The sequence below is a fragment of the Pleuronectes platessa genome, chromosome 17, assembly GCF_947347685.1.
Source record: "Pleuronectes platessa chromosome 17, fPlePla1.1, whole genome shotgun sequence".
NCBI classification, from domain to species: Eukaryota; Metazoa; Chordata; class Actinopteri; order Pleuronectiformes; family Pleuronectidae; genus Pleuronectes; species Pleuronectes platessa.
The window spans coordinates 11,787,459-12,062,926 of NC_070642.1; the positions used below are offsets into that span (position 1 = coordinate 11,787,459).

General features: G+C 41.5%; 12 protein-coding genes and 2 long non-coding RNA genes across 38 annotated transcripts; 2 read left to right on the plus strand and 12 right to left on the minus strand.

The window, feature by feature from the left end:
* Positions 1 to 3,932: 3,932 nt before the first annotated feature.
* Positions 3,933 to 16,069, minus strand: stum (stum, mechanosensory transduction mediator homolog). Its single transcript, XM_053445914.1, has 2 exons — positions 15,083 to 16,069; positions 3,933 to 4,241 (listed from the first exon to the last, which is right to left on the minus strand). Exons 1-2 carry the CDS (start codon positions 15,291 to 15,293, stop codon positions 4,051 to 4,053), a joined length of 402 nt encoding a protein of 133 aa, XP_053301889.1. The 5' UTR covers positions 15,294 to 16,069; the 3' UTR covers positions 3,933 to 4,050.
* Positions 16,070 to 25,241: 9,172 nt separating this feature from the next.
* On the minus strand, positions 25,242 to 41,064 carry ehd3 (EH-domain containing 3). The gene is made up of 9 exons (XM_053444599.1): positions 40,586 to 41,064; positions 40,019 to 40,394; positions 35,054 to 35,230; positions 34,286 to 34,383; positions 29,950 to 30,091; positions 29,731 to 29,830; positions 29,307 to 29,477; positions 28,035 to 28,199; positions 25,242 to 27,931 (listed from the first exon to the last, which is right to left on the minus strand). The coding sequence occupies exons 2-9, from the start codon at positions 40,243 to 40,245 to the stop codon at positions 27,404 to 27,406; spliced, it is 1,608 nt and encodes a 535-aa protein (XP_053300574.1). The 5' UTR covers positions 40,246 to 40,394; positions 40,586 to 41,064; the 3' UTR covers positions 25,242 to 27,403.
* A 1,103-nt stretch (positions 41,065 to 42,167) lies between these two features.
* il20ra (interleukin 20 receptor, alpha) lies at positions 42,168 to 48,945 on the minus strand. Its single transcript, XM_053444600.1, has 7 exons — positions 48,587 to 48,945; positions 46,991 to 47,114; positions 46,511 to 46,719; positions 46,254 to 46,429; positions 45,978 to 46,119; positions 44,975 to 45,111; positions 42,168 to 44,790 (listed from the first exon to the last, which is right to left on the minus strand). Exons 1-7 carry the CDS (start codon positions 48,633 to 48,635, stop codon positions 43,864 to 43,866), a joined length of 1,764 nt encoding a protein of 587 aa, XP_053300575.1. The 5' UTR covers positions 48,636 to 48,945; the 3' UTR covers positions 42,168 to 43,863.
* Positions 48,946 to 49,865: 920 nt separating this feature from the next.
* On the plus strand, positions 49,866 to 65,942 carry med23 (mediator complex subunit 23). Its single transcript, XM_053444601.1, has 30 exons — positions 49,866 to 50,045; positions 50,573 to 50,604; positions 50,798 to 50,885; positions 50,977 to 51,101; positions 51,368 to 51,479; positions 52,029 to 52,127; positions 52,247 to 52,348; positions 52,469 to 52,538; positions 52,654 to 52,766; positions 52,852 to 52,947; positions 57,211 to 57,417; positions 58,086 to 58,229; positions 58,416 to 58,561; positions 58,711 to 58,956; positions 59,103 to 59,245; positions 59,861 to 60,035; positions 60,468 to 60,631; positions 60,705 to 60,829; positions 60,919 to 61,124; positions 61,446 to 61,626; positions 61,728 to 61,898; positions 62,027 to 62,243; positions 62,414 to 62,523; positions 63,015 to 63,141; positions 63,560 to 63,725; positions 63,822 to 63,894; positions 63,981 to 64,195; positions 64,297 to 64,417; positions 64,821 to 64,952; positions 65,407 to 65,942. Exons 1-30 carry the CDS (start codon positions 49,995 to 49,997, stop codon positions 65,632 to 65,634), a joined length of 4,185 nt encoding a protein of 1,394 aa, XP_053300576.1. The 5' UTR covers positions 49,866 to 49,994; the 3' UTR covers positions 65,635 to 65,942.
* A 15,645-nt stretch (positions 65,943 to 81,587) lies between these two features.
* Positions 81,588 to 120,651, minus strand: LOC128459735 (A-kinase anchor protein 7). 4 transcript variants are annotated; one of them, XM_053444573.1, is made up of 11 exons: positions 119,086 to 120,651; positions 118,756 to 119,005; positions 118,287 to 118,445; positions 117,963 to 118,114; positions 117,460 to 117,596; positions 116,285 to 116,445; positions 112,950 to 113,062; positions 111,690 to 111,736; positions 111,231 to 111,331; positions 89,408 to 89,443; positions 81,588 to 84,775 (listed from the first exon to the last, which is right to left on the minus strand). In XM_053444573.1, the coding sequence occupies exons 1-11, from the start codon at positions 119,257 to 119,259 to the stop codon at positions 84,555 to 84,557; spliced, it is 1,551 nt and encodes a 516-aa protein (XP_053300548.1). In that variant the 5' UTR covers positions 119,260 to 120,651; the 3' UTR covers positions 81,588 to 84,554. The 4 variants fall into 4 exon arrangements, with proteins under 4 accessions (XP_053300548.1, XP_053300546.1, XP_053300550.1 ...); XM_053444571.1 differs by having other exon boundaries at positions 118,287 to 118,457; XM_053444575.1 differs by having other exon boundaries at positions 118,287 to 118,457; positions 118,756 to 118,968; positions 119,086 to 119,200.
* A 120-nt stretch (positions 120,652 to 120,771) lies between these two features.
* Positions 120,772 to 174,806, minus strand: LOC128459733 (uncharacterized). 11 transcript variants are annotated; one of them, XM_053444558.1, is made up of 20 exons: positions 174,619 to 174,806; positions 174,016 to 174,084; positions 173,338 to 173,459; positions 152,683 to 152,740; positions 139,810 to 139,878; positions 128,787 to 128,855; positions 128,116 to 128,237; positions 127,919 to 127,976; positions 127,690 to 127,803; positions 126,685 to 126,753; positions 126,007 to 126,128; positions 125,810 to 125,867; positions 124,668 to 124,736; positions 123,990 to 124,111; positions 123,793 to 123,850; positions 123,585 to 123,677; positions 123,376 to 123,417; positions 122,449 to 122,484; positions 122,060 to 122,257; positions 120,772 to 121,852 (listed from the first exon to the last, which is right to left on the minus strand). In XM_053444558.1, the coding sequence occupies exons 2-20, from the start codon at positions 174,074 to 174,076 to the stop codon at positions 121,560 to 121,562; spliced, it is 1,833 nt and encodes a 610-aa protein (XP_053300533.1). In that variant the 5' UTR covers positions 174,077 to 174,084; positions 174,619 to 174,806; the 3' UTR covers positions 120,772 to 121,559. The 11 variants fall into 11 exon arrangements, with proteins under 11 accessions (XP_053300533.1, XP_053300534.1, XP_053300536.1 ...); XM_053444559.1 differs by lacking the exons at positions 139,810 to 139,878; positions 152,683 to 152,740 and adding an exon at positions 173,150 to 173,207; XM_053444561.1 differs by lacking the exons at positions 139,810 to 139,878; positions 152,683 to 152,740; positions 173,338 to 173,459; positions 174,016 to 174,084; positions 174,619 to 174,806 and adding exons at positions 154,524 to 154,640; positions 154,787 to 154,851; positions 154,964 to 155,192.
* On the minus strand, positions 157,918 to 163,324 carry LOC128459739 (uncharacterized). 2 transcript variants are annotated; one of them, XM_053444584.1, is made up of 6 exons: positions 163,256 to 163,324; positions 162,380 to 162,437; positions 162,124 to 162,264; positions 159,737 to 159,778; positions 159,347 to 159,538; positions 157,918 to 159,147 (listed from the first exon to the last, which is right to left on the minus strand). In XM_053444584.1, exons 2-6 carry the CDS (start codon positions 162,423 to 162,425, stop codon positions 158,804 to 158,806), a joined length of 765 nt encoding a protein of 254 aa, XP_053300559.1. In that variant the 5' UTR covers positions 162,426 to 162,437; positions 163,256 to 163,324; the 3' UTR covers positions 157,918 to 158,803. The 2 variants fall into 2 exon arrangements, with proteins under 2 accessions (XP_053300559.1, XP_053300558.1); XM_053444583.1 differs by having other exon boundaries at positions 159,347 to 159,544.
* Positions 167,826 to 172,905, minus strand: LOC128459740 (uncharacterized). Its single transcript, XM_053444585.1, has 4 exons — positions 172,800 to 172,905; positions 169,645 to 169,686; positions 169,255 to 169,452; positions 167,826 to 169,055 (listed from the first exon to the last, which is right to left on the minus strand). The coding sequence occupies exons 1-4, from the start codon at positions 172,888 to 172,890 to the stop codon at positions 168,712 to 168,714; spliced, it is 675 nt and encodes a 224-aa protein (XP_053300560.1). The 5' UTR covers positions 172,891 to 172,905; the 3' UTR covers positions 167,826 to 168,711.
* Positions 174,807 to 177,658: 2,852 nt separating the features above from the next.
* On the minus strand, positions 177,659 to 192,192 carry LOC128459737 (uncharacterized). Of its 5 annotated transcripts, none has more exons than XM_053444580.1 (7): positions 192,020 to 192,192; positions 191,277 to 191,345; positions 190,401 to 190,458; positions 190,145 to 190,285; positions 187,758 to 187,799; positions 187,368 to 187,559; positions 177,659 to 178,809 (listed from the first exon to the last, which is right to left on the minus strand). In XM_053444580.1, the coding sequence occupies exons 3-7, from the start codon at positions 190,444 to 190,446 to the stop codon at positions 178,445 to 178,447; spliced, it is 786 nt and encodes a 261-aa protein (XP_053300555.1). In that variant the 5' UTR covers positions 190,447 to 190,458; positions 191,277 to 191,345; positions 192,020 to 192,192; the 3' UTR covers positions 177,659 to 178,444. The 5 variants fall into 5 exon arrangements, 4 of the variants coding, with proteins under 4 accessions (XP_053300555.1, XP_053300554.1, XP_053300557.1 ...); XM_053444579.1 differs by having other exon boundaries at positions 187,368 to 187,565; XM_053444581.1 differs by lacking the exon at positions 177,659 to 178,809 and adding an exon at positions 186,434 to 187,168 and having other exon boundaries at positions 187,368 to 187,565.
* Positions 192,193 to 192,250: 58 nt separating this feature from the next.
* Positions 192,251 to 197,255, minus strand: LOC128459732 (uncharacterized). The gene is made up of 2 exons (XM_053444557.1): positions 192,692 to 197,255; positions 192,251 to 192,441 (listed from the first exon to the last, which is right to left on the minus strand). Exon 1 carries the CDS (start codon positions 197,118 to 197,120, stop codon positions 192,861 to 192,863), a length of 4,260 nt encoding a protein of 1,419 aa, XP_053300532.1. The 5' UTR covers positions 197,121 to 197,255; the 3' UTR covers positions 192,251 to 192,441; positions 192,692 to 192,860.
* A 3,765-nt stretch (positions 197,256 to 201,020) lies between these two features.
* On the plus strand, positions 201,021 to 203,820 carry LOC128459741 (uncharacterized). Its single transcript, XR_008342151.1, has 6 exons — positions 201,021 to 201,136; positions 201,545 to 201,727; positions 202,347 to 202,433; positions 202,561 to 202,625; positions 203,194 to 203,341; positions 203,572 to 203,820. It is a non-coding gene; the product is annotated as an uncharacterized LOC128459741 (long non-coding RNA).
* Positions 203,821 to 205,236: 1,416 nt separating this feature from the next.
* On the minus strand, positions 205,237 to 208,072 carry LOC128459742 (uncharacterized). Of its 2 annotated transcripts, XR_008342153.1 has the most exons (6): positions 207,953 to 208,072; positions 207,362 to 207,544; positions 206,656 to 206,742; positions 206,464 to 206,528; positions 205,748 to 205,895; positions 205,237 to 205,517 (listed from the first exon to the last, which is right to left on the minus strand). It is a non-coding gene; the product is annotated as an uncharacterized LOC128459742 (long non-coding RNA). The 2 variants fall into 2 exon arrangements; XR_008342152.1 differs by having other exon boundaries at positions 205,748 to 206,742.
* A 3,247-nt stretch (positions 208,073 to 211,319) lies between these two features.
* LOC128459736 (uncharacterized) lies at positions 211,320 to 218,385 on the minus strand. Of its 3 annotated transcripts, none has more exons than XM_053444577.1 (13): positions 218,203 to 218,385; positions 217,643 to 217,711; positions 216,975 to 217,096; positions 216,778 to 216,835; positions 216,519 to 216,662; positions 215,452 to 215,514; positions 214,774 to 214,895; positions 214,577 to 214,634; positions 214,323 to 214,463; positions 214,113 to 214,154; positions 213,097 to 213,138; positions 212,707 to 212,904; positions 211,320 to 212,507 (listed from the first exon to the last, which is right to left on the minus strand). In XM_053444577.1, exons 1-13 carry the CDS (start codon positions 218,243 to 218,245, stop codon positions 212,164 to 212,166), a joined length of 1,446 nt encoding a protein of 481 aa, XP_053300552.1. In that variant the 5' UTR covers positions 218,246 to 218,385; the 3' UTR covers positions 211,320 to 212,163. The 3 variants fall into 3 exon arrangements, with proteins under 3 accessions (XP_053300552.1, XP_053300551.1, XP_053300553.1); XM_053444576.1 differs by having other exon boundaries at positions 215,452 to 215,520; positions 218,203 to 218,384; XM_053444578.1 differs by lacking the exon at positions 214,113 to 214,154 and having other exon boundaries at positions 215,452 to 215,520.
* Positions 218,386 to 242,843: 24,458 nt separating this feature from the next.
* Positions 242,844 to 257,345, minus strand: LOC128460681 (triadin). Of its 4 annotated transcripts, none has more exons than XM_053445933.1 (6): positions 256,734 to 257,345; positions 251,780 to 251,991; positions 249,642 to 249,683; positions 244,822 to 244,869; positions 244,524 to 244,631; positions 242,844 to 243,082 (listed from the first exon to the last, which is right to left on the minus strand). In XM_053445933.1, exons 2-6 carry the CDS (start codon positions 251,964 to 251,966, stop codon positions 243,060 to 243,062), a joined length of 408 nt encoding a protein of 135 aa, XP_053301908.1. In that variant the 5' UTR covers positions 251,967 to 251,991; positions 256,734 to 257,345; the 3' UTR covers positions 242,844 to 243,059. The 4 variants fall into 4 exon arrangements, with proteins under 4 accessions (XP_053301908.1, XP_053301906.1, XP_053301907.1 ...); XM_053445931.1 differs by having other exon boundaries at positions 244,494 to 244,631; positions 256,734 to 257,343; XM_053445932.1 differs by lacking the exon at positions 249,642 to 249,683 and adding an exon at positions 245,617 to 245,637 and having other exon boundaries at positions 244,494 to 244,631; positions 256,734 to 257,342.
* Between the last annotated feature and the right edge of the window lie 18,123 nt (positions 257,346 to 275,468).

The following is a 275,468-nucleotide window of genomic DNA, read 5'->3' on the forward strand; positions in this document are numbered from 1 at the left end:
ACTGCATCAGATTTTCTTCAAGGATTTCCCTGTATTTGGCTCCATCCATCTTTCCCTCTATTCTGACCAGTTTCCCTGTACCTGCTGAAGAGAAGCATCCCCACAGCATGATGCTACCACCACCATGTTTCACTGTTGGGATGGTGTGCTCAGGGTGATGGGCAGTGTTGGGTTTTCGCCACACATAGCGTTTTGCATTGAGGCCAAAAAGTTCAATTTTGGTCTCATCTGACCAGAGCACCTTCTTCCACATGTTTGCTGTGTCTCCCACATGGCTTCTGGCAAACTCCAAATGGGATTTTTTATGGATCCCTTTCAACAATGGCTTTCTTCTTGCCACTCTTCCATAAAGGCCAGATTTGTGGAGTAGACGACTAATAGTTGTCCTGTGGACAGATTCTCCCACCTCAGCTGTGGATCTCTGCAACTCCTCCAGAGTAACCATGGGCCTCCTGGTTGCTTCTCTGATTCATTTTCTCCTTGTCCGACTCTTCAGTTTGGGTGGACGGCCTCCTCTTGGTAGGTTTGCGGTTGTGCCATATTCTTTCCATTTTCTTATGATGGATTTTATGGTGCTCAGAGAGATGTTCAAAGCTCTGGATATTATTTTATAACCTAACCCTGCTTCATATTTCTCCACAACTTTATCCCTGACCTGTTTGGTGAGCTCCTTGGTCTTCATGATGCTGTTTGTTCAGTAATGATCTCCAACAAACTCTGAGTCCGTCACAGAACAGGTGTATTTATACTGAGATTAAATTGCAGACAGGTGGACCCTATTTACTAATTATGTGACTTGCAAATGTGACTTGTGAATGCAATTGGTCGCACCAGATCTTTGTTAGGGGTTTCACAGTAAAGGGGGTGAATACATATGCACTCAACACTTTTCAGATTTTTATTTGTAAATAATTGTGAAATCCATGTAATATTTCCCCCCACTTCCAAATGATGCACTATTTTGTGTTGGTCCATTACATAAACTCACGATGAAATACATTTTAATCTGTGGTTATACCATGACAAAATGTAGAAAAGTCCAAAGGGGGTGAATACTTATGCAAGGCACTGTACATGGACATTTAGAATGCAATTTAAATACATAAAGTCAACATTTTAGGCTTAGTTGTTTTTTAAGTGAGGTTGAGCGGGTCGACCTCCAACCAGAAGGTCAGTGGTTTGATCCCTCGATCCTCAGTCTGCAATTCAATTTGTCCTGGAGCAATACTGAATCCAAAGTGCCCCTGACGGCTGAATTAATGCGTTTTTGAAGGAGTGAATGTGACTTGTACTAAAAAGTGCTTAGAGTGCTTGATAACGCTGGAAAAGTTCTATATAAATACAGTTTATTTACCATGCACCTGGTGTCGACAGAGCTCTGTGAAGACTCAGCAACCTCCCTCATCCACTGATCAAGATCAACTTTTATCTCCAAGTATTAAAAAGATCTTGTATGTCAACAAAGCTCCATGACAACCGCCTCACTCCCTCATGAAAACCACGTTGGAATCTTGTAAACTTTTGTGTCCAAGGCCGAGAATAAACTGCGATGCTTTGCGAGGAATCAGATTCCGAACAAGCTGTACATCGCAGATGACAGATCGTGAGAAAGAACTCCAACAAATGTCACTTCCACGCCTGGGAAATGATTTGTTTGGCCCCACTCGATATCTATGTCAACTTTAGTTGTAGTGACATGCCTCGATGCCCTTTTACTGTTTGATTAACTCACTGGGAAACTGTTGATAGTGAGGGAAGGAGGAACAAAGCGAAAACACCTACCATCAGAAACTTCGGTTCACGAAGACGGGGAGCAGAGGGAGGAGGGACGACAAAAGAAAGACACAGTTAGACATGATTTTTAAACAGGTCGTGGGGTTTGTGTGTGTTATAAAAGGCAATCTAGGAACTTGCAGAGACCATAGACTGTATATAAAGACAAAACAAGAGGTAAACAGAGCGAGTAAGAAAAAAAAAACTGATGAAAGTGAGGCGGAGAGGGAGAAGGGGGCCCAGGCAGAGAGTGGGAGGAATAGCGTGAGAGAGAAAGAGAAGGAGCGAGATAAAATAGGAACAATCATTAGATAGAGAGAGAGAGAGAGAGAGAGAGAGAGGCAGGAGGGGGCCGATCAGTGGGAGGAAGATAATACCACAATCATTAGATAGACGGAGAACGAGGAGAGAAGGGGGGGTGTTTGTGGAGACGGAGGTATGGGAAGAAAGAACGCACTGATCGTATCAACGCAGGCTCGTTAGAGGAGGAGAGGGAAGATCGACAAGGGATAAATGTGCCACATTATCACAGGGATTCAGGAGGAGAGAGAAACACTCAGAAAGTCACGGTGCAGAATGGTCGAATGATAATTGACGTGGGGGGCAAAGATTTCAGCAGAAGAAAATTGTTGTGGTATTCAATATAAACATTCGATACTCCAGCCGGCCCTGAGCGCTGACTCGAGGTGAGACTTTAGCAGCAACAGATGAATAAGACATGTGCCCCGAGGCCTGAAGAACAGTGGGGAGCAGTGAACCAAAACACACCGGGGGGGCTGCTCACTCCCACACACACACAATTACTGTACATCACACACACGCACACTGACGCACACACAGACTCCTGCAGGCGTGTGCACATTTGGATGAACACGCAGGCAGCAATTACCTCACATATGCACATTCATACTCACACAAAGAAGAGAGCAGTGAAGTAATATACAAAGGCTGCCTTGGTGCGATGAGAAAATAATGACGTGTGTGTGTGTGTGTGGGGGTGTGTGTGTGTGTGTGTGTGGGTGGGTGGTCCAGGTATTGTGGGGATCTGTCTTCGTTATAAGCACAAAAAGCAATAAATGACTTATAGTATAGGGACAAAAAAAGTCCATAAAAGGTGCCATTACATATCAAGCTGAAGGTTTAAGGTCAGGTTAAGGTAAAGTTTAGCTCATGGGTTAGGGTTAGGTTTAGGCAAGTATAGTTTAAAGTTAAGGTTGGACTAGGCAGGAAACAAGTGTAAGTCAATGTAATGTCCTCGGAAGTTAAGGAAATACGACTGTGTGTGAGCATGTGTGTGTGTGTGTGTTGTTCATGCATCAATGCCTAAGAAGGCGACACTGCTGACAGAAAAGGCCAACCTCTCTGTCTCTTCATCTGTCGTTCTTTCTTTCTTTCTTTCTTTCTTTCTTTCTTTCTTTCTTTCTTTCTTTGAACATATTTGTGCCTCTCGGAGCTGATAAATGTCCAATGTTGTGAGCACAAGTCTCCAAGGATAAGGTTGGCATTTTGCATATAATGTTATCATAAACAAATCACATGAAATGACCTAAACCAACAATATGTTTTAATATGAATAATCCCTTTTAGAAAGGGTAAATGGTTTATGTAGAATCTATTTTCAGCTGCGGATTATACACTGTACACATAGTGTGTAGATTCGGCAGCTGGACAGTGTATGTTGGGAATCTAAATAAACGACAGTGTCCATGCAGGTCATAGATAAGGAATGTGCCTCCCAGTGCGATAATCTCTGGACAATTTGAAAAGATGTGCACACCTGAATGTGTGACAGATGTGTCAGATACACTGTCTTGCTTACTCCCATTACTCTGTATTAATTCATAGTGTTTCTATTTGTAGACTGCAGCATGTCAATCAGACTGTTTTTATGTTTTGGACAATAGAAGTCCACGACACAGTGGAACAATCATAGATCAAGAAAATCACCAGGTCGTTTATCTTATCGAAAAATTCAGAATATCATTAGAGCTTCAGATAGAACTTTACACAGGGGTGCATGTGAGAAAAGGCACAAATAGATAATAAGTTAATTTCTTATAGTGCCTTTCAAGGGACCTTAACATATTTGAGGGAGAAAGATATGTTTAAGGGGACAAAGACAAAGAAAAGGACATCAGATCAGATCAGGTCATATGCACTATTAAAAAGTTTTTTACAATTTAAATGTCATGCTATAAAATGTTTGATGAAGTTGGAATGGAGACAGCAACAAGTAGAGAAGACTGTCGGCCTGACCAGATCTACACAGATCGACAGCTACTGACTTGCCAGGATGACCATGTCCATTCCCCAGAAGATGCTCATGATCCACCCGACCATGATGACAGCCGTCAGGATCTGGATGAGGGCCGCCGCCACGTTGAGCCAGAACACGCAGCACACGCCTCGCTCTGAGACCAGCTCGCTGCGAGCTCCACACAGCACCGTGAAGGCCGAGAGGAAGGTACCTGTGGGACCAAACCCGCAGAGCAACTCGTTATTAAAAACAACGGCAACAACACAGTTCGATGAATCATTTTCTTTTCATATTTTGGGTCCTACTTTTCTATTAGATCAGTGCCTGTGTTTGTCTCAGCGTGTAGAAACAGCCTGAGGGAGATTACCACTCTGTCTCCAATGAAACACAGCAGACTCTTTCCAACCAAATAAACCAGGAGAGAAACGTATTACTGAAGATTTGGATCTTGTGTTAGCATGCTAACTCTGGCTAATCATCACATAACACAATTACTGATGTGTGATTAGGGATTAGTCGGAGATTGCGATTCGTTGGCAGATAAAAGCTCATTATGTCAACATCATGTGTATCTGTACCAGACTCATTAATCACAGTTAAGACGTTTCACTATAAATGAATTATTATGTTGTGGAACCATCTAATAATGAAACACAACCTGAATGAATCGAATGAACTGTAAATATTTGCTTTGTCCACGCATCATACAGGCGACAGTTTTAGAGACTGAAGTTTCTAAATGGCAGCTCGGAAAAAATGAGTGAGTCAATAACTGGGGTGAAAAAGTTATTTATTTCTAACGGAAATGAAACTTCCTGCAGGTTTCTGTTTTTAAAATGTGTTTCAATGTATATTTTGTCATCCCCTACTCTGGAACATCCTTCATAAATATGAAGATGAACAACAATATCAGCTCCCCCAAGGTGAAGCCATATTGTCTAGAATGCCCCCTTGTGGCTGTGGAGCTGTACAGATCATAAATACTGCCTCCTCCTTGTTAGCAGATGGAACATGGGCCAAGTTGAAAAAAATCCTTGTACATGTTAAATAAAATTTTCTCAAATATGGTTTCTGTTATTTTTTGTTTCTTGTAACACTGATGTTTGTTCAAGTGTTAATTTTTCCAGTAAGCTTTTGTGAAATAGTGATTTGACACATAAAAGACTGAGGGAAACGTAATGATTGACAGATGAGATTGACTCACAGCTGGTCAGGTGCGTGTCTGGGCTCCACTCCATAATCAATTATTAGAAACCCATGGTTAAATGCAGCCTTTTTGAATTAATTCTTTCTTTCAGTTTCTTTCAGTTGGACAGGAAACCCAACTAGACTTAACATAGAATTGGTAACTGTCTAGTGAAAGAGCAAATTCTCTTTGCACCACAGTCGTCTTGTCCCTAAGTCCTCATGACTTCTCCTTCACGTCAGATCTGAGTCGTGAATAAGAGAAGGGAAAGACAGTCACACTGGTACAGTCTCACTGGGCAGTCCCTGTCTGCCTGAATGAAATCCAATATCACTCCTCATCCTGTTATCTGGAGACCTGGACCTTCCTAGAGCCCAGTCCCTGTACCGTGACTCCATTGTGTGTGTGTGTGTGTGTGTGTGTGTGTGTGTGTGTGTGTGTGTGCTGAGTAAAACGTAGAGGCCAAAGTAACTCTCAGTGCTTACAAATCAGATTATTTAATTACATAACGTTTCCATGACAACATCCCCTTAGGAGTAGGACACACACAGTATAAAATTATATATTTTTTTTTACTTTCATTTGTCGTTGGGAACAGGAAAAACAAGCCAAAACCCAATTCTCAGGATAACTTACCACTGTTTATTTATTTATTTAATGACTTTAATGATTTTGAAATCGCTGCAAATAGCGGTCTCCTCCATGTCCTGTTCCCATCCATTTCTAAAAACAGAAACACGAGGGGTCAACCAAAATACAAAGAGGAAAAAAGGATAAAAATAAATCCCACATGGGAATCGGTCTCTGCAGTTTGACGTGGAAATCACATCATCTCAGAAACATACATTCCTCTTCTTAAGAAAACATGTACGTCTCTTTAGGAACTTTTCTGTATCTCTGTAATCAAATCCCCAAGGAGGATCTCAAAGCAGCCATGGAAAATGATTTGAACCTCGATGATTATCTCGTCCTGGGTCGAGTCTCGCAGTGATTGTAGGAAATCATTAGCCTGGATGCCAGATGAACTTAGCCCCGCCCACAACATTTTAGGTCGGGCAGTTCGGTCTGCAGTCGCTCCGTTGAGGAAAAACTATGGCCCGACCGGGCCAATCAGATTGTCAGGGCGGGCTTTATACGATGATTGACAGATGATCAACGGTAACGTAATCAACCACGTCATCAAAGTGCCCTTGGGTTGAATTCGTTTTCAACAAACCTGCCTGCCGCTGGCGAGCTGAGATGTGTAGATGCTGCCATTGAGTCTGTTTTAGAAGACATCGACAGCGCATTCATTTTGAAAGAGGAACACAGAACGTGGAGGCGACGCCAAAGCACCGCGCTAATCCCTATCGCCCCGGCGCTTGGCTGTTCACAACGGACACTGAAGCGACGCTGAACCGCCGGGCAGCGCTAATAATATCACCCGTTGATCCAGTAGATCGCTGCACGGCTTTGTGCCAGTCACACCGGAGGCTGAAGCACCACGCTGCGCCAAGGCTGCCTCGCGGTGCTTCAGCCTCCGGTGTGACCGGCACAAAGTTTTAACATGGGAGTGGATGGGAGCCAGCTGTTATTTAAGGCTTGGCGCTGCGCTGAAGCGTCCGGTGTGAACCCAGTAAATAACTCACAATGCGTTGCTTAGCATACGTCACATACTACGTTGCTCTGATTGGTTGTAGGTCTATCCAATTGAGCGAAGAGGAATTTTACTTCCTGGTCAGTTGAAACACGCCCTATAATCACAGCCCAATGGAGCGGTCTCAGACTCACATTCTGACTAGAATTGTGAGTCTGACAACGTCAGGCTAGGAAATCATACTATAGCTCCTGAAATATTGTGTAAAGATTTCAACGGCCTAAAAATAAATATAAAACAAACACTTTCATCCAGAACAGGAAGGATCTCTGGGTACGATGAATTCCCTCATTTCATTTTTAAATATCTTTTAAATTATGACTATATAACAACCTACAGAGGTTGTGTATGTGGTGAACTACCACTTAAAGTGCTTTACAGGACAAGTCACACTCTCCCATTCACACACACATTCACACAGTGCTTTTTCTATCAGGCACCAGTTATTAACTGTCTACGCAGCCGTCAGGGATAATTTGGGGTTCAGTGTCTTGCTCAAGAACACTTTACGAATGTAGATTGAACCACCGACCCTCTGGTCAGTGGGCAATGCTCTCTACCTCCTGAGCCACAGCTGCCTGTAGTGATTGTGTAAAATTTACATTTCACGACTTTTACTTTGGACATTATTTGGGAGGGATTGTGTAATTGTGCATATTTTAGTTCCAAATATTGACATGAAATATCAGTTTACAATCAGCATCTCCAGCAATATAACTGTGTAGATGTGCATAACATTGGCTGCTCTTAGAAAAGGTATTATTCTGCCTTTTGGTTCAGTAGTGTTCCCACTCATTCATTTAGGTCGTATCTATTGAGAAAATCAAAATGTCTCTTGTTAAACTGTCTGAATGTGATGTGTTTTCGGTTCATTGAGCGATTAAGTCGAAAATCTTTTTTCATTTTTGTAAAAATGATAAATTATTCAGTGAATCTGTTGATTTTCTTTCTCCCTGCAGAGTTTTTGTACCTTTATGAGAGATACTGAAGTGAATACACACACACACACACACACACACACACACACACACACACACACACACACACACACACACAAAGAGCCTGGTGGGTGTTGTGCGCTTCACAGCCTTGGCCCTTCTCTTTCTGCTACCTTAACGTCTCGTCACATTGGAAGAATTCCACTATCAAGCCAAGCAGGTGGGGGACGAGATGAACAAGGGCACCAGCTGCTCCGTGTTTGTCTGGAGCAAAGAATGGCCAAAGACGACTCATGCAGAAGTTATATTCTCGTCACTTTTCCTCTCTCAGTTTGTTTCTCTGTTTTCCTCGTCGTCCACTTCTTCAGTTTTACATACCACTTTCCGATTATATATTTCTTTCATGTTAAAAAATTTGAGAACTGCCTCAAAGAATCTCTCTCTATAGAAACTCTGAAACTCAACATATCCCAAAATATCTGACGATTCTAAATGAACACCAAAATATATAGCCTTCTTTCACTAGGCCCGTAAAAACCAAACCAACACAATAAACAGCTCCCAGAAAACTAAAAGGAACTAAAAGAAGAGAGAAATTAGATTTATTATTTTCCTTTCAAGCTTTTAGCTGATGCTCATTTCAAAGCCTCTCACAGAAAGAGCAGCAGGGGGCTAAAACGAGCTTTCAAAGCAATATGATCAGACTGAGACATGTTTGGGTCGCAGGCCACACCCACCAGCAGATGCTCTGGCTGCTGGCGGAGCTGCCCACCTCCAGACTCGAGCCATGATTGACAGCAGGCCCGCTGTCCGAGCTGGCTACACGTCACTTCCACTTTTGGCAACTGAAACAGTTTTACATCTTCTGTAGTTGCTGTCAGGTAATTGGATACTTGAGGATCGACATGTGCATCAGAACTGCAGATAATGGTTGTTTAACGCCATTGCTTTATCCGCGGATTATGTGGTTTATTGTTTGGTAAATAGGCAAAAGCAACCCCAATATGACGCCCCTCCACGATGACTATGCTGTCCAGAATCTGGCTGAAAATGATGTCACTAATGCAAGATGGCAGCATCCGTGTGTGGGTTATTTTGGCTTCAGTTTTGTGCAGTGTTAGGAGGCAGAGGTACAGAACAAAAAGGCCAAACATCAAGGAAGTTGCTTTGCTGTGTTTGAATGTGCAGAGATGGATTTAAACAAAAAAAATTGACAGAGATACTCTCCACTGTAACAATAAATAAATAAATTCATGAAAGCTTGTAAACCCCTTTGTTAAAAACCTACTCTGACATTCCTCCATGTGTGAAAAGCTCTTGGATCCTCTGCATGGCGCATGTGGGAGATTGTGTGTGTGTGCGTGTGTGTGCGTGTGTGTGCCTGGATATTACCCAGACTAATGACTGTAATTACACACAGAACTCTGCAGAGCACCCACTGGCCGTGTAGGAGGTTAATGATGGAGTGTAAGTGTGAAGAAGACAGATAGAGAAGAAGAAAAGAAACAGTGAAGGGGAGAGGACAAAAAACAAAGGGGAGAACAAAAGACAGAAAACGAAGTAAAGAAGAGAGACAGGTGAGCTGTTAACCAGCAATGGGAAAGTCACTTTGAAAATATGACCAAGTAAATTAATCACATTACTCAATCTATTACTCAGCAGCATAAGTATTCAGTGACAGATTTCCTTGCATTACTCTTTACTGCTCATTTAAATCTGCTTTCAAAGAACTGGATGTGATTCCATTACTTCACGGTGAAGAAGTTTTTCCCGGAGTTTCTACAGACACATGGATGCCATGAAAATGATTTATCGATTCAGGTTTTAATTTATGCTTTTTTTTAAGTTGATTTAAAATTAGAGGTCCGTGATACTTGAATCCAGGAATTGATCTTGAATCAATTTAACAGAAAAGGCTGCATATATTTCAATTTCTGTTATATGTATTATTCTTGTTTTCGTTATGTTTGGACTTGAGTTATATTCTGAATTCTCTGTTTTCTGTTTTATTTTTGTAAATTTAGCTCCTTGTGTGTCTCTGACTCTATTTCCTGCCTTTGTCCTGTTTTCCCGCCCTTGTGATCGTCTGTTCCTGTTTCTAATGCGTTTCACCTGTGTTCAATCACCTCGCCTCCTTTATAAAAAGTCTCTGTGCTTCTCTTCTTGTTTCCCCTGTTCCTCATGTGTTGTGTGTGTGCGCCAGTGCTTTTGTGTTTCCTCGTGTTTGACCATGTGTACATTATTTTGGACTTGATTTTTTTGGACCATGTTTGAGCTGTTAGTCCTTTTGCCTTCACCTGTCGTGCACATACATGTATAGTCAGATTATTTTTTATCGGTTAGATTAACACTTGTCTTAAATCTACCTCTCCTCTTATTAGAATATTTGTGAGAACTGAAGCTGTGACTTCCCTGTTCGTGTCTGAGGTCTTTTAAAACTCTTATTTGATCATTTGATTTACTCTTATTTCCATCTTTGGTGGGATTCTGACAAATCAATCCAGGTTTTAAAGAAGGACTGGGGGACTGAGTGAAGTATTTTCTAAAATTCACAGTCTCTGCTTGCCTATGCCCCTTGTACCACTCATTCAGCTGCATTTTAACCCCAGCCTGACCCTAACCCTGACATAGCTGTAACCCCAACCCTAAAAAGTCTAAACCTTCAATCGGCTCTTGTCGAAATGTCTTCACTTTCTCAAAACGTCCTCACTCTGTAATGTCTTGGTCCTCAGAAAGACATGAGCACAAATGAACACACGCGCATCCAGAGGCAAGATGTCAACATGACCCAATAAACCAATGCAGTGTCTCCAACAACACACAGCATCAATCTCACACACGTGACCTCTGCCTCCCACACGCTCGCGCCGAGGCTAAATCATACATTTGCTGCAGCTCTCATGTGTTGACGCTTTTCCCTTTCCCAGTCGTCTTATGGCAAAGATCAGAACACATCAGAGCCATAGTTTCCCACACAACAAGCAAGTGTATTTCTTTATGAGCCGACAGCTCATTAATCAGTTTACACGGCGCTGAAAGGAGTCGCCTCTGTGGTGTGTATCACCAATAGATTTTGAAGTCACTCCTCATTACGTTGCAGGGACAATCTCAGACTCGGGCCAAATAACGTCGGACCTGATTAATGTAAAGTTTAAAGAAGCCGAGCAGGGAGAGGGAGGTTGTCAGTTTGCATCCTCCAACTCAGTGTAGAGCTCCGGCTGAGGAAACACACTCTTTTCCTCACATTTGAGGCTCACTAAGTATAAAATCTAACCTTTAACACTGAGCTGAGGTCAGCAGGTCAATATTGATTCGTCTATCTCTATAAATATTCATTAGAGTGGAAGACGGCTACAGCCTGACTGTCCAAATCATACTGAACTGTTACATCATTTATCCAGGTGGAGATTGCACGTTCTCCTTGTGTCTGTGCTGGTTTTCTTCGGTTACTCTGGCTTCCTCCCACAGTCCAAAGGCTGGCAGATTGGGGTGAGGTTTACTTGGAGACTCTAAATTGACAGTAGGTGTGAAAGTGAGAGTGATGGGTTGTTTGTCTTTGTATGCTGGCTCAGTGATAGGCCGGCTGCACCCCGCCTCCAGCCTAACATAATCTGGGATGGGCTCCGGCTCCCCTGCTACCCTCAAAAGATAAATGGCATGGATAATGGATGAATTTGGACTGTGTCTCTAGAAGAGTTGGGGCTTATGAACTATACAGCAGCCAGCCACTAGAGGACGCCAGCTGATTTGGCTTCACTTCTGGGAGCTGTCCCTCTGCCTAAAATTGAAAATCGGACAATTAGCAACTATTCCTTGATGAACTCTTTCTATGAATATTACCTTAACATGAGATTAGCATCCATTTTCTCATCTAGTTTTCAGTTTCAATATTAAAGTACAAATCATTACTCCAGAGTAATTATGCTGTGTGTTGCAGGCTGTATTATAAAGCATTATAATTATGTTATACAGACACTCCCTCATCTTATCAGTGTTGATCCTCACAAAAGGGCTCTATTCACTTTACAGTTTACTCAATAATACCAAGGACTCAGGTGCTCTCTGTTGTGCTATTAAAGTGCCCGACATTATTTGTCTCTGAGTGTTTGTGTGTTTGTGTGTGTGTGTGTGTGTGTGTGTGTGCGTGTATCTTATTCACACACCTGTGCTTCTCCATGTCTGCTGGATGTGGCGCTCTGCTCAAATTCAATTACAGCATTTCTAAATTTGATTGGTTAAATAGAATGAGATGCTACTTTCAGTCTCGATCAATTCATTCGCAAACGGCACTGACACACACAGATAAACACACACACACACGCACACACGCATGCATGCATTGTGTTCATTTCAGTCAGTGTTGTCATGACAACTAGCTTTTCAATGAAATGTCATGGCATTCAGGCACTCACATTCACATTGGATATGCAGACAAGGAGAGGAGGTGGGGCCTTGATGCTTTTCATACATTTCATACATGTTGGGGACACATGTCTTTAAGACAACGTGGAAAGGAAAGGAAGATTGACGATTTGCTGACTCTGTTTTTACGACATTGATGTTTGTGATCAAGCAGGCAGTGATTCAACCTTTATTTTGAAAAGGCTGCAGAGAAAGGAAGGAATGAATGTATCAACTGAATGAAAAATAATGAATGAAGGACAGAGAGAAAATATTCAGAGATTGGAAATTCAGACTGAGAACAAAAGGAAGGAGACGAGGGAAGAGATGGAGATACACATACACACACAGATGATTCCCTGGAGAGTTCTGACCCACAGATCCGAGTCGAGGGGGCGTAGATGACACACCACAGGCTATTTGATGATGGACTGGGAGTTATTGCTGTGGAGACGTCTCACAATCACAAAAAAACATCAGAGTTTATGTTGATTATTCGTCTCTGTACCTTTGTGTTTCTTTATGTTCTGCAGTTCCTAAAGTGACCCTCACTCCATTTTATCGTCTCATGTCCTGCTGCTTTCCTGCTGAAGCACTTAACTAATATAGATCTAGCCTCACAGGGTTTGTTATGCACAAAGTGGGGATCAACATATTGATGAGGTGAGTATGTGTTTTCAACCACCAGAAATTATTAGGTAATCTCACCGAACGAGTGCAGGATTAAACCCTGGGAATTAGAGGGAAAAGGTGGAGGAGCAGGATGAGATGAATCTAAAAATAGAAAGTGGTTTTCATCTGGGATCATATCGGCATCAAAATGCGCCCAGCAAGAAAATCGGTGAGATTTTCGTACGGTTGTGAACTGTGCCGGAAGTCAGTGAGTCAAACTCGACACCTGTTTTTTTTAAGCCATTTGAATTCATTATTTTGCTGGAAAACCACAATAGGTCAATTTGAATTGGATTCTGTCAATTTGCCTGGAGTTGGACACGTGTTCAAATCAAAACGTTGCTGCAGTAGCAGACCTGTCTTCAAGTGTTGTCGAGTGTCTGTGGAGATTCTCTGTCATCCAGGTCATGGTATAACCAAGTGCTAAAAACAGGTCAACTGGGACTGGCAGTTTCACTGGCGGTTTCACCTCTAATCCAAGAGGCTTCTTCAGTTCTAATCGACTGCTGGGAATCTCAGTGCACCTGATTTTAACCCTTGGAAGTGTTATCGAGATTTATTTCTAATTTGCAACGAGAATTTAGTTAGTTATAAAGAAATTAAAATGGAAAATCCAAGGGTTAAATGTCACCGCAGACCAAAGATGGATGACATGACAGCTCTTAAAAGTGAAGCCATGCCATCTTGATCGCCATCTGGTGGCTGCCTGCAGTATTGGTCATAAACCCTGTTTATAGATGGGACAAGTACCCACCTAAAATGTTAAAGTACACAGCAGCAAATTTTCTCAAAGATTTGAGGTTGTTTGTTTGGCTTTGATCAGTTATTTGATTGTTTTAAATAATAGAGTTAAACCACGTTAGTGACTCACAATTTGTCAAGAGCAATTATCGGCAGGAACTCGATCCCACAGCTCTGTCCCTGAATGACTACAGTACACGCCAATATGCGCAAGATAGCGACGCATCTATTTGAGGTATTTTAGCTTAATTTTTGTACAAAAGGATGAAGATGAGATGAGTTGATCATCTTCATATACGACCCATGGTTGTTACAAGGTATCACTTTCTGCACTGAGAAACTGGTCAATTCTCTCTTTACTGGCTATATGGTTCCAATGTGTTCCAATCCACTCTCTAAGTACACACAGGGTATCTTGTATTTTGTGTTTGTCATTTTCACTCTACTGAATCGTGGTCACAAATTCCACTGGTTAGTTGGGTAGGTGCTTTCTCTGCCCCTCGTTGCAGACTGGATCCTCTGTGATCCTCTAGGGGGCAACAGGGAGGAGGACCTGTTTATCATCACCGACTGGGAAAAAGCTAATTTAGTGTCCAGCTGACTTTGCAATTGTGACAGTGATGACACAGGAAAAGATTGACAGAAATGACTGATTGGGGCTATTGTTAACGTGTAAAATGCATATTTGACTGTGCACAGTTTAAGTTAGATCCTTGATATCATTTCATTGTCTTCTGCAGAGCACAACATCACCACTCCTAGATTTCCACACATAACAATGATGCAGATGTCGTCTCCCCACGGTGTTGATGCGTCCGCCCGCTGTGATAATTCAGACGCCTGTGACGCCGACGCCTGTGATGTATCTTTATACTCGAAGCGATGACATTTCTACCTGCAGTGGTGACACCCAGACTTCACATAACACCTGGCAGATGGAGGCTGTCAGTATTTACACCATGACGCTCTTATTTTAACACGAGGTGTGAACGTGGTCCCTCACTATCTGTCTCACCCGTGCAGCCATCTAAATGCACGCACGCACACACACACACACACACACACACAGGCACATTGGAACTAATTTTAACTTGCCAGAGCCTGCAAACTTTACATGCAGCTATTATGGCCAATCTTCATTCTTCTCTGTTATTCATCTATTCGTCTATATTTTATTTTCTGACTTAATGTTTGTTTATCTTGTTTTCTTTTTCTTCGCACGCCTGCTTGCCTCATGTCTAAAAACTCCCCCACGTCTGTGCAGGTCTTCCAGTTTCATGACCGCTCTATTTTCAGCTCCACCATGTTTACTTTCTCTCACGATTGCCCTCTTCTTTTTTTTTTCCTTAGCCTTTTATGTGGTTTACATTCTTTACACAGTCGGAAAAATTAAGACAAAAACGAGGGTGATGGTCCCTCGTGCTCCAGCCTCCTTATGCACAAAGGATCAATTCAGGGTAACCTGAATCCCAACTCACCTAGTCCAGGTATGAAGGTGTTGAGGAACAGACAGATGACTGCCAGAGGGAAAGGCATTGTGGGTATCGCAGCCCGCAGGGTTCCCTTTTTCTCCCTGACTTCCACCACGACTCCTCCCCCAGCTGTTGGGGCCCCGGCAATGGCTTTGGCCCCGAGACTGTCCACTGCCTTCACACGGCCCTGCTCTGTGGCTCCTTCTTTATGTGCCATCTCTTTAAAAAGTCTTCAAGCTATTTGCTGATGAATGAAGGTCGCAAGTTCTTCCTCTCCCTCTGGATTATGATGACTGGTGATTCAGTCGAATTTTATATTGATGAAATCGGTGATTGAATCCTTTGGGAAATTGCTAAAAATATTCAGCAGTGCATGTCAACGGTGGGCTCATAACCACCGATATGTCACATATGTCCAAAAGTGGCGTCAAATGGTAAAATAATCTATAATCTTAAATCAGTAGAATAACTTGAATTCGTTAATTCTATTCTGAAGAGCTACAGTGGAGATTCCTGTTCTATTCTCCAAATGTCATCTTATCCAAGGATTATTCTGAAGATTTGAATCAATATTCAAGTAAATCTCAGTCTACCTTGACAATCTTCAACAAATACACGTGGAGGAGTCACCTCATACTTGTAGCCGTCCCTGGAGAAGTAGGACTTTTCTTTTCTTCTCTTTTCTTCAGGACTGTTTAAATCCCTTCAGGAAACCCAGTGACATCAGGCATCAGTGGCATCGGTAGTTTGATTCCACGTCCAACACGTTCTCTAGGAAGGCTGAATCGGTGACCGCTCAACTGAACAATCCTCAAAAGATGTGCAACACTTTTCAGCAATTTTCTTTCTTTTTTTCTTTCTCTTTTTCTTTCTTTCTTTCTTTCTTTCTCGCTGAAAAGACGCTCAACCTACACACCTCTCAATAGGTTGGGGAAGAGAGTGCACACAACCCCCCCTTTTCAAGGTCTCCCTCTCTCTCTCTCCTCCTCTTCTCTCTCTTTCTTTCTCTGTCCCCCTCCCTCCCTGTTCTCCCCATCCTCTTGCTCCATTTAAAGGAACAGTGCACCAATCAAGCATTACTGTTCAATGAGAACACATGTAAAAAGCTGCTATTCAGATTCAAAGTGAACGCCCCGAATTACTATTTTCATTCAACTCTCATCCAAATGACGATTGAGGATGTATGAAATGTTTGTTAGGACTAAATCCTAATAGATTCTAATTATAAGACTTAACTATAGGTCTAAAAGTGAGTGATTTCAGACTTTTCAACCTGTGTGCACATTTACACAAGAGATTTACAGTGACAGAGAAAGTATCTGATGAAGAGAAACGGAGAGAGAGAAGAAAACATCATGAAGTAATTTGCAAACGTCTAAAAAAACGTCTAATAATAGGTTATATTGTAAAGAACATACAGTAAAACCACCTGATGGACGGAGAAAGTACACAACTTAGAGACATGAAATAAGACAGGGAGGAGAGAGTGAAAGAAGAAGTAGAGAAGATAAAAACGAGTGGAGGGACGTGTGGACGATGATGAGCCGTCAAGATGAAGGGGACAGTCATTATCGATATCTCACCAATTATTCATCCAGCCCCCTAAAGATCACACACACCCTCCCTCACCCTTTCTCCCTCCTCTACCTCCTATTCCTCACCTCTACCCCAACATCCTCATCCTTTTTGTGTCTTTCTTTGCGTCTCCTCTTCTTGTCTCTCTCTCTCTCTCTCTCTCTCTCTCTCTCTCTCTCTCTCTCTCTTCTCTCTCATCTCTCTCTCATCTCTATTCGGTCTCCTAGCAACCCAGGAAGCTGTAGTTAATTATACAGAAGATATTGATCTCTGTCCTTTCAGTCGCCCCTGTCGCCCCTTTCTCATCTCTCAATCTCTCCCTCTCCTAATATCAGTTCAATCCCCCACTTTTAATTTCCTTTTTAATTTCTGAAGCACAGCGGACGGCTGCTTTACGAGGTACTTTTACTCTTTCTTTTTCTTTTCTCCCTTCCTTGTCTTTTTGTCATGCAGAGCAGCATTACCATGTGTCTCACAGCGCGGGACTGTTGCAGAAATCGGGACCGCTGGGCCCAATCACCATCGGATTGTTCCGCCAGAGGCATGCGGTGTAATGTGCTGATGCTTATTACCATGACAACGGGACAGGACAAGTTCTACGGCAGCCGGTCTTAAAGTGACACTTTTCTTCGTGGTTCATGGAGTTGCACCAGGAAGCTCACGTCTCCTGTCGCCTCTTTCTCTCCATCCTATGTGCTGCTCTTTCTCTCAGGGTTTAATTTATGTGGATTCCATCTGTCAGGAAAAGCTGACATCAAACACTGGTTATTTATAAACACATGTATGTGTCTGTGTTTGTGTGTCTGTGTGTGTGTGTTTGTGTGTGTCCTCATGGCATCCCATTGTGTCCCTCTCTCCGGACTGGACCATCACCACAGTGACTGCTCTGTTCACACTCTCCTTTTTCTCTCACCTTTCATCTGCAGACTCTCGTCTGACTCTCGCTGGCTTTTATGTTTCTCTCTCTTCCCCCCCCGTCCTCATATCTCTCTCAGTCTCCCTCAGCGCCACATGAATTCCCCATTGAAGTGTAACACAGCAGATTGTGTTTTCTGTTGGCTTTTTGTGAACAAACAATCTTTTGCTGTCGGGATAAAGGAGCAGCTGCACAGTGTAAAGACACACATGTTTTTGTGCGCTCCCTGACGCTGGAGCCTTTTCAGGCCAAGGTCACCATGGTTGCAGTGATCATTATGGGATGGCTTTGTGTCACTACATCTTCAATCGGACAAAATCTTAAATCATGGCTGTCACACATCTGTATATCAACTATAAGAAGTGTTATCAATATATAATGTGCTGTGTTATTATAGGTCAAACTGCAAAGGGGTTCAGTTGTTAGAAATTGTGTCACTTACAGAGATTAAAGTTGTCATATTATCATCGGGTGATTCTGCAGAAATACTGCATTTGCTTTTGCTTCTTTTAGTATAATATATATATATATATATAAGCAAAACACTACTTATACTTGTGTCAGTGTGCACTGAACTCTGAACTAATTAGAATTGCTCTTTAGCAAAACACTACTTATACTTGTGTCAGTGTGCACTGAACTCTGAACTTTATTTAGAATTGCTCCGGCCTTTCCCCCTGGTAAAAAGTAAGCAGAAGGTCAAAGGGAATGATGTGAGATGTGAGAACACAGCAGGAGATCCTCATCTCCACGGCAGAATGATTATGTCATGTTTCTGAGAGCTGAATCTCTTCTGCGCACTTCATGTGTGAAAGGAAACCTCCGGAGAAAGTCTGGACCCAATGCTACGGACTTCCTCCAGAGTTCACGTCTGAAAACGGCTTTAGATTTAGTGTTTGGACGTGTTTCTTTTAAAACTACTGAAAGGAGAGCTGGACACTTCAGGAGCTAATCAGAAACCCTGGATTCACCCCTGTTTATGAGCCACCTATTCTCTAAATTGACCTAAAAAGACTCTTCAGAGAAGAGTGAATAATAAGGAATAGAATAAAAATTACAGCTGCACACAAAAATTGAGGCAGTGAGTATCCACTGGTAATGAGCTGGACCTAGCATAATAACATCTCAAATGATTTAGATATGAGGAAAGAGTATTTTCATTAATATCTTTTTTCTGTTATCTTCTCGTTACGTAGCTGAACTCTTTCACCACCAGGCAATAAAAGCTCAGGCTGCTTGTGTCCAGATTTCATCCTGCTACAGGTGGGTCACTGGCAGACCCGCGTGCGTACGTTCAAATTTATTATGACATTTCCAAGGCCCTCGTCTTGGCCTCATGAACCATCACGAACAAGTATTTTCATCAGAGCAAATCCAACGAGAAAGAAGATGCAGCAAGATGTGGATTTAATCCTGTGCTCATCAACTTTATTATTTTACCTCTGATCCGCTGAGCACTCGTTACCTTGACGAAGGGGTTTGGTGTTTGGAAAAACACCTTCACAGTTACAAAGCTGCACTCGAGCTGCCCTCATCTCCCGCTGGACATTTTTTCCCTCATTAATATGCAGATCTACTCAGCCAGGTTCTCCAGAAACTAATCAAACCAGGTTGCGTAATTGGTCGTCGGATGGTGGAAGTACAAACCTTGCATCAGGAGCTCACACACATCAACACACAGGTATGAAGGCGAAAGGGGGACGGGAAATAAAAATAAGAATCTGGGTCTGAAACTATCTAAAGGAAGTCTGGGTGATGGTGTCACAGCATTGACGTCATGTGAGGTGATGTTCAGGGGTGAGAGGAGGTTTTTTCAGTTTGTCAGTTTGTCTGGAAATGGGAATATAGAATGTCATCATATATTTTCCCCTACTTACTTTCTGGTTATGATCCTTCACACACCAACTCACTGAGTTAATGACAGTCCCCAATCAGATTAAACAAGTCCTCATTTTGCTGTAAACCAGGCTTCGGGAAACCAGAATATATAAAATGTTCTATCTTCAGAGGGCAGGAGAAGGAGAGAAGAGCGACATCTGCTGGGCTCTGAGGGACATCAAGCACTAAACTGCAGTAGAGATTATCACTTATTTTACCAGAACACAGATGTGTTTTACTTTTAATCCAGTTCCCTGAAAGCTGGATTCCCCTTGGAGTTAATTCTGATTGGTTGAGTCTGAGGTTCAGGTCTTTGTGGAGCGGTTTCCCAAGGCTTCATCCACCTGGACCCACATTACACTGTTGTATTATACATCACATAGATGGCTATGAGGTGAATAAAGAAACTGAGGTAGATTCAAATTATCTCTGTTCAAAGTTTGACTCACGTAAATGAAGAGGTAGACATCACTAAAGAGTATACTGAGAAGGGAGTGTGGTATTACACTACCGTGAGTAACCGCTAGGTGGCAGCAGAGACATATGAAGAGAAGATGAATTTAGTTTCTGATTAGTTTCTCCTTTAAATTTGTTCCACTCATTCAATGATACACAACAATGTATTTGTGTTACATAAATGATGTGACCTTATACCATTATCATAAATAATAGATATTGACAGGTCATGTACGACATTTTCACAATCACTGGAATTTGTAGACAGGGTTTGTAAAAACAAAGGGTTCCACTGTATTGGTTTTGGAACTTTGAAAAAGGATTAAAAGTTATTTTTAAGTAACTTCTACACGTAAGGACAGAGGAGAAGCCAATTATTGTGTAGGCGCATATCTTTTTTAATTTGATAGATTTATAGCTGAGCTTTGATTACCAGCGTGTTTATATGTAAGCTCTGTGTCTCCTGAGAATACATCCTGTCTGTCACTTGCAGAGGAAAATGTTTCGCAAACAATGTCCCCTGTCTCTGGGCACATCCTCTCCTCGTCCCGGCCCTTGACCTGTTCGGTTGACAGACGGTCACTCACCGAGTGATGAAGCGTTCCTCCGGGCTTCATTCAGATGACTGCGCTGCCTGCAATAAAATGAAAAACACTACAAAACAGGACACCTGCAGCACTGATTTTACAAATGTCAGACAGAAAAGTGGAGCAGGAGCTGATGGAGACAGGATGAATCTGGTTCCATGAAGTTAAATGACATTCAAGCAGTGGTGGGATGCAACAAAGAACATTTACTTCAGTAGATTCATTTCAGGTACTTCTCACTTTTCTGTACTACATATATCAGCAAATATCTGTACTATATAGGCCACTTTAGTTTTACAATTTTTTTTTTTTTTTTTAAATAATCAATAACGAGAAGGGATTTGATCCACTGATCCAATCAGAGCGGGCAGGTTTCATTAGAACCCGCCTCCTGCAGCAGGAGAGACCCCACCATAATGATGTGGTTGTCCTTTGCTACTTTAACTTTAAATATTTTAAGTATGTTTGATATAAAGTACTTAATTTAACTTGACTAAACATGCCGACTCGGCCCTGCATCTCAATAACCTTTACACTTTGACACATTTTACACTCTGGTTTTTAAGTTTTATTGCCAATTCTTGTTTTCCATCTTTTATGCATTATAAACTTTTAGTGTTTTATCATCATTGTTCTGGGTCTTACACAATATGGGTTGGTGTACTGTTTTCTTGTTGTTGTTTGTTGCACAATGTACTGTTCTGCAGCTGCTGCAGCTATTTGGCCCAAGAACAATTTCCCCATAGGGAAAATAAAGTATACTTGATTGCTTTAATACAATGTTTGAGTAGGTTATCCACACCAACAACATCAAAAGAAAACTACAATGTGCGGCGGAGAGTGCAACTTTTGAATATATGAACTGAACTAGTGATGTAATAATAAGCAAAACTGATTTTTGAATGTAATAAAACTTTAAAAAAAACAAACCGCAACAAATGTGGGCCTGTCTAATTCCAGCGTTTAGATGCATTAGAGTGCAACACCACCTTAAAAGTTCCACTAAAGTTCCACATTGGACTCACGGTGCTCAAGTTAGAATTGAACTATTGACCAGTGAGCGTCCACGCCTGGATGAATGAAGCCTGCTGTCCACAGCGGAGTCAGTCTGGTGAACATAATGTTTCTCCGATAACGTATCAGAAAATTCCTTATTTGGAGGTCTTACATAACAACGTTGAAAACCTTCTCATACACACCCACACACACTATACAGGAAAATGACCAAACCTAGGTTGAACTGAACACACTACACTTCATAGGTAATAATTATTAATATCATAACATAGAGATTCAACCCATGGCAATCCTAAACAGATGATGAGTGAGTTCAAACCATCCTGCATCTTCTAGAATTAGCATTTGTTCGGTGCAGTAAATGTCGCTGTCACTGATACCAACAAGAGAAATAGTAGAATGTCTAAGGTGTGTCTTCTTGTTTTGACGCCACTGAAATCAGGACCTAAAACGCCAACATTTATCAAACAGCAACATCCTGCATCTGCTCTGTCAGGTCGTTCACGTGGAGACCAACACATGGAGGCTATATCGGTTCACAGCAGTGTGTGGCATGTTGTCTTATCTCTCTGTGTAACAGGAATGTGAAATATTGTCGTGTTGTTTTCTTTGTCCTGAGATACAGTGTCTCCATACAGGCTGTTACACAACTGGTTCCTTTTGATTAACATGTTGAGACGCTTTGAACCTTTGTAACATCTCAGTGTCTATGGCATAAAGTGTTTTTATATAGCAGGCTTGAAATAACCACTGCTGAACAATGTGCTAAACTTAAAAAATTAACTTAAAAATAAAAATGATATTATAAAGCAAATGATACAAAAAATTGCTTTGTAGCATCAAATATTTGTTAAAATATTTGTTTATATACTATTTAAAATGTAAATGATGAAACCTAATACAATGGACTTTATGTGTCCCTCCCACCTGTTTACCACTGTAACTGTGGCAACACTTTGGATAAATGATTTCCTTGTTTAAAGGTATAAAGTAGGTTTCTGATTTGTTTCCTGTTTCCAAACAATGATGATTGTTCAGCTCCGGGTCAAAGGTCAGGCTTGTTTGGCAGGATTGTCAAAAGGAATATAATGGTTTAAGTCCATGGGCTTAACCAATATGTTGTAAATGCAGGTTTTTCAGTGTGTGTGTGTGTGTGTGTGTGTGTGTGTGTTAGTGTGTGTGTTTTGACCTCGTCCATGGCCTCTGTTTAAGCCAGGAAAAGGTTCAAGGAGTGGCCAGCACCAGGACCTGAGATTACCCTTAACACACAGAGACACACTAATTGTTTCCTTCGGTCACAGGATACAAACACGGCAGAAACACGTGACCTGACACCATTTCTGTAACAACACGTGAAGTGTCCGTCATTGTCTTTATTTGTGTTCATTTACGATCTCGGCTCAAACGACAGCTCTCGGTGAAAACTTAAAATATGAGAAACGTCACCTGACCATGACAAAGACGTCAAATTTTTATTAAATGTGTCTCCTGTTGTGTCATCATGCCCTGTCCTCACACTTTGTGTTACCCTGGAGACAGAGGGCAATTAACAGTAGGGTGTCATCGACCTTGTGACCACTCCACCCTCAAGCGCACACACACACACACACACACACACACACACAGGTTGAAGCGGCATTTGTGAGCCAGAGAGCGTCATCAGTGGACGTGCTCGTGGTTCAGGCCACGAAGAAAACTGGCATCTTTTCCCAGTGGGAAGCCAGTGAGGGATCAAACAAGTGAGGAATTTGAACTATAGTGTGAACTATACCCATGTCCTCCTGGTGAAGCTCATCGCTGGCAGGTGAAGAGAAGCAGATGACAACAGCATGTCATGATCAGGCCTCTCCCTCATGGTTCCTGCTGTCTCCCTCGTGTCTCCTATTTGTCCCCAGTTCCTCCCTCTCCCTGTCTGAGTGCGTGTGGGTCTGTTTGTTCCAATCCACCTGCATACCTGAAACACGTCGTCCATGAATCAACTCTGTCTCCACGCTCCGGTCTTCACCAGGCTTATCTGTGCACAAGAGTATTAAAACAAGCTCCAGACCCCCCCGACCCCCACGTTTGCTTGACTTCTCTCTAATCCCATGTTTACCTGCGCCTCAGATCCATCATAAATCTCTGCTCCACGCCCGACTGCCCAGTTATCTGTGTCTGCTCTGCTGCAGATCACCTCTACCAACCAGAGCTGCAATGGGCTCTGGAAAGAAGCAGGTTTCATGTCTATGTCTTTCTCTTTATTCCTTTTTTATAAAACTTCATTGTAGTTCTATGTTTAGATATTTACTGCGGGTAGAGACATAAGGAAACAAGAATTCCATTGCATTCAGAACTTTTATGTCAATAAAACCCTTTAGGCTTTTAACTCTGTTTTAACAAGGGATCAGGGGTCACAGTCTAAATTCATGTAAAAAAAAAGAAACAGACAATATACAGAACAAACACATACACAATATAAATAATCTAATTTGAAGGATACTATTACATCACATGTCACATACAATGGATACTCCAATTACCAATGTCAATGTGTATGTGTGTTTTTGAGTGTGTGTGTTTGTGATTGGGTGTGTGTGGGAGAACATCATCTAACCCTGTGTTCTGAAATAGTCGTTCCCTCGGGTATCTGGGTGTATACATTTAATCCTGACAGACATCTTCCTCATCCGTGCCTCTCCACCAGAAAAACACACACATCCATCACAGACAGTCACTGCACACACACACACACACACACACACACACACACACACACACACACACACACACACGCATTCTAGGATATACTGTTTTCCCCTGACATGATAAGATACCAACCCAAACACGGACAAACATGCTACAGCTGTCTCTGACTAAAAATTCCTTTTCCTACACCTCTCTCACTCTATAGTACACACACACACACACACACACACACACAGTTTCCGTCTGTCCGTCTCTCTGGGCTCGTTCTGGGCTCTCTCCATCATTCTGTGTCACTTTACCTCAGTTTCCAGGAAAGACTGAAATAACTACACCTAAAATAATCGACTGTTTTCTTTCCACTCTAACTTTTCTAATTTTAGTTTATTTTATTTTCATTCATTGCCTTACGAGCTCAAAGACTTCAAGGTTCATGAACATATACTAACATCTTTATCTTTAAGAACTGCACACGATGCTGCGACATTAAATCTTCTGGGTTCTTTCAAATAAATGAAATTACTCGAAAATATAAGGTTAAGTCTTGTGAGACTGATCACAAATATCACAAATATTTACATAAATCTATGATGGAGGATGTGTATGTGTGTGTTTGTGTGTGAGTTTGAGGGTCAAGGTAGGTAAAACAGGAAATGGTGGACAAGAACAGAACTTCCTGTGTGAGAGGAGAGGGTGCTGCATCTTCCCTAAGAGCGTGCACGTTTTAAAAGGGGTCTTTGGGTCACAGGCCGAGGGGAGGCTTTTACTTCCGGTCTCAAACAGCCACACACACACATTAACATGGATAGAGAACATTCTCAAACTGAATTGAAGATATGGATAAATCTCGTGAAAATTCTCATTAAGAAATGTTCTCCTCTTAATATAATGCACTTTAATCTAAGTTAAACAACACATTATTTAACAATATATTGAATCTTCTTTGTTTGTTTGTGTAATTCTGGAATTTCTTATCGTTATCCTTTCCTCGCTCGTTTGTTTTTATCATTCAAGACTTTATCATACAGCCTCTAAACAAAACAGAGACAGTGAGTTGAGTAAATGAATTTTATTATGCTCTTAGACTCTTTATGTCGACAGGAAAGCAGTGAAGTACAGATTAATCAATGCATCGCCATCTTAAAAACAGATAAAATAACAGCACGCCCGTGTTTTTCCACATGGGACATTTAGCAGAAGACCATATTTCACTTCACAATCCTTTATGGTCTTAAACCAGCATGTCCAGTTCTGCGGAGAATCAATATTCAACAAGCACAGATCTTATCTTCTGACGTGGATGTGAAATATGAGCTAATGATGCATAATTCACCCGAGATGAGATGGATGATTTTTACAATCTGTGCTCATGGAATGCAAGCAGTCTTCTTATTTACATTAGATTCACAGTTGAAGCACAGCGACGTCACAGGGAGAGGAATTAATGACTATTAACTGGAAATCAATTTTCAATACATCGATTCTAATGGCTCAAAACCAATTAATACTTTCTCGCTCCCAACACGTTTGGAATATTACTCATCATCCAATTTTAATTAGTTTAGTGTTTAATCTGGTGCTGGGGAGATATACAGTTATAAAGAATCCATATACTGGCAGTAATACACGTGAGGAACATGTATTACATGTGTACAGTTTATATACATGACATAGAAAGCCAATTCTATTCTTCAACAACAACAAAAAAAAAGAGAAACACGTTGATTTATGTGTGGATTAGTGTTTGTTATCAGGAAATAAGCAGAAAGCTGCATCTTCACTCTCTGGACCGCGGAGTTAGTTCAATGAACAATAACGGAGTCGCCTCAGTTTACAGTTAATAACCCACCAGAAGAATCCCATCATCAGTAGCCTGTGTAATGTTTAAGACTCGATACACATACATTTCAAATAATAACACTGTGTTCATATGCATAAATACATACAAGAGTCAGTATGTGGCCACACAGAACCATGAACATTCAACATTCATCATCCCCACAATATATACGGGGAACGTCAGAGCACTGGTGTGTCCGGACGACACCCAGAGAACAGTTTCATATTGAAGTCACAGTATCGTCAGACGTGTTCACAGGATTCACGATGGTTCCAAAGATCCTCCAAGAGACAGACCGCTCGACGTTCTGAGGTTTCTCTTCTGCTTGAAGAGATTTCCTCACACACGCCGACATCAGCACGTCACATTTGACATGTTAGAGAGTTAGTAACTGATTTAGACCATTTTCTTCTTGGGTTAACAGGAGTGTGACACAGAATGCTCAACTGTGTCACTGTTAAAATACAAGCCCTGCATTTGTGTGGTTGTGTGTGTGTCTGTGTGTATTCTCGAGGCATTTGACAGGAAGTCTTTGAAGCGGTTTAATATGTCTCCATTAAAAAAAAAGCCAGAATTCTCAGGAGACCTAAAATTGTTCAGGACCTCAAAATAAAAGATGTTTGGGTGGTCTTGTGAAGGTCATCTCTGTAGTAGGGCTGATTACAGATAATAATATAATATAACAGTTTCTATCACACAATTTCAATGGGGATAAACTGGTTATTTGCATTTTATACCTAAAATAATCCTTCCAACAAGACTTTCCTTCTTTTTGTCTTTACATTCTCTCCATTTTTCTTCCAGTAGTTCTGACCACATTTTTCTATATTCCAGTGTTTCATGGTCGAGAATTTTGTTATTTTTTCTTTACTATTCACTGTATCAGTTGTGCTAACATCTCTAACCAAAAAACTAATATATATCATCTTGAATTAAAAAAAGACTATACTGATCTAAAGACTCATCCAGATCCAGTTTTTCCACCCTGGTAAAAGCACAGAAGAGATGTTACAGTTAAATCTAACTCGCACTGTTGACAAGGTCAAATCCTAAATTCAGTGTTAAAAAATACAAACGTAGATTTTTCCGTCATATAAAGGTTTACAGTCAGTGTGCTGATTTGATTTGAATTTGCATATTTTGTTTTATCTTTGCCTCTTGAAGGAAAGGAAAGCCTGCAGATGTGCAGCTGAAGCAACAGGGCAGAATGAGAGTTGGAATTATTTGTCTACTTTTTGCAATTGGAGTTTTTTGCTTTGGTGCTACAGGATACTTCCTCTTCTATTGGGAATCCTTTTCTCTAGGGATGGGGCTGGTGGTGGGGGTGGGAGTCTACTTACAGGTTGCTGAGCAGGGACTTGGGGATAATCTTACATTTACTCTGGTATTTTCCTCTTAGACGGCGGCACCAGGTGTGAAGGTAGATCTGAGGGCAGTTCATGTCCTTCCAGTTTCACTTTTATCAGGTGATTGGCCAAGGCAAACTCCTCATCATCCAGCATCCCGTCCTTATCGATGTCCGCCAGCTTCCAGATCTTTCCCAACACTGTGTTGGGCAGCTTTGACTTCACCATCTCCCTCTTGGCGTTGGCCCCCGTCACCTTTCCGTTGACGGGAGATAACGTGTAGAAGATTTCATCGTACGCCGGCTTGTCGCGCACAACCACCCATTCGGCATCGTCGATGCCTTCTCCGGCCCCTTCGCCGTACCCGTGGCCAAACGGGCCGTCCAGAGTGCCGTCGAACGCACCGCCCTTCACTACTGGGTTAGGCCGTTGGGTTTCTTCTTGGCGAACCAGGACCATGAGACCGGCAATGTCGTTGGATAGCATGTCGTCGACCGCTTCAAGGAGTTTGGGTTTCAGAGGCTGGAATTTGTTGAGATCCTGAGACTGGAGTAGGTCCTGGAAGAATAATAATAATAAATAAAAAAACATCTCAAGTTTAGATCTTATCAATCTAATCCTGTATTTATAAATCTGCATTCCTGCACTCTTTCCTCATTACCTGCATCTTCTTCAAATTTGGGAAATCTCCAGGGGATATCTGATGCTCTCTTTCGATGCGTTTGTAGATATCTGCCAGACTGCCGATCAGTTCTTTCTTCTTGTTCTCCTTCCCGAACACAGAGGGCATCTCTTTCTTCAGGGCGCTGATGATGTAGGCATGAACCTGCGACCAGAGAGGGATTTGTTCATCACATTCAAGCTATTTCAGCAGCTACTCTGTCAGAAAAACAACATTAAGTCTCATACATAAAATGCTGTAAAAATAAGCACAATACAAAGATTTTAATTAGTCCTTAAATTATTTACATTAACACATTTAAAATGATCTATTTAATGTTTAAATTGGACATACTAATATATGTCCAATTTCTCTTTTATTCAAATATTTAACCTCTATTGTAAAGAAGTTTTTTTATCATAGTTGAGTGTGGTTTTCATATAAGCCATTATTGGTTTCCACGACGACCCCTACAATTTTTTTTTTTTCTTATGAAATAATAATGAATAATCATTAAATTAACCTATAAGAATATTACTAGATCCCATTTACATATGTACAGTATTTGCAGTTTTATAAGTGTCCCACTCTCGACATTCATTGTTATACTTTCCATGGAATCAACCTTTTTGGAAAAAAGGCTTTGAAGTCAAAGGATGATCAAAACTCAAATAAGAAATCAAACATTGCAAAAGTAATGGGAAAAAACATATTTGTTATGTTGCTTCTGTGTGTGTGTGTGTGTGTGTGTGTGTGTGTGTGTGTGTGTGTGTTTCCCAGAATCCACCTTGTGTCCTTGAAGCTCATCCCAAAACGCACACAAACCCCATCAGCTGTTACACAGGAAAAATGCACTCATCTTTCCCAGTGTTTGAGTTGTGTGCATGTGCACATCCTACAACAGGCATTGGGCCATCGCCTCTCATACCTGACTTCCTGTCCAGAGAGGAAACAGGAAATCATTCGCTCAGGAGGAGAGGAAGAACATTTGTCTGGTTCTATTGGTTCTCAGACAGCAACAAGCTTTTTCTGTCAAGGCTAACAGCTGGACAGGATGGACAGGGCGAGTGAGTGATGCTCTGACCATCGGAACATGACACGCTCCAATAATAGCAGGAGGGACATTAATCAAAAATTTAAAGAATAAAGAAATTAAATGTAATTCCTAAAAGGCATGAACTACATCCCAGGTCTGAGAAACACTTTTAACCGTACCTGTAATTGTACCAGTCAGATCTCATCAGTGTGGTGGGGGGTGTGTCTGTTTCTCACCTTGGCCAGTCTTGCCCTCTTGATCAGATCGTTGAGTTTTCGAAGAGCTGCGTTTCTCGGTAAAGACTGGATGTCCTTAAATAGGTCCTGCTCCTCCGCCTCAAACAGCTTCCTGTTGTCAGGGATCAACAGAGGGTGGGACCAGAACGAGCCGATGTAGACACGGATCACCTGTTGGGGACAGAGAGGACATTCAGTGTGGCTGGGACCAAAACAAGAGAGAAGAGACATAAAAGGACCAACGTGGGTCATAAACTCCTCCTCCTCTATGTTAGTGGATGGGACATGACTAAAAAGTCAAAGCACACGTCAAATACAAAAGTAAAAAGGTTAACATTTTCCTCTCGGAACAAAAAAACAACAACAATGGCGATGCAATGGTTACCACTTAAAAAAAAAAAAAAACTTTTGATGGTGACTATACCTCAGGGGTGTTGACTATTTTCCCTAGTGACCACATTAGGGCCCCGTAGACTCTCATCAACTGCTGGGTCTCTATCTGGTCAGCTTTGTTCAGTACAACCCTGAAGAAAAACAACCAAAGAGGACATCCCGCATTAATATTACATGAATCCTCGTTAAGGTTTATGTGCATGCACTGAGTGAGGAAGTCTTCAGGACTACTTTGTGTAGCTTAAGGTACCTAATCTTGTCCTCGTGGTTCTTTAGGGCCTTTATCACATCTGAGAACTCATCGGAAATGTCCAGTTTGTGGGCGTCGAACAGTAAAATGATCCGGTCCACTCGCTCGGCAAACCACTCCAGGACCGCAGCAAAGTCATACCCTGAGAACAGGAGGAGGACGAGGAAGAGGAGGAGGGAGAAACACGAGAGTCACGATGTGAAATACAAGAATGAAGGTTCCAGATATAAGAGATTGTTTCTCTCTCTCGTTTCTTTGCTCTCATCCCATCCCGGTGTCACCAGAGGCATTTGAGCGGACCTCAGTTGCAGTTCAAGTATCGACGCTGATGATCAACATCATCTGTTATCCCAAAAATGTGAGAATGGACTGTGATGTTGCAACATCCTCAAGAGAAAGGCCTTGCAATGGCTTCAGGTCACAGAGGAGGGACGCCCACATTGCAACATGGTGAGAGACAATGTGTGTTTACTGATAGAGATGGTGCAGCCAAGGTTCAAACTCAATAAGAGGACTCCATTAATCTTTAGCATCAAAAATGAAGCTTTGGCTTTTCGAATACTAAATGCAGATATATCAAGTCAGTGACTGAGTCTGTCGGCAGGACTCCATCACTGACTCTCGGGACCTTCTGTCTCGCTCAAGGACTCTTACCTGGAAAAATTCCACAGGATATGAGAGGAGAACAAAGAACAAAAGAGCAGAACCAAGGGATTAGGGAGTTGAAATTTACAACCCACACTGAAGGACACTTCAAAGACAATGCAGTCAGTGGTAAACCTGTTACAGCTGAGATTACTGGAGAGCAACTAGGAGGCATTTGCTGTCAGTTGGTAGTAGGTTGGTGTTAATACAGGATTTTCTGAGAAGCTATGTTTGTTTCTACCTTCACTCTACAGGCACTATCAAGTTTTAGACGTTATCACTTTGAAAATATCTGATTCTGACTTGGACTGATACACCGATCTCCCTGCACAGAAATAGTAGCTGCTGATACTGTCGTTCCACAGCTGCTCCTCCAAGCAGAGGAATCACTGTCTCTCAAGGCCGAATCATTTTCTTAACTGGCTCATGATTGTCAAACAAAACCAATGCGGAGATTCTAGCGATGAATGGCATTGGTCGTCTTCCAGGACAAATCAATGTTGATAATTCAAAGGTCCCCTCACTGGGACGTGAGCAGGAGTTTAGCAGTGGTAGCAGTAAGCATGTAAAACATGGAAATATGTTTCCTTTTGTTCCAGCTGAGAGGAGAAAGAGGCCACACTGCGGCTGCTGCTGCTTGAGCGGAGAGTTTAGAGAGAATTTGAATTTTAGTGGTTTGTTTTTCACACAAAGCACTTTTCATATGGTTTGGTTCAAATAACAAGATTATTCTCTGGTCAGCCAATGAAAGGCCGCAATTCTCATTTCATTGTATATCATTAAGGAAGTAAATAAATCAGAAAACTTTTAGTAGTATTATCATAGAGAGGCATATAAATGCAGTATAGGTAACACTTGCTTTATTTGGGGGCTTTTGAATAGTAGTTCCTACCGTGGATTTACTGAGATCTGTTTGATTCCTATAACTTATGTACAATGCTCATGGTTAAGACGGAAAATGGCACTGACGTGATGTCCATCAATTATCAAAAACAGATGAGGGGGCATGAATTTACTCAACACACTTGATGTCCGAATGCTTGGGGCCTGAGGGGTTTTGAACTTTAGGGTTTATCCTTTGCGGAACAAGAGCATCCCCTCCCGAAGAATTTCTGGTTGTTAAAATAACTTTCCCTGAAGTTTTCAGACATCAACAACAGGAAAAACTCCAGTGTATTTGAATGAGGGGGGGCGCCTGGGTTGAGCCTGCAGGAGGCAGGACATGATGTTCAAATTCTGCCGGGGATATATTGTGTTGTTGATGACAGAACATCAACCCTTGTCGTCACAAGCTCTCAAATTTCTTAATTGGACTAAAATATCCAATATATGTAATTGTGATTTCTGTGTTTTTTTCCCCCCCAAACCATATGAAAAAGAGTCCGGTGAAGAAGATGCAACAGTCTACAAATTATTTAAAGCCAAGATAAGTTTATATTCAGGCTTTTTGCAGCTGGTTGGTGCCGATTTATTTTCTACAATACCTCCATAATGGCATCTATGTAGGGGGCTATAGTCTGACAACTCTTCATCTAGAGACACACACATACACACACACACACACAGACACATTAAGATACTGATAAAACCACAGGTTAAAAGAAAAGTAACAAAAGCAAAGGATGAGACACAACATAAAAATATCACACACACAAAAAAAATTAAAAGAATGAAGAAAGTGAACATACACCTACATATACACACAAAACAAGTTGACCATACACAAACTTTGTCCTCAGAGAAAACATCTGTGCTGACTCAGTAGACATTAAGTATAAGCCTGTATTTTTTGTTACATCTGAACAGACAACGGTCGGGCCACGCCTCGCCGTGAAGTTTATTTGGTTTGACAACGTTTTAACAAACACTTGGATTGAGACCTCAGGGAAAATAAAACGGAGCTGATGCGGGACTGTTTCAATTAAAAACTGCATCTGACATTCTGTTGGTGCTGATGCAGCATTTCTCTCTTATTTGTCCACAGAGAAGCTTCGGTTAACAATTTATGTTCCTGTAGCTAAAATCTTTCCGAGCTCAAGTTCTGAGGAAAATCCACAAAAGACCCAACCCTAGTATGAGGTAATGTGCTGAACCCAAAGACCACAGATTGTTCCTTGTTTTTATTTAGCCTTTGGAACGGCATGTGTGTGTGCTCGCATGTTTCATCATGTCAACACCCTGAAATTCAAGATACTCTCTTTATAATGTTGTGCATATGAGTAATGCTAATTCCTTCCACCAGCATCTGCTCTGATTGCACCAGTACTAATCATTGATCCTTTTATGTGATATTAATACAAAATATCACAAGCAAACATGAATGCTAGCATACCAGCTAACACACCAGTTAAATAACAACGTCCTATATAAATCTCATTACTATACCAACGTTTTTGTGATACTGTGATGTGCAACTGGTGACATATTACGCTCATATTCTATTCAACAATTTGAATTTGAGTTAATACCTGAAAAGGTTTATATACACTAACATTCCGAAAATACCCTTTCCTCACACTGTCAATGGCTGTAGCTCCTCTTTTCATCCTCTGTCTGAAACACTTGGTTTTAGCTCCCCTCCCATTAAGGCCTGATCTGATAGGCCAGCTGGCCCACTCTGTTGTGATTGGTCAACTGCTTCCAGTGCCTGTAGGAAAGGTTGGTCTCTACTCTTGCTTGACCTGACTTTGTTGGGGACTTGCCAGACAAGCCACTAGGTGTTCATTATGTAAATGTGGGGTATTGTGATGTCCCGTGTCATTACGACACCGAACTCCTGACGAGGCATTCAGGCGCAGTTTTGTCTGTGGGGGAGAGGAGCTTCCTTTACCACAGACTTAATGCTGAACAAGCATAATATGTCTCCTTTAAGAGAGAACACACAAAAGGATGGAATGGACAGTGGAATGGGATGAATGTTAAAAGACTAAATTATAGCCGTCTTTAATTATCCGAGCTCTTTTGTTAATGCAAGTCGTTGGTATGGCGATGCCAGCTTTCAGCTTTGGGAATCCCGGCCATGCCAGACACACATCAACCTGTAAGGAAACTGGCAACGTATCTCTGGATCCTTTCACAACTAAACTTCTCTTCACACTGTCGTCTCTCTCTCTTTTGAGTTCAGTTTGTATGTAGAGTACATGAAAAAACACATAACACCAACAATATCCTACCATTTTTTTTCTTTTTTTTGTAAATAGACAGGCCACGAAGAAAAAAATATATATTACGTGTATTGCAAAAAAATATATACTTAAACTGTCCTATTAAATCTGTGGTTCTCTATGTTGACATTATGTGATATTTTCAAAGTGTGAAAGTCCTTGTACACTGTGCTGTTCATGTTTTAAATTCAGCACAGGTCAGTGCAGATGCAAACCTACACATTGTGTGCATTTATTTAGTGTCAGTGTGTGAGAGAGACAGAGAGCGCATTGGAGGCCGATCTTTTTGTTGCTGCTTCCTGTTCTTTGAAATGAATGAGACATAATCCTCCTGATAGCTACGAGCTAAAATAAACACATGCACGTGTGCGTCCAAAAGAAATGCTGACATTGTTGTTCAGAGATCAGTGGGACAAGGGGGCTGCAGCTGAATGGGTCCAGTGAATACACAGCAACACTAACACGCACACACACACTAACATAAACAGTGGAACATAAAAGTGTGAGCCTCGAGTGTGGTGCGTTACCTCGACTGAGTCTCTGTTTCTCTCCAGACAGAATCCCTGGTGTGTCGATCACACTGATGCTCTCCAGCACCGGGTTAGGCAGCTGGGCACACACAAACCTACACACACAAACACACACACACACACACACAAACACAAAGACATTGAAGTATCAGGACAGAAGTGTAAAACACTTTAAAAACAAACATCATCCACACCAGACCTCTAACATTCCCTTATCTGCCTCTTCTCCATCTCTCTCTCTCTCTTCTCTGTCCAGCTGAATAAATACCAACAGGTTAGCGGTCATCCTCACTGTGAACCCCCCCCCCCCACACTAATCCCCACTGACGGTCAGCGCTGTTTCCTTTCAGCAGTGGTGGGCCCTCACAGAGAGGACTCTACCGCAAGAGTGTAGAGTTTTGGAAGGATGACTCTGCAAAAGTTGAGCACATCTCCCTCTCACAGACACACACACAACCCTAACCTAACCCTCTCTCTCTCTAACAGAGGGAATCCTGACCAGTGAGCAGAGGGAAATTCAATCACATAGGAATGTAGAGCAATGGTGTGGATTGTCACTCTCACTCTCTTGTTCTTCACCAGTCTGTTCCTCAGTCTTTCCTACACCATATATATATATATATATATATATATGTATCATATACATTACCCTGGTATAAACACACACCTCAATAAGAGATCTCACCACTTCTGCCATCAGTCTATCCAAACTCTCTCTTCAACATGTGTGTGTGTATATATGTGTGTGTGTGTGTAGGGATCTACCTGTTTAGGAATGCGTTCCCAAATGCGTTCAGCTTTCTGAAGGGCTTCTTGGGGTCAACCACCAAAGCGTTTCCGGGAATGACGCCTTCGGTGTCGCCGTGCATCACCGCGATGAAGGAATCCGTGGTGGGTTCGGGGCCGATCCGCATTCCAGGAAAATCCTGCTCCAACAGGTAGCTGGGGGGCGAGATTGGGACATAAGACATGGCCGTAAACTAAACAAGACAAGGGATGAGATGTTTTTGATAATATTTACACAGTGTAAGAAAAGTTCATCTATAGGCAGCAGGACAGATGTGTGCCACACCTTCAGCCTCTTATTTGGAAGAAGCCCTGCATGCCTTTTCACAGTGATCATGTTGAAAGGAAACTGATACAGATGGTAAAATGTGATTTAAAAATCAGCAGAAACGTAGTCTGCCTTGAATTAGAAGCTGCTGGAACCAAGATTAGGGCGTTTTAGATCATCGCAGGCTGGACGGCCGCCATGCACTGGCTCCTGAATAAGCAGAATTAGGTTTGTTGCCAAACAAAGAAAAAGTCCCTCAGAAGGAGAGTTTTGTGATCAGATGAGACAGAGGAAGGAGGAAATCGTTTTCCCCTCAATCAGCTCCTTACTCGCGGTAAGGAAACTGCCTATGTTCCGATATAAACTCATGAATCGCAAAAAGTGAATATATTCATCAAATATTCTGCAGCATGATCTCAATCCTTGGACGCAAAGAGAGGAATGTGGTTCAGCTCTTCCTTTTCTGACAAGACAAATGGTCAGGGATAATACCTCGCCACAGGCGTGTTTCCTCACTGCTGATCAAGAACAGCTGACGGGGTGAAAACAGGGGACAGAATCAGATGTCGATTTTCTGCATGTTTGCTTTTGACTGAGCACATTCTTCAGGGAGACTTTTTACTTTACATATCGTGTTTTACAGCAAATAGTTTGCAACTGATGCAAACTATTTGACCTCATCTGTAACTATCACCATGGCAACACGACTGAGGCAGACGCCATTTATATGTTTTAGGGTGAAAGGTCGAATCCCCGGCTGTGAATTCCGTGATACCACACACATGTTCGAAATGAAGATTGGTGCGTTTCTGTCAACTTTGCGAACACGGGCCATAAAAAAAAGAAGAGATTTACTGCTGAAAGGATCATAAATTTCAAGTGTTGGATGTTTACATATTCTAACTATAACCAGATGTAAAGATGGGTCTCATCTCCACAAACACACACATATATATATATACACTTTGTTAGAGGAGCCAGCAGTGCCTGGTAGAGCCGTCTCTGTCAGTGTATGTAGAGTCCTCCTCCCTGTCTGTGGGGAGGCTACCATCTCCCCGGTTGCATGTTTCATAGGAGACATACTATGTGTGTGTGTGTTTGCAATCCACATACGTATCAGCTCACATTCATTCATCACATTTTTTCCTGCCCAGCGAAGATAAAACTGAAAATTTGCAGGCGCAGGCTTCCCCCAAACCACAGCCTGAAAAGTTCCAGTTCACGAGCTTTAAAGCATCAAATCGACCTGGGACTAGAGAAGACGACGAGAATTCTATTTGAAAATCTGACTAACCGCCAAAGAGAAAGACTTATCCTCCATCGTATCTTTTGTCTCTCCATCCATTTTTCTCTTTTTATTTTAACATGTCATTACTTACGTTCCAAATCATCTGGAAATTCACGTCAATCTAATATGTCTCACCCTGTTTTTATAGCATCAAATAAATAATTAAAACCTAAACTACAATTGGGGAGCCGTCTTGTGGCCATCATTAGTTTATAGGATTAACATAGGGTTGTCCATGCCTCTTTCTTACTCAAACTCTACTTCACATTCAATTGGTCCAAAAGCATATGACACAGATTCTAGCATCGCCCACATTGGCTTCCTTGTCTCTGCATAGATTCTAAGATTTTATGAGGACTTTTAAGGCTTTACGCAACTAAGCCCCATGCATATATCAAGGGTTTACCAACTCTCCATGAGCCAGGGTGCCACCTTCCATCAGCTGATCGTGGACTTCTGGTAGTTCCTGCAGCCCGATTGGTGACTAAGAATAGAAACTATTGGGCTTCTGCAGAAGAGGCCCCCAAACTCTGGGAGGATTTACAAGCGGAGATTAGCCATGAGGCATCTGTTACTGCTTTTAAATCCCTTTTCTATGCTCTTCTTTAAAAAAGCTTTCACACCTTGGCGATTTTAATTTCATTTTGGATTTATTGCTGGTTTATCATTATGTGATCCACTCTGTAACTTTGTAAAGACAAGAAAGTGCTTTACAAATAAAACGTATTTATAATCATCAATGTAATTTCTGCATAAACCCTATTTTGTTTTCATGAGAGAGAAGTAAGCCTATAGGCCTTAAATGCACATGGACCCAATGACAAAGCACAAAGTCTTCCACTGAGTTTAGGTGAGGCTGACAGTCAGATTGTTCAGCTTCATTTCCCCGAGACCCGCTCTGCTCCCTGTTCCACAGTGGGATCCTGCGATATGAAACCAAAGAATGTCAAAAGCTCTGACACCGGGTTACTCAGCAATTTCTACATTCCTCGTCCTGCTGCTACAATGTCAGTGGCGAGGGGGTCAGGCCGCTGAGTGTGTGGGTGTTGTCGTAAGAGAAAGAGTAAAAAGGAAAGAAGAGAGAGATGAGAGAGAGGATCAGTGAGAATCAGAGACAGCAGCAGAGGAAGAAGAGAGCGAACAGGGATGTCTGCACTGCCTTGTCTTATGGCAGGAAGTCACTAACAGCATCCTCTCTGTAGCTTTCAACTAATTACTGACAAGGCTCTGTAAGAGTGTGTGTGTGTGTGTGTGTGTGCATGTGTGTACGTCTGAAAGGCAAGATGTCAGCAGTAGTTCTGCAGTTCATCACACAGCTGTTAATATTCCCCAGCTCTGACAGACTTCTGACTATAGAACTATAGATAAACCTACTTTATGCCATATAAGTTACTGTTGAAGGGGGTTTAGCTGATCTGAATTCAGGCTAAGTTCCACGTGTATTTGGCACCTGTGTGCAAAATGACTTCAAATGGGTGCAGCATACAAGAGACCAGGGACGTGCACACAGGGGATCAGCTGAGAGACAAAGGGCACTTCTCCTCATTATCTATTTAAAAAAAACAGAAGTTAAATAATAATACCCTCACACTCACACCATTGTTAAATACTCAACAGTAGAAGAATGAATAGCTATTAGATGAGGAACTACGATCAAAATAATGCAGTTTAAGGCAGGACAGTACAAAACAAAACGTTTTTTTTTTCGTGTACTGGTTAATTTTGAGATTTTGGTCTTTTTTTCTTCCATGTCGTCCTCTTTCACTCTAATCGAAAGAAAACTTCCAGAAATAAACGTTTAGATGTTGTTTGTTTTACCCTCAGTCTGTTTGCTAGCAAGACACAAGTTAACTATAATTGTTTTTGTCTTTAGGCTAATTAGCTGTAAACTTGAGGCACTGGTAGCTAAGTCCATCACCACTCTGCTCCGAACAAGCAAAGAAAAACCAGTACAACAGGCACAGGAGCTGGGAGGTGGGAGTTGCTGCCTGTCTGTTATGACTGGGATGACTGTATTACTCACTAGTGCACCTTCACTAGCCTCACGATTCCATTAGGATTCAGCAGTTAACGATTCAAATTCACGACAATGCATCTCGAAGCATTTCAATGTATCACATCAACGATTTCCTATATGACTGCACATGGCTGCTCTTTCATCAGTTAATATCATTTAATAAAGTCAGTCAGACAAATAGGACCTCCCTTTTTACTTAGAAAGTGCTTTATAAAGTATTATAGACTGTTATTATTACTACATGTGTCCTGTTTCATTAACTTTAGATTTGTGTGCTGCACCTAAGGCTTAAAAGGACAAACTCTGATCATAGTCTTGAGTGTATCAAGGTTGCCCCGCCTGGCCCCCGTTGGTAGCGCCCCTGCACTGAGGCACATCACTCCACAGGTCCACAAGCGACTCTGCTCCTCTGAGGTTTTCTGATCATCAAAATTAAAACTGATCTTTTTTAAAAACCTGCTGAATTCACATTTATGTTCCTGGATAAACAAGGAGATTTACCTCCGATTGGTGCTGTCGTTATCCGTCTATAAAGAAGAGTTCAAAACACCAACTTTCAATCAGGAGCAAAAATCTGTCTTTACACTTAAAAGAGACAATAATGCAACATTTGTAATAATTATAGTCACCGACTGATATGAAAATGTTTATGAGCTACAACAACACACTCATAACACTTGCAACACACAACTTCCTGGCTCCCAAGAAAATATTTGTGTTATAGATAAGCCAGGTCCACAGACCCCCGGCCCCTCGAGGCCCCGGCAGCTCTGCACTCGGTCCCACGTCGGCCTCCCACGTCCACACAGATTTCACTTTTAAACACGCTGCTGACATGTCCATCCGTCAGTAAGATCATCTAGACTCGAGTGCAAAATACACACACCTCTGCAGAGACGGGTGCAGTGCCAGGCAGTGCTGCCTCCATACGCATCAGGGGTTTCTCTCTGTGTGTGTGTGTGTGTGTGTTTGTGTGTGCGTTATGTTTTCTGTCAATTAAACTTTTTATGGAATCAATAAAGCTTGAAGGGGCGTGGCTCCAACCAGTAGGGTTTTTTGACGTGTGTGTGTGTGTGTGTGTGTGTGTTTGTGATGGAGGATTTCTGTCTGTTATTCCACTTGTTTGTTTTTTACTCTGTTCTATCTTCTTTAAATTAACTCTATTGTAAGCCCACCACACTCCTCCTCCTCTTCTTCTTCCAGCCTGCTGTCAAACTGCTCCACTGCTGAGGCTGAGCGAGGGAACCGTCAGTTTGGGTGTGTCAGCCTCTCCCTTTCTATCGGTGTGTGTGTTTTTGTGCGTATATGTGTGTGTGTGTTTGTGTGATCCCCTCCTCTCTTTCCCACATGAACCGTGTGCTGCGTTCTCACCGTATGAAGCTGGTCTTGCCGGTTGAGTACTGTCCCACCAGCAGGACCATGGGCTTGTTGTCGAAGTCAGCATCCTCCAGGGCCGGGGAGTGGAACTCGTGGAACTTGTAGCTCTCCTCCAGCGGCAGGAGCTTGGTTTTGTAGAGCTTCTTCAGGCCCTCGCTGACCGTCTGAAACACCTCCGGGTCCTTCTTCCTCCGGTCGTCTGTCCCAAGCCAGCTGAACATGGCTGCAGGTGTTTAGTCCAGTGAAGCCACTGATGCTGGTGATGAGCGGTTGTCGACCAATAGAGTCTGTGAGCGATTTGATGTTTGTCTTGATTTTTTCTTCTTCACATATAAAACAAAGAAAAGCTCCAATATTTTCTTGTGAAGATCTGTTTTAGAACAAAAAAAAAAGCACAAATCAAAAAATTAAAGCAGATATATTATAGAAGAAATAACAATCAGAGTGAGGCCTGCTGTTCTAAATGGGTGATGGAAATATGAATTGGCCTGATATTATATTCAGCTGCAGATTTTGTCCACACTAAAAAATATTGCATTGGAATTTAAAGCTCTCTCTCACCATCCGGTCCATCAGTCCTCTGATGTCAAGGCCACTCTATCCTCCTGGGCCACAGCCGCACTACCTTCAGCTTGTTTATCTGTTTATCAGTAAATAAACGAAGGTTAACAAAATAGACCCTAAATCCTTCCTGTCACGCACGACATCCCGTTACCGCAGCACGGTTCGGTCCAGGAGGAGCCGGCAGAGGAATCCCCCCCCACCACAACCCAGCACGATGCACCGAGCTGCTGTCACAGCCCCGGTTATTGTTCCGCTGCTCCCGCAACAAAACCCCCACAAGCAAACTCTTGTTCTCCTCTCCAAGATGAAATATTCACAGGGAGATGTTTGGGGGGTTGTCTGTATTCAAGCGCTGCAGGTTATCTTCTGGCCCTGTCTGTCACGGCTCGGCTCTGAATGGAACAGCAGCTGATGTCCTGCAGCCCCATTTAAATACCGACGCGAAGGAAACCCGAGCCCGCCGGAAGTGCCCAACGCCTGGCAGCGAGTGCGACGCGCGCCGCGGTCCCGCCCCGGTGATGCAGGGAGGAGGAGAGGATGATGCCCAGTCGGAGGACGCCATAATGGAGGAGCAGGGAGGGACGCGAGAACGACAGCCCGCCACCTAGAGGTGAATATGAGAACATCTCTCTTTTATCGCAGTATTTTAGTTATATGACATATTGACTTTATTGTACAAAATAAAAAGGCCCTCTTTTATGAACATAGGTTGATTGTATCTTTTGAATGAAGTCCAAAATCAAACAATAAACATCCTTCTACATTTTATATTCATTTTCTGTTTTCATGAGAAAAAGTAGTCTTTCTGAAATACTTTTCTGTCTTCAATTCTGCAATTTAGTTAAGTTAGTTTCTTTTAACATGAAGACTAGGTTTTGTTTTAAATGTAATAACCACACTGTGTATTAATTAGAAAGTAGCTTATATGGGATGTATGTCCTTGTAACACTATACATGGATTACTGTTGAGAATTAGAGTATAATATTCAGTTAAAAAGTCAATCAAAATATTGACTTTTCCATTGTCCTGTATATTGAGGAAGTTTGGATCCCGTCTTTAAATAGCTATTGGCTGCCATACACAGCTCTCTGTACAGGAATTAGACCAAATGGTTGATCCACTGCACTGAACTTTGACTTATTTAGCAAAATAACTTTCATGTAAGAACCTCCGTGGCACTTGGTTTTGTCTCTAAATATGCGTCACACTGTGTAAGGCTTTGCATTATAAATAATCAGCGGCTACATCACAATAATATGAGTAAGGAAAGGTTCTGAATTTGTCTATATAGTCTATATAGCAATGAAAAAGACAATGACAGTAATTACTGGATATTCAGAGCATTCATATTTCTGCTTATATCTTTGGTTGTACAGCTATTCCATGGTGACTCCCATTTGACCAGCAGATGTTGCTATTTACTCACTTGTTTCAAGCTTTTGAAGCTGGTGTCAGGAATACAAGTAAGGTCAGAAGGAAGTCGGTCATGGCCGACACCACATAGGGACATTTCCTCAATTTTAAAACTGTCATGAGACAAACCCTAAACCCACAACAAATCAGAAAAGATGTAACCAGTTCACTTTATTATTATTTATTTTGAATCAACAAAATACATGTTGAACAACATACAGAATTATGACTGAAAACATCCCTGATTGATTTCCCAGAGTAGAGCCATTTTAAGAAATGGTACAGATACGACTTAATGCACGGCATCAAACTGACCATCACATTGCAGATAACCTGAGTTGCATCAGAATTCCCCCTTTCCGTCAACTGGCAGGTCTCCAGTCTACAAAGGAGGTTTTTCACTACAAATATGTAACACAGACAATCGCTGAGTGGATGTGGTTCGAGTTCAGCGTCAATGTTTACAACATACTTCATGTATCACCAAGGAAGAGGAACCGCATTGACACATACTTTTAAGTGTCATTATAAGCCTATGACAATTGGGAATGCAGAAGTGACAGAAGCAAATAATTAAATCAGTAACGTGTCAATGTGAGAGTATAAAATATATAAAACTGATACAGTGATGCTATCAATATTTCTTCTGCAGATTATATCTTAAGAGAAGTAACAAACGCTAATGTAACTAATATTGACTGAGTCTCCCTTTTTCCAGTAAAGAAATGATTGTCACATGGTGTGGGTCAGGCAGCTTCATTTTCCTGTAAAACCTACATTAGATAAAAGTGCTATAAATCTGTTCTTCCTCAATGCCCAGTAAATCAATGCGATAATAACAGAGACAAAGCTTCATCTTCCTCTGATCATCAGCATTTCCCTTAAAAAATAACAAAATACATAATAATATGTTGATTCAGCCTAGTATACCACCAGCATGCAAATAAGGTGTTTCATCAAGAACGCTTTAGGTGCGTTACCTGAAACTAAACCAGGAACGGACTAATGCTGAACGATACTACTTCTTATCAGTATTGTCATGGTAAACTATGTTCACATAGAATAAAAATGTAAAACTAAAATAAAACACTGGAGTTTCTTCATAAGGTTGTTGTGCTCCAGGTATTTCGATATTGGAAAAACATGCCACCAGCACTGAACAGTGGATTAGTGATTTGTTTGGGTGAGATCTGAGGCACTGGTGAGCGGACTTTGTATTAAGATGGCCCCTTCTGGCTGTCTGCAGTATATCAACGCCACCTCTTCATTGTCAAAGTCAAAGTGCACCTCGAATGAATTATTGTCAAATGGGGTTAATGTCATGTTTTATGTAGTTCTTATCAAACTGATGTTTTTTTTGATAAGTGCTTATTTTTAGTTTTAGATAAAAATGGGCTGAAGACTTTCCGATTTTTAACTTTCCCGCAACTGGTTGAGCATGTGATCTAGATACCGTCGCTCTGTCCTCCAAGCGCTACGGTGCAGACTCTGGCTTTATTTCAGCTTATTTCTATTTTTACTTAATTTCCCGATAGTGGGAGGAAATGGCGACTGGTGTACTAGATGATCAATTAAACAAATAAAGATACAAATAATAGTTTGCTCAATATCTAGGTGATTACAGTGAGGCTACTTCATAAGCATTAAAAGTGATAAATGTGACTTGTAAATCAATAAACTTTAGTTCATGATCCTAGCGCAGCCAGATATAAAAGCTACTATTGTAAGTAAAAGTGATAGGTGATGATTTTCGATTATGATATTTTCATGACTTATTTTCTATCATATTACATTTAACTGGATAAGTGCAGCAGAAGATGTTTTTTTGTAACAACGGTGTAAATATAGTGATGAATATCATCTACTGATCCATTGAGATTACCAAGTTCCATTTGGACAAAACACCATCCAGGCCGTCCGACCCTGGTCCCCCACCTCGCTCCTTCTCTCTCAGAGCCTCCGCCTCTTCTTCAGACCCTTGTCTGACAAACACATTCTCCAACTTCAGCCCCCCCTTCGCTGCTCCCACCTCTTCTCCCCCCAGATGGTTCTCGCTCCCTTCCTCTGCCCACATCAACCCATCCAACACCATCTCTGGAAACACAAGTTTCCTAGTTTTAGGGTCCCAGTTAATACAAATATTTCCCTCCTCCTCCTCCTCCACTATATTGTGAGCTGCAGCTCCACTCAAAAAAACACATTCAGTTGGTATGAAATCTGATTGGTTGGCGAGGGGAGTGGGCACCTGATTGGTGTTCTGGGACGCATAAGCAGAAAGAAGGGCCACTGTCTCACTCTTACTAGCTTCCTCTGCAGCTCCATCTATCTTTCCATTAGGTATCACTCTGACTTTTTCTCCCATCTTCCCGCCCATAGTGAAGATTGTAGATTGTAGATTTAAAGGAACATGGAAGAGGCCGGAACCTTGACACTCTCTCCACTCTTTCTTATCGTGACTCTCTCCTGCTGTGCATTTCTGGTTTTCAACAATCAGATTATTCCCATCATCTCCGTCCTGCCACGGCTCTCTTGCCTCCTCTTCTCCCCCAACATCAATTTGAGGTGACACGCCAACAAATCCATAGGAGACCGAAAGATCATCGTACTCTGGTGGCGGTCCGGGCCGCTGAAGGGAGTAACTTGTTGGAGGATCTGCTATCTTTTTCTTGAAGCATGCAGGATCTGAAATGTCGCTGTCCATGTCTGACTCATATTTGATGACACTGATGACAGCGAAGTTGGCATTCTCAGGAGGTAAAGTTGGTGGGGGAGGGGGAAAGGATGTGTTCTGAAGGGTGAAAGAGAAGTGACATGGCTTTCAAGAGATTTACCAAAACATTTTTACGAAATTAACATTGCACTGCAGCCGTGGGTGACGAAAGGTTAAATAATCCAAGTTGACAAGTTGTTATAGTTCACTTTTCAGAATGTGTGGGCGTGTTTCTGTTATCACGTGTGTGTTCTTGCATTACCAGTGTATCAGGTTTCTTCTGTCCTTTCCCCATCAGGTAGTTATGAAGGAAGTAACCAACCACCATTAGCCCACAAAGGCACAGAGATGGAACAGTGATACCCCAAATCAGGCTCAGCAGATGGAAAGTCATGGGGTCTGGAGGGAGACAGGAAGCAGGAACATCTCAGACATGTACATGCATACATGTGTGTAAATATAAGAAAGATTATATGAACAGCTTCTAAACCATATCAGGACTCATTGTGGAAAGTGGACGATTCACTATTTTCTAACTGTAGACAATTTTTCTTGATTGACATTTTGGAATTGTGCAAGGGTGCTCTGAGAGAGGACACCCCTGCTAAAGCTAATGTCCTGTCTCTCCAAGCCGAAACAGTGTTTCTCAATAACCATCTAGACTGAGGCGGCCCAGCTTATCTAATTTGTCCTGCCACAGTGTTTTGTGCCCAAACTTTTTGGGCACTTATCATAATAACTTAGGAGATCTCTAACTTGGTGTATGCTCTGTTGATGTATTGTTAATCTTTGGCCAGGTTTTGCCTTGTGCTTGCTCGCACACCTGCTCTATCGTCCGTAAAGGTTCTACCGTCCACTAGAGTCAGGCCCTTATAGTTTCAGCTGCAGAATCTGATGCTCAAGAGAGCGATGTGCACCTACACTATCACCATATATTTGATTTAACTATGTGCAAAACGCTGCAGAGAAAGTTAAAAAATGTTCAAGTCATTTATTTGGATGTGGAATAAAATTGAAATAGAAAAGATCCTTCCACCAAATATCGTGGTGATCTGTCCAGTAGTTTTGGTGTAATCCTGCTCTCCTGTAAACTATCAAACAAACAAAATGAAAACACGACCCCCTTGGCAAGATACCAACACAATGCAGGAACAATCATCGATGCCCATTTCTCTTCTGTATCCAGTTCCGTCGCATTCCTTTCAACCAGTCAAACAGAGAGAATTATTTTCCCTTTGTCTCACTCTCGAGAAATGAGGTTGTACCTGGAGGCGTGGTGATGCAGAGCCAGGCCGAGGACTCGCACTGCATCGGTATGGACACCAATCTTGACTTGGCAGAGAAGCAGTACTCCATTTGGTGCTTCACATGATGTTTGTACAGATGAGACACTACTGTGAAATAATGCTACAAATACAAATACACACACACACACACACACACACAGATAACAGGTTAGTATATAACTGATTCAAGAACTTTTGGGACTGCTTGATTTGACACCCTGTCATGCCAGGAGGGTGAGAGAAGATTTTACTCACTGTCTGGCCGTGATGGCCATTGCGGACTGAGAGGTTGTAAGTCATGTGGGGGTATATGGTTGCCATGGAAATCACTGGTGTGTGGTTGTCAGGTTGATATCTCATTGGTCCTTTCAGAGCGACGATGGCGTTATTGCCCTCTGTCTCCACAGAAACCAGCGGAGGACCCAGACTAGCTGCACGGACAGACAAATATATTGAATTTGGGTACATTTCAAATATTCAAACTAACAGTACGAAACAGCACTTTGACTCACTGTCCAACTTTGGATCAAATCTCCTCAGGGTCATGGTCCATTTGGAGGATGCTCTCCTGCCCACAGCTCGGACTCTGGCGTAGTATCCTTGCTCCTGATCCCATGTCTCATTGCTCAGGTCACACCAGCTCCGCACTGTGTCCGTACACTGATGCACACCCCTCCAGTTCACCCGTCTTCCTTTACTTCCCTCCACGCTGTCCCCGTAGCTGGGAGAGACGTATGCCCACACAGATACAGAGGATGACTGCACGAGCTGGGATAATCACAAGCCAGCTAGTTCGATGTGGCCTCGAGCAAGGATCTTGAGGTTATATGGCCTGATTGATCAGATTTCTCTTTTCTTTCTTGTCTGCCCCTATCTCTTTTCATGGCTTCTGTTTGTCTGTAAAGTCTCTCGAGACTTGCAGAAGAAAGCCCACACAAAAACTTTGTTTTCTGCTTTATCCAGGTGAGGTCAAATTTAGTGTGTGAACTTACATGGCATACTGAACCGTGAAGATTGTGTACTCTGATGTTCTGTTTCCCGGAGACCAGTGCAAAACATTCCTGAGATTCACCGAGGAGAAGGCAACGTTAACGGGGCTGGGAGGAGAGGAGGACACTGAGGAGGAACCGATTGAGAGAGAGATAAGAGGCACACGATTAATATGAGCTCATGTTTGTCAATAGAATGTAATAAAACCTCATAAAAAGTGATAGCGGTTGCTGTGACCTACTTTTGGCCCGACACACAGATCATAAAAGAATCTGTTGTGCTTTGAAACTTTTAGCTAAATATCAAAGGTCCACAATTGACAGTTCGACACAACAAAATCTAAACAAATGAAATGAACAAGCTCTCTATAAGCAAAACATAACAATAAGAGAACCAAAACACATTAAACTATGTTAAGGGGACACACTGATTGTGAGAGTGTTTTAAGTTACAGACTTTTGACAACTGTGTACATATTTACTGTTTTCACTATTTATAATTACTTAATATGTATAAATGAAAAAAAAATGATAGCGCCATAAAGTTGGGCTCAGAGGACACTCGTAAATTAATTTGTTTGTGTACTATCTTTGCAAAAAGTGGGAGCTTCAGTCATAAAACAGTTTGTGTTATGACCTAGTTTGTGTTATGACCTATTTAATTAGTATAAATGTCATAAAACTTATTGGACAAGAGATAAAAAAGATGATTGTGATTTTAACTTGTGCGTAAAATCAGGTCGTTAAATAATATCTGCTCCAGTTTCTTTTTTGAATCTCATACTTGTCATGCTTTAATGAATCTCTACACCACTTGATGTCATGTCTTTTTATCGGCCGTGATGTATGTTATACAGTTAGTTAGATGGTATGCACTACGCATGTGAATTATCCATAGATATTTGTAGTTATATAAGATTTATCATGTTTTGATTACTTCAGGTTTGCCTCATAAGAACTGGCTACAGAGATAACTGATGAAACTTAGCCTGTACATCTAACTCTGGCTCATTTGCATTTTTAAGTCAGTTGATTCATGAGAGATGTCCCTATCAAATAATTAAACAAAATTAAAACAAATATTCACACAAATATAAGGTCTATTGCACTGCAGGGGTGGATTCAACGGAAATCTGCTTTGCCCGTGAAGTACACCAGGCCTGTCAGTGATCTTTTTCAAAAAATAAACTAGTCACTTAATAACTATGGCAACTTTTGGAGAATTTGTATTTTCTAAGTTTGTTATGAGGTTCACAATGTGCTTGAACAAGGAACAGTTTTCAGAATATATACTCAATGATGTGTGACTTTGGTCAAAACTATAGAACTAACAATGAACCTTACTGAATCAAGAATAATTTAGAACTGCCCCTGCATTCTGAGTTTCCAATATATAAACACTGTGGTGTTAATGTGCATGACTTTTTTATTTTTATCACACAAGCTCAAGGTTGTTTTAGACCAGCCTATACAAACCCACCCTACATTGACACGTGTATAAAGGAACAGTGGTTGGAATGGGACTAGACCTTCAGTCCACAATAAGTAAACAGTAAAAGAATAGGTTACCAAAGGCAACAATGACTCTTGTGTCCATACCTGTGAAGTCCAGAGTCCCCAGGTAGAGAAGAAACCACAGTTTCCACATTATCTGTCCAAGGAGAGGCCAACATGTTCAGCACACCGTCCTTATGGTCCTATAGCCCTGGTGTTTCCTTCTTCACACGACGACAGGGAGTTCGTTTAAATGAAAGTTTGATAGACAAGAAGTCCAAACAAGATGAGAGGAAGTAAATAAAGGTGCAGGTTAAAGTCAAAGTGGTTGGATGACTGTGCGCAGCCAAGCCTCGATAATTTACTGTTAAACTCCACAACCACCGCAACAGGTTTCCGTGAATGAGGAAGAAATGTGATCCCACCTGTTTGTGCTCAGTGTGTGTGTGTATGTCAGTGTGTGTCAGAGAGAGGGGGGGCTGACTTGATCAATGACAGAAACAACAACTCCTCCCTCCTGCCAACCAGAGTGAGGTTAGCACAGGTGAGTGCACTAGCTATTCAATAGCTAGTTACTGTGAACTAAAGCCTCTTTCATATAAAATTTAGCTTCCATTACATTGTTTTATTTCATCTTTCAATAAAGGTGCATAGGATTTTTTCATTGATCACATGTTTAGAAATTAATGCTTTTTTTCCCCCAAAAAACTGCTGATTGTAGTACAAGAAAATGTACACGTCTTACAAATATATGGTTGTGTAAGTACTGGTGTAAATACAGGTATAAAATAACCAAACAGAGTAGTTATAGGAACTTTACATTTAATTTATATAAGTGTATATATAGTGTTTACAAAATACTTGGCTTATAATTTCAGGTTTTTTACGTTGACATTTTTTGTGACTAAATATTTTATTACTATAATAAGAAGAAGAATATTCCATTTTAAATTATTTGCACTAATGTGTATTACAGTGTGTAGCTGCAGACACTGGATTCACAAAAAACTTCTTGCATTTGTCAACATATGAAAAGTAGTTCACATCTTCACAAATCATTTCAATATTAAAATCCACCTTAAAAGACGATGGGGGACCAAGTAGAAAAGAGGGAGCGACAGTAAAACATGAAAACATCTTATTATAGCGATCCCTAGTGGTCAATATGTGGCGGTGCTAGCAATTTCACAGCTGGCTCAAACTTTAGATTTGGAAAAAGACGTTCAATTGTAAACTATATGACTATATATTTAATCTGTATTCATTTTATAAATATCAATAGTTGCCATAACTACAGGGTTACACATAATGATCGTCTGATGAAGCGGAACTGATAAGTTTCTGGCCTTGTTGTCTCTCCGGATTGTTTTTGCTGTTGCGCACGTCACGGCGCTTTCATTCTTATGCATGTTAGCCTTTAGCTGGTCCAGAGGATTCAACCGGACAATTTAGCCGGTCACATGTGACATGGTTCGCTAAAATAAAAAGGATATTTGCTCATTTGGACGCAAACATGGCGCTGTCAATGGAGACGCAGCTCCAGAGCATCTTTGAAGATGTTGTGGTAACGTGCACGTTCATTAACGGGTTGTAAAGCGAGCTAGTGGTTAGCATCTCATTCAGCGTCAGCCCAATTGACGTATGATGGGTTTGCTAATAAGTAATTCAATCAATACGTACTGTACAGCGCTTGTTTTGTACAGTTACATTTTCCAGCTAGCTCAAACTGTAATAGCCGGAACTATAACGTGTTCATCATTCACGTTGGGCTCATAATTCAAAACAATGGAGGCTCCAGTCTCGTGTTTAATAACTCTAATTAGCACCTAATTTCAACTTCTTATCATTCATGCACTGCACATTTTATAACAGCAAACAGACATCCCCCCCTTCTTTAAACAAGACAAAACTCTGCAAATATCTGTTGTGTTGCACGAGCGTCTGACACCTGATGTGTGTGTGCATGCTATACTGATCTGATAGTGCAGCATGTTGTATCATGAGGTTGTTGTTTTCCGAAAGAAAGATGGAGAGGGCTCGAAAGACTCCTGCATAATATGTTCTCTGTTGTTTTCTTTCTTCTCCACTCAGAAAACTGAGATGATCGAAGAGGCCTTTGCTGGGTAAGATGACTCCTGATCTGCTCTCATCATTTAGTTTACATAGGGTTTTTGACTTGTGGAAGGAGAAGGGATGAAGTTAGTCTGTGTTATCCTGAATGAAACGTACACAAATGCACATGTGTATGGTGCATTTGATTGTTTCTTCACTTCTATAACATATACACATTATAATAAGAGCTGTGTTGTGGTTAAGGATGTGTATGGACTCTCCAGAGGATGAGAGGACTAAACTGATCAGTTGTCTTGGAGCCTTCAGACAATACTGGGGAACACTACCACAGGTCAGAGCACACACACACACATACACACACTCACACACCTGGACGCACACGTTTACAGATTAGATGATTTATTTGTTTGGTCTCTCTGCAGGAGTCTCATGAACAGTGTGTACAGTGGATAGTGCGGTTTATTCACAGCCAGCACAGCCCAAAAAGAATCTCCTTCCTCTATGACTGTCTTGCAATGGCTGTGGAAACCAGCCTGTTAACACCAAGGTACAGACACACTTACAAATGCAAATCACCTTACGGAAAGGGGGGGGATAGGGGATAGGTCCGATACATTGTGAAACTGTAGAGGGTCAGAGGGACGGCAGCTGAATAGCAGGTCCTTCCTATTCGTATAGGTAGGTCCAGGACACATTTGCTTTTTGCAGCTGATGCCAGATCTGAACGGGTTCATAGTGTGTTGGACCTCTTTTCGTTATTCTCTTCCATTGTTACCAATCCTCCAACTAACGAATCTCCTCGTCTGTGTCTAGGATGGTGTGTGTCGCTCTGATCAGCTCAGAAAGTTTGGAGTGGGAGAGGACTCAGTTGTGGGCGCTAACTTTCAAACTAATCCGGAAGATCATCGGAGGGGTGGACTACAAGGTCTCTGACACACACACACATACACAAGCAGAGTTTAGACAAATCATCTTCAGCAAGCTCAGTGATGACGTCTTTCAATAAAATGTTCCTTTTGTAATCTCTGCATTATTCTTTTTATAATGACATGTTTATTATGACATTATTACAACATCACTCTCATCACTTGGTTTCAGTTGTTGTGTAGCTGTAGTGAATGTTTCTCCTGAAATCATATGCTGATGTCAACTGGAGGTCATACTCCTAGTTTTACAACTCACTTGCCAGATACAATAGAGTTTATTGACTCTATTTGGAGACTGTTGTACAGACACAGAGATTGGGCCTCCAGCTGGAAATTCCAGTCTATGTCAAACATGTGTGCTTTAATTAATGAATCAAAAACGTTTTTGATGTAAACAAATGTATCTTGAGACTCAGTGGCTTTTAACCAGCATCTTGCAAAATGCAAATTTTCTGTTTGGATGTCCTGCTTTCCAAACAGACATCCGCAAAAAATTTAGGTCTTAAATCACTGAATATGTTATAATCAATGGTGTTTGTGGTTTTCAGGGTGTTCGCGACCTGCTGAAAACCTTTCTGGAAAAGATTCAGACCATTCCAACTACTGTCAGCTCAGCTATAGTTCAGCAGCTTCTGGCTGCCAGAGAGGTACCTCTCATTCCATCTTTTACTTTGTTACATATAATTCAGTTTAATTTGTAATGACTCATAGGAAAAGTTTTCCGTAAGCAGGCCTACTACATCACGTTAACGTTTTATTCTTTAAGGTAGTAGAGTATATCCTGGACAGAAACGCCTGCCTCCTGCCAGCCTACTTCTCTATAACAGAAATCAGAAAACTGTATCCAGAGGGACAGCTCTCTCACTGGGTAAGTGTGTGTTTCTATCGGTTGTGTGCATGTGTGCAGCTACATATGTGTGTAATTAACACTCTTATTTAATCGTCTGTCCATACCTTCTTTGTCTCTCTGGGTGTGTCTCTTTTGTAGCTACTTGGCAGTCTGATATCAGACTTTGTGGACAGTTTCAGACCCACTGCCAGAATCAACTCCATCTGTGGTACGAGACACAGGCAGCTTACACAATACCTGTTAACAACTGTAAAGACACACAAATATAGATTTGGGCTGCTTCATCTCACTTTCTGTTGATGTGTGAATGTGTGTGCCCACAGGACGATGCAGCCTGTTGCCAGTAGTGAATAATAGTGGGGCCATCTGTAACTCCTGGAAATTAGACCCCACTACTCTTTGCTTCCCACTGAAAGGCATGCTGCCTTTTGACAAGGTAACATCTGTTCATTCACACACATCACACACCTACACATCCTCAGAAAAACAATATTTGTAATTATGTTTTCTTTTAAATCTAGGACCTGTTTGAGCCCCAGACAGGCTTGCTGCGTTATGTGCTAGAACAGCCATACTCAAGAGAGATGGTGTGCAACATGTTAGGACTCAACAAACAGGTAAAACAACCTCCATCCCCATTACACTTTTGCTTTCACAGTACCAGGCACTCCTCCTTTTATCGTGTCCTGTCCCTTTAACGTTCTTCATAGACTCGACCCTATTTTTGTTGCAGTCCCACACTCTCTCTCCTCTTCCTCTTGTTCCTCTCTGTTTTCATTCGTCTCCTCATATCTGCTCCTTGACCCTTATTTTTCCATCCTGTTCCTACCATAGTTTGTCATCCTAGTTATCTCGCAGTTTCTGTATCTGTTCATCTATACCCACGTCTGTTCGTCATGACTTTCCTCTTTTTACCTTGTTACTCCACTGAACCCCTATCATCACTTGTTGCCCTGGTAACACAGCTACTGTTTACAAGACTATATGTGAAGCAAACCAATGCTTGACCCATATGCACTGGTGTTAGTTTGCCCTGTTTGGTTCATGCAGTCTCAACTCAGCTCATCTCACTGTGCGCAGCCATCGTTTGAACAGCTACTCTTTTACACAAAGTCTGTTACTAACACAAAAGAATAATCAATACAGTAAATTGACTTTTTCCTTTATGTTTTAACCCTGAACAAATAACCCAGAATCCACTTTGCATGTTTGAATCAGCTGAGTTGACACTAGCCGTGCTGACAGTAAACAACCTAGCTCCTTAGTCACCACTTTTCTCTCCTTCTCTCCTTTTTTTCTCTCCCATCTCCGTATCTTCTTCCTTCTGTCTTTTGTTTTTTTCTCTCTCTCTCTCTCTCTTTTGTCCTCTGGTTGTGTGTTGTCTTTGTCTGTCTCTCTGCCATGCGCTCTCTAGACTCTGAACATTGCCCAGGTATGTCGTTGTTCGTCTTCCAGGTCACCTGACCTACCAACTAACCTGCCCATTGGACGCTTAGCTTAGCTTTAGAAGCACACAGATCATGGCCTAGAAATGGGAAAGTTGATCAAACAAAAGAAGAAAGAGAAGACATTCTTAAATGGAGTAAAAGGAGAAATGCCAACAGAGCTTGAAATGTCACAGCAGGGCTTTGATATACTGATGTACTGAGTGTGAACACAAATAGACAGACTGGTTGATATATATGATAGATAGGTTGCAACAGGTACAGTGTTTACCATACACACTGTTAATGGATAGATTTATAAGGTTAATAAGGAGTAGGGTGACTTCTGGTAATCTGGGCAATTTTTTTCAATTTTGACTTCTGCGACTTATTCTGATATTTGTTATACCTAAGATCAAGATATAAAGACAACAATAAAGAATGTAGCTGCCTGATGATGACTGAGGCAGCTCTGGGCTGCTGATTATGTTCATTTAGTCTCGGTTTATTTAGTCCCAGCTGTTGTTCACAGTCTCTGGTTCCATCTGATAACCTGTCAGCATTTCCCACAATAAACCCTGCTGTTGACATTTCAAGTCCTGCTGCACTGCATGTATGGATGTAGTCTGGTCCGTGCCTGTTGTTAGCCAGGTCCTCTCACGTCTGACCTCATGCTGCTGCTTTACGTTGCAGTGACCTGGGCAAAAACTATTGGTATTGACTTGGGCTGCAATATCATGTAATCGTGTCTTGACAATCAAGAGACTTCTAGCTACATGGCAAAGATCCTGACAGACTACCACATGACTAACCTTAAAATCTACAGTGCAAAAGCTAGACAACAGTAGCACGGAGATTGTGCACCACTTACAATAAAAATGATCAGAAAGTCTACAGGTGAATCTATTATCATCTGATTATTAATATTTTTATGAAAGCTGGTTGGGTTTTACAATGCAGGGAACTTTAATGAAATTAATTAATAATCTGCCCTGTGAGTCTGTGGATCTTCTACACTTCAACTTCCAGTCTAAACTCTCTTTTAATGTTTTGTTGTCGCAGCTCAGTTGATTGCAAACCTGATTTCTTCAAATATCAACTGTGCCAGTCAGTTTTATTGTGTTCAGTGTTTTGCCCAGGTCCTCTGGTGAGTGATTCTGATTGGCTGTCTGACTCGATGAGTGAACTCTGACTTGTGTTGCATGATGTTCACTGGTTAATGATGCGCATTAATGAAAGACGACAAAGGGTTGTTTGGGCTGTTTTTGTTTTCAGTTTGTACAACGATTGATACGAGGGAGAGTTTTTTTTTTTGTCTCAAAAGCTCCTTATATAGTAATAGATAAGATTATATAATGACTCAAAGGCCAATGAAAAGAAATCAAACTCAAACAGTTTATTAACAAGGAATATTTGTCTCAGATATTGTGGCCATAGACTGTTTAAAAAGATGTATGACACATCTTGAAATAAAGCCAAAATACCCTGCATGCTAACGCTTCCAAAAACGTCTATAGAAAGATCAACTTATCTTCCGGCTGCGTATGGTCACAATTGTTTATTGAAATTGAAAACTTTTAGTTTATTACCATTATTACTATTATTTTAAATATCCTGGTATAATCTGAAATCCAATCAAACATAATCTGTGATTAATCAGTTGCCACCTGACAAGACACTCTAATGTCGAGTCTTACATTAATGATTTGGGCTGTGAAATGTTTTAAGCACAGAGTCAGACATAGACTGTTCATGGCAGACACATGGCATTTGTATTAGCTTTACAATCAATCAACGTGCACCGACTACAAATGGTGGTGTATTGATGTGGAAAAGTTATATTTTATAAGTATAGTATAGTATATAGTCATAGATGTGTTTTATGGTTTGTTCGGGATGGACTAAATATAGGACATCCTCCCAGAGGTTGGGATTTTGGTAGGTGATAGGGGAGATTATTGACCAGCCACTGGTAGGGGGGTTTTACTGTTGGTAGGACACTGGGGTTTGGAAGTAACTAGGTAAGGTGTTTGGTCAATTTCTTTTGTTGATGTGGACCCCTCTCTATTTCTCTCCGTCTCTCTCCTGCCTTCCCTCTCTTTCTGTGTGAGTGTGTGTGTGTGTGTGGGGGGGGGGGCAGGAGATGAGCAGTGACACCCTCACCACTCCTCTTCTTCCTTCCAATCGCACCAGCTCCCCACCTTCTCAAACCCGTTAGCCTGCATGCAGGAATGTGTTGCACTGTTTGGTTTGGTGTTTGGTTCTGTGCCGTGCCGTGCCGTGCTGTTGAGTCCCTTGCTGTGTGTCCCAGTAATATGAAGACAGCCTCTGTTGAGTCCTGCAGTGCAGAGATCCTCACTCTTGCTCTGTCAATACTGGGGGAAGTTAGAGTTTCTTCATTCAATTCAAAAATTGAGGTGCATAATGCTGCAAAAGATAAAACCATGTCTACCCAGTCTTCAACAGGCCAACTAGAGCCCACATGGAAGAATGTACTCAACCTCACTGTACTTCCCTGAGGCTTTAATATCTCATAATTAACCTGCCTTTCCCTCACTATCTACCTCCCCTGTCTCCAGCCATTCAATCCCCTCCACTCTTTAATTTTCCTCCTGTCTTTCACTGAGAGTCCCAGTTATAAATCTGGCTCAGATAAACCCAACGTCAGCAGTTCTTCTGCATATGGAAAACTACACGATGACCCCAGAAAAACATGTTGTACTTCTTCAAGACTTCAGCTGCGATACAACATGTTTGCATCTGTTTATTTAGCTCATTATACTCAGATTGTCTCTAGGCTGATCCATGTTTAAGTCAGCCAGTTCAACTGCGGACTTTTGGTGAAATGACTGATATGTCCAAGTTAACTTGTGTAACTCGTGTATTTAACTCACATAAACTATGAGTTTCAGCAACTGAAACTTAAGTTCCAAATGTCACAATCATCCTTAAACAATAGAACAGTCGCTTGTGATTGTTTCTTTGGTTCTATATAAGACATAGAGTAAAATTTCTGCAACCTCTTGTGTGCACTGGAGCTGTAGAAAAACTCAATCTCTGACATAGTAACACCACAGGTACAATACAAGCAGATCTGGAGGTAAAGGTAAATGTGAAAGCAAGGTCACAGGAGAATTATCCAGTTGACAGGAGCAGGAGGGAGATGCAGTCCAGCATGCAGGGGGTGGGAGGGTTGATGCATCAATATCTGCTGCTTGGAGAAAATAAAGTGCTGTGTTGTGTGGTGAAGTATATTGATGATAACCATCCTCTCTTCCTCCCCCATCTTTCTTTCTTCTGCCCTCCCTTTCCCCTCTGTCTTTTCTTGTTTCCTTCCCCCCTCTTTCTTGTCTTGGACGTTGTTCTTTTCTATTCTCTATTTAACTCCATCTGTCTCCTCTCCTGCCCACTGTTTTTTTTCTTTACCCCTTAACAATCCCCTCCTCCCCCTGCCAGCATAAGCAGCGTTGCCCGGTGCTCGAGGAGCAGCTGGTGGACCTGGTGGTGTACGCCATGGAGCGCTCCGAGACCGAGGAACACTTTGACGCCGACATCGGAGGAACCAGCCAGCTGCTGTGGCAGCACCTCTCCTCCCAGCTCATCTTCTTTGTGCTGTTTCAATTTGCAAGCTTCCCGCACATGGTGCTGTCGTTACATCAGAAGGTGAGGGAGGAGATAGGAATGAAGAAGTTGGCAGGAAGCTTGGTTTATAGTTTGCACCAGTCACACACATACAACCCATGTAAAGTCAACACTGAATCAGCTCTACAGCCCCTTAAACTTCTGGGAAATGTTGATAAATACTAAATGAAGCCACCTCTCTGTAGGAAATACATCACACAATAGTTTTCTGTTACTGATGGATTTATTCAGTTCCACTCCTGTCGACATCACAATCATTCAATCAACAGTTAAACTATTTAAATACATGACGATGCACATTATAAGCACGCAGATAAATATGCATGACAAAACATACAATTTATAAACCTACCTTGCTGGCCGCACACAACCGAGAGGGAACAAGTCCAAAGGAAAAAGTTAAAATCTCTAAAACAAAAAATGCAAACTAAATTATAGTTTATATATATAGTATATATATATAAAACAAAATACATCTCCAGCTGCATGTACTTTCAGATTACACTGATAACATAGATGACACAATCATATAAATATTTAATATAGGGAACTAAAACATATCGAATAAGGACATAGAAGAAAACATGGAATAGTATTGGAAATTGCATATTTTATAATACTATTAAATGCTAATAAGAAATGTTTTGGGGGTTTCTGTATTTCTTTAACTCGCTCCTTTTCTCCTACAGCTTGCAGGCAGAGGTCTTATTAAAGGGAGAGATCACCTGATGTGGGTCTTGCTACAGTTCATATCAGGAAGTATTCAGAAGAACGCCTTGGCTGACTTCCTGCCCGTCATGAAGTTGTTTGACCTGCTTTACCCAGAAAAAGAGGTACATGCCTAGCTCTTTTGATTTCAATACGATTATAATTGTTCAATTTATACAATTTCTGAAACAATTTTATAGTGCTGTCAAAAGCTTGTATTGGCAGTAGTATAGTTTCAGTTGTAAAAGTAGTAGTGTGTAGTAGTGCCAGTGATCTCTTCTCTTATCACCGTATGTTTTCTCCCTCCTCAGTGCATCCCAGTTCCTGACATCAACAAGCCACAGTCGACTCATTCCTTTGCCATGACCTGCATCTGGATCCACCTCAACCGCAAAGCTCAGAATGACAACTCCAAGCTGCAGATACCCATCCCCCACTCCCTGAAACTACACCATGAGTATGTATCTTTAAAGTACTCTGCCCTCAGTATCTTTATCACCAATTTCTTCTTCCATGAGTGTGTGCTGTACCACAAATGTACCCATCATTATTGCAATAAAATCCAGAGCGGCTGTGTAAAGTCTCTGTAATCGTCTTTTCTGTTAGGTTTCTCCAGCAGTCTCTGCGTAACAAGACTTTGGGCATGTCCGACTATAAGATCGCCCTGCTGTGCAACGCCTACAGCACTAACTCCGACTGCTTCACTCTACCGATGGGCGTCCTAGTGGAGACCATCTATGGAAACGGATCTATGAAGATCAACCTGCCCGGCACCAACTGTACAGCATCAGGATCAGTCACACCGCTGCCCATGAACCTGCTGGATTCACTCACAGTACACGCAAAAATGAGGTAGGGAAATATTTCTAGAAAGTACTGAAGTAGTAAAACACTGTTTAGAAAGACGCTGGATTTGGGAGGAAGCTTCTCTGATTGTTTCATGAATATATTTCACTTCTCCATCGCCTCTTTGTGAGTCTGAGTGTCGCTGTCTCCAGTCTGATCCACAGCATCGCCACACGGGTGATCAAATTGGCTCATGCCAAATCCATACTTGCCTTGGCCCCTGCACTGGTGGAGACATACAGCAGGCTTCTGGTCTATATGGAGATCGAGTCATTGGGCATCAAAGGGTTCATCAGTGAGTACATTTAAATCCACTGTGACCAGTAAGAAACTGTTCTTTTTTGAACAAATCAATATGATTGACTTTTACTGTGTAGTTGTTTACCTGCAGCCCCCAAATCCCTAAATATGTCCCCCATAATGGGATTTATGAGTTATACCGCAACCATCCACCAGGTAGCGATAAAGACCCTCTCTTAGGGAGCAGTCACGCTGTCCATCCTCATATACAGTGAATGTGTCAAACTGATACTGAGCGCCCTCTGTTGGATCACAAGGCAGGCTACCTCAAATAATCGGATACGCTTTTAGAATGTATATCTTGAATTTGAACAATTCAATAGTGTGACTTGAGAAAAAGCAGCAAGTTAAAGTCTACTATCCCATAATTGCACAATAGTCTCTTGTGAACATGAGCATGAATGACAATAAAGAATAGACATCCATCTTAATGCGTCCACTATAATTTCAGAATTTGTAGATAATGTCCAGCGTGTCTCAACCCAGTCTGTCTTCAGTCGGTACTGCTGTGAACAAACTGTCTCAGAACATTTATATTCAACATCGATTTGTGTCTCCGGGGGGGAATCAGACATGAGCTGAATAACGTGACTCTCTCTCGTCTGCTCAGGCCAGTTGTTGCCCAACGTGTTTAAGTGTCACGCGTGGGGAATCCTTCACACTCTGCTGGAGATGTTCAGCTACAGGATGCACCACATCCAGCCACACTACCGAGTCCAGCTGCTGAGTCATCTGCACAGCCTGGCTGCCGTACCCCAGACCAACCAGAATCAGCTGCATCTATGGTAATGTGCACACACACACACTCTCATATACGCAACATAGTTACTTAGACTGAGTGTATAACTGTTGATCTAATGTCACCCCTGAAATCCAAGAAGAAATGTTTTCTCCAACAGCTAGAAATAGGTTTCTCCTTGTATGCAAGGACGGACCTGGATGTGAATTTTATTTCCTCTTATTTCCTGAAACTTTGGCATATGTCTCCTTTAAGATTGAGCTGTTACTACAATGAGCTATATTTAGTTCAGCTACTAATATTTCCCTGTGGTCCAATTACTAATAACACTTTCATTAGGATCTATACTATTAGAATCAATGTAAAAGGTTATGGGCCTAACATAACATGTGAAGATGGTGAAAAAAGACAGAAGAAGATAAAGGTTGATAGCGGCTCTACTTGCTTTATCTCCATGTTGTTATGCCCCTGTCTTTAGTGTTGAGAGCACAGCGCTGCGGCTGATCACAGCGTTGGGAAGCTCAGAGGTGCAGCCCCAGTTCACACGCTTCCTGAATGACCCGAAGACGGTTTTGTCGGCCGAGTCTGAGGAGCTGAACCGAGCCCTGATCCTCACCTTGGCCAGAGCCACACACATCACTGGTAGCACTCACTCTGGACGTTTCTTTTATTACAGTGTCTGTGGACTTGTTTTACATTTTGTGTCTGTTTGTAGATTTTTTCACAGGGTCCGACTCCATCCATGGCACTTGGTGTAAAGACATTCTCCAGACCATCATGACCTTCACGCCTCATAACTGGGCCTCACACACTCTGTCCTGCTTCCCGGCTCCACTGCAGGTGCAGATATGTTCACTCTGGCGGTAATGCCACTCAGACTTAATTTATTTCTCCCCCAAATGAAACTTAACACTGTCTCTTCCCTCCAGGCGTTCTTCAAGCAGAACAACGTGCCTCAGGAATCTCGTTTCAACCTGAAGAAGAACGTGGAAGAAGAGTACAGGAAGTGGAAATCCATGGCCAACGAGAACGACATTATCACTCACTTCTCCATGCAGGGCTCGCCCCCTCTCTTCCTCTGTCTGCTGTGGAAGATGCTGCTGGAGACGGACCACATAAACCAGATAGGCTACAGGTGGGCTGTCACTATTTGGTGTCACACCTCTGGTTCCTTTGATAAGACCAGTCAGATAAACACATTTACTCAACATATACTAATTGTGTACAGTCACTACAGTGTTTTGTTTCTTCAACACATTGAACACCAGTGAAGGTAATGAGGGTTGATACTGATTGTTAATGAGGCATCTCACTACCGATGTTTGAGGCATTTTTAATTCACACTAATTGACATGGGGGGGGGGGGGGGGTCATGACATCTTTATCTAATCGATCGGATACAGATGTTCTGCCGGGGGATGATGGCATGACGGTATCCTGACTCTGTGTCCCTCAGGGTCTTGGAGCGAATCGGGGCTCGGGCCCTCGTGGCTCACGTGCGCACGTTTGCGGACTTCCTCGTCTACGAGTTCTCGACCTCAGCCGGCGGACAGCAGCTCAACAAGTGCATCGAAATACTCAATGACATGGTCTGGAAATACAACATCGTCACCCTGGACAGGCTCATTCTGTGCTTGGTGAGAACACACACGTTCATTGGTACAATACAGACATGTAAGATCTGAGTTTCCTGTGAATGTGACGAGGTCCGTGTGTCGTTCTGCTCTTCTCCTTCCAGGCGATGCGTAGCCACGAGGGCAACGAGGCTCAGGTCTGCTATTTCATAATCCAGCTGCTGCTGCTGAAGCCCAACGACTTCAGGAACCGGGTCAACGATTTTGTCAAGGAGAACGCTCCCGAGCACTGGCTGCAGAGCGACTGGCACAACAAACACATGACCTACCACAAGGTATGCACCTTACCAAAAACTCACTGTTACACAAAGTGGGGACGAGTCAGATTTTAAAAACACAAAATAAAAATTTGAATGTTATTATAGCTCAATTAAATTGAATGTATTTGTTGTTTTCCTTCCAGAAATACCCAGAGAAGTTGTACTTTGAGGGCCTTGCAGACCAAGTGAACCCCCCCATGCAGCTCCAGCCTCAGTACCTGCCGATCTACTTTGGAAACGTGTGTCTGCGCTTCCTGCCCGTCTTTGACATCGTGATCCACCGCTTCCTGGAGCTTCTTCCCGTCTCCAAGTCTCTGGAAACGCTGCTGGACCATCTGGGAGGACTGTACAAGTTCCATGGTGAGTACAGGCCGTCAGCAAATGAAAAGCTAAGTAGTACAGATGATTTTGTTTCCAAGAAAAGAGGAGTGGCATAAATTCATGGATAAAGCGTGACAAGAAGAAAAAAAGGCCATCTCCTAGGATTTGTTTTTTTAAGTCTTTGTGTGTACTGTTGTGTTTGTGTGCAGACCGCCCTGTCACCTACCTGTATAACACGCTTCACTACTATGAGCGACACCTGAGAGACCGAACCAACCTGAAGAGGAAGCTGGTGCACGCCATCATGTCATCACTGAAGGTATGCGGAGGGAACTGGGGAGGAAACGGCTCCTGGTTCCACTGAAAACCACAGTCAAAATCCCCAGGGGTCATATTACCATTTCAAATTTACATGATTAAAACGGTTAGCAACAGTCTGCCAGACACAGCGTGCAAAGTGGGTTTGTTTCACATCAATGAAAACATGACAGCGCCCGCGCCTCCTGAGGACTTAGTCTGAGAGGTTGTATGTTGGTTCTATAAGAGCTGAAAGTCAACATGTGTGCAGAAAATTACACTACATATATATATATATTTATATATGAATAACTTGAACTCTGGCTGTTTATGCCCACTTTAAAAAGAATACAGTTATAAGATCTATCACAGTATTTTTAGTCACTTTTCCTGATATGGATTTTTCATACTGTTTCATCTATAGAGGGAAGTCACACACATTATTTTACATGTAGATCTTTTTTATTACTTTTTGTCAGCAGCAGTTTTTTCACTCGTGTGCTGTTTTCACAGGACAACCGGACTCCAGGTTGGTGCCTGAGTGAAACCTATCTGAAGTTCGGCATGAACCCCAGAGAGGACAACGTGTGGATCCCTGATGACACCTACTACTGCAAGCTGATTGGACGCCTGGTGGATAATATCCTTGATTAATCCCCTCCTATTAGAAGATGACAACATCGCCCTGTTGCTGGGTAGACTGTGGGTCACCGCCCCGGGTTTTGCAAAAAAATGAAATTGGATCTGTCACGTTGGCTGGGCTGATTTTATCTATTTATCTTAAAATGACTGTTGGCCTTGGGCTACTCTTCTCACAGTTCGCACTCCACTTCTGGCAAACAGGGAATCACAGGCCTCAGTTGTACCTGAATAATATATTCATATTACTGCTGATCCGTCTCTTCTCCCTCAGAGCCTCTTTGTTTTAATTTGAGACAGTAATTGTTTGTGCATCTGCAGTTACTTTAATCTGAGTTCATCCAGAGAAGAGGCCTGTAATTAAAACAGTGTCGCTGCTAAACCTCGTTGCCTTTCACCGGCCCTTAACTCCTTCTCACCCATGGCGGGAAAGTCACCGGGTCCTTTCCCTAACTGCGACTGGAGGTTCAACGAGTTCCCCAACCCGGCGGCCCACGCCCTGCACGTCACCTGCGTGGAGCTGATGGCGTTGGCCGTGCCGGGGAAAGAGGTCGGCAACGCTCTGCTCAACGTTGTGTTGAAGAGGTACGATGGTCATTTGTAAACAGGTAACATCTCTGAGTGTTAGTGCGTCCTCCCTGAATTGTTCATGACAGTGTCAGTTCTTCTTTTACCTTTCAGCCAGCCCCTGGTTCCAAGAGAGAGCATCACAGCCTGGATGAACGCCATCGGACTGGTGATCACTGCACTTCCTGTAAGAACTTCTCACAAATATCTTCACTGTCATTTACTGTTTGATGAAGTGACATTGAGTTTCTCCACCGTGACCCTCTGCTGCAGGAGCCGTATTGGATTGTTCTCCACGACCGCATCGTGTCCGTGATCAGCTCCCCGTGTCTGACCACGGAGACGGAGTGGGCGGGTTATCCCTTCGCCCTGCTGGACTTCACAGCCTGCCACCAGAGCTACAGCGAGATGAACTGTAGCTATGTGCTGGCGTTGGCGCACGCCGTGTGGCACCACTCATCCATCGGACAGCTGTCTCTGATTCCCAAGTAAGGAAGTCTTCCTCGGTCTCAGGCTGGTTGCTTTGTTGCTCCTACTCTCAATGTTTCATGTGTGATTGTCGTATCATTATTTACTCGTGTGTGTTTAGATTCCTGTCAGAGACTCTGAAACCTGTCGTCCAGACTGAGTTCCAGTTACTCTACGTGTATCACCTGGTGGGTCCGTTCCTGCAGCGCTTCCAGCAGGAGAGGACACGATGCATGTTGGAGGTACACACACACACACACACACACACACCTACACACACTTTGACTGAATGAGTATAAAGCTGCGTGCACTGAACTCCGGATAATCTCCTGACATTCTCTGGAGAGGCTGCATGTGAGAACACACCGATGTCAGAGTGAGAAGCTCCGCCCACTAATTAAAACTCAGCAGAATGTAAGAACACAGCAGGAGCTCCTCGGCAGGATTCACAGCGAGCGAGTGGGTGTGTTGATGATGCAACTAACAGGTGACAGGCGCAGAAATGAGAGAGACAGAAAGAAAACTATTATCTCTGGAAGACAAAGGCGAAGATGTCTAGAGAGTTTGTGATGAAAAGAGCCGACGCCAGTATCTGTACTAGTATTTGTGTTACTCCTTTTAAACGTGTCCCTGTGCATGTTTCAGATCGGCGTGGCCTTCTACGAGATGCTCCAGGCGGTCGACCAACACTGCCAACATCTCAGCTACATGGACCCAATCTGTGACTTCCTCTACCACATTAAATACATGTACACTGGAGACAGTGTGAAGGAGCAGGTGAGGATCTTACTTTGACACGTGGTCATTAACGCTTCAGCACTGAACTGGAGACGGAGATGAAAATAAGTGATAAAAAAATAACAGAGGGAGGTGCTCCTCACCCGCCTTTCAAGTAAGATGACATCTGTGATCTCGCTGCTCCTCGGGGGTCTGCTTCCATTTTTCAATTTAGTTTGAATGCGTCATCCCCCTGTGCAACAACACTGCTCCACACCAGTGTCCAGCTCTGACACCGAGCTAATTAGAGGAGATGAAGCAGTAGATTCTCTGGGTGCTTGCGGCTCAGGCTTTGTATAGACTTTACACATCTTTAATTAAACGGACAAAACCTTTACTCAAACTCCACGTGTATTTTTCTGGGCTGGGATCCAAAACCAGTGACGTTCATTGAATGAATGGGACTGTCGTCATTTCTTTCAACCTCTGTCTGTCTGTGTCCATCTGTCCCTAGGTGGAGAAAATCATCATGACCCTGCGTCCGGCCATGAAGCTCCGACTGCGCTTCATCACGCACAGCAGCATCGTCGAGACAGCGTCGTCAGCTGCCGCCGCCGCCTCCTCCTCCTCCGCCCCCTCCACCTCCTCCGCCCCTCAGCCCCAGCCCTCCTCGCTCTCTTCTTCCGTCGCCGCCGCCGTGGCCTCGCCCTCCTCCACGCAGCACACACACGCGCCCATGTAGGCGCAAAAGACAGTTGCGATCAGGAACATGGATGGACACTCGTCCCAAATAGTTTTTGGCTGAATTTTGTTTTTTTGTAAGAAGGATCCCATTTGTCTATTGTACGTTAAATGAACGAGATCCATCCTTTTTCCAAATCCGCAGTGTAAAAGAAGCTGCAGCCCAGAAAACACTCATCATGAATTCAGAGGTATTAAGATATTCCACCCCCCGTCTGGTTTTGGAGCCTCACAAGGAAACAGCAATTTTTTTATTTCATTTTTATATTGTATCTAATCTTGTTGCCTCATTAAAAAAACATTTTGGTATTCGGGTGTCTGCTTCTTTTGTACACCTCATGTGAAGTTTAGTTGTTATTAAAGTTCTTGAAGTATAAAAAGAATAATTTTGCACTTGTAAAGAACAGGAAACGTTTTTTGTTTCTTTTTGAAGTTGTCCACGATCTCCTTTTCTTTTTAGTGAAGGGTCAACTAGTAAGCCCTGAACAAAAGATTAAACGAGTGGAATGACAGAGGGAAAATAAATAATAAGGATAAACCTGTATGAAATTGTCAAAATAAGTTGAAGGAGAAAAAAGATACAAACAAACTAGGTCACACTGAGGCAGGTCACTACCTTGATGACCCAGTTTCTGAAAACGGCGTACCATTAAAAATACAGAACAGCACTGTGCCCTGACATTTGCAGTTCCCTTCAGTTACCTCCTCTCAGTCATGCGTTTTATTTCCAAAGCCTAGAGAGAGACAGAGATAGAGAGACATAAGAGACCTTGTTGGCTTTATTAGATTTCTCCTTTGTTGTCCAGAGGAATCTCTCAAAACCATCTGAACAAATACACATTCGACTCAGAGAGGGGCCCGGCTTCTGCCAAGAATACTTAAGACTTTGGCACAGAGTTGAATCTGGGATTGTTGCCATATGAAAATTGGCAATGAAAGGAAATGTGAGCGAAAGATTTGATTCCAAATCATCTGGGTGTGTTTGTCGGGGCCAGCCAATCAAATTATATCCAGAGATTTGTTGTTGATGTAGTTTTGTGCAGTAGTGAGGCCTCATCTGGTCTGTGCATGAAGTGGAAGTGACCTGAGAAGCTAAACTTGAACGAGGATATCCAGAGGGGGACAGAGAGACAGCTCACCTTCAAAGTAAAAGTTCAGGAGGCCGGAGGTTTGATTTGATTAATGAGTAATGAGTGACCCTTACTCCTTGTGCTAGTTGATGGGAACAATATGTAATTTATTTGATCACCGAATATAAACTAGAAGGTTTTGCATGAATTTTCCGAATTATATTAAATTAAATGTGTCCCACACTATGATTCTTGTAAAGCGTCAGAAGCCAAGTGAATTTTATTTATTTACCCTTTTTTAGGTCCTGGGGGGAAGCTGAAGCCCATCAATATTTCCATCCATAATATATATAATAAGAGGGGCTCTCTCTGCCGGGTTCCTTTTGTATTGTGAATATTCTGTTGTTACTAACCACAGGGTGAAATTTATTGTCTAAGCCAAAATAATGAATCTCCAACATAAAAAGCCAGTTGACTGAATCAACAGACATCAGCAGGAAACCCTTTGTTTTGCTTTTGAAAACAATTAGATTTATTGTTCGCCTGTCATCTGCCACTAGCCTTTCTGCTCTAGGTTTTATCTGAAATCATTGCTTTTAGTCGTTGGCTAATATCATTGATATTATTTCATTATCTGTAATGAGCACAGTCCCATATGATACACCCTCTGTAGTATCCTTATATATATTGTTTATATATTATAGTTATTTTAAGAGTGCTTTACTGACGCACCCCAAAGTACAGCACAGCAGCAGGTGAAGTGCAGAACCACTAGCAGGCAGCAAAAACACATTTCCAGCTGGTTTTACCCTTTTAACTTTGTTTTCTGAAGAAATAAGATAATGGTGTGTTATTACCTCTAAGGTTGTGGTTTTTATCCCTGTCCATTTGTTTGGGAGCAGGACTATACAAAAACTACTGGAGAGAGCTTACTGCCAAACCTAGAAGGATGTGCGCTGGGTATAATTTCTTTTTCTGTAACATTGTAAAATATTGAGTTTTACATCTTTTTTATTGATAATGAATTAACTAATTGATGGAGAAACATCAGACCTGTTTAGGAGACTGGAAAATCAGGGGCATTTAATGAACTGATGTCTGAGTGTGTGAAATTTAGTGCAGCTTGATTGAATTGACTGTTGGGTCTCGGTGGAGGCGTGTGCTCAAAGTGAAATTTCTCAAGACACTAAACATACTAAGGCCGACATCTTACATTAATCGAGAGGAATCCTAGAGCTCCCACAGCTGCGGAGAGAAAAAATCCCACCAGTCTCCGAAACTGGGCTGAGAGAAGAGGTGGGCGGGAGGAGGAGGGAAGAATGTGTGTTTACTACACCTTGGTGCCAGGATGAGACCAAATTTGACAGTTTCCCACCAGAGTGAACACTTTCCTCCTGATCAGCTGTTACCTGCAAAGACCGTCTGAAGTGTCTGAGTCCATCAGCCTCCTCCTCTTCCTCAGCACCGCGTCTGAATCCTGATGAGACCCTCGTGTTTCACGTAGAGAAAAATAAGGTTGAGACAAATCAATCATTGCTGCTCATCCTCGCTCAATTACATTAAGTCTTCACAGGGTCAGCTGTAACCGAGTTACATGAGCGTTATGTAAGCTGACACTTAATCACATTAGAGACCTGAGCATCTCTCCTGACTTCGGTTGTGATCACTCCCTCCTCGTGGAAAGTGGCTTCATGTTGATGAAATAATTTCATTTTCCAAGACGTGAAGCCTGATGTGATTATTCCTCTTCATTAAAGTTTCACGTTTACCAGGTCAACTGTGACTTAATCACATCAACATGTACGCCGGGCATTAACCCATTGTTTCTGTGTGCGTCATCACATTTAACAGTCTATGGTCGTCACATGATCTCTGCAGGGTCTGAGATGTAGGTCAGGGGTTTGTGGTGTTGTTGGCCCTTTGGCTTAACCATTAAACTCTGGTCTCGAATGTAACGTGGCAACATGCAGGATCTGCGGGAGGTCGACACACCGGGAGTTTGATATCACAGCACGGTCGTGTGAAGCTGTCGCCACATATGTGTGCTCTGCGCGTGGGAAGTCCCGGTTTAAATATAATGCAGCAGTGAGGGTCACGAGCTGAGGGTGGGCTGGTGTACAGGGGGAGTGTGTCTTGGCAGGATTTACTACCTGATCCAACTGTGCTTGTTCAAAAAAGAATGAACGTTTAAAAAGAAGGGAAATGGATTAGTTTGAGGAAATGCTTGCTCAGCTGAATCTCTAGCTCCAGTGCATACGGTGAATTGAACTGCTTCCTACTTTACTTTAGTTAATTAGTGGATCAAGTACTGATTAGATTAATTGGATTAATCAATATTGATAAACATTGGTGTGTCTGCTCTATATTAATACATGTTCAACCCATCATAAGTAAATCTCAGCCGTAGAGTGCAAACCTCGGCCAATTCCTGGACAGATGAACATTTGAACTTCACTGTCATAAGATCTACCTACAATTACATTTCTGAGAAAAAAATATTTGATGTTAACCTTGACTTTTTAGTTTGTTCCATGTCTCATCCGCTAACATGGTGCGGATTTAGGACCTATACTGCAGCCCTCCACCAGAGGGCTATCGCGTTTTGCTTCCATTTTGGGGAGCTGTCGCATCGTCCATCTTTATGAAGTCTTTGGGCAGTGTCGGAAACATCTCAACCTATTGGTCTTCAATAAATCAATGCAGACTTTGATATTCCCCAGAGGATGTTTGTCACTTTGGGGTTTCTCTGACATCCTCCCCACCTTGAGGTTGACATTTGAGAGATAAAGCAGATGAACATGACATTTGGAACAGATTGTCAAGATCTCTAGAGGGTAAATTATCTGAGCCTCTTTTAGCTACAGCACCTTTCAGTCAACCAGTATTTAAGGCCGGTGAGATATGAGCTCCACAGATGGACACACAGATATTTGTAGTAGGAATTAGTAGATACCAAAGATAAATAATGTTAACCCTTACCCTGCACATAAAGACTGTATCTTGTTCCTCTGTCCTCCATTAGTTGAGCTGTCCCTGATTCACTGGTCTTTAGCCTAAAATGTATCCCCCAAGGTAGCCTCACACACACACATGCACGTTTGACATAATACATTCCCTACCCCCCTGCTCCCCCCATTCCCTAACCTTAACCATCCATACTAAATGCCTAACCCTAAACTTTAGCCTAACCATAACCTAAACTTAATTCTAACCCTAAAACAGCCCGTTGAAGAAAGCGAGGACCGGTTACTTAACCAGAAATGTCCCCACTCTGTACGGTCTATGCTTAAAATGGTCCTCACAAAGATACAGGAACACACACACACACACACACATACACTTGCAACCTCAGTGCCAGACTCACAAACAATATGCTCGCTCAAGTTTCCTCTCCATTCTCCCTCCTTCACATTCAATTATTTCTAAATGAGAAGCTCCGAGCGAAACACAGAAGCACAAACACAGAGCACTCCATTTCCTCATCCAGGGTTGCCATGGTGATCGAGTGCATGGGGGGGGGGGGGGGGTGTTGGCCCATACTTTGCTTGCATTGTGCACGCATATGTGTGTCTGTGCGCATCTTTGCGTGTGTGTGCGTGATGATCTCCTGACCCTATCACTGTGGATTTTGTCTCCGATCTTATTTATTTGACAAGACGGATAGACGGAGGAGAAGACAGACGGATGATGGGAGCAGAGGTGAAAGGAAAAGGGGAAATGAGAGGAAGAGAGGAGTGATAGAAGTGACAGGGGGGTGGGGGGGGGGGGTGGCTTCCTCTGCGCCGGATGCTGATTGTTGTCCTCCCTGGCAGTCAAGAGTTGCAATCAGGTTGAGTTGGGCTGCTTTTTTCAGATCGGGTGAACAAGCATTGGCCCCCACCTCCAATATGAAGATAAGCATGTGTTTGTGTGGTGGGGGGGGGAGAACAGTGGTGCTAAAGAGGAAGCAATTACTGACATAATTACCGTTCAGTGCACAGTAATTAGGATTACCCTATGGAAAACCACAGCGCTGGCAGTAGCATCTCCGCTGCAGAACATTTAGCTGAGCTGGGAAGCTAAATGTCGTGCATCGAACAGATGTTGTGAACGTGAAAAGTTTATATGGAACACATGTTTTGAACGCTCAATTGAGCATTGAATAGATTTGGATGAGTGTCTTTTTGTGTTTGACTCGGCTAAACCTGAAATTACCTGAATAACCGTAAACGCTGCTTCGTAGTACAGGATAACAAGTGGTTAGCGGGAAGTTGTCTGTTCATACCTGGATTTTAAAATGGGTCCTGAATGGGTCTCCTGCTTTGCGGCTAAAATTTAAATAAAATATTATATTTGAGAATGAAAGTGAGGCATAGTATTGAATGGGCACCATCATCAACACGCTGCTCAGCAAAGGATGTTCAGTCAGACATCTCACGTTCGATCATGTAATATATTTATTACATATTTTAACATAACAGATTTTATGTTTGGCGTCTAGGCTCCAACTTAATCACTCCCCCATATGATTATACAGGAATGATGGGAGTGATGAGCAAATACTTGTAACCCCCCGTTGGAGCCTACAGGTGGATGCTGGGGTGGTGGAGGGGCTGAAGCAACAGGTAGCAATACTGCAGCAGCAGTGCGAGCAAGAGGGGTTGATGGGAAATGTCTCTCTGGTTAAATAGACCACCTGATAAGGTGGGTGTGTATTATAGATGGTTGGAGATTGAGGTATGTCACATGATGTATGTCACATGATGTATGTAACATGATTGGCGCAGCGCAGCTCGAGTTGCCTGCCAGAACTAGCTCGCAGGCGTCGCCATATAAAGAGGGTTAGTCAGGGCTCCATCATGTCAGAGCTGCCGAACAATTTCTGTGACTGTAAAGCCTTTAAGTTTTACTTTGAAGTCTCCTGCAGCGTGTGTGAGTGTGTGTGTTTGTGTTTGTGTGGACGTCATCCTCATCTTCATCACTGAGGAGTGGAAAACAGCCCTGTCCTCACTCATCCTCTGTTGTACATAAGGATCAATAGAAGTCAGCAGTAGTCACCCCTCTCGTCCACAGTGCCAACAGTTAGACAGCAGCTCACATTTGCTGTTACCTTTGTGTGTGTGGGTGGAAATGTCTGTGTACATTTACAAGTGTGTGTCTCGCTAATAAACACAAAATCTTTGAGCAGTTTTTATCAATCTGTTAAATCTAGTCCAGTTGATTTTTTTTTCTTTTTCTGAATTGCAGGGCAGAGCTTTCTTGTGTTTAATATTTCAGTTAAGTCAGATACAGAAACAGTGGAGAATCAACAACAACATAGGGACCATACTAATAAGGAGTTTCACGATTCACCTAAATATAAGCCTTTAAACATTGGATTAAATAATTAGAGGAATCAAGATGGGCCACTTTCCCCCCAAAAATAATCAAATGATTAATGAGTAATACAAAATTTGACATTAGGGACTGATATTTATGATTGTGAGCAATTTGGTCAAGATCCAAATGAAGCGCTGCATCCAGTGAATTGAAATTAAGTTAATGATTTAACTTAGGTTCAGGAGCAGGACCACGCCTCAACCACTCCTAATTACCCATCAACCCTTCCTATACCTGGTCAACCCATCCTGCTCCGTCAGTCTCAGATCTCTTGACCCACCCTCCCTCCCTCCCCCTCCCCTACCTACATCCCTTCATCCTCATCCCTACCTAGATACTCACCCCTAACTAAGTCCTCATCCCTGCATATATCCCTTCATCCTAGCGACTATATTCTCATCCCTACCAATTCAATCTGGTGCATATGTCTCTCGTGTCTCTCCCTAGCTCTTGAGGGGGGGGGGGGGGGGTCAGACATCAGCCCCACACTGAGTCGCCATCCACCCAGTCCATGACATATCCTCCCAGACCAGCCTGACAGAGACTTCCTTCATCCATCTTCATCCTTTCTCTTCAAATCCATTCATCCCTCCGCAAAAAATCCTATACAGCCTGGATTTCCATTCAAACGATACAGTGGTGTGGTCCATGCTGGTAAATGTGGTTTCATAAGAGGCTTGTTGTGCGTTGTGGGAGGTATGAGCTCACTCATGTACCCCCACACACACACACTCACAGACGGGCCTGGTCAATATCACGACGCACTCTTGAGGACGTTCACTGAGCAATTTGCTGGTGACATTTCCCTGCTGTGTAAATAGCGGTGGTTATTAACACACAGACACGACATGAATGGGAGTTTGAGGCAGTTGGGACCGAGACCAGGCAGACACACACACTAACAACAGTCCAAAGTGCATCGTCAATAAATCTTTATCCTCCTGTTTGTATGTCACCGTGCACGACCCCATGTTTAAAAAACACACACAACAAAATGCTGCTGTCGTTTGCACCCATTGGCTTTGAATAATTTATAATTAAAAAACACTTTTGTTTACATTTCTGACAATTATTTTCCAAAGCATGCAGCGGCTTTTTAATGAGTTTTCCACCTTCGGGGCAACAGCATTAAAAATCATTTACAACCTCCTTAATATTAACATACATCATCTTAAGTATTCTGGCAGTGTTGCATAATCGTGATTAGATGACGTAGCTGCAGGGACTGTTTCCAAACTTGGTTGTGGTGGATTCACTTGGACGTCGGCCCAACGCGTTTTTAGGTTTGTTTGATATCTTTATAAACAATGTCTCCTCTAGTCAAGTGCCCTATAAACCGGTGTCTGTAAAGAGGCCCACAACCGATGGGCTACTTTAGAATCCGAGCTGTTGTCCTGCTCTGCCCTCCTGAGAGAGTTAACCAAAATTAGATAATTCCTTTCTTTTGCAGACTTAGAATTGGTCACCCGAGCTTTGATCTTATGACTGCAATGTACTTTATGTATTAGCGACGAACACATACAAATATTACATCCCACATACAAAACCCTGCTGCCAGGCATTTAACACCCTGAGGCGCCTACCTATATATGGGATCTGCGACGGAAATTTCAGACGGGTAAATTAAGCATCTTCTTTCAAACATCTTTTCTTTTTTTTGTGTGTGTATTCTTAGCTACAGTATTTGTATGGTTGAAACTATTTGAACTGGTTACATTGCCTGTTTTGTATTCTATTACATGCATTTACTTTTTTATTGTTAAGCACTTGGTAACTTTGTTTTGAGGAGTTCTAGATAAATAAAGTTAGTATTGTTATTTTCTGACGACTAAGGGATTCAGCCACCTACCTCTTGAAATGTGAATGTCAGAGCTGCCCATCAGCTTAAACACAGCAACAGGGAAGTATTTTTTGTAGTAAAACTATCATTTTGACAAATTAAAAGCAGTTCCTGTAAATATTCTCTTTAATGGCTGATCCCGAACACGACTCAAGTGTCTGCAAGTTGATATGGATATTTTGCCGCCGTGAACTGAAGCCCGACGCTGCCCTAAGGATAGAAAAGCAATTAAGTGATGTTAAGCGTTCTCCGTTTGTAGTTAATGGACTAAAACAATGGCTCCATTATGGGCCTTTAATCTGTCTCGGTGTGTTCACATATGCTCCAATTAACCAGTCTTCATTGGAAAAAGCTAATAAAAGCCGTAATGGTGGCATTTGCCTATTGTCTTAGTTAAACTCGGTGTGGTTGGTGGAGCTGAGGCAGTGATTCAGGTGACTCTGTCCTGGTTCCATTCTGCTTTCAGAGAGCACTTCCACAAAGGTCAGGCTGACTCAGATTATTTATTAACAGCAGCTGCAGGAGCACACTACAGTTTCTGCTGCTTTCAGGAACAGAGAACAAGCATCTCTGCTTTTATTCAAAGGTGCAGTCGACCAGAGCTGGAGAAAACTTCTCCTGTAAGAAACCACCAAACGTTATTATAGTGAATAGAAACTATGAATATTGGTCTTGTTGCTAATCACATTTTGGCAGCGTAGATGAGTGTGATGAGTTCACAGGCAGAGTGCATGCAGGTTAGGCCTAATGAATTGAGTGGATGAGCTTTTTATATCCAGCTCCATCACATTGGCTCCTTCTTCACTGGTAAAAAACCCACTAACATCCATTGGTCTGCAATGGGAAGCCATACAATTCATTCCCGAGGCTATGCAGTCACCTCAGGTTTTCATTCGGCTGTGATTGAAATATGACACCCAGGGGAATGCGATCATTTCTTCTTTATTTTGGCAGTGGATCCTCATGCTGCAGTTTTTCTCACTGACGTTATGATGTGTATTGAACTTCTGGGCCTTGGTGCATCAACCAACATGAACGTTTGTGTACTTCTTGTTTTATGCATCTTGGGAAAACATGCAACAGTATTGTTTTTCTTCACATTGTGCAACACTGTTGTTTTCGGCACATTCATGACGTTGAACATGACTCACCAGGGGAAAAGAAAAAAAAAGGCAAACTCACTAATACTGGCAATGTGTAAGGCGTCAATTACCATACACACCCTTGACCCTACGGCGAGTCAGTCTCAGCTGTAACTCAAGACACTTCACCTTTTTAATATCAAATAAAACCAAACCTTGAACATACATCAGAAATACCTCAAATTGTATGTTGACGTGTACTTTCACTTTTTAGTTTGGCCACGTCCCGTCTTCTGACATGGAAGAGGTAGAGTTTATGAGCTATACTACAGCCAGCCACCAGGGGGCAATCAAGACGATTTGGCTTCACTTTGGGGAGCCGTCGTGTCTTTCATCTTCCCATGCAGTCTATGGATGACAGGTTTTTTGTCTCTTTTCAATTTTTTTCGTTATAAATCATAAGATTTCCTAGCTGGTTGATTTGGTTACTCTTGTGGTTACTGGTATTAAATGGTGTTTTAATCATTACAGGTTGTAAAATCTGGTTGCTAATTAACTGTTTGTTGTAACTGGGGGAAATAAAGACACTCCCTGAGAGGCTTTAATATAAAATGTGCAACGCAAGAGCAACTGTGTCTGTGCAACTATTTCAATTGTGCACATATAAAGAAGCCAAAAACCACTTATCCACAGAAACACAAATTAACCACTGACATAAAAATGACCGTCACAGACACCAGACTTTCTGTCACTGGGAGCAGCCTCGCGTCCTCTGAAAGGGTTGAACACAGGGAACAGACCCACTCCTGACCCCTGTCCCCCTGTCCCCCTGTCCTCCTGTCCCCCTGTCCCCCTGTCCCCCTGTCCTCCTGTCCCCCTGTCCTCCTGTCCCCCTGTCCTCCTGTCCCCCTGTCCCCCTGTCCCCCTGTCCCCCTGTCCTCCTGTCCTCCTGTCCTCCTGTCCCCCTGTCCTCCTGTCCTCCTGTCCCCCTGTCCTACTGTCCCCCTGTCCTCCTGTCCTCCTGTCCCCCTGTCCTCCTGTCCCCCTGTCCTCCTGTCCTCCTGTCCCCCTGTCCTCCTGTCCCCCTGTCCTCCTGTCCTCCTGTCCTCCTGTCCTCCTCTCCTCCTGTCCTCCTGTCCTCCTGTCCTCCTGTCCCCCTGTCCTCCTGTCCCCCTGTCCTCCTGTCCTCCTGTCCTCCTGACCCCTGTCCCCCTGTCCTCCTGTCCTCCTGTCCTCCTGCGCACACCTTCATGTGCAGCTCCCTCAGCCCACTCACACAACCTGCTCCACACAACCAGCCCTCATCACACTTCATTCAAACCAAAGCTGCCTGTCAATACCCACAGTAACACTTAATTGACAGTGTGTGTGTTGGACTGCTGGTGTGTATCATGTGTCTGTGTGTGATGAAAGTTGAGCACCAGAAAACATCACCAGCTGCTGTGCGTCGACACATAATGAGGCAACTGTGGTTTGTCCCCTAACCAGAAGGTCGGTGGTTTGATCCCCAAGGGTGGAAGTGTCCTTGGGCAAGATACTGATCCCCTCGAAGAAAGAAAGAGAGAGAAAGTGCTGCACTTAGGTGCTATGATGCACTCCATGAATGGGTGAATGGTAAAGTGCTGCATGACAGACCACTTACAAAACCCGAACATAGACTGTGATGCTGATTGCAAAGACAAGGAACACTGAGGTCTGGATTATAAAATGTTTACCTGCATCCGAGGGGAACATTTGCAGATAAAGAAAATACACTCCTCTGCTGTGATGAGAAAACCACAGAGTGTGAAGCAGCCGGAGTTGCAGAGCTCACGTGGACGTGCACAGAGATTAATGTTTTCAAACCGGAGCAGCACCACGCTCACTGTTCACATACAGTCATTTATTTTTGCTTTGTTCCCAAAACATCACCCGAAGCATGAACTCCCAACCATGAATCAGCGTCGCTGCGTTACGCCCACTGGCAGCAGGTGTTTATCACGGCGAAGCAGCAGAACGTGGCATGTGAGGTCATTTGCAGAGTGTTATTACGGATGGAGCTGACAGCAGTGGATCACAGGCTGTGGGAAAACAACTCGGCTGTAAATCAACTGTAAAAGTGTAAAAACATGTAAACATCCTGCATTTAAAATGTCAGTCAGGTCTAAATACATAAGAGCTGACCTTAAGTCAGTGTTTGCAGGGTGCTGATTGTGCACCAGAATGAGTCGTGGTGAGGTAAATACATATGGATCATTATATTCATGTGTGAGGAGAGTTTTAATTCTGACGATGATCAATATTATCAGATATCAACACTGCATACTCTTAAACCAATAAGTTGCGTATTGACATATTCACTGTCTTAGAACAAAGTCTTTCTACTGATCAAAGATAACAACCAATGAACTTGTAACTATAGATGTTAGAAATTAATGATTAAAATAAGTATACAAATATAAACCTCTGAAATTGAGTAGTGGCATTAAATGGAAATACTCACTTGCAAATTAATTAAAAATAATATTACTAACACAGTAAAGAGCTTATTCAGATTTAAGCAGTGGTAGACTACACATTAAATATATATGTATATTCATGTTTCAAAACAGTGGGCTGAAGAGCTGATGAAACAAGACGATGTAACACATTGAAGTAAAGTTTGTCTATTATCTATTTATAACTATTTATGTCTGTCCAGTCTATTACCGCTTCTTTGTGTTCACTCCAGTGTTCGAATTGGATTTCCGGAGCCACGCTTTTTCTATAAACTTTCCTCCAGTGAGAAAAACTCATTACTCAGATAAATGGTTTTAAGGCCAGGATACATAAACAAAAATGTGGGTCTCACTCAAGCAGTGATTACCTTGTTATATTATTATACCAGCCGTGTGAGCAGGTGTCGTGCGAGGAGGAAATGTATTTTTCTTGGTGTATGACAGGGAGACGTGTGTGTGAGTGAGTGTGTGTGCATGATTATCTCTAAAAGATTGTGTAGCTGTATGTGTGTGAGTCAGAGGGAGAAAAGGGAGGGGGAGGGGGGGGGGGGGGTAGCTTGTTCATATTCCAGTGGTGTTTGAGTCACCTGGCAGTCGAGGCTCTTCATCACCAAAAACGCTGCTCCTCCTCCCTCCCTCCACCTGCCCTTCGCTTTCTTCAAATTATTGTTGTGCTAATTGGCCTCTTTCAGCCCACTGCCCCTGAGAGAGGGTTTTTCTATTCTCATTATTCTATTATTTATATATTTATGTGTGTGTGTGTGTGTGTGTGTGTGTGTGTGTGTGAGTGTGTGAGTGGATTTAGCTCTCGCTGTGCCCTGTGGGGTGATGTGTAGAGTAAAGCTGGAACATACAGTAGAGTCAACTTATGCAAACTCTCTTTCTGTACTCTTCAGACTTCAGACCACATGAAATCATCTTACATTGAAATCCTACATAACTACTGTCTGTCTAACCACAGCATAAACCTAAACCTAACTTTATCTCAACCTTAACACATTGAAGGTCTTTCATTTCCTATGAATGACTAACATGTAAATTAATAATCTGTTACTGGTAAACATAAATTGGTTGATTGAATCTGAGAATGTCCCTATTATGATGTCTGGCTGGGACTGCAGTGATCTGGATGTAGAGCTTATTAAGTTATCCATTATAATAAACAAACAAACAAATGATATTCTATTTTTTATATTTTAATTTATTAGTATGTACATATGCATGTGAATTGTTTCTTTAAAATTACCATCTTGACCGGGGACCGGACAGGGGAAGGGGGTAGAATCCGATTCATGTTGATGACAGTATACATGTCTGTTTATTTTCAAGACGTCTTTAAAAAAAACTCATTCAACTAAATAAAATCAGATAATCCTTTATTAGAACCATCATGTGAAAATTTGCATAAAAATAAGTAAAAATAAACATGTCTTCATCGTAGAATGATGATTAACGTTGTCTGATTTGTAGGGGGCGTATTGTCAATGGAATTCTTTCCTCAAAACAAGAGAAATACCTGGATCACACACACGCAAACACACGCACACAAACACACACACACACACACAAAAACGCATGTGTTTAAGGCAGATGGAGCCATGAACTGAGATTAAAATAGAAAAAGATGGCATTTTTTTCTATGAGAGCTAAAGCAAAGAACAACCCTGTGGGCTTCAGAACGCACACACACACACATACAGACACACAAACACATCAGAAACACACTGTTGTGTATGGACGCTGGCCAAGTTTTGTTTTAGTCATTCTTTTATGCTAGAACTCCCACAATGTTTAAAATAATCCCATCCCGTTAGTCTGAATCTTGACAACGAGCCAGTGTGTATTCATGTCGGTCTATTTTCTGTCAGATGAAAGTGTGTGTTTGATATTGAGTGGTTGTGTTGTGTTATCATCTGCCACGAGTGTGTCCCTACTTACCGAAAAATACAAAAATAAAGACGTGTAAACTAAAGAAGAAGAAGTAAGTTCTGGCAATGCCTGAACTTGTGACTGTGTCGAAAATAAAAAGTGTCCTTTTTATGATTCACGTGCCCAAACCTCCCACAATGCAACTCCTTAGCATCTCCCTGCCTGGTAAAGAGAGAGAGAGAGGACCCTGAAGACATCAGAAAGGTTGGACATGATACTGTAGCACTGCATTAACCGACTGAACACTGAACTGACCTTCATGTATATTAACCTCGAGGGCCCTGGGGGAAATCATTGTTGTTGGTCCCCTACTGACCCCCCCCCCACACACACACACACACATGGCCCTTCAATTATTTCACCAGGCAACTGAAAGGTTGAGTGACAGAAAAAATAGCTGGCAACAATTCTTATTATTGATTAATATTTTCTGTCTTTTTAGCAAAATGCTAAAAGGTCGCTGATGCTTTCAAATATTATGTATCATATTATTACATTATTTTTTAGCAGTTTTATATATTTGGGGTTTTCGAATAAGTCAGTGGAGGTAATAGCGACAAGCTACCTTCATTCCTTTTTGACATTCTCTTAACAGTCACTTTATTTAAGAAAATAATTCAGAGTCAGATATATTCAGAGAGAATCCTCTGTAATGGAATACTAGTGCTCGGCCTGAGATTTCCTGTGTGTTCATGTGACATAAATACATAAATTAAAACACTACTTTAAAACAGGCATTCTCAGTTTGAACTAAAGTAATGAAACCTCTAAACTATTGCCAGTCATCACCACAAGGCTACAAGATCACAAAGGTTATATTATAACTGACATTATACAAACAATTGATATATTCTACCTTCATAAACATGAGCAGATTCCAATTCACAGTATTAATGTGAAGGGATGACAGCTTGCATAAGATGCTCTACTTGACCTTGTGTGTGGTGATGAGTCATAATGTGAAACATAAGACCAACAGCCTATAGAAACAAACAAACCTATAGAACAAACCTCAACAGTTGTCGTGAAATCATGGATCATATGGTGAAACTGTGACATGATTGATTCCGGAGGCCGGGAATAATTCTCTGAGTTGCTCTAATGTCCTCTGTCTCCGTTAAGCTGCTTTCAGACAAGCCCTGATATTCCCACGTGTGAGATAAACTCCAGAAACTGTCCCCGACCAAATTGTCAATTTAATTCATGTCTGAAAATGGCTTTGGTCTCCTATTGACGAGATTAACATGCAGATGATTCCTGTCAGGATTTGAGATTCCAACCGGGTCTGAGTGTTTGACATGAAGCCGTCATGGTGCTGAGTCACACGCAGGTCGGCCTGTGGCTGAATCCCAGCATCAGACATGCAGCGTTACTCCGTGTGATTCAATAGCTTCCCACATTAGGAGGAGAGCTGTGAAATAAAAGAGCTCGGTAACTCCCCAGTGACCCCGTTTCACAAAGCTGCCTTTTCATTAAGGAATAATGTTGGTATGAGAAACAAAAGGGAAAACAGCTGATATAAAGGCTGTGCGCTCCACCGCTGTTTGTTTACTTCTAAGTGAAACAGGTATGAGGCTGTTTACCTGCCAAATGTCAAACAGAAGGACGATGCAGGTCATTACTGTTTTTCAAATTGCTCATTATACTGGATGCCGCCATCTTGCACAGCCTGGGCACTAGTGAAGCCACCATATCAAAGTCCCACCGAAAGAACCTCTCAACCAATCACGAGTCATTTCCCCCCCCCCGTTTTTATCGCATCAAATAAATAATTGTCAACAAACTACTGCACATTGTTGCTAAGTGGTGCAGGTATAAAAACATTCATGCAGTCGAGGAAAATCGTTTATTTTTTTACAATACTGCCTCGTCAATTCAATGTACTGCTGTAGCCTCATAATGGATATGACATTTAGGAAATAAGCGCTTCCTGGAAAATGTCTATTTGCGTTTTGGCTTTTGAATCCGTGGAAAAAGAAGAAGACGTGGCCACTTTACAGTATGAGTCACACAGTCTACGATGCTGCGTAAGGAGGCGTGTGGAGGCAACACAATCCTTTTAATACATGGCAGCCTGGATTTGTGTGTCGATGTAAACACACTGTGGATATACAACACACATACTGTACATGTATAATCTGTTACCACTGTGAATGTCCACATCGGGGCTAAAATCAACAGACAAGGAGACAAGGATATTGGTTTTGAATCTCATATCCGGTTTTATTGTTCAATGTGGCAGAACATGATAAACCACACGGCACAAACAACACGCCCTCGCACTCAGACGTACACACGCGGACGAAAGGGGAAGACAAACAGAGAAGACAAATTTGTAAAGGCGTTCACACACTCCGAGTTGTCATGACTTATAGTGACAAGGTTTTTCTCTGGGGAACCACTGATCAAACAACCCCCAGCCACACACATACACACAAGGACTTACACACACATGTGCTCAGAGACAGATGAACAGTGTAATCACACAGACACACAGGACAAGTTGTGTATTAAAGGGGATTTTTAAGGAGATTAAGGATCTGGTGACAATAATAAGATCAAAACGAGAACGATCAAAGTCCACCTTAAGACAGAATTCAGCTTCTTCATCGATGGTTCAGTGGAGACAGGATTGAAGTGGATTTCAGGGATGAGAGGACACCTGTTTGCGCTGGAGGGAACTAAACCACAGACGGCTGAAACGCTGAGTCTCTCTGTCTGTGTGTCCCTGTGTCTGCACACACACAAATTGATAAATCCGACAATAGAAACAATATGAATTCTGTCTTTTGGCTGATAATTTTTAACATTTAACTCAAACATCTGACTCCTTAGCGGAGGTAAACATTTATCATCAATGTGTTGGATGAAATTTTACCGACGCGTTATCACCTTAAGCACGTACAGTCAAACAAAAATTCACATTGATTAGTTTCAGTGACTAAAGGCCACTTTGAACAGCATCTCTATATTCTATCTGGTAACGAGACGATGTAAAACAGAAAATCAGTATAAATGTTGTGCTTTTTTTTTTCCTCTTTAAAACCTTCAAATGCAAACTGGGCGCCAATTTTTTACAAATCAGCTCTTTTCATTTATTCACTTGAGAATCATTCTTCTAACATCAAAGAAAATAAATAAAACATTTAAAAAGAAGAATAAAATAACATTTAACGTCTTAGTCAACCACCTTTAATCGCCGTTATCGTGTCTGCATCAGCACCACACTGCTGTCAGTGGAAAACCATCTCCTTTGAGAGTTTCCTAATGGATTTCATGAGCTGTGGGGTGGACCGCATAACACCAAAGGCAAATATATGCGTATATATGTACGGATGGAAGACACTGGAATTAAGAGCTGGAGGGTTTTTCAGCTGACAGCAGCGATTGTCGGAGGTAACAACCGCCTCAAACTGTTTGGCCGCAATCGAGGACAGAAGCTCCTCTGATCAGCGCAAATACACCGAGACTCAAGGAGCCCGGTGTCCGTCTGTGGTGCAGAGGTTAGCACAAACAATTTATAGATGGATTTAAAAGACTAAACCGAAAACAAGCCATCTGTACGCTCTTTCGTCAGATTCATTCGACAGAAGAAAAAATAATTAACATTTATATATGATGATGAGAAAAGAAGTGGTGCTATGAAATGAATGCCTGTGTCTAATAGGAATAATGACAGCCTGTTACATAGAGGTCATTAATGTAATGAGAACAAATGCATTCTTGGCAGCTTGTAGTGTCTTTACGTAGTGGTATATTCTTTTTTAAGCAAATCCCCAATTTAGTGTCTCCCACTGGACCTGACGTGATTTGAAAAGGTGGCATCATTAGGAGATTATTGTGATTGAGAGATCACAGATTTATTCTGTTTGTGCAGACTGTAAACGGACCGGTCCAGATTGGGTTTTTTTATCGAGCCGCTATCACTTTAGCGGAATTTATCTCAACCAAATGATTGTCTTAGTGTCGCCTCGGCAGGAGGGTAGTCGTGGGTAATACTTAGAGCTGAGCTGGGGCCACTTTCCATAAACAACTTAGAGTGAAGACAGAACTGCACTTCGGTTTTGCAGACACACTCCTGAAGTGAAACGTAAAATAAGATGCTGGAAGTTTAAAGGAGATCCGTTCCTGAAGTGGATACAGAGAAAGTGCTTTGAACCGAGGCTCGCTGCAGAACACTACAAAAGGAACTCGCCTGGTCCAACATACATCTCACACTTAATGCTGGAAAGATCCAACCAGTCACAACTTCGTCCATCGCGGATTTTTTTTAAAGAAAATTATGCTCAAAGAAAAGTAGAATCCTTTTTCTTCCACCTGAAGCGATCCAGTGAAGGAGAAAGGAGGGTTGTCGTCAGAGGGGAGGAACGCGTATGGAGTGTTTTACATTTTTTTCTAAGTGCAGGTGCGATTCATCTTCTTCTACCAGGGCAGTTTGTGAGCGAGAGGTCACCGTGAACCCAACGTGTGTCTCTCTAGAGGAGGAGTGCTTCACATTTGTGTTGACCTGCAAACGCAGACCCACAGATGAGTGAGGGTCGAGGGGCAGCATCCTCACCGCTGTGGTGTGATCGGACCAAACGTGGAGCAAAGATTAGCCTAGTGTGCGATTATGGCCTCTGGAATGTTTTGGAGTGACTGGATAACTAACTAACTAGCAGGTGGCCATAGTTAGTTTGTGCTCTATTTCTGATTCAGACGTTTTGAACTTGCATGGACTCATATTGTCGTCTATTTGTATCGCGTAGTGCAATTTTGTTGGTACTTGCATCCTTTCATTGATTTTGTATGTAATCACATTGTAATATTCACCCCATGTTTGGTCTAAACACATAAATAGATAGTAGGACACCAGAGATAGAGTTCATTACCAGGCTTAGCTAGATGACCTGTTGTGATGGTCACCTAGTAGCACTGATGTTTAGCTACATTATCTAGTTAACTAGCACTGTGTCGAGCTAGATCAGGTGGGCAGGTAGCTAGCATGACTGGCTAGCCAGCGTGGTTGTCTAGCTGGTTTGGTTGGTCAGCAAACTGGGCTGACTGGTTGGCTGGTTCAGGCGTTCCTAACCAGGGCTCACTGACGCTTCTCCTCGTTAGCCAGACCCGGCTAATGCTTTGTGGGCGGCTGGTTTTTCAGTCTGTGTACCTCGGCCCTGATGATGTCACTTCCTGTTGTCTGCGGTGGAGTTGGATGTAGTGTCCGTCTTTGTAGCAGCTTCCTCAGTGTTCCCAGGGACCTGCGTGGCCGTGGCATTAGGCCCGCCCCCATTCTGAAGTGTTTCCTGTTTGTACTGTTGCAAGGCGCGATTGACGGCGTCCTCGACCAACTTCCTGCTGACCCTCAGAAGCTCTGCCTCGTCTGGCTCAGACCGGCTACACCCACCTGGGGAGAACGAGCACGACACAAGCACATATTACATCCAGTTTTTTCATTCAGTCACTTACTTAAAACAACCTTATAGTGGGAGATTAGTCACTTTCTATTGGATCTCGCTTTCTCACAAACACAATGTAGTCCTTAAACCTGCATCCTTTGCATTTTCCACAACTTGGAGTCAGTGAAATGTTTAAATCTCAACATTGACATATTATCCCTTTAAAAAACAATATAACAAACACATCCAGCAGACATAGAGCAATGTTTTTATTTGGAGATGAGTCTATGGTCTATATGGATTAGAAAAAAACCCTGATATATATACTATAGACAGCACACTTACTAAAAAAGCTATTTTGAGTGTTGATCTCTTGAAGTTGTACTTAAAGTACAACAATATACATTTTCATTTCGAGAGCCATCATCTAACTGTTGTTTATCTACTGAAGTCCGTGCCACTCGCTGGTCGTCTACTCTACTGTGTGTGACAGGAATGACATATCCAGATTCTTAGCTACTGTGACATTTAACGGTATGAACTCTACACTAGATTCGATTCCAGCTCTAATCTGCTTCCTGTGGCGTTGAGTTTCTTTTCATATAACGGGGACAATTTCATTTCCATTCCACTTTGCTCAGAATGAAAGAAGAGAGTATTAAGCTGACAATAGTGATTGACTATACGATCACTCATCGTGGGGTGAAGACAGCCAAAGAATATTGGATATGACAACAATAGAAAACATACGAGTGTGGATAATGACGGACGGGGTGAACTGCAGGCAGGCAGGCAGGCAGGGGACCAAGCGGCATAGTGGCGCACTGGTGAGCACCTGCTGTGTTTTTCTGTTTGAAGTTTGCATGTTCTCAGGATGTCTGCATGTGTTTATACTCTACTTTGCTCCCACCGGCCACAGAATTGCAGCGCAGGTTAAATGGTGCCTCTACACAGCCTGTAGGCGTGGATGCAGCATAGATGGTAATTTGTCTCTATGGCGACCTGCCCAGGGTCCTGTCCCCGCCTCCCGCCCAGCGTCTGCCGGGATTAGCTCCAGCTCCCAATCGACCTTCAAGGATAAGTGGCATTTTCGATGGACTGCTGCAAAACCGTGATCTATCAACTCTTCCATATGCATGATGATATTTAATCCACCTCCTGAGGCGTTATGGAGAGATAATTCATCAACAAGTAAAGCTCTTTAGCACGCTGCTGATTCTGCTTGTGCTATGGACAAGATGGCAGACAAAAATCGGACAGACATAGAGCCAGAGAGATAAAGAAAGGAAAAAAAAAGAAAGACAGGCAGAAAGTCAATAATTCATGTAGGAAGACGGGCGGGCGGGCAAGCTGTAAGATGGACAGCCAGCACCAAGCCATTCGGAGAGTAATAGAAACTCACTGAAGCATCCAGTCTGACAAACAAACAAACAAACAGACACACACACACAGTGAAAACATACAGTAACCACCTAAATGGTTGAATTCTAAGGCAAACATAAAATCCCCAGAGCTAATCTTCTGTACCACACTGTCCCACTGGGCTCAATGGTTTATTTGTATTTGAAAACATTGTGGTGCTCATTATATATTCATTACAGAAACAAGTCGTTTTAGGGCTGACTTGAGACGACGGTCAGAATCTCATCCATACGTGAATATGTAGATAGATTTTCCGTTCTCTTGTAGATCCTCTTCCAACCTGGTGTGACTGCAAATGTTTGCCCTTTATTTTTATATTGCTTTTGCATAACCCCACGAAGCACTCCACAGCGATGTGTCAGAGCTGGGTCTATGTTTGACTTGCACAAGCACACGGGAAAAGGACAGACATTCCTGTAGCAACACACACCAGGTGATTTGGTGACTAACACCGAGTATAAACAGCAACTTTGATGAACAGAAAACTTCCACATCTTTAAAACACGACTATTGAAGGTATTGTGGCAAATTAACTCTTAAACTAGAATGTAGAGCACATACAACAGTCCCTGGCCCAACAGGTCCATTCAATTCAATCAAGACAGATAGATATCGTCGCCTACATTTTTCAAGATCCATGAGTTATTCCCTAAGAAATCAATATAAATGCCCAAAAAATGTAAGAAACAATGTGAAAAAAAAATCCTGTGCGTCCGGATCCATGCCAAAATTTGTAAGCCCCCTATCCCGTCTTTCCACCAGTTGTGACAAACACACAAACAAACCAACCAACCATCCAACAAACAAACAAACACGGGTGAAAACCTCCTTGTCGAAGGTAGATTAGTATCCCCATGGTTATTAAGTTAAAAAAATAAAGCTTAGGATCATTCTTCACTGTATCCATTTGTATTTACGTCAGCCAAGGACGTTTCTTTGCCTCGGTAAGAAGGATGACCCAACAGCAACTCAACTGATTTACATGAAACCTTGTGGAGCTGTGGGACATGACCCTCGGATGAACCCATTCACAGGTTATTTTTCACAACATGCTGGTAAATTGTCCAGGTAGCTTTTGCAGAGGTATGCTCTCTCTCTGAATTGAATAGGCTGAAATAAAACTGTTCTGCAGGTGTCTCAGTCCAAGACATCTTGCTCTTCTCTCACCAGCCCACCCCTGTCTTCCTCCTCTGGTTGTTCTGCTGGTCTGACACCTGCTGAGCAGACCACGGGCTTCATCATTATCATCATTATTAATCAAAATCACTGTCGTATGCGTGTCGCTGCAACGTTTCCCCACCGCTGCCAGCTTGTTGTGTGCTGTGATGCATTATGCATCAATGGATTTGTGTTGTTTATGCCAAATATTCCGCCTGCAACCACAGCTTGACAAACAGGAATCAGCCCTCACCAGACCAGGGCACATGTGAACACTCATTCAGTGATGTTCACCATGTGCTCACATCATCTTATTTTTTGCTAAATTGATTTGTATCTAAAACAATGTTCTGTTGTAGGTGGTTTATTGAGTTTCTCTGCCTGTGAAGCCCCGCCGTGCTATTCCATTAGCCGTGGCCTGTGTCAGTTTAGGAGAATCACACGTTTAGCTGCTCTCTGATAAAGTATTTTACCCTCACCACTTCAGGTTCAGACCGAATTTATTCTCACCCTGCGTTTCTCAGTAAAGTGCAGACACTCACATGTGGGGCTCCTCACATGCTGGCCATTTCTGAGTAACTGGCGGTAATGATCAGATGTTCGGTCACATGATTAAAATCAAGTGAGCAGACCATTATACAGGCTTTGCATTGTTTGTTCACCGGTCTTTAAAAAAGTCTGTCTCGTCTGCAGGCACTAACCTTCATACCAGCTCTTAACTGGTGACTGTTCCCAAACAGTCATCATCCGGTGGTTGTCTTTTATGCAAACATAATCCTCCCATTAACTAACTTCAATATTTGCAGAGGCATTTTTTTCCACACCTGCAGCGATGTATGTGCAGACTAGATTTCATATTATGAATCAACTGTAAAATAAGTATTTTTATCTACAGCAAAACGCCTGAGTGCAACAGCAGCACAAATAAAGACTGTTTGGTGGAGGAAGTTATCACAGCATCAGTAATACAACTTTGGTGTGCAAATACTAAAAGGTAAATAAAAGCAAGTACAACTTTTATGGCTGTGGTCACAAGCTCATTAGTTCACCATAAAATGTATAAAGGAGATACTTAATGTTAGTAATAAATTTTCTTGTAATTCACAGTAAATAATCAGCTTCTGAAAAAGCCCCCTATGGTGTGCCTTGCTCAAGGAGTCTACAGCGGCGGGGGGGGCTGGTTGCTAACACAAGGGCGCCATGCATCCAGGCAGTGCGGCTAATGGACACTCTTGTTCATTACTTCCTGCTCTTATGCCTTTAACCGGACAGAAGCAGATTTTTGACAAGCAAGCAAAGCTTAATTTATAAAACACATGTCATTCCAGGTGGAAGCACAAGCTACCATAGCAGTTGTAACAACGCATACAGTATATGTGGAAGGTGTAAAGATAAACATAGGACACAGATGGAAACGAACACAGAAATTAAAAGCATGAATAAAATGTGATTACACAAAACAAGAATTATGCCAATGAAATATCCACGGTGAGTAAAGACCTCTTACATTGTTAATATATAATTTATCTTAGGTCCGAATCCGACACTGCACTTACTTGGAACGCAAACACTACACATGCAAAGTGTGGAGCTGATAAGATGAATGGTTCTTGAAATATGCGAACCACAATCAGAGAGACAGACAAATTATGGAATTACTAGATAGATTTGATAGATGAATTTGAACGGAGGTACATGAAGTGATCGCACATGAGAAACCTGATATCGGCAGAAAGAAGATAAAAGCAGATTTTGCTTTTCTCCGAGTGTTGATTTACAATTCATGGGTTCACGATTAAACGCGTACTGTACGAGTAAAAAAACTTACAATGATTCTACTTTAATTATACAGGCTCTAAGAGATCATTAATAAGGAGATTACACTGTGTTGTGTTGCCAATATGATTAGAGGTAGGTGCGGAAGTTCCTGAACTCAATCACATCATGACTCATCCTGAACCTGATTGGTCAAGGCGGGGCTCATATTATGGAGAGCAATTTCAGCCCATAATCAGATGGAGATTAGGTGTCAAATGAGCCTTCCTGACTCTCATACATACTTGAGCGTTTGGCATGGAGCGGACTCTGAACCAAATCTGCAAGACAAACACAAATATTAAAAATAAACAAACACACAAACGCACACAAACACCTCCTTACTTTAGTGTCTCGTGGATTTCACACACTAATGAAGCAGTAAAGTTCATGAAAGCCTGTTTGTCTCACTTACACAAGGGAGATACTTTTTTTGCATTTTGATTTTAAAAGATTGGTTTCGACCCCCGGGCTACTTGACAGCTTAAATGGATCCGCAAATATTCTGAAGAATTATTGTTGTCTGAACTCACTGACTCGGATGCTGCCAGGAGCTGCAAGACCCCGTGGCGCTTAAAATAGGGTACAAGAACCTTTTATTTCAAGGAGGGTAAGAAACTTAAGGGAAAAGCACCAACCAATGTGTGTTTTTCAGATGAGGCAACGGAGAGTAAGCTCTCAGTTGATTTGAAAATGAGAAGATTAATGGCATATGTGGACTAAATTAAATCCCTCATCTCATCTCCTCTCTTCATCAGATCAGTTCCTGCCTAGAAAATGATTAACATGTAATTCCGGGCCAATATCAACAGACTTCTCCTCGCTATATAACCTTGTGTGTTTCTGACTGTGAGAAAAGCCTTTTTATCCGCCTGTTTGATGCCTTTATGATGGCAGTAAAGCCGCCCTCTGTAACTATAACACACACACACACATACAAACACTCACTGATAAGCCTTTCTCACTGTGGACTGACAGAATCCACAGCAACAAGGTTGACAGACACAAAGATATCTCGTACTCAATTTATCTCTGTCACACACTCACAAACACACAAATCTGCAATCTTACAAACACTTTCATACAACCACACATTTTTCAAAGCCAAATCCTCAAACTCATTTATCTCTCCTCTGCTCCTCTTTCATACTCCTTCCATCTCTACCACTCTCTTCTACTCTTTACTTTTCCAAAGATCTCTCACTCTCTTTTTCTAAATATTTTCTCTCCTTTCCGTCTATCTCTCTCTACCTTTCATTCTTCTGTGCTGACTAATGTTGTCATGGTTACAGGACGAGAACCACTTCAACTTTTACCAAAACAGGAGGCTGAGCCGAATTCCATCGAATTTTTGGCAGGTTTAGCTCTCTCTGGTCTCTGAGTGTCCTCTTCTTATACTTTGTTCATCCTTTTCGCTTCTTTCTCTTTGTAGCTCATGTTTACCCTGATTTATCCAATGTCACGTCTTTGGACCTGTTACCAAACACGGTTTTTGAAGTTTGTCTGTCGACTGACGTGTTTATTTATGATAACTCATAAACAGACAGATTAAACCTCTTAGCCCATTTTGCAGTAAACCAAGCCAATTAGTCTCCCTAACTGGTAAGTTGTGGTAATGAGGACAGCTTAACGTGGACATTGTTATCTTGCCCGAGAGATTCTGGTAAAACCTTTAACGAAATGAGATTAGTTCAGGAAACGCTGTTGTCCGTCGGACGGTAAATGCCGTCCAGGTTGTGTTGACTTTCTTACATTTGTGGCCATGCTGAACAAATTTCAACAAAACTTGGTTGAGGGATGGCATCGGGGCCTCTGAAGAACCCACAAGATTTATGTGTGTAACCAGGAGTTTTCATCATTGCGGTTATCAAACCACTTTTTTCTTATACATTTCTTCTGCTTTCAGACATGCACTGAACTCCAGATAATCTCCCGAAACTATCCTGAGGGGCTTTATGACAGAATGCAAATGTCCTAAACCTATGTCATCCTATGTGAGAGAACACAAGGAGATTATCTGGAAGATTCAGCGCTAGCAGTTTGGCGCTTTGATGAAGTTTCTAACATTGGACAGATGCAAATCTGAGAAAATATAAAAATATTTTAGCATTAAGAAGAGGCGCCATACATGTAGAGGATGTCACAGAAGACGTTAACTTAGAAAGACAACGAGATGGGAAAGCATTTGGTGATAAATAAGAAAAACTCATGATCTCCCCAGTGGAATGAATACTCTACGTCCTGCCTCTCGCATGCCGTGCCACCGCCCTCCTGAACATTGGAGATTTCATATTGTGCGGACACTCTCTGAATTTCATTTCTGTAAAGAGGTTTAGGATTGTTCCGTGCAATTACTTTCTAGATTTATCAGATCGCTTGGTGCTCGGTTTTCTTGAAATCGAGGGGATGTAATCTGATCCAAGAACTGAAGACATTACATTATTAATGAAAACTGAAAAAAGCAGCAAACTCCCTAAAGTGAAAGTGAAGCTGGAAGAAGAGACCAGTTGAAAGTTACCTAAGAGATCTATAATTAAAATAGCATGACATTTTTTTACTTTAGCTTTTTATCTACCGCTGAACATTTTACTTTGTCCTGTGCTTTGGTTGATGATTAGCAAATGTTGGCATGCTATCTGCTAAACAAAGATGGCAAACATTAAAGTCAGCACATTAACGCTTTAATTGTGACCACGATGTTGATGTTGCCATAACTCAGAGCACAGCTGTGGCCTAATTTTGAAAATAGACTCAGACTACAAGTTAATAATCGTGAGTCAAAACCCTAATTCTAAAGAGTTACATTCATCAATAATTTCCCATAGTTCACTATATCTTATAGTTACGCTGCTGTGAGACATACGTGTCATATTTAAGCTCAAAGTGCAACAGCTGCTTTGTTCCTGTTTCACATGTCCCTTCTTGCCGGTTTGTAGTCATTCAGAAAAGTTAAAAGGCAGTCGCTGAACCTATGCTGTGTTTTGCATGATGACTTTACGGTATTACCGAGCTGCGAGGCTGCACAACTTCAAGTTACAGCTACCACGTGTCTGCTTTGCTTTCATTTCATTCCCAGCATCACCGCTGTGCCCTGTGCTTTCTGTTGTTTCTCCCGGGCGCCGCTCTGCTGTGATTACTTTTGTGCTGTGTGAGAACCTCTTAACACCATAACTTCAAACTTCCCTGTGCACCGATTCGTCTCGTTCTGTCACAACTCCTTCCTCCAAATAACTCAGAGGCACTTTTGATATACATCGCACTTTCTGTGATGGAGGGAGGACTTTCTGTTCCATGCTGATGGCAGCTTCTCCGGTGATATGTCCCAATCACAAGCGCTTCACATCTTCATGCGTTATCAAAGGGACTCAAAATAATCTCATTAAAAGGCCTGAATCAAATTCACTGGACAGAGCATCCTAACTGATTATGTTTAAATCCAGCCTAATAATCTGCTGCTATGACTAATTTTCTCTTGCTCCAAATCAAATGATTCCCTGAAAGCTCTCAGAGAGGCCTGAGCAGGAATTCACTGCAGCATATCTGGTGAGAGGAAGAGGATAAATGAAGACAGCAACGGGCAGATGAGGAGGAGGAGGGAAAGAGAATGACAAAGAGGAGGAGGACTACAGTACGTGATGTGAGGAAGAAGAGGGTTGAGGATGTTTGTGTTTCGCAAGAACCTCCTTAATGGTAATGCGAATGAGGAACGAAAACACAAAGAAAGGAGCGAGAAAAGAAAGGAGCGGGTGCAATCGAGGACAGCAGAGGAGGAGGAGAAGGAGGAGCGGGAACTGGGGAAGGACAGGCCTTGAAAAAGGAGAAGCGGACGAGGACAGCGGGGGTAAATCTGAGGCTGTGGAGCTGCGGGGTAGGTGGGAGTAAAACCCTGATGGTGGAATGGTTTCCTCAGGAAATACCGGAGACTCTCTCAGACATGAGAGACTGACTGCAGTGCAAATTCACTTTACAGGACAATAAATACTGCTGTATTTGACTTATTGATAGACCTGTTTATGGATTATTAATGTTCAACACCACATAGACAATGCTAACATATATGCACCCCATGAATAAATGCAGAACATTGGGGTTTTCTGCTGAAAAGTGAACTCAATGAAGATTATTCCAGTAAATTAAACATTCGGCTGGATGTAGGAAATTAAATCAATAAACCAAAGCTGTTTACTCTTGAAGACCGGCCGAGAGACACTAAAGTGCCTTATGTCCTCATCAAACGGCCTTTGAGTAAAGCACTTATGCCATAAATTCACTTAAACACTGCATTTAACTGTATTTAAAGTAAAATAAGACATTTTAAGCATAAGATAAACACTCAACGAAGATTCTAGGACAAAAATCCTGCAGCCCTGTCATCTCCGATACTCAACATTTCCCAAAGTGTGGCTTAATTCGCCTGCATTCCAGTTAATTCAGCAATTAATGAAGAACAATATCATCTCTGACAAGCTCTCCCATGTGCCGCAGCAATGAACCACAGCGTGTTGGTGCCCAGAAGTGTGTGAGTCTCAACCCCTCTTCCAGTGCACTGAGTGACAATTTCATGGCTGATAAATTCCCTCCAATGAGACGGGGAACGCCATCAGAGCTCTATTTTCCCACCTTTTCAAAACGACACAGTGAGGACGGACGGAGGTTGGATGTGAAATAGCGAGCGGTGGCGATGTGACCCTGACGCTGTGACTTCACAGACTGGCAACAACAACAGGGTAAACTCATTTGACAATAATGAAAACTGCAGATGGAAAGAGTTCATTCTAAATTGAACATGATGACAAAAAGCTGAACATTTCAGGCATAGAGAAACAGCATTAGGCCAGATTGTGCTCAATTTGGTGCAGCTTGATTGAATTGTAAGGGGACTTTGGGGAAGGTACACATTCTATTAATTGTCATTCTGGTTCAGCCTGGACTGAATGCCATTGACATCCAGACAGCCAAGTGGCTGGAATGGCTAAAAATAAGTCATTATTGATTTTCATAGCAATCAGTGGCACAGCATCTCTATGGATTTGGTCCACAGGTGTGAAAGGGGACGCAGACATTAAAGCCGTACAGCCGGACGTGTGTGTGGCGCCCTGTGAACGCTGCTTGACCGTAGATCCAACAAATAGCCTGGTCTTTCTAGCGTGACGGTACTTTGCTTTGATACGACACCTTTCAGTTCTGCAGCCTGGTGTCACAGCACAACTGATCACAACCCGCTCTGTTCGCCCAACACACCACATCATAAACACACCGTGACGGGGCTCTATCAGCTCAGCACGGCCCCATCATGACCGAATGTGATGTAGTGTGGTTCCTGCAGGGACGGGGGGGAGTTATAAATCATAACAGTTTCTAAATCGCTTCAAATGAAAACGTCACAGAGACTCATATGCCTCTGCCTCTTGGCATCACACCCTGGTTCAGCACATTGGCTGTGACACCAACGTGATGGATTTTTATCACTTAAATCCATAAATGTTGCCGACTTCTGCTTTTATAATGTGCTTAATATCGTCATAAAGAGCAGTGAGAGATTTAGCCTGTTCCTGCTTAAACAGACTGGCTGTGAACCAGTGAGACCCAGACACAATCAGACAGCGGGGAGACAGAGCAATGAGGATGTTAACATCTCTTATTGATTGCACCTTAAAAAAAAGCAGACACTGATCTGTTTCTATTTGCCTTCACAGAACAAAAGCTCAGTGGCTTATTCCCTCGGGCGAAGCTTCAGAGCATGTGTGCGTTGAAACGTGAACCCAGCTGTGCCTTCCCCTTCCCGCTGTGTCACAACCCGGGTGTGAGCAAATATCACTCAGTCACTGTTTTCAGGGATGTCTTTTTCTGCTCGCTGACCCGGCTCACTGAGCTGTCGCTGGCTGTCAGGCTCATTCTAATGCAAAGAAGGTGCACGGTGGCGGAGCGAGAAAGAGTTAACACGGAGAGGCACTGGAAGGAAAAGAAGAAAACTTGGCCGAGAGTAATGAATGGGAGACCAACAAAAAAAAGAAAAGGAATCAAGCACTGCTGCATGCAGCCCTTCCGCTCTCTCTCCCTGCGCCTTCTAATCCCCCGCCCGGTTCTCCTCTCATCTTGCTCCCCCTCTTCCTCACATGTGGTCTCTGCTGTCTTCAGCAGCACTCCCTTTCCTCTATGTGAGAAGCTCATGACAACAACCGCATGGCAGAATTTGTAACCATTTTGTGTTGGCAAACCTTGACAGCTATCAAGAGCAGAAAGGATGCAGGTGATCAGCTCATGCAGTGGCCGACTAGAGGCTTGTGTCCCTCTGTGAGGAGGAATGCTGCCTTTATTACCTCAATCCAGGAGGTTACATTTGGATCTGTGTTTGTACGTCAGTGAGCAGCATTGCTAGAATTCAGGTGAATGGGTGAGAAAAGAAGGCATTCAATTTGGTGCAGAGCCAGGATTTGTTTTCACTTTCTTTAGAATTGAAAGATAGGGAATTTTGTAATAGCTACATTGATTTCTCAGAGAATAATTCATGGATCTTGATTAAAAAAATAATCAGGCACTGATATCTATGAGTGTGTACAACTTGGTGTAGCTTGATTGAATATGGGACTTCGCCAATTCGTGCCTTGTTCTTGTTCGAGAATCATTTTCATTTCCCCACTAATGCTGAATCAGAAGAAGTGTGATAAGAGAAATAAACCTGAAGGAAGTTTGTGATTTGAGCCATTTTATGTATTTGTCTGACTTTCAGCAATATGTCTACAGGTATATCTCTCAATGGTAAATTACTGTATCTCAGAGGTCATCAAAGTTAATGCAATACATTTTGTTCAAGAAAGATACACACACACTTTCCCCCAGTTTCATTTTCTGCACGTTTAGGACACTTATATGTATAAGTGTGGGTGCGATTTTGTGCAAATGCAATTAAAATCCAGATCTAGTGAATTTAAATGTGGTTTCCTAAGGGGTCTGTTGGGCCTTGGTGGAGGTCTATACGGTCTGGCTGCCATTCAAGTCTGGCTGTGAAGTACAAACCAAACCAAAGCTATGAGGGCAGTGGTGCTGTTTGTGCTTAAAATATCACATTTGTGCAAACTTAAGAAAAAAGACAGGAAATATTTAATTTGTTCAGTCACCTCCAGCTCACTAAGTAAATATGAGCAGAGCTTAACAAGAAAAGAGAGGTGGCAAAAACAAGCATCACCTACTTATTACTGTACCAATTATGGACTCGTCTTTCTAATGCAGCTTCATGCTGGAACAGAATAACTATCATGCGTTGAGTCCTGTTTGTCACTTTGTCTGACGGTTGCCAGGAAATCTTAAAAAAACATTTAATCACTTCGATGGAATCTGGTGGAAACTTGGACCAATGCCTATAGGGAGGACTGACTCGATGCAGATCACACCCCCTTGTGGCCATTTGGAAAGTACGCTCTAGTTTCCTATTTAACTGCTTGACTTGGCCGACAGAAAATCAATCAGGAGAAAGTTTTTAAGTGGGATCAATCATTACAGCTGATAGATCAAGCATAACAGCAAATATCCCCTCAAATATGATAAATGTTGCTTTAACAGGCTCTTTATTTAACAATAATTGAATGTTTGTGGGTTTTTCAGCTTTTGGTGGGACAAAATAAGACAACTGAAGACAGAATATTGTCCTCAGAGCTTTTGATCAACTTTAAAGACAATTTTTCTGGCATTTTACAGATGTAATATTACCTGGAACAATCAACACAAAATAATCCATTATGGAAATAGGTGTTACTTCCTTTCGGGTTAGTTTAGTCCCTGGTCAAACCCTGCTGTCATCTAAACTGTGAAATATCTATAGATATGTCAAACAGCTAATTATTTATTTCTGAATTCATTTATTTTCTCTGTAACGTATTTGAAGTCAAAGATGAACTAATCCGATTTTGATGGTCAAAGATCAAAAGTCACTCTCGCTGTCACTACAGAATTAATGAGCTTAATATGATGGTGGTAATATGATGAAATGATGATATTTTAACAACACTGTGTGACGCCTTGTCGTATTAGTCAAGGTTAATTCACACGTAGGCGCACTGCAAGCTCACACGCGCACACGCACACACACACAGTACACACACAGGGCATGCACGTGTCTTGCTATGCTCACGAGGGAGACTGTCACCACATCACAGGGGTAGCATCTGACCTACAGTGCACACACCCCCTCTGCCTTTGTCTCAATATCAAGATTTCTCTTTAAGTCCATTCCGTGCTTTTCCCCTCATTAGTCTTCATTCCCCGCATCACTCTTTCCCCTTCTCCCAGCATCCCTCTCTCTCTGCTCAGAAGTAGGGCACAGTGGCCTTGACTGTTTATAGCAAAGCAGCTGCAAGCATGGAGAGAGAGAGAGAGAGAGACAGAGAGAGAGAGAGAGAGAGAGAGAGAGAGAGAGAGAGAGAGAGAGAGAGAAGCTGGAACAGAGAGCATGCAGTTAAGTGTGTAGATGACGCCCAAATATTCTTTATCTGTGCTGCAAATTACGTATGCATACACACACACACACACAGGCACAAACATTATCTTTATGAAATTGCCATTTCAGCCACAGTATCAAAGTCTGCATTTATGACAGGATCATCAGCAGGATCAAGATCTTACACAAAGTTCACACACACACAGTTTATGACTTTGTACTGCAATTTATATAATCATTAATCCAACCAACATGTTGGCAGCAATATAAATAAATGTAATTTCCACTATCCACATCATCCATCCGTTATCTATACCATGAGGATTGCATGGGGAGCTGGAGCCAATCATAGCTGAGCGAGAGGCAAGGTACATTCTAGTTTTTAGCTAAAAAACTGCAAAAGTGTTTGCCGACAGAATCTTTTAAGTATCCAAATAGTCAATTTCTTGCACTAGACTGAAAACGGGAACACACAAGTAATCAATCCAAATTACCGCTCTCGATATCCAAAGCTCCTTTAGTCAATCCCTATTTCAAGATGTATTCATTTTGTTTGTATGTGAAATCGTCTATTTATAAATAGCTGCCTGTTACTAGTCTGTTTATTCCACATGATGACCTTTCACCTGAGATCATCTGTAACCTGACCTAAGGTTGCAGCTGGACATTCAGGGAAATGTTGGGATTTTGTTTCACACGCTGACTTTCAGAAAATATTTTGAGTATCGGAGTTGAGCTTGAGACTTTTCAATGAAGGAGAATGTGTAAATTGAAGATTTTTTCTTTCTTTCTGACACTATTTCAGCTTTCAGGCCTCTGAGTTGAAGCAGTAAAGCAAGAACTCTCGAAAACAGAAGAAATGTTTTCCAAAAGATGAACAGAGGTATGCTTATGATGGTGACAAATAAAATGTAGAAACTACTACTACTACTATCATACACACAGTCAGACTAAGGAAATGCACAACACTGGATAGAAAGCTGCTTGTCAACGTCCCTTGAAACCAATTGGACATGTCCACTGTGTCCACTGATGCGTGATTTAGTTACCATCTGGATTTTTTCGGCCACTAGTGGTTCTGCAAAAGTGATTATATACACGAGCGACTTTGTAACGTTCACACGGGACAGTTGGTGGCAGTAATGCACACAGAGGCACAGCGATGAATCCAAAACAGCAGAAGAAGAAAACTGCAGAGCTAGCATACATTGGTTAAGAACATCTAAAATGATTGGCTCTGCAAATGTCTCATGAGGAACCATCCGGTTCTTTAGACCTCCAGGCTACCCAGTGTGTTTTAGTGATTAACACTGAATAATAACACGCAAGAAAACTCCACACAGCGCCTTTAAGTTTCTATTCTCTACAGGAATAAACCAAATCTAATCAGTGCAAAGTGTAAGAACATACTGTAACTTTGTTGCTCTCAGTTGATGTTGCACGTTGTACTTTCTTATCAGTATAGCTTAACTGTATAATCTTGTTGCAGAAGCCTTTAAATCTCCAGACCATTACTCCACAAACACCTAATACCAGACTGCACACAATGGGAATAGCACGGTCACGCTCTCTTACACACACACACACACATGTACTCCCTGTCCATCTCTAGGTTAAACACAATGGATGTAACCGTGTGCACAGACACACACACTTACACAGTGTATAGTATATTCAAACACTACAGGCACACAGTATCTGCCACAACACACACCCACGCATGGAGCCAGGAGACACTTACTGATTTTCTCCTCAGCTTGGGAGAAAGGGAAGCAGCACAGTTGACCCATGGCGCCTCCTTCCCTCTCCTCCTGTTCCCCTCTCCCTGCAGTTATCTCTCTTTCTCTCTTTCTCCCTTGTTCAGAGACAGATAGAAGGAACGAGGGTCCTGCTTCTTCCCGTCGTTCCCCACTCTTTATCTCCCTGGCTGTTCCCTTCTGTGTCACTCTTTATCCCCTCTCGAGCACTCAGACGTTCTCGGTGAGGATGGAGGTAACAAAAAAAAAGAAGAGACACCCTCCCTTTCCCTCTGTGCCGCCCCGGTGAAGACGGAGCAACGCAGGAGACGATGGGGAAAAAAATGAACGAGTGGCTCCTTGCTCTCGCTCTACTTTGCACTGACACAGGGAGGAGGGGTGTGTGTGTGTGTGTGCAGCAGAGAGGGACAGAAGGAGAGGGAGAAGAGTGGGAGAGGGAGGGAGGAAAGAGAGAATGGGAGGGTGTGTGCCTGCAGGAGACAATAAGAGAATTTTTTAACACGTGTAAATGTGTGCAGAGTGGAGGACTGCATGTGTGTAAGATAAAAAGTGTGTGTGTGAGATCGGATGCAGACCCAGGAGGAGGGGTGTGTGAGCGAGCTTGAAAAACTGATATATGTTCAGGAGAACAGACAGTGAGCCCCGTTAGAAGTGTGGCAAGTGTACGGATGGGGAAAAGCCAGCGGTGCACATGAGGAGACAGCAGACTCTACTGTGCGTGTGTGTGTGTGTATGTGGAGGGGGAGGGGGCTACAGGCTCCACCTACACTTGTCACTGTAGCTTGAATAATGGTTGTTGAATAGCTGGCCCGCTGCAGCCTCCTACTGCATGCATTTGTGTTATTTATGGGACCTTATGGTTTTTTAAGGGGCTAAACATCTTCCCAAATAAGGAAAAGAAAATATTTTACATCATCACTTCCAAGGTCAAGAATGGATTACAGTAAAGGATCAGTAGCAAAGACAGGGTCACAGGAATATGGGAAAGGGATGAGCAAATTATCAGCTATCTGCCGTATTACAATTATTTCATATCATCTTTGCTGCAGTCCTTCAAAATGAGAGCTCATGTGACGTAAAAGAGGCTGGATTTCTTTGAACCAATCTAAGCAGGACCTGATGGAGTCAGATGAAGTTATTTCTTTAATACCACCTGCCTTAGATGAGCTAACGCTTCGCTTTACTCACTTTACTCGCTTTCCTCATCTTTTTAAACTACTGAAACTCAATTCAAGTAGCATGAAATCACATTGCAAATCTATACATATATCTATATCTATTAGAGGCTGTATGCATCGATTTTCGTTTTTACAACGTCAAAACAGACGTCGCACAGAAGGTATTTTACAGTATTTTTAAACTACTAAATACAAAACACGTATTTTAACAGCAAAAATATGCATAAATTATAATCAAACCTATCAACTACAGCATATGCTAATTTGTATCATAAGTACTGCCCATCCCTGAACCAAAGGTCGTCTCTAGAGTCAGTGTTGGTTTTTTCTGTTCTGGGCAACTGTAGAAACATGGCAGTGAAGCAAGGTGAACTCAACCTGGCTAAAGGTTGCCCAGAACAAGGTTGGGTCTGACACACTGCGACACAGCAATAGAGAGTGAGCTATAAAAGGGAGAGTGAGGGAGTCCCTCTCTATTGGTTTGTACAAGTAATCCAACTTTGTATTATGGTCTGTCCTTGATATCTTGATGGCCTGTAGTACATTCTACCATAAGCCCCAAAGGCCTAATCCACACAAGTCCCTGAGGGTTTTCTATTGGCTATCCCAACTACGGGTTTGCCCACAGAAAACCCTCATAGGGGTCCCAAATTATCCACAAAAACAGTAACCATGTTGATTTTCTGCATTACAACCAGAAAAGCAACAAAAAAAAAAGAGTAAAAAGGAAAAGTTTCTTGGCCACACACAGGTACAATGAGAAGGAGAATGACTTGTACTGGCTGCACAAAGCCCGCTGGTCATCCTCAAACAAACCAGCACGTCGTCACCTGCAGCTCAAACTCCGGTAGCTCCTCAACATACTAAATGTGGTCAGTCCAGTTCCCAGTGTTGGATTTGACTGAAAACCCCCTTACTGTCAGTCTCCCTCATAACAGAGAGGAGGGGTCATGCCAAGCTGCAGCCGACTCGGGCAGGACTTTCTCAACAAATGTTACCTAACCATGTATCTGAAAATGTATCCATGTTCAATGTGTAGCAGGTGTGAGGACGCAGGTAGTGAGGGAATAAGAGGCACTGCCTTTCAACCACAAGGCCTCAGTTCAAGCCCTTTCAACTTCCCCTCCATCAGCTCGGCTGATGAGTCCTTGAGTAGAACAATTAATCTTAACCAGTCTCATGGCTGCATCTTTCTGTTGCTCCCCGAGCGAAAACCCACACGGAGGGTCAGTCAAAAGCATATCTCCACTCAAGGATTAACAGTGGGATTACAAACAAGAGGATGGGATTGTGAAGAGCAAGGAGGATGTTAAATAAACAAACACAAACACACATGCATACTACTGCATTGTAGTGCATGGTGCACTGAGCTCAGCTGTGTGAATAGACAGAGGAGCCCAGTCTTTAACAGTAGCATTCAGCTCACAGCTGCCACTTACAAAAAAAATGTGTTTACTAAATGAAGGGATAAATGATACATTTACAAGCAAAGAGATATGTATTTGATTTGAAAGGGTAAAAATCTAACTTCTGCTTCAAATTATATCATTATATCCACGATATCCTAATCGAGTATTAATTTATTAATTATTTAATATTAGGCATCTACTTATATTTAAGATCTACGTCCACTAGTTAGAAGTTAAGTGAAATTGCTCATAAAATATGAATGAAAGTTCAGTCGGGAGAATACGACCTCTGGTAATGATGTTACACGACTGACTAGAAAAAAAGGTGTCTCACTCTGTTGGAACTGCAGAAACACTCAGTTCACGCGTGGTTGTCCACCAGTGTCACAAAGTGGCAGCTCTTCTCTCACAAACTATCTTTGACAAGTACTGACAACAGCCAAGTTCATTTAGTGAGAGCTGATATGAAGTACCGCCGGCAACATTTGTTATTTTAACCCGAGACATTTTCATTGGAACTCGTTGAACTTGTGAATCTTTCCAACCTCTGGCTCTGATATCAGTCAAACACCACTGTGCCGAAACAATATTTCACGGTTACGCTCATTTTCAGTGGAGTGTGCAGAATATTCTGTATAAACAGTATGAACAGCAATATAATAAAGTTATTGTTGTTTCTTAACACCAAAAAGTCTGCTCAGATCAAAGAAGGTCATCTGGTTTGTTTTGAGCTCAGCCAGAGTCCACGTGAAATCAAGTGATTGCGGGTTCAACGGATAATGGTAGATTGCAGTGACTGTGTCATCATCAACACCGTGTTATCAACTTTCTGTGGAATAATAAAAGATGTGGTGCCTCAGTACTTAGTCAGCCGTGCTACCAGGTGAGGTAGCGGCGCACCACATACGGAGGCTTAAGCACTCCTGCAGCAGCCACAGGTTCGGCTCCGACCCGGAGCTTTGCTGTGGGTCTCGCCTGCTCTCTTTCCCCATTTCACATCCATTGACCAAAAGGCAAAATGCTCAAAAATACCTGGGGGGAAAAAGTAGCGTCTTAAATTTTTAATACATTTTATGCAAACACAAGCTCCTAAGTACATGTTACATTTTGGACACATCTATTTTAAATCGCAAAGGTAAGTGAGAGCTCTCACTGTCGAGCCCTGGGTCAGGTTCAGAATTTGTTCACTGAGAGTTCAACTACACAACAGCTTTGGGATTATAATAGTACCTGTTTAAATGCCACAATAAATATGCTTCCTAATATGCCTTCCAGTGCAGAGAGAGAGAGAGAGAGACAGAGAGTGCAAAAGAACACACAGCAACAGTGCTGACTTTGTTTAGCTGAGGGTTGGCTCATGGTGCCTCAGTGCTCAGTCACAAGACGGGTGAGACACACAGAGAAAACCACTGCTTGCTGCAGATAACAGGGACTCTGTGAAAATGGCTGCTTACTGTTTATCTTAACACTTATTTGAATAATTAACGCAAGACAAGCTTACTTGAACAGACAAAAATAAAATCCAGCAACAACTGGACGACCTGGTGTGGGACAACAAAAACAAGCATCTGCTGAGAATACTGTCGAGCTTGTGTGTGACATGTCTGGTATTTTTGCGTTTCCACGAGAAATTCTCCTCAGACATGACACGGTGCGAGGGCCAATTTAATCAGGTGTAGCCACAGAGTACTGCAAGTCCAAAGGTCGCCTGTTATGTTTGCTACATTAAATATGTACTTAGCGCTTTTATCAACATCTGGTTATATATTTCAGCGGAAGTGTTGGATGAGGGCTGAAGAAGAACCTGTCAACTACTGCAGCAGATTTGATTGAAGGGCTGAATCCTGGCTATTTCTTTAACTTTATCATTGTGAGATAGGTTGTGTGCCTTGGCAGAGGAGGGATGGACTCTACCAGTTGTCAGCTGAGTTCTGACTAGTTGTAGTTGTTGTAACACGGAGCAGAAACCCTTTGAAGTGACAAAGAATTTTTTATTTATTTAATGCATCACATAGTCCGAAATGTGCATGTGGTTCCATACCCCTGCAGCTTGTCGGACATGTTGGCTGCATAATCCAAACATTTACAGTGTAGGTTGAAAAAAGGTATGTGGACCCTGAATCTAATGACATCAACAACAGCTAACTGGAGTCAAGAGCTGGTAAACATGGAGTCCGATCGATGAAACAAGAGTGTAGGTGTGGGTTATATTTATGAGAAGAAAAAAAAAAATCGAACATTTTCCGTTGATTAGTCACAAGAGAAACCAACGAAAAAAAGATCTCAGTGGATTTACGAGGTTGATTTGCATAAAGCTGAAAAGAGTTAAAGAGGCATGTGAAAGAGTTTAAATATTCATCAGTCCACAGCTGGACCATCCGTCTCTAAATGGAGACAATTTGGTTCTGTGGGCATCCAGCTAAGAGGACTCCAGAGGCATAATGGAGATACTCAGTGAGGTAAATAAAACAAGCCTGGAGTAACAGATAGCAGCGTAGAGGAATAAAAGGAGCTCATGAGCATTACACTGTATTACTGGTTGCATGGAGGGGCCCCTTAGGACTCCAAGAGATGCGAGAACACAAATGTCAGAGTCATTTGTTTATATGACATTTTCTGGAACTTTTCCATCCAGACCCCAAGACAAAAATCTGAAGGGAAAAGTCTGAGTGAGCTGAAGCAGCTCTGTAGCAAATTTGGACTCTTTAACATTCTGCAGGCCTGAGCCATAGCTACCACAAGTGCTTATTTGATGTTATAGATGCCAATATCATTAAATCCAAGGGCCACAAATGGCTGCTATTTGAAGTGTTGACATTAATGAGGCAATCATTTCCAGAAAGTTTGGATTTAATTAGTTAATTTTCTGCTTAAAAAATTGGTCGAGCAGGTATTTTGGCAGGACTTCAAAGCCCTATCATCATAATTACTACTGTGCAGACTCTCATCCAAATAAAGTCAAAATGGCAAGATGTCGGCAACCATATCTGGATGTTTTATCTTTGTTTTTGTACAAAAGGAGGAAATGGAAAGGTGTCGTACATATTTATATACAGTCTTGATCTAAAGTAATTCTGCAGGTTGTGCTTTCACAAACAAACTGAAAAGATACGAGGTGTGGTGCAGTATATTTAGTATGTGAGAACCTGTTTAACTACCAGATTAAATACGGTTTCTTTAGAGCCTTTCAATACGCCGAGAGGTCGTGACGCCAAAAGAAAAACACTGCAACAGTGTTGACTTTGTGTCGCTCAAGGTCGACACGTTGCCTCAGTCACAAAAGCCAACAAAGCGATAAAGACAACTGCATGCTACGAATAACTCTGTGATATGGCTGTCTACCACAGAGCGTCTTTGAATAATTAACATACGACATGTTAACATGCATTGCCTGTGTGCTGTCAGTGAAGTGTCATGCTGAAAACCCCAGGCTCACCAGCTTAACGTGTCGAATCAGTTCGGTGAAGTTAATATAAAGCTGCATTTGTCACATGCACTCATGCCACATTAGCCTTCCCTCACGCTCCAAATAGACAAAAGCACCAGTCGTTCACCTTGGGTTGAAAATGGCTGCTCTCTGGTATTTTCAATAGCCCATCCAGACTGTTGAGGTTGTAAAAGCTTTTCTGACTCACTCACATCTTAAATGGCGATGGTATTTTTCAGCTACTTTCTTTGCATTGCGTAATTTACAAAACCTACTTAGTTTTAAAACTTGATGTTATCAAGTGTGGCAGTTCGGTTTGTTATTATTACATTTTAACTACTTTGCGGGACTAAGACAACAGTTTTTTAAAGATGCAGTGATCTTCTGAACTCAAATGAAATGTGAAATAAAATGTATGTTACAGAAACAGATGGAAATATTTTAATTGGTTGTAGCCGACCCATCACATCTGTTCATATCTGATGCAGAAATCTTAAGGGACTCCATTAATATCTAACTCTAGCTGGCACATCTGTTTAATGTCACCTTCATGTCTTGTTTCTTCTTCCTCTTCTCCTCATCATTCATCATTTTTGTTTAATCTCCTTTATTCCTTGCTTCATCCTCTTCTATCGGCTACACTTGTCCTTCTGTCCGCCTGTCTACTCACTCACTGCTTTTATTTGCCTCCTTTCTCCTCGGTCTCCAGACCACCTCTATCTCTGCTTAATCTCACTCAATCCCGTCTTCTATCCTCTTAACATTCACTATGGCAAGCTCTAGGTTTCAGGTCCTGATTGTTTGGTGCACTCAATCCAGATTTAGATACCAAGGTGAGATATTATGTACAAGCTTTAATGTTCTTGCTTTAGCAAGATTTGAAAAGCACTAGCAGAGTATTGTTTCTACTTCCTGCATCTTTAGAACTCTATGTATGCTGTTTGCAGTTACTCGATCCAAAAGTCCAGTGGTCCTATACCTTTTCAAGGTAGCACCCACCAGTATAATCACTGGTATGCATCCCTCCATCCCCCACTCTGCAAACACACTTTACGACATCCATACTTTAGCAGATTGGAACAGACTTATCAATGTAAAACAATTCCCTGTCTATGATATCTTGTTTTCTTATATATTGAGTCCTTTTTCTCCACAAACATCCTAGGACCCCTAAAAATAACATCAGGACATCCATATTGAGAATCTCTGCTAACTAGAACTAGCATACCTATCCCATGGCCGATGCCCTATGTCGCCAAGTTAAAGAAGGTGGAAAGAAATATCCTGATTAGCCGAATAATGTTTCAACATTTATCGGGTTCTTCCTTGGTTCATTTCCCACCCCTTGACAAAAGGTCATGGAAATCAGTCCATAAGAATTTGAGTAATCTTCATGGTTGAGAATTTTCTCTTTTCACCATGTTGAAGACATCTATGACTCTAAAAACACTGAAAATTACGTTAAAGTTTTTTCCGAATCTGTTGCTTGTATTTCAATAAAAAATGTATGACGCGATTGTGACTAGGCAATCCACATCAGACCCTCCCATACCGCTCGTGAGAGGCCTTTTGTTACGATGCACATTTAATTAAGGATTTTTTATTACGGTCTATAAATAGCTTTCTTGCTGATGGATAACCATTATCATCACCTCCCCGCAAAGAGTATTGTGTTAAGTGTATAATTGGGTCCTGTGGTGCCTTTCAGTACATGAAATTACTTGAGCCTCAGACGTGTCATAATGAAACGCAGCTATCATCAAACAACTTTGGCAATGCTCCTGTGGAATGAGATGGAAGGACAAAACACAACCCTTATTCAGATGCTTTCTCATTCTGATGAATCAGAGGGGAGGGATGTGTGTGTGAGAACGATGACAGATAACGTGTTCATGGTTTTTAGTTTTTACTCGTTATGTTCCAATGTGAATGAGCTTCCTGCTGCTAGAAAAATTGGTACAAAATCCGTATGAGCTGCTGAGTCTCATGAAACAATAAACTGTGACACCACAAGGGCCTGAAGTTAAAATGGTCTCATACAAATATTTTTTCCCCCACTGATTGGTTAATTTACTTTTATTTAAATGTTCTGCTGTTGTGGGGGAAAAGATGTGAAATGCATTAACATCAAAGGGATTGTAATTTTTTTCTATGATTAAGAACGGAGCAAATCTATTTAGTTGCGGCCTAGAAGGTGCACACTGCTGTTCCGATTCAAGACATCAAATATCCCAGAGTACAGTTTAACAAAGGCTTAACTCATCATTCAAATGTTGCACTTCCCTGATTCAGTATTTCTGCAGAAACATTAGCCCACTTACATGCAAATTAGCAGACTCCATCATCTGGCACACATGGCTGGCAAATGAGCACAGCCAGTGGCTCCTTTTATTGGAAAACAGTAGCAGCACAGACTGAAGAGTGAGGTACCTCATCTCAATGAAATGCCAGAAGGTCACAGAGCAATGATCCACCGTCACGTGTCCATGAGCATGTGCTGTTTTGAGTGCTTTGCATTTGGATTACGCATAATTGTGTTGGAGGGCATCTCTAAATTGGTGTATTTACATACTGCAAATGTGTTTCTGGATGCAACGCTGTTGGTGGGAGTTTTTAAACTGTAAACACAAACAGGTCGAGGCAGGAGCTGCAGACAAGTCTCCTGAAATAATTATTTTTATTTTTTATTTTTCACTTAACACTGAGCATAAGTGTGCACACATAAGAACGTAACCATGTAAAGATCTGTTTCTAAGAGCACGACAGTTTGGAATTCAACCCATGCAAAACTATTTCCAGGCAAACTTAAAGGAAAAAGATTTAAGCGCTCCTCACGATCATCTATCTCGCACACTTCTTGAACTGTCTACACTCCTATGCAAACATCTATGTCAGATTCCAACAGGGCTGAGAGAGACTCAAATATATGTGTGTGTTTGACAACTGTTTTGGAATCACTGAACTTTCGCCTAAAAATCATTTCAGTGAAAGATATCAAACAATAACCATAGAACTAAATGTGTTGCACATGGTGCACCTGCACCTGAATCCGCCGCTCCCCTTGACTTTATGGAGATTTGTGAGTTTTTAGATTTGCAGATTTGAGCTGCTCTCACTGTGTCAGCGCCGGTGCAGCTGTTTTCAGCCCTGCTGAGCACGCAGCAGCACACAGACCCAGTTAACAAAGAGCTGGCAGACATGATGGAGTTTTTAAATCAGCTACAGAACTAGATCTTTTTCAATAGAGTTGGCTGGGACATAAAAAAGAAGCTATAAGAGAAAAACAATTTAACTTTCTCGGTATGGTTCCTTGTAAATAATAATTATGTCAATATATTGCGAACAACCTGTTACCGAGCCCCCCCCCCCCCCACTGTCTGTATTTTCTGGCCTCACTCCTCATCTTCACACACAATCTCCCCCCTATTGGGTTGTGTATCGGTGGGGATTATGTTGTGCTGTGGATTATGGGATTAACGTAAACAAACCAGACAATCACTGACCAACACAAGGAGCACACTGTAGCTCAGCTGCACCATGTGTATGTGTAGCAGGGATGTAGACGATCATAAACCAGCCGCCAATGTTTTCTCTGGTGTAACTTACACAGCACGACAGGATGATGTCATGTGAACAGCAGCATAAAAAATCAGAGGTGAAAAATATGACTTTCCAAACCACAATTGGTCTTGTGAAGAAAATGGCCGACATGTGATGTGAATAAGGTGTCGGAACACATGGAAATTGAACATCATGTGATCAAACCACTTCTGATTTTAATGATTTATTTGATTTCTATGTCAGAACTGGTCAAATTACAGAAACTACAGCTGGGTCGACGACGACGACAGGAATTTTGGCCCCATTTACCTCAACCTCGATCAGCATCAGTGTTTGATTGAGGTTATCTGGGGGCGTGTGAGGTGTTACAGAGCCATTCTTAAACCTCAGTACTTTCCCGAGCGGAAAACTACAACAGCTAATAAGAGAGACAGAGAGGCCAGAGCAGCTGGTGGTGCTGCAAAGCAACGGTAAAGGTCAGCTCGCCTGCCACTGTTGACAGTTATTAGAACTGACTGTTAAAATCTCACCTGAAGAATGGATAACCTGTGTTGACCGGATCTCTCTGACTTGTTAAGTCTTTTGCGTCTGTTCATGAACATTGGAGCAAGTGATCTAAACTACAAGGTTTCAAGAAGAAGAGAAGAATATCCTTGAAGATTTTCCTTATGTATGTGATACAACATAAATATCGCCTTGATGAAAACATAAGCTTCTTGATGATGAGAGTGTGAGGTAAACATCCCCTTGCTCCGTCTCTGACTCCCACACACACACACTGTCAGTCTTTGTCTCTCTCAGAGGACTCAGTGACATTGTGACAGTCGAGTTCAACTCGAGCTGACAGCTCTCTCACTGACACACACACACACACGCACACGCACACGCACACACACACAGTAGCTGCTTCACAGTGGGACTAGGGGAGTCCCTGTCAATCCATTATATACTGCATATTGTAAATGTGCTTATGAGTACCACATATCGTTATCCGGTCCTTGTAAAAATGTCATTGTTGTCATTGACTGTTTCTATGGTTGTTATCTTTATAACAATGGTTTAGATATAACTTCAGACTACACTAGTTAGTAGTTCGAAGCAGGAATTCAGAAAGTTGGAGGTTTTGTTTTGAGCCTAGACACATTTACTGAATTCATGCCATTACATTCATTTTAAATAGACGGCATGGATTCTATTAAATAACTGCCAATCATTTTTTGCTCATGAAGCTTAATAACTGTTGCTTCTCTAATCTGTGGTGGCATATCTGAATCTGATCACAGACAGAGAAATATGATTACGACAATTAGTTGTATCTGTGGACTTCAAAATTGATGCGATCATAAAATAATCCTCCAAACGTTTGTTTGAAGTAGAAATCCAATTCCCTGTTAGCTTCGGGCATGTTGCTTTGAGGCCCCACCCATAACTAGACACTGGGAGCACAAATGTATTGCTAGATCTCGAGTCCGACAATATTCAACAGCGCCAACTATGGTCCGTATGGGGACATGCAGTAAACTGCTCAACGACAAGGCAGCGCAAAAGACACAACACAGAAATCTGATCTAATTATGCAACATATACTGACCTGATGTATATGCAAACTAACAATGTTCATTTAAAATAAATCTACTGTATCAAACAGACATAATAAACCCTTTTAAACCCACTTCTCAACCTCATGCCATGAAATGTATTCTGTGTACATGTATGCATGTGTTCCACATAAATCAACGGTTAAACATTTCAACCCATTACTGTAACCTTTCATCTATCAGCAGTGTGTTTACTCAGAAGCCATTCGTGCTTCTTTTCCAGCGTTTCAGAGAGCTGCCACAGTGTTTAAGTCTAAAATGGAAATGAGCTCTCGAGAGTTCATCGAGTGTTTTATGAGGTTTCTCTTTAACTCCTGCGAAGCACATTAAGTTAGATGGTGTTACATGAACCTGCATAAAAAAATGAACTCTCAGTTACCAAACCTGCACTCTAATCTCTTTTAACTGTTATAAAATATACCATTTATACCAATATACACGATGGAACAGCCTAGCGAATGTCCCTTGTAAATCCACATTGGTTTCAGAAATCCTACAACATAACAAAGACACAAAGTAATGGAATGAATACATAACTCTGCCACAACTTCAACAACAAAGACTAAAACTACAGTTATTTCAATTTATTTCCCTAAAAATAAGACTGCTGCCCATTTGCCAAACTGCCTCATTAAAACTCCTTATCCTGTGTGCAGACAGCTCCCCCCAGTGGCTTGATATTGCTTGTGTGTGTGTGCGCTAACCAAGTTGTAGTGATGTCTCGGTGTGGTAATATCCGTCTTGCTGCTTCTTTTTCAACATGGAGCAAAGGTCCACCCGTTCCACCGTCTGATCTCCGAAAAACCTGTGTGGCATTGACACGGACAAAGTAAGTGAGGATGAGAAAAGTATAAGACAGAAAACAGATGGTTGATGAGAGGAATTAGAGGAATAATATGGATTTAATTATAAATCTATAAGTTCATGTTCAATTTTAAAAACACAGGTGAAGCACAATATTAGAAAGAATTTGATTTGTAGTATTATAATATTATTATGCATACACTATATTGGCTAAAGTCTTGTGCTTACATCTTTATGAAGCCTGAGGTGTGGAAAAATATTACAGCATGTGTCACTGCGCTTATTGTAAAGTACAGACACTGAAACATTTGTCACTGTCAGTAAGTTGCTAAAATACTTTATGAAAACCAAGCACCTACTTGTTATTGTAGTTGGAGTAAAGGGTGGGGTCCACACGCTTGATACCCTAAGAGACACAGGAAAGATGCTGTTTATGTCACACACACACACACACACACACACACACACACTCAAAGACTGGGGGACAAGAATGCCGCCCAGTAGGCACCAGGCAGGATGCCGTCAGGTGTTGAAAAAAATTTAAGACAGATGCTCTCCTTCCTCTGACTCTCCCCTCCTGACGTCTACTCTTCTCTCCTTATCTTTCTCTCCTCTCCACCCTTCACCCCCACTTCCCTCTCATTCATATATTCTATATTATTACTTATTTTCTTGCTCCTTCATACTTTATTATTAGCTGTAAAACTTTAACATTGTCACCTCTGTAATTACATTCCCTCATTTTTCGTTTAAAATACCATAGCAAGAGAGTTATTCCCACTAGTGGTTCTGGCTGGAGCAATAATGTGGCTTTTAACGGCTAGTTAGAGGTGAGGGGAAATAAAAATGATGGCTGAGGACAGAGGAGCAACACTGCAGCTCTCTGGGATTTCTCTCAAGTCATGTTGTAATGAGAAATCAAACTAAAGTGGGACTGTGTATGAGAGCAAAAATATACACCATGTATATACTTCAGCAAAGAATAATAATGTGATAGGTTTTCTTTATTTGAGAAAATGAAACGTCTGAAACTTTGTTTGTTAAAAGCAAAATGGATATTAACTACTTTAGATAGTCACAAATGGTGAATATGATGTGAGTGTGAGACATTTCTTCATACATGTGTCTCTACAATGCAGAGGCCTCATGTCAGTGTACATTCCTGACATTAGTGTGGAGTCACATACTGTATTTCTCTTTACACAGGAAATCTGGAGCTCTGCAGAACGTTAGCACTCAGCAGTCTTAGTACAAATGACAGTAATGCATGGGTTAAGATATTTTATAAAACTAGAGCCCAACTAATATGGATATTTTGGGCGCTGATGCAGAATGATACTATATCTTCGCCCGTATATACATAACAAAATTGGACTCCTAGACTAGGTTGTCATTATCACACCCTTATGACAAAGAGATTCAATTGGGGATCGATGTTTTACAGTTTAAGCATAAACTTTATGATAAATAGCTATAAAAAATATATATAAGTAACTTGAATTAAGAACATTTATATCTGTGAAAGGCTCATATTGGCTGATATTATGGGCCAACTGATAAATACTACCATTCTCTATAAACCTTTTCACAACATAGCTGTACGGATAATGTGTTAAAACCTGAGCTCGTAGTTTTGATGCTCTGGCCAGCTTCATAATGGTGAGGTGAGGTTCAAACCCACGACTGTCTCCTTGCAGCAGTCCCTGCTCTTCGAAACGTCTGCGCAGCAACCCTGCAACAAACATACACAATGATAAGCACTAATGGAAAAAGCCAAAGAGGAAGGCTGTAAGTTGACATAATGTAAAGTGCTATCATACATAGGAAGTGGCTGCATTAGATTGATTCAAACCCACAACAGCATGAGTATCCTGTAACTCCACCCCTACTTCCTCCCAATCAACCATCTCAATCTGCTTGATGCACTTTTTCTTAAGAGCCGTAATGGACGACACAGACAGTTCGACGCAGATGGACGAGAATCTGCGTCAGAGAAACGGAAAAAGGCTTTTTGCTGGTGTATCATTTGACCCTGCAGACAGAGACTGACACACAAAAACGAATACACAGCCGAGCTCCAGGGACAGACACGCATGGACGGAGACACACACACCCAGCGATGAGGTTCAGTGGGAAACAATAGAGGTATTTTTAGAAGAGGAGCTGAACAGGGAGGGAAAGGTTAGAAGATAATCAATAACAGTGACAGAGAGCCCAGACGAGAGGACACGAGAGTAGGACTCCAGGCCTCTCGTTATTTCGCTCTTACAACAACAACAAGAAGTGGATTTCCTCGCGATCCTAAGATTTGGATTGTAAATGGAAAATTGATGAATCATCAGTGATGAAGGATTAACTGTCTCGACAACAGCAGTTGATTATGATACTAATATTGGAAATGTTAAGACTTCATATGCTTTTCTTGAAAGCCACAATCGTCATTTATTTTAGATTACTAAATTAGGAGTATGTAATCCTCTAAAGAGTTTAAGAACAATACATTTAACAATAATGGATCTCAGTAGAGAGCATACTTCTGCCAAGACACAACATTCCCTTTTTGAAGCAACATTTTAATTCTCTAGATTCCAATTTTAATTTGGATTTGCACCTCATTTCAAACTCACGGGACTTTTATATTAGATCAAGATGAATGAATTTTTATCTGACAAATTAAAGGAAAATGTCAAATAAAGCCCTATCTGTTAATAACATTTGCTGGTTTTGCTCCCTGAGCCATAACACACACTTCAACCAAGTTTTGTGGAAATCCGTCCAGTTGTTTATGTGTAATATTGAAAAAACAAAACTAAACATGACAGTTAGAAAAATGTGTTTGATTAAATATTTTATCATGTAAGAGCAGGTAAATACATTTTATACTGAAGTACAGAGACATGATTTGTCATGGGACGTATTTTGTAGTAGTTTGGATGAGCTTTATTAATTTTTTCAAACACACATATTGCCAGTTCCCTGTTGCATGTGTTCAGCTGTTCAAAGAGGTGTTCAGACCAAACAAAGGGGTCTCTTTGATTTTGCTGATTTGCCATTTTTTAAATGAGCACCTGAGCAAACAGTATAACAGTTTCTATTAATACTTTCCGCACACTTCAGGCTCGCTGCTGCACACACTTAATCACTCCAGGGGGAAGCTTTGTTATGTCTGACTGCGCTAATTATGGAGGGTCTGCCTCTTATGTCTGCTGAGGGGCATGGGAGGTTCGATGTTGGAATTGAAATCTAATCAGATGCTGCAAAAAATCCTCTTCTTTAAGTGGGAGGACCTACCCACCTCTACTTCAGCCCTCTCTGGCAATTTGGAATGAAAGTTAATAACAGTCATGAAAGCAGATGGAACATTTCCATGCCGCTGATGACTTTAAGATGTTTCCAAGAGAAAGACCGGATGGGATTAAAAACAAAACCGCCCAACTCCGATTACAGACATCTTTGTGTAGAACCTCAGGGCTTACATCTCAATTTCTCTGAAAGATTAATTCATTGCATGTTGCGTCAAACAGAAATGAAATGTGTTTTGGGATTTGTCTCAGCTTGTCGGTTACTAATATGCCAAATGTAGAATTTGCTTGGATCTGGACGGTTAATACAGTGGATGAGCAGCTAGGATATCTGCACTAAACCAAGCTTGCTGCTCCAGATCCTGAGAATTGAATTAATATTTATGAACAACCTTCAAACACCTTGTGGATCAGAAGCATATTAATGAAGCCCCTTAAATCCTGTTGTGGTTGTCTGCACGGGTGCATATTTTTGGATTTAGGAACATTTTCATCTGCAGATGGACACTATTGAAGGTTCACTGTGTAGATTGTAGAACTTAGTGGTGAATTTGCATGTTGCACCTGAACACCCCTCACCTCACCCTCCCCTACCAAACATAAAAGAGAATTTGTGGAAACCTTCAGTTGTCATAAAGACTCAAAAGGTGTTTAGTTTGTCCAGTCTGGGCTACTGTAAAGGAAAAAACATGGTGGTTTAATTACTGCCAATAGATAATTTTCACCTAAATCTTACACACTGGACCTTTAATCAAATGCAAGCTCATTTACTGTCAATGTGTGTGTGCTTGTGTGTGCGTGTGTGTTGGTGTCACAAGAGCAACGAGGGCGAGAATCCTCTTAGAAATGTTGGCTTAATGTTGTTGCCTGAGGGGACAACACCAGAACATACACGCAAACGCTTCTGTATTCCCACCCAGCCAAGTATGATGTAAAGAGACAAATCTAAGAAGTACACAAATCTCTCTTGCATGCACGCAGAGACAGACAGACAGACAGACACACACACAAACACACTTACATACACACACATACGTGAAGTGAAAATAAATTGAATGCTGTGACAGAGAGAGAGACTGCATATACCACATTATTTCAGCAAATCAACTTTAAAAAAGAAAGTGTACTTGCACAGAATAACAAATTAGTGCATGTTGTTGACTTACTTACGTAAATGTGTTTTTAAATAAACTCTTCGACTGGAAACATTTTCTCTAGTTGCTTGTTTCAAGACTTCTACTGTTAAACCTGATCTCCAGGTCACTCCAGGACAAGAGTCAGACTTAGGTCACCTATTGACCACGAATGGGAAAGCGTGTGGAAGTTCACCTCACAGTTTAAAGGTTTCTAATCTTTGACCACCCGTAGCAAAGGCCCCCCCCCCACAAACAGTGAGCATCCACCCAGTTGAAGTGTCCTAAAGAAAGATACTACACACTCCTACCAGCTGTGGGTCTCCTGAGCTTCAACTCAAACTTCCCTCAAACAGACAAAAACGGCACATTAACAAATGTCCATGATATTATTTATCTTAAAACCAAAACATAGCACGATAACAACCAATTAAACTAAATCTAATTTAGAATTTTAAGCTGGTTAATGAATTTAACAGACTTACAGATGCAGTTGAGTTCAAAACATTTGTTACTGACCTGCCAGGCTATCCAGTGTGTGTCTGTGTTGTCCCGGGGCCAGCATAACAAACACCACCTCCTTCCTGAAGTGACCGATGCCTGAGAAGGGCAGCACCAGATCACGCCCATCCAGCAGCTCAGCCAATGACGGCTTGACCCGGGCCAGCACGGTTGTGGCTCTGAATGGAAATATACACATGAATATACACAACACACACACACACACACACACACACACACACACACACACACACACACACACACACACACACACACACACACACACACACACACACACACACACACACACACACACACACACACACACACACAAGTCACAATTTAATCCTCTTCCTCCCTCCCACTCATATTACATAGCGAGAGAATCAAGTGATTACTAATGACACAATCTTTTACTTCATGTAGATTAAGCATCTATCATCCAATGAATAACACAAAATAATGTCTGCGTCATTTTCAGCACTCCATTAGGAAATGTAATAACTGCACTCACTGAGATGTGAGTTTTACTGCAGCATGTATTAGCACTCAGTGTAGGTACGGTTTATTTCAGTTGCCTTAAACCACAGATATTAGAGGGATTTTTCCACTTTGCTGGCACCAGTTTCGTTAGAGATGTGTGGGGAAATTAGAGAAATTACCACAACACTCTGATTAATTCAAATGGAAAAAGTGTAAATATCCAGAACATGAATTTAGATGAAAAAACGTTTTTTGAGTCTAATGTGAACATAAATGTGCATCTCTTCTACATTGTTTATCATAGAAAATAAAAGTTTTTCATAGTTGTGCATATTGACAAACATAAACACGCCAACGATTTAATGCGTCAGCTATAGTGTGCATCACTTATGATCTGCATCCTATTGGATAATAGTTAGTATCAGGTTGTGGTTAATGGCTCACATGACTTCACAATATAGGAAAGAAGCAATCATTGGTGTCACACGTGTGTTTTTCACTCATTTATTGTTTTGTGGCTTGTAACGCTTGAACTTTCACCAGTTAGCTTCACAAATGTTGAGACTACATCACTATCTGCAGTCATTGTCCTGTTCTGCATTTCTACAGTAGCACAGCCAACAGGGGACTGGCCTGTGTATATAACACACTATTTGTCTGCTGGGTTAGTTTGTATGTTTGTGCATATGCTTGCATGTGCATCCACTCACAGGTCTATTTGCTCCTGATTGGCGAGATGCGTGACCAACAGCGTGATGTGCAGAGTTGGGACGGGGATCATGGCTTTGGCCAATAGGGGCTCCTGCTGAAGCACTGCCTCTTGGAACTCCGCCACAGCTGAGCTTATCTGTCATTGGACACGTTTACTTTCAATCGTCAGCAGTTACAAAGAGGTAGATATTGTCACATATGATAATAACTCATTCCCACTATGTTCCTCTCTGATACAGCTTGTTTAGCTTCTCTACTACTGCTAACCAATGAGGAGAGAGCAACGTCCGCTTCTAAGGAATAAGGAAAGAAATTGATTTCATTAGCTTAAAAAAAACAGCATCTCTCACTCATATTACTGCATGAAAAATGCAGGAACTAGATGATGATTTATACAAGTTTAAAGCAAATTTAGTCCTCATTGGTTTTTAATAATAACTCGTGCACACTCCAACATGATCTTCAAACACTAAAGTATGTAAACAATACAGTAAATCCTTACCTGTGTGTTAGTAATGGGGATGGAGACAAAGTAGTTGGGTCGTTGATTCTCCTTCTTCTTTTTCTTCTTGTCTCCATCCTCTTCACTGTCCACTCGCCCTCCAATGCCTCCTCCTCTCTTCCTCTTATTCTTGGTTGACTCTGGGTTGGGGACTACAGACGATGTGCATGAATTGAAACTGAGCAAAGTCAGGGAGTCAATAATACAAGCAGCACAACTTTTGTTGGTCAGTAAGTCAGACTTACTAGCCTATATCCTTGTATTGGTTAAAAATAGCTTTTTAATCGAAGATAAATAAATAAATAATATTCATGATGTACATACATTCTAGCTCTTTCCACGTGGTGGGACTGGACAAAGCAAATGGGAGCTCCGACATGGGATTGTCCACAGTATGGGCGGGCTTGAGTTTTTTCTTCATGAACTTCTTCTTCTCCCTCTTTATCTTCCCCTTTGTATTCTTCTCATTTGATTTAGTAGCAGCTGCCAAGAAAACTTTTAATAACAATATGACAAACACAACTACTGTACATGTATAAACATGAATATAAAAAGCCTAGTTTAACCGGTGCTGTCTGGCAACCTTTGGCAACCATGATTGGATTTTTTTATTTAAATATGGAATTATGACAGATTCTTATATTCTATAAATATTTTAGTTGTTTGCTCACATTAGTTGTATTGTTTTAAAACATTTGTAATGTGTTGTTGAGCCTTGCTAAAAGCATTATAAATACATCAATAACAATTATTGTTGTTGTTATTATTATCTCAGACAGTCACGTCTACTCACCAGACACAGTGGAGGCTCCGGTGTAAGGCGTCCCTGCTTTCTCCTGGACTCCTGCGGTCATCAATACTTTGATCGATCCCTCATCTCCTCTCCCACTCTGCTGTCCCACCACCCCTTCATCGCCTCCCTCATCATCATCACCACCACCATTTGAGCCAATCGCAGGGGCCTCTTTGCCACAGGAGACACCGACTACCGGCTGCATGTCGCACACTGTGAGTGGACACAGGCAGGTGTTTGGCAGCGGGGTCTTGACCAGAGATGGGAAAGACGTCCCGTTATCTGTACTGGGCACTCAGGTGAGAACAGATGTCACTTATCTCACATTACCTCAGCGCTTCCCAGCCGCGGTGCAGAGGATCGAAACCCGCCGACGTGTTGACAGTGAGCGGAGGAGACGAGGTGCAGCCTCCGCGACGACTCCTCATTGACGAAACTCCTCAGCAAATCGACACTTAGTGAACACGTCCACCTGAGGCTCAGCAGGACGCGGCCGAGGAGCATGACACGCGTCACAAACTTTGGCTAACGAGCAAAACTGACGTTAACAGACATGACGAGCTAACACAGGCCCACACACATTAGCTAGTATCCTTGACTCTCTCCGGGAGAGTTGCCAATGGAGACGCTTTCTCTGCCCGTGGCTGACACCTGTTGAGATGAGTCAAACTGCCATGCAGCGAACTGCGCTGTTGGGTTAGCTAACTATAAGCTAACGGAGTTCTGCTGCCAATTAGCTAAACCAACCAAAACATAATCAAATAACTAAGCATAATGTTGCTGCTGTATTAAGCTTGCTAGTGGACATATTTCTCATAAAGAATAGTCCAAACAAACGACTCAATTTCACATAAAGGAGTTCTGCGCTAATTTGGAATCCCAACCGGAAGCAGCATGCTAGTAAACAATGCCAACTTCCGGTATGGTTTTTCAGGGTAAAAAAAAGTTTTCTCTTTTCGCAATAAAAGCACATGGCGCTGGAGTTATTGATTTAGTGTAAATTAATTGTTTTGTATCATCATTATTATAATTATAATGCTGTATTGTTGCATTGTACTCTGCTGGTGTATTCTGACTCATTTGTAAAGCTTCTGATATTGCAACTTTGCAGTAAATGTGCCAGATAAATATAGTCTGGTTTGATTGGATGAAATGAACGATAGATTTATAATTATTTAAATTTAGTGAATTAGAAATTCAACATGATACACTTCAAAAAAGCTATCCTGCACTATGATGTACTGATTGGCTTCATTTAAGGGCACTGCTGTAAATGTCTGTGTCATTGTTTTTTGTGTCTTATTGCTCCAATATAGTTCTATTTTATTATTATTACCTCTATTTATTTTGTACTTGTGCTGCCAAATAACTGATAATTTTATATTTTTCTTGCACCGTTTTCACTTTTTTTTGTAACTACACTTCCATCTGCTGTACCATAGTTTGACAGGCTGTTAGTCTAAACACAACTTTGTATAGCTTTAGTTATTTATCTTGAAATCTGTATTTATATTTTACTCAGTACTCTGCCTTGGTTACTTGTGTGTTTCAATCACCTTTTACTTAAAATATTTGTTTTGTCAGTATCTCCATTAGCACGTACTTCTTTACCGTGACAGCTTTGTAGAAGTTCTGCTGGTGAGACTTTCATCTCACCGCAGTGGACCTATTCTTGATTCATTTTGAACTTTATTATTCTTATGCTCTTGTGTGTGCTACTGGATGACTAAATTTCCCTCGGGATCAACAAAGCATCCATCCATCCTTATATAATTTAATCTAATCTTATATAATTTGGAGCCTAGTGGTGTAAATCCAATTGAAGGCACTAGTAATCCCCAATACAGAAAGAAATTTGCTACACATGCATATTACCACACAGTAATGCAGTATGCATGTCTTTAAGTACATTTATTAAACATTATGTCAGGTGAACTTCTTCAAAGCCTTAAGTGAGTTGCACGTAATATGAAACAAATACATTCTGAAGATAAACACTAAAGAATCATTCAGCCATTATGGTCATACCCATACTTGAAGTTTATTTGTGTAATCATGTACAGTAATTACACATCATGCATTCTGAGGCATTCCATTGTAAGCAGTTACAGCAAAATGTACATTAAAACAACCTTCATTTGCGAATCTATTCATTGTTTTTTCTCTCGTAGGTCAATACACAAAGTTGTCTGATTACTGAATGTGTAGCCTCTGCACTGTTAATCTCTTACTTAAAAACCATGACTGGTACAAAGACACAACACACTAAATGATGACAGCTTTAGAAAATTAACAGCTGACATGGAAGAAAAACTCATCATTTAATGTCATCTTCTCCTCTGTGATTTCTGATGTTGGAGCTGATACCATCCAATGCAATTTTTTTTTTTACCTCCATCAAATGGGTTATGTATTCACCTTGTTGTTTGTAAACAAGATTGTTATCTTAACCCAGTGGTTCTCAAACTTTCATGCCCCACTTTGGAGCTAGAATTTTTTTCATGAATTCCATTACAATCACTTGTTACAAAGATGATAAAGCTCAGCCAAAAATAACACATGCATGTGACTGGGGTGTAATGTTTCTAAGGGTCTTCACAATTAGTTGGGTCTTATAGAGTTTTCAGGCATAAAATACACACTGGTCTCTCCTCATGTCCTACCACATTGACCCTGATTTTTTTACTGCTCCGCCGTTAAAGTGATGTGGACGTCAAAACATTAGTTCTGCTATAATATTAGTTCCGCCTCACATTCGCCCCCTCCAGGCCACTCGTCCCACCTTTTGTGCCTCCACGCCCCAGCTATTCTGCCTCTGAGCCCCACGTCCAGGGACGAAGCCAACTTGAAGGACCCTGACCAGAAGTACTTGCCCTGGTATCTGTACTTCTATGATCACTGTGCTTCAGTAATTCTTGTTGGATCTCATCAACAGCATTTTCATTTAGTTTGCACTCCAGTAACCCACGTAAGTTCTCATGGTAGAAAACATTGACCTGCAACACAATATTTCTGTCATCAATCGATGAATTGAAACACAGTGAGGACTTGGACTCACATACATGGTGCATTTTCACCAGAATGACGGGTTTGTCACCTGTTGGGGGGGAAAAAAGGATATATATTTTATGTACACAGTATATAATCAAAACATTTATATTTCTTTGAATTCTGAATTAAAAAGGCTGTGTTAGTAATATATCAATATCTTAGCAACTAAATGTTGATTGCGTACATCTCACATTTCAAAGAAATTATATTGAGCTTCTTGTTCAAACAAAACTTGCTGAAAAAAGGCCCTTACCTGGGACACCAGTCATTGCTGCCTTCAAGTCGGAGTCAACGCGTGAAGTGATTGGACAGAAGACAATAATAATCTTGCTGTCCTGAGAGTTTTCCAAAAGCTCAACGTCGCCCTTAGTGACGTGCTTCACTTGATCCATCAGCTGTGTATGGGCGCCAAAGGTTTGACCTCCGACAACCATCTTGTACTTCACTGTGACTATAGGAAGAAAAAAGGTTGTGAAGCTGACACGTGTACAATTACAAGAATCAGGTGATCTTGCTATGAGAGCAGTATAAATTGTAAGCTCCCATTTTTATATATAAGACCCAGTTAATCAGACCTTTTCACTGCTTCTACTACAAGTAGTACTGTGCTGCTACTGCTGATTGTTTAATTATTCAACTTACCTTCCTGGGATGGTGACATCCCGGCATTTGTGTCTCCTAATTGGAAAAACAGAACCACAGTTGGTTGTATTCTTTTTACCAATTGGAGTCAAGTTTGTTTATATTAAACAAATGCTCCCAAGATGTTGAATTTGAGGTTCTGAAATAATACCCCCCCCCCCCCCCCCCCCCACACACACACACACACACACACACCAACACCATTTTGTCTCCTATTCACTTTCTTGAATTCCCCGGATTTGGCCACAAGTGAAGGAGTTTAAGAATCTCAGGGTGTCGTTCACAGGTGACGGTAAGGTGGGGCATGAGATTTACAGGTGGGTCGGTGTAGCATCAGCAGTAGTGCAGTCGGTGTACAGGACTGTTTGTGGTGAAGAAGGAGCTGAGCCGCAGGGCAAAGCTTTTGATTTACCAGTCGATCTACATTTCAACCTTCACCTGCGCTCACAAGCTCTGACCAGTGACCCTAACCCAGAGATATAGGATGAAGAGTTTAGACATCTGGAGCTCAGAGTTGAACTGCAGCTGCAGGGGACAGTTGATGTGGTTCAGACATCTGGTCAGGAGGCCTACTGGGCACCTTCCACTGGAGGTTTACTGGGCACGGCCAACTGGGAGCATAACCTAGAATAGATCCAGAACTCACTGGAGGAATTGCATGTCCCATGTGACTTGGGATCACTTTGGTATCCATCCAAACCAGGGCTAGAGCCCATGGCTGGGGAGGGGGACGTCTCAGATTCCTCAATTATGACAAAATCTCCTTTAAGGTAAAGAGATGGGATGGATGGATGAATTCATAGTATCAAAAAGTCAGCCAGACAACTGCAGTGCTCAATCAATCAAATGATGCACATCGACTAGTTAGGCCTGCACGACTCATTTACAACACCACAAGAGTGGGTCACGGAATAGACAGAGATGTACCTTGTGCTCCCTGTGGATGGTCCTCTCTTGTTGACAAAGAACCTTTTGGGTACAAACTTAACTGTGATATAGTATAGCTATAATACACATTATATATTAAAATAATAATGTTTATAAACATGAAACGGAAATAATGCTTCTTCCTGTTAATGATGAGGTTTCTCACGCACTTAAGATACAATGACACCAAAATAAAACAGAAGTATTACCTTTGTCAGCTTTTGAGTCCTGCTGCATTTTTACCAATAGTTCAATAATTAAATTGAGTTTGTCCATTAAGACCTTCAGGTCAATTTGGGCAGCTGGAGGGAGAGTAACAGGTTGAGGGCGTTAGAAATTGAAAGGCAGCATAGTTACTTTACACACCACACAGGCCAACCAAATAGTGAGAGTGTTAGAAATACCACGTATACTTACAGCTGGCCAATTTTTTTTGCAGCTCTCCCAGTTCTTCTAGTGGCATATTTGGTGGCCTCTGAAACGCGAACAATACAACAGATATAATACTAATCGAGCATTCTACTCATCATTATTATTCCTGGTTACTAGTTTCCAAGTCATGTATCTGTACTTAGCTCTTCTTCATTACAACTTCTTATAACCTGTTAACTCACCGATTTTTGAATCATCTCAAACACGTTCTTTCTCAGTTTGAAATCCCCGGCTCTGGGTAACAGCTGGGTCAGATCCTCTCGAGTCAGTGACTGGATGTCACTGTCGGTTTCAAAACCTGCTTCTATATATAAATACAGTACGCAGGTGTTGAGCAGGTAGTTTTGTTGATAATGTTACAAAATCAGTCCATTTGAATTTCCCTTTCAGGTGTTCAAATGTCTCTGTGGGAGGACTAAACCCTGACTGGTGCTTGAACAATAAAGCTAAAGTGAGGGAGCTGCTTCCAGCTTCACTATATACTGTGGTCAAGTTCTGACTATAAGTTGGAGCTGTTCTACCTTTAATTACCATGATTGCCATGTTAACCTGTATTAGTTTTGTGTCTTAAAAATGTGGCAGAAGAAGCAGCAGGCTATTTAATGTACCGTCTTCAGCATTAGCATAATCTTCAGAAGTGACTTCCTTAGCAAGCTCAAGTCTACACTATTAAATATTAATTTAGCACGTGTGTTGTTATATGGTGCTATGTCATTTTTACTTCTAATAAATATATTGGGTTACTTGCATCTGCTACAATTTCTGGACTTATTAACAAAATATTGATAATATCATTTTGGTCGGTATGGTGGTGGTGCGTGTCTTTCCTGTGGATATGCATGTTAGAAAAGTTCACTCACGTTTCAGGACGTCAGCTGCCTCTGTGGACATGATCTGTATTTCCTTCAGTAAATCTCCCATGACTGCACCTGAAGAAAAAACAAACAAAAAACAAACAGATAAATAACAAGAACAGGACTTTTAGAACAATGAACCTCTCTGTTCACGTCTTCCTCCCTCCCTATTTCTCTCTGACTTTCTCTTCTACCTCAACCTACCCCATCTCTTCCTCCCTCCCCCTAACCACTCCCTTTTGCTCTCTTTTCCTCCCTCCTTCTCTCTCCCTCTTTCCTTACTTTCTCCCCCTCTTCCTCCCTTCATTAATCCCCCCTCTGTCTTCCCCCCTTTCTCTTTCTCCCTCTTTCCCCCTTCTCCAACCCTCTTCCTCTCTCTTTTTCTCTCCCCCTGTATCTTTCTCTCTCTATGTCTTTCTACCCCCCCTACCGTTCCTCCCTGTTTTTCTGTCCCGCTTACCCATCTGCCTATCTCTTTGACTCGATGTTTTTTATAACATATTACAAAAAAAAAGACATAAACCAGTTGTGACGACATCCCATCTGACCTGGGAACACATTGGGATCCCCCCCAGTACGAGCTAGAGACCCTGGCTGGGGAGGGGGACGTCTGGGATGCCTCACTTGCGACCCAACCTCCCATAAGGTAAAGACATTGGATGGATGGATGAATTCATAGTATCAAAAAGTCAGCCAGACAACTACAGTGCTCAATCAAATGACGCACATCGACTAGTAGGGCCTGCACGACTCATTTACCACATCACAAGAGTGGGTCACGGAATAAATAGATGTACCTTGTGCTCCTTGTTGATGGCCACCTCTTGTTTCTGACAAATAACCTATTGGGTACAACTTAAGTGTGATATAGTAATAACTATAGTACACATTATATATTAAAAACATAATGTTTATAAACATGAAACTGAAATATTACTTCTTCCTGTTGATGATGAGGTTTCTCACGCACTTAAGATACAATGACACCAAATTAAAACAGAAGTATGACCTTTTTCAGCTTTTGAGTCAAGCTGCCTTGTGTTGTTGTTCTTCAGTGGGTCAACATTATCATTAGGGACGATCTCCCAACTTTTCAATTGTGACTTCAAAACAAAAGCGAAAGTGTTAGAAATGCTATGTGTACTTACAGCTGTCCAAATTATTTTGCAGATCTCCCTGTTCTTCTAGTGGCATATTTGGTGGCCTCTGAAACGCAAACAATACAACAGATATAATACTAATCGAGCATTCTACTCATCATTATTATTCCTGGTTACTAGTTCCCAAGTCATGTATCTCTACTTAGCTCTTCTTCATCACAACTTCTTTTAACCTGTTAACTCACCGATTTTTTAATCATCTCAAACACGTTCTTTCTCAGTTTGAAATCCCCGGCTCTGGGTAACAGCTGGGTCAGATCCTCTCGAGTCAGTGACTGGATGTCACTGTCGGTTTCAAAACCTGCTTCTATATATAAATACAGTACGCAGGTGTTGAGCAGGTTGTTTTGTTGATAATGTTACAAAATCAGTCCATTTGAATTTCCCTTTCAGGTGTTCAAGTATCTCTGAGGGAGGACTAAACCCTGACTGGTGCTTGTACAATAAAGCTAAAGTGAGGGAGCTGCTTCCAGCTTCACTATATACTGTGGTCAAGTTCTGACTATAAGGTGGAGCTGTTCTACCTTTAATTACCATGATTGCCGTGTTAACCTGTATTAGTTTTGTGTCTTAAAAATGTGGCAGAAGAAGCAGCAGGCTATTTAATGTACCGTCTTCAGCATTAGCATAATCTTCAGAAGTGACTTCCTTAGCAAGCTCAAGTCTACACTATTAAATATTAATTTAGCACGTGTGTTGTTATATGGTGCTATGTCATTTTTACTTCTAATAAATATATTGGGTTACTTGCATCTGCTACAATTTCTGGACTTATTAACAAAATATTGATAATATCATTTTGGTCAGTATGGTGGTGGTGCGTGTGTTTCCTGTGGATATGCATGTTAGAAAAGTTCACTCACGTTTCAGGACGTCTGCTGCCTCTGGGGACATGATCTGTATTTCCTTCAGTAAATCTCCCATGACTGCACCTGAAGAAAAAACAAACAAAAAACAAACGGATAAATAACAAGAACAGGACTTTTAGAATAATGAACCTCTCTGTTCACGTCTTCCTCCCTCCCTATTTCTCTCTGACTTTCTCTTCTACCTCAACCTACCCCATCTCTTCCTCCCTCCCCCTAACCACTCCCTTTTGCTCTCTTTTCCTCCCTCCTTCTCTCTCTCCCTCTTTCCTTACTTTCTCCCCCTCTTCCTCCCTTCATTAATCCCCCCTCTGTCTTCCCACCTTTCTCTTTCTCCCTCTTTCCCCCTTCTCCAACCCTCTTCCTCTCTCTTTTTGTCTCCCCCTGTATCTTTCTCTCTCTATGTCTTTCTACCCCCCCTACCATTCCTCCCTGTTTTTCTGTCCCGCTTACCCATCTGCCTATCTCTTTGACTCGATGTTTTTTATAACATATTACAAAAAAAAAGACATAAACCAGTTGTGACGACATCCCATCTGACCTGGGAACACATTGGGATCCCCCCCAGTACGAGCTAGAGACCCTGGCTGGGGAGGAGGATATCTCGGATGCCTCAATTGCGACCCAACCTCCCATAAGGTAAAGACATAGGATGGATGGATGAATTCATATTATCAAAAAGTCAATCAGACAACTGCAGTGATCAATCAAATGACGCACATCGACTAGTTGGGCCTGCATGACTCATTTACCACATCACAAGAGTGGGTCACAGAATAAACAGAGATGTATCTTGTTCTCCTTGTTGATGGCGACCTCTTGTTGACAAAGATCATATTGGGTACAAACTTAACTGTGACATAGTAATAACTATAATACACATTATATATTAAAAACATAATGTTTATAAACATGAAACTGACATATTGCTTCTTCCTGTTAATGATGAGGTTTCTCACGCACTTAAGATACAATGACACCAAAATAAAACAGAAGTATGACCTTCGTCAGCTTTTGAGTACGGCTGCCTTGTGTTGATGTTCTTCAGTCGGTTCTTATCATTAAGGAGGAGCTGCACATTTTCCAATCGATCAAGAATGAGGCAGATTTGGGCAGCTGGAGGGAGAGTAACATGTTGAGGATGTTAGAATTTGAAAGGCAACATTGTTATTTTAAACACCACACAAGCCAAAACTATAGTGAGAGTGTTAGAAATGCCATGTATACTTACAGCTGGCCAAATCATTTAGCAGCTCTCCCAATTCTTTTAGCAGCATATTTGGTGGCCTCTGAAACGCAGACAATATAACTGATCTAATACTAATCGAGCATTCTACTCATCATTATTATTCCTGGTTACTAGTTCCCAAGTCATGTATCTCTACTTAGCTCTTCTTCATCACAACTTCTTATAACCTGTTAACTCACCGATTTTTTAATCGTCTCAAACACGTTCTTTCTCAGTTTGAAATCCCCGGCTCTGGGTAACAGCTGGGTCAGATCCTCTCGAGTCAGTGACTGGATGTCACTGTCGGTTTCAAAACCTGCTTCTATATATAAATACAGTACGCAGGTGTTGAGCAGGTAGTTTTGTTGATAATGTTACAAAATCAGTCCATTTGAATTTCCCTTTCAGGTGTTCAAGTGTCTCTGTGGGAGGACTAAACCCTGACTGGTGCTTGAACAATAAAGCTAAAGCGAGGGAGCTGCTTCCAGCTTCACTATATACTGTGGTCAAGTTCTGACTATAAGTTGGAGCTGTTCTACCTTTAATTACCATGATTGCCGTGGAAACCTGTATTAGTTTAGTGTCTTAAAAATGTGGCAGAAGAAGCAGCAGGCTATTTAATGTACCGTCTTCAGCATTAGCATAATCTTCAGAAGTGACTTCCTTAGCAAGCTCAAGTCTACACTCTTAAATGTTAATTTAGCATGTATGTTGTTATATGGTGCTATGTAATTTTTACTTCTAATAAATATATTGGGTTACTTGCATCTGCTACATTTTCTGGACTTATTAACAAAATATTGATCATATCATTTTGGTCAGTATGTGCGTGTGTTTCCTGTGGATATGCATGTTAGAAAAGTTCACTCACGTTTCAGGGCGTCTGCTGCCTCTGGGGACATGATCTGTATTTCCTTCAGTAAATCTCCCATGACTGCACCTGGAGAAAAAACAAACAAAAAACAAACGGGTAAATAACAAGAACAGGACTTTTAGAATAATGAACCTCTCTGTTCACGTCTTCCTCCCTCTCTCTTTCTCTCTCCCTCTTACTCTGTCTTTCTATCTCAACCTCCCCCATCTCTTATCTCTTCCTCCCTCCCCCTCACCCCTCCCCTTCTCTCTCCCTTCCTCCCTCCTTCTCTCTCTCCCTCTCCCTCCCTCCTTACTTTCTCCCCCTCTTCCTCCCTTCATTTATCCCCTCTCTCTCTTTCTACCCCCTCCCTTTCTCTTTCTCCCTCTTTCCCCTTTCTCCAACCCTCTGCCTCTCTCTTTGACTTGATGTTTTTTATAACATGTTACAAAAACAAGACATAAACCAGTTGTGACGACAGAATGAACCTCACGTAGTAACATTTTAGAAAACGGTGGAAGGAAAAGAAAAAGAAACACAGACCTTTTTGATCCGAGTCACTCGACTGATTATTGACTTCCATAATCAATATATACATATATATGTGTATATATATATATAATATGTCAATAACAAGAATAATCAATAACTGTTCGTCTCGTTGGCGATCAAGTGTTTCAGCAGAATGATAGTCTGATCATGACAGTCAAGACAGAAGAGAAAGTGAAAGTTATAATTTCGACTTGCGTCATGTGTTAACGACGCTGCGAACGATCATTGGTCATTGGGGCAGAGATCAGCTGCGTTCACTCTTTTTATTTATTTGATGTTTGTATTAATATGTCTATTATGTGTGTTTGTGTGTGTGTGTTTGTGTATATATCCTATCGTAGTGAACTCCCGGTGACATCATTATTACTAATAATTAATTATTATGATTATTATTATTATTATAAACACTGTCATTGTTTACCCAGATGTGCGTCACAGACTTAATGCGGCATCATATATAATCTTCAGTAACAAGTTTATGGTCCCATGTCGAGTGTAACCAGCAGAGGACAGCACTGCGCAACTTTTCAAGTCAGAGGCCAAGTCAACTTTATTGTCAATTCTGCCAAATGTACACGATGTATATACCGCCTCTCTCTGATCCCCGGTGTACAGAACATATAAGCTAGTACATAGTACAACAATGTATGGAGTCATACGGCAAATGGTGGATTATAGGATGAAAGAAATGCAAACAGGAATAGTGCAACAACTGAAAAAAATACTTCATGGGAAGTATTGCAATCTTATTAGGCTTATATCCTTCTTTCTCTATACAGACTGTCAGTGTGTGGATGCAGTGACAAAAACAAGACATAAACCATTTGTGACGACCGAATGAACCTCACGACGTTACACTGGAGAAAATGGTGGACGGAAAAGAAAAGGAAAAAGAAACACTGACCTTTCTGATCCGAGTCACCAGACGGATGATCGACTTCCATAATCAATATATATACAATATAAGAATAATCAATAACTGTCCAATAATTTTAAAGCGTCAAGGGCTCGTCTCGTTGGCGATCAAGTGTTTCAGCAGAATGTGAGTCTGACCATGACAGTCAAGACAGAAGAGAAAGTGAAAGTTAGAATGTCGACTTGCGTCATGTGTTCACGACGCTGCGAATATGGGTCAATGACTTTTTAATTACTTATTATGATTATTGTTATTATAAACAGTGTCAGTGTTTACCCAGATGTGCATCACAGAGTTAATGTGGCATCATATATAATCTTCAGTAACACGTTTATGTTCCCATGTCGAGTGTAACCAGCAGAGGGCAGCACTGCACAACTTTTCAAGTCAAAGGCAAAGGAAACTTGATTGTCAGTTCTGCCAAATGTACACGATGTATATACCGCCTCTCTCTGATCCCCGGTGTACAGAACATATAAGCTAGTACATAGTACAACAATGTATGGAGTCATACGGCACATGGTGGATTATAGGATGAGAGAAGTGCAAACAGGAATAGTGTATAACTGAAAAAATACTTCATGGGAAGTAACTTGGTATTATTAATAATATTGCACTGCTGCAGTTTGTTCAGCTTATGGAAAAATTATATACTTTTTTCTCTCAAAAAACTCTCAGTGTGTGGATGCAGTGATAAACTACTGCAAGACTTAATATTTATATTATATATTATTTATCATATTAAATAATGACTTACTCTCCGCTCTATTAACTTTGTGCTGCTATAAAATCTGAATAAATGATTGGTTGTAAAAAAAAAGGGATCACATGCTGGTTTTACTGGTTAGTACAGATTAAAGCTTCTGGTTCCAAACCTGCTGGCCGATCAGGGTCTTTCTGTGTGGAGTGCAGACATGGGGAGAACATCCATTAATTGGAGATTCAAAATTGCCCATAGGTGTGAATCTGAGTTTGTCTCATATGTCCTTCCTGTCATGGGTGTACCCTGTCTCTTGTGTGTGCACTGTGTGTATTTATCTGTTTCTCCCTGAAATGAGTGAGTCTATAGTTCAGTCAGTTCCTCTTCTCAGACGAGCTTTCTGTTCTTTCCAAACACACAGCATCGCAGATGACGATGCAGAAGAATAAAGAAAAGCGAGGAGCGATGTAGAATCCAAGTCTAATGTCACTCAGCGGTTTGTCTGCAAGTGTTGGAAGCAGAGTGTTTTTTTTCCTCTCAGCTGTGACACTGTCAGTGAGTGAGGGGCTTTTCTCTCCTGTGTCAGACTTTCCTCAGGGGGCCAGGCAGCTCCCGGTGGTGCTTCTTAGTCTCCGTCATGTATGTTGATGGAATATGAGACAGTTTTGTGCAGATCGCTCTGCGTCGCTTGCTCTGTACGTGATGACATGCACCACTGAACATGTGCGACTGCTCCTTTAACGGCTTAGCGTTGGTCCTGTGCAGCTCACATGGTTTTGATATTTCACTTCAGTCTTTGAATCCTCTCCAGTGGAACAAAACACAAACGTTAATTGTGTCAAAAGAAGAGATTAATGCTTTATTTACAACGAGAACAACAGAAGCTCTTTGATATTCTCCGTCCTTTTTGGGAATACATGCATACAAAAAGAAGGTTACTTAGTCAAACATTTAACTGCAAAGCTTGTTCAGCAGAGTGGTTTCTTTTTTACAAGCAGTGGCAATCTTTGGCTGGAAGATGATAATTGGGTACCAGGAGTCTATGTGTTGGATCCAGTGGGCCATTTATGACCCATTTATCAAACATTATGTCAGGTGAACTTCTTCAAAGTCTTAAATGAGTTGCACGTAATAAGAAACAAATACATTCTGAAGATAAACACTAAAGACTCATTCAGCCATTATTGCATACCCATACTTGAAGTTTATTATGTGTTATCATGTACAGTTATTACACATCATGCATTCTGAGGCATTCCATTATAAGCAGTTACAGCAAAATGTACATTAAAACAAACTTTATTTGCGAATACATTGTTTTGTCCCTCGTTGGCTGATCACTGAATGTGTAGCCTCTGCATTGTTAATCTCTTACTTAAAAACCATGACTGGTACAAAGACACAACACATTAAATGATGGCAGCTTTAGAAAATTAACAGTAGACATGGAAAAAAAAATCATCAATTAATGTCATCTCCTTCTCTGTGATTTTAAAGTTATTCCAATGTTTAACATACTTATAATATATATTTAGCTCAAGATCCATTAATAATAATTGTTTTCATTTTGTTTCTGATGTTGGAGCTCATACCATCCATTGCATTGTTTTTTTTTTACCTCCATAAAAGGGGTTATGTATTCACCCTGTTGTTTGTTAGTGAAAAAGATTGTTATCTTTGCCCAAAAAAGTCCATTACGTGTTTTTTTTTAGCTTTTTTTGCCTGATTTTCAGGAACCTGACCAGAAGTACTTGGACTGATATCTTTACTTCTATGATCACTGTGCTTCAGTAATTCTTGTTGGATCTCATCGACAGCAGTTTCATTTAGTTTGCACTTCAGTAACCCACGTAAGTTCTCATGGTAGAAAACATTGACCTGCACCACGTCATTCCTGTCATCAATCAATGTATTGAAACACAGTGAGGACTTGGACTCACATACATGGTGCATTTTCACCAGAATGATGGGTTTGTCACCTGTTGGGGGGGGGGGGGGATGATACATATTTTATGTACACAGTATATAATCATGACATTTATATTTCTTTGAATTCTGTATTAAAAAGACTATGTTAGTAATATATCAATATCTTAGCAATTAAATGTTGATTGCGTACATCTCACATTTCAAACATATTATATTGAGCTTCTTGTTCAAATGAATTTGGCTGCAAAAAGGCCCTCACCTGGGACACCAGTCATCGCTGCCTTCACGTCTGACTCAACGCGTGACGTGATTGGACAGAAGACAATAATAATCTGGCTGTCCTGAGAGTTTTCCAAAAGCCGAACGTTGCCCTTAGTGGCGCGCTTCACTTGATCCATCAGCTGTGTATGGGCGCCAAAGGTTTGACCTCCGACAACCATCTTGTACTTCACTGTGACTATAGGAAGAAAAAAGGTTGTGAAGCTGACACGTGTACAATTACAAGAATCGAGTGATTTTGCTATGAGGGAAGTAAAAATTGTAAGCTCCCATTTTATAAATAAGACCCAGTTAATCAGACCTTTTTTACTGCTTCTACTACAAGTAATACTGTGCTGCTACTGCTGATTGTTTAATTATTCAACGTACCTTCCTGAAAGTAGTGTGGTGACGTCCCAGCGTTTGAGTCTCCTAATTAGAAAGACAGAACCACAATTGGTTGTATTCTTTTACCAATTGGAGTCAGGTTTGTTTATATTAAACAAATGCTCCCAAGATGTTGAATTTGAGGTTCTGAAATAATACCACACACACACACACACACACTCACACACTCTTTAACCCCATTTTTCGTCGCCTTTTCACTTTCTTGAATTCTCCGGATTTGGAGCTGAGCCGCAGGGCAAAGCTTTTGATTTACCAGTCGATCTACATTCCAACCTTCACCTGCGCTCACAAGCTCTGGGGTCTCATTTATAACCGTTGCGTATGCACAAAATGGGGCCTGAAACATGCATGCGCCACTTCTCACGCAAACGTTGGGATTTCTAAAAACTTTTTATTTCCACGCAAACTCTGACCAATGCATACAAACGTTTTGGAGACGGGAAAGTGGCGACGCAGACGTGAGGTGGTGAACTGCAGCCAGATTATTGATCCAGTTCATCATTTGCATTAAAACCAACAGCTTAGTTTTGCTCGCTCGACATTTTAAAATATATAAAACAACTTACAGCAAATTACGTTCAGACTCTATTTAACAGCGGAGTTACAGAGCCGAGTCTTTAATGGGTTTTATTAATAATATCTTCTGGCAGTGTGCGTGTATCATTAAATCACTGCAGTGAACTTGACTGTGTCATCAGGCGCACAGTACGGTGGCCCTGAGAGCTCAACGAACAGCAACTTAAGAAAAGTTGACAAAACACAAGCAAAGTAAGAAAACATCTTCATCAATTTCACAACACAACACAACACATTACAGAAACGCGCAGCAAATAGACAAACGCCCTGCAAATAGACAAACGCGCTGCAAATAGACAAACGCGCAGCAAATAGAGAAACGCGCAGCAAGTAGAGGAGAAAACACAACGGAAGTGTTTCCAGAGGACAGCTAAAAGTGATGGACACTGCTGCCACAAAAACGTCCAATACACCATACAAATTCGGTTCCACACAGGGTTCGGCCACCCGCGGCTCTGGAGCCGAACGCGGCTCTTCGGCCCCTCTGCAGTGCCTGTACAGTTCAGTGTTGTGCATATGTTTCGCGAACGCTGAACTTAACGAATCAGTTTTCATATTATTAACGTGAACGTAACGATGAACGTAAGTGAACGTCACGTACATTTTTTAAATCATCACCGTATCAGGCCATCATGAAATACCAGGAGCGGGCGAGTGTGTGTGTGTGTGTGTGTGTGTGTCTGTGTGTGCACACAGAAATGAATACGTGCGCAAAAAAGATCCACAAATACATTTTCAATGCACACACAAATATGTTTCATTCCATAAGTAAAAAAAATTCACATGTAAAATATAAGATTCATAAACATATTTCCGATGCACACACAAACGAAGCTACACAGAGGCAGCTAGCTTCCCCCCCCAGCTTCCACACACAGTCAGCACGGACACCCGATACTAGCTACTACCAAGTGTTTGCTTCTAACCTGACGGTGTTTGAGAAACAGTGCCATGAGAGCCGTGGGATTAAGTCAGCGGGTTTTTGCGCTGTTCCCACCGCAGTTAGCATGGTGGCTAGCCCGCTATCCCCGTTATCAAAGTTCGTTATAACCGTATGTGACCGTACACACATGCTGTAAGTGCTCTAACCAGCCACCGTCAGCCGGACAACGCCGCTGGCTGTTTTTAGTGGACCAATCACAGCCAAGTGCTATCCGTGGGCTGTCCGCCATTTCGACGTGTAGTTAGAAAAAATGTGTTAAGCCAGCGGCGTTGTCTGGCTGACGGTGGCTGGTTAGAGCACTTACAGCATGTGTGTACGGTCACATACGGTTATAACGAACTTTGATAACGGGGATAGCGGGCTAGCCACCATGCCAACTGCGGTGGGAACAGCGCAAAAACCCGCTGACTTAATCCCACGGCTCTCATGACACTGTTTCTCAAACACCGTCAGGTTAGAAGCAAACACTTGGTAGTAGCTAGTATCGGGTGTCCGTGCTGACTGTGTGTGGAAGCTAGCTGCCTCCGTGTAGCTTCAAGCTGTTGCAGCTGTAGAATTAGCAACGCAGTTTGGAAACAATACCGGGGAACCGCTGCGTTAAGACACGATAAAATTAGCATTTTGACCCGCTGGGTGTCATTTTATTTCAGCAAAACTGTCGCGTCATCAACATCCTTTTCTGTTGTCATCGTTCACTGTGTGTGAGGAGCCGGGGATCAGCGTCTACTAATTCTATGTCTATTGGCTGGCGGGCTAAAAACCTCCAGGCTGCCTGCGCGCGTTTTAATGACGTCGTGTAATGGCACTCACGTGATTGGCTGTACAGGAGTGAGACATCTGATTGGCTACAGACGATCCCCTCTTAGAAAAAACGCATTTGTGAAACAGAGACACGTCAGGGGAGTCTCAAAAGTCTCAAAAGTCTCACACACAAATGCAGCGAGGTTTACAAATTAAAAGCACTTTGTAAATGCAGGTCCAACAGTTTATATATGAATGTAACAAGCTCCAAATATGTATTTGATGAAGATTGCAAATACTTTTACATGCATATATTTGTGAATTTTTTTTCTATTTGTGTGTGCATCGGAAATATGTTTATGAATCTTATATTTTACATGTGAATTTTTTTTACTTATATATGGAATGAAACATATTAGTGTGTGCATTGAAAATGTATTTGTGGATCTTTTTTGCCCATGTATTCATTTCTGTGTGCATTTAATCCTATTGAGACTGTTCTGGCTCCATAGTATTGGGCGTTTTTGTGGCAGCAGTGTCCATCACTTTTAACTGTCCTCTGGAAACACTTCCGTTGTGTTTTCTCCTCTACTTGCTGTGCGTTTGTCTATTTGCTGTGCGTTTGTCTATTTGCAGCGCGTTTGTCTATTTGCTGCGCGTTTTTGTAATGTGTTGTGTTGTGTTGTGAAATTGATGAAGATGTTTTCTTACTTTGCTTGTGTTTTGTCAACTTGCAAGTGTTTTCTTAAGTTGCTGTTCGTTGAGCTCTCAGGGCCACCGTAGGGCACAGAGCGCACAGAAGATCACTTGAAAAAAACAAATAATATCCCAGAGTGGAGGTGAGGATCCACTGATATAAGGGAATTGGTCCGATGCTCTGATAAATACTGCCGTGACACTGGTGCAGGGTTCTGCGTGATGTGTGCATGCGAATGGAAGGACGAGGAAGAAGCGGGGTTCAGCGATTTCTGATCTCACACATTGTGTTATCCACAGCAGCGGCAGAGTGTCAGTGTATTTTCTTTATTAGTGACATCACTGCTGTCCCATGAAGTTGTTCTTCACCTCACTAACGAACACCCCGATGTCAGTGTCAGAAAGTTTCACTTCCTCTTCACATCGCTTGATGCCGTGACTCCGTCAGGACTCACGGTGGAAACTCATTGGTCAGCAGCATAATTTGATATTCCCGCCGTGCTTTGCATTGACCATTTATGGTTGAAAGTGGGCGTGTGGAGGGCGGATTTGGAGGAAGATCCACTTACGAACGTCTCCAGGTGGACTGTGATCTATAAAGCGAACATTGCGTTCAGGTGAGCGTGCGCACAGTTTTATAAATCAGAATTTTCTTTTGTGTAAGCCATTTCCGGCTTTTGTACGTACGTACATTTTTAGTATGAATCCTACGCACTCTTTTATAAATGAGACCCCTGAGCAGTGACTGAAAAATGTAGGTTGTGACTGCAAGAATCCAAAATTAGTTTCCCCGGTAGGTTAGCTGCGGTTCAGCCATAGAGATATAGTATGAAGAGTTTAGACATCTGGGGCCTCATGTACTAAGGTTGCGTACGCAGAAAACGTGGCGTGCGTCCTTTTCCACGCTCACGTTCAGATGTACAAAACGTGAAATGACCGTAAAAATGTGCGGTCCCCACGCCAGCTCCAGAGCTGTCGTACGCACGTTTCTACAGCTATTGTTCCTTTGGCGACACTTAGCGGTGACGCTGGAGACGCCGGGGCCGACGGAGGAGACGCCGGGGCCGACGGAGCAATCCGTGCCCTCTCCTTGCTTGTCTATTCAAAAATAAAAAATTTAAGTTAATAAACACGAGTCAAAGTCTTTAATATCCTGGCATCTTTACGCACGACTTATGTGTATTGTAAGCAGCCAATTGTATGACCAGTATAATTACAGCATTTATGAATTCAGCATATTTACCTTGGGGATGATCGGTGTCCCCTTCATGGGCTCCCACCACTCCGGTGAGAGCTGTGTCACCGATCAAAGCGGCCACTCTCAAATCGAAGGGGGAGAGTTCCCCCACTCCCGTCCCCCCACCTGTTGCGGTCACGCTTCGGCGGTGGGCAGAAACCCTCCGCTTCACCTCCACCTTGAGGTCTGACCACTTTTTTTTTATTTCAGAGTTTGTGCGCTGCTGAGACCCCACTGCATTGACGGCCTCGCAAACACGCTCCCACTCATTTGTCTTTTGTTTAGCATTTATCCCTGTTGACAGGGTACCAAATAACATATGCTTGCGCATTTCTACCTCGTGGAGCAAAATCTCGAGCTCGGACTCCGTGAAGTTGCGTTTTTTAACTCTGTTCATGGTGCCAGGTGATCGGATTAAGAGGTGGATCTCAGGTCCAGGGGCCTATTTAAATGAAATTGCATATTTAAATGAGGGCGTGGACAGGGAGGAGTTTGGCACGTCGGCATGTGCGCTCAATTCCACGTTGAATGAGATGTACAAAAGAAACGTGCTTGGATCCATGCGTTCGCATACTTTGATACATCTGAATTTATTTGTGCATAAGACAGTTTCTGGGTTTTGGCGTACGCCAAGTTTCAGTATGAAATCCACGCAAGTCTTAGTACATGAGGCCCCTGGAGTTTAGAGTAGAACTGCAGTCACAGGGGACAATTGAGGTGGTTCAGACATCTGGTCAGGATTCCTCCTGGGCACCTTCCACTGGAGGTTTACTGGGCACAGCCAACTGGGAGGATAAGCTAGGGTAGATCCATATTTCACTGGAGGAATTGCATAGCCCATCTGACCTGGGAAGACCTTTGGATCCCCGTCAGTAAGAGCTAGAGACCGTGGCTTGAGACGGGGACGTCTGGAATACCCCATTTCCGACCCAACCTCCAATAAGGTAAAGACATTGGATGGATGGATGAATTCAAAGTATCAAAAGGTCAGTCAGACAACTACACTACTCAATCAAATGACGCACATCGATTAGTTTAGGATACAATGACACCAAAATAAAGCAGAAGTATGACCTTTTTCAGCTATTGAGTCCAGCTTCCTTTTGTTATTGTTCTTCAGTGGGTCCTTATTATCATTAGGGAGGTCCTCCGAACTTGTCAATTGTGACTGCAAAACAAAAGTGAAAGTGTTAGAAATGCCATGTTTACTTACAGCTGGCCAAATTATTTTGCAGCTCTCCCAGTTCTTTTTGCGGCATATTTGGTGGCCTCTGAAATGCAAACAATATAACAGAAATAATTCTAATTGAGCATTCTACTCATTATTATTATTCCTGGTTACTAGTTCCCAAGTCATGTATCTCTACTTAGCTCTTCTTTATCACAACTTCTTATAACCTGTTAACTCACCGATTTGTGAATCGTATCAAACACGTTCTTTCTCAGTCTGAGATCCTTGCGTCCGGGTAACAGCTCGTGCAGGTCCTGTCGAGTCAGTGACTGGATGTCACTATCTGTTTCAAAACCTGCTTCTATATATAAATACAGTACGCAGATGTTGAGCAGGTTGTTTTGTTGATAATGTTACAAAATCCGTCCATTTGAATTTCCCTTTCATGTGGTCAAGTGTCTCTGAGGGAGGACTAAACCCTGACTGGTGCTTGTACAATAAAGCTACAGCGAGGGAGCTGCTTCCAGCTTCACTATATACTGTGGTCAAGTTCTGACTATAAGGTGGAGCTGTTCTACCTTTAATTACCATGATTGCCGTGGCAACCTGCATTAGTTTTGTGTCTTAAAAATGTGGCAGAAGAAGCAGCAGGCTATTTAATATACCGTCTTCATCATTAGCATAATCTACAGAAGTGACTTCCTTAGCAAGCTCAAGTCTACACTCTTAAATGTTAATTTAGCACGTGTTGTTATATGGTGCTATGTTATTATACTTTTAATAAATATATTGGGTTACTTGCATCTGCTACATTTTCTGGACTTATTAACAAAATATTGATCATATCATTTTGGTCAGTATAGTGGTGGTGCGTGTGTTTCCTGTGGATATGCATGTTAGAAAAGTTCACTCACGTTTCAGGGCGTCTGCTGCCTCTGGGGACATGATCTGTATTTCCTTCAGTAAATCTCCCATGGCTGCACCTGAAGAAAAAACAAACAAAAAACAAACAGAAAAGTAACAAGAACAGGACTTTTAGAATAATGAACCTCTCTGTTCACGTCTTCCTCCCTCTCTCTTTCTCTCTCCCTCTTTCTCTCCCTCTTTCTCTTCCTCCCTCCCCCTAACCCCTGCCTTTCTCTCTCTCTTCCTCCCTCCTTTTCTCTCTCCCTCTTCCTCCCTCCTATCCCCCCCTCTTCCTCCCTTCATTAATCCCCCCTCTCTCTTTCCCACCCCCCTTTCTATTTCTCCCTCTTCCCCCCTTCTTTATCTCTCTCTCTTTTTCTCTCCCCCTGTATCTTTCTCTCTCAAAGTCCTATTCCCCCTCTCTATCCCCCCGTTCCTCCCTGTCCTTCTGCCCCCCTTCCCCCTCTGCCTCTCTCTTTGACTTGATGATTTTGATAACATATTACAAAAACAAGACATAAACTAGTTGTGACGACAGAATGAACCTCACGACGTTACACTGGAGAAAATGGTGGACGGAAAAGAAAAGGAAAAAGGAACTCTGACCTTTATTGATCCGAGTCACGCGACAGATGATTGACTTCAATAATCAATATATATATCTGTTATATGAATAATCAATAACTGTCCAATATTTTTAAGCCATCAAGGGCTCGCCTCGTTGGCGATCAAGTGTTTCAGCAGAATGTGAGTCTGACCATGACAGTTAAGAAAGAAGAGAAAGTGAAAGTTAGAATGTCGACTTGCGTCATGTGTTAACGACGCTGCGAACGATCATTGGTCAATGGGGGTGCGTTCACTTCATAGTGAACCTCGGTGATATATTATTATAATTATTACTTACAATTAATTATTTTGATTATGATTATTATTGTTATTATAAACACTGTCAGTGTTTAGCCAGATATATATCATCTTCAGTAACATGTTTATGTTCCCATGTCGAGTGTAACCAGCAGAGGGCAGCACTGCACAACTTTTCAAGGCAAAGTCAACTTTATTGTCAATTCTGCCAAATGTACACGATGTATATACCGCCTCTCTCTGATCCCCGGTGTACAGAACATTAAAGCTAGTACATAGTAAAGCAAAGTATGCAGTCATACAGCAGATGGTGGATTATAGGATGAGAGAAGTGCAAACAGGAATAGTGCAACAACTGAAAAAATACTTCATGGCAAGTATTGTAATATTAATAATATTGCACCGCTGCATTTGTTAGGCTTTTGTAAATTATATCGTTCTCTCTATACAGACTGTGTGGATACAGTGATAAACTACTGCAAGACTTAATATTTATAATATACAGTGGGTACGGAAAGTATTCAGACTGTTAAGGTTGAGTGAAGGTTTGGACACCAAAGCAGACACGGACGAGTTGTTGGTGGTAAACGAACAGAGTTTATTTGTAGGAGAGGTAGATGAAGGCTGGAGCGGCAGGGTGCTGGCTGGCTTGGAGATCCTGGTTGAGAAGAGGATGAGGAGCCGAGCGGTGAGGCACACAAAGGTTCTGGGTTGAAGGAAAGCACAAAGGTTAGAAGACATCCAAAGAACATGAGGGTCGAGAGTTCTGCAGCACAACAGCTTCCGGGGTAGATGGAATAATCTGGCGTCGAAGTGGTGAGACGACCAGGCTTTTATGGAGGGGATGATTAGATTAATTGCGAGCAGGTGTGCCTCGTCCGCTGCAGCCAAGAAGCCAGCCACGCCCCCTGCCACACACAGGGAGAAAACAGAAGGGGAGGAGACACAGCAAAATAACACAACACCAAAACACAATCCCCACACAGACCCCTTTAAATATTTCACTCTTTGTTTCATTGCAGGCATTTGCTAAAATCAAAAAAGTTCATTTTAACTCTCATTAATGTACCCTCAGCACTCCATCCTGACAGAAAAAAAAAAACAGAAATGTAGACATTTTTGCAAATTTATTAAAAAAGAAAAACTGAAATATCACATGGTCATAAGTATTCAGACAGTTTGCTCAGTATTGAGTAGAAGCAGCCTTTTGAGCTAGTACAGCCATGAGTCTTCTTGGGAATGATGCAACACGTTTTTCACATCTGGATTTGGGGATCCTCTGCCATTCTTCCTTGCAGATCCTCTCCAGTTCCGTCAGGTTGGATGGTGAACAGCCATTTTCAGGTCTCTCCAGAGATGCTCAATTGGGTTTAGGTCAGGGCTCTGGCAGGGCCAGTCAAGAATGGTCACAGAGTTGTTTTCCGAAGCCACTCCTGTTATTTTAGCTGTGTGCTTAGGGTCATTGTCTTATTGGAAGGTGAACCTTCGGCCCAGTCTGAGGTCCAGAGCATTCTGGAAGAGGTTGTCTTCCAGGATATCTCTGTACTTGGCCGAATTCATCTTTCCTTCAATATTAACCAGTCGTCCTATCCCTGCAGCTGAAAAACACCCCCATAGCATGATGCTGCCACCACCGTGTTTCACTGTTGGGATTGTATTATAGATAGATTACTTTATTCATCCCCGAGGGGAAATTAAATCGTCATAGCAGCCGGTATATTTGAATACAATAAAATAAAATACAAATGTAGTGATTAAAAATGGTTCAGAGATGACAGTTAATGTCAATTCGGTTCAACAAGTATCCAGAATAAGACGGGACGGGAGGCTGAGATATCAATACAAAATACAATTTATTTAATAGATGCAAATGATTTAAAACAGACTGCTCAAACAGTAAAGTGACATGTGCAAAGGTTGGAAAGGCTGGCCTGGACTTGATATAAATGACAGTTTAAAATAGAGAGAAATTAGAGGCTCCAGACCCAATTGTACAATGCTAAAATATCATGCATTAAAAAACAAACACAACACACTTTAAGAAAATCACTGCAAACGATATACAACAACAAAATGACAAAAGAGGGCCTCTACTTTATGGAGCCAATAATTCACCACCATTCAAGTCACTACCACTGAATTGCACAGTCCCAGTCAACCATATATATTGCACCTTGCAATAGAACAAAACAAAACACAAAGAAACAAATAATCAAACCAAATAATCTAAATGAAATCTAAAGTGGGAAAAAACAGTGACCGTAACTATTTAGCTGGAGGCAGCCCTATAAAACAAACATGTTATAGTTAGGTCACACAATTTAAACACATTTATAATATTTAAAAACATTTACAAACATAAAAACACATCCTTATCTCATACCTTTAATTCATTAAAATAAAGCAGGGACATCGTGCATCCACGGTGACGCCGACACAGTCGCACACAGACACAGCTTCACGCTGGGCTCTAAGGACAAACTTCAGTTACAATTTGCGGACACTTTCTCTGTGATCGCCGTTAACATTATATAACTTCCAGCAACTTACTGCGACAAACAATTGCGACCACACGTGCTGCGCTCACGATAAATTTCCGCACACACCCACAGGACCGGTGTTCCAGTTTAACTGGCGGGCATGGCTTCTGGCGACATTCCAGATGTTGAGGCTGTTTTTTAAGAGCCGGTGGCAGATTCGTCATTTTCACAAAGCGCCTGTGTGTGAAGTGCGGTGATCTACTGAAGGTCTTGCTAAAATAAAAATCCTACAAAAACCCTTCACGAGTTCATGTGTCCGTGTCAGCATCACGTTGAGACCGCAATATACATTTAAATGGTAAAAAAAAAAATAGTAAAAAATCCTTGATCGGGATTCGAAACAACAAACTAAACACTATGAGCTTCTAGCCTGATGACGATCTCACTACGCCACCGAGTCGCTGAAATGTACACCGCGCGTTAGATAAATGTCTCGTTCTTTGCTTTGTCAGATGTATATCACCAGATGTGCTTTAAGGTAACGCCCATGTCATCTGGTGATAGTCCGAACACAGAATAAACGCTTTAAACGTAATACCAGGCTTTACAAATCTGACGCTCCTCTTCATAGGAGACACAGGGAGCATTGAAGAACACACACGCGTCACCAGCTCCACTCGAAGTGCTTTTGTTTGTCGCTGGTGATCACTACAAAGCGCACACACCAAACAACAGGTACATGTAAACATCCCTCACATCAACAAGGCGGAAGCTCGAGCGGTGTTTTCATGAGTTAAGTTGGTGAACGTGCTTCTAATGGACGTGTGGAGCCTCACGTGTCCTCCTGTGGCTGCTGGTTAAAGTCAGCGGACGGGATTTTAAAAGATGTTCTCGTTGTTGTCGATGATCAGGTTCTGCCATCGGAGAATGAAAACAACCCAACCGCTCATCACAGAACGGGGGTGTTGGTTTGTCGTAGCTTCTGTAAGTCAAGTGTTGTTTATCTGTGTGAAATCAACAGATGATCTGTCCGAAGTGTGTCGAGTGTGTTGTCAACATGACACATGTGTGACGAGGCTAAATATAAATGTGAAAAAATCCCACCACGGGAATCGTTCTGCTGTGGTCCACATAAAAATAAACGTAGTGACAATGGCACTGTCCACTGTACCACTGATCAGAGTGATAAATAGATTCACCTGTATGCTTTTATCACTGTGAAGCCTGTGCACAACTTAACATGAGTTGTTGTTTCAGGGAACACGCCCAGGTTAACTTGTGACAGTCAAAATGTAACCGTAAACTCAGAGTTATCGGTCACACGTCACACATTTGGACACCGCTGCGCCCGTGTGCTTAGCACACGCACGGAATCATGAAAAACGGCTGTATCCTGCACTCATACAAAGCAGAAGCCACAAAAGAGTTTGCGTGCTTACTATAAGTCTGCGTTTCATGTGCTTCACACATCACAAACATTTTAATTTAATACAAATGCCATCCATTTCAGTGGCGGTTTGGGGCACGGGCGAAACGGGCAGCCGCCCGCGGCGGCACATTCATCATCTGGCCCGCTTCGCGGTTCTCTCTGGCCCGCGAAGCGGTTCTCTATTATCTATCATATGATATGATAGATATCAGTGGCCCCAAACCGCCACTGAAATGGATGGCATTTGCATTAAATTAAAATGTTTGTGATGTGCTAATATGTTAACTGGTGAACATAAGCTGGGGAGCCTTTATAAAACCTCTTGGCCATGTATTCCTTACTTACAGTTTAATTTAATAGTATTTGTATTGTGTTGGAATTTCCACCTGTGTCTGATGAGGAAACGGAGATAAGTAACAGATGACCCAAACAAATCTTAAAAGGTGTGGCTATTACTTACCATAAAGGTTATCTGGACATACATGGGTAGTCTCTACAGCGACTTTTGAAGTGCCATGGTAGTTTGAACTTCGTGAAGATGAAGTGCGCAGATGTCTATGTGTTGCATTTAGACACTCAATAAAAGACCTTACCCCAAACCATGATACTAGTATTTTTTCCCGACTACAAGCTCTTACGAGCCTCTCATTACTCGTGTTTGTATACTTGCTTCATACCAACCATGATATCAACGAGCACATGAAACGCAGACTTATAGTAAGCACGCAAACTCTTTTGTGGCTTCTGCTTTGTATGAGTGCAGGATACAGCCGTTTTTCATGATTCCGTGCGTGTGCTAAGCACACGGGCGCAGCGGTGTCCAAATGTGTGACGTGTGACCGATAACTCTGAGTTTACGGTTACATTTTGACTGTCACAAGTTAACCTGGGCGTGTTCCCTGAAACAACAACTCATGTTAAGTTGTGCACAGGCTTCACAGTGATAAAAGCATACAGGTGAATCTATTTATCACTCTGATCAGTGGTACAGTGGACAGTGCCATTGTCACTACGTTTATTTTTATGTGGACCACAGCAGAACGATTCCCGTGGTGGGATTTTTTCACATTTATATTTAGCCTCGTCACACATGTGTCATGTTGACAACACACTCGACACACTTCGGACAGATCATCTGTTGATTTCACACAGATAAACAACACTTGACTTACAGAAGCTACGACAAACCAACACCCCCGTTCTGTGATGAGCGGTTGGGTTGTTTTCATTCTCCGATGGCAGAACCTGATCATCGACAACAACGAGAACATCTTTTAAAATCCCGTCCGCTGACTTTAACCAGCAGCCACAGGAGGACACGTGAGGCTCCACACGTCCATTAGAAGCACGTTCACCAACTTAACTCATGAAAACACCGCTCGAGCTTCCGCCTTGTTGATGTGAGGGATGTTTACATGTACCTGTTGTTTGGTGTGTGCGCTTTGTAGTGATCACCAGCGACAAACAAAAGCACTTCGAGTGGAGCTGGTGACGCGTGTGTGTTCTTCAATGCTCCCTGTGTCTCCTATGAAGAGGAGCGTCAGATTTGTAAAGCCTGGTATTACGTTTAAAGCGTTTATTCTGTGTTCGGACTATCACCAGATGACATGGGCGTTACCTTAAAGCACATCTGGTGATATACATCTGACAAAGCAAAGAACGAGACATTTATCTAACGCGCGGTGTACATTTCAGCGACTCGGTGGCGTAGTGAGATCGTCATCAGGCTAGAAGCTCATAGTGTTTAGCTTGTTGTTTCGAATCCCGATCAAGGATTTTTTACTATTTTTTTTTTTTACCATTTAAATGTATATTGCGGTCTCAACGTGATGCTGACACGGACACATGAACTCGTGAAGGGTTTTTGTAGGATTTTTATTTCAGCAAGACCTTCAGTAGATCACCGCACTTCACACACAGGCGCTTTGTGAAAATGACGAATCTGCCACCGGCTCTTAAAAAACAGCCTCAACATCTGGAATGTCGCCAGAAGCCATGCCCGCCAGTTAAACTGGAACACCGGCAGTGGGGAGAGAGAGAGAGAGTGCTAAGGTGTCCCTAAATAAACTCCTCCGCCTCCCTGCAGCCTATAGGAGTTGCCGTCCTGTCAGGTTAATTAACACATCCAGAGCGGGGAAAATGACACTGCTAAAAGTATAAAACTTTATTAAGAACTGACCCGCTACACAAGTATTGAGGTAGAAAGAATAAAAAACAGAAACACAGATAAATAGGTAGATAAGGTGCAGTGGCAAGATGATGGTAATAGTACTGATGATATGATGGTAATGTTATTGTTAGACAGTGATAATATGATATGATATATGGTAGAGGTATAAATATAAGAATTTGACTATACAATAGATAATATAATATACTATGAGTGTAAGAATATGTAGACAGAGTGTGCAAAAGACATTATTGTATAAATGATATAAATATCAATATGGTTTATATTAACACATATCACATATGATGTGAAGTAAGTGTTCCAGTATATGGAGCGGAGTGTTGCTCACATTGAGCAGGTGATGAGCAGTGCCTGGTTTTCTCCACACATACCACTTAGAATTAACGCGAAAAAGTTCAATCTTGGTCTCATCAGACCAGATAATCTTATTTATCATAGTCCGGGAGTCCTTCATGTGTTTTTTGACAAACTCTATGCAGGCTTTCATATGTCTTGCACTGAGGAGAGGCTTCCGTCGGGCCCCTCTGCCATAAAGCCCCGACTGGTGGAGGGCTGCAGTTGACTTTGTGGAACTTTCTCTCATCTTCCTACTGCATCTCTGGAGCTAAGCCACAGTGATCTTTGGGTTCTTCTTTACCTCCCTCACCAAGGCTCTTCTCCCACAATTACTCAGATGGCTGGACGGTCAGGTCTAGGAAGAGTTCTGGTCGTCCCAAACTTCAAATAAATTTGCAAAAATGTCTACATTTCAGTTTTTTTCTGTCAGGATGGGGTGCTGAGTGTACTTTAATGAGAAATAAAATGAACTTTTTTGATTTCAGCAAATGGCTGCAATGAAACAAAGAGTGAGAAATGTAAAGGGGTCTGAATACTTTCCGTACCCACCTTATATTATGTATCATATTATATAATGACTTACTTTCCACTCTATTAACTTTGTGCTGCTTTAAAATGTGATCATATATGATTGGTTGTAAAAATCAAGATCATAAATGGGAGCATGACAAAGACCAAACTGTGTGTTGGAGACATTTTCTGCAAAGGGATCACATGCTGGTTTTACAGGTTAGTACAAATTAAAGCTTCTGGTTCCAAACCTGCTGGCCGATCAGGGTCTTTCTGTGTGGAGTGCAGACATGGGGAGAACATCCATTAATTGGAGTCAGTTCCTCTTCTCAGACGAGCTTTCTGTTCTTTCCAAACACACAGCATCGCAGATGACGATGCTGAAGAATAAAGAAAAGCGAGGAGCGATGTAGAATCCAAGTCTAATGTCACTCAGCGGTTTGTCTGCAAGTGTTGGAAGCTGAGTTTATTTTTTTCCTCTCAGCTGTGACACTGTCAGTGAGTGAAGGGCTTTTCTCTCCTGTGTCAGACTTTCCTCAGGGGGCCAGACAGCTCCCGGTGGTGCTTCTTGCTACTTGTTCAGCATAGTGGTTTCTTTTTTACAAGCAGTGGCAATCTTTAGCTGGAAGATGATAATTGGGTACCAGGAGTCTATGTGTTGGATCCAGTGGGCAGGAATCTCAACAGGCTGGTTTGGCCTCCAGTCTAACTGTTCACTGCAGATTTAAGGCTGGAGTCAGGATTTAAAACAAACATGTGTCAGTCTTACTAGCTGGTCTTGTTTATGAGTGACAGGATCACATGACTGGTTGGGCAGCATTGTGAAGTGGTGGCTGGCACTGTTGCCTTACAGCTAGATGGTTCCTGGTCCGAATCCCAGTGTCTTATACTTTGTGGAGTTTGCATGTTCTCCTTGTGTCTGAGTGGAATTTCTCCCAGTACACTACCTTCATGCCACAGTTCAAAGGTATGAATGTGATGGTAGATTGTTGGGCTGGCAACCTGCTCAGGGTGATTTATTTATCGAGTACAAATGTCACATTTATAATAATTAAAATGTAGTGAATTACAAATTCAACATGATACACTTCAAAAAAGCTATCCTGCAGTTTGATGTACTGATTGGCTTCATTTAAGGTCACTGCTGTAAATATCTGTGTCATTGTTTTTGTGTCTAATTGCTCCAATATAGATCTATTTTATTATTATTATTATTACCTCTATTTATTTTGTACTAGTGCTGCCAAATACTCGAATGGGTATCAATAACTGATCATTTAATATTTTTCTTGCACTGTTTTCACTTTTTTTTTTAAATACACTTCCATCTGCTGTACCACAATTTTGCAGGCTGTTAGTCTTATCTGCATAACTTTGTATAGCTGTCGTTATTTATCTTGAAATCTGTATTTATATTTTACTTAATACTCTGCCTTGTCTACTTGTGTCTTTGATTCGGCTTTTAAATAAAATATTTGTATCTCCATTAGCACATGCACCTTTGTAGTAGTTCTGGTAGCGAGACTTTCATCTCACCACAGTGGACCTTCTTGACTAATTTTCAACTTTAATTATTCTTATGCTCTTGTGTGTGCTACTGGATGATTCCATTTCCCTCGGGATCAACAAAGCATCCACCCATCCTTATTTTATCTTATCTTATAATCTTATATAATTCGGAGCCTAGTGGTGTAAATCCAATTGAAGGCCCTAATCATCCCCAATACTGAAAAACATTAGCTACACATATGCATATAACCACATAGTAATGTAAGTATGCATTTACTTAAGTACATTTATTAAACATTATGTCAGGTGAACTTCTTCAAAGTCTTAAATGAGTTGCATATAATACGAAACAAATACATTCTGAAGATAAACACTGAAGAATCATTCAGCCATTATGGTCATACCCATACTTGAAGTTTATTTTGTTTTATCATGTACAGTAATTATACATCATGTATTCTGAAGCATTCCATTATAAGCAGTTACAGCAAAATGTACATTAAAACAACCTTCATTTGCGAATCTATTCATAGTTTTGTCTCTCGTAGGTCAATACACAAAGTTGTCTGATCACTGAATGTGTAGCCTCTGCACTGTTAATCTCTTACTTAAAAACCATGACTGGTACAAAGACACAACACATTAAATGATGGCAACTTTAGAAAATTAACAGCAGACATGGAAAAAAAACTAAATTAATGTCATCTCCTTCTCTGTGATTTTAAAGTTATAACAATGTTCAACATACCTCTAATATATATTTAGCTCAAGATCCATTAATAATAATTGTTTTCATTTTGTTTCTGATGTTGGAGCTCATACCATCCATTGCATTATTTATTTTTTTACCTCCATCAAAGTGGTTATGTTGTTTGTTTGTAAACAAGATTGTTATCCAGCCATGTGGTTCTCCAACTTTTTCTGTCATGCCCCACTTTGGAGCTAGAATTTTTTTCATGAATTCAATCATCATCACTTTGTTACAAAGATGATAAAGCTCAGCCAAAAAGTACACATGCATGTGACTGGGGTGTAATGTTTCTAAGGATCTTCTTAATTTGTTGGGTCTTATAGAGTTTTCAGACATAAATACACACTGGTCTCTCCTCATGTCCTACCGCCTTGACTGTGATTTGTTTACTGCTCCGCCGTTAATATTAGTTCCGCCTCACATTTTCCCCTCGTGGCCGCGCGCCCCACCTGTTGTGCCTCCACGCCCATCCTCCACGCCCGACTTCTTCAGGCTAGGAAGTTTTGGCATACTAATACCCCAACGAGAAGTACTTGCCCTGGTATCTGTACTTCTATGAACACTGTGCTTCAGTAATTCTTGTTTTATCCCAGAGACACCCTTTTCATTTAGTTTGCACTCCAGTAACCCACGTAAGTTCTCATGGTAGAAAACATTGACCTGCAAGACAATATTCCTGTCATCAATCGATGTATTTGAACACAGTGAGGACTTGGACTCACATACATGGTGCATTTTCACCAGAATGACGGGTTTGTCACCTGTGGAGGAGAAAAAAGGATATATATTTCATGTAGACAGGATATAATCAAGACATTTATATTTTATATTATATGTTAGTAATATATCAATATCTTAGCAACTAAATGTTGATAGCGTACATCTCACATTTCATTTATTGAGCTTCTTGTTCAAATGAATTTGGCTGCAAAAAGGCCCTCACCTGGGACACCATTCATCGCTGCCTTCACGTCTGACTCAACGCGTGACGTGATTGGACAGAAGACAATAATAATCTGGCTGTCCTGAGAGTTTTCCAAAAGCCGAACGTCGCCCTTAGCGGCGCGCTTCACTTGATCCATCAGCTGTGTATGGGCGCCAAAGGTTTCACCTCTGACATCCATCTTGTACTTCACTGTGACTATAGGAAGAAAAAAGGTTGTGAAGCTGACACGTGTACAATTACAAGAATCGAGTGATCTTGCTATGAGACAAGTATCAATTCTAAGCTCCCATTTTTTTATGAATAAAACCCAGTTAATCAGACCTTTTTTACTGCTTCTACTACAAGTAATACTGTGCTGCTACTGCTGATTGTTTAATTATTCAACTTACCTTCCTGAGGGTAGTGTAATGACATCCTGGCGTTTGAGCCTCCTAATTGGAAAGACAGAACCACAGTTGGCTGTATTCTTTTTACCAATTGTACTAAGGTTTGTTTATATTACAAATGCTCCCAAGATGTTGAATTTGAGGTTCTGAAATAATACCATAGTACACACACACACACACACACACACACACACACACACACACACACACACACACACACACTTTAACCCCATTTTGTCGCCTATTCACTTTCTTGAATTCTCCAGATTTGGCCACAAGTGAAGGAGTTTAAGTGTCTCAGGGTCTGGTTCAGGAGTGAGGGTGAGGTGGGGCATGAGATTGACAGGTGGGTCGGTGTAGCATCAGCAGTAGTGCAGCCGGTGTACAGGACTGCTTGTGGTGAAGAAGGAGCTGAGCCGCAGGGCAAAGCTTTTGATTTACCAGTCGATCTACATTCCAACCTTCACCTGCGCCCACAAGCTCTGAGCAGTGATTGAAAAATGTAGGTTGTGAATACAAGAAGCCAAATTTAGTTTCCCCGGTAGGTTAGCTGTGGTTCAGCCATAGAGATATAGGGTGAAGAGTTTAGACATCTGGAGCTCAGAGTTGAACTGCAGCTGCAAAGGGACAGTGGAGGTGGTTCAGACATCTGGTCAGGATGCATCCCGGGCACCTTCCACTGGAGTTTACTGGGCACAGCCAACTGGGAGTATAACCTAGGGTAGATCCAGAACTCACTGGAGGAAATTTATATCCCATCTGACCTGGGAACACCTTGGGATCCCCCCCAGTACGAGCTAGACCCCATGGCTGGGGAGGGGGACGTCTGGAATGCCTCAATTGCGACCCAACCTCCCATAAGGTAAAGACTTTGGATGGATGGATGAATTCATAGTATCAAAAAGTCAGTCAGACAACTACAGTGCTCAATCAAATGAAGCACATCGACTAGTTGGGCCTGCACGACTCAGTTACCACGTCACAAGAGTGGGTCACGGAATAAATAGATGTACCTTGTGCTCCTTGTGGATGGCGACCTCTTGTTGATAAAGATCATATTGGGTACAAACTTAACTGTGACATAGTAATAACTATAATACACATTATATATTAAATACATAATGTTTATAAACATGAAAATTAAATATTGCTTCTTCCTGTTAATGATGACGTTTCTCACGCACTTAAGATACAATGACACCAAAATAAAACAGAAGTATGACCTTCGTCAGCTTTTGAGTACGGCTGCCTTGTGTTGATGTTCTTCAGTCGGTTCTCATCATTAAGGAGGCGCTGCACATATTCCAATTGTTCATGAATGAGGCCGATTTGTTCCATAATGACCCCAGGGTCAATTTGGGCAGCTGAAGGGAGAGTAACAGGTTGAGGATGTTAGAATTTGAAAGGCAACATAGTTACTTTACAAACCACACAGGCCAACACAATAGTGAGAGTGTTAGAAATGCCATGTGTACTTACAGCTGGCCAAATTATTTTGCAGCTCCCCCTGTTCTTCTAGTGGCATATTTGGTGGCCTCTGAAACGCAAACAATAAAGCAGAAATAATACTAATCGAGCATTCTACTCATCATTATTATTCCTGGTTACTAGTTCCCAAGTCATGTATCTCTACTTAGCTCTTCTTCATCACAACTTCTTATAACCTGATAACTCACCGATTTTTTTATCTTATCAAACAAGTCCTTTCTCAGTCTGAGATCCTTGAGTCCGGGTAACACCTCGTGCAGATCCTCTCGAGTCAGTGACTGGATGTCACTGTCGGTTTCAAAACCTGCTTCTATATATAAATACAGTACGCAGGTGTTGAGCAGGTTGTTTTGTTGATAATGTTACAAAATCAGTCCATTTGAATTTCCCTTTCAGGTGTTCAAGTGTCTCTGAGGGAGGACTAAACCCTGACTGGTGCTTGTACAATAAAGCTAAAGTGAGGGAGCTGCTTCCAGCTTCACTATATACTGTGGTCAAGTTCTGACTATAAGGTGGAGCTGTTCTACCTTTAATTACCATGATTGCCGTGGCAACCTGTATTAGTTTTGTGTCTTAAAAATGTGGCAGAAGAAGCAGCAGGCTATTTAATGTACCGTCTTCATCATTAGCATAATCTTCAGAAGTGACTTCCTTAGCAAGCTCAAGTCTACACTCTTAAATGTTAATTTAGCACGTGTGTTGTTATATGGTGCTATGTTATTATACTTCTAATAAATATATTGGGTTACTTGCATCTGCTACATATTCTGGACCTACTAACAAAATATTGATCTTAACATTTTGGTCAGTATGGTGGTGGTGTGTGTGTTTCCTGTGGATATGCATGTTAGAAAAGTTCACTCACGTTTCAGGACGTCTGCTGCCTCTGGGGACATGATCTGTATTTCTTTCAGTAAATCTCCCATGGCTGCACCTGAAGAAAAAACAAACAAAAAACAAACGGATAAATAACAAGAACAGGTCTTTTGGAACAATGAACCTCTCTGTTCACGTCTTCCTCCCTCTCTCTTTCTCTCTTTCTCTCTCCCTCACCCCTCCCTTTCTCTCTCTCTTCCTCCTTCCTTCTCTCTCTCCCTCCCCCTCCCCCTCCCTTTCTCTCTCCCTCTTCCACCCTTCTTACTTTCTCCCCCACTTCCTCCCTTCATTAATCTCCCCTCTCTCTTTCCAACCCCCCTTTCTCTTTCTCCATCTTTCCCCCTTCTCCAACCCTTTTCCTCTCTCATTTTCTCTCCCCCTGTATCTTTCTCTCTCTACATCTTTCTGAAAAAATACCATAGTACACACACACACACTCTTTAACCCCATTTTTGTCGCCTATTCACTTTCTTGAATTCTCCAGATTTGGCCACAAGTGAAGGAGTTTAATTATCTCAGGGTCTCGTTCACGAGTGAGGGTGAGGTGGAGCATGAGATTGACAGGTGGGTCGGTGTAGCATCAGCAGTAGTGCAGCTGGTGTACAGGACTGTTTGTGGTGAAGAAGGAGCTGAGCCGCAGGGCAAAGCTTTTAATTTACCAGTTGATCTACATTCCAACCTTCACCAGCGCTCACAAGCTCGGAGCAGTGATGAAAAATTTAGGTTGTGAATACAAGAAGCCAAAATTAGTTTCCCCAGTAGGTTAGCTGTGGTTCAGCCATAGAGATATAGGGTGAAGAGTTTAGACATCTGGAGCTCAGAGTAGAACTGCAGCTGCAAAGGGACAGTGGAGGTGGTTCAGACATCTGGTAAGGATGCATCCCGGGCACCTTCCACTGGAGGTTTACTCGGCACAGACAACTGGGAGTATAACCTAGAGTAGATCCAGAACTCACTGGAGGAATTGCATGTCCCATCTGACCCGGGAGCATCTTGGGATCCCTCCAATTGAGGGCTAGAGTCCATGGCTGGGGAGGGGGACGTCTGCGGTGCCTCAACTTTTTCCCAATCTCCTATAAGGTAAAGACATTGGATGGATGGATGAATTCATAGTATCAACAAGTCAGTCAGACAACTGCAGAGCTATAGTTGGGCTAGTTGGGTCTGCACGAATCATTTACCACATCACAAGAGTGGGTCACGGAATAAGTAGGTGTACCTTGTTCTCCTTGTGGATGGTCTTCTCTTGTTGACAAAGATCTTATTGGGTACAAACTAAATAAACTTACATATCACAAAAACAAGACATAAACCAGTTGTGACTACCAAATGAACCTCACGACGTTACACTGGAGAAAATGGTGGACGGAAAAGAAAAGGAAAAAGAAACACTTACCTTTTTGATCCGAGTCACGAGACAGATGATTGACTCTAATAATCAATATATATTTAATATAAGAATAATCAATAACTGTCCAATAATTTTAAGGCATCAAGGGTTCGTCTCGTTGGCGATCAAGTGTTTCAGCAGAATGTGAGTCTGACCATGACTGTCAAGACAGAAGAGAAAGTGAAAGTTAGAATGTCGCCCTGCGTCATGTGTTAACGACGCTGCGAACGATCGTTGGTCAATGTGGCAGAGCTCAGCTGCGTTCACTCTCTTTATGACTTCGATATGTGTGTGTGTGTGTGTGTGTGTGTGTGTGTGTGTGTGTGTGTGTTTTGTGTTTTTTTCATATAATAAACCTCCAATGACATATTAGTATCATTATTACTACTAATTTATTATTGTTATTATTATTATTATTATTATTATTAACATTATTATTATAAACACTGTCATTGTTTACCAAGATGTGCGTCACAGACTTAATGTGGCATTATATATCATCTTCAGTAACACGTTTATGTTCCCATGTCGAGTGTAACCAGCAGAGAGCAGCACTGCACAACCTTTCAAGTCAAAGGGAAAGTTAACTTTATTGTCATTTCTTTCAAATGCACACGATGTATATACCGATGTGTGGATGCAGTGATACACTACTGCAAGACTTAATATTTATGTTATATATTATTTATCATATTATTTAATGACTTACTCTCCACTCTATTAACTTTGTGCTGCTTTAAAATGTGATTATATGATTGCTTGTAAAAATCAAGATCATAAATGGGAGGATGACAAAAACCAAACTGTGTGTTGGAGACATTTTCTGCAAAGGGATCATATGCTGGTTTTACTGGTTAGTACAGATTAAAGCTTCTGGTTCCAAACCTGCTGGCCGATCAGGGTCTTTCTGTGTGGAGTGCAGACATGGGGAGAGCGTCCATTAATTGGAGATCCAAAATTGCCCATAGGTGTGAATCTGAGTTTGTCTCATATGTCCTTCCTGTCATGGGTGTACCCTTTCTCTTTTGTGTGCACTGTGTGTATAAATCTGTTTCTCCCTGAAATGAGTGAGTCTAGAGTTCAGTCAGTTCCTCTTCTCAGACGAGCTTTCTGTTCTTTCCAAACACACAGCATCGCAGATGACGATGCTGAAGAATAAAGAAAAGCGAGGAGCGATGTAGAATCCAAGTCTAATGTCACTCAGCAGTTTGTCTGCAAGTGTTGGAAGCTGAGTGTTTTTTTTCCTCTCAGCTGTGACACTGTCAGTGAGTGAAGGGCTTTTCTCTCCTGTGTCAGACTTTCCTCAGGGGGCCAGGCAGCTCCCGGTGGTGCTTCTTAGTCTCCGTCATGTATGTTGATGGAATATGAGACAGTTTTGTGCAGATCGCTCTGCGTCGCTTGCTCTCTACGTGATGACATGCACCACTGAACATGTGCGACTGCTCCTTCATTGGCTTAGCGTTGGTCCTGTGCAGCTCACATGCTTTTGATATTTCACTTCAGTCTTTGAACCCTCTATAGTGGAACAAAACACAAACGTGGATTGTGTCAAAAGAAGAGATTAATGCTTTATTTACAACAGGAACAAAAGAAGCTCTTTGATATTCTCCTTCCTCTTTGGGAATACATGCATACAAAAAGAAGGTTACTTAGTCAAACATTTAACTGCAAAGCTTGTTCAGCAGAGTGGTTTCTTTTTTACAAGCAGTGGCAATCTTTAGCTGGAAGATGATAATTGGGTACCAGGAGTCTATGTGTTGGATCCAGTGGGCAGGAATCTCAACAGGCTGGTTTGGCCTCCGGTCTAACTGTTCACTGCAGATTTAAGGCTGGAGCCAGGATTTAAAACATACATGTGTCATTCTTCTTTGCTGGTCTTGTTTATGAGTGACAGGATTACAAGACTGGTTGGTCAGCATGGTGAAGTGGTGGCTGGCACTGTTGCCTTACAGCTAGATGGTTCCTGGTCCGAATCCCAGTGTCTTATACATTGTGGAGTTTGCATATTCTCCTTGTGTCTGAGTGGAATTTCTCCCAGTACACTAGCTTCATCCCACAGTTCAAAGGTGTGAATGTGATTGTGATGGTAGTTTGTTGGACTGGCAACCTGCTCAGGGTGATTTTTAATTATTGAAATTTAGTGAATTAGAAATTCAACATGATACACTTCGAAAAAGCTATCCTGCACTCTGATCTACTGGCTTCGTTTAAGGTCACTGCTGTAAATTTCTGTGCCAATGTTTTTTTGTGTCTAATTGCTCCAATATATTTCTGTCATTATATTTTATTTTGTACTTGTGCTGCCAAATACTTTGAATAACAGATAATTTTATATTTTTCTTCCACTGTTTTCACTTAAAAAAATATATATACACTTCTATCTGCTGTACCATAATTATAAAGGCTGTTAGTCTAATGCACTACTTTGTATAGCTGTCGTTATTTATCTTGAAATCTGTATTTATATTTTACTTAATACTCTGCCTTGGCTACTTGTGTCTTTCAATCACCTTTTACTTAAAATATTTGTATTGTCAGTTTATCACGTACTTCTCTACAGTGACAGCTTTGTAGTAGTTCTGGTGGCGAGACTTCCATCTCACCGCAGTGGACCTTCTTGACTAATTTTCAACTTTAATTATTCTTATGCTCTTGTGTGTGCTACTGGATGATTACATTTCCCTCGGGATCAACAAAGCATCCACCCATCCTTATTTTATCTTATCTTATAATCTTATATAATTCGGAGCCTAGTGGTGTAAATCCAATTGAAGGCCCTAATCATCCCCAATACTGAAAAACATTAGCTACACATATGCATATAACCACATAGTAATGTAAGTATGCATTTACTTAAGTACATTTATTAAACATTATGTCAGGTGAACTTCTTCAAAGTCTTAAATGAGTTGCATATAATATGAAACAAATACATTCTGAAGATAAACACTGAAGAATCATTCAGCCATTATGGTCATACCCATACTTGAAGTTTATTTTGTTTTATCATGTACAGTAATTATACATCATGTATTCTGAAGCATTCCATTATAAGCAGTTACAGCAAAATGTACATTAAAACAACCTTCATTTGCGAATCTATTCATTGTTTTGTCTCTCGTAGGTCAATACACAAAGTTGTCTGATCACTGAATGTGTAGCCTCTGCACTGTTAATCTCTTACTTAAAAACCATGACTGGTACAAAGACACAACACATTAAATGATGGCAACTTTAGAAAATTAACAGCAGACATGGAAAAAAAACTCAATTAATGTCATCTTCTCCTCTGTGATTTTAAAGTTATAACAATGTTCAACATACCTCTAATATATATTTAGCTCAAGATCTCATCTCATTTTCGTCCGCTTATCCGGGGTCGGGTCGCGGGGGGAGCAGCTCAAGCAGGGGGCCCCAGACTTCCCTTTCCCGGGCCACATTGGCTCAAGATCCATTAATAATAATTGTTTTCATTTTGTTTCTGATGTTGGAGCTCATACCATCCATTGCATTATTTATTTTTTTACCTCCATCAAAGTGGTTATGTTGTTTGTTTGTAAACAAGATTGTTATCCAGCCATGTGGTTCTCCAACTTTTTCTGTCATGCCCCACTTTGGAGCTAGAATTTTTTTCATGAATTCAATCATCATCACTTTGTTACAAAGATGATAAAGCTCAGCCAAAAAGTACACATGCATGTGACTGGGGTGTAATGTTTCTAAGGATCTTCTTAATTTGTTGGGTCTTATAGAGTTTTCAGACATAAATACACACTGGTCTCTCCTCATGTCCTACCGCCTTGACTGTGATTTGTTTACTGCTCCGCCGTTAATATTAGTTCCGCCTCACATTTTCCCCTCGTGGCCGCGCGCCCCACCTGTTGTGCCTCCACGCCCATCCTCCACGCCCGACTTCTTCAGGCTAGGAAGTTTTGGCATACTAATACCCCAACGAGAAGTACTTGCACTGGTAACTGAACTTCTATGATCACTGTGCTTCAGTAATTCTTGTTTTATCCCAGAGACAGCAGTTTCATTTAGTTTGCACTCCAGTAACCCACGTAAGTTCTCATGGTAGAAAACACTGACCTGCAAGACAATATTCCTGTCATCAATCGATGTATTTGAACACAGTGAGGACCTGGACTCACATACGTGGTGCATTTTCACCAGAATGACGGGTTTGTCACCTGTGGAGGAGAAAAAAGGATATATATTTCATGTAGACAGGATATAATCAAGACATTTATATTTCTTTGAATTCTGAATTTAAAAGACTATGTTAGTAATATATCAATATCCTAGCAACTAAATGTTGATTGCGTACATCTTACATTTCATTTATTGAGCTTCCTGTTCAAATGAATTTGGCTGCAAAAAGGCCCTCACCTGGGACACCACTCATCGCTGCCTTCACGTCCCACTCAATGCGTGACGTGATTGGACAGAAGACAATAATAATCTGGCTGTCCTGAGAGTTTTCCAAAAGCCGAACGTCGCCCTTAGTGGCGCGCTTCACTTGATCCATCAGCTGTGTATGGGCGCCAAAGGTTTGACCTCTGACAACCATCTTGTACTTCACTGTGATTATAGGAAGAAAAAAGGTTGTGAAGCTGACACGTGTACAATTACAAGAATCGAGTGATCTTGCTATGAGTGAAGTATAAATTGTAAGCTCCCATTTTTATAAATAAGACCCAGTTAATCAGACCTTTTTTACTACTTCTACTACAAGTAATACTGTGCTGCTACTGCTGATTGTTTAATTATTCAACGTACCTTCCTGAAAGTAGTGTGGTGACGTCCTGGCGTTTGAGTCTCCTAATTAGAAAAACAGAACCACAGTTGTTTGTATTCTTTTTACCAATTGGAGTCAGGTTTGTTTATATTAAACAAATGCTCCCAAGATGTTGAATTTGAGGTTCTGAAATAATATCATACACACACACTTACATACTTTAACACCATTTTGTCGCCTATTCACTTTCTTGAATTCTCCAGATTTGGCCACAAGTAAAGGAGTTTAAGTGTCCCAGGGTCTCGTTCAGGAGTGAGGGTGAGGTGGGGCATGAGATTGACAGGTGGGTCGGTGTAGCATCAGCAGTAGTGCAGCCGGTGTACCGGACTGTTTGTGGTGAAGAAGGAGCTGAGCCGCAGGGCAAAGCTTTTGATTTACCAGTCGATCTACATTCCAACCTTCACCTGCGCTCACAAGCTCTGAGCAGTGATTGAAAAATGTAGGTTGTGAATACAAGAAGCCAAAATTAGTTTCCCCGGTAGGTTAGCTGTGGTTCAGCCATAGAGATATAGGATGAAGAGTTTAGACATCTGGAGCTCAGAGTTGAACTGCAGCTGCAAAGGGACAGTGGAGGTGGTTCAGACATCTGGTCAGGATGCATCCCGGGCAACTTCCACTGGAGGTTTACTGGGCACAGCCAACTGGGAGTATAACCTAGGGTAGATCCAGAACTCACTGGAGGAAATTTATATCCCATCTGACCTGGGAACACCTTGGGATCCCCCCCAGTACGAGCTAGACCCCATGGCTGGGGAGGGGGACGTCTGGAATGCCTCAATTGCGACCCAACCTCCCATAAGGTAAAGACATTGGATGGATGGATGAATTCATAGTATCAAAAAGTCAGTCAGACAACTGCAGTGATCAATCAAATGACGCACATCGACTAGTTGGGTCTGCACGACTCAGTTACCACGTCACAAGAGTGGGTCACGGAATAAATAGATGTACCTTGTGCTCCTTGTGGATGGCGACCTCTTGTTGATAAAGATCATATTGGGTACAAACTTAACTGTGACATAGTAATAACTATAATACACATTATATATTAAATACATAATGTTTATAAACATGAAAATTAAATATTGCTTCTTCCTGTTAATGATGACGTTTCTCACGCACTTAAGATACAATGACACCAAAATAAAACAGAAGTATAACCTTTGTAGCCCTCTCACTCGAATCTGGTTTGACTAAATTACTTTTATAGAATGTCCCTTTAACGTATAAAAGTTACTGCATGGGTTGTGAAATGGTGAGAGCTACGAAATATATTTTCTGGAATGGTGTACACTAAACACAACTCAAAGATGACTCTGGCTAAGATGCCAAGAGGCCTGGTTAGTCTATTAATGTAACTATACTGGCAATGAGCATTGATTTCCCATGCAGTATATTTCAACTGTAACTATAGCCCTTATTCAATATGAAACAATACAATCAACATGAAAAAACATTGGAAAGACAAGATTTGAGAGCAATATTAATCCGTTTTATTTCTAAACAATATAACTCAGCTCTCTTTTTCATTTTACCTTAGATTGACCCATGAACACATGAAAACACAGATTTATAACCCTATACTAATACCCCGGGGTTTTTTGAAAGATTCAGTTACTGGTACCAGTGTTGGCGCGCTTGTTGGAGCTCATACAGAAATCCTCTTCAAAAGAAAAGTCCATATACTCACACCCGAATCAGGCAAAAAAAATGAGACACGGTAAACTCCTTGAAAAGGCAACCTCTTCCAAGAGGCAGCAACACGATCAGGAACCCGTCTAGATGCTCGGTCCAACACCAACTCCTCTGCTGCAGCACGTGGCAAAGTCCGTCCTTATCCTGGCCTCTCCCGTACACGCAGTTGGTTATGCTCACCGCTAGCAAAACAGTCCCGTACTCGTGGTCAGCTTGCGTTAGCCCCTTAGCAAAAAGCCACAGTTCTAAAGCACGCTCGTTTACACTCTTAAGCAAAATAAACAAACCCTCACGCAAACGCCCGGTTGCAAACGGTTAATAGTATAACTGTTCTTCAAGTTAACTTTAAGTTTTCTTCCATATAACATAGTCTCTTCAGCATCTTTCCGCAGCTTCTTTCTCTCCCGCCCCCCTGACCATCCGACAGGTTAATCCCCAATGGCAAATACAATGATTGACACCTGCCTGAACAAATCCAACCCATAAAAATAAACTGAGGGGTTCAAAGGCTCTTTAAAACATAGGACGTTTCTATATCTAACACAAACTTCCCCAAATTAAACAGATACATGTCAACAACATCATTACCATTTCAGGCCCACATTAGTGACAATTTAGCATAAACTGTACATGTAGGAAAACCTAATTTAATCAAATTAGAAGGGCGCTACACCTTCATCAGCTTTTGAGTACGGCTGCCTTGTGTTGATGTTCTTCAGTCGGTTCTCATCATTAAGGAGGAGCTGCACATATTCCAATTGTTCATGAATGAGGCCGATGTGTTTCATAATGACCCCAGGGTCAATTTGGGCAGCTGAAGGGAGAGTAACAGGTTGAGGATGTTAGAATTTGAAAGGCAACATAGTTACTTTACAAACCACACAGGCCAACACAATAGTGAGAGTGTTAGAAATGCCATGTGTACTTACAGCTGGCCAAATTATTTTGCAGCTCCCCCTGTTTTTCTAGTGGCATATTTGGTGGCCTCTGAAACGCAAACAATAAAGCAAAAATAATACTAATTGAGCATTCTACTCATCATTATTATTCCTGGTTACTAGTTCCCAAGTCATGTATCTCTACTTAGCTCTTCTTCATCACAACTTCTTATAACCTGATAACTCACCGATTTTTTTTATCTTATCAAACAAGTCCTTTCTCAGTTTGAAATACTTGCGTCCGGGTAACAGCTCGTGCAGGTCCTCTCGAGTCAGTGACTGGATGTCACTGTCGGTTTCCAAACCTGCTTCTATATATAAATACAGTACGCAGGTGTTGAGCAGGTAGTTTTGTTGATAATGTTACAAATGCAGTCCATTTGAATTTCCCTTTCAGGTGTTCAAGTGTCTCTGAGGGAGGACTAAACCCTGACTGGTGCTTGTACAATAAAGCTAAAGTGAGGGAGCTGCTTCCAGCTTCACTATATACTGTGTTCAAGTTCTGACTATAAGGTGGAGCTGTTCTACCTTTAATTACCATGATTGCCGTGGCAACCTGTATTAGTTTTGTGTCTTAGAAATGTGGCAGAAGAAGCAGCAGGCTATTTAATGTACCGTCTTCAGCATTAGCATAATCTTCAGAAGTGACTTCCTTAGCAAGCTCAAGTCTACACTCTTAAATGTTAATTTAGCATGTGTGTTGTTATATGGTGCTATGTTATTTTTACTTCTAATAAATATTTTAGGTTACTTGCATCTGCTACTTTTTCTGGAATTATTAACAAAATATTGATCATATCATTTTGGTCGGTATGGTGGTGGTGCGTGTGTTTCCTGTGGATATGCATGTTAGAAAAGTTCACTCACGTTTCAGGACGTCAGCTGCCTCTGGGGACATGATCTGTATTTCCTTCAGTAAATCTCCCATGACTGCAGCTGAAGAAAAAACAAACAAAAAACAAACAGAAAAGTAACAAGAACAGGACTTTAAGAACAATGAACCTCTCTGTTCACATCTTCCCCCCCCCTCTCTTCCTCCCTCCCTCTTTCCCTCTGACTTTCTCTTTCTACCTCCACCTCCACCTACCCCATCTCTTCCTCCCTCCCCCTAACCCCTCCCTTTTGCTCTCTTTTCCTCCCTCCTTTTATCTCTCCCTCTTCCTCTATCCTTACTTTCTCCCCCTCTTCCTCCCTTCATTAATCCCCCCTCTCTCTTTCTGACCCACTTTCTCTTTCTCCCTCTTTCCCCCTTCTCCAACCCTCTTCCTCTCTCTTTTTCTCTCACCCCGTATATATTTTTTTTCGTCCCTTCATTACCCCCCCCCCCCCCCCCCCATTTCTATTTCTCCCTCTTACCCCCTTATCCAACCCTCTTCCTCTCTCTTTCTCTCTCCCCCGGTATCTTTCTCCCCCTCTTTACCACACGTCCCTCCCCACGTTCCTCCCTGTCCTTCTGCCCCCCTTCCCCCTCTGCCTCTCTCTTTGACTTAATGATTTTGATAACATATTACAAAAAACAGACATAAACCAGTTGTGACGACATAATGAACCTCACGACGTTACACTGGAGAAAATGGTGGGCGGAAAAGAAAAGGAAAAAGAAACACTGACCTTTTTTATCCGAGTCACGCGACAGATGATTGACTCTAATAATAAATATATATTTAATATAAGAATAAACAATAACTGTCCAATAATTTTAAAGCATCAAGGGTTCGTCTCGTTGGCGATCAAGTGAGTCTGACCATGACAGGCAAGACAGAAGAGAAAGTGAAAGTCAGAATGTCGACTTGAATCATGTGTTAACGATTACGCAAGATAATGATATGTCCGGTGACATATCATTATCACTAATAATTCATTATGATTATTATTATTATTATAAACACTGTCATTGTTTACCCAGATGTCCGTCACAGACTTAATGTGGCATCATATATAATCTTCAGTAACACGTTTATGTTCCCATGTCGAGTGTAACCAGCAGAGGGCAGCACTGCACAACTTTTCAAGTCAAAGGCCAAGTCAACTTTACTGTCAATTCTGCCAAATGTACACGATGTATATACCGCCTCTCTCTGATCCCGGTGTACAGAACATAAAAGCTAGTACATAGTACAACAATGTATGCAGTCATATGGCACATGGTGGATTATAGGATGAGAGAAGTGCAAACAGGAATAGTGCAACAACTGAAAAAATACTTCATGGGAAGTATTGTAATATTATGATAATATTGCACCGCTACATTTTGTTAGGCTTTTGTAAAATGATATCCTTCTTTCTCAATACAGACTCTCAGTGTGTGGATGCAGTGATAAACTACTGCAAGACTTAATATTTATATAATATGTTATGTATCATATTATATAATGACTTACTCTCCACTCTATTAAATTTGTGCTGCTTTAAAATGTGACTAAATGATTGCTTGTAAAAATCAAGATCATAAATGGGAGCATGACAAAGACCAAACTGTGTGTTGGAGACATTTTCTGCAAAGGGATCACATGCTGGTTTTACTGGTTAGTACAGATTAAAGCTTGTGGTTCCAAACCTGCTGGCCGATCAGGGTCTTTCTGTGTGGAGTGCAGACATGGGGAGAACGTCCATTAATTGGAGATTCAAAATTGCCCATAGGTGTGAATCTGAGTTTGTCTCATATGTCCTTCCTGTCATGGGTGTACCCTGTCTCTTGTGTGTGCACTGTGTGTATAAATCTGTTTCTCCCTGAAATGAGTGAGTCTAGAGTTCAGTCAGTTCCTCTTCTCAGACGAGCTTTCTGTTCTTTCCAAACACACAGCATCGCAGATGACGATGCAGAAGAATAAAGAAAAGCGAGGAGCGATGTAGAATCCAAGTCTAATGTCACTCAGCAAGTGAAGGGCTTTTCTCTCCTGTGTCAGACTTTCCTCAGGGGGCCAGGCAGCTCCCGGTGGTGCTTCTTAGTCTCCGTCATGTATGGTGATGGAATATGAGACAGGTTTGTGCAGATCGCTCTGCGTCGCTTGCTCTGTACGTGATGACATGCACCACTGAACATGTGCGACTGCTCCTTCAACGGCTTAGCGTTGGTCCTGTGCAGCTCACATGCTTTTGATATTTCACTTCAGTCTTTGAACCCTCTACAGTGGAACAAAACACAAACGTTAATTGTGTCAAAAGAAGAGATTAATGCTTTATTAACAACAGGAACAACAGAAGCTCTTTGATATTCTCCTTCCTCTTTGGGAATACATGCATACAAAAAGAAGGTTACTTAGTCAAACATTTAACTGTAAAGCTTGTTCAGCAGAGTGGTTTCTTTTTTACAAGCAGTGGCAATCTTTAGCTGGAAGATGATAATTGGGTATCAGGAGTCTATGTGTTGGATCCAGTGGGCAGGAATCTCAACAGGCTGGTTTGGCCTCCACTCTAACTGTTCACTGCAGATTTAAGGCTGGAGCCAGGATTTAAAACATACATGTGTCATTCTTCTTTGCTGGTCTTGTTTATGAGTGACAGGATCACATGACTGGTTGGGCAGCATGGTGAAGTGGTGGCTGGCACTGTTGCCTTACAGCTAGATGGTTCCTGGTCCGAATCCCAGTGTCTTATACTTTGTGGAGTTTGCATGTTCTCCTTGTGACTGAGGGGAATTTCTCCCAGTACACTACCTTCATGCCACAGTTCAAAGGTGTGAATGTGAATGTGATGGTAGTTTGTTGGACTGGCAACCTGCTCAGGGTGATTTATTTATCGAGTACAAATGTCACATTTATAATAATTAAAATGTAGTGAATTACAAATTCAACATGATACACTTCAAAAAAGCTATCCTGCAGTTTGATGTACTGATTGGCTTCACTTAAGGTCACTGCTGTAAATTTCTGTGTCATTGTTTTTGTGTCTAATTGCTCCAATATAGATCTATTTTATTATTATTATTATTACCTCTATTTATTTTGTACTAGTGCTGCCAAATACTCGAATGGGTATCAATAACTGATCATTTAATATTTTTCTTGCACAAGGAGAACAACAGAAGCTCTTTGATATTCTCCGTTCTTTTTGGGAATACATGCATACAAAAAGACGGTTAGTCAAACATTTAACTGCAAAGCTTGTTCAGCATAGTGGTTTCTTTTTTACAAGCAGTGGCAATCTTTGGCTGGAAGATGATAATTGGGTATCAGGAGTCTATGTGTTGGATCCAGTGGGCAGGAATCTCAACAGGCTGGTTTGGCCTCCAGTCTAACGGTTCACTGCAGATTTAAGGCTGGAGTCAGGATTTTAAACATACATGTGTCAGTCTTACTAGATGGTCTTGTTTATGAGTGACAGGATCACATGACTGGTTGGGCAGCATGGTGAAGTGGTGGCTGGCACTGTTGCCTTACAGCTAGATGGTTCCTGGTCCGAATCCCAGTGTCTTATACTTTGTGGAGTTTGCATGTTCTCCTTGTGTCTGAGTGGAATTTCTCCCAGTACACTACCTTCATGCCACAGTTCAAAGGTGTGAATGTGAATGTGATTGTAGTTTGTTGGACTGGCAACCTGCTCAGGGTGATTTATTTATCGAGTACAAATGTCACATTTATAATAATTAAAATGTAGTGAATTACAAATTCAACATGATACACTTCAAAAAAGCTATCCTGCAGTTTGATGTACTGATTGGCTTCACTTAAGGCCACTGCTGTAAATTTCTGTGTCATTGTTTTTGTGATCTAATCTGTCTAATTGCTCCAATATAGATCTATTTTATTATTATTATTATTACCTCTATTTATTTTGTACTAGTGCTGCCAAATACTCGAATGGGTATCAATAACTGATCATTTAATATTTTTCTTGCACTGTTTTCACTTTTTTTTTTAAATACACTTCTATCTGCTGTACCACAATTTTGCAGGCTGTTAGTCTTATCTGCATAACTTTGTATAGCTGTCGTTATTTATCTTGAAATCTGTATTTATATTTTACTTAATACTCTGCCTTGGCTACTTGTGTCTTTGATTCGGCTTTTAAATAAAATATTTGTATCTCCATTAGCACGTGCACCTTTGTAGTAGTTCTGGTAGCGAGACTTTCATCTCACCGCAGTGGACCTTCTTGACTAATTTTCAACTTTAATTATTCTTATGCTCTTGTGTGTGCTACTGGATGATTACATTTCCCTCGGGATCAACAAAGCATCCACCCATCCTTATTTTATCTTATCTTATAATCTTATATAATTCGGAGCCTAGTGGTGTAAATCCAATTGAAGGCCCTAATCATCCCCAATACTGAAAAACATTAGCTACACATATGCATATAACCACATAGTAATGTAAGTATGCATTTACTTAAGTACATTTATTAAACATTATGTCAGGTGAACTTCTTCAAAGTCTTAAATGAGTTGCATATAATATGAAACAAATACATTCTGAAGATAAACACTATAGAATCATTCAGCCATTATGGTCATACCCATACTTGAAGTTTATTTTGTTTTATCATGTACAGTAATTATACATCATGTATTCTGAAGCATTCCATTATAAGCAGTTACAGCAAAATGTACATTAAAACAACCTTCATTTGCGAATCTATTCATTGTTTTGTCTCTCGTAGGTCAATACACAAAGTTGTCTGATCACTGAATGTGTAGCCTCTGCACTGTTAATCTCTTACTTAAAAACCATGACTGGTACAAAGACACAACACATTAAATGATGGCAACTTTAGAAAATTAACAGCAGACATGGAAAAAAAACTCAATTAATGTCATCTTCTCCTCTGTGATTTTAAAGTTATAACAATGTTCAACATACCTCTAATATATATTTAGCTCAAGATCTCATCTCATTTTCGTCCGCTTATCCGGGGTCGGGTCGCGGGGGGAGCAGCTCAAGCAGGGGGCCCCAGACTTCCCTTTCCCGGGCCACATTGGTTCAAGATCCATTAATAATAATTGTTTTCATTTTGTTTCTGATGTTGGAGCTCATACCATCCATTGCATTATTTATTTTTTTACCTCCATCAAAGTGGTTATGTTGTTTGTTTGTAAACAAGATTGTTATCCAGCCATGTGGTTCTCCAACTTTTTCTGTCATGCCCCACTTTGGAGCTAGAATTTTTTTCATGAATTCAATCATCATCACTTTGTTACAAAGATGATAAAGCTCAGCCAAAAAGTACACATGCATGTGACTGGGGTGTAATGTTTCTAAGGATCTTCTTAATTTGTTGGGTCTTATAGAGTTTTCAGACATAAATACACACTGGTCTCTCCTCATGTCCTACCGCCTTGACTGTGATTTGTTTACTGCTCCGCCGTTAATATTAGTTCCGCCTCACATTTTCCCCTCGTGGCCGCGCGCCCCACCTGTTGTGCCTCCACGCCCATCCTCCACGCCCGACTTCTTCAGGCTAGGAAGTTTTGGCATACTAATACCCCAACGAGAAGTACTTGCCCTGGTATCTGTACTTCTATGAACACTGTGCTTCAGTAATTCTTGTTTTATCCCAGAGACACCCTTTTCATTTAGTTTGCACTCCAGTAACCCACGTAAGTTCTCATGGTAGAAAACATTGACCTGCAAGACAATATTCCTGTCATCAATCGATGTATTTGAACACAGTGAGGACTTGGACTCACATACATGGTGCATTTTCACCAGAATGACGGGTTTGTCACCTGTGGAGGAGAAAAAAGGATATATATTTCATGTAGACAGGATATAATCAGGACATTTATATTTCTTTGAATTCTGAATTTAAAAGACTATGTTAGTAATATATCAATATCCTAGCAACTAAATGTTGATTGCGTACATCTTACATTTCATTTATTGAGCTTCCTGTTCAAATGAATTTGGCTGCAAAAAGGCCCTCACCTGGGACACCACTCATCGCTGCCTTCACGTCCCACTCAACGCGTGACGTGATTGGACAGAAGACAATAATAATCTTGCTGTCCTGAGAGTTTTCCAAAAGCCGAACGTCGCCCTTAGTGGCGCGCTTCACTTGATCCATCAGCTGTGTATGGGCGCCAAAGGTTTGACCTCTGACAACCATCTTGTACTTCACTGTGACTATAGGAAGAAAAAAGGTTGTGAAGCTGACACGTGTACAATTACAAGAATCGAGTGATCTTGCTATGAGTGAAGTATAAATTGTAAGCTCCCATTTTTATAAATAAGACCCAGTTAATCAGACCTTTTTTACTGCTTCTACTACAAGTAATACTGTGCTGCTACTGCTGATTGTTTAATTATTCAACTTACCTTCCTGAAAGTAGTGTGGTGACGTCCTGGCGTTTGAGTCTCCTAATTGGAAAGACAGAACCACAGTTGTTTGTATTCTTTTTACCAATTGGAGTCAGGTTTGTTTATATTAAACAAATGCTCCCAAGATGTTGAATTTGAGGTTCTAAAATAATATCATACACACACACACACACTTACATACTTTAACACCATTTTGTCGCCTATTCAATTTCTTGAATTCTCCAGATTTGGCCACAAGTGAAGGAGTTTAAGTGTCCCAGGGTCTCGTTCACGAGTGAGGGTGAGGTGGGGCATGAGATTGACAGGTGGGTCGGTGGAGCATCAGCAGTAGTGCAGCCGGTGTACCGGACTGTTTGTGGTGAAGAAGGAGCTGAGCCGCAGGGCAAAGCTTTTGATTTACCAGTCGATCTACATTCCAACCTTCACCTGCGCTCACAAGCTCTGAGCAGTGATTGAAAAATGTAGGTTGTGAATACAAGAAGCCAAAATTAGTTTCCCCGGTAGGTTAGCTGTGGTTCAGCCATAGAGATATAGGATGAAGAGTTTAGACATCTGGAGCTCAGAGTAGAACTGCAGCTGCAAAGGGACAGTGGAGGTGGTTCAGACATCTGGTCAGGATGCATCCCGGGCAACTTCCACTGGAGGTTTACTGGGCACAGCCAACTGGGAGTATAACCTAGGGTAGATCCAGAACTCACTGGAGGAAATTTATATCCCATCTGACCTGGGAACACCTTGGGATCCCCCCCAGTACGAGCTAGACCCCATGGCTGGGGAGGGGGACGTCTGGAATGCCTCAATTGCGACCCAACCTCCCATAAGGTAAAGACATTGGATGGATGGATGAATTCATAGTATCAAAAAGTCAGTCAGACAACTACAGTGCTCAATCAAATGAAGCACATCGACTAGTTGGGCCTGCACGACTCAGTTACCACGTCACAAGAGTGGGTCACGGAATAAATAGATGTACCTTGTGCTCCTTGTGGATGGCGACCTCTTGTTGATAAAGATCATATTGGGTACCAACTTATCTGTGACATAGTAATAACTATAATACACATTATATATTAAATACATAATGTTTATAAACATGAAAATTAAATATTGCTTCTTCCTGTTAATGATGACGTTTCTCACGCACTTAAGATACAATGACACCAAAATAAAACAGAAGTATGACCTTCATCAGCTTTTGAGTACGGCTGCCTTGTGTTGATGTTCTTCAGTCGGTTCTCATCATTAAGGAGGAGCTGCACATATTCCAATTGTTCATGAATGAGGCCGATGTGTTTCATAATGACCCCAGGGTCAATTTGGGCAGCTGAAGGGAGAGTAACAGGTTGAGGATGTTAGAATTTGAAAGGCAACATAGTTACTTTACAAACCACACAGGCCAACACAATAGTGAGAGTGTTAGAAATGCCATGTGTACTTACAGCTGGCCAAATTATTTTGCAGCTCCCCCTGTTCATTCAGCGGCATATTTGGTGGCCTCTGAAACGCAAGCAATAAAGCAAAAATAATACTAATTGAGCATTCTACTCATCATTATTATTCCTGGTTACTAGTTCCCAAGTCATGTATCTCTACTTAGCTCTTCTTCATCACAACTTCTTATAACCTGATAACTCACCGATTTTTTTATCTTATCAAACAAGTCCTTTCTCAGTTTGAAATCCTTGCGTCCGGGTAACACCTCGTGCAGATCCTCTCGAGTCAGTGACTGGATGTCACTGTCAGTTTCCAAACCTGCTTCTATATATAAATACAGTACGCAGGTGTTGAGCAGGTAGTTTTGTTGATAATGTTACAAAATCAGTCCATTTGAATTTCCCTTTCAGGTGTTCAAGTGTCTCTGAGGGAGGACTAAACCCTGACTGGTGCTTGTACAATAAAGCTAAAGTGAGGGAGCTGCTTCCAGCTTCACTATATACTGTGGTCAAGTTCTGACTATAAGGTGGAGCTGTTCTACCTTTAATTACCATGATTGCCGTGGCAACCTGTATTAGTTTTGTGTCTTAGAAATGTGGAAGAAGAAGCAGCAAGCTATTTAATGTACCGTCTTCAGCATTAGCATAATCTTCAGAAGTGACTTCCTTAGCAAGCTCAAGTCTACACTCTTAAATGTTAATTTAGCATGTGTGTTGTTATATGGTGCTATGTTATTTTTACTTCTAATAAATATTTTAGGTTACCTGCATCTGCTACTTTTTCTGGAATTATTAACAAAATATTGATCATATCATTTTGGTCAGCATGGTGGTGGTGTGTGTGTTTCCTGTGGATATGCAGTTTAGAAAAGTTCACTCACGTTTCAGGACGTCAGCTGCCTTTGGGGACATGATCTGTATTTCCTTCAGTAAATCTCCCATGACTGTACCTGAAGAAAAACAAACAAAAAACTAACAGAAAAGTAACAAGAACAGGACTTTAAGAACAATGAACCTCTCTGTTCACATCTTCCTCCCCCCTCTCTTCCTCCCTCCCTCTTTCCCTCTGACTTTCTCTTTCTACCTCCACCTCCACCTACCCCATCTCTTCCTCCCTCCCCCTAACCCCTCCCTTTTGCTCTCTTTTCCTCCCTCCTTTTATCTCTCCCTCTTCCTCTATCCTTACTTTCTCCCCCTCTTCCTCCCTTCATTAATCCCCCCTCTCTCTTTCTGACCCCCCTTCTCTTTCTCCCTCTTTCCCCCTTCTCCAACCCTCTTCCTCTCTCTTTTTCTCTCACCCCGTATATATTTTTTTTCCTCTCTATGTCTTTCTCCCCCAACCACCCCCCCCCCCCCCGTTCCTCTCTGTTTTTTTGCCCCCTTTCCCCATCTGCCTCTCTCTTTGACTTGTTTTTTATAACATATTACAAAAACAAGACATAAACCAGTTGTGACGACATCCCATCTGACCTGGGAACACATTGGGATCCCCCCCAGTACGAGCTAGAGACCATGGCTGGGGAGGGGGACATCTGGGATGCCTCAATTGCGACCCAACCTCCCATAAGGTAAAGACATTGGATGGATGGATGAATTCATAGTATCAAAAAGTCAGTCAGACGACTACAGTGCTCAATCAAATGAAGCACATCGACTAGTTGGGCCTGCACGACTAATTTACCACACCACAAGAGTGAGTCACTGAATAAATAGATATACCTTGTGCTCCTTGTTGATGGTGACCTCTTGTTGACAAAGATCCTTTTGGGTAAAATCTTAATTCTGATATAGTAATAACTATAATACACATGATATATTCAAAACATAATGTTTATAAACATGAAACTGAAATATTACTTCTTCATGTTAATGATGAGGTTTCTCACACACTTAAGATACAAAGACACCAAAAAAAAAAAAGAGGTATGACCTTTGTCAGGTTTTGAGTACGGCTGCCTTGTCTTGTTGTTCTTCAGTAGGTCAACATTATCATTAGGAAGGATCTCCCAACTTTTCAATTGTGACTTCAAAACAAAAGTGAAAGAGTTAGAAATGCTATGTTTACTTACAGCTGGTCAAATTATTTTGCAGCTCTCCCAGTTCTTCTAGCAGCATATTTGGTGGCCTCTGAAACGCAGACAATATAACAGAAATAATACTAATCGAGCATTCTACTCATTCCTGGTTACTAGTTCCCAAGTCATGTATCTCTAATTAGCTCTACTTCATCACAACTTCTTATAACCTGTTAACTCACCGATTTTTGAATCATCTCAAACACGTTCTTTCTCAGTTTGAAATCCCCGGCTCTGGGTAACAGCTGGGTCAGATCCTCTCGAGTCAGTGACTGGATGTCAGTGTCGGTTTCCAAACCTGCTTCTATATATAAATACAGTACGCAGGTGTTGAGCAGGTAGTTTTGTTGATAATGTTACAAAATCAGTCCATTTGAATTTCCCTTTCAGGTGTTCAAGTGTCTCTGAGGGAGGACTAAACCCTGACTGGTGCTTGTACAATAAAGCTAAAGTGAGGGAGCTGCTTCCAGCTTCACTATATACTGTGGTTAAGTTCTGACTATAAGTTGGAGCTGTTCGACCTTTAATTACCATGATTGCCGTGGCAACCTGTATTAGTTTTGTGTCTTAGAAATGTGGCAGAAGAAGCAGCAAGCTATTTAATGTACCGTCTTCAGCATTAGCATAATCTTCAGAAGTGACTTCCTTAGCAAGCTCAAGTCTACACTCTTAAATGTTAATTTAGCACGTGTGCTGTTATATGGTGCTATGTTATTTTTACTTCTAATAAATATATTGGGTTACTTGCATCTGCTACTTTTTCTGGACTTTTTAACAAATTATTGATCATATCATTTTGGTCAGTATGGTGGTGGTGTGTGTGTTTCCTGTGGATATGCATGTTAGAAAAGTTCACTCACGTTTCAGGACGTCAGCTGCCTTTTGGGACATGATCTGTATTTCCTTCAGTAAATCTCCCATGACTGCACCTGAAGAAAAAACAAACAAAAAACAAACGGATAAATAACAAGAACACTTTTAGAACAATGAACCTCTCTGTTCACATCTTCCTCCCCCATCTCTTCCTCCCTCCCTCTTTCTCTCTGACTTTCTCTTTCTACCTCAACTTACCCCATCTCTTCTTCCCTCCCCCTAACCCCTCCCTTTCACTCTCTTTTCTTCCCTCCTTCTCTCTCTCCCTCTTCCTCTCTCCTTACTTTCTCCCCCTCTTCCTCCCTTCGTTAATCCCCTCTCTCTCTTTCTACCCCCCTTCCCTTTCTCCCTTCCCCCCCCCCTCTCCAACCCTCTTCCTCTCTCCCCCTGTATCTTTCCCCTCCCCCCCCCCCCCCCGTTTCTCCCTGTCCTTCTGCCCCCCTTCCCCCTCTGCCTCTCTCCATGACTTGATGATTTTGATAACATATTACAAAAACAAGACATAAACCTTTGTGACTACCGAATGAACCTCACGACGTTAAACTGGAGAAAATGGTGGACGAAAAATAAAAGGAAAAATAAACACTGACCTTTTTGATCCGAGTCACGCGACAGATTATTGACTCTAATAATCAATATATATTTAATATAAGAATAATCAATAACTGTCCAATAATTTTAAGGCATCAAGGGCTCGTCTCGTTGGCAATCAAGTGTTTCAGCAGAATGTGAGTCTGACCATGACAGTCAAGACAGAAGAGAAAGTGAAAGTTAGAACGTTGACTTGCGTCATGTGTTATCTTATTATCATTACTAATAATTAACTAATTTGATTATTATGATTATTATTGTTATTATAAACACTGTCATTGTTTACCCAGATATATATCATCTTCAGTAACAAGTTCATGTTCCAATGTCGAGTGTAACCAGCAGAGGGCGGCAGTACACAACTTTTCAAGTCAGAGGCCAAGTCAACTTTACTGTCAATTCTGCCAGGTGTACACGATGTATATACCGCCTCTCTCTGATCCCCGGTGTACAGAACATATAAGCTAGTACATAGTACAACAATGTATGCAGTCATACGGCACATTGTGGATTATACGATAAGAGAAGTGTAAACAGGTATAGTGCAAAAACTGAAAAAAGACTTAATGTGAAGAAATGTAATATTATTCATAATATTGCACTGCTGCATTTTGTTAGGCTTTTGTAAACATGATATCCTTCTTTCTCTATACAGACTGTCAGTGTGTGGATGCAGTGACAAAAACAAGACATAAACCAGTTGTGACGACAGAATGAACCTCACGACGTTACACTGGAGAAAATGGTGGACGGAAAAGAAAAGGAAAAAGAAACACTTACCTTTTTGATCCGAGTCACGCGACAGATGATTGACTTCAATAATCAATATATATATATATATATATATAATATATAAGAATAATCAATAACTGTCCAATAATTTTAAAGCATCAAGGGTTCGTCTCGTTGGCGATGAAGTGCGTCTGACCATGACAGGCAAGACAGAAGAGAAAGTGAAATTAGAATGTCGACTTTCGTCATGTGTTAACGACGCTGCGAACGATCATTGGTCAATGGGGCAGAGATCAGCTGCGTTCACTCTCTTTATGACTTCGATGTGTGTGTGTGTGTGTGTGTGTGTGTGTGTGTATGTGTGTGTGTGTGGGGTGTGTGTGTGTGTGTGTGTGTTTGTGTGTGTGTGTGTGTGTGTGCGGGTGAGTGAGTGAGTGAGAACCTCCGGTGACATGTTAGTATCATTATGTCTACTGATTAGGGCCCGAGCACTTACAGTGGGAGGCCCTATTGAAATTGTAATAATTGTTATTATTATTATTATTCAGGCAAAGTAGTTGGCTTTTTGAGGGCTTTAACCTGCTCAAATGACGATGCTGGAGAATAAAGAAAAGCGAGGAGCGATGTAGAATCCAAGTCTAATGTCACTCAGCGGTTTGTCTGCAAGTGTTGGAAGCTGAGTTTTTTTTTTCCTTGAAGCTGTGACACTGTCAGTGAGTGAAGGGCTTTTCTCTCCTGTGTCAGACTTTCCTCAGGGGGCCAGGCAGCTCCCGGTGGTGCTTCTTAGTCTCCGTCATGTATGTTGATGGAATATGAGACAGTTTAGTGCAGATCGCTCTGCGTCGCTTGCTCTGTACGTGATGACATGCACCACTGAACATGTGCGACTGCTCCTTCATTGGCTTAGCGTTGGTCCTGTGCAGCTCACATGCTTTTGATATTTCACTTCAGTCTTTGAACCCTCTATAGTGGAACAAAACACAAACGTTAATTGTGTCAAAAGAAGAGATTAATGCTTTATTTACAACGAGAACAACAGAAGCTCTTTGATATTCTCCTTCCTCTTTGGGAATACATGCATACAAAAAGAGGGTTACTTAGTCAAACATTTAACTGCAAAGCTTGTTCAGCAGAGTGGTTTCTTTTTTACAAGCAGTGGCAATCTTTAGCTGGAAGATGATAATTGGGTATCAGGAGTCTATGTGTTGGATCCAGTGGGCAGGAATCTCAACAGGCTGGTTTGGCCTCCAGTCTAACTGTTCACTGCAGATTTAAGGCTGGAGTCAGGATTTTAAATCAACAAGTGTCATTCTTCTTTGCTGGACGTGTTTATGAGTGACAGGATCACATGACTGGTTGGGCAGCATGGTGAAGTGGTGGCTGGCACTGTTGCCTTACAGCTAGATGGTTCCTGGTCCGAATCCCAGTGTCTTATTCTTTGTGGAGTTTGCATGTTCTCCTTGTGTCTGAGTGGAATTTCTCCCAGTACTCCATCTTCATCCCACAGTTCAAAGGTGTGAATGTTTATAATTATTAAAATTTTGTGAATTAGAAGTTCAACATGATATTTCATTTCAGGGCACTGCTGTAAATGTCTGTGTCATTGTTTTTTGTGTACAATTGCTCCAATATAGTTCTGTCATTATATATCATTTTTTACTTGTGCTGCCAAATACTTCGAATAATTTTTTTTATAAATACACTTCTATCTGCTGTACCATCATTTTACAGGCTGTTATTCTAATGCACAACTTTGTATAGCTTTAGTTATTTATCTTGAAATCTGCATTTATATTTTACTTAATACTCTGCCTTGGTTACTTGTGTCTTTCAATCACCTTTTACTTAAACTATTTGTATTGTCAGTATCTCCATTAGCACGTACTTCTCTACAGTGACAGCTTTGTAGAAGTTCTGGTGGCGAGACTTTCATCTCACCGCAGTGGAACTATTCTTGACTCATTTTCAACTTTTATTATTCTTCTGCTCTTGTGTTTGCTACTGGATGACAAAATTTCCCTCGGGATCAACAAAGCATCCATCCATCCTTATTTTATCTTATTTTATCTAATTTGATATAATTTGGAGCCTAGTGGTTTAAATCCAATTGAAGGCCCTAATAATCACCAATTCTTAAAAACATTAGCTACACATATGCATATAACCACACAGCAATGCAAGTGTGCATGTCTTTAAGTACATTTATTAAACATGATGTCAGGTGAACTTCTTCAAAGTCTTAAATGAGTTGCACGTAATACGAAACAAATACATTCTGAAGATAAACACTATAGAATCATTCATCCATTATGGTCATACCCATACTTGAAGTTTATTTTGTGTTATCATGTACATTAATTACATATGAAGCATTCTGAGGCATTCCATTGTAAGCAGTTAGAGCAAAATGTACATTAAAACAAACTTTATTTGCGAATCTATTCATTGTTTTGTCTCTCGTAGGTCAATACACAAAGTTGTCTGATCACTGAATGTGTAGCCTCTGCACTGTTAATCTCTTACTTAAAAACCATGACTGGTACAAAGACACACCACATTAAATTATGGCAGCTTTAGAAAATTAACAGCAGACATGGAAAAAAAATTATTTAATGTCATCCTCTCCTCTGTGATTTTACATACCAATGTTTAACATACTGTTAATATATATTTGGTTAATTATACATTTTCTCTGTTTGTTTCTGTTGTTGGAGCTGATACCATCCAATGCGATTTTTTTTTTTACCTCCATCAAAGTGGTTATGTATTCACCTTGTTGTTTGTAAACAAGATTGTTATCTTAACCCAGTGGTTCTCAAACTTTCATGCCCCACTTTGGAGCTAAAATTGTTTTCATGAATTCAATTATAATCACTTTGTTACAAAGATGATAAAGCTCAGCCAAAAAGAACACATGCATGTGACTGGGGTGTAATGTTTCTAAGGGTCTTCTTAATTTGTTGGGTCTTATAGAGTTTTCAGGCATAAAATACACACTGGTCTCTCCTCATGTCCTACCGCATTGACCCTGATTTTTTTACTGCTCCGCCGTTAAAGTGATGCGGATGTCAAAACATTAGTTCGGCTATAATATTACTTCCGTCTCACATTCGCCCCCTCCCGGCCGCTCGTCCCACCTGTTGTGCCTCCACGTCCCAGCTGTTTTGCCTCTGAGCCCCACATCCAGGTACGAGGGTCAAGCCAACTTGAAGGACCCTGACCAGAAGTACTTGCCCTGGTATCTGTACTTCTATGATCACTGTGCTTCAGTAATTCTTGTTTTATCTCAGAGACAGCTGTGTCATTTAGTTTGCACTCCAGTAACCCACGTAAGTTCTCATGGTAGAAAACATTGACCTGCAACACGTCATTCCTGTCATCAATCGATGTATTTAAACACAGTGAGGACTTGGACTCACATACATGGTGCATTTTCACCAGAATGACGGGTTTGTCACCTGTGGAGGGGAAAAAAGGATATATATTTCATGTACACAGTATATAATCAAGACATTTATATTTCTTTGAATTCTGAATTAAAAAGACTGTTAGTAATATATCAATATCTTAGCAACTAAATGTCTATTGCGTACATCTCATATTTCAAACAAATTATATTGAGCTTCTTGTTCAAATGAATTTGGCTGCAAAAAGGCCCTTACCTGGGACACCTGTCATCGCTCTCTTCACGTCTGACTCAGGGCGTGTAGTGATTGGACAGAAAACAATAATAATCTGGCTGTCCTGAGAGTTTTCCAAAAGCCGGACGTCGCCCTTAGTGGCGCGATTCACTTGATCCATCAGCTGTGTATGGGCGCCAAAGGTTTGACCTCTGACAACCATCTTGTACTTCACTGTGACAATAGGAAGAAAAAAGGTTGTGAAGCTGACACGTATACAATTACAAGAATCAGGTGATCTTGCTATGAGTTAAGTGTCAATTCTAAGCTCCCATTTTTATAAATATGACCCTGTTAATCAGACCTTTTTACTGCTTCTACTACAAGTAATACTCTGCAGCTACTGCTGATTGTTTAATTATTCAACTTACCTTCCTGAAAGTAGTGTGCTGACATCCTGGCATTTGAGTCTCCTAATTGGAAAGACAGAACCACAGTTGTTTGTATTCTTTTTACCAATTGGAGTCAGGTTGGTTTATATTAAACAAATACTCCCAAGATTCTGAAATAATACCATAGTACACACACACACACACACACACACACACACACACACTCACTTTAACACAATTTTTGTCGCCTATTCACTTTCTTTAATTCTCCAGATTTGGCCACAAGTGAAGGAGTTTAAGTATCTCAGGGTCAGGTTCACAAGTGAGGGTGAGGTGGGGCATGAGATTGACAGGTGGGTCGGTGTAGCATCAGCAGTAGTGCAGCCGGTGTACAGGACTTTTTGTGGTGAAGAAGGAGCTGAGCCGCAGGGCAAAGCTTTTGATTTACCAGTCGATCTACATTCCAACCTTCACCTGCGCTCACAAGCTCTGAGCAGTGATTGAAAAATGTAGGTTGTGAATACAAGAAGCCAAATTTAGTTTCCCCGGTAGGTTAGCTGTGGTTCAGCCATAGAGATATAGGGTGAAGAGTTTAGACATCTGGAGCTCAGAGTTCAACTGCAGCTGCAAAGGTACAGTGGAGGTGGTTCAGACATCTGGTCAGGATGCCTCCTGGGCACCTTCCACTGGAGGTTTACTGGGCACAGCCAACTGGGAGGATAACCTAGGGTAGTTCCAGAACTCACTGGAGACATTATTATCCCATCTGACCTGGGAACACATTGGGATCCCCACCAGTACGAGGTAGAGACCATGGCTGAGGAGGGGGACATCTGTGATGCCTCAATTGCGACCCAACCTCCCATAAGGTAAAGACATTGGATGGATGGATGAATTCATGGTATAAAAAGTCAGTCAGACAAATGCAGTGATTGATCAAATGACGCACATCGACTAGTTGGGTCTGCACGACTCATTTAACACATCACAAGAGTGGGTCACTGAATAAATAGATGTACCTTGTGCTCCTTGTTGATGGTCTTTTCTTGTTTCTGACAAAGATCCTATTGGGTACCAACTAAACTGTGATATAGTAATAACTATAATACACATGATATATTAAAAAAAAATGTTTATAAATATGAAACTGAAATATTGCTTCTTCCTCTTAATGATGAGGTTACTCACGCACTTAAGATAAAATGACACCAAAATAAAGCAGAAGTATGACCTTTGTAAGCTTTTGAGTACGGCTGCCTTGTGTTGTTGTTCTTCAGTCGGTCAAAATTATCAGTAGAGACATCCTCCCAACTTTTCGATAGTGACTGCAAAACAAAAGTGAAAGTGTTAGAAATGCCATAATAACTTACTGGTGGCCAATTTATGTTGCAGCTCTCCCAGTTCTTTTAGCAGCTTCTTTGGTGGCATCTAAAACGCAAACAATATAACAGAAATAATACTAATTGAGCATTATACACATCATTATTATTCCTGGTTACTAGTTCCCAAGTCATGTATCTCTACTTAGCTCTTCTTCATCACAACTTCTTATAACCTGTTAACTCACCGATTTTTGAATCGTCTCAAACACGTTCTTTCTCAGTTTGAAATCCCCGGCTCTGGGTAACAGCTGGGTCAGATCCTCTCGAGTCAGTGACTGGATGTCACTGTCGGTTTCAAAACCTGCTTCTATATATAAATACAGTACGCAGGTGTTGAGCAGGTAGTTTTGTTGATAATGTTACAAAATCAATCCATTTGAATTTCCCTTTCAGGTGTTCAAGTGTCTCTGAGGGAGGACTAAACCCTGACTGGTGCTTGTACAATAAAGCTAAAGTGAGGGAGCTGCTTCCAGCTTCACTATATACTGTGGTCAAGTTCTGACTATAAGTTTTAATTACCATAATTGCCGTGGCAACCTGTATTAGTTTTGTGTCTTAGAAATGTGGCAGAACAAGCAGCAGGCTATTTAATATACCATCTTCATCATTATCATAATCTTCAGAAGTGACTTCCTTAGCAAGCTCAAGTCTACACTCTTAAATGTTAATTTAGCACGTGTGTTGTTATATGGTGCTATGTTATTTTTACTTCTAATAAATATATTGGGTTACTTGCATCTGCTACATTTTCTGGACCTATTAACAAAATATTGATCATATCATTTTGGTCAGTATGGTGGTGGTGCGTGTGTTTCCTGTGGATATCTATGTTAGAAAAGTTCACTCACGTTTCAGGGCGTCTGCTGCCTCTGGGGACATGATCTGTATTTCTGTTTCTCTCTCCCTCTTTCTCTCTGACTTTCTCTTTCTATCTCCACCTACCCTATCTCTTCCTCCCACCCCTCACCCCTCCCTTTCTCTGTCTCTTCCTCCCTCATAATCTCTCTCTCCCTCTTTCTCCCTCCTTACTTTCTCCCACTTTTTCTCCCTTCGTTTATCCCCTCTCTCTTTCTACCCCCTTCCGTTTCTCATTCTCCCTCTTTCCTCCTTCTCCAACCCTCTTCCTCTCTCCCCCTGTATCTTTCTCTCTCTAAGTCTTTCTACCCCTCTACCCCCCCCCCCCCCCCCCACCCCCCCATGTTCTCCCTGTTTTTCTGCCTCTCTCTATGACTTGATGAGTTGGATAACATATTACAAAAACAAGACATAAACCACTTGTGACGACAGAATGAACCTCACGACATTACACTAGAGAAAATGGTGGACGGAAAAGAAATGGAAAAAGAAACACTGACCTTTTTGATCCGAGTCAAGAGACAGATGATTGACTTCAATAACCTATATATATGAAATTTAAGAATAATCAATAACTGTCCAATAATTTGTAAGCATCAAGGGTTCGTCTCGTTGGCGATCAAGTGAGTCTGACCATGACAGAGATCAGCTGCGTTCACTCTCTTTATGACTGGGATTTTTGTATACATATTTGTTTATATTTGTGTGTGTGTGTTTGAGCATATATATATAATATCAGAGTGAAACTCCGGTGACATATCATTATCACTAATAATTAATGATTATGATTATTATTATTATTATAAACACTGTCATTGTTTACCCAGATGTGCGTCACAGACTTAATGTGGCATCATATATCATCTTTAGTAACACGTTTATGTTCACATGTCGAGTGTAACCAGCAGAGGGCAGCACTGCACAACTTTTCAAGTCAAAGGCCAAGTCAACTTTACTGTCAATTCTGCCAAATGTACACGATGTATATACCGCCTCTCTCTGATCCCCGGTGTACAGAACATATAAGCTGGTACATAGTACAACAATGTATGCAGTCATACGGCACATGGTGGATTATAGGATGAGAGAAGTGCAAACAGGAATAGTGCAAAAACTGAAAAAAATACTTCATGGGAAGTATTGTAATATTATCAATAATATTGCACCGCTGCATTTTGTTAGGCTTTTGGAAATAATATCCTTCTTTCTCAATACAGACTCTCAGTGTGTGGATGCAGTGATAAACTACTTCAACACTTAATATTTATGTTATATATTATTTATCATATTAAATAATGACTTACTCTCCACTCTATTAACTTTGTGCTGCTTTAAAATGTGATCATATATGATTGCTTGTAAAAATCAAGATCACAAATGGGAGCATGACAAAGACCAAACTGTGTGTTGGAGACATTTTCTGCAAAGGGATCACATGCTGGTTTTACTGGTTAGTACAGATTAAAGCTTCTGGTTCCAAACCTGCTGGCCGATCAGGGTCTTTCTGTGTGGAGTGCAGACATGGGGAGAGCGTCCATTAATTGGAGATCCAAAATTGCCCATAGGTGTGAATCTGAGTTTGTCTCATATGTCTGTCCTGTCATGGGTGTACCCTGTCTCTTGTGTGTGCACTGTGTGTATTTATCTGTTTCTCCCTGAAATGAGTGAGTCTAGAGTTCAGTCAGTTCCTCTTCTCAGACGAGCTTTCTGTTCTTTCCAAACACACAGCATCGCAGATGACGATGCTGAAGAATAAAGAAAAGCGAGGAGCGATGTAGAATCCAAGTCTAATGTCACTCAGCAGTTTGTCTGCAAGTGTTGGAAGCTGAGTTTTTTTTCCCTCTCAGCTGTGACACTGTCAGTGTGTGAGGGGCTTTTCTCTCCTGTGTCAGACTTTCCTCAGGGGGCCAGGCAGCTCCCGGTGGTGCTTCTTAGTCTCCGTCATGTATGTTGATGGAATATGAGACAGTTTTGTGCAGATCGCTCTGCGTCGCTTGCTCTGTACGTGATGACATGCACCACTGAACATGTGCGACTGCTCCTTCAACGGCTTAGCGTTGGTCCTGTGCAGCTCACATGCTTTTGATATTTCACTTCAGTCTTTGAACCCTCTACAGTGGAACAAAACACAAACGTTAATTGTGTCAAAAGAAGAGATTAATGCTGGAAAAACAGAAGCTCTTTGATATTCTCCGTCCTTTTTGGGAATACATGCATACAAAAAGAAGGTTAGTCAAACATTTAACTGCAAAGCTTGTTCAGCAGAGTGGTTTCTTTTTTACAAGCAGTGGTTGTAAAAAAGCACAGGCTGGTTTGGCCTCCAGTCTAACGGTTCACTGCAGATTTAAGGCTGGAGTCAGGATTTTAAACAAACATGTGCCAGTCTTACTAGCTGGTCGTGTTTATGAGTGACATGATCACATGACTGGTTGGGCAGCATTGTGAAGTGGTGGCTGGCACTGTTGCCTTACAGCTAGATGGTTCCTGGTCCGAATCCCAGTGTCTTATACTTTGTGGAGTTTGCATGTTCTCCTTGTGACTGAGGGGAATTTCTCCCAGTACACTACCTTCATGCCACAGTTCAAAGGTGTGAATGTGAATGTGATGGTAGTTTGTTGGACTGGCAACCTGCTCAGGGTGATTTATTTATCGAGTACAAATGTCACATTTATAATAATTAAAATGTAGTGAATTACAAATTCAACATGATACACTTCAAAAAAGCTATCCTGCAGTTTGATGTACTGATTGGCTTCACTTAAGGTCACTGCTGTAAATTTCTGTGTCATTGTTTTTGTGTCTAATTGCTCCAATATAGATCTATTTTATTATTATTATTATTACCTCTATTTATTTTGTACTAGTGCTGCCAAATACTCGAATGGGTATCAATAACTGATTATTTAATATTTTTCTTGCACAACGAGAACAACAGAAGCTCTTTGATATTCTCCGTTCTTTTTGGGAATACATGCATACAAAAAGAAGGTTAGTCAAACATTTAACTGCAAAGCTTGTTCAGCATAGTGGTTTCTTTTTTACAAGCAGTGGCAATCTTTGGCTGGAAGATGATAATTGGGTATCAGGAGTCTATGTGTTGGATCCAGTGGGCAGGAATCTCAACAGGCTGGTTTGGCCTCCAGTCTAACGGTTCACTGCAGATTTAAGGCTGGAGTCAGGATTTTAAACATACATGTGTCAGTCTTACTAGCTGGTCTTGTTTATGAGTGACAGGATCACATGACTGGTTGGGCAGCATGGTGAAGTGGTGGCTGGCACTGTTGCCTTACAGCTAGATGGTTCCTGGTCCGAATCCCAGTGTCTTATACTTTGTGGAGTTTGCATGTTCTCCTTGTGTCTGAGTGGAATTTCTCCCAGTACACTACCTTCATGCCACAGTTCAAAGGTGTGAATGTGAATGTGATTGTAGTTTGTTGGACTGGCAACCTGCTCAGGGTGATTTATTTATCGAGTACAAATGTCACATTTATAATAATTAAAATGTAGTGAATTACAAATTCAACATGATACACTTCAAAAAAGCTATCCTGCAGTTTGATGTACTGATTGGCTTCACTTAAGGTCACTGCTGTAAATTTCTGTGTCATTGTTTTTGTGTCTAATTGCTCCAATATAGATCTATTTTATTATTATTATTATTACCTCTATTTATTTTGTACTAGTGCTGCCAAATACTCGAATGGGTATCAATAACTGATCATTTAATATTTTTCTTGCACTGTTTTCACTTTTTTTTTTAAATACACTTCTATCTGCTGTACCACAATTTTGCAGGCTGTTAGTCTTATCTGCATAACTTTGTATAGCTGTCGTTATTTATCTTAAAATCTGTATTTATATTTTACTTAATACTCTGCGTTGGCTACTTGTGTCTTTGATTCGGCTTTTAAATAAAATATTTGTATCTCCATTAGCACGTGCACCTTTGTAGTAGTTCTGGTAGCGAGACTTTCATCTCACCGCAGTGGACCTTCTTGACTAATTTTCAACTTTAATTATTCTTATGCTCTTGTGTGTGCTACTGGATGATTACATTTCCCTCGGGATCAACAAAGCATCCACCCATCCTTATTTTATCTTATCTTATAATCTTATATAATTCGGAGCCTAGTGGTGTAAATCCAATTGAAGGCCCTAATCATCCCCAATACTGAAAAACATTAGCTACACATATGCATATAACCACATAGTAATGTAAGTATGCATTTACTTAAGTACATTTATTAAACATTATGTCAGGTGAACTTCTTCAAAGTCTTAAATGAGTTGCATATAATATGAAACAAATACATTCTGAAGATAAACACTGAAGAATCATTCAGCCATTATGGTCATACCCATACTTGAAGTTTATTTTGTTTTATCATGTACAGTAATTATACATCATGTATTCTGAAGCATTCCATTATAAGCAGTTACAGCAAAATGTACATTAAAACAACCTTCATTTGAGAATCTATTCATAGTTTTGTCTCTCGTAGGTCAATACACAAAGTTGTCTGATCACTGAATGTGTAGCCTCTGCATTGTTAATCTCTTACTTAAAAACCATGACTGGTACAAAGACACAACACATTAAATGATGGCAACTTTAGAAAATTAACAGCAGACATGGAAAAAAAACTCAATTAATGTCATCTTCTCCTCTGTGATTTTAAAGTTATAACAATGTTCAACATACCTCTAATATATATTTAGCTCAAGATCTCATCTCATTTTCGTCCGCTTATCCAGGGTCGGGTCGCGGGGGGAGCAGCTCAAGCAGGGGGCCCCAGACTTCCCTTTCCCGGGCCACATTGGTTCAAGATCCATTAATAATAATTGTTTTCATTTTGTTTCTGATGTTGGAGCTCATACCATCCATTGCATTATTTATTTTTTTACCTCCATCAAAGTGGTTATGTTGTTTGTTTGTAAACAAGATTGTTATCCAGCCATGTGGTTCTCCAACTTTTTCTGTCATGCCCCACTTTGGAGCTAGAATTTTTTTCATGAATTCAATCATCATCACTTTGTTACAAAGATGATAAAGCTCAGCCAAAAAGTACACATGCATGTGACTGGGGTGTAATGTTTCTAAGGATCTTCTTAATTTGTTGGGTCTTATAGAGTTTTCAGACATAAATACACACTGGTCTCTCCTCATGTCCTACCGCCTTGACTGTGATTTGTTTACTGCTCCGCCGTTAATATTAGTTCCGCCTCACATTTTCCCCTCGTGGCCGCGCGCCCCACCTGTTGTGCCTCCACGCCCATCCTCCACGCCCGACTTCTTCAGGCTAGGAAGTTTTGGCATACTAATACCCCAACGAGAAGTACTTGCACTGGTAACTGAACTTCTATGATCACTGTGCTTCAGTAATTCTTGTTTTATCCCAGAGACAGCAGTTTCATTTAGTTTGCACTCCAGTAACCCACGTAAGTTCTCATGGTAGAAAACATTGACCTGCAAGACAATATTCCTGTCATCAATTGATGTATTTGAACACAGTGAGGACTTGGACTCACATACATGGTGCATTTTCACCAGAATGACGGGTTTGTCACCTGTGGAGGAGAAAAAAGGATATATATTTCATGTAGACAGGATATAATCAAGACATTTATATTTCTTTGAATTCTGAATTTAAAAGACTATGTTAGTAATATATCAATATCCTAGCAACTAAATGTTGATTGCGTACATCTTACATTTCATTTATTGAGCTTCCTGTTCAAATGAATTTGGCTGCAAAAAGGCCCTCACCTGGGACACCACTCATCGCTGCCTTCACGTCCCACTCAATGCGTGACGTGATTGGACAGAAGACAATAATAATCTGGCTGTCCTGAGAGTTTTCCAAAAGCCGAACGTCGCCCTTAGTGGCGCGCTTCACTTGATCCATCAGCTGTGTATGGGCGCCAAAGGTTTGACCTCTGACAACCATCTTGTACTTCACTGTGATTATAGGAAGAAAAAAGGTTGTGAAGCTGACACGTGTACAATTACAAGAATCGAGTGATCTTGCTATGAGTGAAGTATAAATTGTAAGCTCCCATTTTTATAAATAAGACCCAGTTAATCAGACCTTTTTTACTACTTCTACTACAAGTAATACTGTGCTGCTACTGCTGATTGTTTAATTATTCAACGTACCTTCCTGAAAGTAGTGTGGTGACGTCCTGGCGTTTGAGTCTCCTAATTAGAAAAACAGAACCACAGTTGTTTGTATTCTTTTTACCAATTGGAGTCAGGTTTGTTTATATTAAACAAATGCTCCCAAGATGTTGAATTTGAGGTTCTGAAATAATATCATACACACACACTTACATACTTTAACACCATTTTGTCGCCTATTCACTTTCTTGAATTCTCCAGATTTGGCCACAAGTAAAGGAGATTAAGTGTCCCAGGGTCTCGTTCAGGAGTGAGGGTGAGGTGGGGCATGAGATTGACAGGTGGGTCGGTGTAGCATCAGCAGTAGTGCAGCCGGTGTACCGGACTTTTTGTGGTGAAGAAGGAGCTGAGCCGCAGGGCAAAGCTTTTGATTTACCAGTCGATCTACATTCCAACCTTCACCTGCGCTCACAAGCTCTGAGCAGTGATTGAAAAATGTAGGTAGTGAATACAAGAAGCCAAAATTAGTTTCCCCGGTAGGTTAGCTGTGGTTCAGCCATAGAGATATAGGATGAAGAGTTTAGACATCTGGAGCTCAGAGTAGAACTGCAGCTGCAAAGGGACAGTGGAGGTGGTTCAGACATCTGGTCAGGATGCATCCCGGGCAACTTCCACTGGAGGTTTACTGGGCACAGCCAACTGGGAGTATAACCTAGGGTAGATCCAGAACTCACTGGAGGAAATGTATATCCCATCTGACCTGGGAACACCTTGGGATCCCCCCCAGTACGAGCTAGACCCCATGGCTGGGGAGGGGGACGTCTGGAATGCCTCAATTGCGACCCAACCTCCCATAAGGTAAAGACATTGGATGGATGGATGAATTCATAGTATCAAAAAGTCAGTCAGACAACTGCAGTGATCAATCAAATGACGCACATCGACTAGTTGGGTCTGCACGACTCAGTTACCACGTCACAAGAGTGGGTCACGGAATAAATAGATGTACCTTGTGCTCCTTGTGGATGGCGACCTCTTGTTGATAAAGATCATATTGGGTACAAACTTAACTGTGACATAGTAATAACTATAATACACATTATATATTAAATACATAATGTTTATGAACATGAAAATTAAATATTGCTTCTTCCTGTTAATGATGACGTTTCTCACGCACTTAAGATACAATGACACCAAAATAAAACAGAAGTATAACCTTTGTAGCCCTCTCACTCGAATCTGGTTTGACTAAATTACTTTTATAGAATGTCCCTTTAACGTATAAAAGTTACTGCATGGGTTGTGAAATGGTGAGAGCTACGAAATATATTTTCTGGAATGGTGTACACTAAACACAACTCAAAGATGACTCTGGCTAAGATGCCAAGAGGCCTGGTTAGTCTATTAATGTAACTATACTGGCAATGAGCATTGATTTCCCATGCAGTATATTTCAACTGTAACTATAGCCCTTATTCAATATGAAACAATACAATCAACATGAAAAAACATTGGAAAGACAAGATTTGAGAGCAATATTAATCCGTTTTATTTCTAAACAATATAACTCAGCTCTCTTTTTCATTTTACCTTAGATTGACCCATGAACACATGAAAACACAGATTTATAACCCTATACTAATACCCCGGGGTTTTTTGAAAGATTCAGTTACTGGTACCAGTGTTGGCGCGCTTGTTGGAGCTCATACAGAAATCCTCTTCAAAAGAAAAGTCCATATACTCACACCCGAATCAGGCAAAAAAAATGAGACACGGTAAACTCCTTGAAAAGGCAACCTCTTCCAAGAGGCAGCAACACGATCAGGAACCCGTCTAGATGCTCGTTCCAACACCAACTCCTCTGCTGCAGCACGTGGCAAAGTCCGTCCTTATCCTGGCCTCTCCCGTACACGCAGTTGGTTATGCTCACCGCTAGCAAAACAGTCCCGTACTCGTGGTCAGCTTGCGTTAGCCCCTTAGCAAAAAGCCACAGTTCTAAAGCACGCTCGTTTACACTCTTAAGCAAAATAAACAAACCCTCACGCAAACGCCCGGTTGCAAACGGTTAATAGTATAACTGTTCTTCAAGTTAACTTTAAGTTTTCTTCCATATAACATAGTCTCTTCAGCATCTTTCCGCAGCTTCTTTCTCTCCCGCCCCCCTGACCATCCGACAGGTTAATCCCCAATGGCAAATACAATGATTGACACCTGCCTGAACAAATCCAACCCATAAAAATAAACTGAGGGGTTCAAAGGCTCTTTAAAACATAGGACGTTTCTATATCTAACACAAACTTCCCCAAATTAAACAGATACATGTCAACAACATCATTACCATTTCAGGCCCACATTAGTGACAATTTAGCATAAACTGTACATGTAGGAAAACCTAATTTAATCAAATTAGAAGGGCGCTACACCTTCATCAGCTTTTGAGTACGGCTGCCTTGTGTTGATGTTCTTCAGTCGGTTCTCATCATTAAGGAGGAGCTGCACATATTCCAATTGTTCATGAATGAGGCCGATGTGTTTCATAATGACCCCAGGGTCAATTTGGGCAGCTGAAGGGAGAGTAACAGGTTGAGGATGTTAGAATTTGAAAGGCAACATAGTTACTTTACAAACCACACAGGCCAACACAATAGTGAGAGTGTTAGAAATGCCATGTGTACTTACAGCTGGCCAAATTATTTTGCAGCTCCCCCTGTTTTTCTAGTGGCATATTTGGTGGCCTCTGAAACGCAAACAATAAAGCAGAAATAATACTAATTGAGCATTCTACTCATCATTATTATTCCTGGTTACTAGTTCCCAAGTCATGTATCTCTACTTAGCTCTTCTTCATCACAACTTCTTATAACCTGATAACTGACCGATTTTTTTTATCTTATCAAACAAGTCCTTTCTCAGTTTGAAATACTTGCGTCCGGGTAACAGCTCGTGCAGGTCCTCTCGAGTCAGTGACTGGATGTCACTGTCGGTTTCCAAACCTGCTTCTATATATAAATACAGTACGCAGGTGTTGAGCAGGTAGTTTTGTTGATAATGTTACAAAATCAGTCCATTTGAATTTCCCTTTCAGGTGTTCAAGTGTCTCTGGGGGAGGACTAAACCCTGACTGGTGCTTGTACAATAAAGCTAAAGTGAGGGAGCTGCTTCCAGCTTCACTATATACTGTGTTCAAGTTCTGACTATAAGGTGGAGCTGTTCTACCTTTAATTACCATGATTGCCGTGGCAACCTGTATTAGTTTTGTGTCTTAGAAATGTGGCAGAAGAAGCAGCAGACTATTTAATGTACCGTCTTCAGCATTAGCATAATCTTCAGAAGTGACTTCCTTAGCAAGCTCAAGTCTACACTCTTAAATGTTAATTTAGCATGTGTGTTGTTATATGGTGCTATGTTATTTTTACTTCTAATAAATATTTTAGGTTACTTGCATCTGCTACTTTTTCTGGAATTATTAACAAAATATTGATCATATCATTTTGGTCGGTATGGTGGTGGTGCGTGTGTTTCCTGTGGATATGCATGTTAGAAAAGTTCACTCACGTTTCAGGACGTCAGCTGCCTCTGGGGACATGATCTGTATTTCCTTCAGTAAATCTCCCATGACTGCACCTGAAGAAAAACAAACAAAAAACTAACAGAAAAGTAACAAGAACAGGACTTTAAGAACAATGAACCTCTCTGTTCACATCTTCCTCCCCCCTCTCTTCCTCCCTCCCTCTTTCCCTCTGACTTTCTCTTTCTACCTCCACTTCCACCTACCCCATCTCTTCCTCCTTCCCCCTAACCCCTCCCTTTTGCTCTCTTTTCCTCCCTCCTTCTATCTCTCCCTCTTCCTCTATCCTTACTTTCTCCCCCTCTTCCTCCCTTCATTAATCCCCCCTCTCTCTTTCTGACCCCCTTTCTCTTTCTCCCTCTTTCCCCCTTCTCCAACCCTCTTCCTCTCTCTTTTTCTCTCACCCCGTATATATATTTTTTCGTCCCTTCATTACCCCCCCCCCCCCCCCCCCATTTCTATTTCTCCCTCTTACCCCCTTATCCAACCCTCTTCCTCTCTCTTTCTCTCTCCCCCGGTATCTTTCTCCCCCTCTTTACCACACGTCCCTCCCCACGTTCCTCCCTGTCCTTCTGCCCCCCTTCCCCCTCTGCCTCTCTCTTTGACTTAATGATTTTGATAACATATTACAAAAAACAGACATAAACCAGTTGTGACGACAGAATGAACCTCACGACGTTACACTGGAGAAAATGGTGGGCGGAAAAGAAAAGGAAAAAGAAACACTGACCTTTTTTATCCGAGTCACGCGACAGATGATTGACTCTAATAATAAATATATATTTAATATAAGAATAAACAATAACTGTCCAATAATTTTAAAGCATCAAGGGTTCGTCTCGTTGGCGATCAAGTGAGTCTGACCATGACAGGCAAGACAGAAGAGAAAGTGAAAGTCAGAATGTCGACTTTGTCACAAACTGGCTCAACATATGTGACAAGGAGGGGAGACGAGTCAGGATTGAAAGTGCTAAATGAAAAGGTTTTATTATAACTTGAACAATTATATGTACAAAAAGCATGAGGTGTGGAGAGTAGTGGCATCAGTGGTGAATGTAGTGTATGGATGAGTGAGATGTGTGTGCTCCTGTTGAGTGTACAAGGAAGACGCCAAAAAGAACCAAGAACCAAGAACCTGTAGCGGCGTGGAGCCTAGGAGAGAGAGAGAGACAATGAGACCAGGCTGGCTTATATCACCTTGGGTAGAGGCCTAGCCAGGTGTGAGCACCTTGCCCTAACGACCCTCCCTTTCTGCCAACTCCTGCAGGAAGTAATCAGCTGCATGATGCTAGCAGTAAAGGGAGGGGTCGTCACACCCCCCTCCATAAGAACGAGGTTCCACCTCGTGTTATACATCAAATAAGTGTCAATATGTTCCAATCTGTCATGGTTCATACGTTACCAATAACTGACAGTCAGTACTGCACTCCCCCCAGGCTGCATCCTCCAGCACATCCCTCCATCCTCACCAACCCAGCAGCCTTGGTACCAAAGGAGCATTTTAAGGGAATGAAGAGCCGAGAGATGAGCAGAGGAGAACATGGAAATGAGAGACAGCATGAATAAATAGACTAAGGGTCCACAGGTGCCCGAGACAGGGCATCTGCCATTACATTGTCAGTCCCCTTAATGTGTCGGATGTCTAGGTTATATGGCTGCAGGAACAGCGCCCACCTCATTAGCCTCTGATTAGGATTTTGCAGTGACTTCAAGAAGGTGAGGGGGTTATGGTCAGTGAAGACAGTCAGCGGAGATAACCCTGAGCCGACATAGACATCAAAATGCTGCAGAGCCCAAACAAGTGCCAAAGCCTCCTTCTCAATCACTGAATAGTTGTATTGATGCTTGTTAAATTTTCTTGAGAAGAAGCTCACAGGACACTCTACACCCTCCGCATTCTCCTGCAACAGGACGGCCCCAACACCCACATTGCTGGCATCTACATGAAGTTTAAAGGGCTGATCAAATCGTGGCGCTGCCAGCACTGGGGCTGAACACAACAAGGCTTTTACACTGTCAAATGCATTTTGACACATTGAAGACCAAATATATTCAGCTTTAGCTTTCAAGAGGTCGGTCAAGGGTGCAACCACAGATGAAAAGTTCTTGCAAAAACTGCGGTAGTAGCCTACCAACCCTAGGAAACGCATCAGCTCTTTCTTGGTGGTAGGGGGGGGAAACTTTTGCACTGCCATGACCTTGGCCTCCACAGGTCGAACCTGGCCTTGACCCACCACCTTCCCAAGATAGGTCACAGTGGCTCTGGCAAACTCACACTTGGCCAGATTTACTGTCAAGTTGGCCCAGACCAACCTGTCAAAGAGAGCACCTATACGCTGTACATGTTCTTCCCAGGTGTCAGAATACACCACAACATCATCTAGGTATACTGCACAACCTGTAAGCCCTGAAACAACCCGATTCATTAGCCGTTGAAATGTTGCAGGAGCATTCCTCAAACCAAATGGCATAACAGTGTACGAATACAAGCCAGAAGGAGTTATGAAGGCTGAAATATCCCTTGCCCTTTTGGTGAGTGGGACTTGCCAGTACCCTTTGAGAAGATCAAATTTGCTCACAAATGTGGCTGAACCTACCATATCAATACAATCTTCCATACGAGGAAGTGGATACAGATCAGGTTTAGTGATACTGTTCACCTTACGATAGTCAGTGCAGGGCCTCAAACTAGCATCTGCCTTTTTTACTAGGAGGCATGGGGAGGCCCAGTTTGATGAACAAGGCTCAGCAATATCATTATCCAGCATGTACTGTACTTCAGCATCCAACTGTCTCCTTTTTTCATCTGACACACGATAAAAACGCTGCTTGATGGGCTCAGCAACTCCAACATCTATGTCATGCTCAATTAAGTGCGTTTGGGTTGGGGTATCAGAAAACAGTGATAGATAGCTGTTAATTAGTTTAATCAATTCATCACGTTTAACCACATTTAAGTGCCCGACAAGGATATTTAGATCTTGTAACGTCTCTGAATTTTTCAACCGGCCCCGCAACAACCCATCATCTGGAGCAATATCCAACCCTTCCTCCTCAACTACCACTAGTTCAGACATGGAAGAGGTCAAAACAGGGCCAGAGACCAACATTGGCTTGGCTGGAGAGCTCTTCGGCAGTGGAGACACAGACTCACTAGTGTGATATGGCTTCAGGAGGTTTACATGACACAACCTTGTAGATTTTCTACGGCCAGGAGTTTCAATCAAATAGTTTAGATCAGAGACTTGACGCACCACAGAGAAAGGACCACTGTACTTAGCTTGAAAAGGGGAATCTACCAGAGGCAGAAGAGTAAGTACACGGTCACCTGGGTTAAACTGGCGAGCCTCAGCCCGTTGGTCATATCGTTGCTTCATCTTGCCCTGTGACTTCTGCAGCTTTTGCTTAGCCAGCTCACCTGCCCTGTACAGTTTCAATCTGAAACCACTAACATAATCCTTAAGATTTGGAGGTGGATCCTCTGGCAAACAACCATCTTGCAAAACTGCAAGTGGGCCACGCACTTTATGGCCAAACACCAGTTCATTCGGGCTGAATCCAGTACTTTCCTGGATAACTTCGCGAGCTGCTAACAGCAACCAGGGCAGCCCACCCCCCCAGTCACCCGACAGTTCTGTACAATAAGCTCGCAACAGTGATTTCAACGTTTGGTGGAAACGTTCAAGCGCACCCTGACTTTGCGCATGGTAGGCTGTTGATTTGTTATGCTTGATGTGTAATTGTTTAAGCACCTGAGCAAACAGATGGGATGTGAAGTTAGAACCTTGGTCAGACTGTATGACTTTAGGGATGCCAAATACTGAAATGAACTGAGTCAACGCTCCAACCACGGCTTTGGCTGTAATGCTGCGAAGTGGGTAAGCAGCAGGATACCTGGTAACCTGACACATTACAGTCAGCAAATATGTGTGTCCAGATTTGGACCGAGGTAGGGGCCCCACACAATCAATAATCAAATGCTCAAATGGCTGTCCAATGGCGGGGATTGGCTGTAGAGGAGCAGGTTTAACAACCTGATTTGGCTTGCCAGTGATCTGACAGGTATGACACGTCTTAACGAAAAGAGCAACATCTCTCTTTAAGCGTGGCCAGAAGAAATGCTGCAATATACGGTGGTAAGTTTTACGGACGCCAAGATGACCTGCCACGTCACCATGTGACGTCTGGAGCACTTTATTGCGACAGTTTGTAGGGACAACAACTTGGAAGATTGGCTCTCCTACAGATGCATCACCATGTGACAGCCACTTCCGAACCAATAGCCCATTTAGGAGGAAATAGCACTGGGCAGTATCCCTCACCTCTGATGCTGGCACAACTTGGTCAAACAGCTCCATTAAAGAGGAATCAGCCTTCTGTTCTGCCACTAGCTCGGCCTGAGAACCCGCTGACTGGTCAACCAGCAAAGAATCTGGCAACTCCAACCACTCTGGCTCCACCATCCTCTGAGCATCACGACTGGCAGCACGAGTGACGGCACAGGCTGGGAAAATGTCACCCAAGTGCAGTGGTGTCACAGAGGGCTCTACTACAGTGGGGAATGTAGGGGGCTGCACTACATTAGGCTGACCATCGGCCCACACCTTGTCACCAGCCAAATCATTCCCCAAAATCATATGCAAACCCCCAATAGGTAACTGGGGACGAACACCCACTGACACCTCCCCCTGAACAAGACCACAATTTAGAACCAACCGATGCAATGGGACCGAGAATGGAACCATACCCATCCCCAGTGTGATTACACATCCACCAGTATCAGTCCTGGATGAAAATGGTAACACAGACTCAAGAATGAAAGAATCTAGTGCTCCAGTATCTCTTAGGATTTTAATGGGAACCTGCACCCCACCTCCTACCAAAGAGACCCACCCATCCGAAATGAAAGCAGAGTAGTCATCCTGAGGAGCTACCGGCTTAGTACAAGCCTGCACTTGACCTAACGCCCTGCTCTCAGATGTTATAACTGGAGCAGCCATAACAGCAGGTTTCACCCGACCAGAGGACCTCCTGGCTTTCAGCACTGGACACTCCTTTTTCCAGTGCCCCCTTGCCTGACAGTACCTACAGGTGTCAGAATTTACTACTGAACTCCGCCCACCCTGAGTAAACTTTTGCCGATCTGCCTCGTTAGCTGTTTTTATCTTTACTGGCCTAGAATAAGTGTCATTTCTATGACCAGCTGCTCCCGTTGTGTCCCAGAAACTTCTGTGTGTTAGAACATACTCATCAGCCAAGACTGCAGCATCTCTCGGGGTTTTTACCTTATGTTCAGTAATGTAGGTAGCCACCCGCTCAGGTACAGAGTTCTTAAGTTGTTCCAGTACCACCAGGTTGCAGAGATCATCAAATGCAACAACTTCAGATGCTGCACACCAGCGGTTAAACTGGGAAGTCAAATCACGGGCCAATTCAGTGTAGGTCTGATTATCCCGCCTCTTCCCAGATCTGAAACGCTGGCGATATGCCTCTGGCACAAGTTCATAAGCTTTTAACACTGCTGCCTTCACTGTGTCATAAACCTTACTTTCTGATACACTTAAAGCAGAGTAAGCCTCCTGGGCCTTTCCAGTCAGAACACACTGTAACAGCATCGTTCTGTCTGCGTCTGGCCAGTCTCGAGCATCTGCTATCCTCTCAAACAGAGAAAAAAATGAATCTGGATCAGACTCACTAAACCTGGGAAGCAGGCGGAGATTATTAACCAGGTCACACTGGGAAGACTTGCCCCCTGAGGCCTCAAAACTATCCACTCTCCCCATATCTGAAAGTTTACCCTCTCTTACCAGCTGTAGTTGATGCTGTTGCATTTCCAACTTGGCACACTCAGTTTTATGCTTTATAGTTTCCAACTCTACTTCCTTTTCACATTTCAACCTCTCCAACTCTAACTGCTGTTTTAACTGCAACTGCAGCAACTCCTTCTGTTGTTCAAATGTTAGAGCTCCAGGTTTAGGCACTACACTGGTCACTGGACTGCTTACAGACTGCCTGCACAAAACTCCAGCCTCAAACAGACCATCCCTCCAGCAGGTCTTCACACTCTCCTTTAACTTTATATCTGAAATGTCAACTTCATAGTGCTCTGCTATCCTAAGAAGTTGATCTTTAGTGCACTGGTCCAGCAAAGCCTGTGAAGGATCCTGGATGAAACTCTCCACAAGGGAAGCCATCCTCAAAAACAATCAGCCTAACAAGTTACAAACCTTGACTGAGACACGCAGAAAACCCAAACCTGAGGTAACAGGTGAACAGGAGCCTCCCCCCTTTACTGATATTAACTACAACCATTAAAACTAGCTAACTAACTTATCCTAGTCTTCGTGCAGTTAATGGTGGGGGGTACTTATGCACGCGAAACCAGTGGTGAGAAGAAGGCCACCAGAGGACTGGCAACCCTCTCCCAACCCTAGAGGTGCTCCCGAGCTAATAGCTCTACCCACCTTCGCCGCCACCTAAAGTGATCACCACGAGTCCCCTAGAGGAACCCGCTACCAAACCTAACAGGGGGTAGAAACTCCTGCTCCAACAGATACCAACATACCCCAGATAGGGCTAAACGCAAAGCCCCAGTCAAATCCAATCACCTTCACCACAAACAGAAATGGACCAAATACCTCTCCTTAATTTCCTACAAGAAATAACCAGCACTGACAACAACCTGACATTTCCCCTCCCAGAACAGTTGATGACTAACCAACGCACAGTCAGCTATGTCCAACAACAAGTAGTGTACACTCCAACAAAGCAAACCAAAAACCATTGTCTGCAAGAGGAGGAAGCACACACCAACCTAAACCGGGCCAATTTACCAGTACAGACCAAATTTAAGCTATTTTAATCCTAATACTGTATCCCGGACGAGCCCCCACTTGTCACAAACTGGCTCAACATATGTGACAAGGAGGGGAGACGAGTCAGGATTGAAAGTGCTAAATGAAAAGGTTTTATTATAACTTGAACAATTATATGTACAAAAAGCATGAGGTGTGGAGAGTAGTGGCATCAGTGGTGAATGTAGTGTATGGATGAGTGAGATGTGTGTGCTCCTGTTGAGTGTACAAGGAAGACGCCAAAAAGAACCAAGAACCAAGAACCTGTAGCGGCGTGGAGCCTAGGAGAGAGAGAGAGACAATGAGACCAGGCTGGCTTATATCACCTTGGGTAGAGGCCTAGCCAGGTGTGAGCACCTTGCCCTAACGACCCTCCCTTTCTGCCAACTCCTGCAGGAAGTAATCAGCTGCATGATGCTAGCAGTAAAGGGAGGGGTCGTCACAACTTGAATCATGTGTTAACGATTACGCAAGATAATGATATGTCCGGTGACATATCATTATCACTAATAATTCATTATGATTATTATTATTATTATAAACACTGTCATTGTTTACCCAGATGTCCGTCACAGACTTAATGTGGCATCATATATAATCTTCAGTAACACGTTTATGTTCCCATGTCGAGTGTAACCAGCAGAGGGCAGCACTGCACAACTTTTCAAGTCAAAGGCCAAGTCAACTTTACTGTCAATTCTGCCAAATGTACACGATGTATATACCGCCTCTCTCTGATCCCCGGTGTACAGAACATAAAAGCTAGTACATAGTACAACAATGTATGCAGTCATACGGCACATGGTGGATTATAGGATGAGAGAAGTGCAAACAGGAATAGTGCAACAACTGAAAAAATACTTCATGGGAAGTATTGTAATATTATGATAATATTGCACCGCTACATTTTGTTAGGCTTTTGTAAAATGATATCCTTCTTTCTCAATACAGACTCTCAGTGTGTGGATGCAGTGATAAACTACTGCAAGACTTAATATTTATATAATATGTTATGTATCATATTATATAATGACTTACTCTCCACTCTATTAAATTTGTGCTGCTTTAAAATGTGACTAAATGATTGCTTGTAAAAATCAAGATCATAAATGGGAGCTTGACAAAGACCAAACTGTGTGTTGGAGACATTTTCTGCAAAGGGATCACATGCTGGTTTTACTGGTTAGTACAGATTAAAGCTTCTGGTTCCAAACCTGCTAGCCGATCAGGGTCTTTCTGTGTGGAGTGCAGACATGGGGAGAACGTCCATTAATTGGAGATTCAAAATTGCCCATAGGTGTGAATCTGAGTTTGTCTCATATGTCCTTCCTGTCATGGGTGTACCCTGTCTCTTGTGTGTGCACTGTGTGTATAAATCTGTTTCTCCCTGAAATGAGTGAGTCTAGAGTTCAGTCAGTTCCTCTTCTCAGACGAGCTTTCTGTTCTTTCCAAACACACAGCATCGCAGATGACGATGCAGAAGAATAAAGAAAAGCGAGGAGCGATGTAGAATCCAAGTCTAATGTCACTCAGCAAGTGAAGGGCTTTTCTCTCCTGTGTCAGACTTTCCTCAGGGGGCCAGGCAGCTCCCGGTGGTGCTTCTTAGTCTCCGTCATGTATGGTGATGGAATATGAGACAGTTTTGTGCAGATCGCTCTGCGTCGCTTGCTCTCTACGTGATGACATGCACCACTGAACATGTGCGACTGCTCCTTCAACGGCTTAGCGTTGGTCCTGTGCAGCTCACATGCTTTTGATATTTCACTTCAGTCTTTGAACCCTCTACAGTGGAACAAAACACAAACGTTAATTGTGTCAAAAGAAGAGATTAATGCTTTATTAACAACAGGAACAACAGAAGCTCTTTGATATTCTCCTTCCTCTTTGGGAATACATGCATACAAAAAGAAGGTTACTTAGTCAAACATTTAACTGTAAAGCTTGTTCAGCAGAGTGGTTTCTTTTTTACAAGCAGTGGCAATCTTTAGCTGGAAGATGATAATTGGGTATCAGGAGTCTATGTGTTGGATCCAGTGGGCAGGAATCTCAACAGGCTGGTTTGGCCTCCAGTCTAACTGTTCACTGCAGATTTAAGGCTGGAGCCAGGATTTAAAACATACATGTGTCATTCTTCTTTGCTGGTCTTGTTTATGAGTGACAGGATCACATGACTGGTTGGGCAGCATGGTGAAGTGGTGGCTGGCACTGTTGCCTTACAGCTAGATGGTTCCTGGTCCGAATCCCAGTGTCTTATACTTTGTGGAGTTTCAACCCAGTCTCATCAGAAAATGTTCAATGGCAACGTTGGTCCACTTGGACCGACGTTACCATCTCACAATCTGGCCTCTCAGATTGTGAGATGGTAACATTTAGTCCTCCCATTGTTTTGCATTGGCGTGTTCTCACGTCACGTGACTCTCAAGCTCCCGTCTGCGGAGAGGAAAACATGGCGGAGATTCCTTGTTTTTTCAGATAAAAATATAATTTTGTAACTTAGTTTGGGCATAAAAATACATTCTGACACCATTTCTAGCGAGAAATGTGCTCTTTGCTTCCACAGTCTTCAGCCAGTTCGTGCTTATGATAAATATTTTAATAGTTATCACGCATGTTTTTATCGTTGCTATGATGGTTGCCATGGCACCACGGGCGCAGCTTGGTGTTTAAATCACAGTCCCTGCGTGGTGTCCTTCAGTGATCGTGAATGTTATTCATGTTATATAATAGTAATATTTGAGGCTAGATTACATCTCTAATGAGAAGGATCATGCGAGTCTGTTTATACCGAGGCCGGCCCGAGTGCGCGACCGGCCCGAGCGGCGCGAGCCGAGCGGCTCAAGCGGCGCGAGCGCGCGAGCGGCCCGAGTGCGCGAGCGGACATGACGTGTGGCTGTCGTAAAAACCCTATTTGTAAACAACCAGTCCTTTAACTCGGGGCTGCGTCATAAACACGGCGCGCTTGGAAGACCACGATGTCATCTTCCTTCTGTCAGGTAAGTAGTTTATTGTTTTTAAAGATCGTTACGATCTAGGTTTACAGTCCGAGTGCGGAGAGAATCCGTCAATCCACACTATGGACGCTGTTCATCAGCTAATACGCCATTGTTAGCCACATGCTTCAGCCCACGGTAGCCTGTGCTACCTGGGAGGTGAATACATGGTTGTTGAAAGCAGTTCAAGACGCTTAGCTCATCATTGAGGGACGCTACAATATAAATATAAACATGAATTTGATTTATGAATGCTTTAGATTAATAAGGAGTGTATTTGTCTACCATTACTCCACAATATCAGGTCAATTTGGTTTAATGTATAGTATGCACTATGACAATAATGTTTCCATGTTATGGAGTTGCGATTCATTTTATAAAACAATTGCTATGTTCTGTTTTTTAATCAAGGAGGATCCAAGTGAAGCTACAGGAGTTTCATTAACGTCAACAACTTGGACCAAACAGTTTGTTTTGCTTGATGAAGAGCAGGAAGGGCAGCCTGGAGAGAAAGAGAAGCCGGGTTGAGCCCACTACCATCATCCACGTACCACGAGGAAGATGAGGGAGAGAAATGATCCTACCATTAAAGAGGTACTTTTAAGTTACATACCAGAAAAAACATTTTATATAATTTGCCAAATATACATTTTTATTAAATCCCCAAAGTACACTTGCTGAAATACAAGTTAATATCACACTGAAAGAATTTTGATCAATCATGCTTCCCTGCTGTGATTGTTTAACTAGGAAAACAACTTTTTCCACAGGAAGGCAAGTAAATTTAAGGAATACATGTGCAAAGTTTTCCTCTGTTATGTATAATGATGACCCCCATCAAACATAATGTTAGCAATATTTACACCTTTTAATTTATACTGTTTATTTCTGTCTACATGTGTGAATTTGCCTTCATTAGTTTCAGAAAAGAGCGATGATGTATCGGTCAGTGGGCGGCAGCACGAGACTCCGCAAACTAGTCTGTAAGCAAAGCAGACGAAGGCATCGAGGTTGCGGCCTGCCATCATTGTTATTTTGCTTAAGGGACTGAATATGTTTCATGTAGAAATATTAGCATTTCCCTTATATCTACCAAAACTGCTTGTTTCACAGACTGCAGTTTTGTTTTGATCCGATGTGGTGTGCAAATACAACCGTATCTGCAATGGGTTGTGGGGCATTAACATTTGTAACTCTAATTTTGTTTTGACAGACTGTGAAAAGAACGTTGAGAACATCACCACTCTACAGGAAGACACAGTCCAGTAATGGGTGTCAGAAGTTCAGTAGTGAACGACAGGTACTGTGGAAAAATATGTGTCATTGTTGTACAATGTCCTTTGACTCTGTTTAAACAAGGTCAACACAAAAAGGTTTGATTGTAAACTGATATCGGTATGAATTCATGTTATTCTCCTCGTCAAAAGAAACAAACAATCCAAATTACCTGCAGAAAGCCCTTGATGGACGCTTCAGCTGCATCGTCAGACTGGTGAGACAGCAAGATGCCAACTTTAATGCCAATTTATTTGTGTAACATTCTGTGACCAAATGTATAGATAACTTTTTGTAGATTGTAAAAATAGATAACCCATTTATTACAAAAAAACTACACTAGAATTATCGCACTGCGTTGTATGACTCCGCTAACCAGAGCAGTGTCCGTCTACATATTTCTACATATTTTCTCTCATATAAATTACACTGTATCTCTTGACAACTGAAACCATAAGATGAGGTCAGTGTGGCCTTGACCTTTTTACTTTAAGACAAATACAAAGTTAGACAATCCGAAAACATGCAGTTATGCCTCCGGCGACTCGCTATTGCAGAGGCATTAAAACCGTAGTGTAGTAGATTGGATTTTATTGGTGTTACATTGGACATCTTGTATGGGTACACCAAAAAATATATTTGGTTTCACATTCTAGATGGCAATAAGCAGAGTCATCAACTCAGGAAAAATATTTCTGTAGAAAAGAAAGCCTTGTATGTGTGTATGTATACATACACACAAACGCACAATTGAGACGTTTTTGTCTTTTATCATATATTCTCAGGCAGTTCTGATGCATTTACTGAGAGGGGACGTGAGGGCCTACTCTGCGTGCTCAGAGTTCAAGCCCAGCAGGCTGCAGCGGGCCTGACATATTCTGGAACAGCAGCACAGTCTTTGGATGACTCCTCTGAAGATGAAAACATGGCGAGGTACTTCTCCACTGATGAAGAACTGTGAGGGCTGTGATTAGCTACACTCTCTTGCTACAAGGCTACTCATGCTACTCCCTGGCAGCCTTAGGAAGGCATTAGCTTGCTGTGTGGTAGCTGTTAGCTTCAGCATTTTTAGTTTTTAGTGGCCTGTCTGACGTTTATGTTAAAAAAAAATCAGAGGGAACCATCTTCATAATTTAACACTATGGTTTGTTTGTGTCCTTCAGTTCTTCTCAAGAGAAGCAGTACAGGTGTGCCTCAGCTCCACGGTCCCTCCTGCAGCCTCCGCTCCTGATGCTAACCTCATGTCTCCATCACACCAAGCAGCAGACCTGGATTGACAGACCTTTCTCCAGAGCTGCCCCCTCCCTCTGAAACCCCCCTCTCCAAAACACTATTTGTGTAGTTTTTAAAGTATTTTTTGCATGAGAATTGTTGATCATAACATTTCCAGCAGATGCCTTAATATAATGTTTGTGCACAATAAATGACATTGATCATAACATAATGGTATTTCCTTGCACTTCTACACCATGATATTGTCAGATAAGATGCTGATTACATTAAAGCAGTGAATGCTCTGCTTTAAGCAACATAAACACACAATGATTCAATGGATCTGAAGTAGAATGGGCACATTACATTCTGTAGAGAATGCCTCAGTTATGGAAGTCAGAAAATAACTTTCTTTATCTGAGGTTCCAGCCATTTATAGTCACAGCAAAGCACACAGGTCTGGTTGTCTAAGTGGCGCCCATATCATTGTTTAAGATGTGTAACATCAAGTTTGTGTTTCAGTGCAAAATTAGTCATTAGTCAAGAGTTCACCATCTTGTTTACACTAAAATTAGGTGACCCAGATGTTTCACAATGCAATCTGATAAGGTCTTATGAGAAACATTCTTAACATTAAAGAAATCAACACAGAGGATAGCAATATCTGTTTGACTTTAATCAGTAGCTGGTAATCGGCAGCCTGACTTATTCAAACACATTAATACTACAATGAATGAGGCAGGGCCTTCTATCAGAAATCAACTATATCGTCACGTTATGTTTCTCTTGAGCACATGGAAATTACCTTCAGCTTCCACTTACTGTCACCTGAACCATACTGTTATTTCTGTATCTACAGTGACTTTTAGGAAAACATATACTAGAGGGCAATGTATAAACATTAATACATCTTATTTATATAGAGCTTTTCAAGAAGTGCAAGTACTAAACTGAGGGAAAGCTAATACAAACAATATATATATATCTTATTTCCATGTGCCAGGACAGCCTCACACTTGGATATAAACCAATTTTAGAATACATTTGCTTATACTGGAGATCTTTTAAATTAATGTCCCAGAAATGATTTCTGATGGAAAACCCCTGCCTTATTCATTGTAGTATTAATGTGTTTGAATAAGTCAGGCCGCTGATTATCAGCTACGGATTAAAGTCAAACAGATATTGCCATCCTCTGTGTTGATTTCTTTAATGTTAAGAATGTTTCTCATAAGACCTTATCAGATTGCATTGTGAAACATCTGGGTCACCTAATTTTAGTGTAAAGAAGAAGGTGAACTCTTGACTAATGACTAATTTTGCACTGAAACACAAACTTGATGTTACACATCTTAAACAATATGATATGGGCGCCACTTAGACAACCAGACCTGTGTGCTTTGCTGTGACTATAAATGACTGGAACCTCAGATAAAGAAAGTTATTTTCTGACTTCCATAACTGAGGCATTCTCTACAGAATGTAATGTGCCCATTCTACTTCAGATCCATTGAATCATTGTGTGTTTATGTTGCTTAAAGCAGAGCATTCACTGCTTTAATGTAATCAGCATCTTATCTGACAATATCATGGTGTAGAAGTGCAAGGAAATACCATTATGTTATGATCAATGTCATTTATTGTGCACAAACATTATATTAAGGCATCTGCTGGAAATGTTATGATCAACAATTCTCATGCAAAAAATACTTTAAAAACTACACAAATAGTGTTTTGGAGAGGGGGGTTTCAGAGGGAGGGGGCAGCTCTGGAGAAAGGTCTGTCAATCCAGGTCTGCTGCTTGGTGTGATGGAGACATGAGGTTAGCATCAGGAGCGGAGGCTGCAGGAGGGACCGTGGAGCTGAGGCACACCTGTACTGCTTCTCTTGAGAAGAACTGAAGGACACAAACAAACCATAGTGTTAAATTATGAAGATGGTTCCCTCTGATTTTTTTTTAACATAAACGTCAGACAGGCCACTAAAAACTAAAAATGCTGAAGCTAACAGCTACCACACAGCAAGCTAATGCCTTCCTAAGGCTGCCAGGGAGTAGCATGAGTAGCCTTGTAGCAAGAGAGTGTAGCTAATCACAGCCCTCACAGTTCTTCATCAGTGGAGAAGTACCTCGCCATGTTTTCATCTTCAGAGGAGTCATCCAAAGACTGTGCTGCTGTTCCAGAATATGTCAGGCCCGCTGCAGCCTGCTGGGCTTGAACTCTGAGCACGCAGAGTAGGCCCTCACGTCCCCTCTCAGTAAATGCATCAGAACTGCCTGAGAATATATGATAAAAGACAAAAACGTCTCAATTGTGCGTTTGTGTGTATGTATACATACACACATACAAGGCTTTCTTTTCTACAGAAATATTTTTCCTGAGTTGATGACTCTGCTTATTGCCATCTAGAATGTGAAACCAAATATATTTTTTGGTGTACCCATACAAGATGTCCAATGTAACACCAATAAAATCCAATCTACTACACTACGGTTTTAATGCCTCTGCAATAGCGAGTCGCCGGAGGCATAACTGCATGTTTTCGGATTGTCTAACTTTGTATTTGTCTTAAAGTAAAAAGGTCAAGGCCACACTGACCTCATCTTATGGTTTCAGTTGTCAAGAGATACAGTGTAATTTATATGAGAGAAAATATGTAGAAATATGTAGACGGACACTGCTCTGGTTAGCGGAGTCATACAACGCAGTGCGATAATTCTAGTGTAGTTTTTTTGTAATAAATGGGTTATCTATTTTTACAATCTACAAAAAGTTATCTATACATTTGGTCACAGAATGTTACACAAATAAATTGGCATTAAAGTTGGCATCTTGCTGTCTCACCAGTCTGACGATGCAGCTGAAGCGTCCATCAAGGGCTTTCTGCAGGTAATTTGGATTGTTTGTTTCTTTTGACGAGGAGAATAACATGAATTCATACCGATATCAGTTTACAATCAAACCTTTTTGTGTTGACCTTGTTTAAACAGAGTCAAAGGACATTGTACAACAATGACACATATTTTTCCACAGTACCTGTCGTTCACTACTGAACTTCTGACACCCATTACTGGACTGTGTCTTCCTGTAGAGTGGTGATGTTCTCAACGTTCTTTTCACAGTCTGTCAAAACAAAATTAGAGTTACAAATGTTAATGCCCCACAACCCATTGCAGATACGGTTGTATTTGCACACCACATCGGATCAAAACAAAACTGCAGTCTGTGAAACAAGCAGTTTTGGTAGATATAAGGGAAATGCTAATATTTCTACATGAAACATATTCAGTCCCTTAAGCAAAATAACAATGATGGCAGGCCGCAACCTCGATGCCTTCGTCTGCTTTGCTTACAGACTAGTTTACGGAGTCTCGTGCTGCCGCCCACTGACCGATACATCATCGCTCTTTTCTGAAACTAATGAAGGCAAATTCACACATGTAGACAGAAATAAACAGTATAAATTAAAAGGTGTAAATATTGCTAACATTATGTTTGATGGGGGTCATCATTATACATAACAGAGGAAAACTTTGCACATGTATTCCTTAAATTTACTTGCCTTCCTGTGGAAAAAGTTGTTTTCCTAGTTAAACAATCACAGCAGGGAAGCATGATTGATCAAAATTCTTTCAGTGTGATATTAACTTGTATTTCAGCAAGTGTACTTTGGGGATTTAATAAAAATGTATATTTGGCAAATTATATAAAATGTTTTTTCTGGTATGTAACTTAAAAGTACCTCTTTAATGGTAGGATCATTTCTCTCCCTCATCTTCCTCGTGGTACGTGGATGATGGTAGTGGGCTCAACCCGGCTTCTCTTTCTCTCCAGGCTGCCCTTCCTGCTCTTCATCAAGCAAAACAAACTGTTTGGTCCATGTTGTTGACGTTAATGAAACTCCTGTAGCTTCACTTGGATCCTCCTTGATTAAAAAACAGAACATAGCAATTGTTTTATAAAATGAATCGCAACTCCATAACATGGAAACATTATTGTCATAGTGCATACTATACATTAAACCAAATTGACCTGATATTGTGGAGTAATGGTAGACAAATACACTCCTTATTAATCTAAAGCATTCATAAATCAAATTCATGTTTATATTTATATTGTAGCGTCCCTCAATGATGAGCTAAGCGTCTTGAACTGCTTTCAACAACCATGTATTCACCTCCCAGGTAGCACAGGCTACCGTGGGCTGAAGCATGTGGCTAACAATGGCGTATTAGCTGATGAACAGCGTCCATAGTGTGGATTGACGGACTCTCTCCGCACTCGGACTGTAAACCTAGATCGTAACGATCTTTAAAAACAATAAACTACTTACCTGACAGAAGGGAGATGACATCGTGGTCTTCCAAGCGCGCCGTGTTTATGACGCAGCCCCGAGTTAAAGGGCTGGTTGTTTACAAATAGGGTTTTTACGACAGCCACACGTCATGTCCGCTCGCGCGCTCGGGCCGCTCGCGCGCTCGCGCCGCTTGGGCCGCTCGGCTCGCGCCACTCTGTCCGGTCGCGCACTCGGGCCGGCCTCGGTATGAGCAGATTCGCAGGATCCTTCTCATTAGAGATGTAATCTAGCCTCAAATATTACTATTATATAACATGAATAACATTCACGATCACTGAAGGACACCACGCAGGGACTGTGATTTAAACACCAAGCTGCGCCCGTGGTGCCATGGCAACCATCATAGCAACGATAAAAACATGCGTGATAACTATTAAAATATTTATCATAAGCACGAACTGGCTGAAGACTGTGGAAGCAAAGAGCACATTTCTCGCTAGAAATGGTGTCAGAATGTATTTTTATGCCCAAACTAAGTTACAAAATTATATTTTTATCTGAAAAAACAAGGAATCTCCGCCATGTTTTCCTCTCCGCAGACGGGAGCTTGAGTCACGTGACGTGAGAACACGCCAATGCAAAACAATGGGAGGACTAAATGTTACCATCTCACAATCTGAGAGGCCAGATTGTGAGATGGTAACGTCGGTCCAAGTGGACCAACGTTGCCATTGAACATTTTCTGATGAGACTGGGTTGGGAGTTTGCATGTTCTCCTTGTGACTGAGGGGAATTTCTCCCAGTACACTACCTTCATGCCACAGTTCAAAGGTGTGAATGTGAATGTGATGGTAGTTTGTTGGACTGGCAACCTGCTCAGGGTGATTTATTTATCGAGTACAAATGTCACATTTATAATAATTAAAATGTAGTGAATTACAAATTCAACATGATACACTTCAAAAAAGCTATCCTGCAGTTTGATGTACTGATTGGCTTCACTTAAGGTCACTGCTGTAAATTTCTGTGTCATTGTTTTTGTGTCTAATTGCTCCAATATAGATCTATTTTATTATTATTATTACCTCTATTTATTTTGTACTAGTGCTGCCAAATACTCGAATGGGTATCAATAACTGATCATTTAATATTTTTCTTGCACAACGAGAACAACAGAAGCTCTTTGATATTCTCCGTTCTTTTTGGGAATACATGCATACAAAAAGACGGTTAGTCAAACATTTAACTGCAAAGCTTGTTCAGCATAGTGGTTTCTTTTTTACAAGCAGTGGCAATCTTTGGCTGGAAGATGATAATTGGGTATCAGGAGTCTATGTGTTGGATCCAGTGGGCAGGAATCTCAACAGGCTGGTTTGGCCTCCAGTCTAACGGTTCACTGCAGATTTAAGGCTGGAGTCAGGATTTTAAACATACATGTGTCAGTCTTACTAGCTGGTCTTGTTTATGAGTGACAGGATCACATGACTGGTTGGGCAGCATGGTGAAGTGGTGGCTGGCACTGTTGCCTTACAGCTAGATGGTTCCTGGTCCGAATCCCAGTGTCTTATACTTTGTGGAGTTTGCATGTTCTCCTTGTGACTGAGGGGAATTTCTCCCAGTACACTACCTTCATGCCACAGTTCAAAGGTGTGAATGTGAATGTGATGGTAGTTTGTTGGACTGGCAACCTGCTCAGGGTGATTTATTTATCGAGTACAAATGTCACATTTATAATAATTAAAATGTAGTGAATTACAAATTCAACATGATACACTTCAAAAAAGCTATCCTGCAGTTTGATGTACTGATTGGCTTCACTTAAGGTCACTGCTGTAAATTTCTGTGTCATTGTTTTTGTGTCTAATTGCTCCAATATAGATCTATTTTATTATTATTATTACCTCTATTTATTTTGTACTAGTGCTGCCAAATACTCGAATGGGTATCAATAACTGATCATTTAATATTTTTCTTGCACAACGAGAACAACAGAAGCTCTTTGATATTCTCCGTTCTTTTTGGGAATACATGCATACAAAAAGACGGTTAGTCAAACATTTAACTGCAAAGCTTGTTCAGCATAGTGGTTTCTTTTTTACAAGCAGTGGCAATCTTTGGCTGGAAGATGATAATTGGGTATCAGGAGTCTATGTGTTGGATCCAGTGGGCAGGAATCTCAACAGGCTGGTTTGGCCTCCAGTCTAACGGTTCACTGCAGATTTAAGGCTGGAGTCAGGATTTTAAACATACATGTGTCAGTCTTACTAGCTGGTCTTGTTTATGAGTGACAGGATCACATGACTGGTTGGGCAGCATGGTGAAGTGGTGGCTGGCACTGTTGCCTTACAGCTAGATGGTTCCTGGTCCGAATCCCAGTGTCTTATACTTTGTGGAGTTTGCATGTTCTCCTTGTGTCTGAGTGGAATTTCTCCCAGTACACTACCTTCATGCCACAGTTCAAAGGTGTGAATGTGAATGTGATTGTAGTTTGTTGGACTGGCAACCTGCTCAGGGTGATTTATTTATCGAGTACAAATGTCACATTTATAATAATTAAAATGTAGTGAATTACAAATTCAACATGATACACTTCAAAAAAGCTATCCTGCAGTTTGATATACTGATTGGCTTCACTTAAGGTCACTGCTGTAAATTTCTGTGTCATTGTTTTTGTGTCTAATTGCTCCAATATAGATCTATTTTATTATTATTATTATTACCTCTATTTATTTTGTACTAGTGCTGCCAAATACTCGAATGGGTATCAATAACTGATCATTTAATATTTTTCTTGCACTGTTTTCACTTTTTTTTTTAAATACACTTCTATCTGCTGTACCACAATTTTGCAGGCTGTTAGTCTTATCTGCATAACTTTGTATAGCTGTCGTTATTTATCTTGAAATCTGTATTTATATTTTACTTAATACTCTGCCTTGGCTACTTGTGTCTTTGATTCGGCTTTTAAATAAAATATTTGTATCTCCATTAGCACGTGCACCTTTGTAGTAGTTCTGGTAGCGAGACTTCCATCTCACCGCAGTGGACCTTCTTGACTAATTTTCAACTTTAATTATTCTTATGCTCTTGTGTGTGCTACTGGATGATTACATTTCCCTCGGGATAAACAAAGCATCCACCCATCCTTATTTTATCTTATCTTATAATCTTATATAATTCGGAGCCTAGTGGTGTAAATCCAATTGAAGGCCCTAATCATCCCCAATACTGAAAAACATTAGCTACACATATGCAGATAACCACATAGTAATGTAAGTATGCATTTACTTAAGTACATTTATTAAACATTATGTCAGGTGAACTTCTTCAAAGTCTTAAATGAGTTGCATATAATATGAAACAAATACATTCTGAAGATAAACACTGAAGAATCATTCAGCCATTATGGTCATACCCATACTTGAAGTTTATTTTGTTTTATCATGTACAGTAATTATACATCATGTATTCTGAAGCATTCCATTATAAGCAGTTACAGCAAAATGTACATTAAAACAACCTTCATTTGCGAATCTATTCATAGTTTTGTCTCTCGTAGGTCAATACACAAAGTTGTCTGATCACTGAATGTGTAGCCTCTGCATTGTTAATCTCTTACTTAAAAACCATGACTGGTACAAAGACACAACACATTAAATGATGGCAACTTTAGAAAATTAACAGCAGACATGGAAAAAAAACTCAATTAATGTCATCTTCTCCTCTGTGATTTTAAAGTTATAACAATGTTCAACATACCTCTAATATATATTTAGCTCAAGATCTCATCTCATTTTCGTCCGCTTATCCGGGGTCGGGTCGCGGGGGGAGCAGCTCAAGCAGGGGGCCCCAGACTTCTTAATAATTGTTTTCATTTTGTTTCTGATGTTGGAGCTCATACCATCCATTGCATTATTTATTTTTTTACCTCCATCAAAGTGGTTATGTTGTTTGTTTGTAAACAAGATTGTTATCCAGCCATGTGGTTCTCCAACTTTTTCTGTCATGCCCCACTTTGGAGCTAGAATTTTTTTCATGAATTCAATCATCATCACTTTGTTACAAAGATGATAAAGCTCAGCCAAAAAGTACACATGCATGTGACTGGGGTGTAATGTTTCTAAGGATCTTCTTAATTTGTTGGGTCTTATAGAGTTTTCAGACATAAATACACACTGGTCTCTCCTCATGTCCTACCGCCTTGACTGTGACTTGTTTACTGCTCCGCCGTTAATATTAGTTCCGCCTCACATTTTCCCCTCGTGGCCGCGCGCCCCACCTGTTGTGCCTCCACGCCCATCCTCCACGCCCGACTTCTTCAGGCTAGGAAGTTTTGGCACACTAAAATTCCAACGAGAAGTACTTGCCCTGGTATCTGTACTTCTATGAACACTGTGCTTCAGTAATTCTTGTTTTATCCCAGAGACACCCTTTTCATTTAGTTTGCACTCCAGTAACCCACGTAAGTTCTCATGGTAGAAAACATTGACCTGCAAGACAATATTCCTGTCATCAATCGATGTATTTGAACACAGTGAGGACTTGGACTCACATACATGGTGCATTTTCACCAGAATGACGGGTTTGTCACCTGTGGAGGAGAAAAAAGGATATATATTTCATGTAGACAGGATATAATCAAGACATTTATATTTCTTTGAATTCTGAATTTAAAAGACTATGTTAGTAATATATCAATATCCTAGCAACTAAATGTTGATTGCGTACATCTTACATTTCATTTATTGAGCTTCCTGTTCAAATGGATTTGGCTGCAAAAAGGCCCTTACCTGGGACACCACTCATCGCTGCCTTCACGTCCCACTCAATGCGTGAAGTGATTGGACAGAAGACAATAATAATCTGGCTGTCCTGAGAGTTTTCCAAAAGCCGAACGTCGCCCTTAGTGGCGCGCTTCACTTGATCCATCAGCTGTGTATGGGCGCCAAAGGTTTGACCTCTGACAACCATCTTGTACTTCACTGTGACTATAGGAAGAAAAAAGGTTGTGAAGCTGACACGTGTACAATTACAAGAATCGAGTGATCTTGCTATGAGTGAAGTATAAATTGTAAGCTCCCATTTTTATAAATAAGACCCAGTTAATCAGACCTTTTTTACTGCTTCTACTACAAGTAGTACTGTGCAGCTACTGCTGATTGTTTAATTATTCAACTTACCTTCCTGAAAGTAGTGTGGTGACGTCCTGGCGTTTGAGTCTCCTAATTGGAAAGAAAGAACCACAGTTGTTTGTATTCGTTTTACCAATTGGAGTCAGGTTTGTTTATATTAAACAAATGCTCCCAAGATGTTGAATTTGAGGTTCTGAAATAATACCATAGTACACACACACACACACACACACACACACACACACACACACACACACACACACTTACATACTTTAACACCATTTTGTCGCCTATTCACTTTCTTTAATTCTCCAGATTTGGCCACAAGTAAAGGAGTTTAAGTGTCCCAGGGTCTCGTTCACGAGTGAGGGTGAGGTGGGGCATGAGATTGACAGGTGGGTCGGTGTAGCATCAGCAGTAGTGCAGCCGGTGTACAGGACTGTTTGTGGTGAAGAAGGAGCTGAGCCGCAGGGCAAAGCTTTTGATTTACCAGTCGATCTACATTCCAACCTTCACCTGCGCTCACAAGCTCTGAGCAGTGATTGAAAAATGTAGGTTGTGAATACAAGAAGCCAAAATTAGTTTCCCCAGTAGGTTAGCTGTGGTACAGCTATAGAGATATAGGGTGAAGAGTTTAGACATCTGGAGCTCAGAGTTGAACTGCAGCTGCAAAGGTACAGTGGAGGTGGTTCAGACATCTGGTCAGGATGCCTCCTGGGCACCTTCCACTGGAGGTTTACTGGGCACACAGCCAACTGGGAGGATAACCTAGGGTAGTTCCAGAACTCACTGGAGACATTATTATCCCATCTGACCTGGGAACACATTGGGATCCCCCCCAGTACGAGGTAGAGACCATGGCTGGGGAGGGGGACGTCTGGAATGCCTCAATTGCGACCCAACCTCCCATAAGGTAAAGACATTGGATGGATGGATGAATTCATAGTATCAAAAAGTCAGCCAGACAACTACAGTGCTCAATCAAATGAAGCACATCGACTAGTAGGGCCTGCACGACTCAGTTACCACGTCACAAGAGTGGGTCACGGAATAAATAGATGTACCTTGTGCTCCTTGTGGATGGCCACCTCTTGTTGACAAATAACCTATTGGGTACAAACTTAACTGTGACATAGTAATAACTATAATACACATTATATATTAAATACATAATGTTTATAAACATGAAAATTAAATATTGCTTCTTCCTGTTAATGATGACGTTTCTCACGCACTTAAGATACAATGACACCAAAATAAAACAGAAGTATGACCTTCATCAGCTTTTGAGTACGGCTGCCTTGTGTTGATGTTCTTCAGTCGGTTCTCATCATTAAGGAGGCGCTGCACATATTCCAATTGTTCATGAATGAGGCCGATGTGTTCCATAATGACCCCAGGGTCAATTTGGGCAGCTGAAGGGAGAGTAACAGGTTGAGGATGTTAGAATTTGAAAGGCAACATAGTTACTTTACAAACCACACAGGCCAACACAATAGTGAGTGTTAGAAATGCCATGTGTACTTACAGCTGGCCAAATTATTTTGCAGCTCCCCCTGTTCATTCAGCGGCATATTTGGTGGCCTCTGAAACGCAAACAATAAAGCAGAAATAATACTAATCGAGCATTCTACTCATCATTATTATTCCTGGTTACTAGTTCCCAAGTCATGTATCTATACTTAGCTCTTCTTCATCACAACTTCTTATAACCTGATAACTCACCGATTTTTTTATCTTATCAAACAAGTCCTTTCTCAGTCTGAGATCATTGCGTCTGGGTAACACCTCGTGCAGATCCTCTCGAGTCAGTGACTGGATGTCACTGTCGGTTTCCAAACCTGCTTCTATATATAAATACAGTACGCAGGTGTTGAGCAGGTAGTTTTGTTGATAATGTTACAAAAACAGTCCATTTGAATTTCCCTTTCAGGTGTTCAAGTGTCTCTGAGGGAGGACTAAGCCCTGACTGGTGCTTGAACAATAAAGCTAAAGTGAGGGAGCTGCTTCCAGCTTCACTATATACTGTGGTCAAGTTCTGACTATAAGGTGGAGCTGTTCTACCTTTAATTACCATGATTGCCGTGGCAACCTGTATTAGTTTTGTGTCTTAGAAATGTGGCAGAAGAAGCAGCAGGCTATTTAATGTACCGTCTTCAGCATTAGCATAATCTTCAGAAGTGACTTCCTTAGCAAGCTCAAGTCTACACTCTTAAATGTTAATTTAGCATGTGTGTTGTTATATGGTGCTATGTTATTTTTACTTCTAATAAATATTTTAGGTTACTTGCATCTGCTACTTTTTCTGGAATTATTAACAAAATATTGATCATATAATTTTGGTCAGCATGGTGGTGGTGTGTGTGTTTCCTGTGGATATGCATGTTAGAAAAGTTCACTCACGTTTCAGGACGTCTGCTGCCTTTGGAGACTTGATCTGTATTTCCTTCAGTAAATCTCCCATGACTGCACCTGAAGAAAAAACAAACAAAAAACAAACAAAAAACAAACGGATAAATAACAAGAACAGGACTTTTAGAACAATGAACCTCTCTGTTCACATCTTCCTCCCCCCTCTCTTCCTCCCTCCCTCTTTCCCTCTGACTTTCTCTTTCTACCTCCACCTCCACCTACCCCATCTCTTCCTCCCTCCCCCTAACCCCTCCCTTTTGCTCTCTTTTCCTCCCTCCTTTTATCTCTCCCTCTTCCTCTATCCTTACTTTCTCCCCCTCTTCCTCCCTTCATTAATCCCCCCTCTCTCTTTCTGACCCCCTTTCTCTTTCTCCCTCTTTCCCCCTTCTCCAACCCTCTTCCTCTCTCTTTTTCTCTCACCCCGTATATATTTTTTTTCCTCTCTATGTCTTTCTCCCCCAACCACCACCCCCCCCCCCCCCCGTTCCTCTCTGTTTTTTTGCCCCCTTTCCCCATCTGCCTCTCTCTTTGACTTGTTGTTTTTTATAACATATTACAAAAACAAGACATAAACCAGTTGTGACGACATCCCATCTGACCTGGGAACACATTGGGATCCCCCCCAGTACGAGCTAGAGACCATGGCTGGGGAGGGGGACGTCTGGGATGCCTCAATTGCGACCCAACCTCCCATAAGGTAAAGACATTGGATGGATGGATGAATTCATAGTATCAAAAAGTCAGTCAGACGACTACAGTGCTCAATCAAATGACGCACATCGACTAGTTGGGCCTGCACGACTAATTTACCACACCACAAGAGTGGGTCACGGAATAAATAGATGTACCTTGTGCTCCTTGTTGATGGTGACCTCTTGTTGACAAAGATCCATTTGGGTACAATCTTAATTGTGATATAGTTATAACTATAAAACACATGATATATTAAAAACATAATGTTTGTAAACATGAAAATGAAATATTGCTTCTTCCTGTTAATGATGAGTTTTCTCACGCACTTCAGATAAAATGACACCAAAATAAAACAGAAGTATGACCTTTTTCAGCTTTTGAGTCCGGCTGCCCTGTGTTGATGATCTTCAGTAGGTCCTTAGTATCATTAAGGAGGAGCTGCACAGTTTTCAATTGTTCATCAATGAAACGGTTGTGGTCCATAAAGACCCCAGGGTCAATGTGGGCAGCTGGAGGGAGAGTAACAGGTTGAGGATGTTAGAATTTGAAAGGCAACATAGTTACTTTACACACCACACAGTCCAAAACAAAAGTGAAAGTGTTAGAAATGCCATGTTTACTTACAGGTGACCAATTTTTTTTTCAGATCTCCCAGTTCTTTTTGCAGCATATTTGTTGGCCTCTGAAATGCAAACAATACAATAGAAATAATAGTAATCGAGCATTCTACTCTTCATTATTATTCCTGGTTACTAGTTCCCAAGTCATGTATCTCTACTTAGCTCTTCTTCATCACAACTTCTCATAACCTGTTAACTCACCGATTTGTGAATCATCTCAAACACGTTCTTTCTCAGTTTGAAATCCCCGGCTCTGGGTAACAGCTGGGTCAGGTCCTCTCGAGTCAGTGACTGGATGTCACTGTCGGTTTCCAAACCTGCTTCTATATATAAATACAGTACGCAGATGTTGAGCAGGTAGTTTTGTTGATAATGTTACAAAATCAGTCAATTTGAATTTCCCTTTCAGGTGTTCAAGTGTCTCTGAGGGAGGACTAAACCCTGACTGGTGCTTGAACAATAAAGCTAAAGCGAGGGAGCTGCTTCCAGCTTCACTATATACTGTGGTCAAGTTCTGACTATAAGGTGGAGCTGTTCTACCTTTAATTACCATGATGGCCGTGGTAACCTGTATTAGTTTTGTGTCTTAAAAATGTGGCAGAAGAAGCAGCAGGCTATTTAATGTACCGTCTTCATCATTAGCATAATCCTCAGAAGTGACTTCCTTAGCAAGCTCAAGTCTACACTCTTAAATGTTTATTTAGCAAGTGTATTGTTATATGGGGCTATGTTATTTTTACTTCTAATAAATATATTTTGTTACTTGCATCTGCTACAGTTTCTGGACTTATTAACAAAATATTGATCATATCATTTTGGTCAGTTGTGTGTGTTTCCTGTGGATATGCATGTTAGAAAAGTTCACTCACGTTTCAGGACGTCTGCTGCCTCTGGGGACATGATCTGTATTTCCTTCAGTAAATCTCCCATGACTGCACCTGAAGAAAAAACAAACAAAAAACTGATAAATAAGAAGAACAGGACTTTTAGAACAATGAACCTCTCTGTTCACGTCTTCCTCCCTCTTTCTCTCTCCCTTTCTCGTCCTCCCTCACCCCTCCCTTCCTCTCTCTCTTCCTCCCTCCTTCTCTCTCTCCCTCTTCCTCCCTCCTTAATTTCTCCCCCTCTTCGTCCCTTCATTAATCCCCCCCCTTTCTATTTCTTCCTCTTACCCCCTTATCCAACCCTCTTCCTCTCTCTTTCTCTCTCCCCCGATATCTTTCTCCCCCTCTCTACCCCACGTCCCTCCCCCCGTTCCTCCCTGTCCTTCCGCCCCCCTCCCCCCTCTGCCTCTGTCTCTTTGACTTAATGATTTCGATAACACATTACAAAAACAAGACATAAACCAGTTGTGACGACAGAATGAACCTCACGACGTTACACTGGAGAAAATGGTGGGCGGAAAAGAAAAGAAAAAAGAAACACTGACCTTTTTGATCCGAGTCACGCGACAGATGATTGACTAAATACATATATATTTAATATAAGAATAAACAATAACTGTCCAATAATTTTAAACCATCAAGGGTTCGTCTCGTTGGCGATCAAGTGAGTCTGACCATGACAGGCAAGACAGAAGAGAAAGTGAAAGTTAGAATGTCGACTTGAATCATGTGTTAACGATGACGCAAGATAATGATATGTCCGGTGACATATCATTATCACTAATAATTCATTATTATGATTATTATTATTATAAACACTGTCATTGTTTACCCAGATGTCCGTCACAGACTTAATGTGGCATCATATATCATCTTCTTTAACACGTTTATGTTCCCATGTCGAGTGTAACCAGCAGAGGGCAGCACTGCACAACTTTTCAAGTCAAAGGCCAAGTCAACTTTACTGTCAATTCTGCCAAATGTACACGATGTATATACCGCCTCTCTCTGATCCCCGGTGTACAGAACATAAAAGCTAGTACATAGTACAACAATGTATGCAGTCATATGGCACATGGTGGATTATAGGATGAGAGAAGTGCAAACAGGAATAGTGTATAACTGAAAAAATACTTCAAGGGAAGTATTGTAATATTATGATAATATTGCACCGCTACATTTTGTTAGGCTTTAGTAAAATGATATCCTTCTTTCTCTATACAGACTCTCAGTGTGTGGATGCAGTGATAAACTACTGCAAGACTTAATATTTATATAATATATTATGTATCATATTATATAATGACTTACTCTCCACTCTATTACATTTGTGCTGCTTTAAAATGTGACTAAATGATTGCTTGTAAAAATCAAGATCATAAATGGGAGCATGACAAAGACCAAACTGTGTGTTGGAGACATTTTCTGCAAAGGGATCACATGCTGGTTTTACTGGTTAGTACAGATTAAAGCTTATGGTTCCATCCTGCTGGCAGATCAGGGTCTTTCTGTGTGGAGTGCAGACATGGGGAGAACATCCATTAATTGGAGATCCAAAATTGAGATCCAAAAAACACAGGTGTGAATCTGAGTTTGTCTCATATGTCTGTCCTGTCATGGGTGTACCCTGTCTCTTGTGTGTGCACTGTGTGTATTTATCTGTTTCTCCCTGAAATGAGTGAGTCTGTAGTTCAGTCACTTCCTCTTCTCAGACGAGCTTTCTGTGCTTTCCAAACACACAGCATCTCAGATGACGATGCAGAAGAATAAAGAAAAGTGAGGAGCGATGTAGAATCCAAGTCTAATGTCACTCAGCAGTTTGTCTGCAAGTGTTGGAAGCTGAGTGTTTTTCCTCGAAGCTGTGACACTGTCAGTGAGTGAAGGGCTTTTCTCTCCTGTGTCAGACTTTCCTCAGGGGGCCAGGCAGCTCCCGGTGGTGCTTCTTAGTCTCCGTCATGTATGTTGATGGAATATGAGACAGTTTTGTGCAGATCGCTCTGCGTCGCTTGCTCTGTACGTGATGACATGCACCACTGAACATGTGCGACTGCTCCTTCAACGGCTTAGCGTTGGTCCTGTGCAGCTCACATGCTTTTGATATTTCATTTCATTTCAGTCTTTGAACCCTCTACAGTGGAACAAAACACAAACGTTAATTGTGTCAAAAGAAGAGATTAATGCTTTATTTACAACGAGAACAACAGAAGCTCTTTGATATTCTCCTTCCTCTTTGGGAATACATGCATACAAAAAGAAGGTTACTTAGTCAAACATTTAACTGCAAAGCTTGTTCAGCAGAGTGGTTTCTTTTTTACAAGCAGTGGCAATCTTTAGCTGGAAGATGATAATTGGGTACCAGGAGTCTATGTGTTGGATCCAGTGGGCAGGAATCTCAACAGGCTGGTTTGGCCTCCAGTCTAACTGTTCACTGCAGATTTAAGTTGCCTCACAGCAAGATGGTTCCTGGCTCGAATCCCAGTGTCTTATACTTTCTGGAGTTTGCATGTTCTCCTTGTGTCTGAGTGGAATTTCTCCCAGTAGTCTAGCTTCATCCCAGAGTTCAAATGTGTGAATGTGATTGTGATGGTAGTTTGTTGGACTGGCAACCTGCTCAGGGTGATTTATTTATCGAGTACAAATGTCTTTTACATTAAATACGCACAGGCCAAATTATTAAGTGGGCCGGAACAACACATATCATTTCAATCAGTGGAGATATACAGAGAAACTCATGAGAACAATTAAATTAGAAGGAAAATTAATTTCTTGCTCACACAGAAATCTGGCGTTTCGACTCTGACAGGAAGGAGACCACCATTGCAGCAATTCCTAAAGAGTTTCACTCCCCCAGGGCCCAGAGACTGGTGGCGGTGGGGGGTGAAGCACGAAGTTGGGACGTGAATTAGGTTGCTTCTGCTCGGACGGTTTGAGCGGATGACCGGGACACCAGAGTTGAGGTGGTGCAAGGGTGGAGTTGGGTCGCTCAGTATCAATGCACTGACCTGCTTGCTGAATGAGAAAGAGGACATTTTAAACTCTGACAGCTTAAGGGGTGATTGGCTCAAGGCGAGCCTGTATAGCGGTGATTGGATGAAAAGAGAATGAGCTGCTGGAGGGGTAGCGGGAGCTGTGCATGTGACATATGAGGCTTTTCTTTTTCTGATCCATTTTAATTGGATTATAGTATAACTTCATTTTTTTAACCACATGACAGCCACAGATTGTGATTCTGGTTTAAAAAGCCTCCCAGTGGACTTGTGTACGATCCAGAACCAATCAATAGCTCTTTGCTTCAGACTGTTAATGAAGGCTGTTGCAGTAATCAAGAGATAAAAGCATTTTAAACATTCTCTGTGTCTTTACAACTTGAGTAGATTTGTTTTTATTCATTTTGTTCCCAAAAGGTATAAAGATACATTTATATATTCTGCTCACAACTTCAATTACTATTGAGCAAAACACAGATAACCAATTTCCAGAAGGGCAAAGACAGTGACTGTGCAATCTGTCTTCATTTTAATCCAAACTCTGGGATTATCCAGTAAACACCAAGCTTCTACGAGATGCAGCCAAAAGTCAGGAATACATGGAGCCTCCCTGTGGAGCTGGTTAGTTCATCATTAAGATGTTTGAGACTCACGTTGGCTCAAATCTGCCCAAACTCTCTATTTGCCTCAGAGAGCACATTTCTCCGAGCACAAAGTTCTCTGGTTTTAGATGTTTGCTCGGTTGGCGATGAACCCTCTGTCTGCTCCATCATCTCTCTCCTCAGGATTAACTCCAGATGCTGGAACACAAAAAGGTGAACTCAAAGCAGACTGACATCAGTGGACATGTTTGCAAATGAGCTCCGTCTTCTTATGTTGTATCTGACCTGTTGAGTTCGCATTGAGTTATGAACACAGGATGACGTGCATCCAGAAGCCCCTTGTCTGCACTTCAGTTACTTTTTGCAGTGATGTGAAAGCATATACCTCCAGTCATTTGGCAACAACAGATGGGTTGACAAGCTGGAGTAATGTCTTCCTGATAATATTCCTTCAGGGAGGTGGAATTGACTCACACGTTTCGAACCAGTTGCTTTGATGGAGGAAGTCTTATATTTCCGTGCATAAAATCCATATACTTTGGTAAAGTAGCAGAAGAAAACGCTGCCACTCCGGTACAGTCACTAAAAACCAAAGGATAATCAAAAATGGGACATACAGCCCATAATTGTAGTCACTCTCCACAGAGAACGCCTCGCATGTTCTTCTGCACAGCTGCCACAAAGAGAGGAAACACCTTGAAGCACCGGTTACAGACACAAATCCTCTTAATATCCGTGTATACCGGATAGAGCAGATGTCAACCTTTCTTCAGACAAAGTCTTCCTTCAGAAACTGTGAATGCCTACAAAACGAACAATGTCAAGTGGAGAGAAGACGTCCTTCGGTGTCCAGTGCTTTCAAACAGACGGCCGTGAGATAAGGAAAGATGAGAGGCTGCTGTAAAACGCGGAACCGATGATGCAACTGGCCGTGCGCCTTCACACCACGACTCTGATCTTTCCTTTTTAACACGGGTCAATTATTGTAAGAATGTGATTTTTCTCTCATCTCGGCAGAAGCAACATGTTCGATTAGAAGTCAAGGCTTCGTAGGCGCAGACAGAAACACACACACAAACACACACAAATACACTCACTCTCTCTCTCTCACAGTCACAGACATTGCCCTCAGTTATTATGCATTCATAAATCAAAGGGTTGTGACGGGAATTAATCTAAAACGATGGCGAGTGTAAGTCACAGGATGCAAATATGACAGCTTTATTAGAAAACTAGATTGCTTAAATTTGTCTGAATTAATGTGACACTCTTTTTTGATTAAATAGACTCCCCCCCCCCCCCCCCCCCCCTTTCTCCGGGCACTGACTGAATTGGGCTGATGGGGGTGGCTTACGTTACAGCAGTAAAATAGATGTGGCTCATTCCCACTCACATTTGTTCCCGTTTCTATCCATTCACAGGGTGATGTACGATGTGTGAAAAAACATTTTAATTATGTTAAATTATGTTTAAAAAATGAGAAAGAAAGCCTAAACCCCCCACAATGTCAATAAGAAGATTGTTCCAAGAAAAGTTCATAACAAGCTCATTTTAGCGTTCTAATCAGGAAATCTAACGTTAATGCGAATAATGTCAATAATGAGCTTTAAACATGTTTGTCAATAAAGTTTTGTCGATCAATTAAGTCATCTAGGCACTCTAACGCTTTTAGCTAAATGTTAACATCACCGTGGCTAAAGGTTTCCAATGACAATGCCAACTTTCAGATTTTTTGTTCATTTTTTTTATTTGTTTATTAGAAAAGGGCTGATCACATCAACTTTTTTCATATCTTATATTTACTAATTCCAGAAATCTCTTAGAATACGTGCTTCACATCTACAGAGAACCGTTCATCTTACCTGCTTCATCCTCGCCCTGTGTATTTCTACGGGACTCTCGGTCGACTGCAGTTTTGAATTTGGGGCAGTTTGGACGCACATAATGCAGCTGTACGAGCAGCGGCTGGGACTCATCAATGTAAGGGAAATTGGCAATCACAACAACAGTGTGTTTGCGACAAAACAACAACAACAACTCATTATAGTAAAAGCTTCAGCTCGAGTAAAGCTTCAATGAACTTTGAATAAAAAAGGTGAACAGCTCTTTGTGCAGCAGCTGTGGTGCAGCTTTAGGTTCTGTGGACTGAGTCCTGCTGCCTGATTTACCCACGGCTCAATTACTGCAAGTCACTTTTACAGTTACAGAAAGAAAATGGCAACTGGCATCGCCACAAGACAAGCAAATGGCACATTCCAACCAGACATGTTAAGAACAAGTCGCAATTAACACAAAATACCCTACGGATTGGATTGTAACTTACAGAGGTATTTATCAAAATTATAGGAAATGCTTTAAATTTTGAATTGACTTGAAATCGTCTAAAAATTGTTATGATTTGTCCTCAGAGAACCAAGAATACCTTCACAAATTTGCATTGCAGCCCAATCCGTGCGTTTCTAGACATTTCAGTCTGGACCAAAGCAGTGACTGACACCAAAAAACTATTGTGTTTCTCATTGACTCAACCTGTTGATTTCTTCATTTTGTATGACTGAACAATTACATTTCTCCACCTCCAAAGTAACAGAAAACTTAGTTCTGTCAGACAACTCACGTTTGATCATGTAATATATTTATTACAACAGATTTAGTGTTTGGCGTCTAGGCTCCAACTTAATCACTCCCCCATATGATTACACAGGAATGATGGGAGTGATGAGCAAATACTTGTAACCCCCCGTTGGAGCCTACAGGTGGATGCTGGGGTGGTGGAGGGACTGTAGCAACAGGTAGCCATACTGCAGCAGCAGTGCGAGCAAGAGGGGTTGATGGGAAATGTCTCTCTGGTTAAATAGACCACCTGATAAGGTGGGTGTGTATTATAGATGGTTGTGGAGATTGAGGTATATCACATGATGTATGTCACATGATGTATGTCACGTGATTGGCGCAGCGCAGCTCGAGTTGCCTGCCAGAACTAGCTCGCAGGCGTCGCCATATTTGCTGTCCTAACTCATCCCTGACACCAGAGGATTTGTTTAATTTACATATCTTGAATCTTAATTTATTGAATATATATACAATGAGTGTTTTACCTGACGACGTCTACCAGCTTCTATGTGAGCTGTTCGGGCGCCGAGTTGCTGAAACGGAACACCAAGCTGCTCGGTCTGTACAGTCCTGGCAATTTATCTTACTCAATGTCTTCTCCACTGTCTCAGTGTTGCCCCTCCTCATTATCTCTCTCTCCCTCTTGTGTCCTCCTCCCCCCCCCGTTCTCTTTGATGCTCACTCGCTCGCCCTGTAGCATCCTACAGGGCTGACTGAAGTCCCCAGGAAGGAAGGAAAAAACAAAGAGTGTTCTTTAGATGAATAGTTAAATCACTTCAATCTTACCTGTCACTGCAATTGCATCTCTTTTTTTACAGTAAGCACAACCTGTACTTGATCCCCTCTCCCAAATGCACTTACTGAGGAGGCAGAAGAGGGAAGAAGTAATATAAATATACATATGTGAAAAAAAAGGAGATGTAAGTCTGAGGTGACGTGATGTATTTATTGAAGAGACAGGTCTTTGGGTTATACGTTGGAAAATGGGGAATGACTAAGCTGATCTGTCTGGAGTCAAGTCATTCCACCTTTAGAGAGGAAGAGGTGGGGGGGGGGGTAGCCAGCCTGCCGCAGGGAGAGGAAAGCTAAGTGGCAGGTAACGAAAGAATGCAGATCACAGAGGCTGACGTGCACAACCAGACTCGAGGCCCGGAGGTTTGAGCGCCGCGGTTTTGTATTCGATACAAACAGCCGGGTGGAACCGGCGGTGGGACTGCGGGCTGTGTTTGTGTGTGTGTTTGCTGGATGTAAGGGCTAAAGAGTGCTTTGGGAGTTGAGCCAGGAGGGATGTTGCTGCAGTCCTGGCGGGGTGACTAAAGCATGAAAGGAGGGCTGGTTAGAGTCCCTCTTGAGGAAGGCCGGTGGGGGTTTGGTGCAGTGGATGTTGTGGGCTGCAACGACGATTGATGGTGGTATACTGCACGTTTTTGAAAACACTAATGTGTGCATTAAGGTAGGAAATGACATTTAACAGCCACTCAAATACAACCATCTCCTGAACTGGGCTCATCTTTTCTGAAGCCTAGCTGCAAATCCCTCTGCTGTCACAAATCCAGCATTTGTTTAATTTCAGACGGTCATCTGTGCACGTTCTGAAACCATTAGGGAGCCAGAGCATGAGCCACGTCTTTATTTATTTCAAACAAAACAAATTAATGAAAACATTAGATCTACACGCTGCCACTAACAGTCTCATAGTTCTGGGTGAAATGTGGGATTGTTACAAAACCCCTGAGAAGCTGAAATGTTAGAAAATAAAATGAATTTTCCTTTTTCGGTCCAACTTGAATTGATCTCTTGTTGGATTCTGTTTTGCAGCTGCTTTGAGAGACTGTGCGTGTGGGTGTGCGTGCGAGCGTCATTGTGTCTTTGCATGTGTGTCTGTCCCGTTAAGTCTGTGTAAGTGCACTAGTATTTGTGTCTGTGTGTTATACCTTTGCATGCTGTGAGTGTGTGTTTAAATGTAAGTCGCAATGTTAGGGTTTACTCCTTTTGAATGCATGTGTAAGGTATTTGTGTCTGTGTGTTGTGCCTTTAATGTGTGTGTGTGTGTGTGTGTGTGTGTGTGTGTGTGTGTGTGGATGTTCCTGCTTGATTGTTTATTTGCATCAGTCTGTATGCTTGTGTGTGTGTGTGTATGTTTGTGTGCGCTTGCCTCATTGTGTCTTTGCATGCGTGTGTGTGTATGTATATGTGCTTTCCACATTGTGTCTTTGCGTGTGTTTGTGTGCTTGCCTCATTGTGTCTTTGGGTCTGTGTGTGTGTGTGTGTGTGTGTGTGTGTGTGTGTGTGTGTTTATGTGCGTGCCACATTATGTCTTTGCTTGTGTGTGTGTGTATGTATGTCGAGCCTCATTGTGTCTGTGTGGGTTGTTGTGTGTGATAGTCATGGGAGTGTGCGTTCTTTGATCACAACAGCAGCATGGAGAACCAGATTACCTTTCAGTGCCGTGATGACAGAACAGGGCTCTCGGGTTGACAAACCTCAGCCACGAATTAAACATCCTCCTCATTTCTCTGACAAACACTGGCCTGCAGGACTCGTATCTGAATTCTGTTTGTGAACATAATGCTAAATAATGCGACAACATGCGTCTTATTATTTTGTTTCTGTAAAACAGAGAACACACTAGTGTTGTGGTGCGCTGCAGAGGGCTGGGTTGTGCTTTTAAAAAGATTGCACCACGATGCCAAATTAATCCCTGAGAAGATTAAAATGGATCTCCAAAGTATCGATATAGAACAAGGATTGCTAACTGGAAAATTATAATTTACATTAAAGATGCTATGATACAGCTAAAGCACGACAAATCCCTTTGAATTAAAACAACATGCAAAGGAACTGATGGAGAGAATCGGAGCCAGTGGGATCTATGAAAACCTATATACTGCATTGCATTTTCTGTGCTTCTACCGTAAACTTTAAATAAAGATGGACGACATGACAGCTCCCCAAAAATGAAGACAAATCCTCTCATTTGCCCCCTGGAGGCTGGCTAGAGTATAAGACATAAATACAACCTTCTCCATGTTAGTGGATGGGACATGAATCAAACTAAAATAAGTACACATCTTTCATTTTGAGAGGTTCTTAAAACTGAGACTGAGCTCAGCTGGGACTGACTCAGGGTTTGGTAGTGTAGTGTATCAGAGTCATCACCCGGTCGCTTGCTGGGCTGCCTCGGTCTCCAAATGTGTTGTTGTTTTGGGTGAAACGTTATACAATGACGACTGAGACTGAATCTGAATTTGTCAAGCACATGCAGCACCCACTACGGCACTGTCTCTGGCTCCAAATGATGTCAAAAGCTCAAAATGTCGGCTCCCATATACAGACTATTATCGTCCCTCTTAAAAAACAATATATGGCTGCTACTCTGTGCATGTAGTACACTGTCTGCAAAGCTCGGCTCTTTTGGACTCTTTTATTCATTGTTATATTCATTGCATTTCCAGGCTGTGCAGTGTTTTACACCACAGTCATTAATTTTACTACACACTCAAACGATACACCCCCCCCCCCCCCCCACACACACACACATATGCACGTGATTGAAAGTATTAGAAGTTGTGTCTACCAGTGTTAATTTCGTTGACGAAGACGATGACGAAATATATTCGTTAACGACCTTTTTTCCATGACGAAGACGAGACGAAGACGTAACGAAAACGAATCTTTGAAAATAAAAACTATGACGAAATCTATTTTAATTTTCGTTGACGAGACGAGACGAGACGAAAATGTTGGTGGTTGACTAAGTCACAATAATTTTTAAAACATCATCGTATCAGGCCGTCATGAAGTATCAGTAGCGGGCGAGTGAATCTGTGTGTGTGTGTGTGTGTGTGTGTGTGTGCCTGTGCGCTCCCAGATAGCGCTCCGGTCCGTAGCTCCGCCCCCCGCCTCGCGCACTCGCTCAGAGAGACACAGTGAAAGCAGAGCGCGTTCTCGTGGAGCAGCCTCTCAGTGACCGACTGCTTCTTAACTATGGAAACAGTGAAAACCAGAGTTTCTATGGTCTCAGCTGCTCAGAGATCAGCCCCTCAGCTTCTTCATCAGAGCAGAAGCTGCAGTTGGTTTGTACCGATGTTCAGTTTCTGTGTCCGGCTCCAGTCTGACCTGCTCTCCCTTTTTGTTTTCACATTTAAAATTAAATATATATTTTTAAGCTATTAGGCTGCAGCTATATGTTTTTATAGAAAAGGAGTTTAATGTGGCTATTAAATGTGACTAAAACTAGACTAAAATGGAATTAGTTTTCGTCGACTAAAACTAGACTAAAACTAAGAAGGATTAAAATGACTAAAAGGTGACTAAAACTAATATGCATTTTCGTCAAAAGACTAAGACTAAGACTAAATCAAAAATAGCTGCCAAAATTAACACTGGTGTCTACCCGTGAAATAGCTCCCCTCAGGTTGACCTCACATCACCCTTTTCACTGTCAGGCTCCATTAAAACATCAACTCTCCGTCCCTTTAAAGACGCAGTTTGACATTTCGTGGAAATATGCTGATTTGCTTTCATGCTGAGAGTCACATAAGAAGAATGTTACTCATCTCATATTCCTCCAGTAAAATCAGAGGTGGAGCCAGCAAGTGGTTGCCTTAGCTTCGCATAAAGATTAGAGGAGGGGAAACAGTCAGCCACAGGTTTATTTGGAAGAAACAAACCTGGTCAACCAGTGAATCCACAACTCACCAATTATCAATTTTTGTATGATATGTGCAAAAACCACAATGTACAGCGGCCATGTTGTGAGAATTTAGAGGGACCCTGTGTATTTCTTGGCTGCTTGCGGTAACTTCCTGGAGTCTTGTCTTCACTGTCACAATCAACCAATTCAATTTAGAGATATTGTGTTACTTCTCTGCAACTATTCTACTAGTAATTGAGACACATTTCAGTTCCTTTAACAACAATAATGACTGATTCATAACCTTTGACACAACTGCCTTTTCTGATTTTTTAAACCGAACATCTCCACATCATGTGTAGAACAAGAGCTGCTTTCCCAAATACATAAATATATCTAGAATGTCCCTCAGTAGAGCTCATCCCTCCACCAATGCCCAACAGTGCCTTCATGAAACCACTTCAGAATTCACTAGATCTGGATATTTTTGGGGATCTGCATCAACTAGCAAATATCAGTCCTCTAAAAATGAGTACGGACAAAGAATCACAAAGATGATATATTTTTAGGATTAGTTTAGCTTTTTCTGCGGTATGTTTTCTTTGTGAGGGGTTTGAATAGAAAAATGTGTCTAGAGCTTGGAAAAGTGTTGCAAGGTAACGCAGCAGTAGATTGATAATGTAAGAATATTGTGAGGTAACTCAAAAGAGCTGCAAGAGGAAAAAGTAATCTGCAAAAAAATTCTCGCCTGACCCTTTGGCTCCGCAGCTAAGAAATCTACTGAAATGTTTGAGAAAACAACCTGTCCTTCAATGTTAAAGAAAGTTAAAAAAAAAAAAAAAAGAGTCTTGGAGTCACCCAATGATTCAGAGATCCAAGCCCAAATTTCCCCAAATCTCCTGGAAATCGTCCAGTGGTTTTGATGTGACCTTGCGTACAAACAATTATACAAACCAATCAACGACATGCATTGGTAAAAGCTCTCTCAAGAATCAAAGAAATTCAAGAATCCTATCAAAGGTTTAAATGTTTTTTCTGCAATAACCTGAAAATAAGGTCGTTAGTCTTTGGAAAAGTCCACAAATCTCCTGCTGGAACATTAATAACAGAAGCAGCAGTCTGCTTCTGCAACACTGGCCAGAGTTCAGCCTCCTGCAAACTCATCATGCAGCCAAATGTTGGCTTTTGTGCTTATAGCGCCGTGTTCTGTGCGATATTACCATCCGAGGAATTATTAATGATGGGGATATGAAGATGGATGTACAGTAAACAGCTTATTGTGCGTAAGAACTCAGTGGGATCAGGGGGCGGCTAACCGGAGAGCTGTAAACACCGTGTGTAAACACACTCCAGACTTTTGGCAACATGAATCTCATCACGGGGTGAGTGTGATCAAAGGCTGGTGGCACCGCTGATCCTGAAATCTGTTTTGGATTTAAAAGATGCCCCGGAGTGGAAGATATCACACATTAAAAAACGCTGCTGTGTCAAAACCGAAACATCAATAGAGATTGAGACCTGTGCAGCTACATGGTGTTTACAAACTGTATTATATATGTGTGTGAACCGGATGGAAAACATGAATAATATATCACAAAGCAGCACGAGGGCTTGACAGTTGTGTTGCTGGGTGTCTGGTAGGATAGTTCAGAGTTCAGTGATGACTTTGCCACACACACACACACACACAAAAACACATACACAAACACACACTCGTTCTTGTCTTTCCATAGTTGCAAGGACACTCATTAATATATTGCTATACCACCTGACCTTAACCATCACAACGGACTGCATAACCTCAAAGGTTAATTCATACTTCCTTTAGGTAAGAAAAGAGATACGTCTGTTTCAATTATGTAACTAATACTACGCATATACTTTCATTTGTTCTTTATGTTGGCATCATTGTTAAGCAATGCATCCACTAGAGGGCAGTACAGAGGTGAGACTTTCTGACAACAAACATGGCGACAGTGGAGGAGGTTGTGATTCATAAGAATGAGCCTAAAGCAAGTTTTTGCCACTGTTGAAATTTCTTCCTCGTGTCAGATGATCGTCCCGCATGAACTATTGGCTGCACTGCCCCCCATCATTCCCTGTGGTACTGCTCCGTTTAGTCTCTGTCCTCTGTATACTAAGGTTTTCAGAAGATGTGCACAAATACGCCCAAAATGTCCTCAAAATTATTGAAAGAAGAGTCACACACACACACACACACACACAACATCAGAAGCTATAGCAACCTCCGCCAAATGTTACGACAGCTGTAACGACAGTTTTGACCTGGCAACCCGACACAGCCTTCAACAGCTGCTGATGTCTGAACTTGTCGCCACAGGGACGGGGTTAGGAACTAAATGTGCAACAGAAGAAGAAAGAACGCTCCACATCATCGGATCATTAGTTCAGCTTTCGTCAGTGTGTACCTTGTTATTCCTGCAACTGACAAGCAAAATCCTGACTTACAGTATTACTTCACCATGGTGGTATTTTGGTTTGAAAACTTGTATGCGTTTTTGCACAGTTCTTGACAAACACTAGGAATTAAAAATAATATTAGACAGAAAATAAGTTATAATCAGATACTAATACTGTGGTAGTTGTTATTACAGATGTGTTCCCCTGTATTATGATGTCATGATAACTTTTACACTTTATGTTAAGCAGTAAAATTCCCTAATTGTTCAAATGTGATATGAACACAATGTTGCTTTGCCTTTAAACTGTGGTTTCTTGGAAAAATGTTGACAAGTTGTGCATGCTGCTGTCAGCTTGAGAGAGGTTGTGATCAGAGGGTTGCTGGTTCAAATCCTTAGATTTGCTCACTGTGAATGACATATGCACATCTTCCCGGTTATCGTTGAAAAGTTAGCAAGAGCTGGCTCCGCTTTGAAAAGCATTGTAAAATTGTAAGAGGCCTCTCTCTTTCCAAGATATCTCTTTATATAAGTGTAAAAATATATAGAAAAGGATTGTGAAAAAAAACAATAGTAGCAGCATCAGCCTCAGTCCCTGAGGGTGGAGTGTGTCTGGGTTGTTCAAAATATAATTTAATCCGCTCCGAATGCAGCCCACAGACAACTTTATCTGTTGATGGACGTGAAGATGAGTTCAACAAATCAGATTACAAAGTTTCAGAAACAACTTAACAACACTAACTGTAACATCTCATGTTGCTATTACTGTGTGTGTCTGTTTGTTATCTTAACTACTATGTTTACCTACTTCCCTAGACTGTTGCTGTGCAAAGAAATGATTCAACACTCAATATATGCATATATATTTTTAAGATATGAATTACATCGAGGTTAACAATTAACCTCCATGAATATACTTCAGGAACGCAGATAGTTTCAGCAGACTGATGGTGGCATCTTTTATCTTCACACTTTCATTGAATACTAAACACTAACTCTTTGTGAATGCGCGAGACAGAAAGCTTGTGATTAACTTGCACATACGTGCATGTCTCATTCCTGGCGTAGATGTGTGTGTGTGTGTGTCAAGTGCATTTTATCTGTGTGTGTGGTTGCCCACACCTCATCCGTGTGTTTCAGTTGTGTGTAAAGCACCTAGCCCGAGGGTGAGGGTGCCCAGGTTGTGTAAATAAATTAAAGCAACAAATTATGTTTAAAAGCTTCTCCCTCAGGCCAGGAAAAACTAAGATCCATTATTCATGGATCCTACTGCCGGGAATCTAAAGGCAGGTGTGTGTCTGTGTGTGTGTGTGTTTTATATATATTTTTTTTCAATTATTCCAAGATAAACTTCCGTACTCCATTAAATGATCTTGTCGATGAAATCGAGAACCATTTACATTTTGATGCCTGTAATGAAATTCACAACAATGGATGTTGATCTTCAGTTAGTTCAGTAAGAAGGTAGATTCCAGTCTTAACTTTAACAGCTCACACGCAGGGCCGGGTCTAGACAGGCATGTATGAGGGGGCAGCCACAAATCTTGAGGGGGCATTGTGCCTAACCCTAACCCTAACCCTATTTAGTTTGAGGGGGCACAACATTTATTTGAGGGGGCCAGGCCCCCTCTTGCCCCTGCCTAGACCCGGCCCTGTCACACAGCAGTTTTTCTTTTGTCTCCCCTTCAGTAGACAGGTTGAATAGTGGTTAGAGTGGTGGTTCTTCAACAAGATGCCGGTTCAAACCCCACTCTCTCCCATCTGCATGCCGAAGTGTCCTTGGCAAGATACTGAACCCCTAAATGGCCCCTCATGAATGTTGAGTGTACTAAAAAAATGTAAGTCGCTTTGGAAGCGTCAGCCAAATGACATGTAATGTAATGAATTAAGCATAATTTCTATGTAGCCACAACCATCATCATTTTATACATTTTTAACTCCCACCCATTACATTTTATTTATATCAATATTATACTTTGCACATCTATTTATCGATGTATGGGTTGAGTGAAATATAAAGGAATTTGTATTGGTTAGTTTATTTTAACGTTTTTATGTTGATGTGGAAGGAGAGGCGGTATGACCTTCAGTCACCTGATAGATATAATATTCTAGGTATAATATTTATTTGTAAATTTTTTGTAACATGCACGTTAAGTTTTCATTTGTGTACACATTTATTTTTTTTTTTTTTTTTAACAAGGACACCATGAGAGGAGCCAATCCCTGTCTCATTGTGTATTATTTTCTTGAGTGGTTTTTCTGTTGTGTTAAGGTGGGAGTGAGTGGAATGAGTTCGATTTGTGTTGTGCAGTTTGCTCCCTTCTCAATTTTATTGTGACGTGCATTATTATATATAGATAAGCTTTTTATTTAATGCCTTGTAAATAACATCTGTGTATATTTTGATTCAGCAGTCTCTGGTTACAGTTTATTCTGGGTCGGGGGCATCGAGTCATTTATAATCTGTTAGTCAGTGAGCTTCAGGAGTGCTGATAGGCTGATTTACTTTTGGACCGAGCCAGGGCTGTTTCCCCCTGTTGTCATTCTTTATGCTAAGCTAAACTAGCTGACGTCACATTGACTTTACAGACATGACAGCGATATCATTAGTCGGCAAAAAAAAAGATGTCTATTTCAATACACGTCAAATAATTCCTCTCATTTTCCCCGTAAACCTGTGCTAAACCATTATCTGTTGATTTGCTGCTAATTTACTTAAACTGTAATTCGACTGTGTGTGAGTATTAGAGCATGTTGTGTTGTTTCAAATTCTCATCTTATCAAGCTTATGAAGGAGATTTACATGACCATGTTGCTGTATATCTTTATGTTCCCTCCTGACTGTATCGGGACATATACAGAATCCTGCGTAACCTGATCTTCAACAGGAAGCAGACATCTTTTGTTATAAGAAAAACTGCCTTGTATGACTTCAATTAAAAGCTCTTGCTAAGCAGCGTGCTCAACAGATGATACTGTATAATGTGATGTGATGTAATTTACTGATCAACTCCCTGTGCAGTCACAGAGATGTTCTGCCACACTGGTGTCATCACTACAATGTGGTTAAAACCCATTAGAGCCGTAATAAAGTTATGATTGCATTGTAATTTAATTTTAATTTCACGATAATGTCGTTACGCGCGCGACACAGTCCCACAATACTGATTGCAAGCCGGCTCGTTTTAATTAAGAATGAATCTGCCTTATTTACATTTAGTAAATTATACGATTCAATCAGTTTGAGCCGGAGGAAAACAATAATCAGAGAGGACAGGTAGAAGAGAGTCCGTCTGTAGTCGTGAGGATATGATGTTCAACATTCAGTGGGATCCAGGTTTTAACTTGGACTTTTACAAATGTTGTCTCAGGCACTGACGACGGTTAATGACATTAAATTACCATTGCCATTACGCAAATCATAATAATCCGAATTTAAGACTTTGTAATGTCTCAATGACAGATATATCATGATGTAATAAAACTACAAACAAGACCAACATTTAACTGAACTAACCTTATCTTAGCTTCGGCAAAGACTCATATCTACAGTCTCTGCCTGTAGTTTGAGAGAAACCTGACGTTTCCAGGGTTATTTTCGACTACTTCAAGTTATCTTCGATTATGGGGAAGTGTTAGTCATTCTGGGATCTCTTGAAATTCCTTCATATGACATAGGTCTTGATTTGTATTCATCGTGGTCTTAAACAGGTCTTAAATTTAACTTGAACTTGCAGAAACCCTGTCTTGAAAAGATTTGATTTTGGTGTAACATACACGCTGCACCTTTTCAAGCGAATTTTGTTCAACTACATTTTTCTCCAGTGCTTCGAGTTGAAGTTTATTGTAATTATCCTTAGTTTCCACTTCCAAACTCCACTTCCGCATTGAGGGGAGGAACTGCTTCCATCCACTGAAACAACACTGCACCTTCACCAGCTACAGCGTTCATCTTAAATGTTAATGCAGCGATAATAATTTGTATTCAATGACAGTGACAGCGGCTATTTTGCAAGGTGAGCACATTTAGCAGCTTCTACGTCTGAGCAGAATTTCAGGACTTTTTTACATGTAACTGATGCAGTTTTATTTTGATATGTAAATTACCTCACTGGCTCAGGGGTAAAATCTCGTCACTTCATCCTCACTCTTCCTGCGTGGAGTCCTCGAGTTCCCAGGTTTCCCTCATGTGATTTGCCACAGTGAAAATACATCCAAGTTTTGTAAAGTAAATCTTAATCGTGAAACTGACTGTGAAACCAATCCGGTGTCGACCTGCTTTTTTCCTCCCATGTGTTTTCCTACAATTTCAGAAAATCCAAATATATATCCAGAGTGTCCCAGCTCATTTGTATTTCTTATTCCTGTTGTTGCCCTGGTTGCATGTTGGAGTGCTCTGCCTATGTGAGCCTGTATGACGAGCTCATATATCTTTCTGGTGATCTTAGGCCTAGGCTCCATTTATTCAGCCCTGTATTTCTTACTACAAGTATTGTTGGAGCTATTTATTTAGTTGTAGTACTTAGTGCTGTTTAGTTTATTATTTTGTTTAGTGAGTATTTAGTTTTTTGGTTATTCTCAGTCAATTTGCTTGATTTCATTATGATTAGATTTCTATTAGTATTCTAGTTTATTATTTGTTTACTTTAGGTGTTTCTTGTTTATTATTTGTGTTTTGTTTCATTTGGGCACGGTAGGGGGGCACCTGAAGTTATATAGGTAGGCTGTCGGTAAGGGACCAGCATGCACCTGGGTGGGCAAATGGTTTTTTACCGGAGCGGGAGAGGCACAGGAATTTTCTTTGTTCTTTGTTTGCTCGCTGTTTGGTTAAATAAACCACGCTTTTCGCAGAAACTGGACATCTGTTTGGACACTATGTTTTTCCCATCCGCGTACACCACAACCCATGGTGCAACAGTGGCCCTTTGATTAGTATAATTCGAAGTTTGATTTGACACGTTTATCTGTTTGACAATCGGCTGCTACATAAGTAAAAAACCTGCCCTTGGACTCAAAGGAAATAAGCTTCAACACTGGACTTGTTGCATTGTGCGCATTATGGACGAATGGAAAGCAGAGATTGTTTAATCACCTTTTGGACTCAGCCACGGCGCGCATGCTGCTTCTGGCCCAGATCGACAAGACGTTCAACCTTCTCAAAGAAACCGGTATGTGATATAACTGTAAAAAGCTGTAATGGAAAACGGCCAAACGAGTGGAGTTTGACACAGTATCTCACAATACATGGAGTTCAATGAGTGCATGGTTGAATCGCTACATGTCTACTTTTACGCACGGCCACGGCGCATTCATTTATTCATAAAAAGCCGGCCGCAGTGTGTGTTTGTTTGATGAAGAGGATCTGTTGGTCAATAAGCATCGTGCATTTGCAACTTGCTCTTATGTGCGCTTGTGGACTGTCATTGGTGTAATAAAAAAGGAAAGAAAGCAATTAAAAGAAACGGAAAAATGTCTGATGTTGCTGCAACGGAGGCTGAAGAGCCGTCATCAAAAAGAGTTGTTAAAATGTCTTCTAAAGGAATGGAATACATTGTGATAAGGTATCAGGAAAAAAGGAGTGCAAAATGCAAACAAGCTAAAAGATGCATGGAACATATGAGTGCGTTGATGGCATCAATACAAAACGTTGATTCAGTAAAGAATGAGCTTGCTGTGTTCATGCAATGTTACCAAGACGCAAATGAAACCCATACATCTTTTATGAGTCTACCTTTGCCCAAAGATGAAGTTGAAAGGCAAAGCAAATACTTCTTGGAAAAAATGACAATGTTTTGTGATTTCACTGACAACGTAAAAGGCTGGCTCTGTGGGGCGGGTCATCCATATGTTGAAACAAATAAAGACGATCCTGACAATCAATGTGTTGCTGATGGAATACATCCTGAAGATAGTGCCTCCAATGTTGCAAGTATAAAATCAAGTTCGCTAAGATCACACTCCCGACTATCACGGAGTTCATCAATATCATCTGCACGTATCAAAGCTGAGGCCGATAAGGCAGCGCTTGTGGAGCGCATCGCTGCGCAAAAAAGGAAACATCAAATAGAAGCGCAACAGGAACAACTGAGGAGAGAAAAGGAACAACTTGAGCTTGAAACGGAACTGGCAGCAACAAAGGCAAAGCTTCAAGTCTTGGAAATCCGTTCACAGTGTGGCTCAAAACATTCAAACGGCATGAACTCTTATTTTGAAAGGAACAACTCTCACGGTGCGAGTGAATTAAATCCCCATGCCAACACCTTTGTGCCTGATAAAATAAAAAAAAAAGATCATGCTCTTGGTTTGTCTGCTCCTGAACTCCAACCACCAGTGGTTAAGCCTAAACAAAAACAAATGGATGAAATGACATTAAAAGTTGAAGCTCCAGTTCATGTGATGCAAACTGTAAATGGAACTCAAATGGGACATGCTCACCATCAAACTGCTCTGACTGACAACCATCAAAATGACATTGTGAACATTATGCAAAGACAAAATGACATTGCTGCGTTGCTTGTCCAACAAAATCTGTGCTCTAACCTCCCATCTAGGAATATCCCTGTTTTTGATGGAGACCCACTCCAATACAGGTCTTTCATCAGAGCTTTTGAAAATGGAGTGGAGGAGAAAACAGACAATTGGAGTGACTGTTTGCACTTTCTTGAACAGTACACCAGGGGGCAGCCAAAAGACCTGGTGCACAGTTGTCAGCACTTGCCTTCAGAGCAGGGATACCACCGAGCCAAGAGTCTTCTTGCGGAGCACTTTGGAAATGAACACAAAATTGCAGCTGCATACATGGAAAAAATACTTACCTGGACACCTGTAAAAAGTGAGGACATTAAAGGGTTGCAATCATTCTCTTTGTTTCTACGTGGATGTTCAAACTTAACAGAGCAACTGCTGAACATGAAAGAGCTGGACTTACCATCTAACATGAGGAGCATCATTGTGAAACTTCCTTACAAGTTAAGGGAAAGATGGAGAAATGTTGCTTGTGATCTGCAAGAACGAAGAGGTAACAGAGCAATGTTCGCTGATCTTGTTGGTTTTATTGAAAGACAAGTCAAAATTGCTTCAGATCCAGTTTTTGGCAACATTCAAGACCCACAGCTCACCAACTCCAAAGCTTCCACTGTTAGTCACTTCAAACAAAGGAAAAAGGGAAGCAGCTTTGCTACTAACGTCACTACAGTAAAGGATGGAGTCATAACTCAACATACAGGAAACAAGATCAAGTCCTCCACTCTCAACTGCCTGTTCTGTTCACAAGTTAATCATTCAATGGACCAATGCTCACAGTTCAAGATGACAGTACACAGGGACAAGATTAATTTCATTAAAGAAAAAGGAATCTGTTTTGGTTGCCTGAAAAAAGGCCACACTAGCAAATACTGCAGGAGTCGTTTGGATTGCAACGTGTGTCACCAAAAGCACCCAAGTGTCCTTCATATAGAGCGTCAGGATAAAGCCACACCCTCTGATCAACAGTCTGTGAGCTCTTCAAATGTTTCACCTGCAGTGTTTCAGACCTGTGGCCATATTGGGGCCGGTCAGGAAGATGCCTCCATTTTTTCTATTGTTGCAGTCAAAGTCAAGAGTCAGAGGAGCAACAAAACTGTGCAGACGTATGCTTTCTTGGATCCTGGGAGCTCAGGAACATTTTGTACGGAGAACTTGGCAAGAAAATTGAATGTGAGAGGTAAAAGGACAAGTATTCTGTTAAGAACAATGGGTCAAAAGAAGATAGTAAATGCTCATGTGTTGTCAGGTCTGGAAGTGTCTGGTCTGAATATGAATGACTTTATTGAGTTACCTGATGTTTTAACACAAAAGAACATGCCTGTCTCATCACTCAATATTCCACGACAAGAGGACGTTGATCAGTGGTCGTATCTCAAGGCTGTTCAACTTCATGACATTGAGGAAGGTGTTGATCTGCTCATTGGAACTGATGCACCAAAAGTGATGGAGCCTTGGGAGCTCATAAACAGCCAGGATGAAGGACCTTATGCTGTCAGAACCAGGGTCGGTTGGGTCATTAATGGTCCACTTCGTGGTGGGAGCAACAAGAATAAAAGTGACTGCTCTGCTGTAACATCCAACCGGATCTCTGTTGAACATCTTCAAGAAATGCTGGTTAAACAGTTTAACCATGATTTTAATGAGAGGTCATCAGATGAACAGATTGAAATGTCCAGAGAGGATGTCAAGTTTATGAATAACACCACAAAGTTAATTGGAAGCCATTACTGCATTGACTTACCCTTCAGGCAGGAAAACCCTCTCATGCCAAATAATCGTCATGTTGCAGAACAGCGCCTCCAGAGCCTGAAAAGAAAGTTTGCCAAGAATGGTCAATTTAAAGGAGAGTACATCACATTTTTAAACAACATGGTGGCTCAAGGATATGCTGAAGTGGTGCCTTCTGATCAACTTAAACAGAGTGATGGAAATGTATGGTATATCCCTCATCACGGGGTTTATCATCCCAGAAAAGGCAAGCTGCGAGTTGTTTTTGACTGTGGAGCAGCATACAAAGGGACGTCACTGAACTGTCAGCTTTTACAGGGCCCTGACTTTACCAACTCTCTAGTTGGAGTCCTTGTTCGATTTAGACAAGAGCCCGTTGCAGTAATGGCCGACATCCAAGCAATGTATCACCAAGTTCATGTTTCTGAAAAGCACATCAACTTTCTCCGCTTTCTCTGGTGGCCTGGGGGAGACGTTTCACAGGCTCCAGTGGAACATTGCATGAAAGTTCATTTGTTTGGAGCTGTGTCGTCACCAAGCTGTGCAAATTATGCATTGAGGAGAACAGCAGATGACAATGCCGAACATTTCCCCCATGAAGTGGTCAATACAGTAAAGTGTAATTTTTATGTCGATGATTGCTTGAAATCAGTGGCCTCAGAGGAGGTGGCAGTGCAAGTGGTCAAGGATGTGACTGCGCTTTGTCACAAAGGAGGATTTAATCTTTCCAAATGGATCAGCAACAGCCGAACAGTGCTGCTGTCAATTGCTGAAGACTGCAGAGCAAAGGAAGTGATGGAGCTGGATTTGGATGTGGACCAGCTTCCGATGGATCGAGCTTTGGGGCTACAGTGGTGCATTGAAACTGACAAATTCAAGTTTAGAACCTCAGTGCAAGAACAGCCACAGACAAGAAGAGGTATTTTGTCAGTGGTCAGCTCACTTTATGACCCCTTAGGTTTTTTGTCCCCACTCACCATTCCAGCCAAGCTGTTGTTACAGGAGCTTTGTAGGAGAAGCTTGGGGTGGGATGAAGCTATCCCCCATTCTCTCTCCAAGAAGTGGTTTGAGTGGTTGGAGGATCTTCAGAAGGTGGCTGAATTCAATGTGGATCGCTGTATGAAACCCAGAGACTTTGGAGACCCTGCCACTGCACAGCTTCACCACTTCTCTGACGCCAGCCAAGTTGGATATGGAACAGTGTCCTATTTGAGACTGGAAAAGGATGACAGCGTTCAGGTTTCATTTCTGTTGGGAAAGGCCAGAGTTGCTCCACTCAAGCAGACAACAATTCCTCGACTGGAACTCACAGCAGCAGCTTCCCATCATGGTGGTGTTTGGGAGCGCCTGATTCGCTCTGTGAAAAGTGTTCTGACTTCAGTTCTCAAACAGCAAATTCTCGATGATGAAGGGCTCCAAACTGTTTTTTGTGAGGCTGAGGCCATATTGAATGACAGACCCATCACTAAAGTCTCTGATGACCCGGACGACCTGGAGGCACTCACACCTAACCACATTCTGATGTTAAAGGGGAAGCCAATCATGCCACCAGGACTGTTTGACCGCAATGATTTGTACATCAGGAAAAGGTGGAAGCAAATACAATACATGGCAGAACTGTTTTGGAAGAGATGGATTGCTGAATACTTACCAATGATGCAAGAGAGACAGAAATGGACAAGACCAAGGAGAAATCTCGTTCCTGGAGACATCGTCCTCATTGCAGACGCTGCAGCCCCAAGAGGATCTTGGCTGATGGGGAGAATCTTGGATGTGAGAGCAGATGCAAAGGGCCTGGTACGCTCTGTGCGCCTTCGGACCAGGACCAGCATTCTGGAGAGGCCTGTGACGAAGCTCTGCCTGCTGTTGGAAGCAGGAATGTGACACCATGGACTTTCTCTCTCTCCCCCTCCCTCTTTTTCTCTATATCTCTCTTTTGTTGTTTCAGGTACATCATAAAGAAGAAAGTGAACTGAAGCTAATGCATGAACTGTCTAGTCATAGATTGGGTGGAGGGAATAGCTCCTTTGATAAATTAAAGTAATTGTGATTTAGTGCACAATTAGGGGCCGGAATGTTGGAGCTATTTATTTAGTTGTAGTACTTAGTGCTGTTTAGTTTATTATTTTGTTTAGTGAGTATTTAGTTTTTTGGTTATTCTCAGTCAATTTGCTTGATTTCATTATGATTAGATTTCTATTAGTATTCTAGTTTATTATTTGTTTACTTTAGGTGTTTCTTGTTTATTATTTGTGTTTTGTTTCATTTGGGCACGGTAGGGGGGCACCTGAAGTTATATAGGTAGGCTGTCGGTAAGGGACCAGCATGCACCTGGGTGGGCAAATGGTTTTTTACCGGAGCGGGAGAGGCACAGGAATTTTCTTTGTTCTTTGTTTGCTCGCTGTTTGGTTAAATAAACCACGCTTTTCGCAGAAACTGGACATCTGTTTGGACACTATGTTTTTCCCATCCGCGTACACCACAACCCATGGTGCAACAGTGGCCCTTTGATTAGTATAATTCGAAGTTTGATTTGACACGTTTATCTGTTTGACAATCGGCTGCTACAAGTATTACATTGCTTCTTATCTCGATATGAAATTGTGCTATACTGTTTTCTCTCTGTCACCCACCATCATCTACTTCTTACGTTCCAGCTCCCTGTTGGAGTCACCCAGTCTGATACAGGAGGGGTCCCACTACAGGGAGGTTGGTCCTTATCTGCTCCATGTCTGCTGCCTCACTGTTCATCTTCCTGCCCGCCAGGTTGTTGCTGTCGGCTCATAACCTGCTTCACGTCGACATGAGATTAGACATTGGTCATTGTGGAGGAATGATGAAAGTAAACTCATGAACGAGAGAAAGACTGAAATGACGTCCCTGTGAAGGTTGTTTTCTTTCTCTAGTCCTTAAGATAGTATCGTATACATGTATGTCTTATTTATAGGCCTTAACATCAGATACATAAAATCTATAGGTTATATATAGATATATATATATCTATATATAAATATGCGAATATATATATAGGTTCTGGCTGGGTTCAGTTACGTTGGCTGGGCAGTCCACTTGATTTGTTTTGCTAAATGTGCCAGTAATTGGGGAAAACATTTGGTCAGGGTCAGGTTAGGACACACAAAACTGAATATGTGTCGGGTTCAGGTCGGGCTCAGTTTATTTTCTCTGGGCTCGGACGGGTTCGGTCTGTGGAGTGTTTCATTAGCATATTTCCCTCCAGCTGAGACTGTGATTGGGTCCCTGTGTCAAAGGGAAGGTGGGTGGATCTATAAACTGCCACACGCTGGTTCTCTCCCATACGTCACTCCCACAAAAACCAGGAATGTTTCACACAACTTGGACCCTAGATTTTTAGGCATTCCAACCCAGAACCTTCTAGCTGTGACATTATGGTGCTAACCACTGGACCACTGTGACATCTTAAATAAACTATGAGTTTCAGAGAATCTCCTCACAGGCTGGTGATGTAATTCAATGAGGAATAATCTAATATGGACTTTTACTTAGTAAAATATCTTGGATTTAAAAACTTTCATCTTACATCTCAAGCATCAGTAAATGTTTCCACTTGAGGCATCTGAGATTCCACTTGAAATCTTCTGCTAACAGCTCACAAGATTTCCATCAGTCGGAGAAGAAACCGAAGCCAGGAGGTTAAATTAAATTGGCAGTTTTTAATTAATCAAATCATCCAGTTAAAGGCAGAAAGAGAGAAAGAATTATTGCTGTGAAATATTTTACATCCTGATCCTCCTCTCCAGCTCTCAACTTTCTGTCTTCCATCTGGGTCGGACACACTCGTCCCCTTTTCGCCGTCTCGTCCTCGCTCCAAACTCGTCTGTCTCTGCCCTGTCTTGGCACTCCTCTCTTTTAGAGCTCCTCAGAGTGGAAAGCTGAGAAAAGGAAACATTCATCAGTCCCTGTAGTTCATCAATCACTGTTGCCGCAGGTATTAATGTGAGTGGAGGAAGAATGATACACATGCAAACTACTGATTGTAAATGTCTCGCAGAGAAAATACACGATCTTTACATAGAGAAAACCACAAGAGACATTTTTCTTTGCTGATATTACTGAACCACACAAGTGATAAATATCAGGCTGCCTGTGTTTGGGGATGATTCTCTCATTTCTTTGTTTGTTTTGGCCCTGAACCTTTTCACTGGGAATTAACTACTTCTCTGTCCCTTGCAGTAAGTATCATTCTGCGACTCACTGTCAGTCTGAATGAGAGCTAGTGTTGTGAATCGCATAAGGGCCCGAGGTCATGTTTTTGTTGCAGTTAATCTACAACACCTTTTATGGACTTCTGCTTATGATTATTGAATAAAGAAGCTCATGTTAAAAGCTTATTTTCTAACTACAGTATTCTTAAAATTCTACGGGTTAAAAGGGCAAAGTACTCATTCTAACTGAGCTAGTCAGTGAGTGATTCAATTCTGACAGCTCCAGCGTTACTGTTATCTGCACAGCCTGCGTTATCATGACGAGAATCTGCTATAGAAACATTTGGTTATAGCATATGGGAGGAGTTTGAGAAAAGATGTATAGTTTTCTTTATATACATACATACATTAACATGCTGATTATTTGTTCAGTATATTAGAAAATGTGTCTCTTAGGGTTTGTTGCATGTAAAGGTCCTGAACAAGATGTTTGGTCAGATAAACATGGACGGATTAAGAAACAGCAGGACCCTGACCAGAACTTTTTTAATTGCCTGAAGCTGCTTTGAGACTTGCAGTGAAATCCAGACATTTTCCCGAAGTTGCTTATTTGCTTAGTTGCTTATATTTTCTGGAACTTTTCTTGCCGGCCCATTGGAAAATGTCAGAATGAGCACTTGTGACAATACAGCACAAAAATCCCTGAAAAATCTAAAAAGTGGGCACATTGATAACATATCTAACATGAAACTGGGAGAATACAAATATCAAAGGATGATAAAAAGGTGTCGTACATGTAGATAATGTCAACATTGAAAGACATTGAGATTTGAAAGGAATACAATTTTTACTATTGCCTGAACTGTCTGTTGAACTGTTTTTTTTACTTGTGATTTTTACTCAAACTCAGATAAGCTTCGGCTGCGATTTGCCAAACCTAAAGTGACTATAAAGGATCTTGTAGCTTCGTGGTCATTTTTCATGTCTAAACAGAAGAACTCTCAACACCTTCGTCCCCTGACCCCTGATAGGCCCGCTCAGGAATCCATCCATGAGTTAGAACATCTTATTCAAGATATTTAGTATTAATCATTTGCCTTGTTGAATGGTTTAATGGTGTGAGGTGATGTCTTCTTACATGTGAGGGTTTCAGTTAGCTGGTGAATACCTTCCTCCTCCTCATCAGGAGCGACCAGACTGGCCGCAAACGTCCATATCAACTCCAACCAATCGGTGCGTTCCTGAGCGGGGGTGGATCTGAGTGGACGAACACCACCTGAACAGAATAGAATAAAAAAATAAATGAATAGAATATAGAAGAAAGAAAAAGAAAAAAGTGGTATAGTACATAAATGAGTATTTAGACTAAAGATATTTTAACCATAAGTTTTCTTATCTGCAAAGTTAATTATTATTATTATTATTTAAAGTGAGTGAATATAAAAGGATTAAGTAGTTGGGCTTGCCTCTGGCTTTCAAACCTCTCTTAGCGATGGCAGAAGGAGGAGGGAGACCTGATGGGAGGAGAAACACGAGCATTAACAGAGGCATCGTTTCTGCAGGTCACAGGATGAAGAGAGGAAAAGAAAAAAAGGAAGAAGAAGAGAAAGTACATTGAGATAAAAAGTTCAAACAGAAAAACAATGAGCAGTTTATAATGCAATGAGCATGCTCAAAAGAAGAAACTATATCACACAAAACATGCAGAAGGTGTTTGGACTCATGCAGACGACGACATGCTGAATGAGCACAACACAAGCAGCTCGCCTCGAACGTCATACGTTCAGCGTCCAATCAGATTTGACCATAACCTCAATCTGCGAATAATGGCGTTCGCTTAAAACTTCAAATCTCCTTCTCCCCAATTACCTCCAGTCTTCATATCCTCATCTCATTCAGATCTCTACATACACTAGATCCCTTCTAACACCGGTGTCTCAAATAAACAAGTTACTTTATTTTCTTATGGGCTTGTTAGACATTGAGAAACGTGTGATCAGACTATTTACCCCTGCAGACTTGATGGCTAAATTTAGAAAATTACACTCAATTCTCCTAATTAATGATTTCATGAATAACTCAACAACTGAGAAATCATCACACTTAGATATGTTTTGAGGCCCCTAGAACAATTAATTAAAGCTAATTACTGCAGAATTACAGAATTCAAAACATAATTAAATTAATGTAGAAATGTAGAAATGAATGAATGAACAATGACTTGAAAAATAAAGAAATGTAGAAATAAAGAAACAAGTTACCTTGAATGAAATCGTGGTTTACTCCGGGTTTGAACATTGTTGGAAACATTTTGGATAATGTAAATACACAAGTCAACAACATATATAACATAGGTTGAATCATTGACAGACATTTTAATGAAGAATTCTTACATATTATATTTGTATCTGTTATATATGACTTGCTGCACTGCCCAAATATTTACAATTCAAAAGTTAAACTTTGACAAAAGCTGCTCGGGCCTTGAAAATCTCGCCTGTTGTCAGAGTCAAGTCCCGGCTCATGGTGTTAAAACAAACTGTGATCATATAGCCGCCGATGCAGCGATGGCGTTTTGCATCTGTCTCTCCGAGGAGCGCGTGAATTAGCACATTCATTGTTCCTCCGTGAGCATTGTGTTCACTCTGGGCTCTGAAGTGCTAAATGTATTGTTTTGGTCGTCTCTGCGGATCCCTTTCATTTCCCAGCATCCTCTGCCTGTTTGTTGCCCAGTGTGCAGGAGTCATAATGGAGCCTCATAAACAGCTGATTAATGCACTGACATTTCTGTGATTGGCACTGCCGTCTTCAGCCTCACAGACACCAGGAATAGAACGCACCCCTGCCCCTCAAGCCCCCGACTCCGCCACCCGCCGTCTCTCTATGCTTCTATCTCTAATTCATCCCGTGTCCCTTTTCATCTCTCTTATCTCTTCACATCTATTTTCTCCCATCGTCTGACTTTCATGTTCCCGTCCCATGTCTTCTCTTCATGTTTCTTCCTCTCATGTCTTTACGCCCACCCCCCTACCTCTCTGCCGTTGTTTCTTTTTTGGTTTGGCGTAGTTAAGCAGCCCCATCAAAACCGTACGACGCAAAGAAAAGAGATGAGAGATACAAATTGAGGAGCTCAGATAAGAAAAGAAAAAAAGACCAAATGGACTCTGAAGAACCTTCAGAAATAAGAGCTGGAGGAAAAACATCTGAGCAGAGGATTAGAGAAGCTAAATTATACACTGCTTTCGCTCTTTATGTCTTTCTTCCCTCTTTCGTGACTTCTTTACATGCACCCTCCGCTCCTTCTTCCCTATCCACTTTTCTTTCCTTCCTCCTTCTTGTATTTCTCTCTTTTTTTTTCGGCTTTCTTTTTTCTTATTTCCCTCCTTACTCATTAGTCACTTCCTTTCCTTTCTTCTTGTATCCCTCCTTTCCTTACTGCTGTTTTTTTTTCTGTCTTTCTCTTCTAATTTCCTCCCTCATTTCTTACTCACTTAATTCCTTTCATGCTCTCTTTCCTTCCTCCTTCCTTCCTCCTTCCTGTATTTCTCTCTTTTTTCTTCCTGTTGCTCCTTCTCCCTTTTCTTCTTTCCTTATGTGCTTCCCAACTTGCACCCTATCACCCTTTCCTTCACCCTCTCCTTCCTCCTTCCCTTATGTCTGTTTTTCGTTCGTTCCTTACTTCCTTGCTCACTTCTTTCCTTCCTCAGTTTCCTCCCTTCCCTTTTTCTACCTAAACTAATGCAGCTCATAGGAGAATAATATTGTGGGCATGTGGTAATATTCAGTTTAACGTCTGAGCTAGAAAACAATCCTGATTGTTTTCTGTAACTTTTCCAACTCTCTAAGTCGGAGTAATTTTCACCTCTGGGTCTCTGACAGAGGAAGAGAGAACAAGGCTTTGATGAGGTGACAGATTAAACTTGTTCTCTCCGTCTCTCAACCACCTCTTTTCTTTCTCTGAAAACTCCACTTCTGATTTACTGAATTTTTCCAAACATTATGTCTCCATATTTCTTTAACTGTATCCTTCTCTCCACAAACACACACACACGCACACAAACACACACTCTATCTGTGCTTTTTCACAACAGCAGGAATTGTATTTCTTCTTAATTGTCCAGAAATGTCTCCTGGCTGTTTCCTTTACACAGACTGGCCTTTATTGAAATGTCATGGCGGGAGAAAAGCCTTTGATTAAAAATGCAGCGCAGCATTTTGTCATTGTCAACTTGCAAATATTTGCCTCAGGAAACGGAAGATAACGACAATGTACAGGGGCCATTTGCTCTTTTATGTGCATCCACACCTCAGGTCATAACGATTCCCAGCCTCCGGGGAAGAAATGGTTCCAGGACTTAGAGGAAGGACTTGTCACTTTTATTGATCGCTCTGCATGATATGTGGCTGATATGAAGCAATCTCATCCAAAAATAAGTATTCCATTTTATCTCTAAGTTTCAACATATTTGTGACTGTCAGTGAACATAATGTAATAAATCAAGATTTCTCACATTAATTAATGTAAAATAAATAACCTTTCATATCAGCAGATTTACTGTAATAATGTGACACAGCAGTAACTGGACAGTAGGGCTACACTTTACTAAAACATTTGATGATTTGCCCTAGTGGGACTTATATCTTGTCCCCATAAACACAAGTCCCCAAAAAGTGTAGGTCCCCACAACATGAGTAAAACAGACATGCTTTCACACACACATGCATTTCCACACCCGTAATACAGAACACATGTTGAGGTATCAAGCATTTTAAGAATGAGAATGAGAATATACAGACTGTTGACAAATTTAAATGAAAACCCATATAAGAGTGAAATATAGCTAATGCAGATTTATTCCATACAGGGCACAAATGGTCACTGAGCGTGTTTTTCCATTTCATTAAATTGATATGAATAATATGCAAAGCTTTCCCAGTCACCAGATCTCAATTAACCCATTTGTACACCTCAGGGATGCTGTGGAGCGATGGGCTGTACAGCGCTCTCCACTTATCATGTAAAAACGAAATGAGGGAAAATACTGTGCATCTATAATATCTGCTTAATGTTTTTTCATTAATTTGTCAACTATCTGTAGATCAAAGCTTGATAAACAGCCTGTTTGCATCTGACACCAGAACAAGAAAACGGTAAAGGAACAATAATAAAGGCAAATCAACTCTGAATCACTTTGGCTGGTGCAACTATTAAGCTAATCACTCCAAGGTCAAGAGTATTCTTTCTATGCCCAAAGGTCTTCTTTCAGGAATAACCAGAGCAAAACATTTCAGTCTTTGCAACTGAATCCCTCGAGGCACAGCTTGAACCCGTGAATTTGGGTTGATGACCAATATCAAGTCTTGACAGTGTTGCCCTTTACATTAGCTGTGTCTCAAATCAGGAGTCGTCTCCTTCCGAGGCTGCAGTTGAAGACCGATTGCGTCACAGCGGTGCAACTAAGCTGTCCAATATCAAAGGCTCCTTCAAAGTAGGCTGCTACATGCATCTTTTCATCGCTGAGCAATGAAGATTCCAACAGGTGGATCCTAGTTTCTCAAAGAGATAATGGCAGAGGCAAGTGACGTGATCAAAACGTCAGATACTTTCACTTTTAAATGTAAGAATTAGGCTTCAACTCAACCGAACAGCTAACGGTAGACTAAAGCTTTCTCGTCATGTCGGTTCCTAGGCAAGAGCAGTAAGAGCAGGACAAGCTGTAGAGGCAAAAATGACTGAAATCGTTCATGGACCAAAACATCTAATTTTGGTTTGACCTTGGTGGTTTATGCGGCAAACAAAGGTCACGAAGAAGGCGGTTCCAGAATTAGGACACAGCTGGTCTAAAAGGGCGGAAGCTTTCATAGAGTGTTTGCTTTGTTAAATTATTCACTATTCACACTGAAATACAAACTTCGCTGTGGATGGTTTTCTTTCTGAACCATAAAATGTTTAAAACTGTCCACACTTAGGCAAACAAACTGTAACTACGCTGCTCTATGTCTAACTTTCAAGCACCGCGGCTCCACCCAAATAAGTGGTGTGAGGGGTCAGATTAGATGTCAAGCTTTTGACCTCGCTGTAAACATGCTGGTGGAATGTTTCATGCAATGGAGACTGATTTAGAGTTGATTTACGCTTGAAAAGGTCAAACACAGAGCTTCCCAATTTGAAACCATGCCCCACACTGGGCCACGTCACCCTGATTTCCACTGCTCAGTCACAGGCATCGTTGTAATGCAAGCGAGCCGGGCAGTTAGTAGGGTGTTTTGTTGTTGTTTCTTTTACCAGGAGATAAACACACGGGGTCGTCACAGTATGATGTGTACTCTTTGGATGGGATGGCAGGTGATTGTCAGCATGAGGATGGAGGAGAAGGTGGAGGGGTGAGGGTCGGGGGATGAAGAAAGGAGGAAAATGAGGAGAGGCGTTTAAGATGGGCGTGTCAGATGTGTGAGGCAGGACCATCCTCTGCTCTACAGGATGGTCCGAATTCACGGTGATGTGTGGTAGGTGTGGGAGTGATGAAGAACTGATGTGAGAGGAAGTGACAGAAAGGTTAGTGTTACAGTAAATTTACTGGGCACTGAAATACGCCTCAGCTTCATGACACAATCTGAAGTGATGGATTTTTTGTTGTGTGGTTGGCAGATCGGAGGCAGTTTGATTTGTGTATCTGATCTTTATAGATCACTTCAGATGTATTTTGCTTTATTTATTGCTCAGATATAAAGTATTTAAAGAAAAGGTTGGGATTCCAGAAGTCTTCTGGTAAGAGCAATTGGATTTATTACAAAATACAGGAAAGCTATAGTATTGTCCTCGAAAGAAAAGCTAAATTTGAACTGCAATAGTATATCTTTTAATTATATTTACTCTGTGCTCCTTGACAAATTGTACTTTTTAACCATTTCTATGACCTTCTGACTAAATCTGACCAAAACACTGACTAACGCCCTGTTCACACTAATGGGGATGTTTGGTATAACAAACTTTTTTGGTCTCCCAAATTAAATTTAAAAAAAAATGCCCTCTAAAGTGCAGATTTTTACAAACAGTACTTTATTATATTGATTCTGAATTGTATTGTACTGCAGCTGTGAAACCAATAACCTTACATGCATGGGGGGAGATTTCTCAAAGTAAGCTGGAAAATGTGACTTTAGATCCTTTAATTTCCTACTGTAGTAACCCAACAGTTATTGGGTAACATAATAATAATAATCCCATTGTAGTTCACTAGTCTGTGTAATTAAATAACTTAAACGCTGCACTGGAGTCACATAAGGGAAAGCTACCTTTTTCTTGGGAGATCAACAAAGAAGCTATGTTTTCAGAAGTAAAACAATATTCTCTAGTACAGCATGAAGGAATCTGCCAGAGCTGCCGTTGCTCTTTATTCTTCGTCCTATTATGCATCAATCAGACGCGTCTCATTATCTCAAGATTCAACTTAATGGGTTTGCGGCGCCTGATCATGGCGCCACAGAGCGGGCGGTTGTAAACAGATCTGCAAACGTTTGAAGGTGATATCTCCGCTGCTGCATTCGATGGAATCAATCAGTAACCTGGCTGCGATCTCAGCGAAATTCATTCCCGCTTATCTCGTGACAACAACGTAATTAAAGCGTGATCACAGAAACTGACATTTGTTCAAACAAAGTATTGAGATAGAGGGATTTAACCCATGTGACAAAACACAGAAACACTCTCAACGTCTTTTGAGCAGCAGCAGCAATTTGTTTAGAGACATTATTTAATTTTAAACTAAACCACTTAATGTTTTAATCAAAGTGACTAATTACCTCCTGAGTGTGTTATTAGCATTTTTAAAACCAGGAAAGTGTCCTTTCCATCCTTTCTGTCAGTGTGTGAGTCAGAGATTTGAGTGAGAATGAAGAGTGTGTTAGACCTCAGCATGTACTCAGCCGTATCACTACGCCGGTACATAAACTGTCAAACGTTAGAGCCCGGGGTGGGTGTGGGAAAACGCTCTCCTTAAAACCGCTGTGTCATTTTCAATACACGTGTCTGTCAAGCGACTGGAAACGCACCACGTGTTGCCTTAAACACAAAGCCGTGTTCCGGACGCACGGATGGCGAGACGTGATGTTATTGACACGTGTTGACATGGTGTCTGTCTCGTCGTTTGACACGTGGACGTTGTTGAAAATGACGAAAGAGCGCGTCCACTTTTGAAGTCTGCTTCAAAAATGTCTGAAGGGCCGTTGAAGGGTGAAATATGGACGTGTGAATGAAGTGTGAAAAATGGGTAAATGCATGGAAGGAAAGTGTAATTAGGTCAAAAAACAAATGTAAAAGAAAACCGGCATATTATTATCACATGTTTTGGAATTGTAATAATTGCAAAATGGTGAAAATGACTATAAATATGCAAAATATCAGAAAATATGAAATGGAATTACCTGCTAGAGTCTTAAAATCAAGCAGATCAAACAGAACGATGGCTACAGCCGACCACGTGATGACCAGAGCCACGACCAGCAGCCAAGCCATCGGCGAGCTAAAGGTTAAAATGACCTCATCCAAAAACGTCCTCTGATTGGTGCGAGCTGAAGGGGCCACCACCCCGCCGTTGGACTGACTGCTCATTGGTGCAGAGCTGGGAGAAGGACGGCTGGAGAGAGGAAGTAGAACAAGGAAGAGAGACAAAAAGTTTAAGGAAAGAGTCGAAGGTTCAGTGGAAATCGCTTCCAATCTTAAACAAAATAAAAAGCAAAACTGGGACAGAACAGTCACAAACATCTAAACACTGATTCAGCAAGTTTGGGTCATTTGAAACATCTTGTGCTGATTATTAAAATCAGATTTCAAGTTTGACTCTATCGATCATCTTCAAGCCTGAGCCGAGAGTAACCTGACGTCATCATCTAAAGCTCCTCCAGCAACCGACTCCCAGAAATCATGTTTATACAGCACTAATCTGCAAAAGCAAATATGATTTGAAGGAAACATATTGCTGCCAAAATTATGCTTTTTTTCCCAACACATTGAGGAAACTTTGTTAAATAACATATCTGGTAGGTCAACAAATATTTATTTTGAGCAAATCAGCAATATGTTTGCTCGTTTCATTTTCCTGTTTTCATTTGCAGCCCAACATTCCAACAGTTATTTCTTAACTTCAATGACATCACCATCATGTCCCTGATGACAAGAAATGACAGATTACATCACAGTTTGTACTATTGTTGTATTTGTATTATTAATATTTTTGTTAGTGAAACAGGTCCGTCGAATTTCTGACCTCACAATTTATAGATGATATTTATAAACAATTGCACCTACTTTCCTTTTTATCTGAAATTGTGAATACAAATAAATAGTTTGTTCTGAGTTGTAAAACAGTTCCTGACAGTAACGAACACTTCTCGCCACACATGGTTGGGTTACATGACTGCTCTCAAAAAGTGAAGCCAAAGTGTCTTGATCGCCAACTAGTGGCTGACTAGTAGTAGTGTAGGTGATGAATCCATGTTTGTGGATCACACTGACCCGTGTATCAGAAGGTTATTTTGGCTTCATTTCTTGATTGTGGGTGGGAGGGGAGCCATGTCGTCCATCTTTATTTCCAGTCTATGTTGTGGTTATACGTCATGGTGCTGTTGGTATTTTGAGTAACACATACATTATGACCAACAGGTACGTCGTTTGTGCTCAGGACGCCAGTTTATTTATGAGGAAGTCGGTGAGTCATTCAAGAATTTGTTTTGTTCCAGGAGGAGAATGAGGGATACGAGGAAGAGAGATGAGAAGGCGTGGGAGAGAGCGAGGATTACCCGAGGTGATGGCGAGATTAAATTCCACCTCACTTTGAAAAATGTGCTCCATAAGACAAACGACTTCTCCAAGGAAAGTTTTCATCATCGCGTGGCGGTGGGGCCGTGCGCCGTAATATGATTACGTGCCCGGGATCGCTTGTTCCTGTTCATTACGCGGCGTGCTGCGCTGAACGCCTGAGATGATTCATTATTTTCCTTCCGATTCTCCGCCTGCCTCGCACGCGGCAAATGTAAAGTAATAGTTACTCCGGTGTGGCGTTTTGAATTAAAACAGGAATGATTCATTTGGAAGAGATATGTCCTTCTTAGGATTATTAATGAGGCCCTGAGGGACGCAGGTCCACGAGAGGTGTGCTGGTCCAGCTGCTGTTACACACCATTCATTATCACAGACTGGTGGAGAAAATTAGGTTTGTGGTTTGGACAATGATCCTCATTATACCTCAACGTACGATGCAGGCCACAGTCTTCTACACCATATGCTCCTGCTTCTGCAAATTGGTCGCATTATACTCTAATAGTGCAGCCTGTGCACTCAAGAAGATGCATTCAACGGTAGAGACTATTAAACTGGGAATGTAGCAACAAGTAATTTAATTCAATTTCTGCAGCAAGAGCACTGTGGCACTGAAGCATATTGTTTCCACAGCAGAGAAAATACACATCAGACCAGAACAGTATCACGTCATAATGCGAAAGGCTTGTATGTTTTGTTTTTGTGTGATAATAAGACAACTTGTTGATATAACCTGAAACTCATCGTGTGTGAGGAATATGACAAAATTATACAACTCGATTAATGTTTAGGTCATACTGAGGCTGAGATGGATTAACCTGTTACAACATATTGCTGTCTCTCTCTCTCTCTCTCTCTCTCTCTCTCTCTCTCTCTCTCTCTCTCTCTCTCTCTCTCTCTCTCTCTCTCTCTCTCTCTCTCTCTCTCTCTCTCTCTCTCTCTCTCCAGTATTTGTGTACATGGGACCCATGCTGTATATACAAATGGAAGAATGAATGTGTATCTATCCATCTATCCATCTGTATCTGTATACCTAGGACCCAGGATGTGTGTATAATGGGAGGAATTGATGTGTTTGGATCCAGGAGCTGCTCTCACGCTGACCTTTGTGTTGCTGCGTTCATAACAAACTACAAAATCAATTTAACATAATTCTGTCCGTACACACACCTGATGGTGCAGTTGTGCGTGTGTGCGCGTCTGATTCTAGAAAGCTAATCATTGATCTGATGAGAAACAACAACAACCGGCGTTTGTGTGTATGTGTTTGTGTGTGTAAGTGTGTGTGTGTGTCATTTCAGAATCGGAGCCAAGCATTGCCTCAGAGCGTGTGTGTGTGTGTGTGCGATATATAAAAGCCATTGATCTATACTGAGGCCCTGGCAACAGCTGGCCAGGCCAGTGTATTGATCTGCAGCAGGTAAAACAGTCACGCTGTTACAATGACAGAGGGCTGGAGTACAGTGGAAAAATCCCACTGCAGATAGAAGAGGAAAAGCTGCACCTTCCAATCTCCCCCAAACCGGGTAATTACAGTTTCCTTCTCTTAAGAAGCCCATGTTTAATCAGAGCGAGTCACACTCTGCAGGAATCTATACGCCTCGTGTGTGCGTCCTCTCTTCAAACCCAAATGACCCAGTCCACCTGTTGTTGCCCTCAAGTGTTGAGCTGATCTTAACACACACACACACACACACACACACACACACACACACACACACACACACACACACACACACACACAAGGACACAGGCCGCTGCTGCTGCCTCCTCCACACCAGAGGAATGAATAGAATTGGAACAATGTGGGTGCAGGCTATTAACTGGCCTTTGAGGGCAAATGGAAGAGGCTTAGTCATCAGATGCCTGCACCTTTTGTCAGGAGTGCACAAACCGTCTGATAAACAACACGGCTTTTATGAGCCGGTCTTAAAGAGCAACCGAGGACATTTAGTAAAAGACTGATCTCACCCTGTGGTTCTTACATTAAGATAGCAGGCACTTCAGTGAGTGAGCACTTGCTTATTTTAGTCCTTATTAAGTAGCACCCTGTGGCGGACACAGACAATTTTAGAAGAAAAATCCAATTTTAGCTAAGAAAGTAATTTTTTGATTCAGCAATTTCCCCTTTGTAGTTAAATTCATCAAATGTAAATTATGTTCATTGTGTGATATCTTTAATGCAAGTTTCCTTTGCCAATGTTTTAGCTGTGACATTTGTGACATGCTAAGATAGGTCACGGCTACAAGAAAAATGGTACAAAACAAACACACACACACACACACATACACACACAAATACACTCACACACATACACACACATACTCACATACACATCCTTAACACCAGTATATATCCTAATGTTACATTTAACCTAACCCAGAATATGACTTTTCAATGTGTTTGAGACTAAAGCGTGATTTTCTGTAAAGCTTTCAATGACACTGTACATTTATCTGACAGTAACTAACCTTTAAGATGAATACTTTCCATTTATAATTCCACAACCTGTCTTAGGTTGGGAACGACTGGATTTAACTGCAGTACATTAATGTCCAGTAGTTAAAACTAGGAGTATCTCCCCCTTTAACAATAAAATCTGTTATATGGCCCACTTTGCATTGCAAGTACTTTTCACTTTTGTTCCATCAAATATATTTGACTGATATAACTTATGTGCTCCTGCAAACACAGCCCAAAAATCTGATCCGTGATATCATTTGTCAGACACCCATTCTGTTCTCATGTGTATAAACTGCAGCTCACAAAGTGAAAGCAGTGTTTCACATTTCAACCATTATTCTCGGCTATATTTTTTAGCAGTAACCCCATGACACTGTCAGACGTAAAAAGACAAAAGAGGGATCATCTCAACTATACCGCACATATTTTCATTCACTTCATACCTCTTACAGTATATCGCTACTTCTATGTGAAATGCTGGATGTGTTTGGCTCTTCAGGCTTCTGAACATCACAAGGGACAAATAGATATGGCTTCATTTGAGTGGATCAGAGGCCGTAAAGGATGCGAGTCAGTGGTTTAACAGATGCGTAGCAGAATGAGGAGTGAATCATCTGGTCCAGGCGGGAGAAGATGCTGCTTTTTCAATAAATGTAGTGCTCGGAGTGTGCTGAAATTTAAGCAACATCATAAAAAAAGCACATTCAAGCTATGGTTTGCTGATTTTATGTAAAATGTTGAGATTACTGCAGTATTTATAATATTTCCTGGTTTCATGTTTGTGTATTTAACTTTTGTACCGGATATGGGGTTAACACTTCAAAACAACAGAAGACAAATAATCACATCCTACTAATGCCTAATGGCCCATGCTTTTACTCGTATGTAATGTAGATAACAGCAACACATTATCAATTTTAAATTACTCGAAGTAAACATCAAATACACAATATAAACAAGTTGCAGTTTAAGTCGTATTAAATGACAGTAAGTAAGAACAACTGCTTTGGCTTTGCACTGACCTCCAGCGTTAAGCAACCCAGAATCAGATCATTATTATTAAGTTAAGCCAGAGTGAAATGGATTTTTAACTGTACCTCCGACTTGCTGGATGTTCAGTGATAACCTTCAGTCCCTCAAAGGCTCGGGGGAATGCAGTGTTACCATAGAAACAAACACAACTCCTTCCTCAAACCTTCCTTGGCCCAAGTCGAACGTGAGAACAGATGATGGAGGCAACACTCAAATCCGGCAGCAAAAAAAACAGCGCACAGCAATTGTGTTAAGCTGGATCACACAAGGGTCTAAAAATACACCACAGGAGAAAATGGAAGGAAAATCCCGAGAACAATCTTTCAGCCTGTATTGTGTTCTCTGTGTTTTTCCAAAGTTGTTCCTCAAAGGCTTCAATTTGTGTTCAAGTCAAAGTGTCTGGAAAGAGTGAGACAGAAAGAGAGAGAGAGAGAGAGACGGATAGAGAGAAGCAGGGAGAAGGGGTCGACACACCGAGCTTCACCCTGCCCCCTCAGAGGTTCCAAAATAGATAGATAAGGAATTGGAGGAAGGGAGGGTGCGATCTCAAAAGAAGAGAGGGAGTAAAGGGAGAACGGCGAGAGGGAACGCGAGGGGTAAAGGAGCAAAGATCAAGGGATGGAGAGGAGGAAGAAAAAGGAGGAAAGAATGAAATAAGGAGGTAAAGGTCGAGAAGTCTCCCGCGCCGTGTCTCAGAAACACAGAGCTTATTAATCATGTTATGACGAGGGAGGAAGTCTTTCCTCACCTCTACTGACCCCTTCAAATTATCAAGACAATTCCTCTGTAGCTCCAATATGAATCAACCGGCACTTTCATTTATTTATTTTTGGTTTAATGATGGTTTTTTCAATATCAAATGACTGGTGGGACATCCACGGCACTTTATCTAGAGACACTCACTTTGTGCCCTTGACAACAACTTAAGGAACAAACTCCTGAGAACTTTAAACGTCTTCCGCTCCTTCCTGTCCTTCCTCCCGGGGAAACATATATCCTCCTCAGTGCCCTACCTTGTCAAACGGAGGTCAAAGTCGGGGCTAAATAAGTAAATAAAATATCTAATTGAGCCCCTTGCGAGTTTTTGAGCCCTGCCACAACCTGTTTTTGAGGCCCAGTTTAAAGGAGAGTGTGTTTGTGTGTGTGTGTGTGTCTATGTGACAGAGCAGTGGGAAGGAGTAACCTGACCCCCCAGTCTTGCCCTGGGAGCCTGCGCTGCACAGGCTATAATTAGAGGTACAGACAGCAGCTGGTGTTAACATAGGACTGAACTGCTTTATATGTAGGGCGCACAGAGGGGGCTGAGGGCCGGGGGACACAACACGTACACACACACACACACACACACACACTCACAAGTAAGGTTCTATTCTATTCTCCAAAAGAGGATGTATAAGAGACATTGGGACGTTTATGTTCAACTTATTAAAATAGCTAGTGCCCCACTATTTTGATTTATATTCCATTAAAAAAAAAAAATTATATTAAGATGTATTCATTATAAACAACTGGACACAAGTTATGCTGGACTTAATGTAATGTAATTTAGGGACTCTAAAATGAACTTTCAAACCTATATCCTGTTTTATTTTGTAGTCACTCACCTTTGGCCTGTTTTACTTTCGTTTCTTGTCACGTTTCCCCTTCCTATTTCTGCACCTTGTTAATATGTTTCACCAATTACCACCGACTCCCTTGTGTATGTAGCCCCTGTGCTCCTCCTCCTCCTCCCACTCCTCCTCCATCTGTTTGTCTCCCACAGCAGCTACAGAGCGCTGTTGTCTTCTTATTCAATGTTTATCAATATTGACCGTTCGTCCAAATCGCACCAGATTTTGTCTCCGCTCTACTTGGGCCTGAACAACACACAACCCCAGTGTGAAGCCAATAACATGCACGGTTCTTGAGACGCGAGAACCACAGACAGAGATTTCTGGAATTAGATTGATATTAATTTATAATCTTAACGATGGCTCTGGTCCATTTAATGGTTCTGCAAACCCTCATCTGAGCCATGTCTCCCCATTATTGTCCAAACACTGAGCCACACTGAGCCACACTGAGTGACATATTCACTAATCCCTATGAACATGGCCGCTGTAGCTTACTCTGAGTCAAACCCCCATACTCCATCCTGCTGCTCTAAATATTCACTATAACACCAAATGTGTATTAAACATGTGAAGCAAATACACAATTACTAAACTTCAAGTCCCATTTACTAAACACTACAGAGTTAATCTACTTTAAGAAATAATTAGGCCTTCTTACGGCTAAATATATGTCTAATTTTAAATGGGCTACATATTTAGGCTGTTTTCTTTCAGATATTGTACAAAAAACTATGAGCCTGCTGGAACCAGTTGGGACCCCAGAGGCTGAACCAGGTATGGACAAAAATCTTGTAATATCTTAAGGTCGGGGTCACTCATGTTAGTTGGGCTGATTATTTTACTCTTTCCAAACAATAACCATGTGTCTCAGGCACAAACAGTGCAGCTTACATTAACTACATCGGCCTTGGTTGGGTTGGGACAGAAAAAAAACTAAATGTCGGGCTTGGTCCGTTCTCTCTCAGGCTCAGTAAGGTTCAAACAGAAATATACTACAATCTGCTACATTCTGCCCAGAAGGGAAAGAAGCAGTATTGGGAGGTTTCACAAAAGTATTTTGAGAAAGGGCAAAACATATGGCGAGTAAACTCAAATGTTATCCTCACAAAGTTCTTGCTGTCCCTTCGGGGGGCTCTGTCCACATTTCCAACAAAGTCGGTTCAAAGTATTTTACTAGTTGTATAAAATACAAAACATAAGACATAAAAGACACACTTGAAAGATTAGTAGGAAATAAGAAGTACAGAAGTTTAGATATAGGAAGGAGTGAACCTTTATATCCTTACTAATGGTTACAGTTAGACAACATCTAAGACAGTACCTATTATTTCTGAGGAGGTTGTTCCAGTCAGCAGCAGCCTCCAGTCAGAAGAAATACAAGTTCTCGAGGGGTCACATGTAAACAAAACATGTCGGAAATCAAATTCGGTCCTGGCCTTTTGGAGAGTAACAGTATTTTAAAAGTGATACTCTGATTTCTAACTTACAGAAGTGTTAAAGATATTGTATCAGGTCATGCTAGTGGGGATATGCAGTACAGGTGTTTAAAACCTTCCAATTTCACCCGGCTGAAAGAGATAAATTGAGCAGGAAGTAACGTTAACACTATGCAGAGCCTCAGAGGTTTTTGACTGTGTGAGCTGGATGTGCAACACTTCACCTGTTGTGGTGTTGAAACAACTTGTCGGTGGAGATCAGCTCCAGATGTGTCTCCCGGCAGCCAGAGGTTTGACCCTATACTCCATCGCTGTCCAAGGTTCTGAACTAGTGCCGGCAGCAGCGTGACACCTTTGTCGCTGTCCGCGGTTCTGAAACCTCAGCAGACCTCAAACCTGTGACTTACTTCAGGCGTCGTCCCTGAGAATTTCTCTAATGCCAATAATATCTGTGAGTGTGATGCTAAGAAGAAAAGTCTCAGGACGTGTGCAACTCTTTGATGTCTAGATTAACACTTAGTATGACGACTTTTTCAAGGGACATCATTGCATCTCCCTGTCAAACCAACACACACACACACACACAAACACTCACACACTGTGACGCATAGAACTGTGGCGCCGACATGATCGCAGTGCTTGTTGATTGCTGTTAGTTTCATCAGATTTACTGTGGCTGGTTGGTTTCATCAGGTTATCCTTATGGGTTTGAGCATGTTATGCATGCAGCACAGCAGGTCTCTGACGGAAAATATTGAAATGACAGAAATAACTGAAATCGAGAATACAAATCAAAACAAGGTCACGGTAGATATTTATTATGTGGCTTAACCCTGAAAGAACATTGGAGCTAATTGGAACTTCAGCAGACAAGCTCCTCCCCTGTGGAATCATCTCCCAGTCACAGTTTTATGTTAAAGAGTTGGCTTAATGCCTTCCTTTGTGATGACGCTTATAGTTAGAGCCGGTTCAGGTCCCTCTTTGAACAGCTCTTATCAGAGTCAAAGTTGACGTTATTGTCAAATCTGCCATACGTACAAGACAAAGACAGGATTGAAATGCCATCTCTCTCTAATCCCAGATGTAAAGATATAAATTAACAGAACATACAAGCACGCAACATATTAATATCTCAAAAAAATAACACAACATAATAGGAATAGGATGTGAGTAGTGCAAACTGGATAAGAGAAATGGTCCTATGTTGTCGAGGGACACATGACAGATGGAGCTTCTCTTCCCTCCTCTCCCTCTTCATCACATTCATTCCTCATTGGTGCATGTTACTGACTTGACGTCTCCCCCGAGTCCTTGTGTCTTACTGTTTGATATCCACAATCACGGCTGCGGGTACACTGTGGATTGCGATCGAGGTCATGGATCGTGGTGGCAGTTGTTTCGTAAATTATGATTACAACTAGATTGCTTGGATAAACAATATGTCAACTCACACGTTCTACCATTACGGATATCATTACAATTGTCACTTCTGCTCCAATCATCTCTGTCAGACTTTTTCTTTTGTTTAAATACTTGAAACATTGACACAACCCTTTTTCCGTGTTTTCTCATGAATGTTGTAAATATTCAAATTTTGTTAAACATGGTATATTCCCCTGTTAAAAGGTTTTTTTTTATGTTTATTTTCCCTCACTCTAGTTAAGGCTTACGAGCAGAGGATAATTGTTAGACCCTATAAGGCAAATTGTAATTTGTGAATAAAGATTGAATGAATTCGATCACGTTTTCTATATTAATTCGTCTCTCTACAGGTCTCTCTACTCAGTCCCGTAGCAGGTCTTTACTCGACGCAGCTCAATTACTGCAGGTCGCTTTTACAGCTTCAGAAAGAGAACTGCAACCAACACCACCACAGGACAAACAAACAGCCTACTTCAAACAGGCAGGTTTAGAACGGACACTAATAATTATAAATGATATTATTCATAACCCCTGTACTTTTCTTGCTTTGACAAGTCAAATGCAAGAAGACAGAAGAGACAATGAGCAAGAAAAAAATCACAATGACATGAGAATAAGAGAAAAAATGATGAAAATAAGTAATTTCCTGTTGTGTCACTTAAGGCAATAGCACCTATATCTGTCTTCACTTTTATAATTTACACAAATAGTATAGGATGTGCTGGCAAAGGCTTAGGATTCATAATTTTGATGTAACGTTAAATATCATTGGTACTACAGGCCGGTAATTGATGCTGCCGCAGGCTGAAACCCTGAAATCACAGCTTTCAGCTCGCAGATGGCTGGAGGCCTTTAACCGGCACAGGACGGCCAGTCTGTGATTAAAAAGTCACGCATCAACTATACATCTCAATCTCTCCATGACACTCTCTGCTGCTGCACTGTTTCACCAACCGTCATACTTTCTCTTCTTCCTCAATCTAACTTGATGTCCTCCTTTCACCCTCACCTCCCTGGATTCTCTCTTCTTCTCTTCCTTTCCCTCCATCATCCTCTCTGTGCCCCTTTGTTCCTTTCATCCAGCCTGCATTACACCACTCCCCTCCCCTCTCCTCTGCTCTTGAACTTTCTTCCCTCGCTTTCATCTCTCTTTCTCTTTTCACCACTTCCATACCTCTATCTATCTCTACACCGCGCTCTGTCACTCATCGTCTTCGTTTCTCTCCCTCCTCATATATACACTCACACACACACACACAAACACGTGCACACACACACACACACACACACACACACACACACACACACACACACACACACACACACACACACACACACACACAAACTCTTCTTATTAAATTAGTAATAATGTCACCATGCTCTCTCCCATGAGGCCAGTGTTATTGACTTCATTATGCAAATGTGAACCAGCCGAAAGCTATACTGCTGATGGGATAAGACACACACACACACACACACACACACACACACACACACACACACACACACACACACACACATTCACGCAGTGTTTGTTGGCTGAGTGTGTTGGCCAAGAAAAAAATCTTGCTGTTTCAGATAATTATGTCAACCAGTAGAGTTGACGTGTATATTAGCAGGGAATCTGCTAAATCCAATGGGCCTGGGGCGCCTTGTATCCGGTGCCTCAGAGTGATGCTGGGATAGAAAAGAATAGAATAGAATAAAAATTGGTAAAAAACTGATTTATTGACATGACCTGTAACTGGAAAGTTGGACTTTTGGATCCCACATTGCCTTGTCCGAATGTCAAACTGTCCTTGGGCATCAAACTAATTTCCAAATGTATGTGGGAGAAAAAAAGCATTTGGTTAATAAATGTGATGAATTCAGACAATTTCATTATTTTAATGAAATCACTATACTTTATAGGGCTTTTTAAAACTAGGAGAGGAGATACCTTCATCAAAGCCGTTTGGCTACAGCAAATGTTACCTCTTCATATATATTCGCACTCTTCATATGCCATTTCTTGAGAATGAAATATTAATTGAATCTGCTCCAAATGTTAATGGGTTCTTCCTTGGCCCATACCCCAAAGTATAGTGCATTCATCTGGCAAGTCTCCTTATGAAACAACATTTAAATTCACTACATCCAGATTTTTATTTGGATATGCACCAAATTTAGCACACTCATAAATAATATAGTTCCCAAAATAGGCCTTTTTCATTTAGATACATCAACTACTCTCTGAGATATCAGCGCAACAATGTTGAAGAACCTTTCCACATCGTCAAAGAACGTGAAGAATTATCCTGGATCGTCCCCTTGATTCGTATCTGTGCAAGAATTTAATGGAATCTTCTTTGACCCACAATGTATCCTTATGTCAAGTTCCGTGGTAATCCATCCGGTAGTTTATGGGTAAAATTATGAATATACAAACATACAAAGAGACAGGGGTGAAAACATATATCTGACAGGGAAAGCTGTGTAGAGTCAGTAACATTTCATTGACAAGAAAAAAAACGTTTGACTCCTGCTTGCCCAAATCTAATAGAATATGTAGAAAAATAAAAAAGTAATTTAACATTTGCCAGCTTTAAAGAACACATTTGTCTGTGAACAGCTCTTCACAGGAACCAGACTGATGGAGGAGCGGGCCAGGTAGATGTACCCAGCGAGTACCTGAATGGACTGCAAACTCCAGGACTAATTCTTGTCTCTGTGGCTCGGCCAGGAAGTGAGAGTCCTCTCATCTCCGCTCTGATCTGCCGGCCCCGCGGTTCTCTCCATCAAACTGACACTCGCCGGTCACAGTTGCCAGATCACGCCGTGTTTTGATAGCAGTTAACACACTAGGAAATGCATCGGAGAGTAAACAGTAAACACACATGCACACACACACACACACACACACACACTATCAAACAGTGTGCTGGCAGACGCAGAGCGGACAGATGGAGAGACGGCAGAGAGCATGGGGGAAGTGGAAATTAAAGTCACAGTGTCAGGAAGAACAGTTAGAGCGAATATTTCATAGACTGCCTGACTGAATGTTATTTATCATTCTAAAAATATTATGTCATTTTCGGTGAATATATTCTGAGGATTGGTGCACATGTTGGCACAGACTGAAATATTAAAATAACTAAACTGGAAGAAATTATAGAACTTTCTGGATTTCCAGAGGATGAAGCCGAATTACCTTTTTTGATTTCCTTGACATTTGTATCCACTGACACCAGCAGGTTGGCAAATATTCGTATCAAATTTCTTTATCAACATTGTACTTCTTCAATCATGGTAAATAGATGGACTGTTTTAGAAAAGCACTTGGTGTGATGCTGTCTATGTTAGCATAGCGATTAGCTGAAAGCACTGCTATTTAGAGTTCAGCCTCACTGTGGCGCTATAGGCTGCAAAGTACTTTTCAGAGACTAGAAATATAGGTCACAAGTTGTAAAGTAGCTTATGCGAGCAGGGCTGAATAAAAACCAAGCTAGAGACAAAACCATGTCTCAAAGCATCTAATTTAACATCTTCAGTCCCTGTTTAAACGTTATCCACATTGTTTTAAACCCAGAGCTGAGATACGGAGAGAAAGGCGGCCATTGTTGTCACTTTTCTCATGTGTTTGATTTAAAAAGAGAAAGTTGCTTAGCCATTGATGGTTAATTGAGAGCTGTAGTCGCCATTTTAATTATTTATATCATGTTACATTGGTACAATATTAGCCTCCTAGATTAGGGAGGGACAAACATATTTACTGACTGATTATATTAGGGACTGAAAACTGCACTAATTAAATTACTCATCATGTTTCCGTCTGACTGACTGACTTTATTCAGCAGGAAATTATATAAAAGCAGCTATGAAACCCAGATTTTCAGGGAGACACCATTAAGCCTCAGACTGTCTGGTCAGAAGGCATTAGAAATGAGGAGCTGCACACCAGACACCTCATGCATTTTTAACCAATCAATATCCGTTTTTCTACGTCTCTTTCTCTCTCTCCCTTTTTCTCTTCCTCTCTCTCTCTCTCCCCCCCCCCCCCCCCCCCCCCCCCCTGTTGTGTTCTGTGGACTGTGGACTGTAGCTGTCATTTCTTTTCTCTCCCCGTTACCTTTTCTCCTTGAACGGCTGCAAAGTTTATTAATTTGTCTCGTCTCTCTCATCTCACCCCGTCTGATCTCTCAGTCCATCTCGGGCCATGCTATCTTTCTAATCTCAGTCTGTTGTCCTTTCTCATCTATCTCTCTCTATCTCTCTCTCTCTCTCTCTCTCTCTCTCTCTCTCTCTCTCTCTCTCTCTCTCTTGTTGTTCTCTTTCACTGTATTGATTTAAAACTGGGGCTGTAAACGCCTTCTCCATTTGACTTACTTTGGATATGATCTGTCCCTGTTTACTTTGTTTCACTTAGAATAAGAGCCAGGGTGCAGAGGCATGCAGAGGTTTATGTAGCCTCCGCTGAAAAGACATTAATACAGAAAATATTAAAGGGTTCTTTAATATAAATACCAAAAACAAATCATGTAATTATACAGATCTCACTCTCCACCGTCTAAAAAAACTAATACAAAAGAAAACACATCAGTTTGAAAAGAAAAATGTTTTTGACGTGCACTTTAACTTTTTAGTCTGGCCCATGTATCATCCGCTAACACAGAGGAGACAAGGCTCATTACAAACACTGCAACCAGCCACCAGGGGGCGATCAGGATGCTTTGGCTTCACTTTTGGAGGAGCCTTCATGTCATCCGTCTTACAGTTGTGTTGATAAAATATTATGTTGACCTCGGTAAGTGCAAACACACTAAAACACACACACACACACATACCTTTTTATTCGCTGAACACAAAGCAATATCCATTTGGGGAAAATATTTTTGAGGAAAGAACTACCAAAGTAGAACATGTTCTTAAAGGTATTTCTACTATGCTTTTAAGAGTAGGAACAGCAGGTAGCAAATATGGACGTGACGGGGAGTCTGTCCTTGACAACATTTTGTGTCTCAAAGAAAAATATGCAGAGGCTGTAGATTTAAATATACTGAATAGAAATACACTTGGGGCTTAATTTGATAATGGGACTTAAAGCTTGTTGTGATTTACATTATACATTTGGACTCCGCTCTTGATAAAAATGACAAATGCATTGCATTTTATTGAGCTGCTGTGAGCTACTGCTGCAATATCCACGTCTAATGGCACTTACAGTTCCGCCTGCAGGCACACACACACAAACATATACACATACACACACAAAGGCTCTTAAGAAGGTAAAATGTTTTCTCAGACAAGGAACCAAAATAAAACTGAATTAGTGTGTGATTCATGGTGTAACTGTCTATATCCACACAACAGAGAAACACACACTTAAACACAAAACACACACACAAAGGTTGTCTTTGTTTTTGCATGGTAACCTGTGGGAGCATTTTACAGGCCCTGATTTTGTTTTCCATTCCAAACTACTTCTCTGTGTTGGGGTCTTGTAAAACGATTAAAAACGGATTTCTCAAGGAGACGTGTTTAGCGAGGTCGGTTGTGTTATTTCAACGTCCTTTGCCAAGGTAAACTGAAGAAGATATTGAGGGCCATTGTGTAAGTGGATAAAATTATTTCGTATCAAAATCGAAGAGAAATAAATGACTTATTTCATTGCTGGAAAGAAAAGCACAATTGGGGGGAAAGGAAAATGGAGGGATGCTCATACTGTAATCTCCTTGCTGTAATAATTACAGGGGTAAACATGCCTTGACTGTTGGATCACTCAGGAAATCGCTTGAAGGCAAATTAAATAATTCTAATTGGGAAATTACTGATAATCATGTCGCAAAACCTGGAGCAATGCTTTACCATGGCTGAGGATTAAATTCCTTGACGCTTGAAATAGGATGTTAATCAGATTGCATTTCTAGCGTGTAAATCTAATATGGGGATTATTAATATTTATTCCCTATGTTTCTTTACCTGAAGAGGTATGGATGTAAAATGTGCTAATGGTTTTAGAAAGGTTTTTTATGGAAATTGTGTTACATTACAGCACTAGTCAGCTGTTTTGTATTTTGCTAACACAACTGTTCACAGCGTTATTTGCAGGAATCAACCGACATGTTTAATTATAAACACACTGATGCACAGGATGTTCCTACAAGTGTAATTATCTGCTCGTTGCATCTGGGTCTTCTACCGAGCACAAAAAACGACAACCCAGTCTTTTTGGTACAAGTCGGATCAAAACATGTCCTCAGAGAATATATCTGTCTTTTATCTGCGAGGTCACAGCTACTGTCATCGCTGTTGTTGTCTGGAAACCTTTAGTTAGCATGGATCTTTAGTTACCCGTGAACTTTGTTACGGGTTAAGAATGATTCAGTGGATTCATTGTAGGGTTTTAATAAATGCATGACTGAGAAAAAAAAAGTGTGTTTAAACTTTGAGGAGATTAATCTGACCTTTTATATTCAATGGGTGGCACTGAAAAAAGTGAATATAGTATTTAGAAGCTACTGAACGATCTTCAATCTCAAGGGCAAACACAGCAATAAACCCTGTAGAGGGTCATGAGACACTGAGGGTGGGTCTCAGGTCTTTAAACCATAATAAGCATAAAGATAAAAGAAGATAAAAAACATATTTTTTTAGAAAGGGTAAAAATGGGGGCTGTGAGTCTCTGGCATGGCTAGTTTTTTGGTCAGATGTTGGAAAGTTTGGGAAACCCTGTAAAAGATGACACGACTGCTCCTCTCAAGTGTTTTCTACCACTTCCTGGTGGCTGGCTGCAGTATAGGTTATAAATCCTGCCCCCTCCATGTTAGTGGATGGGACCAAACTCAAAATATTAGAATGTGAATCCACACAGGCTGAATAAACATCTAAATTAACCCTAGCTATGGGATGTACTGATTTTCATAGAATAAAAGTTAAGGTGCTTGTATCTACTGTTGGAAAGCCAGATGACCTTTAAAGTGCGTGATTCTGTCAGTGCCAATGACTCTGTCTGAAAGTTGACTCGAATACGTCTTGCCTTTTTTTTCTAACCACTTTGGAGGTGCTGAGCCAGCAGCTAAAAGCTGCTCTCAGGCTGCACAAGCACATCAAGAGATTAACAGATATTTGCCAAGATGTGACTCAGATTGGACCTCATTCTCCCCTCGACCATCATTTACACATTAGTCTAAGCTCAGTCATAAGACAGCTACATTTACGTAAGTCATATGAGGCACGATATTGAAGTTTGCAGCAGCAGAACAGTGCACAGGCCTCAACTTGACATTATTATTTGTTGCACGCATTGAATACTTACCTGTGAATTTACATTGTCAGACCTGCCATGCTGTGGATATCAATCTAAAATGGGAGTCTGTGCCATCTCCATCTCCTCAACCTAGGTGGTGACAGGCGTCTGAAGCTCTTAGTGAAATCTCGTCTTGTTGACACATAGTTTGGCTTTAACCAGACAATGAAGCTCTCTACCAGACTTCCTAACTTTTTGCCCTCAAAGTAGCCCTAATGAAAAACATTAAAGGTCACCCGGAGTTCACCGCAAAGATGTTCAAATAGTTAAATGTGAAAATTTGAAAATGTGGAAAAGGGGAAAGCTGCAGCAACAGGTGACATCAACATTGCATTTACTTATGCTGCCAAACTATTGCATCAACTGCGCTGGCACCTATTTATCAAGTCAAACCACCTCTGCACTAATAAATAGTTTGACATTTTGGGAAACAAGCTCATTAGCTTTGTTGCCGAGAGTTGGATGAGAAGATCGATACCACTCTGAAATATGAAGCTACCACCAGCAAGCAGTTAGCTTAGGTAAGCATACCTGTGTGGTCTATGGAACAAAATCAATCTATCAGCAGCTTTAAAGCTCAAGCTAATTAACCAGTTATATCGTTATATTGTTTTTATATATATACGAATCAAAGCAGTGACGTGTGAGTGGTTTTGATCTCATCATCCAACAAATGAGCATATTCAGCATTGGGTCAAACAATAGACTGGACATAAATATTGACAACATGTCACCACTTCCTCCTGCTATTCAGAAATGAAGCCAACATATTGCGGATTGAACGCTGCCATTTTGTGCATTTAGAGCCATGGAGCCGTAGTAACAAGGTCCCTCTGATGCAAAGCTTAACCAATCGTGAGTCAGTATCAGCTGTCAATCATGACCATTCAGGAAGTTTTTACACCATCAAATAACTAATTAGAAAACAAGAGTTTCAGTCAGAGGCTGAAAAGAAGAGCTGCAGCAACGGACAGTTTGAGAGAAGTTCTCTGAACATTAGGGGATGTAAACGTTATCAACTAACGACCCAAATCAAAATGAATATGAGAATAATATGTCTCCTTTAAGTCATCCAAATATAATCTTATAGTATTATATATATATTTATATACACACATATATAGTATTGTTGTAGAAGTCAAACAAAGTACATCTGGTTAGTTCTGATATGCTCATCATAATTTGAATTACTTGTCTGTGAGTGAAATTCTTCACTTAAGGTTTTATCTTTGTCTGTTTTCCGCAGTTGTCTTCACAAAACCTCCCAGTCACTAGAATATGACTCAGTCTACACCTTCATGTTTTTGCTGCTCTGATCTGTATTTTTCACGACAGAACCTTTTAACATGGAGGCTCAACAGCACATTATCCCGCTGTGTTTCACTCGCCCTGCGTACCCTTCTTCTCTCTCTGTCTTTCATTTCGTTCAACGTCTTACTTTCCCTCAGCTCTACAGACGGTATATGAATCTTCAGTGGTTCAGTCAGTCTACCTGATATTCTGCTTTCATATAAGTTATTTTCAACAATCGGGCTGCGCAGTTATATTGTTTCAGATAGGACAAGGTGTGGGAGGTGTACCACGTCAGAGTGGCAGAAGGTTGGCGTGTTTTCCTATTGTGTGTGTATGTGTGTGTGTGTGTGTGTGTGTGTGTGTGTGTGTGTGTGTGTGTGTGTGTGTGTGTGTGTGTGTGCGCGTGTTTGTGCGTGCGTGCTTGTGTGTGCGTGTGTGGGCTGAGATAGGCTGGCAGACGCAGGCATCTGGTGACATCTGGTCCAGACAGATAAAGTACCAAACACGTACTATCTCACTATCTGGAAGGTGGTGTACCCTATCTCTTACTCTTTTTCTCTTTCTACCACTCTCCCTCTCTCTCTCTATCCGTCAGTCACTCTCTCGCTCTCTCTGTAATATTTTTTCTCTCTGAGAAAATAAAATTCAAATATGCCTTATATCTCTGTCATTGACATGACAGGAAAGCACGGTACGTTGATAAAGAAGCACAAAGCCTCAGATGAGATAAGTGACAATAACAAATTACTAGTATCAATGGATAAATACGGACCTAACATATATTTAGAACAACACAGTCATGTTCCCTCCTTTGTCCTCAAGTCTTTCCAATGTGTTGTTCCCTTATTTCCCTCCTTCCTCTGGTCTTCGTAGTTTCCTTTTCTTTCTTTTGCAGTCCAATGCAATTTGTATTTTTTACTGAATGTAATTTGTATTTCACTAAACGGAAAATTTTAGTGTATATATTTCAAAGTTGGCAGGACAACATCTGCCAGGGAATATTATGTCAAACAGCTAACAACCCCTGCAAGATTTTTTGTCAACTGCTTTTGCCAAGAATTAGCATTACATTATACTTGCTGCTCCTGATTCTTCATAATTTGTTATACTTGATGCTTCACATTACTCCTGTGTTAAGCCTATTTTAAGTATTTAAAGGTTCTTTTGACACATACCAAATTATCCGCAGTGATATGCAATGGGGCACAGTGCTGGTGATGGGTTGTAAAATTTGTGTGGAAAGTAGAACATTTAGAACTAGAAAGGAATTAATATCCCAAAATCCCCTTTCCGGGATATGTATTGGATCTGCCTCAAGTTGTTCAATTGAATCTAAGTGATACAGTAGGGACCCCAAATTGTTAAGATCAGCACCTTAATACTTTTAAAGATTTGAACAGCTCTAACTTCGCCAAGGCCCAAAAGTCCCCTTCAGTCAAGCTGCACCAAATTTCTCACACTCATAAATATCAGTACCCTAAACATGCCCGATGTATTTCATCCATTATTCTCTTGGAAATCCAGGAAAATGTACAAAAAGAAGGTAGTGGGAAAACAAAGAATCTGGATGGGGCCCCTTGCTCTGGATCCACACTAACATTGAATGACTTCTTTGCTCTCATCTTGCTAACGAACAAACAAACAAACGGATGAAAACATAACCTCCCCGGGGGTTAAAAGGGATATAATGGTTACAAACTATAAATTATTAAATGATATATAATGTATAATCATAAGTGCATCAGGCAGAACAAAGGATTGACCAAATTGAAAAAAAGCAAAGACACTTTTCTGACTGATCTGCATTCTGGACTCATCAGTTTTGCTTGGTGTGATTTTATACAGTAGGCACATTGTAATCTTTTGATTTTACTTACTCCTAAGGCAGCGGCTAATGGTTACTTTCATCAATAATTAATGGCGACTACATCAAATGGCTTGTTTTGTCTGAGCAGCAGTTATTCAGTTAACCATCATATAGAGAACAGACAAAACCACATGAAATGATATTCACATGTACATAATTTGAACCAGTGAATTTTGGGTTGATTGAGTTCATAAATTAAGTTTTTTTATATCCATATGCTCACTCAGATTCACATGTAAGCTACACATAGTTAATATTTGAAATATTTACCTTCAAACCAACAAGAGCCGGATCCCTGGGGACCTCACCCTGAGGTGAACCAAGGCCCGGGTCCAAATGGTCAGAAAACCCCTGCGGGCACAGGCCCCACTGACCCCGTCACTGACCTTCGTGAAATAGCAGATGATGTATGACAAAGGTAAAATTAGAGAGGTGGGGTTTCTGAGTGACTATTAGAAAAAGGCCACATGAATGACAAAGACGGTGGCTGAAAGGAAGGAGAGAAGAAGGTAGTGACGCAAAACAAAAGATGGAGGATGTTGACGATGGAAAATAAAAAGTGGAAATATGGACGGGGCGATGGGTGGATGGCTAAGTAGGTGAGATGATAAATAGAAGGCGGGATGGATGGATGAATGGGTGGCTGCTTTGACACATGGCCCCGGGGAATCAGCCATTATACATGCAACTGTCACTCAAGATTAGCGGCATAATTAACTGCACTGCATGTGGTTCGAATGTGTGTGTGTGTTTGTGCGTGTTAGTGTGAATCTGTGTGTTGTTTTCTTGGGCCTGCGTGTGTTTGTGTGTGTGTGTGTGGGAGGAGTAATCTGTGACAGAGATTGATGTTTGGGGGAAAGCAGGCCATTACATTGTAGAGCCGAAGGAGCGATAGCCTCTGCACATCCATGTCTGTTTAAACTGCCGGCCCTCCGAAAGGCGTGGCCCCGCTGACACTCACAACACACAAATGACTCCACCTTTAATTGGAGGGACTTGTTTTTCAGGAGCATTTTGCTGCTTAATCCGCCGCTGAACTCAGGCCACAGTGGGAAATACACAGAGAGGAATTAGGTGTCATTCACAAACTAGGCAATCACCCTCTGAAGTGTTACCCCAAAGGCTCCTTCAAATAACTGGTGGATAGTTGTGGCTCATTTTAAAAGACCACATGGAATTTTAACACACTGCACACCCCCCACCCCCCACCGCCTCACTCCCTTTTTAATATTCACTCTTGATAGCAGGTTATCACGAAACCCTTAGCCTTCAATTAAGTGGCATGAGAAATGAGGATAAAATGATCATCTTGACAAGTCGGACAGAAGGAGAGAGAGGGAGGGAAAGAGGGAGGGAGGGGGAGCACATGGTCTCATTCATTATGACGCTGGATGGTTGAAGGCCATGTTCTGGAGCAGCTGCACCCCGACCAAAAGCTCCATCTCCCTGCGTCTGTGTGTTTGTGTGTCTCAGAGAGTGAAAAGAGCCTCGTCGCTCCCCTGCCGAGCGGAACATCAGCCTCATCAAGGCAGCCAGAGGCAGCCAGGGCATGCAGGGAAGTCAGGACCAACCGCCTTCAGAATAAAAGCACAGAACATTCCTCTGTTCAACTCGATCTGTCTGTCTGTCTGTCTGTCTGTCTGTCTGTCTGTCTGTCTGTTTGTGTCTCTGTCGGTCTCTCTCTGTCTGTCCATCTCTCTGTCTCTCTCTCTCTGTCTCTCTCTCTCAGTCTCTGTCTCTCTGTCTCTCTCTCTCAGTCTCTGTGTGTCTGTAACGTTATCAGTCACAATAATCGGTGTGTTCATGGCAGCGACTACTGATTTCCCAATTTAGGCCCAGTAAAAAGAGTGATCCTGTCAGGACCCCCTAGTACTGGAAGGTTGAGTCAGGCCGGGTTCCGACAAACAATTTAACAAAATGTTCAGGTTCGGGTCGGGTTCGGTAATGTCGGCTGCAGCTATCTACTTATCTTTCTATGCTGCACTTGCTTCCTGAATAAAGTGAATTTCCCCCATCTGTAACAAGAAACTAACAAATAGCTAAAAGGCAAATAGAAGTTCCACTGGGGACTTGAGAGGCACTATTGTTGGGATTTACCTTTGCAGAACTACATAAAAAAACAAGAAGAAGAAGCAGAAGAAGAAGAAAAGTACTTCACATGTAGGCTAACGTATTGTCCTGTCATTTGGGCCCATTTCAGGTGGCACTCCTCACCCCTTCCACTCCCGGGTTTTTGAAGTTTGATCAAGTTTTATATCGTACTTTCACAGAGTCGACTCCGATTGTTTGTTGAGTTTTCTTTATTTAAGAGGCGTGTCCTTGTTGCGACGATCCTTGCATATCTTTATTGGCTCCCGGTCTGTTTTGGAATTGATTTTAAGATTTTACTGATCATGCCAGGGTCTGACCCCAAGCTACATCACAGAATTACTGACCCCTTAATAAGCCTGCTCGCAGCCTTTCATCCTCAGATTGAAAGTCCATCAGGGCCCCTCAGCACAGGAACTGAGGAGATAAGGCTTGCCATGTCAGTGACTTATTTTAATCACTTCTTACAACTCACTTTTATAGACTTGCTTTCATGTGATTCTATTGGTTTCTTTTTTTACCATTTGTATTGTCATTTTACTGCTTTTTCCTATTTTCAAGTTTTAATTATATTTTTCTTGCTTCGTGGTCAAATCACTTTGTAATCGTAAGTTGCTGTATAATTAAATATTAATATTGTTAGCTTGTTAGATTTTAACATACTAAAACTGGGGCTTTTATTTTGACACTCCCAACCGGAGGAGCCACGTGGTTACGCGGTGTTGACTTGACAGCTGGCAGGCGGGAGAGACGCTCCTCTCTCTCTCGCTCTCCCTCTCTCTCTCGCTCCCTCTCTCTGTCCATCCCGGTTCCCATTGTCTCCCCCTCTCGCTCCTTGAAGACAAACTAAACTTAGCCCTCGTTTCTCCGCTGCCTGTCTCCGCCTGTGCGTCACATCCAGAGACTCAGATCCCAGCCTGTCCCCGTGGACGCGCTTCTCTGTCTCCGCTTTCTTGTCCAACATTGTGGAGGGATGGACCGGAGGAGAGGCGGCGAATGAACCGAGCGACGGCTGACACAACGGCGGCTGTGTTGCGGAGCTGATGAGGGGAGATCGTCCGGAGGAGGAGGACTTATCACCCTGCTGAGACGCAGAGATCAGCTTCCAGGGGCTGTTGACTCAACATCCCAGCAACAATTTGACCCATCGTCTCCTAGAGACATACTGGATCGCAGCAGCAGGTTTGGAGGTTAAGAAAGAAAAACCCCGCTGGTGCGAATGAACAGTAGATGATCATGTCTTCATGACTTCCCAGGAGAGGACAGAATCTGGTCCTTGAAAGGAGGCAGGGGCCACTTTCACTTGATTTCCCCACCCTGAGACCAATGAGGCTCCTTCAATCCCAGTGATGCTCAATCGGATTACTGGAGAGGAGATTATATAATCCGGTTAACACGTCCGGCTAATCTCACCATCTCTGCCGGTTGTTTTCTGTCTTTCGCTAAGTGGCCTCTGTCCAGGACCGTGTCAAGGATGCTACTCATGGAGGTCACCGTCGACCGGACTTTGTAGTCCACTAGGTGATGCCTGGACAAGTGGAGCCTATGTGGACATAACCGAGTCACTGGAACCTTTGTTCGATGCCGGTGTCCTTTCCTAATCCAAGGCAGTTATATTCGAAACCCACATTATCAGTAATCTGAATTAATTAAGTGCTTAAGCCAATCAGTGGAATTGCACCACGCCACCTGATTTATCTGGCTACTAAACCGCCTTCAGTTGCAGAGGCTTAGGAAGGGTTTGCCCACAGAGCCCATCTCTGTAGATTTGCAGCGTGGAACAATTTGTGCACTCG

What these genes read in the sequence shown, in the direction of transcription:
- LOC128459739 (XM_053444583.1), bottom strand. Translation starts at nt 162,425, where the DNA reads ATGCCACTAGAAAAACAGGGGGAGCTGCAAAATAATTTGGCCAGCT. An exon ending in GTACTCAAAAGCTGATGAAG is followed by an intron (nt 159,779 to 162,123) that starts GTGTAGCGCCCT and finishes TTTTCTAATTAG; the next exon opens with GAGACTCAAACGCCAGGACG. An exon ending in ACCACACTACTTTCAGGAAG is followed by an intron (nt 159,545 to 159,736) that starts GTACGTTGAATA and finishes TTCTTCCTATAA; the next exon opens with TCACAGTGAAGTACAAGATG.
- LOC128460681 (XM_053445931.1), bottom strand. Translation starts at nt 251,966, where the DNA reads ATGAGCAGTCAGTCCAACGGCGGGGTGGTGGCCCCTTCAGCTCGCACC. An exon ending in TGATTTTAAGACTCTAGCAG is followed by an intron (nt 249,684 to 251,779) that starts GTAATTCCATTT and finishes TCCCATCCAAAG; the next exon opens with AGTACACATCATACTGTGAC. An exon ending in GCTAACTGAAACCCTCACAT is followed by an intron (nt 243,083 to 244,493) that starts GTAAGAAGACAT and finishes TCCTTTTCTCAG; the next exon opens with CTTTCCACTCTGAGGAGCTC.
- stum (XM_053445914.1), bottom strand. Translation starts at nt 15,293, where the DNA reads ATGGCACATAAAGAAGGAGCCACAGAGCAGGGCCGTGTGAAGGCAGTG. An exon ending in CACCTTCATACCTGGACTAG is followed by an intron (nt 4,242 to 15,082) that starts GTGAGTTGGGAT and finishes TTGGTCCCACAG; the next exon opens with GTACCTTCCTCTCGGCCTTC.
- LOC128459732 (XM_053444557.1), bottom strand. Translation starts at nt 197,120, where the DNA reads ATGCAACAGCATCAACTACAGCTGGTAAGAGAGGGTAAACTTTCAGAT.
- LOC128459740 (XM_053444585.1), bottom strand. Translation starts at nt 172,890, where the DNA reads ATGTGTATTATAGTTATTACTATATCAGAATTAAGATTTTACCCAAAA. An exon ending in CCATCAACAAGGAGCACAAG is followed by an intron (nt 169,687 to 172,799) that starts GTATATCTATTT and finishes CTTTCCAATTAG; the next exon opens with GAGACTCAAACGCCAGGACG. An exon ending in AGCGATGAGTGGTGTCCCAG is followed by an intron (nt 169,056 to 169,254) that starts GTGAGGGCCTTT and finishes TCTCCTCCACAG; the next exon opens with GTGACAAACCCGTCATTCTG.
- LOC128459737 (XM_053444579.1), bottom strand. Translation starts at nt 190,446, where the DNA reads ATGCCACTAGAAAAACAGGGGGAGCTGCAAAATAATTTGGCCAGCT. An exon ending in GTACTCAAAAGCTGATGAAG is followed by an intron (nt 187,800 to 190,144) that starts GTGTAGCGCCCT and finishes TTTTCTAATTAG; the next exon opens with GAGACTCAAACGCCAGGACG. An exon ending in ACCACACTACTTTCAGGAAG is followed by an intron (nt 187,566 to 187,757) that starts GTACGTTGAATA and finishes TTCTTCCTATAA; the next exon opens with TCACAGTGAAGTACAAGATG.
- LOC128459735 (XM_053444571.1), bottom strand. Translation starts at nt 119,259, where the DNA reads ATGCTCCTCGGCCGCGTCCTGCTGAGCCTCAGGTGGACGTGTTCACTA. An exon ending in CGCGGCTGGGAAGCGCTGAG is followed by an intron (nt 119,006 to 119,085) that starts GTAATGTGAGAT and finishes TCTCTGGTCAAG; the next exon opens with ACCCCGCTGCCAAACACCTG. An exon ending in CGAGACATCACTACAACTTG is followed by an intron (nt 89,444 to 111,230) that starts GTTAGCGCACAC and finishes TTTGTCTTGCAG; the next exon opens with ATTTGGTTCAGAGTCCGCTC.
- il20ra (XM_053444600.1), bottom strand. Translation starts at nt 48,635, where the DNA reads ATGTGGAAACTGTGGTTTCTTCTCTACCTGGGGACTCTGGACTTCACA. An exon ending in ATGGCCATCACGGCCAGACA is followed by an intron (nt 46,120 to 46,253) that starts GTGAGTAAAATC and finishes TTGTATTTGTAG; the next exon opens with CATTATTTCACAGTAGTGTC. An exon ending in CTGCATCACCACGCCTCCAG is followed by an intron (nt 45,112 to 45,977) that starts GTACAACCTCAT and finishes GTCTCCCTCCAG; the next exon opens with ACCCCATGACTTTCCATCTG.
- LOC128459733 (XM_053444558.1), bottom strand. Translation starts at nt 174,076, where the DNA reads ATGGGAGATTTACTGAAGGAAATACAGATCATGTCCCAAAAGGCAGCT. An exon ending in GGCAGCAGACGCCCTGAAAC is followed by an intron (nt 128,856 to 139,809) that starts GTGAGTGAACTT and finishes TTTTTTCTCCAG; the next exon opens with GTGCAGTCATGGGAGATTTA. An exon ending in GCTAAATGATTTGGCCAGCT is followed by an intron (nt 127,804 to 127,918) that starts GTAAGTATACAT and finishes CTCTCCCTCCAG; the next exon opens with CTGCCCAAATCTGCCTCATT.
- med23 (XM_053444601.1), top strand. Translation starts at nt 49,995, where the DNA reads ATGGCGCTGTCAATGGAGACGCAGCTCCAGAGCATCTTTGAAGATGTT. An exon ending in GCATCTTTGAAGATGTTGTG is followed by an intron (nt 50,046 to 50,572) that starts GTAACGTGCACG and finishes TTCTCCACTCAG; the next exon opens with AAAACTGAGATGATCGAAGA. An exon ending in TGCTGTCGTTACATCAGAAG is followed by an intron (nt 57,418 to 58,085) that starts GTGAGGGAGGAG and finishes TTTCTCCTACAG; the next exon opens with CTTGCAGGCAGAGGTCTTAT.
- LOC128459736 (XM_053444576.1), bottom strand. Translation starts at nt 218,245, where the DNA reads ATGTATTTAGTCAATCATCTGTCGCGTGACTCGGATCAAAAAG. An exon ending in GAAAAAAAAATTGGTCACCT is followed by an intron (nt 216,663 to 216,777) that starts GTAAGTAAACAT and finishes CTCTCCCTCCAG; the next exon opens with CTGCCCACATTGACCCTGGG. An exon ending in GTACTCAAAAGCTGATGAAG is followed by an intron (nt 214,155 to 214,322) that starts GTCATACTTCTG and finishes TGTACCCAATAG; the next exon opens with GTTATTTGTCAACAAGAGGT.
- ehd3 (XM_053444599.1), bottom strand. Translation starts at nt 40,245, where the DNA reads ATGTTCAGCTGGCTTGGGACAGACGACCGGAGGAAGAAGGACCCGGAG. An exon ending in GGCAAGACCAGCTTCATACG is followed by an intron (nt 35,231 to 40,018) that starts GTGAGAACGCAG and finishes CTCGCCCCCCAG; the next exon opens with CTACCTGTTGGAGCAGGATT. An exon ending in AAATAGTCAACACCCCTGAG is followed by an intron (nt 29,478 to 29,730) that starts GTATAGTCACCA and finishes TGTCCCCAACAG; the next exon opens with GTGATCCGTGTCTACATCGG.